Below are 243,402 nucleotides of genomic sequence, written 5' to 3'. Positions count from 1 at the left end.
GAGGACAAGACTCAGGATTCCTGATAATTGAGAAACAAGGTAGGTTTCATCATGTGAGCCTGGTATCTGTGCTCATGTTACAATCACTGGAGGTCTAGTCACATCAGTGAAGTAACAGAAAATTAAGACTCTATAATAAGAACTTGTAGGTTGAGAAATCATGCAGCTGTGATTCAGGTGATACAGAATTGAATGATTTTTTTTTTTCTTAATTCTATTTTTTAGATATGTTTAATAGACCTTTATTCTTGGGTGGGCTTGAGTGTTTAGTGTTTGCTGTTACATATGATTTGCCTTTATATCTCACATGTGTTGGAGCCTGTTTCGGCACTCTTAGCTAGCTAGCTTCCTGGCATTAGCAAGCCAAAAATTCCCCTTCCATGATTCTGACTCTCAAAGGGTGTGAAGGATCACCGGGAATCATAAGCAAGAATCTGCCATCCTTGGTGTTCTTGTTTTAGTAGTATTGCTGTCTTTGTGTCTGGGGGAGGGAAAATCATCTTCCTGCCTTTTTCCTGTTCTGTTTTTGGTGGAGTATTTTTATGTATGTCTTAGGCTACTTGAACTCTCTTTTATCATGTGTTTGGATGCTGCTCAACACTTTCACATCACAGTCTCTTAATAACTAGTGATTAATATAATACAGCAGTATATAAAGAACAATGCTGTACTACTCTGAATGTCCTCTTTCTTGTGTAAATTGTATTCCATAGTCTGCACCTAATGAAATTCACTTCTGTAGATTTGGCAAAAAGCAAAGTAAATTGCCTGCTTTTCCTCAGCGCCCACCTACAAAATGAGTTCCTATTAGTTTTGAAGACCCGTTCTGCCTGCTATCTTACGTAGCTCTTTTTTTTTAATTACCTGACTGAACACACCATCAAGAGAATGAACAAACTTTCTAATCCCAGCTTCAATTTTCCTCATATGTTTTCTGTATACATAAAAGGAAAACTGACTTTTAGGCTTGATGAAAAGCCAAAAGAGTCAATCAAAATCTTTTTTCTTAAATCCAGTGGGCATGCATCAGGCTCTTTTGAATCTAGAATGATTAGGTTACAACAAGGAGAACAGAACAAAATGGAAAATTGCATGAAAGACACCAGGAGAGATTTTTCTTAGGCTCCTTAAGTTGAAATCCATTTGCTGCCCTGTCCTTTTCTGGCATTGGCCTCTATAGAGCATTTGGAGAAATATTTGTAAATGGAAAAAATAATTCAGAATATTTTTTTTTTCATTTTCCAAGTAATAAATTGCATCTGTTTTTCACTTATGCATGTAGGTTTTTTTTTCACAGATGTCTGCAGTCCCTTTTCACTTGGAAACTATAGCTATGGTAAATTAAAGTCTTTGTTTAATTTTTGTTTGAATGAATCAGAAAATACTGATGGTTTAATGATTGTAAAGGATTCCTTATTTAGACAATATAGTGCCTTGGGAGTGGTTGGAATCTTTTGGATTGTTGAGAGGTTGTGGGCAAAAAGTAGTTGTGCTACAGACCGATGTGTGAAATACAGTGCATGCGGATCAAAACTGGAGATGCATTAGGGGTATATATCTTGAAGTCATCACATGAAATCTTTGCTAACCCACACAGCTCGGAGATATGAGCCTTTTACTTTGAGTATACACAGTGTTAATTGGAACAGTAAGCTGAGTGCAGGTCGTAAGTTAAACAGTCTGGCTTGTTAAAAGGTGAAGAGAAATCTGCAGATCACAGACACTGTTTATTTTGGTACATTAGATCTGCTTCTTGACACCTGCTGGGTTGTCTATGATGATTATTAAACAAGAGGCAAACAGTTCATGGAAGCTAACAGTTCATGGTATCTATGTTGCTAGTGGAGGAAAAGAAGCACTACAGACGGAAGTATTACTTTCCCCTGCTGGCTTTTTGTGTAAAAGCAAGATTTGACGTGGAAAAATTGAAAATCACACACTGCAATTTGGTAGCTAGAACTGACATGGTACAGTGTGGAGATCTTACGGGTGCATAAACTGCATGTTGTTTCTCTTCAGTGATTCCTTAGGACTGTGTGAAGGGGACAGACCATGCAGCGTAAGTTTGCAATGACTGGTGATAACTGGGAAATGACAAGCTTGTTTGTGAGAACATTTGTGAAGAAATAAATGCGGATTTTTTTTTATTTTATTTTTTAAATACTGCAAGAGGAAAAGGAAATACCTCTTCATTCTTGTAACACCAGCATTAAGCATGGGAAAATGGGACGCAGGAGCTTATGACCTTTAAAGCAAAATTGCACATTTAAAGTTGAGAAAGTAGAAAATTTTATAACAAAACTAAAAAAAAAAGTGAAGTGAAATTAAAGCTCTGATTTTATCTCCAGTGACTGTAGAAGTTCAGGCTGGGAAACTGGGCTAGGTGGAAAGGATCTGAGCAATAGCTATCGTGTCTCTGATCAGTACAAGCAGCAAAAACGTTTGTTGGGCTTTCAACCTGGAAATGATCATGCAGTTTTGCTTCCGAATTCAGTGCTGTTTGATGGATCTCAAGGCTCTTGTAGGAAGTGGTATACTGAAGATGAAGTGCTCCATAATCAACTACAGGTTAAACTATACACCGAGATGAAATCATTCAGGCAGTATGTTTTGGTTAAAGAGTCTGATGACTGGCTCTTTCAGAAAAATGCAAAGGAATGTGGAGTTGTGTGTGGATTGAAAATGAGGCATCTGAGAGCACTGCATGAGCCAGACATCCTACGCCAATCTCCTATGGAAAAGGTTGGAATCCTGACAGCTCATTTTGTTGTGTGTACAAGTCACGGACAGAAAGACATAGAATATTCTTGTTCATTTGTTTAAATGGTATCATTTTTATGACATACAAGCATTCCACTCCTTTTGGGTTCCAGAGTATTAGGACAATGCTCCCTTTGGAGACCAGTTAATCACCTAAGGAGTGTTGTAGGAGATCAAACAGTGCTATTACTGTTGTGATTGAAAGCTATGCTAAATAGGAATTTGATACAGGATTCCCTCCTTCCACAGAAAATTTTCTGACATAGAGTTGCAGTCTAGCAATCAAATATAAAAAAGATTGTGCAGCTGACAGGTAATTAGAACAAATGAGCTGTATTAATCAGCTCTAATAAAAATTCGTCTGATAAGTATTTTCCATTGTAGAGGTGAGCAAATAATCTCCTTGATTTGTTCGGCATATTAAGAATTTTTTAACTGATGATTTGTGCCTTATCAGTGATGTGTTAATTTTCAGGTTTTTTTAGATTAATTGTGTATATTTGACAGAGATGATTTAATACTGCATTCACAATCTGATGGGGTTACTCAGGAAGGTGTGCAGAAGGCTTTTCTCATATTAAGCCTTTCAAGAATTAGCTGTATTAAAGGAAACATAAAGAATCTGTGAATCATATAGACCTGCTCAAAGTTGGGTTGCTGTAGTGCTTTGCTGGCTATAGAATTCCAGTGTTGTTTTGTTTTTCTTATCCCATTAAGAAAGAATTTATGTATAAAATTCTTGTTACAAGGGACCCAGTCCAGTATTTAGCCTGTCTAGGTTGGTAAACGCAGCCTCCTTGTATTTCCATAGGTGCACGGGCCCATGCTAAATGTGCAAGTCACATCATTTAATTTCTTGCTGCCTTTCTTTTTTCATTTAATCCCTCTGAGACTGCAGCCTTTGGAAAAAGAAGCTGCATGTCTGGTCCTGGTACTTAAGGGTTCCTTAAATGGCTTTTCATCAGCTGCTGGGCAGGGGATTGGGAGGTTCTGTCATACAGGTCTGTGCTGTATTACTGCCTTCGTGACATGCCTTTGTTGAAAAGTGCTGAGTTTCCCCAGCTTCAGCTGGTTTTGTGGATTGGGCCAGACTTGACAACCTGTGCCTGGGTTGTTGGCCCCCCAGCAACACCTTTAAGATATCCAGGCTCCTGGGGACATAGCACTAGTTCCTTCTGGCAAAGCTAGAAGGTATGCATGGCAGTATGTATCTCTTTATGTCTCTTCTCTAATTTTTTAAAGCATTCCTTCTCTGGAAAGCCTATTTGTGCATCAGGGAATAGGGACTCCAAGGAAATTGTCTGCTTATCTGAAAGGAGGGAAAAAGGTGCCGGCATTTAAGTTTCCTCTCCCTTCCATCAGAGTAGATCAACAGGAACCCAGAAGATAGCTGTGCAGCCAGGGCAGCACTTGCAAGTTCAGTGCAAGTCAGTATTTGGTCATGGACGATCCAGTATGAACCTTCAGGAAAGACCATGCACATCTGTCCATTAACTTGGCTTGTATTATCCTAGCAGTAATCGCTGTGGGCAGCATAGTGGGTATGACACCAAGGCATACGCCAGCAGCTGCTGCTGCCTGCAGGGTTGAAAGCTAGCAGGATGAAGGAACCTGGGTTTCTTGGTTTCCATTCTTGTAGAGAATACGCAAAAGGAAGAAATTTGATGTCATGAGAAGAAGTGGAAAGGACCAGGTGACTGGGGAATACAAGGGCTTGAAAAGGCTTAATTACCTTATTGTGCCTTCTGAAGCACTGTTTTATCCGTACCCTCCTTAAAAGTCATGCCAACATCGACCTGCCTATCAGAATTATGCAGCTCACTTGAACATTAAGGCCTCAAAAACAATCAAAAATGCTGGGTTTGGTGTATTTGCCTACTTAAATTTTAGGTTGTGTTTCTTAGAAATACGGTAAAATTGTGACCAACAGTTCAGCATTAACTTCTGGAAGATTTCAACAGTTGTAAACATAACATCCACAAGTCAGCTGTATCCATCCTCTTGAATATTCCTTTTACAAGCGGCTTGGGGAATGCTCACAGGCTGAGCTTTGCGGTACTGTCCCTTATTTGTCATTCACAGAAAACATAGCCAGTATCTTTGACCTGGATCTCTGTGCATACAATATAGAAGGTAAGGGACACTAAACCCCGTGACTCTTGGCTGTTCTTCTGGAAGTCTTGGATTTCTCTTATTTCCTTTTTAGGAGAGAAAATTGCTACTGCAGCTTTAACTCCAGATTCTCACTACTTTGCTGTGTAAGCTAGATGCTGTGAATTGTTTTCTCTGCAAGAAGTCACCTCACCATGCAAATTGCAGGTAAGGCCACTTTTATGGATGATTTATTATTTATTTATTTATGTATTTATTTAATAGCCTGCCATGTGTCAAATTAATTTCAAGTGGAGAGGGTAAGGTTCCAGGAGGGCTTGCTGCTGATTCAGCCTTAAGCATAAGTCTTTTTGAGGAGCAGGGTAGCCATGTAATCCCTCTTCTTTGAGTGCCCTGTAGTGATAGTTTTGTGCTGTAATCCTAGGTCTCTGCCATGTAGTGAGCAGCCTGACCAAGTACAAATTCTATGTCGTGTGCATGGCATTTCTCTGTTTGGGGAAGAATAGGCAAAAAAGATTTCCAGAGATGTGTCTTTTGACAGCAAGACCACATCTCCACCATAAAACTGCCCCTTTAACTTGGGTTGCCAACTTGGAAGCGTCTTTCCCTGTAGTGTTGTCTGGCTGGTGTGAGCAAGGTCAGCCAAGTTCAACATCCAGCAGAGCAGAAGTGTATCAAAGCAGAGACCAAGGGCTAGTGCGTGGTTAGGAATTAGAACTACCACTGGGGCAGTTATTGATTCTAAAAATATCTTTTTGAGGATTTTTTGAAGTTTCCTCTGAATCAGCTGCCCCCACAAGCAATTGAAACAAGATCATACAGAGGATTGGCATGAGCTGATGCAGCCGTTGCAATGTATCAGGCGCAGCAAACCAGCTTGCAGACCTTGCACGCAGATCACCATATGCCGTGGTTTTGGCCAAAGTGGCCAATGGCCGGCGACAGATGCTCCCCCCAGCCTCTCGTGCACGGGGAGGAGGAGGAGAGATAAAGAGAGATTTACGAGTTTAGAAGAAACTGAACTACTTTAATGAAATATTAAGAATAGAATAAAAAGGAAAATAATGAAATAGATACAGTATATACAAAACCATATTAAGCTCCCAGGGTGATGTCACCGGCAGGCACTGGGGAAGTCCCAGGCTGGACTCAGTGATGGGTGGGAACCGGCTTCCAGAGTTGGAGTCAGGAACACACCGATTGGGATCAAAGGCAGATGAACAGACAGGGTCCTCCTTGGACGTCAGCCATTGAAGGAAGAGAGTTCACCCTTTGATCCCTCAGCTTTTATCCTGAGCATGGGGCAGATGGGAATGGAATACCCCTGTTGGTCAGTTTTGGGTAACCTGTCCTGTCTGCTCCTCCCCACAGGTGGGACCCCTCTATGCTTTTCCGCTTCTGACCCTCTAATTGGGCAAATAACGAAACTAGCTGACCTTGGTTGTTATTGCAATAAGCATAATCCAGAGCCTCTGTGCATACCATTCCTTGGCACAAACTGTCTTATCACTCTGAACGAACCGTTTCAGACACAACATGCTGTTAATTTCAGAGAGTTAGCAGAGGCCTAGCTAAGAAGTAAAATTACTGAACAGAAAGTTGGTTCTGTTCTACCTCAAACCAGGACACCATATTTCTGTAAAACTCTTAGAAATAGAAAGCATTGCACAGCGTTATGATGCGGAGGGCGTCTGTCCTCCTTACCTCCAGCCTGAGAGTTAGGATAATTAAAATATGTTTCCAAAATTATGCGCCCATCTAACAGTCCTGTTAGACAATCTGCTGGCACTTCAAATTTGAACTTAAAATGAAGAGAGAGTCTTACACAATCACTATTTAAATAAAGTTGGAAAAAGCAGCTGTGAGACACTGACTAGCACTAAATTCACATTTTAATTCCAATGAATCTGAATTTAGACAGGAATGTCCTAGGATACACAGATGTTACTAAATGGATTACTCATTTTCCTGTTCTTCCATACACCTCGAACTATAGCCTCCGTTAAAATAGTTGCTGTTGCTGGGAAATAATTTCTGCTAAAGAAATATTTCTCTACTGAAACAAAGGTTGTGTTAGGTGGTGTCTTCCTAACTGTAAGATCTCACAGTGGTGTTTTGCTGTTGTATTTCCTGAAAGTTGCTATTTGCTCGTAATTACTTGACTGTAGGAGACCAGTGCCTTCATCTAGTGTTTTCCAGCCTGAGGTAGGCTTACTGCAGGCTCTGTGATGAGATAAATTTCACATACTGTTCAGTTATTGGCTTGACCTGTTCAGTAAATCAAGAGGGCCTACAGGAAGCTGTGTGAAGCAGAGAGTATTATGGAAGTGGTTTCTCTGGTAAGGTTTATCTTCTGTGTGCAGGAAGTGTACACATCCGAAGGTCTATCTGCAGGATTTGGCACAGCTTTTTGAACACCTCTCAGCCTGCGTGTGTGTGTTGAGGGAGTTCTCTTGTAGTCTGATATGAGTCATGTGGTGAAAATGTTTCTTTGCTTGTTAAGAAAAGAAGGAAGATGGCAAGAGAATATTTACGGCCAAGAGGCTTCTCAGTCAGTCAGCTCTCCCAGTGTTTCTGTTGCTACTGTTTGCTTCCTACACTGATGGAACTCCTTAGGAACGCACAACGTATTTGAAGATAAGATCCTCCTCATTTGCTTCTGGAGTTTGAGCAGAATACAAGACTTACAAGTTCTTACAAGTTCTTGCACACATACTTGTGTGATGATAGTGAAGCACGTCTTTGATAATGTAACTTCATTGCATCTTGCCTGTGTGTATGAAACTTTACTACCTAATTGGAAAGAGTTTGTTTAGGTAAGGTTGGCAAGCCTGAACCTTTGATGTAGGTATTAGGCAGAGGAGGATCTAGGCATCCAGCAGCCCTTGCAGTCCACAGCAGCCCGTGTTGCCTGACCCTGCAATAACATGAAAGAGCAATGCCAAGGAGCTTCTTATTTCCCTCCCACCAAGTACACCTCTCATCCCAGGGAGGGCAGCGCATTCTCCCCTCGCCTTTTGGTTTGTTTCTTAGCTAGGTAACACATTTCTGAGCTCTAACTTTTCTTTCATAGACCATTAATGGTGTAGTAAAGGGGGACGATAGTGGCTGTCCAAAGCACACTTATTTCTGGTCTTTGTGCTGCCAAAAGATCACACTGCTGAAGAAGAGATAGTTGAAAGAAGATCTGTGGAAAGAGTGACTCTTGGCACCCTCTTCTGTGATAAGACCTACAGCAGCTCCTCTGGACTTTTACTAAGCAATGCCCTTAAGCAGAAACCATTGACGTCAGCGGGCTGGGAGCTGATGAGGAGCCCTGGTAAAGTGCAGAGCTCCTTGCAAGCCGGGTGGAACTGGCAGTGCCAGAGGGTTCAGCCTGCAGAGATGCTCCCTGTGAGGTGATCACCCATCAAGGTGGCTGCAAGGCTGTTACGTGATATACTGCGTGGGTTGCATTCATCTAGGACAGAACATCAGCCTGTATCCATTTCCCTTCAGAAAAACAAACATTTTTTTACTTCAACCTCAGTGTCAGATTAGAAACACCGATACACGATCTGAAGGAAAAAGTGACATTGTCAGTTCTGGCAGAAGCAGGGTTTCTTACTATTGGGCTGCTGTAATGTTCACTGGAGTTGTGCTCTCGTCTTGCCTTTTACTCCGAGGCGCAGGGCTCTAATTTGTGAAATCTGCCTTTTCGAGCCTGGAACAGGCCCGGAAGTCGGGACGCTTATTTCGGCACGCTCATTCGGATTTCAGCTCTGCCCTTCCGCTGGATTTTATGTCGTTCCGCACATCCATTCTCCACACAGACGTTAACGAAACGCGAGGCCGGGGCGGCCACGAGCGCCCAGCGCCGCCGCCTCCGGGTGTTTCGGGAACCCTTCGGGCGCGTCCGGACCCAGCCGGCGGGGCGGGGCGGGGCGGGGCGGGGCGGGGCGGGGCGGGGCGGGGCGGGGCGGTGCCGCTCACCTTGCGGCGCCGGCAGGGGCGGCCCCGCGCAACAGGTCGGGGAGGCGGGACGCGAGCGGGGCGGGCTGCCGCCGAGGCGAGGTGAGCTGAGTTGGGCTGGGGGCCGCTTCCCTCGGCGGCCCCGGCCGAGAAGGCGGGAGGAGGGTGGTGGCTGAGGCGGCGGGGAGCAGACGGTGCGGTTGCCAGCCGCCTGCGCGAGCGGCAGCTCGACGAGTTTCGAGGACGCCGCAGCGCGGTCATTAGCGGCTGGAGGGTGCTGCCTTGTCAGGTGGAAAGCGAGGGTGGGCACAGAAGCGCGGTACCCGCCGGGGTTGGCGGGGTGGTACCCTGGAACCCGCGTTACGCGCAGGGAGGGGGTCGTACCCAAGTTCCCCCAACAGTTTTCCTTGGCTGCTGCACGGTCTTTTCGACCCCTTCACCCGCCGTCCCGCCTCTCCCCATTGTGTAAAGGGGATCTTATTAGCTTGGGATCTGCTTGGGCGAGGAGCTTATCCTGGGTAATTTTACACAGGTGAGTAATGCCACTGTCCTCGCTCGGGCATTAGTCAGTCTTGTAGTTGAGCTGTAGCACTCCGTGCCTCTAGAGGAAGACGGTAAAACATATGCGGAAAAAGCCACGTTGGAGAAGTGAAGTCAAAACTAATGATTTTTCTTTTAACTTTTTTTTTAGTTGTAATAATCCAAAGTCTTCTGTGACTGTACATTGGGATGTCCTTTCGAGTAATTTTATGTATGCGAATACATCAAGCTTTGCCCATAATAATATATGTATATTAGTAATAAAGTGTTGAAGGAAAAGGGAAACTCTTGAGATGGGTACATAAGGTTTAATTTTCCAAGCAGCTTCCTTGTTCCATCAGAGCAGCTGTTTGCCTGTGGCTTGATGGAGAAAGGCAGAAAGAAGAGGAATACAAATATGTCCAACTAAGGGATACAGAAATTAGTTTTGTGAAATACAGCACTATAAGAAACGTAAAAATTCAGATAAGGGTCACTTGGTTGCCTGTTTTCATCTCCATTGTATACTGGGGCTGTCTATGGCAGTAGCTTTTTAAAAATGAGAAACAGTGATTATGCAGATTTCAGCTGCTTTACCAGCAACAAGCCTTGCACTTCCTTTTGGGATAAATGTGAAGTAGAATTGAATAATTGGCAGCAATAGAAAACTGACAGCTGCAAATAGTCTATCCATGGGTAAAGCCAGTGAAACAAATGATTCCTACTACCACTCATGACAACACTTTTTGCAATTCCTGGGTTACAGAGTCAGAGCTTTCTAGACTCAGCTCTAACGGTTTTTTCTGTTCATGAATACTAGTTGCAGCATTCAAATCTATTTTAGATGATAAGGTAGGTACACAAGCATCTTGCCTGGCTTTTCATTATTAGTAAATTTTAAGCCATGTTACTGTATGTATGTTTTACTTGCTTCCAGACAGTTAGATGAGAAATACAAAATAACATTAAATTTGGATACATTTTCTGGTAGTTTGGTAGAAAATTACTTACTGGTGGCAAATTTAACTCAATATTCAGCTAAGAAGTCCACCTGCATCCACGAGCTTCGCAATGCATTCATAAGTTTCACAGCTTGCAGAACTACATCACCTTCCTTTCATAAAAGTCTGAGCTCCTGCAGAGTTAGTTTATGAGCATTTCTGCCAGCTATCAGTACATAAGATTACCTTTCACAGCTAAATCCTTGAATCCATGTCTGTTGAAGACGCACAAGGTATGCTTGGTCTATCTCCTTGTTGGATTGCATCTTTAATTCAGGCAGGCTTTGTTATTAAAGACAGTACTGGAGTGTTTTTGTTTAAAAAGGTGGGGTTTAATGCTAATGATCTAGCTAGTCACAAAGTAGTCTTATATCTTGGTTAGATTGTGATGGGGAATCTTAGAAGGTTCTGAATACCTTATTTTTTCATGACTTTGGGGAGAGTCTTTGGAACACGAGCTGCTTAGTCTTGAGTTTCTGATGGCTGTTTTGCTGAGGTATGCAACTCAGCTCAGGGCATTTGCCCCCCAGCTGCCCTCAGCCCCATGGATTAGGAGGCATTGTGGGCTTACCTGGGGTTAGGGACAGATGTGGACAGTTTCTTCCCCCAGCAGCTTTCCCCTTCTTCAGCTTTAGCTAATCTCTTCATTAATCTGTACCCAAAAGTGTAAAAGTAGAGCTTGGCTCACCTGGGTACAATGCAAGCAGATTACGAGCTGTACCTCGTGGTCAGGAAGCCATGTGCTGTCTCCTCATGCAATGTGACCACAGAGACGGGGTGATTTTGTTTCATCCTCCAGCTGCCACCAGGCGTTTATCTATAGTATTTTTGTATGTCCTCTTTCTCATTTAAGAGTTACGATGTATCGTAAGTAGTGTTAGAATTGCTATTTCTAAGACTCTGTTAAGGCAAATAGTAGAAGTGTGACCTTTTCCCATATAGCAAGCTAAGTCTGTCTCCTTTTGCATTGCCTCATTTTCACATGAATGTGAGTGTCAACATTTTTAGAGGGCAAGTTAGCAGTTTGTATAAATGTACACAGGCATTAATTTCTATTTCCAGTCTGAAACTCTTGAAGAATGAAACAAACAAACGCTAAAGAAACACACTTTATAAAAATGGTTAGCATTTTTCATATCTAAAAAGTTATTGCCACCAGTGTCTTGCAAGAGTGCTTCCTGAATGCCTCAGAAACTGCTGTGGTTCGGGCCGGGTTGGCCCATGACAAGACAACGGATGCTCTCCCCCACCTCTCGCTCCAAGGAAAGGAGGAAGAGAGACAAAGAGATTTATGAGTTTGGAAAAAAACTAAACCACTTCAATGAAATATTAACAATAAAATAAAAAAGGAAATAATGAAATAGATACAATATAAATAAATATACACAAAACCATATCAAGCTCCCAGGGGGATGTCACTGGCAGGCACTGGGGAAGTTCCAGACTGGACTCCATGACAACTGGAACACAGTGACCGGGATCAAAAGGCAGAGGAGCCGACAGGGCCCCCCTCAGCCATCAGCCATTGAGGAAGAGCCACCCCGACCCCTTTGGCCCCTCAGCGTTTCTCCCGCGCGTGGCAGATGGGATGGAACACCCGATTGGTCAGTTTGGGTCACCTGACCTGTCCACGCCTCCCCGCGGGTGCCACCCCTCCATGGGGTAACCAACCAAGTCAGCTGACCCCGGTTGCCACGGCAACAGGCGGGAGCCGGAGCCTCTCACGGAACAGAAGGTCGGCCTCGCTCTACCCCAAACCGGAATAGAAGGAAAACCTTCTTAGGAGGGAACAAATATTAAGGGTTTCTTTGCTTTCAGATCTGTACTCTAAACTTAGTATACGTGTCTATTGCTTAGGCTTCCTAGCTGCAGGTTGAGGTGGGTGTCTGACAGGATTCCTACCTTTAGTGGCTTGTGTCTTTCTGTGGCTTGTAGAATGCAGATGGTATCTTACCTGGGATTAAAACTATGACTTAGAGTTCAGCTGCTTCATCTAATCATCAAAGCATCTGTGCTCCTGTTTAATATCAGTTGCTCTAAGTGGGTTCAGAAGGCTTCACATAGTGCTGCTGTCGCCTGCCCCCTAGCCATAAATCATTTTGCTCCCTCAGGAGTGTGAGATGCTGCAAATGAATGTCACGAATTTAAATGTAAATATTTTCAGTCATATTTTTTCCTGATGGATTTTTTTTGCTTCTGCTGAGGTGATCTTGCACTTTAATTAATCTAGGCTTGCTTACTGTGTCTTTGTGATTCCGGGCATGTTTCTTTTCTTCACAAGCCCTTGTAGACAACGTCTACGCTGCACAGGGCACCCATGTGGTAGGCATCATGAACATTATTTTGATGCCATTGGTTCTGCACGTGCTTTGCTTTGTCTGCACTACTGTGAACTAAAGGCAAGTTTGGGGCAGAGAGGGAGTGGTGAGAAATTGGTGTTGGACGTAGAGTGAGCGAAGAGCTTTGTGTGAAAGTATGCTCCAAGTTCATCTCTTTTGTGTGGACATAAGCAAAGGGAAAAATCTTTTAAATTTTTTTTTCTGTGATCAGCCAAAATGACACTAGTTATGTAGTGGCTGAAACTTAGTTGTCTCTCAGGGCCCTGCTAGGTGGAACTGCCATTATAGTGACCTGAGGGTCTCTCTCTCTTGCAGTAATTGCTGCAACATCCTTCCCCTTCTGTTTCCTCCTTGCTTCCTGAATGCTGCTGCTTTGAATTTTCATCTAGTATTACCTTTTAATCTATAGCTGTATTTTCAATGTTTGTTTTTTCTCTTCTCTCCTTCCTCTTTCCACAAGTGTTTCCATTCATCAGAGGGCTATTTGATTGTCTCAAGGGGGTGCCCTAGTGGTGTATGTATTCTTAAAATTGAACCGAATATCCTGGTGCCTGTAGCAATAGTCTGGTTTGTCATAGTCTTGGCCAAGCCTGTAGTTCTCTTTAAAAGCTGACCTGAAATGCAGTGTCACTGATGGGGGAAGGGGAAAACTGATATCTTGGTTCTCCCATTCCTAGCTACATATGATCCATGTGTTTGGATTGTGTATGTTTAGGAGCACTGCAATAACTGCCAGTCAGACATCCCAGCCTCTGTGTGCAGCATGTCCCTGGAGGTCTTGATCCTGTCTCCCTGCTTTAGGCAGGTACTCAACCAGCTGCAGTTTAGCTCCCTGTTTTGAACGCTGAAAAGCTCAGCAGAGATTAGGTAGCTGCTAGTCCTTTGAAAAACCTGCTGTGAGAGCCAACGTCACATAGTGGCTCCTGCTGCAGTGCTGTTCCAGACTGATGATTACTAAATGTATTTTGTTGTTCCTAGACAGTTAAGGCCAATTTCTGCAAACTCTCATTATGATATAGTCATGAGTTTTTGCGGCTCTAACTGATCTCTTTGAAACCAACAGAAGTGTTTACAGGAGCATTCCCAGCATTTACAAGCTTTTCCAGAACTCAGTTTCTTGAACTGTAAGCGTGTTTGATGCAGACATTGTGCCTCAGCCTTCCTGAGGAAAGCCTCAGTATTGAGGATTGTGGAAACCTGTCAACCTAGTGAACAGCAAAAATTAAAATAATTTGCTGCCTTGAGGTTCTTGAGGTTACATCTAACCTTCCTGTTTTGTAGTATTTCACACCATCATCCTGAATGTAATTGAAAGATGATTTAGACTGCTAGGGAGAATTGGGAGATTCACACAACTCTGAAAATATCTGTGGGAGAATGTTGGGGGTGAGCATGGCGTGTCTTTTAATTTTTGGATGTAACACACCTACAAACCTAAATGCAGAGTGCACAGACACGTATGGACAAAGGAAATAAACATTTAGATTTCATTTTTTGTTTGCTGTAACAAACATTCTAGACATTTGCTACTTTGGAAACTGAGGATTTTTCATGTTTGCTTATTTGACTCTCCTCTATTTCCCTTCTGCTGACTCTGAGGAAGGATGTTCCAGGGTTGATCTTTGTGACTGTTGAAGCAAAGCTTGGGTGGCATCTACTGATCACAATGTGCTGTTCTTTTGTAAAAGAGATGCTAAGTATCTGGTTTTTCTCTTCCAGATGAGGTGACTGCAGTGGAAACATCATAATGGAACCTACAGACAACCAGAGCAGCAACAATGGGTAGGAAATAACTTGAGGTAAACCTGGTTTCTCAGGTGCTGTGACAAATTTCGAGATGGCTTAGAAAAAATAATCCCCTCCTCAATGCAAGAATCGTAATGACTAAGAGGAGATGTTTCAAATCTAACATGCTGTCTTTTACCAAAGAATTGATGCCCTTTGTAACTTGAATCTGTTGTGAAATGATCAGTGTTTGATGCTGTGTCTCAATGGGACCCTCATGTAGTTGTGGCACTTAGGGAGATGGTTTAGTGGTGGACTTGGGTAGTGTTAGGTTAATGGTTGGGTCTTTTCCAACCTAAATAATTCTATGATTCTGACTGGTGAGGCTGGCCCCTTGTCCCATGGAAACTCTAGTCTTCACATGGAGTTAAGCTTACAGCACATTATGCCTTGATCTTTAGTGTGCCAGCCCTGTTGCTTCATATTCTGTCTTGTTTGTAGCCTCAGTGTAGCAGGGGCAACATTGCCATCCCAGTGATCTTTGTAAGGCAACCCAGCCCTTAAATCAAGCATTTCTGCACTCTTAATACATTTGAATTAAGAAAGGCAATCTTGACCTGACTCAAGGCTCTGAGTCTTGCAGGTACACATCTTTAGAAGGCTGGGCAATGAGGGTTTTGCTCTTAGACACCTAGCTTGCAAAATGGATTTTTTTTTTTTTTTTTAATTCCCCCCGCTCCCCAAGGGGGTTGTTTTTCTGTGGTTACCGTTTCTTTCTCATTTAGCTCTTTACGACTGTCAGTATGCTTTATCCTCATATCACAGGTCAGTGTTCTTTTCCTTTATTATACATGCCATCTTGAGGCATGAAAGAACAGTGATCACTGCACAATTGCATTAAGGCGGGAGGAGAGGGTGAATAGAGATATTGCAAAGACATCCAGACTCTCTAGTGCACCTCCTCTGCTATTACTCTTCCAAAGTACATCTACATAATTTTTTTTTTTTGACAATACATCTGCAAGGAATGGACCTTAAAAAAAAATTTTAAATCTGTTTTCTGGATGGCTTCTTGTTGGAATGCTGCGTATAGCAGCCTGATTGAAACGCAAACCAAAATCATGGGCATTTACTTACTCAGTGTCCTGCATACCTCTCTGCCTCATCTAGGGATTGGATATTGCCACAAAATGAATCTGACAACTGCAGTGATTCTGAAGGGTACATTGTGTTCTGTACATAGATGTTATCTTGATTCAATTGGAACATAAATCAGGATATTTAACACTCTTCACAGTATGTTTTCTGACAGCCCCAGTGCCAAAGCCAACAAGGACTAAAACTTCTTTCTGTTATTTTTAACTGTGAAAGTTCATACTGGTTATGGAACATTTTAAGGCATTCCAAGTGATAAGTGACTAATGCCAAGGAAAATGATGGAAATTGCTCCTGATGGCTGCCAAAAGCTAGTAGGGTGCAGCCTCTAGGGCAGTCTGGTTCCTGGGAGAAGGTGGTTTCTTTTTAAAATCTGTTTCCTTCAATTTAAATATTGAAGGGCGAAGGGTTGTCTTCCTCTCTTTTCTCAGAAATGTTGGATTCCTGACATCTGTAGAGCAATTTCTTTCATAACAGGCTGCATACAACTCAGTCTTCTGTTGTTGAAGTTGAAATATCCTTTTGGCTATATTCTTCCCTGTCCTTTTTTTCTGTGTTGTACTCAGCTCAGTTTCTTTTCTTTGCCCTGCTGCTCCTCTAGCCTCACTGTAGCTATACTGTGTGGGTTAGACCCCGTGAAATCTGAGTGCTTTTCATGATTTGCCCAGCAAGGATGTGCTGCTGGCAGTCAGCTTTGATTCTGGAAAGTGATAAATTTAAGAAGGTGTTATAAAGCAAGTCTATGGAGAAGTGCTTTGCTGAGTCAGTGTCAACAGAGAGTTTTGCTGCCTCAGCCTTCTTCAGACTTGCCATTGCTTACAGCGTATAGCTTCATTTACCTTGTTAAACTGGTTTTTGTGTATGCCTGCGTGTATGGATTTCTAAATTTTGCTTGTTTTCCAACTGTACTTTGGAGGCAGGAGTTTGGGAATAGGATCAAATCTGTCTCCTTTCCTCCAAATGTATGGGGCCCTTGAAATTCTATGTTGTATGGTTGTAGCCCGTGCTCTACAGTAGCAATGTATGTATTTGTTGCGTGGCTAGTTCCTCGACTACTGGTGGAGAAACACACAAGAGTATCAAGCCCTTGACAGGCTTGATTAGGGTTTGGGATTGCCAGAACATAAGCAACTTTTTCAGGATGAACCTTTCTGCAGGCATGCGGCCTCTGGATTTCTGTAGAGGTAGTGAGGAGATGCAAGGAAAAAGGGTGCTGACAGCCAGGGAAGGCTTGTGGGGCTGGGAAGTTAGGAATTGTCCTGCTGGTCTGGGGCAGCAGAGCCTTTATGGAGCATGGTCCTTGCCTTCTAACCTGGTGCAGAAGTCCCCTTTGCAAATGAAAAGGCTACCTGTGGCTGCTTCAGACTGGGATTCACAATATCCATTTGACCCTTTTCACCTCCAAATGCAGAGGACTCATCAGTGGAAATAAATGACAGTAGTAAGATGGATTTCTTGCCAACAGAGCTGGGAGAACACATTTTAATTAAAGGACAACAGTGACTCTTGAAGACTGAAAGTAAGGGTGTGTGTCTGTTTAAAAAAACCTGATGTGGTACTGTGCAATGAGATGTTTTGAAAAGCTTGGTAAGGGCGTGAATTTGACCTGTTTCTGGTTATAAACAAATACATGTTTTACTTACAGCAAATACATTTCAGGAAAGCTTACTGGCCATGTATTTATTCTAATGATTTTAGTATAGCTTGGTATCTATTCCTTCTTCATTTGTACTCTATGCTTGATTAATTGTTTCACAATACTGTAAGCTTCTGGGGTTTGTCCCACAAGCTTGATGGATTATCGTACATTTATTAGTATAATGTCATATTGCATTTTTTTACCTGAGTTAAGGGATGTTGTATTCCCCTTTGAACAGTCCTTGATTCAGATTTGTTGGAATCTTGCAACAAAAGCTAGGTACTGATTGTTGTTGTTAACATTTTTTTTTTCCTTTGCATTGGTTATTTTATTTTATTTAACCGTTCTTGAAAACAAAGATATGCAAAGATTTAATAATACCACCCCCATGCATGTCCACCCAACACCCTAAATAGCATTAAAACAGAAAAGGCCCAGGAGCAACTAAATTTCATAGCAGGTGAAAATTTACTAACTTAAGAAAGGCTTCCTTGAGCTCTGTGGAGATGTGGAAAACTTTCAGATGCTTCAAGAGGAATAAGTTGAATTGATGAACAAGGCTGGAGATAAAATACCATGTGATTACTTTGAAAATCCATGGGTGTGTGAACTGAGTAGTACTGCACCAACACTCAGGTATGGCAGGCATTGTTGGTGAGCAGAGAGATACTGATCTTCCTTCTCTAGGAGTGCCAGACCCTGTTGTAGATGCTGTAGGTTCTGTTTTTGGCAATGTATCAGCATCTGCACCTTAGCTGAAAATGTTGTTGCATTATGTTTGAATCTTCTTAGTCCTTTCTTTTCCTTGTAAATCTCAGCTTCCTTTTGGTCAACATGTCCAGATACGGACATATGGCCAGGTGAGATGGTGCTGCGTACATAAAATGCACATATTGGACCCACATCCTGTGCTTTACCACTGGTGCTTGAGGTCAGTAGTCTGGCATTTTCAGGAATTCAAAATTAAGAAACAATGGCATCCAGGTTGCCTGCACACCTTCATTTATTTTTTCGTTGGATTTGCATTTTCATGCAGTGTTTAAATCACAAGCTTCATCTCCGGAGAACTCTATTCTCATTCAACACATAGGTAGATAAGAACGGATCTTCTAAAATTAAAATGCTCATAAATAGCTTAAATACGTTTGGAATGATGATCATCTGTAGGAAGCTTTTCTTCTTAGGTTTGTAAGAAGTATTGCTTTGGTAATGCACTTCAGGAGTGCATTTCTAACCTTAGGATGAGCTGAGGAGTACAAAAAGCTCATTTTATTGATTTGTTTTGTTTGCATTTTACTTCATGGAGACAGTTTCCTTCATTTGCAGTACATCTTTCAGAGAAAAAGACCTGAGAAAGGGGAAACTTGTATCCCTGATCGGTGAATAAAAAAACAAGTGGGAAAAGCTGCAGTCTGCTAATCTTGAAAACAGATGTAAGGGAGGGGTCTACAGCTCACAAGACATATTCTGACAGAAAGGTTTATGTGGGGAAACACTGATTTATTGGACTTGAAATGTTCCACAGGAACTTAGAAGTTTTCATCAAATCTTCCCACAAAAACGGCATAATTTTCTTCTTACGGTAGCTGGTGAGCCAGAAACCAGAGGTGGGGAATGTGGGCCTCTCAGCCGTTCCCTTGGTTGTGTGTCTGAAACTTTTAAAAAAGCATGTTTAAAAAAACATTTGCTTCATGTGAAATGTTTGTGGCATAGGATTTCTGAGAGTTTGTTCTGGGTGAGATGTTCAATGCTTTGCCTCTCCTCTCCGTCCTTAAAAAGGGAAAGTGGCTGCCAGCACAGCTCTGGAATTATTATTTATCTCTGTTAGGTGAAAGCAGGCACCTGCCCAGGTAAAAACCCCAGTAAGTAAGTGGGATTGTTGGGATGTTTTAGAAAATCTGAAAGTAATACAATGTTGTTGTTCAGTTCATTATCATCTTTGTTAAAGTTTTGACAGAGAGAATGCTCAGTTTTCTTTCATTTTAAAATTCCTTTTATATTTCCAGCAAACTTGAGATGCGGTTTCCGCACATGACACTTCCAGTGTTCTTTCCCTTTTCTTTCTCTGAAGATATCTTCCTAGGAAAGGAGAACAAAAAAAAAAAAAAAAAAAAAAAAAAACAACCAAAAAAACCCCACCTGCAATTCAGCAGTAGTATGTTGTTACATTACTGTCAGCAGCACTAGGGGAAGTCTAGTCCTAGCGTTCTAGTCTCCCAGTCCTTTCCTGCTTCAATTCCTGATGCTGTTTTTCCTCTTTTCTAGGAGTTGGCAGGATCTTGATATTCCCCACCCGTGCTGTGTAATTTTTTGCACTAAGATTTCAAATTATTTGAGTATTGATTTTACTTACAGGCTCTTTTCAGGGGGTATGTGTAGCATGATGTTATGGTGACTTTGATCATCTTTTTTAACAGTTTATATGAATCCACATTTTATTTTAATTCACTGTTAAACCAAACTCAGTGTGACACAAAAGGAGGGAAGGGAGGGGACCATGAGGTAAAGAATACCATATATCAAGATTTGGATGATTTAAGTAAGGTTCATGTAACAACTTAGTGTCAAAGGCAGGATTTCCTTGCATTTGCAGGATGACAGGATTTCCCTGTCATCGCCACTAAATGCTGTTCTGTAAATACAGCAGGGTCCCTAGAAGTCAGGAATTCACAATCAATGAGGCACAGAGATTTGGAGATGAGTAGAAGGTAATGACTTCTGCTGCATTTGTTGCTTAGATACTGCTTAATAAAACAGCCTTTCTGCCAGGTACAGCCCCGGATATCAGGACCTGTAGCACAGTGTCACCACTGCAGGGGCCTCTCAGTCCAGCACAGTGCTTTTCATGGCACTGATGCTCTGGGAAGGCTGTGTCCAGGCTATCCCACTCGGGACAGCACTGCTACTGCTGCAAGAAGCCCAGCTGAGCTGTGGACTGAGAGGAATGAGGTAGAGGGTAAACGCCCAAAGAGCTTGTTATGAACATTAACTCTTTTTCTTCTTAAGCAGGTGTTTCACTCCCAGGATAGGTTTGTCCTCAGGACTAACAGTGGTTTCTAGGTGGTTAGTGGCCATGTTTTGAACTGTATCATCAGTGCCTGGGTGTCAGCGATATTAACATTTCTTAATTTTTGAGTGCTTGCCTTTGTAAAAATAACAGCGTCCTTTTCATCACAATGTATCTGTGTTTTAAGGGGTATGTTAAAAAAAAAAAAAAAAGCCAGCAGCTATTTCTGTGCCACAGTTTTATTTGGTCATCTTTTTGATTTACCTGCAGGTTTGCAATCTCTTCAGAGCCTCAGCAGACGTCTCCGCTGTGTGCTTTGAAGAAATTGATGGTAGGCAGTCCTCACCTGGCAGCGTGAAGCAGGGTTAGATTTTCTTTTACTGTCTCACTGTGTTTCATAGGCATTTTGTGTGATGAGTGCTGAAATACAGAAGTTAAATAATGGTATGGAGGTTTGTCTCCTTCTGCCCTTTTTCCTGACAGTCCTTGCTCTCTTGGAAAGCCTCTGTGCTTCCGGTGCAGGTGCCTTGCCTTGGCACAGCCTTGTATACCTCGGGTCAATGCAGAAGGCCTTGCCATAAAGCCAACACCCTGTTAAACATCAATCCCTTTTCACAATACTGGAATCAAGAAGCACTTGAACAAGTGCTTTTCAAGGACAAGGATGGAAAACTGCTGGAAACTTTTGATGCAAACAAAGTATGTTGCTCTTGACATACTTTCCTGGAGAAAGCTTAGCTGTTGCAGTAAGTCTATATATTTTTTTCCACTATCTGTCGTTCTGCCCAGCAGAGACGAGATGAATATTATTTAATCTTCGGGGAGATAGTTCAGCCTGGAGACTTCTGTAGAGGTTATCTCGATTAAGAAAACTTGTATGATCGGCTGGAGAGGGTTTTAAACAGAAAGCAGCTCTGCCTGTTATTTGTTTATCCCTTTTCCTTGACCTTTTTTGCCACTGGACAAGAACTGTTTCCATGTGTTAGTACAAGTGGAGCTACACTTGTTCCTGGTGTCATCTTAGGCACTACTGTACTATAACAAATACCAGAAATTAAGCTAGTGATAGGTCAGATTAATGCTTAAGAGGGGTGAAAATGCATTTTGTGGTCAAAAGTGACTGAATATCATAGAGTCATGGAAGAGATGGGAGGACATAGGGAAGGGAAGTGAGTGGTGTTTTCTGATCTTTTCTTACCTTTGTTTCCACCTTGCAAATTCTTTCAAACAGTGAAAGTGCTTATATGACCTAGAGAACCCATCCTCTTGCCCTGTTAAGCATTCCTAAAACAGAATAAAACTTACATATGTTGCATAAGCGTATCCACATATATTAGGGGTTTCTTGATTGTTTTCACTATGTTCTCCCCTTCTCACTTCCTAGGGAAGAGGCAGCAGTGTTCTCTTACTGCTTATTGATCCTGAAAATACCAAATAAAAATTCAATTGTGTTCAGTATCATATTAAAAATGCTGGCTTCACCCATGACTACATGATTGTGTATGCAGTGAAATATCTTATTAAAGCTTTGAGTGGTTAAGAGAACGTGTGTTTAAACCTCAGAGCACATAGCAAATGCAAGGCTGCTGCATACATCAAGCGTGTCTGTAGGCATATATGAAGTTGGCTTACTGTGTTTCACGACATAAACTTTTAAATGCCATGATACTAGATGGTGTACATCTGGATGTCTACATCTAGCAATGGAACCTACTACCAGCCAGAAGACAAATCACAGTCCTTAAAATTTCCTAAGCAGCGTATCTGTGCAGCCTGTGCAGACAAAAGCTTTGTTTAGTATTGGAGACAAGGAAGAAGTCTGGAAGTATATAATTCTTAAAGTTTTCTTGAATAGAGAGCAGGTTCCATCCTGGTGAAGTGAAGGCAAAGGGCTGAAGATATCCCGTACTGCTCTGTTAGTCTTTTCATTATGGACTGAAGCATCAGGCATATCTTCAGAAAATTTGAAACTGATCTCATGGAAAGGAAACCAACCCTTCTATTTAATGATTTTTCTGGGTGTTACACATCTGGAAATGTAGTCTGGACTGTGGGCCCTGGTCCAAATTAATTTCTAGTCAAGCAGAAGATTTGATGTGTGGTCAAAGTCTTGATATTTACGTAAGTGCTTTGGGAGCCTAGAGTACTTAGCATTCCCTTCACTGGGGATTTGGGGTGGAATTAGTTGAAGTGTAGGCCTTGGAGAGAAAAATGCTAAATATCATCTCTGTCACAGGATTCCTGCAGGGTAGACATGAAGTAATTTGATTGCCTGCTTTGTGCGTAAACTTGCACATTTATACAATGGGAATATTTTGCTATGTTTAGCAATATTTTTGTGGCAGCTTTGATTCAAGTGCAAAATCTCCTGTAACACAGAAAATAGTTACAGCCTGTGCGTTTGAGCAGCCGTGGAAAACACCATTTAACAGGTTCTCAAGGAGGTTTGGATTCCACAAGTCTTAGCAAGATGTGGGAACTGTGGGGTAGCCAAAAGTGTAATTCCCCATTTTGGTATTCTGCATTTGCAGCACTGGATGTGCACAGTGTTCAACTTAGTATAGCAGTGCATTTGTGTTTTTTGCTTAAACAGCAGAATGGAGCCTTAAATTAGCTAGCTTGGTAGATCGATCTATCTATAGATCTATCGATCGATCTATCTATCAATCGATCTATCAATATCTTTTCCTTTCTATCAATAGCTTACAAATCTTTGAAAGTATTGTAATGGTCTAGATAGATATAGTGGAAAAAAAGGCCCAAACTTGATGACGAAACTTTGAGATAGATGTATAGATTTCAACTCGTTTCCTTTCTTTGCACAGTATCCCTTCATTCAAAAAGGAGAGTTTTGTTATTGTTTGCATGAAAGATATATGTGAAGAGTAAATGATTCTTAATTACTTAAAAATAAGTAGATAGTCTTTCCTTTTTTCCTGTTTTCTAATCTCTTCAGCTGAAATTGCAGAAGATAATTAAATATATAACTCTCCAAGGCAAACAGGATCTTTGCTTTTGTTTGGAAAACCCCTCCAAAATGTTGGCTGGATATGCAGTTTTGGTGCTCGTATTAGTATGTTTAATTATCAGTGCTTTTGGTTATACTTAGTAGGAACTTTCTAGCAGCAGTTAAATATATTCTCTTCTCTGAAGCTGTCAGACTCTCAGCATTATTTTCCACAGCTTTCCGTAGGCAGAAGAATCAAGTTCCTTGCAGTGGTGTGTAAACTTGAGAGACGATGTGGGATTATTTTTTTTTTTTTTTTAAGTCACGATTTAAAAATGCTATCATTAAGCCCCAAGAAGAAAAAAAAGCACACATTTTGAAAGCTGAAGTTGCTCCTATTTTCTTTTTGGTAACATACATTCCACTGAATCCCAAACTTTGCTATGTAAGGCAGGCTGACAGTCCTGGTGAACAAGATGAACAGGAGTCATCAGTGTGCCCCTGTAGCAAACCATTGCCTGGGCTGTGTTAGCAGGAGGGTGGCTGGCAGGACAAGGGAAGGGATTCCTCCCCTCTGTCCGATGCTGGGGAGTGCACAAAGTGCAGGAGAGACTGAGAGATGGGTTTGTTTTCCTGGGCAAGAGAAGGACAAGGAGAGTTTTATTTCTGTCTGTTGCTACCTGGTGGGGGTAGAGAGCAGTCTGGAGCAGACTGCTCTCAGATGTGAACAGTGAAAGGATGGGAGGCGTCAGATGCATTTTGCAACACAGGATATTACAATTAGCTAGTAAGAGAAGGGACCCAGAGAGGTTGTAGGATCTCCAGCCTCAATACAACATGTAAGTTTATTGTACTTTCGGGGAGGTAGTTGGATTAACTGATGTCTGGATATCCCAGGCATCTAAATTATTCTGTGATTCTGTCTTGCAAAATAATAAAATTGGAAAAAAACCAACCCACCAAGAAACCCTCCAAACTTTTAAAGACCTGCTGTCAATTTATGTTTTGTTTAAATTAAACCTTTTGAAGTATTTAAGAAGCTTCAGTTTCTTGTGCCCCCAAGTGACAGCCTGCCTATCCTCAGCCTCTCTTCTTTCCTTCATGGTTTTCTAATAACTCATCAAAATGTGACAGCTGATTAGGAGAGACCAGCAGTGGTCCAAGCACAGGGGTACTCATCTGGGATATGAAACATTTTTGTCTAAGGTTGAGGAGAGGGGAGATACTTCACCTAGGATGGGTTAGCTATTTGTGAATCCAGCTCCAGCAGTGGCAGTCCCCACAGTAGTGTGATTTCTTTCTGACTGTAAAATGGCGAAACCCTCCTGTTTAAGCTGCTGTCCTGATGACAAAGACTCACACGTCGTGTGTCTGCATAGCATTCCTGCCTCGCTATTGCTTTCTTTGTTCCTTTGGCCCTTTCCTGGCAGAAAAGGGACTTGAGGGCAGGGTGTGTTTCCTTGGGGTTGTGTTTTATCTGAAAATGATAAAAATCCCCTGATTAGAAAATCAATGAGTTCAGCATCAACAAAATAAAAACACTTAGAAGCACAAAACCCCCTCCAGGTGATGGCAGTTGAAGGCAACAGCAAGAGGATGTAGATAGGAATTTTCTGTCTTGTTTTTCTGCAATATCTCACAGAAGAGTGTTAATTCATACAACACTGTGAATGGCAGAATGGTGAACTCCAAACCTGGAGTTAAAATGATTGGAGCCATTCTTCAAATAAAGGCAAGGGGGGGGGGGGGAAGACAAAACTATCATTTTTACCATGTTGGGTGAACTACTTATTACAAACCTGGCTGAAAGGTCTTATGGTCACTGGTATCAAGTTATCAGAGTTAAAAGCCTGAATGAGGCTTCTAGGGAAAAGAGGTGCTCTGATTCCTTCTTCATGGAGCTCTAATATTTCTACAATGCTTTCAATTTATAAAATGCTGTGAAATAAAAAGTATTAGCTACCAACGTTAGCAACTCTAATACTGGTAGTTAGTTTGCATCTTTGAAGACCTCCACTACAATCTGGGATGCTTGTCTTCCCTTCTAGGCTTTGCTGTTGGCTACCTGGGTGATGCTGGGCAAGTCACGACACCATCTTCCATACCCTGTTTGTAACCTGATGAGATTGATACTGGTCTCTTCGGTGATGTCTATATTAAAAAGCGTTGTATGAGGATTTCATGTTAATCTTGTTACTTCCACGCCACAGCACATACATAGTAATCATCTCTTGCTGCCTTTTGTACTGTCTCATTTACATATGAAATTTGCACTAAATAGCTACTTCTGCAAGCTTAGTTTTAAGTTAAAAAATGTGCATGCGAATGAGTGTTTGTGTAAGTGTGAAATGTAGGCTTTGCTGGGAGTCAGGGGTTTTGTGTTACAGTTACTGTTTCCAGCAATGAATGTCTGCCTGCTGCTTGGGTAACTTGTTCTTTTATTATTTTGTCCTGCCCTCGTGGGTTTCCTCATTTGTTAATTGCTGCAAAATTGTCATCTTGTCTTCAGAGATGATAGTGGTCACTCTTTACCGTCACTTTCAGGACTTCAAACAATTTCACAAAATGCTGGCTGTGGGGTTTGTTTTTGTTGGTGTGTTTTTGATTATTTGGGTTGGTTTTAAGGTTTTGGGGTGGGTTGTTTTGTTTGGGTTTTTTGGGGGTTTTTTTTGAGTTCATAATAGACATTGTCCATTATCAAGGTGACAGCTCAAATCCCCAGTCACTTATGAGCAGCTGAGTCTGTGATTATCTGATATAACAATGGTATTATCTGCTTACTTTATAATCAGACCTACTTGTTCTCTCATGGTTTTCTATTTACAACGTTTCCTTTTGGGCCAAAGGCAAGGAATGGGAAAAAATCAAACATTTTCTGATCACTTGTATTTTTAAAATAGGTACTTAAAGTTATATGTTTGTAGAAGCTTTATATAAATGGCCTTTAAAAATTATAATTTATTATTTGCTATGAATGTGGTATAAACTCTTCTGGTATCTGCTGAGTACTTTTGACACAAGTTGTGCTTTAAAACAGAAGATTAGGAGGAATGTAATGTTGCAGTGTTGGTAGAAATCTTAGCCATATATAGTGTGCTGAGAAAAGTTCAAGGGATCTTGGATAGGTGTTTTTGCCTGCTGAATGCTTGGTTAATTGCTGGTTGAAAGGAGTTGCAGGAGTAGTTTGTTTTTATAATTGTGCCAAGGAACGCCCAGAGTGAAGGACAGGTATTGCTGCTTTCTGAGTGAGTCTACAAACTGCGGTCAGGGCTGGAGCACAGAAGAAACTGCATAACTTTTTTTTTTTTTTTTAAGTTTCTTAGCTTACAATTTCAACTATGGGCACCTGCAAGTTTAGTAACTCAGGTTTCTGAGGTTTTCATTTGTACTCAGGTTTTCATGTGCTACGTCTGTGTGGCCAGATGGGATTTATGTTTACATCTGGGTTCTGAAAATTCTGGGTTTTGAAAATTTTTGAAACCATGTGAGCCGTTTTATTTTATTTCTTTAAAAAAAAACCAAAAAACCACACAACAACAAACAAACCACCAAAACCTATCTCCCCCCTGCCCTCCCCCAGCCCCTAGGATGTGGCGAATGGCAGAGACCTGCTACTGGCCGTAGCACCCGCCGCCTCTCCCAATCCCTCCCGCGTAGTCTCCTGCCCCGCCCCGCCCCGCGGGGAGCTGCGCCCGGCAGCGCTGGGCGCCGGGGCGCGGGCCCGTGGGCGGGATTTCGGGCCGGGACCGGGGCCGCCCGCCTCGGCGATAGGCTCCGGCGGCAGCGCCCCTGCGCTTCTGAGCCAATCGTACGCTCCTTCTGCCCTGACAGCGCAAACATGTCCATTTAAGGAGGTTGGGTCGTACCATGAAAACTTTGCGGAAAAAGGTGTGGGCGCGCACAACGCGGGCAGCGGGGGTGGGGGGGCGAGCCGTAGCAAGGCCGGCTCGCCAGAAGCAGCTGAGGAATAACGGAGTAGCGGGCCCCGGCGACTGCGGCGCTGACACTCTGCAGCTGCGAGCTAGCCCCTGGCTTGTCAGCGGGGCTCTGTCTGTACCCGCGGCCCTCCACCCCTCCCCTCCCCCCCCCGGCCCCAGCTGGAAGTGCGAGGGCCGGGAATGCATGGAGCTGGGGGAGGGCCCGGGTGCCCGGATGTCGATCAAGATGAGTGTAATCCAACCCTGCGGTAGCCAGCCTGGGCTCAGGGACTCGGGGCTCGGGCAGCCAGCTGCGTGGTGATATTGTAGAGGGGCACGTTCGCGGGAAGCGGGCAGGAAGGCAGCCGGCAGATGGAAGAGAAGGTTTTGGCAGAGGGGTAGAGCCTGGACAGCTGGGGAAAGAGCCCATGGACAGAGGACGCTTGGCAGTATAAACTTCACGATGGCTGCCCAGTCGAGGTACGGCATTAAACAACTTTTATCGCTGGTGGTGGATCCCATCGAGGGCCTGTCATAGTCTGGTGTTGTTAATGACGCCCTCGCTCCTTCCCAGGCGTAGTTTGATGTTGATTTTTACGCTGTGTTTCACAGAAATGTGTCTGGAGACGTGTCCTGGATAGATTTTGTTCCTGTGTTCTGTTCACTAAGTGTCTACTACCTCCTCTCAGCATAAACTTTCTTTTAACAGGAAAAACAAAGTCTTAATTGCTCCCTGTCAAATCTCTCCCTGTCCAACACGTTAATAGCTCTTTGAAACTGGTTTTTTTTTTTCCTCCCTTGTGGACTTGTCCATTATTTGTTTGTTTTTTTCCCCCTGTAACCAGCCTAATGTAAACAGGTTTCTGTGATTGCTTACAGTAATATTTTAAAAGGTAAATGGTTATATTTGGTTGGATTGGAGAGCTGGCTGCATAAGATGGAAGCAGGTTGTATCTACTTGTCTAGAAATCTGCTGGATAGGTGGGAGGGTAGAAGGTGGTTGTAGAGAAGAGTATGAAAAAGAATGACCCAGTGTAGTTGCTGTCAGGAGGCAAAATTCAAGCAAATGCACCAATCTTGGTTAAACACTTTTCAGCCGTGTTTTTTAAAGAAACAGCTTCTTGCATGCTCGGGGGCAGGGGGGGTGGGTTCTGTCTAAAGTGAATTTTACACTCGGCATGGGGGAAGCAGCTTTTCTTAAGTCATAGTTCTTGATGAAGCAGTGCTATTTAAGGTACCTGTTAAATGCCTTTTAGCTTTTACGATGCGTTAATAGATATTTCAGAAATGCCGAAGAGAGAAACTCCTCTTTTTGCTCTTTAGTCCCATACCATACAGCCACCCTGCTCCCCTTTCTTCCAGGCAGAAAAAAAACCCCAAAACGATAGTATATCCTACACAGAAGTTTGGCGCTTGCAGTGTGTTTTCACAGTGCTGCTTTTCTGCAGGTTTGAAGCCAAGAGCTGGCTTTAAATTACAAACTGCAAAATGACAGAGCCCTGAGGTTTGGGGAGGAAGGATGGGAAGATTGATTGCTCCATTACCAGCTGAACTCCTCTGCCTCCAACTGCCTGCTCTTCCCACATGTGGGGAGACTGGGAGTTCTTAACAAAAAGGCAAAGGTTTAATTTTTCAGCTTTTTTTTTTCTTTGTATGATCACTTATTCGTGTGATTTACTGGCCTGCATTATCAGAACACTGCTTTAATAGGCTCTTATGCTAAGAGAGGATACAGCATAAATCTTAGTGCTGCTGGCTGGCCTTGAAGCTTGACTTGGCTCCAAGACCAGGGACATGCTAGATGTCTCAGAGGTCACACAGCCATTTTCTTGGGTGGCAGGAGGGCACATGGGAACCGGGTCTCAGCAGTAGCCCCCAACCTCATCAAACTGGCTGAGGAAGAGGCAAGGCCGGCACTGGGGTCAGTGAACCACATCGCTAACCTGTAAGGCAGGTGGTGCAGAGAATAAAGTTTTATACACTGAGTGGTTCAAACTGAAAGTGAGGAAAATGGACCAAGGGCTGGGTCCACGCGGCTGAGTACTGTGGGGTGGGTGAAAGGGCCATGCCCCACGCCTCCTGTTCGGGTCGGCGAAGAAAACAAGATGTGCACCTGCCATTCTGTACCCTCCCCTCTCCTCCATCGTGTGTACTGGCTTTTGCTTTTGTCAGGGTGCTGTGGGGCGCTCGAGCTGTAAAACCGCATCAGAGCATTTCAGCATAGTGAGTAAGAAGGTAACCTCTATGCTTGAAGATCAGTGTTAAAGTCTATGATTATTGCTCATTTTAAGACTTCTTTTAAAAGAAAGTAGGAGTGAATATGAGCAGCAGAAATTAATCTCTTGCAGGAGAGAGGTTACATTTGCCAGAATGGTCATTGTGGTGTTTCTGGTTTTGTGGCACAGGTCAGCAGGGGTATCCATCTCAGTCCAAGAGATTTGTGCTTTGTGGGTGCGTAGAAGCTTTTATTGAACAGTGGAGGATGAATTCATGTTCACAATAAATAACTGGAGTTATACTGCATGGGACTGAGAGGCCACATGTCTCCAGAATTCATTTGCCAAAAAACGTCTGAGGGGTTACTCTGCTAGGCAGCTGATAAAAGATGTAGGTGAGCTTTCTGTGTTCATTTCTCCCTAGTAAAAAATACAAATAATTGCAACAAGCTCCGTAAATTACTGATGAGGTGGTATGATACAGAGCACTGTAGCGTTTTAGGTGTCGCTCTGCATGAGGCCTTCGGGCACTCCTCCATCTGCTTGGGTTTGCTATTTCTCACATGCTGTATATTTCAGCTAGTGAAAGGGATGTGACATTGTGGATGATGCTTGTTTGGTAGCAAGAAGATCCTGCATCCTTTCTTCAGCTTCAGTGCCGTGATCCTGGGCAGCTCACCTAGCATTTGGGTGTTTCACTGTTTTGAAGGGTAGAAGGGTAAGGAAAATAAGGTAATAAAACCTGCCTGTTACTGCTCTTCAGCATTGTCAAAACTGTGATAGTGATGACTGAGAAACTGATGTGCTGATGCTGTAACATTTTTTAAAATAGTAAATAGTAAATCTTAAGAAACGAAGTGGTGAGTTGAGTATGGTTTTGCTTCAGCTGTTTGAGAATGATCATCTTCTACCAATGGCTGCTGTAAATGCTTATATCTAGCGCCATTAGCTGGAGAAACTATCCTCCAGTTAGTGTTGTTTTTTGTATAATGTAGATTTCCTTTCTTTCTTTCTTTTTTTTTTTTTAAAGTTGTGAGCTAAGCAGTAGGTTTGCAGCTGTAGCTTTCTATGCACTCAGTTCTGCAACACACAGATGATCTGATGGCTGTAATGTCCCAAGGCAAACAGGGCTTGTGTTAGTTTTTTATGGTATATTCAGGAACATATAAGCAGAAGCAGAAGCAGTCTGAAGGAGGACAAGTTTACTTTCTTGTTAAATGTGGTGTGATATTCATGACATGCTGTTCAGCTGCTCTGAGATATGGCAGGACCCCTAGGAGGTGTGTGGGACAGACTGGTACCCATGCTCACTACCAGCGATCAGTGAGGCGTGAGGATATGGCTTCTGAACTGAGTGGCGGAGCCCCTTTCTCTTCTGCCTCCTTCATTAAAATGTGTGTTCTGCAGCAATTGCAAGCTGAGGATCTTCAGATGAATAACTGCTTTTTGAAGATGTAGGCTGCTTTTCTCAGGCTGGTTGGGATCATTTTAAATTATCTATAGATCCTGTTGGTTGCACTTATTTTATTTAAAATTGGTGGATAAATAAATACTTTGTTGCTAAGAATTTCCAATTGTCATATAACTTGCCTTTCGAAGCGGTCATGACTAGTATGATTGCAGGTATGCAGAATGAATGCAATTTCCTAATCTTTGTACATAGGTGAATACAGTAGCACAGTGAGAGCTGAAATCTGAGCGTTGTGCCGTCATCCCTGCTGGACTCACCTTGGTCTTTCTCCTGAGTCAGCCCTGCAGGGAAGGGTAATGATAGACAGCAATCTGGGAAGCTCTTGTTTCCACCCCCAACCCAGAAGAGTCTTGAAACGAGGCTGTACCACTAATTTTGGTAGAAAAAGAAGGTGATGAAATAAAACGTGGCCGTGTCTGCATTTAAAACATGGTAAATGAGGCAAAACAGTTTCTTCTAAAGAGAATAACGCCGAGGCTTTTCTGTGAGGAGAAGCTGTGTTGAATGATGCAGCTTGATTTTTTCCATGTCATTTCACAGCTTTCCAGGCCAGATCTAAAGAAATGTTTCATAACTTGTTTGTTTCATGGGTCTTGTTGATATAGGCAAATGCCAGTATTGGTGATGCTGCATTCCAGTCAGCTGATGTAGGTGAAGAGGGGCTGAAACAATGTCATGTTGGAGTTTACCTGTCTATTGAAAGCTAAAACATCCTGTGAACCCCTGTTGGTTTTGCTCGTACACTGCTACTAGCCCTGCCTGTAGAAGTACAACCCTATTTTCTCCAGAACAAAATGCCTAGCTGACCCACAGCATGTTTTGCGGGCTTCTGGGGATTTTGAGTTCACAGTTCCTTATTGCCTGGATGACTTTCTGAGCCTGGAGTCTATTGCTTTGGGGCAATCCTACAGCTGAAGCTCCCCCACAGAGAAGAGGTGCTCACAGGGAAGTGGATTTTTCAAGTAGGTTTGTTGGGTTTTGTTTTTGGTTTTGTGTGGGTTTTGGTTCTCTTTGTGGTGTGGTGTTTGTGGGTTTTGGTTCTTTTCCTTTCTTCAGTGGGGGTTCCAAGTTGTAATAGGCCCTTGAAATAGTCTTGTCATGGTATACCTGAGCTGGTATAGAAGAAAATGTTTCCTTAGATTATGTAATTTTCCCAGGTTTGAATCTGTATTGTGGAGATAGGCATCTTCTAACTGCTTTTTATGAGAAAATCATTTGCTAGTTCAACTGCAAGATGCAGCACAAGTAGCAGGAAACAAGCTTTTAATGAACTGCATAAATTCTCCTCAGTGCTTTTCTTCTGAGCGTAGCCATAGTGAATGATGGCATGAAGCTTTTGGCTGCCTTTAAAATATAATAGAAAAGCTATCTCAGTAAAGGTATAGGAATGCTACAAAGACATAGTTTTTCATGAGGTGGACTACAGTGGAGTGAGGAAGAGCTCGCCACTGAGCACAGGATGTCTTCCTAAGGCCTGGCTCAGGTGCAGGGTGGTCAGGAGCCCAGAGGCTGGTTTACTGCATAGCTTGTGAGCACCATGATGGAAGATTACTTTAATGTAGAGATGCCTACACCTTAAAAAAAAATGGGAAGGTACTCATCCTGTTCAGGCTTGAACACAGTGTGGGGATTTTTTTGTCCTTTCTGGTATGTTATAGTGAAAAAAGTACTGGCTATGTTTTGTTTTGGATTTTTGGCTGCTGCAGTTCATCTGTGTCCATGATAAAAATGAGAAGACAGACGTAGCACTGGCTGGGGTGGAGCAACTGGCTGGGGAAGATACCACTCCAAAATGCAGTGCTATCATAGGTGGATTAAGATAGAGCTGCATTGCTCCGGCAGAATGCTTTTATGGGGAACAGACAAGAGCTACTGCATGTGCTACAAGCAGATTTTCCAGTGCTGCATATTCACAGATAATTTAGGGAAAAGAAGTTGCACTCTAGATCTTTATGGAATCAAGTGGCTTTGGGGAGTAGTGAGAGGCAGAGGCCTTCCCACCCATCTTTCCTCTCGGCTGTGATGGCTGCTTTGTGCAGAGCTACCCCCCAGCTCTCTTGTACACTGCTGAGATGCAGAAACTGCTGCACACCTTATTTTACTGCACAGGTTAAAAAAAGTGTATTTCTTTTGCTGCCTTATTCTTGTAGGGGAAGGGAGAGGTGGCAGGCAGGAAGAAAAAGCAGGTGTATGGGCACAAAGCTGCATTTGTGGAGGTGCTCTGCTAATGTTAATACTGTTTCCAGCGTTGTCAATGTGAGGTGTCTAGGCTAGTTTGAATAGGCAACCTTCATCACAGGTGCCATATGCTTCATGAAGATGTTTGTCTTGTGGATTAGTTTACACTTAGGTATTGTCTAGTGTGTAGAGTTATCATTTTTAGTTCTACTAAGTGTTTATTGTAACAGAGACTTAAAGTTTTCCTTTAGTGTTGTTTTTGCAACGCTACCCGTCAGGTTAAGAGGAAATAATGTCTCTGCTTTAATTTTGCGAGGAAGTTCAACAAGCAAATTGTTAATGTTTAACCTCAGAGACAACAGTAAAACTCAGCCTCAGAACTCTAAAAAATGTAGGTTTCATTTTTGTACTTGTATTAAAAAAAAAAACCACAACAAAAAAGCAAAGCAAACAAAAAAACAAACAACAAAAACATCCCTACCCCCAGTTCACCAAAACTAAAGCAGGAAGCGTAGAGCAGAAGCCCTTATTAAAAAGAAACAAAAGAGCAGGCTCATAAGCATATGGTAATATCTTTATATATTTTTTGCTTAGAATACGATATACTGTGTAATCTATAAGCAGCAAATGATGTATTCATCAATGTACGAACAACTCCTTCATGGCACAGTAGTTTTCAGCAGCTGGTGTGTGTATGTGAGGTATGTGAGAGAGCATGAGTGCATGTGCCTCTTCCCTGAGCTGTGGGCATTACAGTTTGAAATATGGGTGTCTGCTGGCATCTGAAATTGAAAGGAATTATTAAAATGTATAGCAGTAAAGGGATGTTTACATCTTTGGAGAGTTGTAGACATATGGTTAGAAATTGCTTTCAGCATTCTTGTGCTTCTGCAGTTTGTTAGATTGTGCTTAAAAAGCTATCATTGAGGTAATTTATCTTTGCAAGCACAGCTTAGAAACTCTCCCTCATAACTGGTCTGTAGCTATTTCTCAAGAACTCTCTCCCCCGAGTAAACTGTTTTGGAAAAAAAATCATCTTGATTTGAAGACAGGGAATATGCTGGCAGTTTAGAAGTGCTTTGGTGAAATGCTTCTCTTTTCCCCTGTCCCCACATCCCTCGGCAGAACAAGCTGTTCTAGTAAAAGTTGTTTTCTTGGTGCCAGTAAGCCTGTGGTTCTGCTGAGAACAGGCTGTCAGTCTAGGGACCTGTTTATTCATACCTTTGCTAAAATAACATGTGCTAACCAAAACATAGCATGGGCTAGCCATGCTGCAGAGCAGGGAGGTTTACTTCTTTTTTTAAAGACCCCCTTAGCACTGCCATTACCTAGAGGCCCCCGTCCCTGATGGCTGCCATGTCTGTCTGTCTGTCACTGCAGCTTTAAGGCCTTGTTTACTGTGAAAAGTTTTGCTGGCATAGCTGAAAGTACAAGCAACAAATATACTGCAGAGGTGAGATAACTCTGTTGGCCAAAGCTTAGTGTAGATTCTATGATACCAGTGAATAAGGCTGCTTTTTCTGGCATATGGCTTCTGTGGGGATGGGTACGGGATGGTGGATGTAAGCTGTGATGGCTAAAGAGCTCTTCTGGACCACTGTGTCCCTCTTCTTTGCTGGAACCCTGCAGACCCCATGTAGCAGGATAGTCTGCTTTGTCCAGCAGTTAACTTTTAATTGGTGAAAGAAAGCACCCATCTCTGTCCAGTGGGACCATGAAGTTTCCTGTAGTCCAGCCTGAAAGTCTCTCTTCAACTTTACTGTAACGTTATATCAGCCTTTTAATGTTGTTTTTAAAGTAACTTCTAGAATTATCTATCTATATAAATTAAAAAAAGCACTAAACCCTCTCTGGCTTATATAGATAGAAAAATTAAGATGCCTCATGCATAAATCACTGGGTTCATAGTTTGTGCCTCTTTTGGAGAAACTAGTTTTTTCCATTACTGGTGCAATATAGTCTGACATGAGGAATGCAGTTACTTCTCTGTTCTTGCTTTGTGTCCTTTGGCAAAATAATTTGTACAGCTACTCTTCGTTTTTTTAAGCCATTGTGTTGCATCCTCAGTGTGTGAGTGAGGTGATTGCATTTGATTCTGGTACTTGTTTTGGGAGGTAAATGGGGACAATGGAAAGCAGTCACTGGAAATAACATGATAATACTTGAGACTTTGTACCATGTTTTCTCTCGTGATTCTTGCACTAAACTGATTTCTGCCTGAGTTAGCACATGAGAAATAAAACTCATCGCCCTTCTCGGACAAAGCTGTTTTGGGCCTGCCTTCACCAGTGCAGTACCCGGTTGTGGTTGGTCTGTTTGCCATTTTCTCGCTTGTGTCTTTCTTTAGTATTTGCTACTGGAAAGCCAAGCCCACTTGTAAATTCTTCAGTCGCAGCCTGGCTTGCAGTTAATTCTCAGTCTGTGCTACAGGGCGATCTTGGGTGATGGACACCCAGATTTGAGGTACATCCCAGTCTGGAGACAAAGCTTTGCTGTAGGGTGTTTTCTTTATGGTTGTCTCTTGTGCAGGCTGATAGGAAACTCATGACAGTACTTGAAGCAGTACTTCTTCCTTCAAAAATAGTTGTCTAGTTTTAAAGCTTTAAGAATGTCAATTCAGAAGCGTGTGTGTTTTTCCTGTGTTTGTTTCATGCACAATAATTTTTGAAAGCTTATGATTTTCAACTTGTTTAGATGCTCTGTGGCTCGGAAATGTTTAAACATATGAAATTTTAGTTTTGATTTTCGTTTTCTGATTTAACGTGTGATATTCTGTAACTTTCACTCTGGAAAGAAGATGAACGAGTCCCTTAATATTTAAAGAGAATCTGATCACTTTGCTGAGGTTTTGGAACACTGTTAATGATCTTTATCTGTTTGCAAACCCCTATCCATTTTACATGGGCTGACTTCAGCAAACTAATAATAGGCTTTCTTTGCTTAGCTAGTGTTCGTGACCCTCCTAATAAGAGGAAATGCCTGGTTCTGTGTAATGGACTACATGAGTAAAAAAACTACTAGTCTACAGCTTAAGAAAATTCCATGTAACTGCCCAAATTGGGGAGAGACAGAAAAATAGGTAGAATTGTGCTCTGTTCCTTGAGAAAGTCTAATATTTGTAATAATAAAAAGATGTGTTATTCAGAGACATGGGGGATTTTTCCCATTGCATTCGGCGTGAAAAGCGGTTGACTCATACACTGGGGTGTTAAAAATAATAGACCAAAGAACTTCCTAAATTGCCTAACTTGCAAAAATTCAGTAACTCAATGTTTCACCTTTGAAAAAAGACTTCTGGTCACATAGTGAATTAAGTGTCACAAAGCTTTCCCTTGCAGTTCTTTATTTGTAACAAAAATGGCACCAATAGTCCCAGCCATTTCAGTTAAAAGCATATGCTGACAAAGAGATACCTGTATTGCTTTTGTTCTTCTAGGTATAGGGAATTTTTAATGTCATCAAGCTATTGGGATAAAAATTATGTTATCTGTGAAGGACCTGGCAGAAATTCTTCCCTGCTGGGAAACCCAGGGGAAGAATTATGTTCTAAGTTAGATGGTACAATGTAATGAAGAAGTAGCAAATAACAAAGCTGAAAGAGAACATGGATGATGCTAATAATACTGTGAAGATGTGCCATGTAGCTGTAACAGATGTTAAGAGTGTTTTCCCCACAAGCTACCTATGGAGAAAACCCTTCTTTTTAGCATATAATTTATCAAGTTTCATTTTGGGGGAAAAAAAGCTTTACTTTCTAGACTTTCTTAGCAGGCTACCAGTGTTTGTATTGAACGGTTTTGTAGCTTATTAGGGAGACATTAATAACACAACTGGAAGGAAAGTTACCAGTTTAAATTAATCTCACAAAAATTAGTATCTTTGAGTAAACCACACTGGAAACTAATTTTTTTTATCAAAGACTTTCTGTGAAGATACATGGAATTGTGCCTACAAGGCAGCCTAGCCGGTTTGGGAGGAAGAATTTACCTTGGGAAAGCAGAAGAAAAAATGTTAACAGTTTTTGTTTCCCCCCAGCAAAGCCTAGACTTTCTCTCTGAAGATGTCCTCAACTGTTTGTTGATGTTGTTCCCTCCTCCTTCCAGACTGGTTTAAACTTTTGGTGGGTAAATGGGATGATCTCAACCTTGTTCCAAGCAGCCCCAAACTGGAATTTCTGTACCTACCTTAGCGTGTTGCTGAGCATAGTGTAGTGCTGTTGCTCGATGCTGTAGTGTATGGGCAGTGCAACTCTGCACAAATAGGACAACAGTGGACTGAAGTGGATGGATGAAATTGTCAGTCTGCAGAAATGATAACATTAAAACTTGGCTCCCAAGCTGGTTCTTCTGTTACTTAAATATGTGAATCAGTCTGATTCCTAATGATTTGGAAAATGTTTTTTCTTTCCAAGTCAGTTAAGTAAACTGAACAAACTGACCTACAGTAGATAGGTTGCTCTCATTACACATCCCCTTTTCATAGGTTTATGAAGGGACAGACTGAATATACGTGCAGGGAGCCTATTGCTGTTTCTTTCTCTACAATCTAGACAGCTGATGTAGCCTAGCAGTGCATTTCACAGCCAGACCTTCTTTCTGTAATTCTTAAGTAAATGAAAACAGTTTGTAATTATAACATAATCTGATAATTGCAACCAGAAGCTTCTCAGGCTCAGTTTTGGCAGCTATATTGGTGTGTGTTGATGTTGTTTTGCTCTTTGAACAACTTGTGAGAGAATTTATCATGAAAACTTAGGAACTGTGCTATTTAAAAACAAAACACATTAAAACAAAGGAAAAGAACCCACCCCCCAAAAAATAATCCCTATCCTGTAATGCTTATAAAGCGAGATGTGATCTGGGTTAATTTTTTAAATCTAATGAACATTTAGTTGACATCCTGTCCTTTGGGCTGAACCTTGTGTTGTATTGTGGCCAAATACAGTTGTTTGGTATCTTGGTGTCTGTGCTATACTTAATTATAAAGAGACATGTATAGACCGCACAGTGTCTGAGTCAATGGTCTTGCATTCACTGCCATTTCCACTCAGCTCCCTTAAGAGGGCCGATTCCTGTAGCTTTCTGATATGGCAGTAATCATTTATGCTAACCAAAGCAGCGGGGAGGGGGAGAAAAAGTCATTTTTTCAGATATAGCAAAAGGAAGACTCAAAAGTCATGTTTAAAAGTATTCCCTCTCTTGCAAATGTCTGATAGAAATGCTGTATAAAAGAAGGTATTGTGGAAAAAAACTCTTTCTGTGTTCCAACCCCATCTTTTGGTTTTTTTAGGTGCATTTCCATATTAGCCCTCTGTTTGTTTTTTCCTATGGTCCATTGCTTTCTAGCTGTTAATTTAGTGGGCGAGGGGTGTCGTGGATGGAACAGATGAAAAAGTATGCAATTTATGGACAGAGGAAATACTGGGAAAATTATTTCTTTACTTCGCTGTTCCTTTGTACACTGACTAAATATCAAGTTAATGGTTTCCTTTTTAAAAAATTGCTTCCTTGAAAATGGGCCGTCCTCCTCCCTCTCAGCCTAATGACAGAAATGTACAGATGATATAAGCTATGTTTACTTGAATGTAACAACTTCAAAGACCATTTATGTACAGTAATCTGCCAAGCAAATAATGATTTGGTTTTGTTTGTTCAATATTTCTTTCTTTCCCCTAGAGAAGTCCCTGAACACACAAGAACTAGAGTGTGAGAGCTGAAAAACCAGTAGCAGTCGCTGCATTTAAAAGGTCTTTAATTAAAAAGTCATGCAGTTTTTTTAGGAAGTCCTTGAACTATTCTTTCAACCCTTCCTCTTCTCTGTCCCTTTGGTGAGTAAGTGCAAGTAAGATGGAGTGCAAATGAGGTGCAGGCACTGACCAGATACAGATCTGGGATCCTGCTGACACTCAGCGAAGTCTCAATGGAAAGTAGGAAACCAGAGGAGGACTGAAATGGTTTGTGTGAGTTTGGCCTGTGAAGTGTGTGCTGGAAGCTGAAGCAGTGACAAGAGATGATGTGACAGGCCTCAGGAGAGCGTATGTGCAAGGTGTTGTTACAGCTGCTGCTCTGAATTTCATGGGTTGCTCTGGGTTTTTCTGTCGGTCTCATTCAGGGCCAAATCGTAGCCAAATCTGTTCCCTCCACACCTCTTGAGAAGCTTAATTGTGTATTATGAGGCAATAAACTACTTTGGCAAAAGGAGGAATTTAGACCAGTATCTGGTTTTCTAGTTTCCTTTGGCTTTAAGCTTTCATGCCCAATTCAAGAAAGTGTTCCTGTTAGAACCGTGCTCAAAATGAATTCTTGACCTGGAGCTTTTACATGGAGGATGGTTTTTGCATGTGTGTGTGTGTATAAGCAGGTGCTCAAAATGAGTTCCTGATTCACAGCTTGAAACTGAGGAATGACTTCTACATGTGTGCATGACAGAGGAAAAAAAGATGTGGGAGCGGGAAAGGATATTAGCCTTACCATTTCCTTTGTTCTGTCTCTGTTGTGTGTATTGCTACAAGCATCATATTTCTAAGCAGGGCTGTGTTAAGTGAAAAAATGTGGAACTACGGCATAATATGCTGGCCAGGAAGGATTCTAAGAGTTGTTCCAAGGATGGATAAAAGGAAAATTTCAGGTGGAATAAGAAAATGCAGAAATAGTGACTCTCTGTTCTTTCTGTCCTCTCATTTTTCAAGTGCCTTCCACAAATACTTATGCATAACAATTTTTTTTAATGCAAAATGTCTACTCTTTTGTGGTTGCATGTTTAGTAACTGTGACAACTAAGCAATTGAGTAAGATGGAAAAGATACAGAATGTATTAGAAAGTGTGTGCTGAGATTTTAGGGAGGTTTACAGAAAAACCCTAAAACATTACTCCAAATCCCTGTGATCAGCTTGCATTTTCTTGAAAATACCTAGCTTTCTGCAGATGACTTAGCTGGATATTACTTGGGTTATTTGGGGTGTTAGCCGGTGTTGGAGTTGCTATTCATCGTGTTTGTGGATGCTTCATTAATGAATCTGTAACGCCGAGAGAGCACAGAGAGATGAAGCAATCCAGAGGAAGTGCATCCCCATGATGATGCAGGAAGCTGTCTGGTTTGGAAGCAGGTTGTTCAAGAGGCTTACCACACTTGACAATGGATGTAGCTCTAGACACATGGAGTCAACAGGTGAGGGAAAATGCAGCAGCCTACATGAAAGAACTTATAAACCTTCTTCAGAAGTTTGAGGTAGTGGTTACAGTAGAGCACCTGCTCGATCCCTTGTACAGCAAAGTGCAGAACTCTTGCCTCTTGCTCAGGGTGATGAATAAGTGTCATTGGAAACGTGTGTGGGAGGGCAGAGGATGAGGAACGCCAGGGAGAGGCAGCGCTGATTCATTCTCCTTCCAAATCGTCTGTTGCCACAATGGCATTGAGGACAAGGACTGAAAGAAGCCATTGGCTGTTACCATGAAAATACTCATAAGGGCAGAGGCTCTGATGCACTTTATCAGAGAAGGGCATGTATCCCTGGAAGACGTCCTGAGTCACTATTGAGTGGACAAAATGCTGCATATGCCTGGTGGAACTCCTCCTGCATGTTCCTGCAGCACTTTGGTGTAATTTTCCAGCCATGATCGCAAACTTGGCACGCAATCACCACCATTATTGTCTGGGTAGACGTGACTTCCTTCAAGAGTGGTAGTTTCCCCAGACTAAAGGACAGACGGTTGAGAACAGTCTTGGAAAGATATCAATCCCTTAGAAGGTTAAAACTGAATACAAAATGATAAAGAGTCTGGAAGCCAGTGAAATAGGTGAGATATAATGTAATTAACAAGTACTTTTACTAATTGCCTTTTACCAGTTGGCTGTCAGGTTTTGCTCCTTGAAGAAGGAAAGAAAAGTTGCTGTGATGTGACTGTCTGTTCTCATAGCTGAGACAGGCATTTTTTAATATGACTAAAGTTGAGCTACATTTTAATTTCCACTTGCAGGATTTGCATCTAACGTCTGTTCACTCCATGTGCTCCCTGCCAAGGCCCAAGGAAGAACATCTTCCTCATTTGTCACAGCCTTTTTACTTTGCAAGGGCTTCACTGGAACTGATTGTTTCCAAGGGCTGAAACTTCACTCACATGACAAAGCAAAGGGCTTTCCCCGGTAACCTCCAGTTCTCACGGGCTTAAAATAGATCAGGCAGAGGGTAAGGACTTGGGAAAGAGCAGCAAAGTTATGCTGCAGAGAAAGAAGGAAGGGGGCGGGGGGGGACCCAAACCAAACAACAAACTGTAAAATGAGGGAAGAGGGGAGCCACCCACAGAAACGGCAAATATATCCAGTTTTCTTGGTGGTAAATGTATTAACAGGCTGCACAAACTCTGGAGATGTTTGAAATGCTTGAATTCCTGAGCCCCGCATGCCTACTGAAATGTAAGTGTCTCCTGGTTTGAGGCCCAAACCATGACAAAGAGACAGGAGTTGTCACTTTTTACAGAAGTAAAACCTCCTTGACATTTCTTACTCTGCTCTTAGAGGCACGAGCAACAATGCTGTGTTTGCAGAGGAACTCATCCTGCACATAGGTGACTCTTCCCCAGTTTCACCCAAACTCCTGGCAGGCAGTCAGCTCCTCCATTGCTTACTCCACATTGGCCCGTCTGTAGTTGTGCTACCTGTCCTCTCCCTGGGCTTGGGACCCTGCGCAGGAGGTGGGTGTCTCTGTCCACCCATAAGCACTCTCTGCCCTCCCTGGGCTGCTTCACAGGGGAAGGCATCACTGCCTGACAGGCATCTGCTGGCGAGGCTCCTGCGCTTGCATTACGTTTATTACTCAATTGTTTAACAAAGTGCTTTTAATGTAAACGTAAAACTGAATGGAAATGCAAAGCCTAATGGAATAATCTCTTAATTGCAGTGCTGTAAATGACTATTCAGCACATGATTACTGTACTTGCAGGGGGGTCAGTGAGGAGGAAAGAATATTGAATGAAAGACACTAAATACTTCAGCTGCTAAGAACAGTGATTTATTGCCAATCTGAGCATCAGGCTAAGCAGGGCAAATAAACTGACAACAGTAAGTGCTTTTGGAAGTAGAAATCGCCTCATTCAGGGTATTCACTGTGTGGGACGCATAAATTCTAGCAGGATAAAACGCACAAAGAGCGATTAATTAATAGTGGTGAGATACTCATGCATGCACTGTCCTTAGGCAACCCAGAAAAACTATTAATCAGCACGTTGCCCAATTATTGGCAGATAACTCCTGGTATGTAGTAGTTTGCCATTTCAGCTAGAAAAGGCATTGTCTCTCTGGTCCCTGTAAAAATCATGGCTTTTGCTATCATTTTTTGATATTGCTGCAAGTCTTTCAAGTCACGTAGTCCTTACAGAAACTGTGTCCGTCTTTTGGGTATTTTGCCTAGATTAGGTAGCAGCAGGTAAAAAAAGGTTAACTTAGTGTTGAGCTGGCAGCTGATTTGGTGTACAGCTGTGTACTCTCTAGAACAAGAGTATAGTTATCAGGCAATGTGTGCTGCAAGAGCACATGCTGCTCATGGAGGCAAGGTAAGTGTTTTTGAAGTGGCCTTGCTGGTTCCCACCAGCATTCATCTTTCCCACAGTTAACTGCGTGGTTTCCCCGTGCTCCTACGAACAAGGACGCCTGACTTACCTGCTTGCAGAAGCCCCTCTGTCGCTCAAGCCTTTCTTTGCATGTTTGGGACATCCCATGTGCCTGTTGAGCTCGCTCACTCTCTTTCTGGTGCACACAGACCAAGCGCCACGCCTGCACCAAACAAGTTGGAGAGATTTCCAGTGTTTGCAGTGGGTCCTGGCGCTGCCAAACCCACACTGCTGTCCCGTGGGAACGGGAGCTAGCTGTTGCTTTTGATCTGAGTCGGAGTGTGATGTTCCCACTGCCTGCATACAAGTGTTGCTAACAATGGTAAAGCCAAGTAGTTAGCCGTTTCTCATACAGCTTCCTATACTGAGGGAAAGATGGGAGCTTTTCAAACAGAGGTTCAGATGATGCAAGGAAAATTATTTGGAAAATTGGAAAGATGTTGAATAGATGTGTTCATAATTTAAAGGACAAAATATTTATAGCTTTTTAAAATTATTCTCTTAAAGGAGAAGCTTTTGGTAGTTGCTGAAAGCGATAGCTTGTGTAAAATGAACTGCATGTAAATATTTTTAAAAAGCAGGAAAAAGGAAAGATAAGCTACTTCAGAGTTAATTTTGGAGTGGCATATGCTTTGCAATGTGCATTAGGCATGCATCGGTACCTGCCTAATGCACGCTGTCATGGATTATTGCTTTTGCATAGTCTGAACGCTTTCCAAGTCCTTTTGAATGACAATGAGATGCTTTGTTATATAGACATCAGGCTAATGACTTGAATGCAGTATGAAACTCTGGCATAGAGAGATAGTCAGATATGGAGCATGTGTGCCTCGTAATAAAATTGAACAACAGCTACAAACCATACGAAAATTAGCAGGCACTGGCGTGTGTAGATGGAAAAATTAGGAAATACTTCTTGAATAATTATAGTCTGGCGGACACTGCAGGAAAGATTTTAAAATAGGCTTTTCAGTGTATAAACAGATTTTTTTTTTTCTGCAAACAGGACTAATCTCTTGTGTTCCTGCTTAGTCCTTGCTATGCAGATAAGACTCGTCCAACCTGTTACTTGGTACATGCTGTTATGGAACTGGAAAACTCAATAGGAAACCTTTTCATTCTTGCATGATTTGTTTGCTGCTAATTCCTGTGAAAGTGTGAAAGAACTTAGGTCTTTAGTATTCTTAGTTTTCTTTAGTGTTTTTTTAATCTCAGATTAGTTACAGTACTGTCCCGTTCCTGTTTATAGCATGCTAGGTCTGATTTAGTCAATTGTTTGGGAAAGATTTTACACAGAGAGTATGTTCCACAAAAAAAATATAAATTTGCTCATGTGCTGAATAAGTTGCAGGGTGTTAAGGATTCAGGAGGTAGAATTGCACATGTCCGTATTTCTGAGACAGTTTCAAATGCTCATATTTGTAGGTTTTGCTTTTGCTATACTTAATAGCAAATTAAACTACTGATTCTATTGATGTGTAGTTTAGTCTTTAAAGAACATCAGGTTTGCATCACAAAAGCAACAAATGCAAAAGCTGATGTTTATTCCTTTTTTTGTTGGGCTTTAATTGCGTTAAGCTGTAGGGCTTCAGGAGTACATGTTAGCCCACACCTGGGATGGCAACAGAAGGTAGAAAGGAGGAGAGGACCCTGCTGGTTGTGCAGAAAATAGGAGGTGAAAGGCTCTTAGAGTCTGCAGCAGTCTCACTGCCAGTCTTGCAAACCGTCTGACAGCATTTAGGAAAGGCTTGGTGAAATCAGGCCTTTGAAGAACATAGGGGGGTTTTGGAAGTGTTAAAGGGTTATGTGCTTTACAATGGTATGGATGGTTCTGTTGCCTCAAGAGGAGAATTGACAAAATATTAGTTGTGATGTGTGTGCTTGTGCGTCATGCAAAGCAAGATGCAGTAATGCTGAAACTGGTGCTCCACCCGCGTGACGTGGTGTGGGCAGTGTGCAGGGGCTCTTTGTGGAGAAATGGTGTTGAAGTTGAGCTGCATGTGAAATGAGGATGTGAGGCACTGTGTGGCAATAGGTATATGATGTGGCACCTGTGGACTGCATGGCAGTGCAGCTGATGGACTTGTGAGCTGCTTGGCAGAGCATGGACAAGGTCAGCTGATAGCAGGCTCCTATGGAAAACTCGACTGGATGTATAGGGATGTTAGCTATGTGAGGAAGAATATCATGTGAGATTTAAAACGCAGACACGTGAAGCAGCTTCTCACTGAACTATTCAGTTTCTTTTTTACTAATTATATATCTTGTTAAAATTTTTCTTTGGTGTAGTGGAGAACAATAATGTTTCCTTTTTTTAAAATAACATTTAGGAAGTCAGTTCTGTAAAATCAATGAACAAAAGGCACATCAGCTTGAATAATCTTAATGTAGTCTTAAAGTAGAAAATTTATTGCATTTGACTTCTTGCACCTGCAGTAAGCATTTATGTATACTTGAAGAACTGAGGTAGAAAAACAGATTGTAAGACTTGAATCCTTGATTTTACTTGCAAAATGATTTCACCTGGGAAATTAAACATTGGGTTTTTTCTTAAATGTAATAGCTGGTATAATCTAGATTTTTTTTTTTTTTTTTTTTTTACTTTGCTGTAACCTACTTTTTTCTTAAGACCTTTCAACTGAGATAGTTCTTTGAAATGCTTATCATTTTTAGGAGGACTCTGGGGAAATAGTGGCTGGGTTAAGGGGAACTATTTGGCTTTGCTTTACTGAGTACTTCTGTGATAGGTCAGGAATGAAATGTTTGGATGGTTGGTGTGAAGAAACAGTAGGTCTAAGCGATAACAGTTTCATTTCCTACAATCAGTAAGATGGAAATATATGTTAAATCAAAATCTTGTAATTGTGTGAAAAAAATTAATTAAAATAGGTCTGGAAAATAAATGGCAAAACCTATTTTTCTTGATCCCTTACTTGATTATTTGGCTGTTTCTCAACCAGTACTAGTTTGCAACAGCCTTCTTACCTAATCTTTCAGATCTCCAGGGTTTTCCAGTAAAAGACATTTGTTTGGAGCCTATTTTAAAGAAATAGAAACCTGATTTTATCTCTACATTCCATTTTTTGTAGATTGCTACTGTTGAACGCATGGTTCTCTTGCTGCCTTTAAACCTATTACCAATAAATTTGATTGTGCTAAGCAACAATAACAACAAAAAAGATATTTCAAGGCAAAAGCAAATTAACAGGTAGGGGATAGGTCTTGTATGTGGTAGAATGTAGATTTTACCTGATGCATTTTCCCAGCCAAACCTGGAACAGTTCATCCAAGGTGCTGGATCTCTGCTGCTGAAAGGAGGAAGTCAGAGGTATGGTGGGAGATTTCGTGCAGCACTTTACTGAAGAAAGCCTTCAGATTGCTTGGGCAGCAGCAGTTAACCACTTCTGTCTATTCAAGTATGCCTTACCAGCTTTAGGAACAGTGATGTTGTGCTAGTGGCAGGTGAGTTGATAAAACATTGCAGTCATGGCCTCTGCATTTCTCCCGGGGAACACCTTCTCCCTCTGCTGAGCAGTTGCGCACACACATGCGTGCAGTGAAAGACTGTCCCTGCTCTGAAAGGCTTGCTGCTTACTGTGTAGTAGTTTCCCTGTTCCTGTGCTCATATAACTGACCTAAAGAGCTGTTACAGTAATATTTGGCGTAGAGATAATAGCTGAAGTGATGCACTGAAGTGTGGAGTGATAGAGGATCCACCCGGGCTTAACAAAACTTCAGTTTTGTCCCTCCTCCACCAATTTTACTTCAGTCACATCATTTTCCTGAGCTGGGCTTTGTAAGCTAACACTTGAGTTAGATTTATTTATGTGTCTCAGGCTGACTTAAACAACTGGGAGAAGTGCACAGTTGTTTTTACTGTGAGTAGCATGTAGATAATCAAGAGTGAGAAACATTGTGGGAGGGGGTAATACTGACGGGCAGTCCGTTGTTCCAGAGTGGTGGGAGTTGTTCTGGGTGCTGTAATCTTCCTGGGGAGCAGAAGGTGTCGAGCTGGGTTGTTAATGGGTATACTCACCTTAATGTTCCTTATTGCCCTCATACTCTATGAACACTGACTTATCCAAACAAATTGCCACTGTGCTGCTCTAACGTGGCCACATTTCAGTTCATTTAGACATTCGTAATTCATGGCAGTTGCAAAGTCCTTTACCGCTGTTTTCAAAAAGGGGGGAAAAAAACCCACCACCTTGCACCTGCAGAGGCAGGGTAAGTACCACTGAAAAAGTTACTTAAGCAGCAGCTGACTAAGCACAGTAGCTTGTTACCCTGCTGCCAGCATGCCTACGCTTGCCCTGTGGCGAGTTGGGAATAATACAAGGTTGGGTTTTGTTGATGGGAGACTGTATGACTTTTAAATCCATAAAAATGGGAAGCGGTCACTTCTGAGAAGTAGATCTTGATCTTGTGTTCAGGGTGGGTTTGCGTGTGAAACATCTGGTTTAAAAGCTAAGCTCAGGCTACAGGAAGATTTGTCTTAACTGCAGTAAGTTTTTAACAAAATTAGACTGTAGGTAGCACACTTAAATAGAAGACTGGTTACTTTTTCAGAAGACTGTGTATTATGACAACAGTTCTTTTGCAACCCTGGGTTACTACAGTACATCTGTGGTTATTTAAACACACACTTTCCCTAGTGAGATTTGATCCTAAGGTCACTTCCTTTTAAAGTTACTTTGCATCTGTGTTGTATTGTAATGTTTACACTGGGTGGAGCAATGTCAGTCCTGACAGCCCTGGAAAGTGACTGAGCCTTGTGTGAATGTATTTTTCAACTGTCTCTATCTTCCTCCTCCTTATCTGAGGAAATCAAAATGAGCGTATGTCATTAGAGATACTTTCTCCCTTGCCCACTGACACTCTTTTGGGTGGGTTTCTCAAGGTATAGCTTTCTTCTGGAAGAAGAAACCCTGGAGAAAATTGTGTGACTGTCTCTTTCCTCACTTGTTTCCTTATTATTTCCTTACATCATTTTTGCATTAATTCTATAGAAGTGTGCATGTCACTTTGAGGGCTTTGTGATAATTTTTTTTTCATGCATAATATTTGGTAGAAGTCTGGGCTTTGATCTGGAAATGTGTCACAGTTCTTACATGGGGAGCTCTGCTGGCTTTAGGAAGGCAGGTAAAAATATGTTCATCTTCATGGGTATAAGCGCTAGTAAGGTTGCTATCCTATCATGCGTGGCACTTGGTAGGTAAAAAGACAAAAAAGGAATAGCCGTTTTTTGTGGTAAAAGTGACTCATAGCTAGTGATAATATGTTGTTCATAACTGGGGAAAGCTTACTACTGGGGCGTAGGTTTATACGAGATATCATTATGTGTATATGAAGTGTTTAATCAGAAATGACCCTCTATGGACAGGATTTTAAATGCAAAATTGACTGCACCTTCTCTATTGAAGTCCTTTTTCTGCACTCATTTTTCATACTACTCTCTTGGAAAAAAAAAACGTAAATAGAATTCTTGTGTTGATTGTAATACTATGCTCTATTGAAAAAAATTGTTTTGTGTTTGTTATCTTAGAATAATGAGCGTATGTTAGTCAGAGTTTCTTTAAAAAAAAAGACGATGTCAACTCAGGAAACACGCTTTTCAGGGTAGGAGAAGGGAAAGGAGAAGAATGGAAGGATATAAAGCCATTGACCAAGTATATGCTCCTCTGTAAACCAAACAAACCTATTTAGCAATGTCTTTTATCTGTTTGTCCACTTAACATCAGAATCTGCCTTTTTCTGGCTGTTTCTTAGGCAGTCTAGTTAAATTTGTAAGCAACATAGTATATGCAAAGAGCGGTGGGTTACTACAGTAAGTCTGTGCATAGCAATTGCCAAACTGTTTGCAGCCTCGAATCAACAGTGTTTCCTGATTGGTTCAACTAAGCTACCCTTAGCTTGATTCAGCCAGGCAGCTCATGTCTTTTGGTCATTTGGTGGACCTGCTGGGGCTTAGAAGGAAGATGTAGAGCCACTCGAGATGGTGGTGTGAATGCAGGTGCTCTAGACTGTGTTATGCAGCATGTCTGTTCTCATTGGAAAATAAGCTAACGTGGAAGGAGTTTGCCTCAACACAGCTGAACCATCAGGAAGATAACATCAAAGGCTTGTCAGAGTGGGACCTAAGCTAATGCAAGATGACGCCAAGACAAATCCAGAAGAAAGAAGAATGACAGATGAAAACTGAAGTGTGCTCTTGCAGTCACTGTGGTAATGAATGGTGCTTAATGAAGGCTATGCTAGGTGTCTTCTAAGAAGTCCATTCTGAATAGCCTATGAACTTGCATGTTGAAGCAGGTTTTGAGAGGGGAGGCAGGAAGTGCTTAGAAATGGTGTGAGTGTGGGACCACTTGGAAGAAGACAAGTAGAATGGAGTGGGATAAGAATGTGAATTATCTGCATGACCACTGTGGGGGAAGGAAGAGGAACAGAGCGGCTGGCCTTTGAAATCTGTTTTTCCTGTGCTTTGACGGTAGTTGTTTTCTCTCTGAGCTAAACTTCCAAGCTGACCCAAAGTTTACATTCTGTTAGAAAGGCTGCACCCCATATGTTTATTGATAGTGCCAAGGCCTTGTATTTACTTCCAGCAGCCTTTGATCTAGGAAGGTATGATGCAAGTACCTTTGAAGGGTAAATGTCTTTTCTGTTTGTGTGATCATTTCCTCAGGCCTTTTTGCAGACAAGTCTTGGGGTGATTGTGGGTGACTCAGAGTCCCCTCCCTGTTAGAGCAGGATCTGCTCAGCAGGGAATGCCATTTCCCCAAACAGACCCATTCTCAGACAAAGCCAGGATGTAACACACTGTCAGAGGGATCTGGGTGTGCATTTCTCAAAGTACCATCTGAGCTTAACCGTATTGGTCTGAGAGTGTGCTGTGGGAGCACCTCTGGAGGCACATGTGAAAATGTTTGCTCAGCTGTGCAACAGTGGAGTATAATTGTGTTAGTGGCACATTGAAGTCTCCTGTTCTGATACAAAGAGTGAAGTTTAGAATTCTTCACTGTCGCCTCTGCAAAGTAACCCCAGTCATTTGGGCATGTGTCTCTGTGCATCCTGACCAGATCAAAAAGATCCTTGCTGATGAAGTGAGAAGAGATGTGAAAGGGCTCCTCTTGCTTGCAAAAGCTGCTCACGTGCAAGCTAAGTCTTGTCACAGTTGGGTCACCACAACCAAGGCTACTTGGCGTGCAGCTGCGAGGGGGCTCTTGGAGCCTGGGGAGTAGTCCTGCAGTCAGGTCCTGTCCTAGGCTGCACATCTAGAGCTACTCCATCAGTGCTACTCAATTACTGAAATAGCATTCAAGTTGCAGATTTTTACTCACCTACCCAAAAAGATGTAAGTGCCTTCAGGGATGAAGGGCAGTCGGACCACTGCCTTGGCCTGGGGAAATCCTGAGATGGGTGCCTGATGAATTTAAGCTGACCTATTCAGAATTAGTTGCCTCTGAGAGGTGAAGTGGTTAAGATTTTTTGTTGCATGTAACTGGTGATTTAAATTTTTCACATTTCCTCCTTTGCCTGCCGCATTCAGATCAAACAAAGCCTTAAATTCATCCTTAAATTCATCATTGTTCCAATGCCTTGTCTGCTCTCCTTGTAATTACGCTTCACACATCCACAGCTTCTTAGAAGCCATCCTTGTGTATTTGCATTTAGATGGAGAATGACAACTTTTATGTTCCGTGTGTAACTTATAATTAGCACCTCTTCTGACAGCATTCCATTAATGTAAGTGATCATGGGGTGAGTTGAAAGCCTGGCTTTCTTTAGAGACTTCATTTCTGCAGCATCCCAAGTGGAGGGGCTGCTTCTTGGTTTGTTCAGGTGCTTCGACTACAGCAATGTAGTGAATTGCTGTTACTGAACACGATTAAGTGAAGATTTATAAACTGAAGTAATTGTCACATTTTTCCGAATTTTGTGAGTTGCTGCTGTAGGTGGCAGTTAAGTGAGGCTGGCCCTCAGCATGAACTTCTGCTTCTTGTTGGGACCATCCTTCTCCTAACAGGCTCTGACTGCTTGCTGCATTCTGGCCTCTTGGGGGTTCACCACTTCGGGAGGGGGTCGTTTGTTTGTGTTACATATTCATTGTGAGGCTTTCTTGCCTCTTGCAATCAAAAGCTTTCCGCTCCTAGTGTAAATGGTGTGTCTGTGGAGCCTGAGGAGCAGCCGACTCGGGTATGAGGGCTCCCATCACTGTGGAGGGGAGGAGGAATAGCATGCCCTGCTGCTTGGGGAAGCACCACAGCTTGGAACACTCCTATTGGCAGTGTTTTCGGATGGAGAGTGCCACATCTTTTTTGAAAGTGTCCAAGGCCTGTCTAGTGCGATATTGCTTAAATGGCTTTCATTTACAACTAAATAAAAGTTCAATTTTAAACATTTCAGTGTGTGAGGGAAAATCCAAGTAATAAACCTTTCATTTGTTTGCCTTTTTTGAGTAGGCAGAGAAGAGGTTGTTACCATTGATTATTTGCATCTTTTCACAAATCTTCTTTTTCCTCTTTTGAGCCTTCAGTGGTTTGTAGACCATAAGCTGAGAAATACTGCTACGAATCCTGGGGTGTGTTTTTAAGCGCATAGCTCTCTGAGGATTTGGAGGTTTTAGGCTCAATTCTGTGAAGGGTTTGTTGTGTTTGAAAAACATCTGAGAGTTCCCAATTCCTGCCAAAGTCACTGGGCGCTGCAGGGGCTCATCTCTTCTCAGGAAACGTTCAGGTTTATTCCTGGGAACTGCTTGATGAAGAAAGGCCTATTGATGCCAAAAGGAAGCAAAAACCTTTTAATGGCTGAGTATGAATATATTTTTAAACTTGGCAACAGCAATAGGAAATGAATAAGTAAGAATTTGAACCCAAAGATTACCGTGGAGGAGGCAGAGTGAGAAGATGCTTAATGCTACGTAGGTAGAACTGACTGTTTTCTGGCAAAAGCCAACTTAGCTTCTACTTAAGCAAACTGGAAGTTCCCTGCTGCCTGTTATAACATCCCAGCCATCCTCCACTTCAATTTTTTGGTGTAACCTAGAGGGCTGTGTATTTAAAGCATAGGAAGAGATGTATTCAGCATCATTTTTCCATATGGCTTGAAGGAAAGCTTGCAGTACTGGATTTTGTTGGAACATTATTTTTGTTGAAAAATATTTGCCAGGAGATTTCTTACAATCGTTGTAGAAGTACGGATGGGCTGTGAGGCCTTGATCTCTTGCTCAGCGGTCTAATGCTGCTATCATACAGTCAGTAAACAGGGCTGGATAGACTTGATGAATTGAAGGAGCTAGAGGAAGCAAAAACTTGAAAAACAAATTCCAACTCATATTTCTCCACTGTGAAAATATGTATTTTTGGAAAGCATGTGCCAAAGCTGGTTGATGGTGATGCAGAAAATAATTGACTAACAGTACCATCTGCTGTGCTTCTGCCACGTTTTCCTCTTATCATTTGTTTCTGTTCAAAGTGTGTATGTTCTGTGAAATAGTGTTTGATGTGAAACAGAACTTAAAAATATCCAGCAAGTCACACTTGACGATGTCTCCATAAAGGAAAGGAAGCAGAGGTTGGGACGAGGCATTTTTGGTGCTGTTTGGTATTAGCTTTAATGTCGTCCTTTCATCTGCTTGTCTTACAGTCACTGTCAGGCAAGCTGCTTAGGTGATACAGTGCGAGAGCTGAACACATCTGTGATGCTCAGTAACTTTCTGTGCCCTGCGTTTATCCACATTTCTTTTCAAGCTGATGGGCTAATGAATGAAACAGCATATTTAATCTTTGTAGATACGATCCTGGCTGTAGAAATTGGTGGCAATTCTTCTGTGGAGGCTTTTAGAGCAGCAGAGCCGGGGTGCTGCAGCAAGGCTGTTACCGTGCATCCATGTGATTTCTATTTAATCTTTTTGGGGGGCAATATGTCTTGCCTTGAAATTAAACAAGAATATGTTTCTTAGTCTTGAGAAATGTTGATCAGCAGCTTTGCACAATAAAAAGAGAGTCCATTTTAATGTCAAAACAGCTTCAATAAATTTGTGATTTCCTGCAGTTGTACTAAAACGAAATGTTCTCTCTTACTGTTTTGGAGAAAGAGGTTCTGCGCGGTTCAGAAGGAAGCGAGTGTTGTTTTTGTGTTTGCTTTTTAGCCTGCCTCCACTCCCTTCTCTGCTGTTGGAATAATTCATTTTGGGACCCAGCAACAGATCTTACTACAATTAGAACTAAAGCAGATTTTTATTTTCATTCAGAGAACACACAGGACAGAAGGAAAGGCAGAATTTCTTCAAGCACCAGACATTTTGAAAATGTTGTCATGGACTGGATTGTCACGTATCAGCATTTGAAGCTCTGTAGTAAGGATTGTCATGTCACTGAGAGCAGCTTCAGAGCACGTTGGTATTTTCATGGTTTCTATTACAGACCCAAGCCTGGATGATGTCATGCGTCAGCGTGTATGGTTTGCAGAACTTTCTGAGCCAAATCTCTTATTACTGGAGCAAGGGGACTACCTTCTCCAGCATGGGCTGCTTTGAGCCTAGGAGTATTTTACTGTTTCAGTGTGTAGCAAAGCATGATTTGGCTTTTTTTGTGGTGGGCAGGGAGGATTTGTGCATGTGTTTACTGCTTATGGAGCATACCTGAAGATGATCGAGACTGCACTAATGTTTGTCTCATCTACCTGTCAGAACAGATGGAGCACTTGCGTTTTCCTGGTGACACGTCAAGAGTAGCCCAGCTGCAGAGAGTGCAGTACTGGTTTTGATGCTCCAATCTTGAACTGTTTCCCCCCTGAAGACAGATGGGGTGGGATCGTGGAGTCTCCCAGCTCCCAGGCTGCGATGTGCTTGGCATCTTGATGCTAAGCCTGGAGGTCCAGTTTCCCAAAGCATTTCCACCAATCAGGAAGAGCTTGGGGGTGGGTTGGGTTTTGAGGTTTTTTGAGTTCCCATTCTAGGAAAATCTAAATATCAAAGCTGCTAATCTGGAAAGGTACCTGAAGAACAGGAGCTGGGGTTCACCTTGCAGCTCTGGCAATAGCAAGGTTAGGGCTCCGTCCCTCCATGCGCGAGGGACAGCTTGCCAGAGCCTGGCAGGTGGCTTCACTGCACAGATTTCCTCTGACAGCGCCTGGCAGGCTGTGGAGACCTCCTCTCTTGGCACAGGTCCACACAGGGCCTGAGCTGACTGTGGTTCTCCAGTGCTTTCTGCCTGACTTCCTAACACTGACTTTGGCAAAACTGTGCAGTGTTATGACTTACAGCATCACTCAACTCAAGTTTTCAAAAGCTTTAAAGAGCATATTGACAAATGTCCTAAATGGCCAGGTTAATGGTGGACAGAAACAGCGTCTCTGTAGATGCTGGGACTATGGTAACTACAGACTTACATTAAAAAGTGGACATTTCAGTACACAGCCAACGTTTCTACTCTGAATCAGGAATGCCATCTAGTGCGATATGACTTACTTGTTTTTAAATAAAAGCACCCCTCAGTATGAGATGAGGCAGTGTGCACAGAAACTTGACCCCTACACGATAAAATAATATGAATTAAAATAAGTTTTAGCTGTTGTCTTCAGGTAGTTTAAGGGCTTGTCTGGAACTTAAGAGATGGGAGGGCTGGTGCTCTCAACTGCATGACCAAATAAGTAGCTACTCAGTGTTTATTCCCTTATCCTTTTGCTTTTAAACCTGTATCCCCTCCTGTGCACTGAAGTTGGAGGAAAACTCAGAACCAGAGTTGGTTTGATATATTTCAGAAAGGGAGGCAGGGGGTAGATGGCGATCCTGAACAGCAAAATGGAGGGGAATGACCCCTCACCTGGGTGAATGAGTAGTCGGCTGTGCATGGCCAGCAGCCTGGGCCACTAGACACCATGACAGCACGAAGAGGTCTGCAGTAGTAACAACACATGACTAACCTTGCTGAGCAGTGCCGGCTAGTCCTGTAAATGAGAGAGCAGCTGTGTCCACTGGGCTGTCCTGGAGCAGGCACGTTCGTCATCTTTTAAACCCGCAGGAACTGTCATTATGGCAAAAAGGAGATGTCCCTTCCCCTCACCTAGGTCCCTCCTCTCTTTCTCTTCACACACTCTTTAGAAAGATGATATTGCTGGGAAGAGAGCTTGGGATCAAGGAAGGTTCAGGGTAAGAAAAAGCCTTTAGCAGTATTACAGCGGCTGTTTTTGCAGCAAGCGGCATGTAAGATGTTTTAGGTTGAGTGTTGGGATACACGTAGGAAAGATAGCTACTTCTTATTGTAAATATTATTGTTGCAAGAGACACTAGTTACAGTTGTTTAGGGTTTTCCTTTTGTTTGAAGGTAATCAGAACCTCTGAGCAAAACAGCTTGATTGCTCTGAATTTGGATGCTTGCCAGCCTAGAAATAGAAGGATATCCGTAATCCACATGGACGTAGCACAGTGCTTTAGTAGAAAACAATTTGCAGGGTCATAATATGTGGCCTGGGGTGGATAGCTGGGTTTTTTTAAAGATTTTTGTTTTAATTGCTGCTTCTAGTTTTTAAGCTACTTGCAAGTTTATGGGCTCCTCTTCCTCTAAGTTGAGATCTAGGCATTTATCTAAGTTGAGATCTAGGCAAATGAGGCATTTACAGCAAGGCATAATGTAAAACAAGAACCCTGCCCAGCCAGTGCTGACAGCAGATTTTATCCTGGGAGAACAAATAAAAACAGCCCATGAGGTTTTCCCCAGTTCTTCCAACATGTCAGACTGATGTTCTGTTTGCCTCCTTTGCAGTGAATTTTTTGCTCGTGCCTGTATGTGCACATATGTGTTCTGTTTTGTCTTAATAATTGAGACTTGGTATTATTGTTAAGAGAGTTTGTGGTAAAAAGGATGAAATATATGAGTAGTAATATTGTGCTAATGCTTTGGTTTATGATTAAAGTTTATGAACTCAAATAAACCTTTAATATTTGAGAGTTGTTTGATTTGGGGGGAGGGGTGTGGGTTTTTTGGTTTGTGGGTTGTTGGGGTTTTTTTGTTTGTTTGGGTGGGGTGCGGGTTTTTTGTTTTTTTTTTTTTTTTTTTGTTTTTTTTTTTTTTTTTTGAAAGGTGTGGAAACTGAACCTTGTGAGCTGATGTATAGTGTCCAAGTGATGACTTCCCTTCATTTTGCTGGAGGTTTGCTCATGTATGTTGAAGGTCAGGCCTGTTTTGCACGACTGAAAAATGTGTTCTCATTGCCCAACGCAAAGTCCGTTGAAACTGATAGGAATTTTTTTGCCTACTTCAGTGGGCTTTGGCTCACCCTCCTGCTCTGCAGGTTGAAACAGCTGAACAAAACACAAATGCTCTTGGTCAGAATTTCCACTTGTTTGTTTCGCAGTGGATTCTCACTCTGGAGTGATTCAGCCTCTCAGTGCTCTACCAGCCAGGGCAATACGCACCTAGTTATGCTGATATTTGTGGATCATCAGTAATGCTTTTCAATCTTGGTTTACTGCTGATAGTGACACACTGCAAGAATAGTAATCTGAATAATTTACGGATCCTGCCCTTTTTACCCAGCAACAATAGAAAAAAAACCTTGTTAATACCAAGTCATGTTCTGTATAGGTTTATCATACAAAGGAGAGAACACGGATGAACATGTGGATCACCACTAACTCCCCACATCAGACATCTGGCATGTGGAAATGATACCCAGTTTGTTAACTGGATCCATGTAAAGTATTGTGTGATTATTTTTTTTTGTTTGTTTAAGAAAGTTGATCTCCACTATCTCCTTGTTAATAACTCCTATGTGAAGAAGCTGATCAGGGGAGCAAATTTTAGGCTACTATTGAAAGCTAGACAAGCCGGGGTAGTGAAGTCATTACAAGATAGGATGCTTGACTCTAGTAGCGTGTGGAGGCAGTTGCTCAAAGTCCTCAGTGTTTTATAGGAATGGCCTCTACTACAGTAATGCACCTTGAAAGATCTCAAGTATTCAAATACTATTGCATATGCCATACTAAATAATAACGCACAAGTGATATGGTATGCTCTAGTAGTGACGTTAGAGTTTTGAAAGTTAACTGAGGTTGTTAAGGAGGTTGGGAATGAGTCTCTTAGAAGTTACTCTTTTAGTCTTGACAGTGTTCCCCAAGAGACTTGTGTTCAACATCAGGGCTTTTATGTCTTTCTCTGCCCATCTGAAAAAGGCAAACAGTCTCTTACCTGGGAAGATAAAATGAGATTGGGCCAGTTTCAAAAAGAAATGCATTGGCTGTGGCTTTTGTCCTTCTGTATTGTTAAGATGAACATTTTAAACTGCTTTCATTTCTTACCATCTTGGGGTTCAGCAGAGAGCTATGCCAGCTCAACAGCTTGTCTCCAGGAGGCCTGGATTTGAAGTGTGCCACAACAATCTGTGGATTGCAAATAGCAAAATCTATTTTGAGGAAAGTTGGCACAATATCTGTGTGCTGTGTACTCCAACCAACACCATGAGTAACCTAATAAGTACTAGGGAGAAAACAAACAAAACCAAGTATGTATATTTGATGTTGCAGTTGTATTAAAAAGTACTGTGTAGGTCTGAGTGCGTGGCATTCATGGTGTGGATCGAGACAGAAATAGTAACAGGGTGGGCTGAGGCGTCAGCAGCATTGTGCAGACCAAAATGTGTAAGTGTATCAAAAGACATGAAGCAGGAGAAGGAGCTTTGCTCCCTTTAACACAGTTGTCACACTTGTAAAAAGTAGATCCCACTTGTGTCATTTAATTTCCTGGGTGTACCTCTGTCTGTTGAATGATGAAAGTTATGGCTGAAGAACTGACAGGGAGAAACACGACTGGGAAAACAACTGATGCTCAAGGAGCAGGAGTTAAAACTAAGTTAAAATTGTCCTTTTGGATGTTTAGCATTGCACGAATACTGTTATTAGGCTCAAAAACATGCTTGGTGGTAGCTTCAGAAGGGAAAAGTAAAGGTGGGTGGGGTAGAGCTGAAGCTGTGCACCTCATTGCAGTAACAGTCTTGATTAGGCCAAACACATCGGAAGAACTCCTTGCAAGAGGGTTGTATGATTGTCAAGGGAAGATATTGACTGCAGGGCAAAAAGGCTGCTGGGAAATGGCAAGAAGCAAGGACTACCACCGAGGGCAGTCATTTTGTTCCTTTGCCTTCCTCACTGTGTTGGCTTGAGTGCTTGTGCAGCCACCGGGGAAATGCACTGGGGACTGGTAGGGGAAGAGGAGCTGATTGATTCAGGTTAAGTTGTACCCATCAAAACAAAACAAAAAAGGTTTGTTTTACAGTTGGTGCCAGTGTTCCTGACACTGGGCCATGGTGTCACAGGTTGGTGAAGAGGATGTTTCAGAGGTCTCTTTCATGCAAAAAGCCAGCGTCTCAGCTGTTAGAACCATCTCTTGTGTTTTTTTCATGTTTGCTGTTAAGAGATTTTTTTCAAAGTTTATAGAAAGGATATTTACAGAATCATTTTTTACTTCCTGGAATGTTTGGAAAATGATGTTTCAGTCAGGAAAAAAATTCCAGATAACTTGAACAGATACATTTAAAAAATGCTGTCAACTTGAAATGCGCTCACTTAAAAAATCATCTGCATGCATACAATTTCAAGCAGTAGATGTAGCTGAGATTGCTTCTATATTGCTTTATATTCCTCCTAATTTTTTGTCTTCTGCAATTGGTATCTCCCATATCTGGCTGCACGAAGCTTTCCTGGCATACACAGGGCAACTGACCAACTAACTGATTGTAGGTATGAAATTGCTTACATGCCAAATGACATCAGATGCACAGAGGAAAAGCTTCTATTATATATTGTTTGTAACAGAAGGATTATGTATATTTACTGAATCAGTGACCTATGATTCCTTTTTAAAAAAAAAATAAAAATTAAAATTGTTTATATTGTTTGCAGAAGTGGGGTACATAGAGCCTACTGGAAACTTCTGTTTTGCTATGTTTGGAAACAGTTCAGCACTAACAAAGTTGGAAACTATTTTAAATGTGCACACTCTAACCCCTGAATATGTTTTTCTGTCTTAGTGACGCAAGTACCTTCTTGCTGCAGTTCCATATAGGGAAATTTGCCATCAGACAGCATCATTTTCCTGAGCTCACATTGAGTCAGGAAACCACCTATGCAGTAGTCAGACCTCTTGGTTAAGTGTTACAGCAAAGCAAGTCCTCTGCCTCTCCTTTAGGGATGATTAAATTTTCAGTAGATGATTACTGGTGTGGTACTTGAGAAGATGTCACTGGTGGGGAAGACAAGGCTCTTCCCCTCCAAACTGGGACACTTGAGAAGTTGAGTACTAAGAAGAATGTAGGAACTTGTATGGAAGGAAGAATGTATGTATGCAGTAGGCTGTGCAGCGGGGTAGAAATAGGAGAGGAGAGAAAAATCTGCATCCACATACTATACCTGCATGATTTTTCTTCCCAAATGTCCACAAATATTAGAACAATAGATTCTCTTATTTTGCAGAAGTATTTCACAGAGGAGATGTAGTTTAAAGGGTCTGTTGTTTCATGAAGTCATCCTACTGTGCACGAGACACTGCTTTATTGCTGTTTTGAGGTGGGGCTGGTGGAATTGAGTGCATGCGTATGTAGTTGAAGAGTAACAGGAGGATTCGACCTGGTGTTTTCCAAATTTGAGACCTTCTCTTTAAATACACTTTTGTGATTGCTTTAAATGCAACTACATGGTATTCCAGGTAAGCAGCTTTCCAAATTTATTTAAGGTCCATTTAAAGTACAGAGTAAGTTTTCGAGCCCGTTTATAAAGTAGGCAAAACTTAATCTCTGAAAGTGACAGTACCTTCAAAGTAGTGGATTCTTTTTTACTCTTAGGGGAAGAGTTGGAGTGGAAGTCTGGAGGAGAACAAGAATGCTAGTTTTTACATCGATCATTGCAGCTGGATTTGCCAGCTCATGTGCTTATCGCCCACGTTGACTTCTTCTCAATTTGTGCTTTACAGTTAAATGGATGGATAATTTTTCCCTTCCCACCCTTCTTGATGTGTGGTATTAGGAGTAGAAATCCCAGGGAACACACATCCTGTACCTTATATGTTACATTACTACGCAGTATGGCAAATACTTGATATAACCGATTTGTCAGCTATAACCACCCTGTGGATTTCAAAATTACTTTTGTGCTGGACATATACCATTGTCTGAAAACCACAGTTTCTGCACAAAGTAGATACTTGTTGATAACCCTAGTGTAAAGTGTTAACCATCCATTCTTTCTTTCCTAAAGCTTGTACAACGAGGATAGAAACTTGCTGCGTATTCGAGAGAAAGAGAGGCGGAATCAGGAGGCTCTGCAGGACAAAGACAAGTTCCCCGAGAAGACTCCCCTCTTTGCAGAACCCTACAAGGTAATGATAGGGGGTGTGTGATAGAGGGAGAGGAGGAAAGAGGGTTGGGGTGGAAGAGGGGAGTTGTGGCCTTTGCGTATGGTATAGCAGACTTAAGCACAATACATGCAAACACAGCATCTTCTCATTTGCTTAATTTAAATTCATCAGAGTATGTGCTTAAAGCTCTGTACACCAGCAGAGACTTTGGTTGGACAGGTTCACTGGGGGGCTTCCTGTAGTCTTGGAGATTGAGGGAGAGTGCTTGTTGGCTGCCGGTCTGTCTGCAGCTGTGATTGAAACTGGGGTCTGATATTAGTGTTCCTGAAGACTACAGGCACACCTGCAATCTTGGCTCAGAAGAACTAATGCTGACTTTGTCAGTTGCGCTTGCTTTTGACAGACTGTGCATGCAGGATCAAGATGAGCTTGCATAACCTCATTTGTGGTGATGTGTGGTGATTAAAATAAGATCCTGAAGAATGCCTCTTCTTGAGCTGGTTCTCTTGGGGTCAAGGAGTCCATGCTTTTTAAATTTCCCCCTCTCTGTTTTTCTGTTGCAGACTAATAAAGAAGATGAGTTGTCAAGCCGAATTCAGAACATGCTGGGCAATTATGAGGAGGTCAAGGAGCTCATCAGCAACAAATCCCATCAGAATCTCATAGGGATTCCAAAAAGTGTTCCTCCTCTGATCCCACAAGGAAAGCCTGACCGCCCATACTTCCCTGAAAAAAGCAGCCATACTTTACCGTCATCATTCCACCGCACAACCTGCCATCCACCCATGGTACCTACAGTTGTAGCTCCTCCCCCTGCAAGCCACTCCATACACTACCAAAAGGCACAGTCAAGAACAGAACCAGCTTCTGGTTTGCACACCAAGAGTCACAGCTTATCCAGTGGTTGGAGCCATGGTCAAGAACACAGTCGTGGTGGTCAGGAAGGTCACATAGGTTTTCACCACAAGAGAAATGATAGGCGTGCAGTTGGTGAAGGTCGTGCTAATGAACTTCAGGCCTCCCTTTTGGCACTTTCTCCATTGCTGTCATCTTTGTCTTCTCCAGTGACGCCCCTGTCACCTCTACATTCCAGCCAGCGTGTCAATTCCAGGTCACAGAATAGTAGCAGAAGTCATGGAGTGACTTACAGTCAAACAAAATCATCTCAGGACCTAGTGACAGGATCACAGGAGAAGGAAAGTCGGGACAGCTCAGCCATTAACCTGACCAGCACCACCCAGCCTTCATCTCAGACTTTTCCCCCACCTTTGCCATCAAAAAACAGCGCAATGCAGCAGAAACCAACTGCCTATGTCAGACCAATGGATGGCCAAGATCAAGCACCAGTTGAATCACCGGAGCTCAAACCTCTCCTAGAGGAATACCACGGAGAACCCTATGAAAAAATCTCAGATCTGAAGGCGACTGCCAAAGCCAAACTATCCAAATTGGAAATCCCTTCTGAGCCCATAGAGGTGAGTGCAATTGTTGGGCGGCTCTGTTGCCAGCAGGGTGAATTCAGCTGTGAGCGAACAGGTCATTGAAGGGCAGAACTAACAGAAGCAATGATGGCTGCGCACGCATTACGGTGTTTAGAAGGTACATTTTGAAGTTGGCTTTTGCTGACCTGGGTGAGATATCTGTTTGGATGGTGAAAATACAACACTTGCCATGATTCTGTGGTTTTCTCAGTGAGGCTGCAGCAGGTTTTGTGGTTAGAGAGACTGGAGACTGCTTCTGTTACTATGAGTTTTGTTTTGCCTGTAAAGATTGTTGAAAAGGAGAGGGGGGAAATGACATTATGAGAAGGTCAAGTGGTGATGCACATGCAGTTAGTACATGCAGAGTGTCAGTACTTAGTCTGAGTGCTGGTGGGTAGAGGCCCCAAATCCTCACTGAATATTGGGACAGCTGACTGTGCACTGCGTTCTGTAGTCACCTGGTAGGTTGAAGGTTTGAGGGCTTTGTGATAGTGACTGTGAACACCATAGGGTTCTCCTAAGTAAGTTTGTAAGAGCTCACTGTAGTCCCTCAGAAAAGTATTAATGTAGACAAAAGCCATCCTGTATATTTCTGCCAGATGGATTTTGCCTAGATTCCTCGGGAGGCATGACACCATTCTGTCTCCTGCTTCCTCAAATGCCTTTTGAGCAAGTTCTGAAGGTTTACGATCCTAAAAGTTCTGTAAAATGTTGCATTCAAGCAAAGAGATACCCTCTTTCTTGTCCCAGCTATGAGCAAAACAAGCAGAAGGGTGCTATATGATTGTTCTTCAGCAGAAGGCAGTCTGGGCCCCAAGGGAGAGTGTGGGTGCAGTCTCCTTTTCATGTAAAAGGCTATTCATTAGCTGCAAACTGTAGGCAATTTCATGTGGAAAATGAGAGGAAACTGGCAAAATTACATTGGTGAGAAGTTATGGAAATGCTTTCATGTGAAAAGACTTTATTTGCTTCAAAATAGGTTTGGCATTGCACATCATACCTCAAAATAGGAAATGCACTGTGGTATGCATTTCATTGTTTGCTTGAGCAGATATTTTACTCCTGGGGGAGAAACTAAAGCAGTGCAGAGTCTTACCTCCTGCGTTACCTATTCTTCATTATCCATTGCCAAAAAGATAAAGGGCATTTCTGAGCTTAAAACTCTTTGCCTCTTTGTGTTTTTGTTGTGGGTTTTTGTTTTTTTTTTTTTTTATTTGAGGGCATGCTTAGTTTTCAGAAATAAGACTTCCGTGTTCTCTTGTGGTCCCATTTCTATTTTCATCTTATCTCTTTTCCCATCCTCGTGCTTTTTTATGTCATCTCGTTTAACTCTCGTTTAATACAATTTTAGATAGGGCAGCATTAGCTATGGTGCTGCATGCTGAATGAAACTTCTTTCTCACTTTCCATTGAGCATGTGACTCTGAATCCAAATGCCCATAAAAATCCTACAGCTGCCAGAGCACAAGTGGCATTACCCATGCTGGTGCAGGAGTGCTGTTAAGTCTGTGGCAGAGTTAAGAATGTAATAAAAAGGGAATTGAAGATAAAGAAATAAATGGTTTTGTACAAACCAATACCCTGGTTTTAGTTATACGCTTAGTCCATTTTGAAGCTGATAGATGAAACCTTTTGTGAACATGCTGAATGATTCTCATTTGAGGTAGGTATCTTTTTAGGCTGTGACCTCTGACAGTTTTCATGCATAGGTGATTGGGATAACGGCTCTCATGAAAAAAGCCATGACTTCATTTTCTACTTGTTTCAGGCTTGTCATTATCATATTTACTTCTGTTTGGTTTCAGTGATAGTCTTTCAGTGCTAAAGCCTGGAGAGTGAAGAGGAGGAAACAGCGTGGTTGCACACCTGGGTATATTCCCTGTGTGCTGGATGCACAGTACGAGGGAGGTGACTGGGGAACAGGGCTGGGCTGGTTTGCTTTTAGGAAACTTCCAGTGACGTAGGTTGCACAGAGGTGAAAAATTCACCCAAAGAAAGGGATCTTGGGAAGGGTAATCAGGGAGTCCTTCAGCTGAAAGGTTGGCCCTCCCTTTTGTTTTTGATGAAACAGGAGTTGGGGGCAGGCTCCTGCCCTCTCATGACCCTGACAGTGAATAGGTCTAGACTAGTAGATACTGCTGTTCTTCCCTCTTCATCCCAGAAACTGGGAGCACGGTTTTACAAATTTTGCTTAAACTGTTCAGCCCCGGTTATACTGAACCTAGTATAGTTTTTCCCGTGATCTCCCTTGATCTCTCCATTTAGGAAAGCTGTGTCTTCTACCACATGTTTTTTGGCTAATTGAATTTCTAAGGCATATGTCACCTGCAGCTGTGAATTTGTTATTGCCAGCTTCTGTTCATGGCAACACTGACAAGTTAAGCCTTCCAGTCTGAATTCACTGTAGAGCCTGGATAGTGGATAACTGTGCAGTGACTCACTTTGCTTTCACATAAAGAAAATGAACAGCTCTTCCCCAAATAAAAAACTTCACTTTCAATCGGCATCCCCATCCTCTTTAAGGCATCTTTCCAAATCTATTCTGAGAAGACCTAAAAATATAGTATATGTGAAACTTAGATGTGTCCCTTCTGTTAACGTGCCAGCTTTTACCTCTTCCCCCAGCACCTAAATAAAGGTGCTTTTAAAGCCATTCTCCCTTTTCATGTCTTTAGGAGAGCCACAGCACCAACAGAGACCCTTGTATTACCTCCATTGGCAGAGACTGTGATGTCTTAAAGGGAATTGGCTTGATGGCAGGTCCAAGAAGCAGTAAGGCTGGTTTGAGAGAGAATGTTGATAAATCCTCAAGCATTATTACAGGTATAGTGTCTGGAGGAATGTGTAGCACTTGATGCTCACTGAAGATTTGGCTTTGGTTTCCTGGCAGTTTCATAAAGATTAGGGAGTTGCTGCTCTTATCTGATGTGATGAGACCTCATTGGACTCTCCTCTTTCACCTGCAAACTGGGAAGCAAATAGTGAAGCAACGAATTTAAAAAACAACAAGAAACAATAAAGGTGCCCAGATGTGTTAAGTCTTTTTGGTAAAATACTATATTATCCTTGAAGCACACGGTATGCACAAAAATCTCTGTGTTCAAAGTGGGATTGCCGTCATCAAGTTCTGTTCACCTCATTAAACATTTCTGAATGGCCACCAGTTAAAACATGATTGTTGCATAGTATATAGTAATGACTAAATACCTGCAAAGAAGTTTGGATGACAAAAATAAAAAGTCCGTTCTAGATAAATAATTTTTCACTGACTTTTCTGTGGCAACTGAGCTTTTCTACTGTAAGGAGAGGTGAGGCAGGTGAAGCCTGTAAACTAGAAATAAATAATATTGCTTTATCATGCATCCTTTAAAAATGAAAATCTTTAAAAATATATATAGCACTGTCATTTGGTCTTAACTAATGAATACAGAGTATTTAGCATTAAGCTACTATAGTTGTCTTTCTACTAGCCTTATATGTATTTATTATTTACTGAATAGAAGGGAGACTGTGCTTTTTTTTCTCTCTTCTCTTTTTATTTCTGTTTTTGATTCTTTTCTTTTTCTGCCCCCTGCTTTGCACCCAGAGAGGTAACAAGGTGTTACGTCTGTCTCCTGTGCTGCCCTCTTTATAGTCAGAAGTGCCTTACATGATTGGAGAAGGGTTTCCTTGCTTCACCACAAGCATTGTGTAAATTTGTCTTTTTGTTGGTGTGTGACTGCTAAAGAAGCAGATCAAACACAAATGACAATTGTTACTACTGTTTTTGTTAATGTTTGCTTACAGTCTCCAGAACAAAGAGCGGAAGAGCTGGAGGGTGAGGGCATGTGGGGCAAGGAGCAGGTGGTTGGTTCAAAAGCCATAAGGACATCTTGTATTATTACTTCATTTTAACCAGACTCTACTGTTCAAAGTTAATGTGTCAGACAGCAGAAGTCATAAATTAGAGGTAGTCTTGTTCATCTTCCTCTTTGATGCTTGGAGATGCTTGCAGCTCTCAGCTGCAAGACTTTTCAAGTTTGAGATCCTTGCTTATTCACTTGGCTCTAAGGTCTAGGCTTGGCTTTTATGTAAAATACCAAATAATAGGGTAATTGTTTAAAAAAAAAAAAAAAAGGCATAGTGTTGCATTCAGCCGTCAGACCACCAGAAATGGGTAGTGTTTGTTCTTGCTGCTTGGAAGCCCAATCAGTGTGAAGAAAGGAACAGGATCCTGCATCTGCCTAGAGTGTGTCATGAAGAGGGGTAGGAGGGGTGCGAAGAAATAGTGCTTCTAAGAGAGCGGTTGAGTCCTTGCCAGCTTCTCCCATCAACTATGGGTGGACTTAACTCTTTGGCTTACGCCAAACCCAACTTCTCTCCGTAGAGTGTCTCTGGCACCATTGCAGAACATTTGTCCAAATTCGGTTGCTCAATCTATCGCTTTGCAAAGTCTATCGCTTTGCAAAGTAATGGGAGACTGAGAAAGAGTAGTTAAATGGGGATTTGCGAATCCTGCAGAGTCCAAGAGCAGGATAGATAAGGTCAGGCAAGAATTTCCATAAACTGCCTTGCATCTTTCCAGATGACTCAGAAGTCAGTGAGAAAATCAGGCTTAAACGAGCTGCCAAAGCTTATTAATCACTGGGAAGTTTTTTGGTTGAGTTTTTTTTAGGTGGTTATTCTTCCTATGAAGGACTTGTGATCAGCCATCCTTACTGGAATCAGTTATGATTCCAGCACAGCATTTAGACCATTGCCTTTCTCTTTGGCAACTGTAGAGAGTGCTGTGTTTAAAAAAGAGGGACAAAAAAAACCCCAACTACTGTAAGCTGCTCTGTAAAGCTCCGTCTGCCTAACACAGCAAATGTCAAAACATCTATATGACACAAACTCTCACGTTTCTCCTGAGCACTTGACATTGTCAGGTTGATATTCTTGAAATGCAGGGCAGCAGGAATGAGTGGCTGGCTTGTGAGCAAGTATGGAAAATGTCAGTGAGGTCGTTTTACTGGATCCCTTAGGTTTCCTAACTCTCTTTCAAGCCATGATTGTCTAGTGCCAGCTGTGTGAGTTTGTACATGCCAGAGAGAGCGAGGGGAAGGTATTGTGTGCCACTGGGACTGCAGTTACGGTAGGGTAGCTGTGATTTGAGGGACAGCATGGAGTTTGTGGGCTTTGTTGCTGCCCATGAGTCCCAGGGATGAAAGGAAGGAAGCATCACTTGAAGGCGGCTGAAAACATTGTTTAAGAGTCTGCTCTGTCTTGCAGGAGTTTCATATGAGGATGCTTTCTTTGTGCTATAATCGCTAAACAAAACCAAATCAAACTTTCAGAGCTTGTCCGCAAGCTGTGCTTAGCTTGAAGTTTGTGGTCTCTATTTTAGTCCTTCAGAAAAGCTTGTGCACCTGAAGGCCTGACTTGTTTTTTTCTGCTAAAGTGCTTTGTCTAATAAGTGATAGCGTATCTTTCTAGGAATGGAATTATGTGTCTTGAGAAGTATCATTGCTTCAGTTTCACTGATTGTAACAGCTATATTGGCATAACTCAAAAGAGGAGTAAAATCATAGTGCTCTGAGTTGTGTGCTGGGCATTTTTCTTCCTCTGAAATATAGGGGTTTTGGCTCTTCCAGAAGAGTGGCATCTTCTTCCGTGAAGGCTTAACCATCCCTGTCTTTTCCTAAGCCTGTGCTGCTCCCACCAGGGATGATGGTAAAGTCCTTGCCAGAGCTGCTTAGCAAAAGCTAAGTTTTGGCAGAAGGACCCGGCCCGGAGACCAGCATGAATTACCTGACCCTGAGAAGTATTTTGCATTTGAAGCCAAGCATCAAAACTGCACCTTGCAGGTGGTTGTATGATAGCCAGCTTTATTTACTTGTGAACAGCAAGGAGTCTAATCTTAGTTGGGTTAATGACAAACGTTACTCCTTCTCTAGAACTGGCTTAGAAGAATTGGGAACTATTATTTCTAATATTTTTTTTTAACTAATTAAGTTTTCTGCACAAATCTTTTAAATACAGAGGCAGCTTGTGTCTTTGCATACAAAGCTTAGCTGCTTCCATAGCAACTAAAGGAAAGCAAAATTCAATGAAGGCAGCAGACCGCAGAAATTTTTTTATTTTTTAATTTTTTTTAAAAAAAAGGTAGCTTGGGAATGGAAACAGCATTCCCTGACTGTCAGGTGAGCACTGCAGTTGCATCAGCATTACTGGCTTGTGAAGCAACTCGTTTGGGATAGTAAGCTTGCAAGGGAGGAAATGGAACTACCAGTTGCTGGGGTGGTATGTTAGGGAGAGATTGGTTGGTTGGTTTTAACTGTTTTGTTAAGCTGAGTAGTTGTTTTCAAACCTTGTGTGGATAGTAGTACTTTGTAGTAATTACCTGATGCTCCTGCTAAAAACTCTGTGTGGAAACAAGAAAACTTAGTGTCAACCTTATCTTTGGTTATTGTTCATATGGGTCCCCAGTGGTGACTGCTGCTATGCAAAACTGTTGTCCGAACAGAGTAATATGTACTCACGTAGTGGTGTCTCAAAGAGGGAGTTGTTGTGGGGAAGCAACAGCAAATGAAAATAGAACTTGAATTCCTTGCTTGTGGGTGCACATCATGAATGAAATTCAAGGAGGTTGTGATTAGCAGCAGAAACATTACAAGAGGTATTTCATACTTGCTAATATAATGATTGTTACTGCCCAACATTATGACTAATAAACAAGAAAAATGATCTGGAAAGCCTGAGGAGAAGGTTAAGAGCAGATGACAGACAAACCTTCCAACAGGGCAACTTCAAAGCAAGCACTGAAGGCAGGGAGAGGTGGCAGGTGACATGCATGTTAATGAGCTCAAAACAAAACACAGCCACTGACAGCATATCGCTGCCAGTTTCAAAAGTAAAGCCAGACATTTATCTCGAAGGAGCAGGTGACTGTGATGGCCTCAACTGTTTCTCTGCTTGGTCTCCAGTTGTCCGTTGTCCTGCAGTTGTAAGGTCATTGATTGTAAGAGGTATAAAAAATTTGGTTTGTGTTTGTTTTGGGTTTTTTGCGTTTTGTCTTGTTTTTTCATTTAGATGTAATTCTGGAAAAAAAACCCTAAACCACAAGCCCACGGTCTTTTGAAAATACACGTTGCCTTGATGTTAGGCAGCAGTGACAGACAATTTTCTTTCACCCTCGGGCAATAAGCTTGTTAAAATGAAAAGCTGAGGACTAGCTTTGTTTCTGACCTGATATCTGTTTGAATGTGAGATAAGTCTAAGGTTTGTTTAAAAATGATTTATGATTTATTTAAGAATTCCTTTGGCGTTTGAAGTAGAAGATTTTTCTGTCCTGGACATGGCTCACTTAATCCATCAGTCCTCTACAACCCAGACTGCATTGGTTGGGACATATTTTGGAAACCTTTATGGAAAACTGCATGCTTCAGTGGAGCCTTGAAGCTGCAGTACCTTACCCTCTGTTAAAGTAAAATGAAACAGGCAAAAATAGGATGAACAGCTTGTTGGAGACTGCAAATCACAATTCCTTCACCTCTTTCCCTCCTCTCCTCCTGCGTTCTATGATTCTATGATTTATGTTGCATTGGGTTTTCCCAGTGTTTTCTCTCCTACCCCCTTTTCCTGCTGTGCCAACCCAGGGAGCAGTGGCAAGGGTGCAGTGTGCAAGATCAGGGGGGTTGAACACAGTGGCACCTCCTGAAGTTATTTTTCCATAGATTAAAGTATATGTCAGCTTTTCACAATGTAGAGCTAGCTATACATAGAATCCTAGAATGGTTTGGGTTGGAAGGGACCTTAAAGATCATCTAGTTCCAACCCCCCTGCTATGGGCAGGGACATCTCCCACTAGACCAGGCTGCTCAAAGCCTCATCCACTATCAGCCTTCCCATTATAAGCATCTCTTAACAACCAGGATGGAGTTTGTCATTGGGGTTTATATTGTAGCATAAAATGCCTAGATTTGTGATGGCACTCGCTCTTCAACGCAACACGAGTCGTTTGCTTAGAAGAAACTGAACTTTGATTCTATCACTGTCTTCTTACTGGGCATAGTGGTTGGCATGTTGGAAAACATGTATGTGTTTCTAGGAGGATTGGGGGTTTTAATTATTTTTTTTATAAATCACTTGAGAAAACTATTTTTATAGACTCTTCACACGTATAGATAATGATACTTTAATACTCAGGCTTGTTGTGATAGCACTTAGTCAGATCAACTCCTTTTTATTTTTCTGACTCTGTTTTGTATAAACATTTTTCCAATAAAATACACAACCAAAAAGTAAACAAACAAAAAAGCCACAAAACCTCTACTTCATTATAAGGGCTGAAACTGAGCTACATCATTCCCAGTAAACTTCCCTAATAACTTGCATGTAAATATCCAAAGCTGTGTGGTCCGAGGCCTTTCTTGTAATCCTTTGGCATTGTGGTAAGTGTGAGTTGGAATGAATTGCAGCCAGAGAAAGGTTAACTACAGGATTCTCTGCTGCTTTTAGTAATACCATTGTGCCCGAAGATGTATCCTTTTTCTTGAGTCTTCTCCTTGGCCCTCTTTTGGCTCTCACATGCCTTTTATGCTCTTACATTAATTTCATTTCTTTTTTCCCCTCATTTGCTGTAACAGCTGTATTTCAGATACATCCAGAGAGGCTGACCCTGATCACTGCTCCTTGGGGCGGTTTTATAGGCACATCAGTTTGGGGGTTTGACAGAGTGACACTGCTTATGAGGTCAGGATTGTATACAGCTTTTGCATTTTTAAATACCTAAATAGATTTGGGTTTCTTTTGTTTTCTCTTACTTGACTTGCATGCAGTATCTTAGAAGAAATTGAAGTCAATCCCAGTGGACAGGGGAGAATTATATGGCACTGCAGTGTTCTGGTTTGTTGTTTTTTCTTTTTTTTTTTCTAAACCAAGCCATAGCATGCAGGTGTAATTATGTAAACAGAAAAAGCTACTTGTTGTATTTGATTTAATAGGTGAGTCCCACTGGATGTGTAAGACTGTTTTTCCCTTGTGTGCCTCTCCTTTGGAAGAAGCTACATGTTTTATCCAGGCTGGAAATAAACCAGCAATAAAATGCCAAAGCAGCTCTAATAGCTCACGCAAAATACCCTCTACCAACCTGTTTGTAGATTTTTGGAACTCTCCGCACTGTTTCTTGCACAAGTGGAAAGTGCCAAACGGACAGATGTTGCCAATTCGAACTGTACAGGGGGAAGGCAGATATTGCTAAGCAACCGTGTACTTGAGAGAGAGCGTTTTTCGGAGAGGAGCCAAGGGAGTTATGCCTGGGAGCGCTCACAGTTTCTCATGACTCGGTGTGAGGAAAGAGATTAAAAGTTCTTTCCTGTCAGGGCTGACACCGCCATCACAAAAGACACCATAACCTATTGACACTGATTAGGGCTAACAAGGGAATGTATGAAAACAGGAAATCTCCCCTGCCATATAGGAAGGCAGTAAGACATGTTCACGGAGGTAAGTGTACCACACAGATGTAGTTCGGCACTAAGCTGCTTCTTACAGGGCAATGTCAGGCACTGGCTTCAGTGGGAGGAGGTGAAACCCAGGCAGGTGGCCGAGCCCTGTAAAGTCTGGGGGAACCTTGTCTGGGTCCGGCTTTTGTGTCTGGCTGGGAGCAGGTCGCTCAAGGATGTGGCTGGCGGGGAGAGGGAGCTCTTTTCAGTGAGTCTTGTAATTGCAGGCTGCCTCATGTAAATTGAGTTAACTTCTCTAGTTATTGAAGGATGAAAGAGCTTATACAGAAGGAAAGCCTTAAACCACCTGTGTATAGTTGCGATTCTCCCCAGTCAAGCAGCATTTCATAGCTAAGTGCCAGGCTGGGGGTCATTCTTCTAGTGGTCCTGAATGCCACTGGAGATACTTCCTCAGAGAGGGAATCTGCCTGTTTCAAGCCTCTGAATTATTTTGGCAATATACCTCTGGTGTCTTGTTCAAGAGATGTATTTTCAGGAATAAAGTACAGATTTGTCTTAATACATTAGACATCACATTGATACTCTCCTAATGCTAATTTGAGCACCTTCTGGTCTTTGATCTGATTCTTTGCATTGAGTGAAGGGAAATGGTTAACACACGCTTTGTATTTTATTATGAAGTATGCTTCATGGGATTTTTACTTGGGTACCAGTGAACCAGAGTGGAAGTGGGATTTTGCAGCTTAAGGATGCTCCATACTCATTGTCTGCATCAGCACAGTAATGCATGTTACAGGGAGCCCGGTGGTACTGTTCTTGCTTCTTGGGCTCTGTTGTGATCACAGTGCTCTTACCTCATAGGGGTCCTGCAGCAAGAAGTTGCTACAATAAAGTGTTGACAGCTCTCTGGTTTTCAATGAGCATGAATATTAGGGGGAGAAAAGTTTCCTGCTGTTTTGATGATGAGTAACTTGAGAGGGCAGCTGGTATAGTCCTGTATTGCAGAAGTGATTCCCAATGTTACCTGGTGGGACGTGAGATTGCCAGAGCTCACTGAAGAAGGCAGCATGTAACCACGTTAGGGGCAGTGATATTGGCTATAGCATAACTCTGGAATCCTGGGCAGGGATGGATGCAGAGCGGGGGTCCAGCTCTCTGCGAGCAGCCCTGTGTGTGGGGATCTGACCTCTGCAGTCTGCAGAGGCTGGTTCTAAACAGTGATACACCAGTCCTGAATTTCAGCATCCCTGGCTGATGTGCTGTACTGTTTTCAAAGCTTGGCTATATTTTTGAAATGACGTTCAGAAAGTAGTGGTATTCTTGCCCTGGCATACCACTCAGCATAGTCTATTTTCTATCCGTTATGCCTCCTGCTGGTTTCCTTGTGTGGTTATTCTGTGCTTTGAAGTTTCAGGTCTCATTTTTCTTTTTCACTGATATCTAACAATGTTGCTGTCTGAATTGTCTTTAATATCCCCCTCCCTCCTGAGCTGCCAGTTTTCGTCATCATAATGATGAGCATTTATTACTTAGACAATAAATTAGTGATTGTTTTAAGCAGCAGAATATTTTAATTCCCAGTTGGAAAAGGTGATATTCTTACCTTTTTGATCTGCTTTTCAACACACTAATTTTTCTTTCTAAACTGCGTTAGCGGTGTTACATTTTCTTGCCAAATTGTTCAGTTGGTCAAACAGTTCATAAATGTCATTAGGCATTGAGGTGCTCTTTTTGCATGCAGTCAGATGTAGCAAATAGTTTGAGGCACAATCTTGGCAGTCCATCCTGCTCCGAGCAAAAGGTCCGGGTGCATTTCCCAGAGAGGCTCTGCTGTCAGCCCAGCTGCCTTTGCATATACCCAACCACATGGAAAACAAACTGCAACTGCCTGGACATGACGTGTTTGTTTCAGACCTGGCGAGGGCTTGGTGCTGGAAAGTGTCCTCTGCCTCCTCTCTTCCCCACAGCTACCTTCATCTAATAAAAGGCATTGCTGCTTTCTATGAGTCCTGCTTCTCTGGGATACTGAATCTAATCACTTTGGCCTTTCTGACAATGCTTAAGATGGAGCTTTGCTTGAATCAAAAGGAGGAAGAAACAAATGTGATGTTTGCCCTGACTGCTAAGGAAATAGATCTCAGTAGTACTGGCCTTGTGGGCTAATTTTTAACCAGTTAGTCACGTTGATATTAGTAAAAAAAAACCAATAATCAAACTTCACCTAAACTCACGTTACTTACAGAAACGCCAGTTTGCATAACTTATCCAGATGTGCACCTTCCTTTTGAGATAAATAGTAACTATTGCTATTCAATACACAGCTGTATAGTTTAGATTATGCCATAGTCAGAAATATTTAGCTTCATTAAGTCAAAAGAAAAATGTGTCCGTTAAAAAAAACCCAGACAACTTAAAGTTTTCAGATCTCTCTTCCTCTTTCACTGCTTGAATTCAGAAAGAATAGCGACAATGTAGAAATACTTACTTTTTCTTGGGATCTTGAGAAAATTGTTTCTGTATTAGCAGAATTTTGAGAGAATTGATTCCTCTTGAATCAGAATCTAAATTCAAATATTTGTTTTAATGCATTATTGAATTCAATAAAAAAGCATCCCTAAAGGGAGAAATTCCTAAACTTTAGAGTTCAAACCCACAGAAATGGAGAAAATTTTGAGTGAGTGCTTCACCCACCATGATTTTTAAGGCTAACTGCTGCATGTGTTTACAAGTATTTTTGTGTGTCTCTAGAATGAAAACACTGGCAGGGTGACTGCACATTTTACATGTCTATTGTAAAATAAACAATGTGTGGAATGATTCCTTATTAATACTGTGATATATGGGGTTTTTTTAAAGCTTGTAGTATTTTATTTTTAAGATTACATAAGTCACTAGGTTTGTGGGGTTTTTTAAATGTGTGTTGTGCACATTGCATTTTGAATAGCAGTGGCTTATGATGAATGCTGTAGGTTTTGGAAGATGGAGGGTGAATTAATGTACCAGGAGACAAAGTCATGTCATATTTGGATCCTGCCAACTCACTCCTCCTTATACAAGGAATATTTTGGTTTCTTTCATCAGCCTGTCAGCTCATTGCTGTTCAGAGTAAGCTGTAATTCAGACTTGGTTGGACGCCATCTGTTCGCTAAAGGTGAAAGGTGCCGTATTTTCAGCCTGAATGTTCTCACTTGAAGCAAGCATTTTACTAAAGGTGCTCTTGGCTGTCATGTTGCTTGTCTGTTTGCAGTTTTGCTTTGTTAATCCTTGGCTGGATGTGCTGAAAGAATACTATCTGCGCTTTACCGATGCGGAGGACAGGCTGACTTCCCTTGCCCCCTTGGTTTGCTGTACTGCAGAGCAGGGTCAGCTCCGTTCCTTCCCCTCTCTGCTAATGCGACATTTGTGTTACCACAGTAATAGTACGCATGTTTCCATAATGAAAGCAAGAAGAGAAGCAGTGTGGTATTTATTTTTCTGTTTGCTATGGTAGCAGTAATCCCTTGGGTATGTCCTGCCCTTTCCTTAGACATTTCCTCAGAGTCCTATAGCCCATAGCCTTCTGTGGTCCCTTTCTGTAGGAAACACTTGTTGTCCAGCTTGCAGGAGGTTGCACGTTCACATGCAGGGGATTGCATGTGAAACTATCCTGTTGTAGGGACCTTGCCTGAGAGGACATAAAGAACAAATTGCAGTACACAAAGGTGTTGAGCCCGATCCATTGTACGACTACAAATTATTAACCTGCCTGCTCACATCCTTAAATTATTCTAAATGGTTTGAGTATTTTGCCACTGGTCCACGTGGACTTTTTACACAGATATTGCCATCATATGAGCAATTACGTACGAAGGAAAGCATAGGCAGTGAAACAGTAATACAGAAAATCTGAAAATGACCGTAGTAAATGAGAGCCGCAAGTAATTAAGTCTTCTCCAGTTTGCTGCCCCCAAAAGCTGCTTCAGGGAAAGATGCAGAAAAGCTTTTCCTTAGGCAGAGGTTGGCTGGTGTCTTGGTAATTCTTGTAACTGTCTCCCCTTAGTTGGACTTTAATTATAAGCTATTCAGACAGTATGTTAAATGAGCAAAAAAGCCACTTCTTCCCTCCAGATTAGACAGACAAGGAAAGAAACAGCGAACTGACCCTCTCCTGTTCTCTTAGCATCACTCTGTTTTCTGACAGCTACGTGAGTCTGGGGGGCTGATGGCCTGTAGCCTTCCTAATACACCTGACTGGGAGGGATCACTTCTCAAATGCTAGCCAGATACGTAAGCTCAGTACCTCCCACTTCACTTAGCTGCAGATAAAAATTGTATGTGACAGCTCTGCAGCGCATAAGCCTGGCCGTAAAGAATTTCTGGAACTTGAGAAACACCGTCTGCAGTCTTTAATGCAGAGTTTAGGGGATGATAACAATGTCTTTTAAGGAAGATTATGTTTTGAATCATAACAGAGGTAAGTATCTTCTACATACAGATTTTAAATATTAATTGTAGACCAGTTGTTTCAGGGCACAGCATGAGCAAAGCAGGTCCTAGAAGGCTGTGTCCAGCCCTGGCCTCTTTATCCACCTGGTAAACAAGCTGAGTGTGCTGCAGGCTTTGCGCTGAGTGCACAAAGGTGTCTGCTGAGGAGAGGATGAAAGTGTCTGTGTGCTTGCTCGTTCAGTTGAGTAATAATTATAGTGTCCTAGGAGCAGGCCTTGTCAGCCTAGGACGCTGCTTTTACAGCTGAAAGTTTAAGTTAAGCTACTTCAACCGATGGTTTTATATACTAGAAAGGGCAACAAGGTAACTGGTGGACAGGACTTGCTGTGGCTTCCAGTCTTCTATGACAAGATAGGGGAGCTTTCTAAGACACTTGTTCAATACTTATCTCAGGGAGGATAGATTTTATCTGTGTATACATGAGTTAGTAATAATAGTAAGGCACTTTGCTGTCCCAACCCCAAAACATCAAATCTAGAAGTAATCTGTTTGCATTTGGGTCAGTTGTAAAACAATGGCGAAAGTTGCCCTTACAAGCAAAAAGATATCCTGCTATTTTTTTTACCCATAGGTAAAATTCCTTGGTTTGGAAGCATTTAAAAATGTTTCTTAAATTTCTGTTAAGGTTTAAAAATAGCACCTAGGCTCTTTCTCAGTTAAAAAGTTTTCTTTCTTAAGGAGAGAGATAAAACTCATGTCTTCTAAACACACAGCTTTACTTCCTTCTTTTCCTTTGGGAATACTATCCTTGAACTCAATAACAAGCATCCCTTTATTTCCTTCCGTCCCACTTGCCTTCTCTGTTGAGGCACCAGTGCCGGTGGCTGATGCCTTCAAGCTCCCCTCCAAGTTGTGTGGTCTGTCCCAGGCAACAGCACAGAGCTGTGCTGGGTGCGGGCCTGGGACTGGTGATGCTGCTCCAGGCTCTAGCCTGCCGCTTCAGTTCCTTTGTTTTCTAAATTTTTATTTGCAGTGGTGGCAATGCAGAGAGGTGGCATGGGGTACTGCTCTTCAAAATAGATGGACAAGTAAAAGGGTTCAGAAAAGCAGTCCTATTAAGTATTAAAACAGTGCAAGAGCCTGTATCTCCAAGTTTTGTTTACTGAGTCGTTAAGGGGAAGTGCACCAAGTGTCTCCACTGCCTTCATAAATCTAACTCAGCTTGTTTTCCAAGGGGGAAGTGATGTTAGGAAATGGGAAAAAATCTTCTGAGAGATAGCAGCAGTTAATTATCTGAAGTGATGCCCAGAACTACAGGACACCTCTCACCACTAAAACCCCCAGTTTTCTTTATGGTCTTAACAAATGTAGTTACTGTTTTATTATCTTTTTGTTGAACTCAAATGAAGATCAGGATTTATCATCAAACAATTTCTCAAGCTCACATTAGGGGATTTGGGAATGAAGTACACTAGCTGTAATAATATAATGTCTATTACATTACTGTTTCCATGGAAGGGAAACCATACTAATGCCAAACTTATGGTTGAGATCAAAAGTCACCCTACTTGAAGACTGTACTTCCTATGTGATTCCAAGTTACTTCCAATATGAATACCCAGGGTTTTGTGATACTGTCACTGAGGGTCCGTAAGATATACAGTAGTAGTCAAGAATGGGATGGGAAAGAGTGGAAGTTTGGGAAGCATGTGTAGCTTTTCAAATGTTGCTAGATTTTTTTTGGTTAAAGCAGTTGATTTGAGAACCAAAGTGCATCCTTTGTACTCATATTGTTAATAAGTATCTTAGTGCACAAATTTTATATAAAAAAAAAAAAAGTAGCTATGCTCAGCTCAGATCTAAGGGAACAGAATTTATATTAATTAAAAATTATTTACTGGAGAGACTTTAAGGGGACAGTAGGTAAGAAAGTTTTGCAGCATCAAGGGGTCAAAATCAGATTATTGACAGGTACTATACAGATGGTAGTTACAATGGGGAAGTGCTTTTCTGCAAAGGCTCTTTATGTCGAGCAATTTACTGGTGAAATCATCAGCCTTGGCTGGAGTTCTGGTCTACGTGGCTCTATGCAGATGCTGCTGCACTTAATTTTCATGTTTAGTTTGTTTGGATTTCAATTATATTATTATTAGATGAAGGCTAAGAAGAGATGCATGAATTGCTTTCAGCAACTTGGGATTGTTAAAGAATCCTTTATTAAAACATATCAACAGCCCATTCCCCCAGAACACAAAACCTTTTGCTCCTTCAGACAAAGGAAGACAAAATAGCGATTTTTTTTTTTTTTTTTCTTATGCTGTTTGAACACAAGAAGGAGGCCCATGCATTTATTTTTAGGTTGAACAAAATAATCCATCTCAAACTTAGAAAAGCGTGTAAAATCTTTAAAGAATGTTTTATTACCTCCAGGGGCCCGCGCAGGAACATGACAGTACAACCATTGTTTACTGAGCATTTTCATGTAAAATGCTTAAATTGCCAGGATCATTCAGTGTCAGCTGAAGAAAGCAAGAATAGAAGTTCATGGAAATAGTTTGATTTGTTTTCAAACCTGCAGTGAGGCCGGTCGCAGGCTGGAGCTGCTGTCTTCTCTTGTGAGTTGGGCTGCTGGGTTGACATTGGGGCAGAAGCAGGAGAATGCCTGGCGGTGGGGCATTGTTTCAGTGTAATAACTTCGGTGTTGCCTTAGAAAGGAGAGGAGTGGACTCGAATGGGTTAAGTGCACTTGTGAAACTGTCCACAGGGGACTTGGCTACATGCAAACTGCTGGTTAAACACTGGTGCCCACAGAGGACCTGAAATAGCACCCAGAGAAATTATTTTAGAAGGCTCCTGTGGACTTTGAGACTGGTGGATTTGATTTATAATCTATGATGAAGTCTTTTGTGTCAAAAACAAGCAAGCAGCATAAACACAAATGTGAAAACAAATGCACTTATAATGTAATTTTGAAGATTTTTATCTTGCTGAATGAGGCAGAGCCCATCTGTACATCTCTGGTTCCTCAGCGTTGTTTTAGTGTGCATAAAGCAAAAAGTATAACATTGTTTTTGTTTTTCATGAAATATAGAAGTGAAACTTAATGTTGTAAGCAGTGGCAAGCAGATCTACTGTAGCTTTCTTTGGATTTGCTGGAATTATTCCAGTCTCTCTCTATTACGTTCAAGAGCTAAATTGGTGAGAGGGGAGACATAGGGTGCTCGTTTCTGATCATCCTTCATTGCTAAACCCACCCAACTGGCTACCTGAAGCTAGAAGAAAACTTGAACAAGTCCATCCCCAAGCATGTATATTTTTTTTTACAGCTGCTGCGGTGTGCAGGGCCTTGTTAGGACTCCACTAGAAGCAAATTTCTTCTCTTTCCATAAAGACAGTTTGATAACAAGGTTTTTATAAAATTGATTTTCTATTTCAGTTTTCTTTGTGTTTCATTTCCTCTTTTTGTCCCTCTCTCTTCTACCTTCTTGTGTCTTTTTTGTTGTGGTTGTCATGTTTTCATTGAAATGAGGTGAGCTTTCTTCTTCTGTGCTAAAAATAATGTGGTTTGGGGTAATTTTTTATCTCCTGTGAAAATTAATCCTAGTCTTAGGCAACCTGCTAAGAAAATTGCCTGCCCTTCACACGGGTTTGTTGTTCTCTGACAGCAGCTTCCTGAATTTCCTAGAACAGCTCAAGCTGCTGTTACAGGGACTTTGCTGCCAAATAGTATCTGTACATTATTTTACAGTAGTAATGAAACCTTAGGCAATATTCTGCATAACAAAATGGCCTTTAAAATCTGTAGCTATAATTTATGAAGCCAGTCATTAAGGATCTATTTAGCTCTATATATTTTGAGATTTTAAACGAATTATATCAACAAAGATTTCGTGACGAGATAATGAAAGTCACGTTTTATTTGAAGTTTCTGAAATAAATGTTTTTGAACTTAATACAAAAATAGCACCAAGTTTCCTTGTGCGTAAATGTATACCTAAATGTATGAAAGTATTCCCACACTGAAGTCAGGGAAGGCATGGTCTGATCCTTAAAAATGCAGCTTGTTTCGAAGTCTTTGCACACTCTTTTATCTGATTTGTTACTAACTTAATCCAAAGCTCACAGGCAACAGTGCAAAAATTTACTCATCTCAGTAAATTTTAGCTCAAATTCCATGTTTTTCCTTTTAAAAAATGCTAACTTTTTTGTATGAACTTTAAAAAAGAAAAAATCAAACAAAACCCCCAAACCCTCCAATTCCTGAACCTGAAAGAAATTCTAAAAATCTTGTATTAACTACCTGTGTGCACCTCTCTCTTATTTTATGCAGTTTTGCTGCTTTCATTTGCTCTTTGTCAGTGTTGCCGTTTCCCCTGTGTCGTCGTTTCAATTGAGATAGAGTTAACTTTTTATTAGCAGCTGGTATAGTGCTGTGGTTTAGATTTGGGATTAGAAATACTTTTGATAGGGCACTGGTGTTTTTAGTTGTTGGTAAGCCTTTTCTGTTCCTCATACCACCCTGCCAGCAGGCAGGCTGGGAGGGCACAAGAAGTTGGGAGGGGACACAGCTGAGACAATTGTCCCTAACTGATGTCATGCGCACTGTACAAAGCTGGATGAAGGAGGAGGAAGGGGGCACCTTGGGAGTGATAGCGTTTATCTTCCCAAGTAACCATTTCGTGTCATGGAGCCCTGCTTTCCTGGAGATGGCTGAATACCTCCCTGCTCATGGGAAGCAGTGAATGAATTCCTTGTTTTGCTTTGCTTGCACGCGTGACTTTTGCTTTACCTGTTAAACTGTATTTATCTCAAGCCATGAGTCTTCCCCCGCCATCTACTCTTCTGATTCTCTCTCCCATCTCAACTTGGGGGAGTGAGCGAGCGAGCAGCTGTGTGGTTCTAGCTGCTGGCTGGTGTTAAACTACGACACCCTGCATAGTCAGTTCTCCGGTGGTTTGTAGGGGTCTTTTTTACTGCAGCAGCTGTGATAGTGATGTTTTCCCTTTATATGTTTTTGCAAAAAGCCACGTTTACAAGTGCAGGTGTATCATTTTGATTTGTACATACGCGTGTTTTGGGTTAACCATGTGCCCTTTCAGTTGGTTTCTCCTGCTGCTCCCCCCAGCGTTACAGATGGTGCAGGAATGCGGTAGAGAAACTCCTCTGCTGTCCGGAGAGCATGGTCTGTGCCTTCCCCGCAGATTGCTTTGCCGCCTGCCTGACAGAGCGACTTGCTGTGCAGCTGGGATGCTGCCACCCCGAGCTGTGGTTAGTGAAGCCCTGTGGAGTGCCCAGGGCTCATTCTGTACTGTTCCCAGCACTGTGGGCTCTGCAGCCCCGCAGCACTGTGAAGAGGAGCCAGCTGGCTTAAAAATCTCTGCTCCTTGTGTGTGGGCTCTTTACTGATCTCGATCCTTCATCAGCGACATGTTCACAAGATTTGCTTATGACTTCAGGTTGCTCTACAAGCCAAGGAGACCACCTGCAGTCAGGGAAGGTTGGCATGGTAGCAGACAATAGCTGTTTGGTTTTTCCCTCGGTAGGTGAAATCAGGTTCACCTATGTGGTTGGTGGTGCCAGATCTGAACATGTTGCATTATATTAGAAGGGGTGGATGCTGATAAAACCTGGGGGTTGGGAACAAAAATTTGGTTTTATGCCCCAGAGAGCTGTTGAGGTTAATAAGTTTCACCAGCATGTCCTGCACTTCAAAGCCAATCTGTTTAGCTACAAGCAAGTAATAAACGCCTGATCTGTAGTTCAGAGTACTGAGGCAAAAACACTGCCTTGGACTAGGTTAGTGCACGTGAGAATATTGGAGTGTCACAACATAATCTTACCTGGTTGTGTGCTTTCTAGAGAAAAGGAAATTTGCTAGTAGCTAAACATATGTTAATTGCATGGGAGGCTTTCTTTGTGCCTTTTGAAAATCTGAAATACTTAGTTCGTAAAGTTTTTAATTTTTTTTTTCAAGTTATGCAAGTATCAGGTGCAATATAAGAGGCTCTTCAGATGTGTAAAATGCGAAGAATTGTAACAACTTTTCCACTGCAGTTCATGGGAGTTTTACCACTATAGGAGCAAGGTTAAGCTTCTGGAGCGTGCTTCCGGAGATAACTTGGCAGTAGGTGGTTGGCTCTGGATCCAAAGGGTTTACCAAACATTGGAAGCTGTGTAAAATTAAGACCTTTGCTTCATCCAGGTGTGCCGAGCATTTGTGGGAATGCACTCTTCTTCCCCCTCGGCTGCACCAATTCTGGTACTCATCTGGTGCTGTGGCCAGGTGATCAAAGGAGATGAATCAACAGAAAGGGGATGATTGTCTGCCAGGTTAGGTCCTGGGCTGTCTCAGTGCAGGCTCACGCCAGTGACAGGGGAAGGGAAGGGCGTCAGAGTGGTGTATGTGGCCAGGGACCGTGCAACCACTTGTCCTGGCAGCCATGGGGGGTTCGTTGCCTTCCCTGTGCTGTCAAACCTCACCCTTGAGCCTCAGAGCTGTTTCTGCTTCAAAATTATTTTTGCTTCGTTGTCCCTTCTCCTCCCTGGCAGCTGCCTCCCTCACCTGCCCCAGAGACTTGCGGGGTTGATTTTTTTCGCTCAAGGCTACTGTTACTAGGTGGGATTACTTTATAGCACTTCCTTTTGTGTCTTCTGTCTGAGATTCATTACTGCTAAAACAAATATTGTTTACTGTAAGGTTCGTGCTTAATGCTGGCTGAGGTCATAGAAGAGGAATAAAAAAGCTTACACGCGTGATAATGTTGTTAGCATTGCTATCTAATTAGTCTTGGTTTGCATTTCTGATCCCCTCCTCCCCCCCCCCTTTTTTTTAAGCATATCTTAACAATTGTTATTCATGGTAAGAAAATTTTCTTCAATCAAGTGGATACTGCTTGAAGGATTGTTAGGGAACCTCTCTATCTGCAAAATAAACCTGTAGCTTGTTGCATTGGAAAACCTTTTTTTTTGCCATCTTAAGAAAGGGTTCCCCATGATTTTGGGGATCAGTGAATGTGTGAAAGAGAGAGATGTGTTTAACAAGTGCACTGTGTCTGCAGCAAAATATAAACATCTCTTAAAAACATGCTTAATGGCCACCCATGCTGATAGTTTCCTTGCTGGGTGGTGCCTGTCTGTCTAGAAATTATCTTAATCATAAATGTATTCACACAGCCTTCATACTTGTTCTGATAAATGCTCTCCTGAGTAGATAACAAGGAGTTGTTGCTTCAGCTTTTCCTGAAAGCAGCATTGTCACCACATCCTCTAAAAAAAGGTGGATGGAGTAAGCCAGGTTTCAGATCATTGGCTCTCTCTGTGTCATAGATGTATTTTAACCTCTTTTGTGATATGGAACATTTAAACATCCTTGGCAGAGAATCTGCTTGTTGTCTGGTGTTCCTCAAGATAGTGTGTGAAAACCTTTATGAATCTGTGTGTTTGTGTTTGTTTTGATCAGCAAGGTAATGCGAGCTTCAAATTTTGGCAGCCTTTTTCAATACAGAGCAGAACATTATTGCATCCATAATCAAGATTAGTAGAGGCTTGGTTAAAATACGTATTGTATCTTTTGTTGTCTGTGTCATTTTGGAAACATGTACTCTGTGTGTGTGCATCTTGCATCTATCTGTAGTATCGAGAGGGCAGATTTTTAACTACATGGAAATGCAGGTGGAAAGTTGCTTTGAAGAATGAGTTAACATGCTATCCCTAGTGTGACTTGTGCGTGAGTAGGAGAGTACATCTAATATGCAAGATCTCCTCCTGCTCTGAGCTGGTTAAGTGTGTATGGGTGAAGCGAGGACAAGATCTTAGGTTTTGGTCTGATTTTGTGCTGCTTGTTTTACTCAAACTAACGCTTCACGCGTATGCAGTTTTGTGATCTTCATTGTATTCAAGTGGCAAATCCTGTGCAGTTGACATGAAAAAATAAATTTAAAACTAAATATTTATATTAAAATGTAGTATTAAATGGGAAGCAGCTGTAAATGTGAACTTTTTTTAGCATGAACTGGTGATCTTCTCTGCTAATAGTTGTGTGGCAAAACTCTCATTAGGAAACAAAGAAAACTGACAACACAATGAAGGGCATGGAACTCGTAATTGGCTTTTCTCATCCTTGCTGCACTGCTCACGTGGGTTTTCTCTGTGATAATAGTTTAGACTGAAATCGGGCAAAGAGCAATAGCTGGCATACTTGAGCTACACACACACATTCAAATCCATTTTGATTAGGAGGAGAAACCAGGCAGCATATGAAATGCACGCATGCTGTAGCTGGTGCCTGGGCATCTGCAGGCACCAGTTTCACCTGAGATGAAGGAGGCAGAGGAGCACGGGGGTTGTTTGTGCGCAGTGTGTTAGAGAGGCAGCTCTAAATGGGCTGTGACAGTAGAGGCATGCAAATAAGCAGAAGCAAGCAGTTGTGTTGGAAATTACTGAGATGAGAAGGAACAGAAAGGTCTGCAACACCTTAATGCTTGCCTGAAAGGCAGCCCATATCCGTTCCAGTTAATATCTGCTTCCAGACCTCCTGTCCTCATCTTTGCACATCTTTTGCTGCTACCGCCGCTGGCCTTCTTTGAGTCTACCCATCTCAGCGGTGCCACTTGGTGACTTCTGAAATAATGCGTGGCCACCTCTCTCTTGGAGATGATTTTTTTGACAGCCTGCTTGAAACTATTCTGTCACAGCCTCCTGACGAGGCAAGCTATTTAAAAAACAGGGAGGAAGCTTCAGCCCCCCACTTATATGTGTAAGAGCTCCATTTGGCACATACAGCAGAGTGGGATAAAAATGTGTGCTGTAATTTTTAACAGAATACCTTTTAAAAAAAGAATCAACCTTAAAATCTCTTCAACCCCGTCTTCATTACTAAAAAAAGTACTGCTTATTCCTTTACTATCAATGGCAAAACATTATTTTTAAAAAGATGCCCAGTTTCTCAGCATCCCAGCTTTGGCCAGTGTTGACTGCGTTGTGCCAGAGAGGAGAAAGCTGGGCTTTTGTGAGGGCCCTTTCAACGTCTCTCTCTCGTTTTCCCCTTTCCCCTCTAGCCATCACACTGAGACTTCGGAGCAGGCTGCTGGTCCCTCCCGCTGTGACAGTCTAGCGGGTGGAACTGTGTCAGCAGGAAGAGAGTGCAGCGCCAGGAGGGTTGGTGCTGTCCCTTTCTTCTGTTACTCCCTGGTTGGGGCACCTCACTGCTTCTGGCTGATGGTTGGGTGTCTGGCCCACATATTATCATGGCCAGTGGGGAGTCTCGTTTGTGTACCAGGTGGTGTCTCAAGCAGTTTAGTCTGGGTTTGGGTGATTCTTATTCCCCTGATTTCCTTGTTCATCTCTCTTCAGGCTTGGGGCACGAGCAGAGCTTTCTGCTCATGACAGTGAGTGGATTTTTGGAATTGCTCATGAAGAGAGGACTTGGAGGTATTTCTGGGAGTTTTGTCACACAGTTGCTATGCAGCCTGAATTGAATGCCTGTGCAGATTTTAAATTGTTTTCTAAATTAAGAGCTCCCTCTCTTATTTTGTGGGTATGTGCAGCTGTGCGTTTTTGCAAGCCTGTTGTAGTAAAGGCAGACTAGTTCCTCATATAACTTCTAGGGCTTCTTATGTTTGTGTAGATGCTTGAAATTATATTGGCCCCAATCCTGAAGTCCTTTTCAGCTGAGGATCAAAGTAGTACTTAATCCTTCAGTGGTTGGGTTTTTTGACTTTTAATGGGCAATGGTAAATCCCATCACATAGTCAAATCAGTAGATCATGTGCTACCCTTATACGTATGGGGAGGCGATGACACAAAATCTTTCCCAGCCGAATTTCTGTTGATTCTGCTGCTTTTCACCTCCTTTAGCATAAGGAAAGCTGCTTTTCATGTGATTGAATGCACTATGGTACAGGAGACAAACATTTAGCTTCTCACGGAAAGCATAATGCTATAGAGCAAATACTCTTTATCTGGTGAGCAGCAGTAGGTTACGTAGATGGTAATTCCAGCAGGTTGCTGAGTTGTTTATGCTCTGATAGAGTGAAAGCATTAGTGTCTTTATTACTCTGGTAAAGAAACTGCATTAAAATTTATCACCCAAGCATGTGGTATTTATATACATTTTTGCTTTCTGTAACCATACATTGGCTTTCTGGATACATTATTATGTTGTGCTGTGTGCATGTAAGTGAGCAGAGAGGGAGCTGCTGGAGTCTGTAGGAATTAATCAATTAATCTCTCTGAAGTAACTTCCTCAACTGCGCTTTCCCAGAAGGTAAACAAGTATAGCAGTGCTGTCTGAAATGATGGAATTGCGTGTCCTTACCAACTTCATTTTTTGGGCAATACATTTGCATATACCAGAGGTTTCCAAATTGTTGTACCTACAGTAGGTGCTAAATGAAAGCGTGTAACTTATTTGTCAAAAAAAAAAAAATCAAAACAAAACAACAACACGCCCTCCCCAACCCCTGAAAATATATGGTACCTCTTTTTTTTATTTTATTTTATTTAAACTTTCACAGGTATCTGCATAGAGATTTCGTGTTGGCTGAGGTCACTAGTAGTGAGTAAAAAGGAAGTGGGTGACTTTGTGCGGCTACCAAGGGGAGAGAGTGGATGTGGAATTTAGGTCATGCTAGTCTGAGCTATTGTGTTGAAGTTACGTTGAACCAAAAGGTTTGAGTAAAGTCCTTTTCAGACAGCTCCAGCTATACTTAACAGTACTTCAGGCATGTTACCGTGTAGCACTGTCTTTCGTTAACCTTGAGATGATATGTCTTTGCAAAATATTACTTGGCCTTCATGATCCAGTTGTGCAGATTGGTGAATTGGAAAAGTGTATATATTGCAAAAATTCTAAAAAGAAGAGAATGTGGCAGTGTCTCACCATTTTAAGAGCATGTTGCTTGTTCTTTAGTAACTGAGAGAGGCTTAAAGTCATATTAATGGTAGTCTCTGTAGTCAAAACTTATTTAATGGCTTTGGCTTTGTGTTTATCCAGCTTTTTGTTCCAAAAACCTTAAAACCAAACGTATCCTTGACATTGTGAAATGTCTGTTATGCCAATTAAGTTTTTGAATCCTCATCAAAAGATACTTGGTTTTGTCTTGATGACCTTTTTAAACATTTCTCTTTGCTTTTTAAGCTTGCAAGTGAGGAAGTCATCTATTAAATTAGCCTTGCAAAACTTATTATGGAAATTCATAAGTCCAGATTCTGCTCCCATCATATGTTATCATATGAGTATAATTTTAAATTTGTCCCCTAAATGATCAGTCGCATAACAGGCATGAACCATGTCACACAGTCTGTGTCTAGCTGTTCCCTGGGATTTTTGTGGGTAAGAACTGCAAATTACAAAGATGGCAGTTTATTCAGCCTGCTCTCTTAAAGTAGTTTCCTGTCTTTCTGAACAAGATTTCTTTCCAAGTTACATCCATTTATTTAACCTCTCCAAAGTCTGTGGACCTACATCAGTAGAGGAACTGGGCTGGAGTCTTGGGTCAGATGTGAATACCCACTTGCAGCTGGACACGGGCAGCTGGCTCTGGTGGTGCCTTCTGCTAGAGGAGATGGTAAATGGAGAAGCATGCTGCCCTGAAGACCTTTTTGGAGGCTGTGAGATCACTGGGAGTTGGGCCTTCGCTTGACCAAAACCAGACTTTTTGGAACATAAATCAGTTATATTACTGAGAGGAGTGCCTGTTACTGAAGTGCAGCATCAGTTTGGGTGGGAACATTGGCATTAAAAAGCAAAACCAAAACAAAAAGACAGTGACCCAATGGTTCTAGATGTCCTGTGATTGCTCTTGACATCGGCCATCAAAATGTTTTGTAAGTGGCACTTGGCGGCGTCACCATCATTCCCAAACTGACAGTGAGTATGAATGGGGCATGAGGAAATCCTAGCTGGAGATTGTGCAGGTGTCAGTGTCAGCCAGCAAATACGCACAGGGCTTAAATCCAGTTGTCTGTGGGAAGTACGATACAGTGCTCCCTGTAAAGGCTGTAGAACTCTTAGTAGGGATAGACAGCAACATGTAACATTTGATCTCCTACACCCACAGTCCTCAGCGGAGCTGATCTAATTTCAGTGGTTTCTGTGGCTTTATGGCTTTTTAACTCTTCTTTGGGCAACATTGTATCTCTGCTTTTCACTAAACTCTTCCCTCAAAACTGGCAAGGACAGCCCTTGCTGCTGGGTGGTAGTTGTGGTTTAATGGTAGTTTACAGGCTGAAATACACTTGAGATGTGACTTGAAGGGAAACAAAAAAAAGGACAGGGAGGCAAGGGGCAAAAAATTACTCAGCGTGCAGAAAAGCCCAGCTCCTTCAGGTGCCGGATGCTTAGCTTTGTAAAAGATGAGGCATCACTGCAGCTGGGAAGGAGTGGAAGGGTGCATGCCTGCCCTCTCCAGGGCCAGCGGGTTTGGGGCACAGTGACAGGACTGTGACAGGCTGCAAACTTGCAGTAGAAATGATAGTCACAGACCTACCCGGGAGACAGGAGTGTTCACTGGTGCAGTCAAATGGCTCTGACCAGTTCTGTTGTGGTTTTGGCACTGAAAACAAATTTTCTGTGCATGTGCTGAACAGTCTGTGATTTTAATCTCTAGAGCAAATGTTTCACCGTGTATTTGATATGAGTGTTGCAAGTCCGTTTGTGGCTAGCAGTTTTGTTTGCCCATTGCACCTTTTACTGCTGGTGAAGTGTTCGGTTTTTTTGGTCTTAGGGTGCAGCAGGATAGCAGAACAGAAATTAAAGATGCCTGAAAACCCATGCTCTTCAGGGAGAGTCTCCAGCAGGGGCATGGGCTTCCTAGCATGTCCTGACTTAGTGGCTCTGGGAGTCAACTGCTAGCCAAAGACTAAAGCAGTCCTGAGCATCCCTGATACATGCAGCTCTGGAGATACGGAACACAGGATGTTATGGGGGCAGGTACTTAAACCTTGTGTCTTAAAAAAAAAAATTAAAAAAATAGAGGTCCTTGTGCTGCCAGTGCAGACCTCTGCAGTGCTTGTTCAGTGTTGTGTGTTCGCTTTCCTTTAAATTCTGCACCGTGAAGAAGTAAGTGGTTTCTGCTAAGCCACTGGACCTGTGAAGAGCAGCAGGCAGTTACTGAATAGTGCCCTTTGGAGTTACTATAAATCCTCCTGACAATTGCACTATAAATACTCATTGTGTGTAAACCTGTATCAATTTCAAAGCCTCTTCAGGCTTACCTGAAAGAAATTCAGGGACAGGTATGAGTTGTTTGGCAAGGATAAGAGAGGTCCAGTCTGGCTGTTGCAGATATTCTCTGATTCTCAGGTTAATTGAATTCCACTTCTGTTATCACCTCGTAAAACTTAAGTTTCTGGAATGGGAGAAGCAAACTGATTTTGATTTGTTGCAATCAATCCATTGTAGAGAGTTTTGAATACTTTGTCCAGGCAGGATCTTTGTTCCTTATCTGTTTTGTGGGAAGGGCTTTTACTGTGGTGCTCTCGTAGGATATCTCAGGAGCTTTCTGAAGCAATCTGCTAGTTGAATGCTGCTTTTCTGTACAGCAAGATGCAAGTTCCTGTGCCTGCTGTTTGCCACTTATTAAATTAAGAAGTAAATCAGGTGGTTGAGCTACCAGGTTAAGCTTACTGGGAAGAAAAAGAGGAAAAGATGGATCCCTTTTTGGCACCATGAGTTCCAAACATCCTGATCTCTTGCTATGTGGCAGAAGTTCCCTACTGTTTGCTCTCCCTCTCCCGTCCTCCTGCCTGCTGTGAGGCGCTTCTACAAGCCTTGCTAGATCCCAGCCCCTTGCTTTCGTTTGTGTGACTTATCTGGCTGTGCCTCAGCTTCTGTTTGTCTCAAGGTGAGTAAGGTCAGAAGCAGCTATCTGTGCATGATTTTCTGAAAAGTCAAATCTTTGCCAAATGAGCACTACCTCGGTGAGAGCTCTGTGTAGACACAGACAAATGAGGTTGCAGGGAAAAGAGATTCCTCATCTCTTGTCCCTCCAATGCAAATAGTGCAGCATATGGGAAACAGATGAGTGACCTTTCTGTGAGAGTGCTAAGGATGATGCTTTTTTACATCATTAAAATGTTTGCTTGCTTTGCTATTTACCTTGTTCTGTGGAAGGTGATTCTGATTGGGCACTGTAGCTCACTGCCCTCTTCCTTTAACATGAGGAACATCTTCCTGGCCTTTCCCTTTCAGCAATTACACTGATCGCTGGATGTTTCCATTGAATCTGTTTTTAATAGACAAGAAGCTGGTCTTGGATGCATTTTGCTCATTATAACTACTTAGCTCTTTGGTTGTTTTTCATTTCAGTTTCCTTTAATGATATCAGTTAGTAAAGTATGTGTAAATGATAGGTACTTTCAAAACACATACCGTGCTAGTAGATGAGAAGCCGATTTCTTGAAGTGAAGTGGTGTTTCCCATGACCAGGTGATGGGTCAGTGTGTGGAAGCAGCACAAGCCCCGCTGCGGAGCATCCCCGGCACCTAGTGCTGCGGTGGGCGTGGGAAGGAGGGACACTGCTACTGCATCCTCTCCCACCACGCACAGCCCGGGCATGGGGCAGGTGGGCTCTGTCACGGGGCATCGCCACTTGCCCTAGCTGTACAGTTACCCTCATCCCAACCCCTCCCTCGCCCAGCAGTACCCACACTGCCCGTACATGGTGTTGCCTTTGTGCAGGGGGCTCTCCTGCTGGGAGCCACTAGGTGATTTTGCTGATACATTAAAAGCAGATTTATGTGTTTGCACAGGCTGCAATGTCTGCTGTTTGGTATATAACTGGCAAATACTAGCATTGCTTTGTACTCTTTCCCAGAGCTTTGTCATGCCTAGGCTCACAAGCCTGGTTGAAGGCAGCTGTATGTGCCTCTACGGCTGTTTACTGGTCCTTTTCAGGTGTCGTTGGTGGAGTGCCAGGGCACCACCAGGGAGCTGGCCTCCCTTCAGAAGCCCTCACCACGCCTACTCTGGGAAGCTCTGGCCCCTGCAAGGTGGGCATGTGCTGGTCACTGCCCGGGCTCCAGCAAAACAGTTGGGAGAGGTGCAAGGGCAATCCCTCGATCTACATCCAGGTCATCTGTAGGTTTTCCAGAAATCACCATGTTGCTCCTGCCCAGCGGTACATTCAAGGTTTTATTTTGAACTGCACAAATTACAATTGTGTTGCTTTTCTATTTTTTTAATGGCTATTGATATTCCTATGAGTCCAAGAGCTGGCATTCAAGGACCTGGTGCACGATTCTTCCACTTAAAACCACCTCTTCTTTGCCTTCTACATGCTTAGGGCTTTATACTGACTTCTTTTTCTGCTGAATCCACATCAGTGCATAGAAGAACGCCAGTCATGAAACAAGGGGAATCCTATCAGCTGAACAAGCAACATTATTTAATGAGCCCTGATTCACTTTTCTTTTTTCTCGTCTTTCTTAGAATATATCTTCTACTAAAGACAACAGGCTTTGTAGAAGTGCATTATTAACTGGCCTTCTGATGGGCTTTTAATTCTTACTAGCATTTTATTATTAATGGACCTTAATGAAATTTATAGAACCATTGGTAAGCATTTGCTGAGTGCATCTGTTTATCTCAGTTAGTTGGTAAAAACAAAACAAACTCATGCTGCTGCTTTTTTTTTTTTTTTTTTTGTAGCAAACCTTCCCCAGTGACGTTCACTCCATTGAAGAAATTTTGAAGGTAGGTGTTCTTAAGTAATACGTTTCTCTGGTTTGCTTATATTTTGCATGTGTTAAAGTAGCGTGTGGGGGAAAAAATACTGCTATGCTTCTGTTCTATCAGTGGATGTTGCGATCACGAGACGTGTGTTTTGGGCTATGCTGTAGAGAAGTAAAGATAAAAGTTAGCCCCGGGTATAGCTGGAGTTGTAAGACCGGTAACGTTCTTCCTACCAGTATGTAAGTGTAATATAGTGCGGTGCAGTCCAAGAGCAAGACTGACAAGTCATCCAAAACAGCCAGAGCTGCTCCTTCATTAAGTCAGGGAGTTGCCATTACTGAGCGGATGCCCTCCAAAGGCACTGGACGTGCTGCCTCCTGTCCGTGCTGCCAGGCCCAGCAACATGGCCCTGAACAGGACCATCCACCAGCTGGCGCACAGAACTGCTGATGGGCTGCTTCTCCTCTGTAATTCTAGTCCATTTGTGCAAAGATAAGCCAGCTCTGATGGAAAACTGTCTCTGTAACTTTGTGTCAGAGCTGGCTGTGTGCGCAGTGCACAGGCTCCCAGTAGCTGGGTCTGAGTATGCGTCACCCATTCACTGTGCACAGTGTGAAAATGCACTGTGACCTGCAAGCTGGTCATGCTGATACCGAGAAGACAGTTCCTTGCTGTCAGATACTGTTCTGAGACACTGAAGTCTAACAGAGGTGTTTGGTTTCTGTGATTCACCTCCCTCACTGTCGCTTCAGTTGCAAAATACTGATGCCTTTATTACTATCAAGAAGCTGTTGTTGGGGCGGCGTTTTAGCTGAAAGGTGGTTGTGCACAGGGGCTCACTAGCTGCTGTGTGCTCGGTGGTGCTGCAGCACGAGTACTCCTCCTGGAATTACTGCATACTTTTGTGTTTCAGGGGATATCCTGTTATCTTGCCTGTTAGTAATGCAGAACACTGTTTTTGTAGCAGCCGCAGGGAAGCGTGTATGAATGCATGAAGAGATGTTGCACAGTATATTGAGGAGTTTACCATCTATTGAAAAATTGCACAGCTAGTGAGTGAAGTGAGCAATGATCTCAACAGTGGGAGGGGAGAAAGGAGAAGGCAAGGGTGGTAACAATGCAATCAAAGAGTCAGCTGGGCTAGTTGTAGGCTGCTTCCAAGTCTTGCACAGAAACCCCTGCAGATTGCTCTGATCCCTGCTTGTACAGCCAAAGGTAGCAATGTGTTTTCATTCCCTGTAAATCTTTGCATTTCATGTTATTCCTAATAGATGAGGAAACTAAGGACACTTCTGAACTTTCATATTGGTGTCTTGATGAAAAAATGGCACTTGTAAATTATGACACAGTAGAAGTTTTCACACTTCGGTCTATTTTGTGACAAAAGTACAAAAATGTACTTTGCACTGACACATTTCTCAATAATTTTTTTTTTTTAAGCCCTCGAGCAAACTGCGTGTGGTGCATGCTCGTGAGATTCTTTCAGCATGATCATGATTCCTAGCTTTCACCTGGTAGTGATGGTTGGTGAGAATAAGGGCAGGGGAGCAGGGAAGAAAGATTCCTAAAGATATAGCACATCAGGCGGTCTCTTTCTTTGGTTTGAAACCACATCCCGGAGCTCTGCATCAAAGATGTCATGGTCGGTCAGAGCAAAAGCCAGTGTTTCAGGCAGAATAGCATGGGGAAGTGCTGGCAGTCAGAGCTCTCTGGCTGACCTCCTCAAGTTATGAAAAGCCTTTCAGAGTGTTATTGCTGTAAAGGGATATAAGAACTTCCGTAATAGGAAAGTCATGCGCTTTGAAAAACTCCAGAACTACTCATACAAGGTTTTATTTACTTTTCCTTTTATTAACTGTGGTAGCTGTAAGGCCAGGGCCTAATCCTGCAAACACAGTAAGTACTTAACTCTACAAGCTTCACTGAGGTTGCTGTTTCTTGCGCAATGCAAGTATCTTGCAGAAAAAGAGCAAGTCCTCACAATGGTCTGGCTGCTGTGCTCAAAGGAGAGCTTCTCGCTGCAGTACCATCTCTTGGCTTTACACTGGGTCAACAAGGACTTTATTGGCAGATCTGTATGAATCTCTTAAGTGTAAAACCTCACCTGTGTGTATCACCAAAATACTGTAAGCCACTTTTCTCGATCTCTTTCCAGGAAATGACCCACTCATGGCCACCTCCCCTGACAGCTATTCATACGCCTAGTACAGCGGAGCCTTCCAAATTTCCGTTCCCAACAAAGGTAAAACACCCTCTTTTTGCCAGGGCTTTTGATAAATTAGAAGAGACCTATCCAGTTCTTACCTGGGTTTTCATCTGATTCTGTCCCTGTTCCATAGATAAAGGCTGTTAGGAGATATTATCTTTAGAAGAAGTCAGATAAATTAAAGCACAGTGGATCTCAGGTTGGATAATAGCTGCTTGCAACACATCGTTTTACTGAGAATTAGATCAGATTGTGCTTCTAAGTAATTGTTTTTGAGTGGTCTACATGGCAGCGTAATCATCTTTCCTCTTTTTTATCTATTAAGCAAGCTTTGTATTTTTAGAGTTGTAAGATGTTTGAGCCGGAGGGGAGGATGAATGAATAATGTTTCAGTGACTTACACATTTGTTATAATCATGGGCTTCAAATGTGACTGCTTTTCAGAAATGTTTGAAGCATTTCATCTCTGTTACAGCACAAGAAACACTTTATTGCCAACAAAATATTTGGTGACTGTGTTAAACAGAAGTGTTTGGCGGCTCTTATGAATTTTTTTTTAATATTTCTTCAAAAATGCACATACAACGAATGTGCCACCAACACATTTTGGGTGGCAGTAGCACGTGTCGTTTCTGTCCATTCTAAGCTACGTCAGACCAGCTTAGACTATTGGACACTTCAAAGTCATACTTTGACAAGTTAGCCAAATAATTTATTACAGTAAGTAACACACGGAAACCAAATCATTTATATGCTGCTATTAAGAGAGGGCTGATTTATTTTATTCTCAATTTGCACTTTGTCCTTTCTTTCTAGGAGTCACAGCATGTTGGATCTGTAGCACAGAATCAGAGTAAGTAGAAATCGAAAGAAAACACACTGTTACGTGTGTATTCACAGATGGGTTTGTGTGTTGTGTGTTGCACATTGAGGAGAGCATCAAACATTTACATTGACTAAGGAGCACGATTTCCTGTGCTTTGTTGAACAACGACGAATTTATAAAATGCTTAAGAGATTGTATACATTCATTACCTAGAAATTAAGGCAGCAGTTCAGCAGAGAACAAGCAGTATTTTGTTAGGAAACCCCATTTGGTTTGGGGAACAATTGCATCTGGGAAGAAAGTGACTTTCTAGTCTGATGCTCAGAGACCATAGGGTAATAAAATATGCTACAAGTGAGGCAAATAAAACCAACTGATTCATTTTTGATTTACAGAACAGTATGATGCACCTTCCAAAACCTTGCCTAGTTCTCAACCAAGAACATCGTAAGTAACCAGATTCAGTTCCCGTCTCTACTGTGCAGTTACTTAAAAGAACCTGGAATGAATTACAGTTTGGTTTACTTGATGATTCTGAAGATTAAGGCTTTAACAGTCTGATTTTTCTCAGAAAATTTCAACGCAGGGAATTTTCACATGACTGTTTCATTATTAAAACAAAGTGTTAAAAACAAAACAAAGCTGAAGGAAAAAAAAAACCCAACTCTTCATGTGCCAGATTTTTTTGCTCTTTTAAGCTGTGGCTGCTTAACCTCTTGACACACTTAGTGCTATTCAAACTACTAATAGTGTATTCAACTGACATAAATTATAAGGGATACAAAATGAATCTGATCTATTTTGCATATAATTTTGAAGTCTGTGAGGGCTAATAAAGCTACAGCTACCCAAACTGTGAAAGCTAGGGGTGAAATTTTAAAGCAATCATATGATAGAACTTACAGCAATTGTCCAAGGAAAAATTTTATAAAACATGTTGTCTTAATTTTTATTTTAAAAAGCAAACAAACCAACAAGAACTTCAGTGTGGACTTCCTAGAAACCTCAATTTCTATTCTAATAATGTTATCTTGTTGCAAAGTGGGGTGAAGGTGAAATTTCTATAGCTTTTTTTTAATAGTATTTATATATTTCTACTTTTCTTTAGATATTTATTCCTTTCCCTATCATGTTATGTTTTCTCTTAGAAGAAAGCTTCTTAGAATTTGAGTCTGTGTAGGGTGTTTATGCATAATCACTAGAAAAGTTTTACAAGGCTAGGAAGGAGTGCCAACCAATAAATTACTTGCTCCAATAGAAAATTTTAAGTGGGTGGATAAAATAACTTGGTACTGTCCTTGTAGGTGAAAGTGGTTATCTATTAATTAGGTTAATTACAGAAATTGCTTGAAAGTCATTTTGTGTGGGCTGACATTAGTCTTTCAGGGTTAACCTGGCCAGATGGCAGCACTGGTAGCCCTGAGGGACAAAGAGAAATCTTTCCATGTCTGGAAGGCTAAGGTGTGCAAGGCAATTGCTGAACCATTAAATGCTTATCAGTTCATGTGGTATGTAAAGGTCTCATGTTACTCCACGACTACTCGTGTTCCATGGTAGGCTGCAAACTACAGACTACAAAGCTTAGTTAAAGGAAAAAAAAACAACAAAACAAACTGGCATAGTCACAATTAAGAGGAAGAGTGTCTCACCATTTTGGTTGAGATTGTAGAATTTTGCACTCGAGCTCTGTAAGATCTGTAAAACAACCCTTTTCATACTGTTCCAGCACCATGCAGAGGAGGCCTCCCTGGCTGGGAGTGTGGGATAGTGTCCTGCTGAGCAGTCAGCTACTCCCTTAATCCATTCTTTTGTTGTTCTTCCTTCTTCCACCCCAGCTTTCTCCTCCTGAATGACTTCTGGAAATTTTCATTGCACTATTAAAAATGCTAGTTTCAACTGGTCCGGGCTCTGCCTTCCTCCTCAGCTACCCTACAATCATCATCTTTATTTCAACTCTTCTCAACTGCTTGTCAAAATTCCCCTAGCACTTTAGCCAGTTTTCCAGGTGGCAGAGACAGAAGAGACATTTACTGTAGGCAAGAGTCTGGAAATACTCCTTTCTTAGCCCAAAGGTCCAGAATTGTAGATTTGGTGTGCTACGTAGCTCTGTGGTTAGCCAACATCCCCTCTCTGCTTGGTGTCCTTCTGGGCACTTCAAGAGCCAGTGCTCATCTACCAGGGACATGCGTACCCTCAATCAACAAAGGCAGCTGAAGCAGGAGGAACAGGGTGTCTTAGGTTTACATCCAAAATGGAGTCAAGCGAAATTTGCCCAAGGACTTCCTCACATGTCCGTTTTGGTTTGGCTTTGTTTTGATTTGCACCGCAGATCTTGTTTTCTTTGCTGTTCAAAGCACACGTGACTGATTGAAAATTCAGCTTCCTAGAGTAGCTCGCGTTACAAAGTGTAGCTGGCTGAAAACAAACATCGTTTGCGCTTGTTAATTAGAAGTTGAAATTCCAGTGCATCTGTGTGCCCAAATGAAGCATCCAGCTTTACAGACCATGCAGGAGTTTCCCAGATGACTTTCCTTCTTGAGTACAGCCCTGAAGTTAGCACCTGGCAGCGTTGGAATGGAAGTAGCCATTCTTTTAAAAGGGAAGATGCCAAGCTCATTCTTGGTGATGCATCTCTAACCCAGCTGGCAGAGAGGGACCAGCCTGTGCTTTTGGTGGGGTTGTTTGGCAAGTGATATTAATTTTGGTGCTGCTTCTCGCTGAAAGAGCTCTTTTAAAATATCTTTGCAGGGAGATTGGTGGTGTGTATATAAGCTGCAAATGAACAGGTCCTGCAAATGAAAACTTGGCATCTGTTAACTTCTGATCTAATGAAAGCATTAAAATTATTAAAGCAGATTTATTCTCTTGAACCAGGCTATTTAACAATTTGTTGAAACCTTGTTTTGGGGAAACTGGCTTTGTATCTCCTTGCAGAAGTATGAGTCATTTAAAGTTTTAGTGTTCCTCCTTCCTTGATCCTAAATTGAACTTAAGTACTTGCAGTGCTCATTTATGCCGATTCATTTTTATTTACCAGCAGCTCAGGTGAAAAAGGCAGTCCTTTTTATTACAAACAATAAAATCAGATTTAAAAGAAGATCTAGGTAGTGTTTCATTGCATTATTCTCTTCCCTCTAAAGGAAATGCATCTGCAGTCCACAATTCTTAAAGCAAAACAAAACAAAAAAATGAAAACACTTTCAGAACTTTTTAGCATCCCTGGAAGTTTGTTCATTATCACCTTTGAAGGATTACCTCCTCTAATGGGATAAAAAAAAAAAAAAAGAATTTATTGAGATGCCAGTAGACATTTGGCCAAACTGCCCAAAAGTGTGGAGAGTGGCTGTATTGTTGCTATTCTTCTTTTTTCCTCTTTATGTCTCAGCGGACTGGCAGTGAGCTCCAGGTCTAGCCCACAGGCGAAGTTGGTGCGTGCAGGATGGCTGCAGACTGCGTGCCATTTGCCTTCTGTAGGGAAACTCAGGGGCCTCGTTTTCCATGGTGGCGTCTCATAGCACTTCCCTTTGGTGTTTACTCTAAAAGACGCAAGAGGGGACTTCCACTGAGAAAGCGCGTGAAGGAATGCGGCAGTGGAGGCTGGGAGATGAGGATAGTCACAGAGGAATGGCAAAATCAAAATGTCTGAGCAAAGAAAGCATGTAGGTCTTCACGAGTGTAATCAGACAGAGCCTTGTGGCACCGAGAGCCTCTTCTGCATCAGAGAGAGGTGCTCAGTGCCTTTGGGGACCTTCGCAGGAGGCGTCACCTGTGCGGGAGGGCTTGGCTCTGCACTATTAGACAAAGGAGACCTTTGGGGTTTCTTCCTGCTGTCCTGCTCCATGGAAAGAGCAGATTTGTCACTTCTGATTTGTGGGATTGTTTTTTGTTGCGAGACTGTGGCCAGCTTCAGCTCGATGTTACGGGTACCACTGAGATGTGCAGGAGCATGAAGTTCATTGTGCAGAGAAGTAGAAGATAAGCTTGATCTTGGCATTTACTTATGTATGTGTGATAAGGAACTACATAAGCAAAAGGAGAACCCCTGTGACAGAAGAAATATTTGTAGGCCCCAAGAATAGTGTAAACACGCACAGCTCCTGGTGCAGAGGTGCTGCTTTCTCCCCCTTGGGGAGCAGGCTAATAGTGTGCTGTACAAGAATCAGACTTCGTCCACCCACCTTGTTGTGTTAGTGTCCTAGTTAACATTTGTTGAGGAGACCTTCCCTCACAGAACTTAGTTTCTGTTGTCTGCAGATGGTAGCCAGTAATGCTGACCTCCATTACAAAGTGCCCTGAGATCGTTGGAAAGCAGAGTAAAATGCTTAGGTAGTATATTATCATTTTATCATCCATTCAGGTAATGATAGGGTTTAGCAGACTGAGCATGCGGGATGTTCAAAATAGGATGTGGGAGGTTGGTTTGGTTTGGCAAGTGCAAACCAACCGTGTCTTTTTCAGTGTCTGCTGCTTGAACATGTGTCTGCCTTGGCTGATGTTTATCTTCTGGTTGTCTTTCAGAATGCTCCAGGACGACCTGCAGCTCAGTGATAGTGAAGAGAGTGGTGACGACCAAGTCAGTTTTAGATGTTTTATGCACTAGGCACACAGACATCCCTTTAAATCACCACAACTTGTTGCGTTGTTCTGAGTTCCTTAAGCTAACCTTTCTTCCCCCTCTCCTCTTTGTTTTTGTGAACAAAACAGGTTGTTGAAAAGCCACCTCCTTCACTTGCACCTCCAAGGTACAGGTTTGTTCCCAAACTACTAGCTAGACCAAATAAGGAGGAAGAACCAACCTACTTTTATATGTGGGGTAGATGGGTAATCCTGTTTTCTCATGTAGATACAGGCTTTGGTTTCTAGCAACCTGAAGCCGCTGTTGAGAATTGGCTTGTGTGAGGTTTTACAGAAAGCTCCAATTAGAAATAAATAATCCAGTCCTGCTGGATTTTGCCTGTGAACCATAATTTTATTTCCCCAGCTTTTCTTCTCTTCCGCTCCACTGGTGTATATGTCAATCAATCACACTGGAGCTAGTCGGATTTTCAATGGTAGTAGTAGTGATGGGCGAGGTGTAAGTCCAGTTTTGGTTTGAAAGGAAGCCCAAAACAGCCAAGCAGGTGAAGAACAGAAAAGGGTTAGGTAGAGTCATTGAGGCTATTTCAGCTCTTCCTGATAAGGCAGGTGGTTGTAAGCAGTTCCTGCCGTGTATTGTTAGTCAGAAGCAACATCCAAGGTAGACTAAACAACCATGTGCCAGCATTAGAGGAAGAAAAGTGGAGAAGCCCGGAACTTTTCCTAGAGGAAAGCACTGACATACATTTTTGGCTTGATACCTATATTCTTCAAGCACAGGGTAATGGTCTACAAAGTCAGGCTTGCAGAAGGGCGTGCCAGTTCTTGGCATGATCTGTGGCTCTGCAAGCTCTTGAAATAGAGTGTTCTCACGTTATCAGTCTGGAAGAGCAAGAAGCTTGCTTTCATATCATACAAATGTGTTGATCCTTTATGTGGAAAACAGTTTTCAAAGTAAAAAAAAATCAACATTTTCATTTCATAAGCCCATTTCAAAACAAAAAGAAGCTGTGCGTAAAAGTCATGGCTCTCCCTCTGTTCTATCCACTCCTGTTGTCAGTGCTGGAGGAAGAGACTTTTGAATAGGGGAGGGTGCTGCAAAAAAAGCTGCTGCTTGACATGGCTGTTAAGGAAACAGTTACAGCACCTTGACCAAGTAACACAGATGAAGTGAAAACTTAAGGGGAAGAATACAAAAAAGAGAAACCATCCTGGAATGTATGTTTCTGTCTTGTAGCAGTGAGGTCTTGTTTATGTATTTACCTGACGGGGTTGGAGTTGAAGGTTTTATTATTTCCAGAGGTTTTTTATTCTTGTGCTTTGTCTTTTGAGTATGGCAGTGTATTCCTTTGGCCTTCTCCCCTCTCCTCTCAGTGCCAAAACATGGGGTTCCGGTTTTATTTTTGAATTGTGACATGTCAATAGAATAAGTAACCCTCACCCATGCTGCTTTCTAATTTTATCTCATGGTGGCCTTGCAGTGCCCTCCAGTCCCAGCCCAAGAGTGTGGCATCAGCACATTCCAGCAGCCCAGAGTCAGGGAGCACCAGTGACTCAGACAGTTCTTCGGACTCGGAGACGGAGAGCAACTCGAGTGACAGTGAAGCAAACGAGCCTCCGAGAGCATCAGCGCCTGAGGTGAATAATAAAATAAAATGTAGAGGCTGCTTACTACAGTCTCCTGCCTCAGACTCTCTGCTGTCTGGGTGCAATCAGGACAGGAGACCTGAAATACCGTCATCATTCAGGTGTCCCCTTGACATCTTTGCTGCATCATCAGACTTTTCCTGCCCTTTTTTTCCCTTCTAGAGTTTGTCAGTTAAATAACCCTTAGTGACAGCATCATTAGACTTTTACATGCCTGACCCTGAAGTGTTCCCCCTTCTCCTTTGGCATCATTGTCTAGCAGTCCTGGAGGAATTAGTGCCTTCACTGGGGAGGCACAAGCAAGGTCCAGGTGAGAAGCATGGCTCGTCTGGGGTGTTTGGGGCCCACCTCTGCCCGTGCAGCTTGTGGGTGCAGAGGCTATGGGCTGCTTCAGGGTGAGACCAGTTTCCTGATAAGTTAAGAGGAGCCGCTGCCTCCCTGCAGCTCCTCTGTGTTAGTGACAGATTCAGCTCCTCCCCGATTGCAGCTGAAGTGATCAGACCTGCAGGAAGGGCTGGAATGTGCTTAGACTCGCTTCTGTTGAATTTGGCTCAGATAGTGCTGCACTGGCATTTCTGAGGCTTTTATTGGGAAAAGCAGACAAACAGAACTTGGTGCCTTAAAGTTTCATAATTGAGACCATACATTTTTTAAAAATCTGCTGCAGAAGTGCTCATGTCCCGTGGTTTCAAACAGTTCCTCCAGCTTGCAAAACATTCTCAGGCCAGTGGAAGTGCATGGTTATATCCTGTGGACCACAGCTGATGTAAACCAACGTGCTGACAATTTTGAGGTGCTCTCACAAAGCCCAGAAACCTTGTAATTTAGTTCTCCCTGTATTCCCCAGCCCTAGCTTTCCTTTCTTTTACCTCAGAAGCACATGAACAGGTAGAATTTTCTGTGCAGAAAGCTAGCTTTGAGAAGGCATATCTTTTCATCTCACACCTAATACACTTTGCCCTCTGTGTGGGTGTCTTTGAAAGGAAACAGATGTTATACTTCTCTTTTACCAAATCCTGCCTGCTTTGTTCTGAAAATACTGGATTGTAAGATCCTTCTTGCTCTAGAGAAGTCCTAGCTATTTGCCATTGACCCGTTTTATCCTTTTTTATTCAGCAAACTGTTTATTTATGGTGCTCAAAGAGCAAGTTAGTGCACATGGCCCATTTGTTTCCAGTCAATTCTTCATACGCAAAAGCACAGACTTTAAGACCTCGAGGCAATAGTTCCTCTTTTTTTTTTTTTTTTTCTCCCCCAAAAAAGTCTCTTACTATCCTTTGTGTTTGGAAAACTTAATGAAAACCCATATGATTGTGTAGGTCAGAAACAATATAACCAATGGTAGAAGGTGCTAGAGAAGAATCAGAGTATGCTGCTGTCTGACAGCTACCTACATTATAAACTCAATTTACTAGGTCTTTTGGCCGTGGTTTTTAGTGTATTTAAAGAAAATGCTCTTCAGTGGCTGATAAGTTAAAATTCTAATAAAAAAAGCCCAGATTTGTGTTATCTGAAAAGTATGATGGATTTTGTGTTTTAATTTTACTTACAGACCCATGGTAAAACCAAACTGTTTTTTAAACCAGATTTCTGGATTGACTCGCTCGAATACAGTTGAAGACTTGTCTTGTTTATCCGCATCTTCAACAGTGAGTTGAGTCTGGATAGAGAAGAAAATCACAGCAGAAGGGATTTATTAGTCTTGGAAAACCTTTCATGTACTAGGCTTTCTCTTTTTGTGAAAGAGTTGTGGCTCTTCTTGGAAGTTGTGACTGGGGAGAATAGGTGAGGGAGGGAGTGTAACTGTGCTCTGATGGTGCCCAAATAATGAGCTATGCCTTTGAGTGACGCTGAGACATATGTGGTCTTTTCAGAATGGGCCCCAGAGAATCATGCCTCTGACTTGCAGCTTCTGTTGTCTTTTTTAGGGTTAGTTGGGTGTGCTCTTCTCGTAATTTGTCAGACTACTGTTAGATTAGGCAGAGCTTGTAGCAACCACATTATGTTATCTGACTGTGTGTCCTGGTTTGAGATAAAACAAAACCAATTTTCTTTTTCAGAAACTTTTCTTTTCAATTTAGTCTCTTCTAGCTGAATGCACTCTCTGAAATTAATGGTACATTCTTCGAACAGTGTCTGCTTCTGGCAGTGATAAAGTTTGATGTTTGTAGTTAATACTAAAGAATGGTATGCAGAGAGGCTCTTGCTTATAACTATTCCTGTGACAACCAAGGTAAAATAACTTTGTTATGTTCTAAGTTGGAGGGTTGGAAGCGGAAGAGCATAGAGGTGTTGCACCTGCAGGGAGGAGCGTCAGGGCATGTGACCCAAAACTGACCAACAGGATATTACATCCCATCTGCCCCACGCTCGGTATAAAAGCTGAGGGACCAAGGGGTCAAGTTTTACTTTTCTTCGATGGCTGGCATCCGAGGAGGACTCTGGCCTTTGATCCCAATCCGTGTGTTCCTGAATCCGGTTTCTGTGTGCTGCTGAGCGTAGCCTGGGATTTCCCCAGTGCTGGCTGGTGTCATGATTGTCATCCTGGGAGTTCAATATTGGTTTTGTATATATTAGTATATATTTCATTATTTTCTTATTAATATTATTATATTTTCTTGTTAGTATTTCATTAATGCTGTTTTCGGGTTTTTTCAACCCATATTCTCTCTCCCTTCTTCTTCTAGGGAGGGGTTAATAGAAAACGTCTGTTGTTCATTTAGTAGCCAGCCCAGCCTAACCCATGACACTGTGACTCCAGAGGCCTTTGGACCTTGCTTGACCTCGAGGAGAGCGAGCATTGGGTTGTATAGGCAGAGGACTCGAAAAAGGCTGGACTTGATGTGCTAGCCATACAATTCCTTTTGGTAAATGGTTTTCATTTGGTTAAACCGCAGGAGCCTGGCAGCCTGCCTGTCGGACTTCAATGAGATGTGATAGCCAGCAAAGCTCCTGGTCCATTTTGAAAGCAGTGCTGTGTGCAAATAAATTTCCAAAAGCATTGTGAGGACAGCACCTAATCCATTTTTACAGATGCGCCTTTTTTTATATGTTGTCTGATTGTGCAACAGTGTTGATTAGTGGCAAACTAAGGTGAAGCTTTCATGTAGACTGGTCTTTTACTGAGTGACAGGTAGGGCTAGCAGAGATCCAAGGAGTGCTGTGCAACACGTTTGACTGATCCTGTGCAAAAACAAGGTCTATGTTTCTGAAGTAGGTGTCGATGTGCACACACTAGAGCAACCCCACTGTCTCGTGCTCTTTCAGGCTCTTTAAGAGGAAATTCTACTGGGTTCTGGTAACCTGTGCTAGGGTGGAAATAGCCCATAAAGGCATCAGTCTTGCATCCTTTCTTTCTCTTTTTATCTGCAGCCTGACCCACCAACTTCTAATAAGTGGCAGCTCGACAATTGGCTGACCAAGGTGAACCCACCAGCAGTGCCAACAGAAAGCCTCAGCGAAATCACTCATGGGGATGGATGCGAGGAGGGCAAGGAGCAGGGGCAGGGCATCAGCAGCAATTCCTCCCACCAGCATGCTGAGCCGAGGGAGCCTCATCACAAGAGCTCTGGACGAGTGGCCAGGGCTCCTCAGGACACTCATCTTTCGACGAAACACACTTGCCAGAAGTCTCCTGTGCACGCCGAGGAGCACTTGCCCAGGCAGACTGTGGGTATCAAAAAGCCCAGCAAGGCCCTGGTGCATGAGGGGCCCAAGGGAGGCCTGAAGGTGGAGAGTGACACTGGTCCTTTTGAGGTCAGAGACCAGGCTTCCAGAGACAAGCCAAAAGTCAAAACGAAAGGGAAGCCAAAATCCAGTGACAGAAAAGACCTGAAGCCGGCACTGCAAGAGCCCCCTGAGAACAGAAAGCACAAGAGCTCCCAACAGGCCAATGCCAAACCCTTGTTGGACCCCAAGCTCATGAGAGACATTTTGCTTGGCAGTGCCCAGGAGCATCTCGCTCTCAGTCCCCTTCCTCAAGGCCAGGGCACAACCCCCACCAGGACTAGTGGCCACAGACCTGCTGCCATGGGCAGAGAGGATTTTCACAAGGAGAAACTTCCCTTGCCTATCAGGGAGAAGAAGTTGCTCTCACCAGTGACAGACTTCCCCACCCCCCAGTCCCTCATGGTGAAAATAGACCTTCCTCTCTTGTCAAGAGTCCCCCAGCCCCCTGGAAAAGGCAGTCACCAGAAGAGAGCAGAGGCCAAAGAACTCCCTGGTGAAAGGAAAAAGGACTTGGAGAGGAAAACCACAGATACTCCCGACAAGTCCCTTCAAAAGAGGAAGGTGAGAGGTAGAGGTGGATGTGGGCTTGTACAAGGACCAAGGTGGTGTTTGAAAAACCCGTGTGGAGAGTTCACTTCTGTTTCATAGTTTGGGAGTCGACCCATTACGCTCCTCCTGTAAAGGTGTTATCCAACTTATAAAGGGAATGTGTATCATAACTGTCCACAGATGTTTGTTGGTCACAAATCCCCTGCTGTAAGCCTTGTAAGCTGTCTAACAGATGCATTGGTGTTTTAAAACATATTTTGCTGTGTTTTCTTGAAATACTAGTTTTCTCAGACAACAAAACCCCAGCCCTCCTATGCCAGAGGAGCTTTTGGCAGCGGGCTGTGTCAGCTTGTGGCTGGCCAGCCCTCTGGTAGCATCTGCGGGTTTCTCTGGCTTTCAACCCCAGCAGAGCTTTGTAGGGATGCGGTGCCCCCTGCCCCTGCAACCCCTTTAAAAGCAGCATGGTATCTCAAGCACCTCCCAGACTGTGCATTCATCTGTGTGATCCATTTAATGACTGTTGTGGGTGAGCACCTTGCCTGCAGTTTGTGGGGATGCCCAGAGGGAGAACCAACCCGGGCCACCCCAATCTGTGGCTTTCAGTTTTGGCCACGTATGCACCTCCTGCTGCCTTTAATCATGCAACCTCAGCCTGAGTAGTGTAGTCTTTTCTTGTGTGGACTTATTTATTTCCATGAAATGGTTGTGAACGCTTGCTTCTGCAAGGAGGAATGAATTCTGCAGGTGTGACCTGTTATTACTAGGGGTGATGGCAGCAGCCCCATGCCTTTTGCTTTTCCATAAATGCAGACTTTTGACTGAACCAGGCTCTCACACTGATAGTAACAACCATCACTAAACCCCGCTTCGGATCTCAGTGCTTGGGTAAATACATAGAAACTTCCTCAATTTTCCCTGGAGTTCCTGTGGTGCTAGCAGTGATGCTAACACTTAAAAGATGCATTTGTCCAGCTTCAGCTATAATAGTTGCTTTTCCTTGAATTGCAAGACAGACCTTTCTTTAACTGAGATGGTAGTAGCTCACAAGTGGTTTTTGGAAGCTAACTCCCGAAGGGGACTGTGAATATACTTCCAGCCAACTGGTTCAGCTGCACAGAGAGTTGGCTGCAGGCCTCATGGTGAATGGGTATTCACTGTGGATATTTCAATGACAGCATACCTTTTTTGGTCCTCCTCATGGAGCAGGTGGCTTAACATGTGTAGGTGAATAACCTTGGTTCCCACATGGGTTTCTTTTAGTCTTGTCGTTTTCTGAGCTTCCCATAGTTGTGGGGGAGAATTGAGAAGAGCAGGGAAATGGTGAAGAAACTTGAGAGAGCCCAGCAGTCCCCCTCTTGCAGAGCAGCGGGAGAAGGGTAAACAGGCAGTAAATCTGTCACTTCTCCTGTTGTCTCAAAGAGCTGAGAGAGGAGCTATTTGATGTTAGACGCGTCTTCCCTTGCTGTCTGAGTGTCTGATTGCAGGAAAACCCACCTCAGAGCCTCGACATCTGTATTATGTCAGCATGCATCAGTGTCCTTGGAGGCTCAGGCTTCATTGTGACCAGTTAGGTCAGGTACAGCTGTCAGACATCTTTTGTGGCAGTGTGGAGCTCAACCTGAGAAACAGTTTAAGGACGTGATCTAGGCACTGGAGCCTTGCCCTGAGCACACTGCCAGAGGTAGACTCTGTGCCGAGCGCAACCTACTGACTCCATCACAGTGACATAAACCTGGACGTACTCTTGGGAGAGAGAAAGTCCTGGGATGCTTTTGGCTGCCACCGGGCACACTATGGGTAACGCTGGCTGATAAGTGTAGGTTTTTTTACATTTTCTTGGCTTGTCGCAAATTATTCTGAAGCTTTTTATTCAGGCGGGCTGATGGTTTGCACGCTTTGTAGTGTTAAGACCTATGGAGTGCAATTAGAAGGTATTATTTATTACCTCTCTGCCTTACTGGTTCCTGTTCTTCTGGAAGACAATGGCAGCAATTTTAACTGACTGCTTAAAATTTTACCTATATCAGATTCTTGTTAACAAAACCCAAAATCCCTGCACATCTGGGGAATCTGAGTGATCTAACTCTCCTGTGAATGCAGTTTTTTCCTTCCCTTTCAAAAGGCGTACCACAAAACACAGTTGCTTGCAGTTCGTGACTTTGCCAGGAGGAATTTGAATACATTTACGTACAATTCATACTGAGTAGGAGAAAAAAACCCCACCCAGAACAGAGGAAATGCTAATTTTTAGCAATGGGCGTGCCTTAATTTTGATTACTATTGGTGACAAGAGTTTTAGCAGCTCCATCCCTGCCATTACAAAATAATTAATCTATTCAAGCACAAGTAGATAAAATGTCATTTTAGGATATTTGTCAGTGAGCCTGAAATCTATATCCACTCGGCTTTGGGTTTCCACTTTGTTGGTTCCAGTATCTTCTCTGTTCTCTTTTTAACTGGAATCAATCAAACTTAGGTGTGTTGGTCTGCACTTTACATGAACTTTCAAAACCTGAGTGTCTGAATGACTTTTTTTTCCTTTTTTTTTTTTTTCCTTTCTTCCTGTTAGAGGGAAGTGGAGAAGGAGATTGATAGGAAGAAAATGAAATCAGAAAAAGAAACAAAATCATTGCAGTCTTCAGCTAACAAAGACTCCAATAAATTGAAGTGAGTATACAGTGGTGGGATGGCAGAAAGATACATAAACCTGAGTCTTTCTTAAAAAGGTTAAGGTGAAGAACTGTATTGCCTGTCCTTATGAGTTTGCTTGTAACATAATGTGCTTTCTGAAAATTGATCTGGTGCAGATTTGTCTCGACTTCCTGGAACCAGCCCTGTGGCTATGGGAATGTAATTTATTCACCTTTTTATTTGTTGCAGATGTGAAGTGAAACTTGGGAGTCGCCTATCTTCCTCTCCCTTCTTAATGCTGAGGATTATGGTTCTAATCATTCAAGCATAACCTGATGTTTCAGGGGCTGGTCATCCTCCCATACTTGGTTTACACTGCTGCAAAAGTGTTGAATGTTGTGGCGTTTGTCATGATTTCTAACAATTGAGATGGGAATGAAAACTTCACCTTTTTAAACACAAACTTGTCCATCCTGCAGCTTGTGTTGCTGCATGCTCTGATCCATATATTACATGTAGCTCAAAAAAGTCTGTTTCTTTCAGACCAGATGCAGGAAACAAATTTGTGCAAAAAAAATATCTTACATTACTTGAGTTGCAAACAGTGTGGTAGACTTGCCTGCCTGTGGGATGCAGGAGTCGCATCCCCTTCTCCAAACTTCAGTGGTGGTAATCTGTCAGTAGATGATTGCCCTAAATGTTCTGGGAGGTGGCAGTTGTTCTGTGGGGAGTAACGTATGCTTGCTCTGCATGAACAGGAGTCTTAGGGGATGGCAAGAGAACTTGCCATCTAGTTGAAGATGTCCCTGCTCATTGCGGGGGGGGTGTGTGTGAACTAGATGACCTTTAAAGGTCCCTTTAAACCCAAACTATTCTATGATTCTAGGCGAGCAAGACTTGAGAGTTCAAGTATCAATTACTTCTGCTTTCCTTAGAAATGGAACTAGCCTTAAATTCTTTTTTAAAGGGAGTTGGACTAGATGATCTTTAAAAGTCCCCTCCAACCCAAACCATTCCATGATTCTATGAACTTCTTCTTTGCCCATGTCTTGCTCATTCTGGGTTCTGTTGCATACTTACTTTGGGAAGTTTGTGCTCTCACTGCATGGGAAGCGGCAGAAAGCTTTTTATCAGATTCACAATACTATGCGTGCGTTTAAAGCTCTTAGTCTTTGTGAGGTGAGAAGATGATGTGAACACATTTTGCACGTGCAGAAACTGAGGTGCAGACAAATTGAGTTGCTGCTCAGACTCCCACTGCAAATAGGTAAAATAACTGAAAGCGAGGCCTGGAAGTTGTGACTCTCCTTCCCATGACTGAGCAATCATGTCCACAGCAGAGAGAGTTCCGGCAGCCTCTTGGGAAAGGGTATTGTACTAAGTGTAACTGAATGTCCCTAAATTTTGACTTGGCGATCATGGCTGTTTTCTTAATTGGACAGGTCCTGATGAAAGAAAAAAGTCAGGTGTTAATGCTGATACTGTCTGCTCCCTCAGCTGCTTTTGCTGTCACTGCTTACAGGCTCTGAATAGCACTTGCTGGCTGCTGGTGCACATGGTGTCTGTGCAGGTGGGACCTGTCTTCTCCCAGCTGAGAACAGAGGTGAACGTGATAGATATTGCAGAGCTCTCTTTTGTCACCTTGCTGCCGTGCGAGGCTGCTAAACTTAGATGCTCCGGAAGCACATGTATATGCACCTCTCCCTTTCTCTAACCAAACCAAGATGCCGCAGTGCCAGTAGGCTTTTTGCTGTGACTGGCCCAAATTTGTATAGGGGTGAAACATGCAAAGCCCAGCCCAGAAAACAGATCTGTATGTATAGGTGGGTAGGGAACACTTCCCTTTTCCACTAAAATCATCCTGTTGTCTTTGTCTTTTTTTGTATGTGACCTGTCAGACACACAACCAGCGTGCCTTTTGAATCATGACTCTGTCTGGAATTTCAGGTGACCTTTATGGCCAGGAATTTCTCATTTATTCCAGCATAGCATTTGCAGCGCTTCTGGTAGATCTGCTGAAACTTAACCCATAATTTGTATACCAGCCTACTGCCAGTGTTTTGGCTAGGTCTTTGCTAGAGCAAAGACTTCCAAGAGCATGGCTTCAAATGGGCAGTGTTCCTGAGAGGGGAGGCTTGTGCATCAGTCATGGGCTGCTGCATTCATTTCCCGCTTCACTGTGGCTTGAATTTGAGGTATTGACTTGGATTGGTATGTAGCATTGAGGTTTGTGTTCTGACAATATGAGCAAACTGCTTTTCTGCAGAGAAAACACTGTCGTACTCTAAAAGCACTGAGATGTTGGGGCTAACATTTAGTTGGGTGAAGCAATTTTTTTCAGCTGTGGTCATAATGGAAGGGCTTTAATTGTGGGGGGAGTGGGAAGGATAGGATGCATTTTTGGAGAGAGAGGGCTCCGGATCAGGTCAGGGGATGCTGCTGTGCTCTGTAAAGTGGTCCTCTCTGAAGCAATACCAAGGTAGCGAAGCTGGGGAGCATGTGTACAGTGAGGAGGGACTGTACCGTGGGAAAAGTGGGTTGTGGAAGAGGGGAGAGGCCTGTCCCACGCACAGCAGAATGAAGCAAGATGTGCAATGTCACGCTTCAGTCTTCTCAGTGGGTTTCACTTAATTTCCTCCTCTTCTGATGTTGCAGTCCATGAGTTGGGATTCACTGTTCAGTGTTTTCCGGGAAAATTTGAGAAGCTGAATAAAAACAATGTAAACGAGTGGTAGTGAAACAAGGGATAGAGTTATTTGGTGCTGCTTAGAGCTGCCGGAGTTCCCTTGTAATCCTAACTCCAGATGATCAGAAATCTGCTATGCCACCGTATCATTAAATGGGATAATCTTTGCCATTACAAAGCACAGCATTTTAGGTCTCTCTCATTTGAATCCTCTCAACTTTCTAAGTGTTACCTAGTTGCACTGGTAAATCTTAAAGGAACAACTCGGTTTAATTCTGTCAAAGCACATACAGGATCAAGTGTCAGCGTGAGTATCTTTGACCATAGAAGGTATCTTCTACCATACGGGGGAGAGAGAGGCAGTGCTGCAGTTCCTTTGCCTTGTTGGGTGGTTTGTCCCCAGGATTTTAGTCCCTGTAGTTACATCTCTCCCCTTTCAGTGAAAAGGGGCTGTGTTGAAGGGATGCTTCTTTTGCAACATTCTGATATTCTGATTGCAAGTCTTTATTCCAAGGACAAGTCCTGAGGCTTTTTCCTACTTGAAAAGCACCTTTCTTGTATGTTGTTGGCAGCTGAAGATGTGGTATCTAATGCATGAAGTCCCTGAAGTTTCATTTTGTTTTTGTTAGATTCTTTATGTTAACAAGTGCCCTCTACGCTTCCAGAGAAATTTAAACAGAATTGGTACATGAAGTAACTAAGTTTTTAGAAAATCCCTACATTATGTGTACACCATATTCCTACTAATTGCTGAATTTGCTTCCCATCTCCAGAGCATCAAAAACTTCGTCTGAAATTCAGAAGAAAGATCTCCTGCTCCCCCTGCCTCTGACACCTGTGTCTTCTGCACATCCTGCACCAAAGTCAACCAGGGTGGCCCAAAAGAGACCTAGAAGTGAGGCCGGTGAGCTGCCTACCATGGATAACAATGCCAGGAACAGGAGCAACCACAAGGATCCTTTGTTCCCCAAGCACAAGAAGGGGGAGAGAAATCACGCTGAACTGTCGAAGGGCATCAAAGTAGGTATCCATTATCACTGGCAGGATGCTTCCTGCAACCCGTGGGTGCAGTGTGATTCTCTTTAGAAACATCCTTGGAGGATATTAAAAAGGAAGCTAAACCAGCCACCAGAGAAAGCTCTTCGAAGCATTTTTGCCCCTTTCATGGCTGTCTCTGACCATATGTTGCTAGCCCAAAGCCTGCGTTGTAACTTCTCTGCTGACTTCCCATCATCTGTTTTCATTTCACCAGTGAAACAGAGTGAGAAGACGTAACCATGTAAAAACCAAAGGCAAGAGAATCATGTTTATGATAGTAACCGTTTCTGACTGTAGGCAACTGCAACTATATATATATTGGTGTAAAAATAAGCGTGTTTACAAAAAGAAAGAGTGGATTGCTTAAAAATAGGAAACAAGCAACCTGTGGTTTTAACTGCAACCTGGGTATAAGGTTTTCTAGCTTGCTTACAAAATTGTTAATGGTCCTTGCAGCTGGATCTTTGCATTTCGGAGTTATAAAATTCAGTTCTATTGCCGTTTACTGGTGGCTGGGTGTGTGTGGTCTAGGATGTTGTCGTGTGTGTTAAGCCAGACTCTGCCTGCTGTATTAGGTGGCTTCTGACCACTTGCTTTTTCCTGATAGCGTAGTTAGTAATGGAGAATCAGCAATTGCTGTGTGGTTAAGCTGGAAATAAGTGTGAATGGATATTACCCATTCCTGTCTTGGCCAGTGGCCATGAAAAATGTGCTGCTTGCAGCCTTACTGCTGTCTTAGCCATTGAGCAAGGAAACCTGCTACTGAATTTCTCCATGCTTGGGAAAAGTTTGAATGGTATTAAGCCTTCCCAGCAGCCAGGTAAGAAGCCAAGTTTCCATTTCCATTATTGGAGGGGGTGCTGGAGAAAGAGGTAAGAAGAGGGGGAGAGCCTGGAGAATAAACTATGCCTGGGACGAAGAAAGGTTTCCTCTTGAAATTGAGGAAACCCAGGCTTTGGAATTGGTTCAGAGGTATCTCTCTAACCAGCTTTATCTCTGCTCTGTGTGTTTTTTCAGGGATCTGTAGGGGATGTCACAAATCCTTTCCCAGTGCCTTCTTTGCCAAATGGTACCTCCAAGTCAAGTAGACCTCAGCTCAACTTTGAAAAGTAAGTTTTTGTTTTACAGCCCTTGTCTGTACTTTCTGAAGACACCAGGCAAGGCTGGCCCTGCAGCCAGCCTGGCTTCTGCTTCTTCATGAGCCCTTCTTTTGGGTGCAAAGGGAGAGGAAGAGATGTCTGAGACCTGCCTCATACTGCCTTCTTGTACCTGGGACTTAGCCCACCCACCACAAAGTAAAGGTCTCATTACAACAGTTCTTGGTTTGAGGGGGAGCTACTCTGGAAATTAAGTACTTTTTAACTCTGAGAGAAGGTGTCTCGTGCCTGCCTACAAGTGGCGGGTTTTGATTTGTCTGATTCTTGACAAGTGGCAGACTCCTCTGTGACAAGGTGCTGGGCAGGCAACTGACATGAGGGGGCATGACTCTTTACTTGCTCGTTTTGTTAGTGCACAGGTGGCTGTTGCCATTTGCACAGTGACTAGATTATCCCAGTGCACAGAAGTGTGTGTCTTGATTGAGACCAAGACCTGTAAAAGTCTTGGTGACCATATCTCTTGTAAGCAAATAACTTGAATGCAAGCCCTTTTGGTCTGAGATGAGGGTGTGGTACTGCAAAGTTTATTGGATGTTTCAATCAAAATGTATTTGTGGTATTGTACTTGAGGAATGGTAGGAGATCACATGATTGCTGTCTTCCCAGGGGAGCGAAGAAGTAAACTTTGCCGCATAGTAGCCTAACTTGCAGTGGTTTTTTTATTTTGAAATGTAAGTTTTCCATGTTACTGTAACATACATTTTTTTTTTTTTTGAAATCATTTCATCTGTGCATTCAGCTACTGTGTATTTCTGAACAGGCAGACAACATCAATTTAGTGACTGTCATAATTGTAATGTGTGTTGGATAAGGCTGTAATAGGCTTACCAAAACAGGATGGTTGAACTCATAGCATCCTCTAAATATGAAGGTAAAATTGATAATTATCCTGCCCTTTTTTCTGTTTTCTGTTTTTCCTGTCTGTCCCCAATTCAGACACCATCCAATGGAATACTACATAGAAGAAGCCAAGAGGCTGAAGCACAAAGCTGATGCGATGGTGAGTCTTGGCTCTGTGCTAGAAATGTTAACCAGGTCTTGCACTCGGACCTGATACCTGTGTGCATGTGAGTAAGATTTGCTGGCTAACATTACATACATAACATTCCAGACTTGGAGTACGTTCAAGTCATATTTGGGGAGGCAGTCTTTATTTGACAAATATTCAGACATTTCCCTTTGTTATAAAGGCATCTAGAGAACATGCCTAGAGAACAGGATTCAGAACTGACGTTGTCTGAGGTTAGCAGGCCTGTTTGCTTTACAGAGTTGTCACAAAGTCTTTGGAAGATATATGGGACAGTTAGTTTTAAGACAGTTTGCTCTGGAACGTCAGGATCCTGATGGTAATTGTGTTGCTGGTGAACAAGACTTGGAAGTGCCCTTTGCAGAACGTAACTGGCTTTCTCCACTGTGTGCAGTTTAACAGTGTGCGTAAACGAACATATTTTTTTTTCTAATTATGGCTCAGTCAGATAATGTACATTTGCTACTTGCCTTTTACTTGTGAAAATTAAGTGTGGGAATACTGCAGTGGGAAGCCTCATCTGCCTCTTATGAGGCAGGCCTCCAAGACCAGACAAAAATATCCAAAAAATGTGAAGAGAATAAATTACCTGAGGAAAACACTGAGCAAGAGAAAGATACACAAACAGCCAGAGCACACAAAGCTGATGACTGGGACCACATTAAGGGCTCTGCTGAACATCCTTTAATTATCACCCAGAGGGCCTGAGTTGCATCTTTTTCTTCAAATCTTGCCTAACTAGGGAGAAAAAAGGAATTCGGGTACACTTGAGAGAAGTCATTTTTGTCTTAGTCTAAAAACAAGAACTTTCTTCCCAATAGACCGACAAGACTGAAAAGGCCTTTCAGTACCTAGATGCCACCCTTTCCTTCATTGAATATGGGATTGCCTTGGAATCAGATGTACCAGCACCAAAACCAGCCTACAGCATATTCAGCGACACCATAGATCTCATCAAGTAAGCAACTTTCAAAGTGTGATGGTTCAGCAGTATGTGTGGAGGGGAAGGGTTAATTGCGTTGCTTGTTTGCAACCGTGGCAGCTCTGTATTCCCGCCATGGAGCGAAGTTCGGGTTGCTGTACAAGCACAAGACAGACCATCGAGAGGCACCAGAGACAAATCCTTTGAAATATTTCAGCATTGCTTCTCAGAAGAAGTAGGCATCGTGTCCTCCTCAGCAGCTGAGCCTTGCAGCTGGGGTACACTAGAGGATGCTGGTTATGACAATCAAGGACATGAAGGAGTTTGTACTTTATCCAGGTCTGATGTTGCTTTTGCATGTGAGCTCAGTAGTATTTCAGTTAAAGAAACCAAAGCAACAGTATAGCGCGTGGAAGAACAGTTTGTGCCCCAAAGGTCTTGTGGCTTGATTGAAGGCAGATTTTACTGATTTATCCCACGTGTCTTTCTACCAGTACACTTTATTGGAGTTTCTTTTAGCAACCTTCCCTGTTTAGTTTCACAGCCATAGTAGATGTATGTAGATAGTATGACATATACAGGCAGCATAACATCGGATAGAAGAGAGATGGGTATCAGTTTCTTCATATTGAAATCCCAGATTATGTGTTTCTGAGAGCTGATTTGACGTCTTGCCTTAGAGCTGAAACAGCTGTCAGGATTTTTTGTGGTAGACTGCAGACTTTATAAATTACATTGTTTGCTTTGTGGTCTTGATGGACTGTATTTCCAAGATGCTGTTGTCGCTTAGTTTTCAAAAAGGAGATTTGCTTGTTTGTTTTTAGCCAAAAGAAACATTTCCACTAAGATGTCTGTCTTGTCTGGAAAGACTTGAATGAATATTTCACCTTTAGTAGCCAGGGCACCTGTTCTGGGCCCCAGGCCTGTAGGTTAGAGTGTAATCAGTGTAAGAGGAGAGTGAGTCACATAAGGGGCCACATCTGTTGCTGCTGCGTGGAAAACAAGGCATTTTGAGAGACAGTCCTCTGCTCAAGATCATGCAAAGCACTCAGTGCCAGGACTAAGAAGTCAGGGCAGGTTTCCTGACTTTCGGACCGATGTTTGAGATAACAGCATGCACTATTTTTTCATAAACAGTGGGACTTGAGAGCACCGATGGCTGACAAGACTCTGGTTATTTTGTTTCCTTAGATTCATCATGACATTGAAATCCTTTACGGACTCATCAGCATCTTCACGTGAAAAAATCTTTGCCGTGTTATGGTGTGTAACTGTTTTTCTGTGACTTCCTATTGTGTTTTTAGACTTGATAGAGTGAAAGACCCATTACTTTCAGGGGCAAAGGAAAGAGTTAACTGGGAATCGGAGTTCTACAACATAAAAAACCCCACAATATAAAACTCAGAATGAACTGGAACATCTCTAAAGTGAGCTGGATTATCACAAGGGACTACCCGTGGAAGGCACAGGCTTTAAAATTTGATCTGCTGGTAACTTGAGAGCACATAAGGGTTTTCACCTAAGGTGAAAGGGTGCAATTTGGCCGCCTGTGTTTGAGCCGTGTAACTGAAGCTGTGGTTGAACATAGCTGAGGCACTTCTGGACAGGGGCTTACTCAGCCTTTGGCACCTATGACAGGCTGGGCGCCTGTTTGTATAAAACACCAGACGTGGCCCTTCCTTGGTTGTTCTTTTCACCTTGTGACTTTTTCACTGAGTTCTTTTTTAAGATGAGCAGAAGGAGGAGAAGTTCTGAGCTCTCTCGACTTTGCAGTACAGCTGATGTGTGCCTGCCTCTATCCCCCAAGGCTGGCGACTGCTGAGCAGGCAGCAGCGAGTGTGACCGCTGACGCTTGGGTGTGTTTCTGTTCACAGCATGCGCTGCCAGTCCATTCTGCACATGGCAATGTTTCGTTACAAAAAAGATACTGCAGTCAAGTATTCCAGGATTCTGAATGACCACTTTAAGGTAGGGCACGGATAATACTAAGTTGCCAGCTGGATGGCTGTGGTAGTTACTGATGTTGGCTGCATACCCCAAACCTAACAAGAGTTCTGTTCCTCGCTGCAGAGTTCTTCCAGAGTAACACAAGCACCTTCTCCGTGTGTTGCAAGGTAAGATTTAGAAATACATATGTTGTAATGTGTCTCTAAGGGTGTGAGTGAAAAGAGAAGCCGGAGTCTTTGAGTTGCAAACTGCATTTGAGAGTGCCTCACCACTCACTATTTCTTGCCACCTGAAATCATACTGTTAGGGGGCATGAGTATGTTTCTGCACTCTTTCCTGTCTTTTCTCATTGGAAAGGGCTTTTTTTTGTTTGTTACGAGGTCCAGAGTTATCATGTATCAAGCAAAGTAGTTCTCCACCTGAGAAGCGGGTCAGAGGAGCAAGGAAGATATCGTCACTATGCTGTTTTCAGAGTCCCTGTTGTCATCTTTGTTCTGTTAGAGAACCCTTCAGACTTAATGGGATACCATCCCCATCTCCTCGGCTCCTGTCCAGTAGGCTTACGCCTTCACCCTGGGGTAGCATAACTTTGAGGTGATACTTCAGTCTTTTTCTCTTTAGCTCAGTCACCAATTAAGAAAAAGAAACTCATTTTCTAATTTGTGAGTTATTGAGCATTTTGTCCTTTCTAGTTATCTGCAGTAGTGTTGCTGCCTGTGTGGCAGCAAAAGCAAAGGGCAAGCTGTTGCATAACAGCGTTTGGCCCGGTACCCAGCAGACTGGGCCTGTGTTTTTATGACACTGAGTAAGAAAGAGTTTTTCTGCGTGCTGTGGTAATTGCATTTGGCAGATAGCTACCTGGCTCCACGTCTGTCCCTTTTAAACTGTGCAGTTGAGAGAGGGTTGTTTGGTCTTTAACAGTGATGCTGAAATTCCAGTTATTTTTCTGCTGCCTTGCACAGTATAGTTTTTTGGGAAGTAAATGGTCTCCCAAGAGCAGTGGTGGAAGCCCTCTTATACCAGTGACTAAAATCAGGTTGGCTGAAGCGGTGCGATGAAGCCAGCCTGTGTCTGGAAGGCGGGCAGCTGACTCTGTTTAGCTTCCCGAGGTCTATAAATAAGTGTGTGTAGGCTGACCTGGCTGCTTTGACTAGCTGTCAGAAAGCTCCAAGCCTCCATTAGCAAAAAACACTTAAATAATCTGGTGAAGGCTTTCACAAGTAGGTGTAGATTTTGGAAGCTGAATGGGTGGCCCTTTCTGGTGTCTGGTCCTACATTTTATTTTGTCAAATCACTTCAAAAACCTTGGCCTTGCACAAAACCAATCTGAACACATCTCAGTTTTCAATGCTCCACTCTGTACTGCAGGCCTGGACGATACAGGATGATACTGTCATAAGATGGTCTTGCGGCAAGACTTTTAACTCTGAAGTTAAAAGTCTTGTTATGATGGTGTTTCTTTCTCCTGCAGAAGCACAGGCATGCCTTCTCCTCTTTCTCCAATGCCCTCTCCTGCTGGTTCTGTGAGTTCTCAGCTGGGATCGAATGCTAGCAACTGCAGCGGCAACAATGTTGGCTCTTCAGTCACTGTTCCCTATAATATCCCAAGCATCACCTCTTCCTACGTCAACATCACTTCCTATATCCTCTATGCGTGTGATATTTGGGAACAGGCTGATGCACTGGCTGGGAAGAATAAGGGTAAGTTTTGGTCCTCTGGCTTTTCTGTCTTATGTGTTGTGGTTATGTGTGTGTACTTGCTTAAATCCTGACACTCAGCGTAGCAAACACCATACCTAAAGATCAAAGCATTAAATATGTTGAAATAGACAGCTATGGCATATTGGCAGATTATTGGCAGAGATACTTGATGGTGATACATTGATGAGTGTTCCAATTAAAAGATTATCTTGGCATCCTCAAATGTCTAAGAGGTAAGGGCTGAGGGTATCAAGTGCAGGAAACCAGCCAGCTCTCTTCGTGGTAACAACAAGGAGCGTAAGGGGGTTTTAGCTGTTTGAATTTTCCTTTGAGGTGCTTAGCTATTCTGTGTTGGTTCACTTTCTTTAAAAACAGCTTTTTGGCCTGTAGCGTTGTGTTTCAGTTCGTCAAACTTCCAGGTATTTTTGTCTTGAAACCAGTGAAACTGGCTTCTCTCCATAACTGAATCCGAGCAGCACTTGAATTGAAGTCTTTGCTGTGCACATGACCAGTATATTTGCCCGTAGCATTTCCCAAAATTGCTGCTACTCTCTTTATTTTACAGTTTTGTTGTTAAAAATGTTGTATTGTCCTGTGGTACAAGCAGTGGTGAGTAAGCAAAAGCCCTAGAGTGGGTGCAGTTCAGTCTGTAATGTGCTATCCCATGTGGCATTTGCAGTGTCATTTTTCATAAAACACAATTTTTTTGTGAGCTGCTGTGGGTGAAGGGATGTATTGCCACAATCTATTGGCAAACTTGCACAAGAAAATAAGCACAATGTGCCTGGCTGAATTGTTGGAAGGCTGTAAAAAGACTCGTGCTACTGAGGCAGTTGCTGAAATTCAGAAAGGCTTTGCAAGTCACCTTTGAATGAAGGAACCCCAGTTGTTGGCTGTCCTCTGAGCAAGTCTGTGCTCACAGCAGCAATTCGTGTGTAGTATTTTGGATTATATCCTCAAAAGGCTGATAAAAGACTGTCACATAGAAGGAGTGGTGGATGCTGCTGGTAAGCCAGAGGAATGAGTCGTGGAGGAAAACCTGTGGGGAGACAGCCTGAGCACAATCTTGCATCAGTCAAGAGTAAATTCAAAACCTGCTCTGTGTTGCTGTTTTAATGTAGGGGAATGACGACTGGGGTAGTAAATGCTCTCAAGGGAGTGGATCTGTGCAGGAGAATAGTAAATACTCACGTAGGCTTGGCAGTTGTCACTGTTCAGGAAGGTGGAGGAGTTCCAGCTCTGACACTTGTTGATATTTGGTGTAATGTACAGATGCTAAGAGGTACAGAGAGTGAGTACATAAAACTAATAAAAAGACCACATCCTTGATTCTTTTATGCAATTCATAGGGTTGGAGAAGAAGAAGAAGAAAGAGCAGTGGCCTCCAGCTATCAAGTTCCCTTAAACAGGGAAGTCATAAGTTATTGGAAAGCAGTTAGTTGTAACTGATGTCCAAGTCACTTGTGCAGAGCTGAAATGCTTTCTGGCGAGTCGAAAACTAGGTGCCTTCAGTGCAGGACCCAGCTTCTCGCTGTAATACAGAGCAGCACCGTGGATCATGAGGCTATAACACGTTGTCTTCTGGCCTGTGATCTCCCACAGCGAGGACAAGCAGAGGTTGGATGCGTGCATGTAAAGTCACTCTTCTTTCACACGGTGCTGTAGTCACAGATCAGATTATCTTCTGTTTGCTTAAGCAGGGGTTTGGGACTCCTGGTCTCTGCTTACAGCTCTTCTGTTCACCATGGGTACCCAGTTGTATCTGGATACCCATCATTGTACTGAACACCGATTTTTGTAAACAAAAGCAGGAAAATCAGGGGAAATGTGTTCTCTGCTTCTGAATTGGGAAGTATTAGAATGAAAACGTTGTGCTCTGTGCTTCTGAAGAGTTCCTTGCACAGCCAAACAGAAACTTTCAGCCTCCAGGTTCAATCTTTGTGTGTGAAAAAGGAGAGCTGAGAGTGGCCAGTTTCTGAAAAGGTACCTGGCAACACGATCGAGGCTGGAGGGACTGGGATGAGCCCATGTCACGGGAAGGCAGGTCATGGGGGGCTGTCTTGGAAAGGTGACTGGTAAGAAAGGTGTGATAATTTCCCATAACTCACTGTCACCTGCACAGGTGACTGCCAGCACAGAGCAGGGTGTGTAGCCTGCTGGCACCTTCTGGCAGATTCAGATGTGCTGCAAAAGCCATCTCCTGCCTGTGCGGGAAGAGGAGCGTGGTGCCTGAAGTTGGTGGCAGGATAGGAGGACTCTGTTAAATCTGCCTGATATGCCCAGCTATAAGCAATCTGATTCAGAGCTGTATAGCCTGGCAAGCTCTACAAATTTTCTAACCTGTTCAGTTGAGAAATCATTATGTCTCCAAAGTTTGAAGGTGGATGAAGGAAGAGGAGCAGTCCAATAACAGCTGTGTGTATTCCAGGCATTGCTCTGAAAGGCGCTCCAATTTGGTGTGTTTAAAATGTGAGGGAAGCATGTGGCACGTGTGTGAACACCCAAACTTTTGCCTATCTATCATGGAGTCTTGATGTCCTTTTAAAGGCATCAGTTGGGGCGGCAGTTCAAGTGTGTGTATGCGTGTGTGAGTGCATTTTACTCTCCCATGCCCTGCCTCATGTGCTTGTTACGCTTCCCAGCCTTCTCATGTTGCTGAGCTCTCTGCATTAACAATGTGTTTAATGGGACTTGTTGACTGACAGTGTGCTGCTGTTGTCGCTCCTTGCTGCCCCCTCACCTGTCAGACGTGCCTGTTGTGTGAAACCAACCAAATGTTTTTTCTCTCCCTGCCCTTTTTCCAGAGTTTTTTGCTGAACTCGGCACAGCGACGTGTGCTCTGGCACTGAACAGTAGCATGACCGAACTGGTACACTACACTAGACAGGGTTTACAGTGGCTGAGACTGGAAACAAATACGCCTTAAGTGGTGCTCAAGGTGGTTAAGTACCTTGAACTTTTTTGCACTTTTGAAGCCTCAGAAACAGTCTGACCTGTTGATTCGTTGGATACAAAGCATCTGCAAGGGAAAATAAATCAAGGTGGAAGGGATCTGGTTACACTGGAAAAACTTTGAACTGTGTTTTTAGGGTAGCACTTTGCTGCCTTGAAAAAGAAGAGACGGAGGAAAGCCTCAGCATTGATGGCACCTTCCTTTAAAACGACGAAGTGCAATGAATTGTCTGAATGGCTCAATGTATTGATGGTCAATAAACATTTCTATTACGAATAACCAGCAGGACAATAATCACACATGAAGAAGTGCCGACAAGAAGGAAATCTGCCTCCAGAGGTTATTATGCAACATCCCACAGTCTGCAACAGCTGTTTGCCCAGAAGACATGTCAAAGTGTTTTTGCAAGCACAGATGCAATCTTTAGTGTCTCTGTTCCTCAGACAGCAAGTAGCAACCTTATCAGCACCAATCAGCATTATGTTAGAGTAAAAACAGCAAAGTGGTCTGCCCTGCCTGCTTTCCAACCTCACCCTCTTGCATTTTTCCACCAGCTGCTTGTCCTGAGAATCAGGGGGGAAGCCGCTGCCTTCAGTGCTGCAAGTTCACTTTTTACGTCATTGCTGCTTTGATGCTCTTTGCCATGCACCTGTTTGCACACATGCCCTTAGCACCTGAACTGTTACTTACGGTGTTGCTTGGTTTAAGCCTTGTAAGCCAAACACAGCTGGGGTGGCAAAATGACCAGGTGTGGTTGGAAACAGCTCTGCCCTTCTTTTGTGGTGGAGGGACGTCGCTCACACTGAGAACTCCTTGTCCGGTTGCTTTTTGTCACTTCGATGGGTTGGGGTGGACAGCTCTGCTGGGTCACTGTGATTGCTTGGACGTTGTTCTGAGTCTGAGAGCTTACATGGGGAGGAATCGCTTCTGTTTAAGGAGAGACTAAGTGTCTGAATGTGGAACATAAGACAAATTTTGCATTTGGATATTTGCCTGCAACTGTAGCTGGTCTTGGTGAATATCTAAGAGCAGGATTCGGTATCAAAGCAGGGCATCCTTCATGTGACCCTTCTCAACCAAACTACAGGATGGGCCCAGCGACTTAGAAATCTGTCAAGGGAACACGAAAGGGAATAATTAGCTGTTTGCAAACACTTTTTCCTTGTTGGGAGCTGCATTTCTGAAATTGTGATTTTGCAGGTGACAGTAACAGTGAATGCAGCATCCTCAGCATTTGTGTAGTCAATAAGATGGCACCCTTCTCTACCCAAAGATTTCCTGTTGTGTGACAGCAGCATCCTGCCATCCTCGTATCTAATAGTGTGCCTTAGCTCTCTGGTCCCCTCTCGCATCCCTCACCCTATCTCTGACAGGCCTGATTGAGTGGTGAAGAGAAGGATGGTATCCCAAAATAATTGTGCTTACGGGAAAGAAGTACCTCCCTTTTCCACATACTTTCAGGATGGAGGAACAGGTCTGCACACGTGCAGCGGTGCCCGCTTTGTAAAATACCTGCTCGTGGTTTTGAGGCTCATGAAAATGGGCAGTAAATAAATATCAGCAAAAGGTCTGCATTTCCAAAAGTAGTTTCTGTAGAAATGGCCCCTGCCACGGTGAAGCCTGTAGTCATTTTGCCTCTGGGAGGAGCTGGCAGGAACCCTAGTCCCAAGCACAAGGGAGCTCTCCTCTGCCCCTCCCCTGGCAGTGCAGGACCACTGGGACCCTGGCTGGGTCTTCCCACACCGTCAAGGAACCTTTTATGTTCACTTTATTGAAAGCCTTAGTGCGTTTCAGGGATAAGCTGTCCTAACCAGTGGAAGGAAGGTCCATGTCCCCACCTCCCTGTTTTACCTATCGAACATTACTTGCCCCCCTCCTCCCTGGGGGAGCGACTGCTCTGAGTAAGATAGGGACAGAGAGAGGCTCAGCATTAACTGCTTTGTTCTCAGGAAGCACAGGGATAGCCAACCGGCCTGAAGGCTTGATGTGCACTTTGGAGCTCAATTCCAGACTAGCAAGTGGATGCCTTCTTCTGACTTTGTCTTCAAACAAAGCTCTTTTTAAGATCACCAGCTGAGGAGAAGGAAGGAAGAAGGAAGCTTTATTGAACTTGAAAATCGCTGTGGGAGTCTGCAAGAACCATAGCAGAGTGTTGAGGGAAAGTAAGGTGAAGCAGGGACACGGGTCCCCCCCGAACTTTCATTTGCGTACACCCATATCCCTCCCTGCTGCTAGGCCACCTTCCCATCAAAGAGCCACTTGCTCACAGCTCACCCGCCCCAGGGGGACCTCCTGCTGCAATGCGCAAGGCAGGGCATGTCACTGCCCCTGTCCCGCATCCAGCTTTTGGGCAGTTCGCTCCGAGATAGTGATAATCTGTTGCCCTGCTCCTAGGAAAGTTCATGGAAGGGCATTGGGCGAGCAAAGTCGGTGAGAAGACACACGGTGAAGGCAGATGAACTACTGGCATTTGCTTGTTTACAGTTGGGAAGAGGGAGCATGTGCTCTGCTGCTGTGCAGAGGCGGTCCTGCAAGGGCTGCTCCTGCGAGGGCTGCTCCCACTCCCAGGGCAAACACCCCATGGCTTTGGAGGAAACAAAATCACGGGCAGTTCGTGTCGCAGGCACGTGGGGGGCTATTTGGCAGCGCTCATTTCAAAGGCGAACTGTGAAAGCATCAGTACCAAGCATCATAGCAGGAAGCTATGTTTTGTTTCAGGTCATGGAGAAGACTGTTTAATAAGTAATTTTTAAAAAGCCATCGTATTTCAACCTTGAGCTAGGTCAGAGGCCTGCGAAGGGTTAGGAAAGATGCTCGTTGATCTCATTTGGGCCTGTTTAGGCCTTTAAAAAAAACAACCAAAAAAACAAATAAAAAACCAAACAAACCCAATCCAAAACATAACAGTGGAGGAAATAGCATTTGCCATTAGGAGAGAAAACGATGAATCCAAGGAAAAAGAGAGGTGATGGTTGAGTCCCAGGAGGAGAGGAGGCAGCTATGGTGGCAAAGCATCATCATTTCCATGCAATATTTACTTAGAAGAAATAATACATGTGTTGAAATTGTCAAATGTTTTATTTTTAAGATGCCATTTATTTAATAGTTGAAAGCCCCACTTCTGTGGAGATAGAGATCTCTTCTGTAACTGAAAGTCAAAGTGTGACTGCAATGTCCTTGATTTTGGTTTTGTCCTCTCCTCCCCCTCTTAGTTCCTATTATAAATCTATACATCTTAAACTTATTTTGGGGCTGTATGTCCCTCTTGTAAATCACTTTTTCTGCCCTATGTGTGATGGAGTTTCCGAGATGGTTGATTCATTCATATGGGGAAATAAACAATAAATGAAGTAGCCTGTGTGTTATGAGTTGTTGCAAGAGTCCTCGTGTTCTCACCTTCTTGTAAAGAAATTGTAATTTGCCTATCCTCTCTGAATGGTCTTAGTGTTTCCTTTCTGAATAAGGTTTAAGTATGACTTTCTGTACAATAAGTCTGTGTTTCAATTGCTCCCCTGTTTATCACCCCTTGCCCTTTCATTTAGGAGCAGGAACGGGTGCAAATCTCGATGCTCAGAGTGGCAGAAGGGTCACCACTCAAGACATCTGCCTTCTGTCCACCTGATATGGATTCAGGGAAGACTGTGCTGGAGTCGGCTGCTGATGGCCACCAGAGCCTGGCTCTGAGCGCTCGCTGACAGGAATATCCCGGGTTTGGTTTCATGCACTCAAACAAGTTAAATAAGGAAACAAGGCACAGAAAGGGTGGCTAAAGCGTACTGCTCTGCGTTTGCCACAACGGTGTTGCAGGGCTGGGAGCTGGGAGGAGGGTCTGCTCAGGTCTAGTTCACGGATACGTTTCTGAAGTGCTGCAAGGAGGATTCCCCTCAGAGAATCCCTCAGGATTTCATGCCCCGTGGTAGTTCTGCTTCTTGTTGGTCCTGCAAGGTGATCTCTTTGCAATGGCTTTATTCTTCTTGTTTGGGCCTTTTCCCGCTTTTTGTTTTATGTCAGGCAACGTAACTGTTCCTTGGAAGAATGATTTTTGCACCTCTCTCTGCACTATTGTGATGAAATTCATGTGTATCATTCAGGTCCTTTCTGCAACAGGCACTGTGCCTAAGATATTTGCTAATAATGGCTGTGGTTTTCTAATGTAGTATGTAAATTGTAGAGGATGCTGAAACCTGTTTTAATACCCACTAGCTCTGTTGCTGTTACAGATGTTGTGTATAGAAAAGTACACTTTTTAGGGGATCAGCGCACTTTTTCACTGCATGCTTAAAATCCCAATGGCAAAATCAGTATTGAAGTAAGAATAAAAAGAAAAAATATCTAGTTAGGCAAAAAAAAATCGAATGTGAAATGTCCCCAGATGAGCATCTGGCGGGATTTTTAGCTACAGGCTAGACAGAAGGAACTTGGTGGTGCGTTTGCTCAGGCAAGGTGGGGCTGGGACTCGGTTCACTGCTATGAGTGTTTCAAGTGGCATGAAACCAGGTCAGCCCCAGGCTGGTTGAAAGATGCGTGGAGGGTAAGAGCCTGGGAAGGTAGCTTGTGGTTGTGGCCATACATATGTGGATTAAGCAACTGTGAATCTTGTTCTGGTTTCGGTGGGATGCAAGGTGTAGTTGGACACGAGCTGGCCTGTCTGCTGGCCTGGGGGGGTGATGGTTTTCCTGGGTCACTCGTGTCCTCTGTCCCACCGTTTCCTTCCCTCTCACACCCCAAAAGGTATGTTTCTCACTTGAGGCAAAAGCAAGGAGGGGGAAGGGGGAGCCAGGAGGCCATGGGGCTGCAGCAGGCTTTGATGGCCCCACTCAGCTTTCTGCCCTAGGGCAGCAGCCTGCCTTGGCTAAAAGGGCCAAAAATGTTTTTGGGTTTTCCAATAATATTTTCTTGGTTTTGTTTGTTTATTTATTGAGCCTTTATTGGCCAAACCTAATTTTGCAACTGTGTTTAATTTATTTTGAGATTTTTATAGATTATAGATTAACTTGCCTTCTTGCTTTGGCTTGGCTTTTCAAAAACAGATATTATTTTTGGCAAAACAGCTGCATTAAAGTTGATTGCATTTTCTCAGCCCTATGCTACTCTCCAAACACTAAGATAGCCCATTGGCAGCCTGTGCTTTCCATATATTAATTGCACTTTTAGTAACCCCTGTCACTGCCTGAAACCAACAGTGTTCCTGGGCCATCATCAGCATTTCTGAATGTGTTTCCATAAACTTTGTGTTCCTAAAACGAGGACTTGTGTGATCACTGCTGTTTTGCGATGTTTTGTCAAGGTCCGGGGTTCCTGGAATTCCTGCTGGGTTTTTCTCCTCTCCTGCTCAGTGTTGCCGAGGTTCAGGTTTTCTTTGGGTCCAATATTTCCTATCATAGCAATACGGCAATGTTGTCCACTTTTGTTGAGCCAGGAAAACTGCATCCCAACTGAGAGGGTTTTTTTGTGTTCCCTTTCAATATTTGAAGCCATGTATCAGCCCGTGTGTGGTCTGTGGCAGCCGAAAGGTATTTCTGAAAGTTGCTCCAACCTGTGCAACTTCTTGCTTGTTACACATGAGGTGCAGCAGGCTCTGAACTTGCTCATGAGCTCTCCTCGCTGTTCAGAGAAGAGCTGGTTAGGATTCGGGGTCAGGCTTTTGCTTTATCTCATTTTTCTGGAGGGCCCTGGGAAAAGGGTTGAGCAAGACGCAATCTGCGAAGCAGGGCAGGAGCTGAAGATGTCGTGGTGTCTTCTTCGGGACGTGAATGCGTACGGTAGTGCCATGGGTGCCAGCAGGGCTCCTGTCATCAGGTCTCCGGGCAGCACATAAATTGTTGCGTGCTGGTCAAACTGCTGCCCATCTGTTCAGCTGCCAGCTACCCTGTGCTGGCAGCTCTGGGTCATTTCTGTGGGATTTCTATTTCAGCTGTTATTATACAGGGTTGGGTTTTTTCTTTTTTTCACCCCGCTTTACTCATCATCGTAGAGTGTAAATAAACTGCAATTCTCAGTGAGAACATCCTTAAAAAATAACTGTTAGGTTTCCTGAACATGGAACATTGGTCTTAAATCTGTTAAATGGTCCTTGTCCCGTGAGGAGTTATGAGCCAGTCCTCCCTCTCACAGCAGCTCTTCACGTGCTGGCACACAGCAGTGGCCTGGGTGTGGGAGAGGCACAATGTCTTAGAGCCCCAGGGAGGAATGAGGATGCCAAACCTCTGGCAGAATGGAGTCTCCAGTGGGAAAAGATGCACTAATAAGCGAGGGGAGAAGACTGATGTGTTTGACTTCAGCACTGAATCCACACTCTGAGGCTTCTATGAATTAGAAGTATCTGCCTTTTATAGTCCTCGAAAAAGACAAAAATCACATCTGTGATACAACATTATAAAAAAATAATCTCTCCAAAGATCTTTTGTTTGTTTGTCTTCTGTATTGAGGGTGAATTGCTGCGCGTGCGTGCGTGTGTGTGTGTGTATGTATATATATATATAAAATTAAAACATGAGTTTTAACTTGCTTGTCTTCAAGTTCTTCAGATGAAAGAGATGTTGGTCAAATTGTAAAGATGAAATTAAAACCAAGCTGCCTGGGCAGGGGGAATTTCTTGTTTTGCTGAGATGTCTCACCCTCCTCTGTGCTCTGCTCGCACACAGTCGCACAAGCACAGCCCCTGGGTGCAGCTTTGCTTGGAGGTGAGGGTTGATGTGGCTGTGCAATTTGTGATTGTGCCGCGCATCTCCCTTGGAATGCAGCTGCATTTCTTGAAATACTCAACAGCACAAACTTGTCACTGTCTTCACCTCATTCCCACCTTTTGAGGGAACATATCAAAATGTTGTGTTTCAGGTTTTTTAACCTTGAAGTTTGACATTCAGGTGTCCCTCCTGACAAGACTGTGATGCTGGGATTCATTTGTAAGTACTACTTTGGCAAAATATTCAGCATGTTTCCAAATCCTGTTTATTTTGACTGAGGCTGGGGTATGTTTTACTGGGCCAGGTGCCCTTGGAAGCTCTGGATGCCTGGTAAGTATGTATTTTCCTTTTTTCCTCTCTCTGACTGCATGCATACTAGTCTGATGCTGCCCTCTGTCTTTTGGTTTCTAACATGAAAAAGAAGACAGAATTAGTCTTTTGTTTTACCGGTCCCTTTTGTCTGACAGCTTTGCCCTTTCTTCAGTGAGGATAACTTTAATTAAGGGCAGTAACTAACCTTCTGCTAAAAACCAGTCATTGGTGAATGTGAATCAGCACCAGACACATGCAGAGGGATGAATCTTAAGGGGCTGGAGACAGCAGTGCCCTGGCTAATGACTCCAGCAGGGCTGTGCTGTGTGTTTCTGTGGCCATGGGCTTTATAGAGCAGGACGAGTGTATGCCCACCTCAGCTTTCCTTTTTTCCCCTCTGACAGGCTGCAGTGGAGGAAGTGTTGGCATGCCTTGGAGCAGTGTTGGTGCCACAGTGAAAGGGGCTTCGTCTGAAAGCTGAAGTGTGTGTGTGCAGACATTGCAAGTAGGAAAAGGGAGTGTGTGGAGCAGAGGGGGTGGTTCTTGGGGGAGCATGAAGTTGTAGATCTTTGGTGGTAATTAGATAAGACAGAGTATGGTTAGCTGGCCTATGGGTGCTCCAGCAACCCATGTCGGGTGGGGAGTGATTAAAAAGCAAGAAAACCAGCTGGGGCAAAGCAGGGCCAGGTGCGAGGGGCTGGGAAAGAAGAGGTAAGAGAAAGGCATGGCAGTCTCTTGGAGGTAAAAGGAAGACCTTGGTAACCAAATGGCAGCAGCAAGAGCGGCTAGGATGCCCACTGAGGAGGGAAAGAAAGAAGCGCTCTTTGGCTCTGCTCTTCCATTCCTGTCCTTTCTGTCCTGCACTGAGCAAGATTTTGGCGAGGGAGCTGGCATCTGCTTGCACAACAGAAAAGTGAGAAGCAGGAGAAAATCGCCATGTGGCGTAATGTGCTGTTTGTTTCATCTGGCGGCCGTTCAGTTGGAGATCTGACTCAGACTGTGTCAGAACAGTGCATGGATTTGCAATTACTTTCTTCCAGCAGCCTGTGCTGAGTTAGGTGTGCTGACTTGCACTGTCCTTTTTTCTTTACTTTACCTTCTTGGAAAATGTGTGTAGGGGAAGATAATTTGCTTATGATTCTTGGCCCGAGTTAAGTCTTACCCATCAAGCAAATGAAGACACAAAAATGCTTCTCGTTGGCAATTGAACCAGAGCTAGGCCTTGCTGCTGCTCCCAGGAACAGCTCTAGCTGCATAGTTGCCTGCTTAGAGTATTAATTTTCAGGACCATTAATTTAATAAGCTTCAGAGAAATTTTCCTGTGGGATGCTGCCAGGTAGCAGGGGTGCCCTAGAAGCCGGGCAGGCAGCCGTACCACACCTGTGTTCTCGTCATCACAGCCCAGTGCACATGTCGTCTTATCTCTGTCAGGACGCTGGTTGCTGTGTCACCTAACATATGGGTGTGCACCCATTGAAAGATGGAGTCACCATTTCAGTGGAACACTGATGGCAGCTGTGTATTTGCGCGGGCTTTTTGCGTGCAGTGGTGGAACGCGATAACCCCTGCAGACAAGTCAGGCGGCAGAAATTACATAGCTGCCTGTTGGCTTTTTTTTTCCCTTGTGCTGGAACAGTTTTAAAATGAAACTGTGTGGAATCCAAGGAATTGCGTTAAAATGCTGTGAAGTGGCAGCAACACCAGCCTTGTTGACAGAGCCAGGAAAGAATTACAAATATAAGTTTCATCTCCTGGCTTGGAGTACTTTATTTGCTGCCAGTTCCAGTCGAGAGAACATTAAAAGGTTTAGAAAACCAATACAGATGTGGTAAAAGCAGTCAGCAAAAAATTTAAGTGGAGCATCTGGAATAAAGTACTGGGTTTGCAAAAATGCGCACTGCAGCTATGTTGAAAATAGTTTTAAAAGCAGTTTCAGCCTAAATGAAGATAGAAAGCCCCATTTAACTGTGGGAGTAATCTGGAGTTACGGACTTCCCAGGCATTTGTTCTAATTAAGCTTGAACAAGTTAATTGGCTGAATTCTTATTGCTCGGTGACAACTTTTTTGTAAAATCAATCTCAGTGTCATTTGGTGTCAGAGCCGTGCTCCCATCACACAAGATCAGGCTGAGCATCCTGCAGCTGTCTCCGCAGACAGAGCGGAGGACATGCAGCAAATGAGGTAAACGCAACTACTGCTGTTTCTCATTGTGGTTCAGGGCAGTTACATTGGGCTGGCGTTGTTGGGAAGCTGCGCAATCAGTGTTGCATTCTGAGCACTCAATTTTAACTTTAACAAACCTTTATTTACTCAGGAGTTTCCCTGAGTCGACCAGGCCTGCCCCCCATTCCTCAGTGTCTGCCGTTTGTAGATGTTTTTGCCTGTTGACATGGATTTTCTCATGCAGCTCTTTTCCAACTCCTAGATGAGATGGAATCACTTCAGAGTCAAAATGTTGTTGCAAGTGGAGGTAAGACACAGAACTGACGCCGTGCAGTCGGGATGCAGGAAGGCAGCCTGATTTTAAGTAAGTGTGCACAAAAGTTCAGAGCAGCAAAGCAATCTCATATAATTTTACGGGGCTTTGACAGTCTTCTTGCTGCTGGTCTGTCTGCATCTATATTGCTAGCACTTGACTGCAGTCCGATGGAGCACAGAGAAAGAGGCTATTCAGCCGGAGTGTTGGTTTCAGAGTCTGCCATCAATCATGCTGGTGGCAATTGTCCTTTTATTTAACTAACCTTCCGACTGCTCCCCTGAGTCTTACCAGATCATGAGCAAGAGATGTTCCTTGGTTTTGATGAATAAATTGCTTGTGATGTGTTCAGTCTGCCCTACATCCATGCATGCTACAAGGGTTAACAACACTGACGCTGGAATAACTGCCCCCAGATCCCACTGCATCTGAAAAGAGATCCTGGAGACACATACGGGATCCCTCCAGCACCTGGCTGGGATCAGTGTTACCTCTTGCTTCCCTGCAGCAGAGCCCTCTGCGAAGGCTTGGTTATTTGCCAGACTGCGTCCCCCTCTACAGGAGGACATTTCAGTGAAATCATTTTCCCTCAGCCAGTGATCAAGACAGGAGGAAATAGTCTTTCTGATGGGACTAAGAATGCATGCATATATTTTGTTTACATTTTAAAACATGCAAGTAGCACTTGCATCGCATTCTAAAGTCCTCTGTCCACATCTGAATATTTTAGCAATATGTTTAATCCAAACAGTTTTGCTGCAAGCATGGCTCTATTAGGAATGAGATGCCCTTGAGGAAGAGCAATATTTAAAAGTAATTAAAGCTGTGAAAATACAACTGAATTCTCACAATCCTCTTTGAATGTAAACAATAAGGTGTGAATTTAAGATTATTTTGAAAGGATGTATTTTACAAAATTGAAATAAACAATAATCATGCATCATCATGGTGTTATGGCATGTCCTGTAAAAAACCCAAACAGAAATTCCTATCTTAATGTAGTGGTCAGAAATCTCACTTAAACGGGTAGAAATCTAACTTGGGGGCAGCAAGAGAGCTGAGACGGGGAGATGGCATTTCCCAGAAGCTGGGGTGGCAGCAGGGTGACTTATAAGCGCTGGCTGCATAGTCGTGACTGGAGATACACGGCCAAGGGGGCTGGTCAGGAGTGGTCCAGAGTCTGGTCTTGCTCTTCCTGGAAGCCTGTTCATATCAGCAGGCTGGAAACTCTGATGTGAGTGACTGCACTGGATTCTTACAGAATTATTTTTTCTTTGTGTTTAAAGGATGTACTAACAGACCTCTTTGGGTTCCTGATTTTTATGGGTGAGTTCAAGGCTTTTACATGCAGGAAAAACATCATTAATAGAAGCAGTAACAATTCCACATTTGGGGTCAGATGTGCATCATGTTTAGATGCAATGAATTCATGATCCTGAATGATTTTGCTATCGCAAATCCCGAGTTTAGTTTTAAATTAAAAGATGCAGTGGGAGTTAATGCCTGCTGCTGCTGCTGGAGGGCTGCCTCGCCATGGGGAATGAGGGTAGGCTGCTCTTTTCTTTCAGCCTGGGGGGGCTCCATCTTTGTCACCCTTATCCTGTTGCCAGTACTGGAAGAAGAAAAACGAGTTTGCTGGTGTTAAATCACAATAGCTTTATATGCAGGTAAGTCATTAGCATGTTGCCACAGTAATCCTATACTTTTTTTTTTTTAATATACTTCAACATCATTATCACATTTCCAGCAATAGTGTTTCTAGAAACAGTTCTGCACAAAATCTTTGTACTTCTGGTGCCGTCTAAGATTAAGAATGTGGACACCACTATACTGGCAACAGGCTTGTTCCTTGTAAACTTTTGCAGTTTTCCTGCCAGCCCTTAACAATATGCCTCCAGAAGCCTGAGCACAAATGTCGTTGCGGGTGGTGGTGTGCAAATTGAAATACAACAGAAGCATCTATCTTAACGATGGTGCTCAAACCTAGCACCATTTGACTTCCAGCTACAGGGTCGACAGCAGAGCTGTTCCCACACCAAGGGGAATACCACTGTGTTTGCTGTAACCTTATTTCCTTGCGAACACACACGTCTCCCTTTGGTGCCTGGATGCTGTCAGGATGGACCAATGCATGTGAGTTACTCACAGGCAGCACCCACGGGTGCTGGCACTCTCCCATCAAGAGGAGAAATGTATCAGCTGGCAGCAGCACTGCCAGGCTACTTGGTTTCACAGTTTCTTACTTGGTGTTTTCACAAGCTTTTCTATATCATTATTGATAGACAGCCACCAAAACCTTTACAGGTGGCAGAAGGTAACACTTTCACAAAGAAAATGTATTGTTTTTATTTCTTAACCTGCTGTACAAAACACGATGTTTAAAAGCTGTGCAGTGCCTCCCGTATTCTCATTCCTCGGGCATTTGGAGGAGGCAGCAGAGCTCACATGCAGTTAACAGCGTTGCTGGATCCTTGTCCCACGTCCCGGATCTGGCTGCTGAGACAAGAGCACACAGCCACGCCTGTCTCTGCCCTGCAGTGTGACACAGAGCCCACCCGTTCCCACTTAAAGAAGATGGCGGGGAGGGGAAGTTCCAGTCCTTTCCAAGCAACTTGAAAGTATTTATTTTCTGTGTCTGAAATTCTGTTATACAGCCTAGTTGTATACTCTGCACAAAAATACACCCCTTGAGTTTATTCTCATTATTTGTCTGGTAAATCAGACTGAAACAAACAGAAGAATGTCAATTCTTATTGAATGCAGGGAACAGGACAAAGGATGGAAAGAGTGAGGAGACAGTGCTTTAATATTTACAAGAATCTAGTGGCATAAGCAGCACTCTTGCATCACTAGTCATGGATGTTATTCAATTATTACCAGGAAACAACAGATAAACCTCCTGCTGCACACTCTATTATGTTGTGTTTTCATATAGGCAGATTTCATTGTCTTATAAAGCCAAATAAAAAGTTTTAAATTACCTCTTCACTATGGGATCAAATGCTTCAGAGTTGTAAGCTCTGCTACGTATTTCTCTTTCTTACTGCATGGGTCAAACTGCTCCACCGAGTTCAGTGGAGAGTTGTCATCAAAACCACCTGCAAAGAATTGTCATATTACCAGGTTTTAGCCACTTTCTAGGACTTGAATTATCAGGCTGTTCTCGGCATTCGGTGGGTTAGCGTCCAGCTCTGTTTCTTTACATGAATTTTACAAGCTCCTAAAAATTGATCTAACAGCATTTCCTCCTGTCACCATACAAACATCACCGAGAGTGAAAGTTTTCTTGTACTCAAATTGTGAAGAGAGGAGGTATTTCTGTTATTTTTCTCCTTGAATTCATCTTACACATAGTTATAATCAAACACCTCCTGATTTGGAATAGAACAAAACTAAGACCAGTTAAAAGGATGATCCTGATCTTTGGCTTAAGCAAAACACACTCTCGCAGTGTTTTCAAAATACAGCATTGATGAATACTTGCATAGGAAAAAAATCCTCAACTAAGACTTCAGTGATGCATTCCCCTTGCTGGGGCAGCTGTCAGAGGAGCCTTTTACTTCAAACCTCTTTAATGACTTACACTAAGTTAACTATCACTATGGTATCCTGGCATCTTCCTCCCTCAGGCAAGTTCTGTTTCATGGCTCTTGTGCTGTCCAGAACAGCTTCAGTATTGTCCTTCAGTGTCCTATGAGCATTAGGAAAGACAAACAAAAGAAACAGATCAGCCAAGGCAGACACGTGTTCAAGCAGCAGACACTGAAAAAGACACGGTTGGTTTGCACTTGCCAAACCAAACCAACCTCCCACATCCTATCTGAACATCCCGCATGCTCAGTCTGCTAAACCCTATCATTACCTGAATGGATGATAAAATGATAACATACTACCTAAGCATTTTACTCTGCTTTCCAATGATCTCAGGGCACTTTGCAGTGGAGGTCAGTATCACTGGCTGCTGTCTACAGACAACAGAAACTAAGTTCTGTGAGGGGAATGCTCCTCAACAGTGGTTACCTAGCACACTGACACGGCCAAAAAGATTACTTAGGACACTAACACAACAAGGTGGGTGGAAGAATTCTGATTCTTGTACAGCAAGAAACTAGTACACTATTAGCCTGCACTGGCTCCCCAAGGGGGAGAAAGCATTGTCTTTGCACAACAAGCTGTGCATGTTCACGCTATTCTCAGGGACTGTGAATATTTCTTCTGTCATAGGGTTTCTCTTTTTGCTGATGAAGTTTCTTATCACATGTACGTAAGTAAATGCCAAGATCAAGCCTATCTTCTACTTCTCTGCACCATGAACTTTGTGCTCCTGCACATCTCAGCAGTACCCATAACATCAAGCATTTCAGACACTCAAAGCAGTTTACAAGTGAGGAGGCACAAACTCTTTTTTACTATTGCTAGAGTAGAGAGCAGACTGCCTTCAAATATTTCCAAAAGCATAATGTAGTCCTCTTAACTGCAGGTAGTAACTACTGCTTGCAATTTCAATGCATTACCAAGGTCCTCAAAAGGCTGGAAGGTAAAGATTTTGTCCCAAATTGTTATCCCCCTCTTTGGAGATCATGCAGGCACCCCAAAAAGGAGTTGGAAAGGAGACAGACAAAATTAAAATTGAAATACTTTTACTGTACACAGTTGAAGCTGGCCATGGTCTCAATCTGCCTTTTCCACGGAGCAGGAGAGCAGGGGGAAACCACAAAAGGTCGTCTTTGTCCAACAGTAGAGAGCCAAACCCTCCAATATGTCTCCTGCAGAGGCCCCCTGCAGTCCCTGAGTACCTTTCTCTGATGCAAAGGTGGCTCTCAGTGCCACAAGGGTTCTGCCTGATTACAGTTATGAAGACCTACATGGAGGGAAAACTGTTGCTTGTTCTCACTGTCTTGGAACTGTTGTTATTGCCCCTCTAACTGTAGGGCTCACACTCTCCCCATAACTGGGCTCAATAGATATGAAACGTCTGGAGATTGATCCTACATGGGAAGTGCCAGGAGGGAAAAGTGGTGCTTGTTCTCACTGTCTCTGGGCACCTCTTTTATTGCCCCTCTAATGTTGGTGCTAACACCCTGCCCAGTGCCAGGCTCAAAACCATCAAACATCTGGAGATTGCTCCCACACGGAGAGTGACAGGAGGGAAAAGCGGTGCTTCTTCATAGTAACGCCGGGAACCACTTTCATTGCCACACTAAACTTTGGGCTAATACTGTGAGCACTCAGCTCAAAAAAACAATAGAAAAAGCAAATCCAAGACAGAATTTCTACCTAAAGACTGACAGTTAAACTCCAAGGAAAATACCCCATCAACCATGTATCTGTGATGAGAGAGAACTTTACACTAAATGTTAGCATTTTTGTGGCTAAAGTCGGACACGTTACATCATTTTGCTCGTTATTGCTGCTTCACACATAGTGCCTTTTGGGAAAACTATTTGCTTATTTTTGTCCTTACACCAAGGGGGCCTTTTTGTGATCACGTCAATATTCTTTTACACTGAATATTTGTGATTATATTCATTTAACCTAATCTTAAATCATAAAACCAGCATGGAAAAATCAAGACAGCACTTGTCCTCACTTGCACAAACTTGAAGTAGTGAAATGTGACTCAATTTTAGTTTGCACTAGAACTTAAGTGTGTTAACAAGATTTAAAAAGACAATATAGCTGAGATATTTAAACAATTTTGTGTGAGAAAAGTCAGAGTGTCTGGGATTTAGCATTGGTGGGAAGACACAGTAACCCATTTTCTCAGTTCAACTCAAACTAAGCGTAACAGACACTTGTTTTTACTTGAAACCTTGAGTTTTTACTTACGGGCAACACTTCAGAACAGGGAAGGACGTTCCTCTGAAATATTTGAAGCCTTTGCTGCATTTTGGCCTAGAGCACTGCCTGCCTCGCTCACGCTACCAACTCAGCTGTTTTCCAGGGGCTGCGGGAGCACGCGCCCCTTGAAGACTGCACTTCAACACCGTTATCCACTCGAAATGCCCGAGACGCGCTTTTTTAAACTCCAGACGGCTCCCCCGACGACCGGCGCTTTGGCACAAGCCCAGGGGGCCGCTGAAGACGGGCGGGGAGAGCCGCGATGGGGCCGGCTGCTCCACCAGCCCCGTCCCAGGTGAAGTAGGCCCCTGTGCCCGTCTTTTAGCGGCCTGTAAGGGACGATGACCAATAACGGCGGCTGGATCTACTGAGGAGAGCGGCGCCTCACGGCACGGGGGGAGCGGCCTGTGGGCGGAGCCCGCCCTGAGGGGAGCTCTGCGCCTGCGCACTGGCACCCGCCGTCGCGCGGTGATGACGCGCTCGCGGCGATGACGCGCTCACCGCGCGCGGCCGCCGGGCTCCCGCTGTAGCTCGCGCCGCGCCTCAGGGACCGCCATGAAGGCGACGCCGCTCTCCAACTGCGAGCGGCGCTTCATCCTGCGCGCCGTCGAGGAGAGGAAGGTGCGTCGCCGGCTTCCCCTTTTCCATCCCCTTTTCCATTCCCTTCCCCGTCCCCGAGGAGGGTGGGGCGGCTAGCGCGGGTCGCCCCCTGCCGCCGCCCGGGGGTAGGCCGGACCCTCCCCCCGGTTATGGCGCATTAATCCGGTGTGTCTGTCTCTGGGCCCGCAGCGGCTGGACGGGCGGCAGTGCTATGACTACCGGAACGTGCGGATCTCCTTCGGAGCCGACTACGGCTGCTGCATCGTGGAGCTGGGGAAGACCAGGTGGGTGCGGGGGGGCTGGGCCGGCTCCGCGGCCTCAGGAAAGGCTGTCAGGCTGAAAGCCCGCTGCCGTCACGTTAAACAGATTTTAAGGACCGAAGCCTAAAAGTGGTAGCAATTCAAGGATGGGACCATAGAGGAGAAGTGGGACGGGAAGGGATGGGGTTTCTGTGTTGGTTATCGATTACAACAAATTTCTAAAATACAAAATTATTATAATTTTTAATCGCTTTATTCACTGATCTCGCATTACATTTCGTACTCTTCCACAAATCAAACAGCCCTTTTTTGTGTGCGGAAACGTGGAGTATACACACTTACCTAAGCATTTAGTTACAGATTCTCATGTGCCTGAGTCTATTTTTAGACATGTTCTAATGTCTACATTTGGTACACTCAATTGTTGACAAGGCTTTACGTATGTATGACAGGCACTGAATGAGAAACTGTCAGGAGCGACAAGTACAAACTAAAAGCCTAACCTTGTGCTTTCTCAAAGTATGTATTTTGTTTCTAGTGGTAGGAGGTTTTTTCCTGCTAAATTCCGTGACTAAGTGGTTTATGTATCTTTGCAGGGTTCTTGCACAAGTCTCCTGTGAACTTGTACCCCCCAAGCCAAATCGTCCCACCGAAGGTATACTTTTCTTTAATCTTGAGCTCTCACCGATGGCTGCACCTGGTTTTGAGCCTGGCAGGTATGTAGCTTTCTTAAAAAGACTAAGTAAGGATGACATAAGAGCCGCTGTTTTGATACATGTAAGTATATTGCGTTAATCGTATTCAGTTGGGGTTAACTTTATTTTAACAGGCAAACAGATTTATTGGTGAAACTGAACAGACTGATAGAACGATGCCTGAGAAATTCCAAGTGTATAGATACTGAATCTCTCTGCGTTGTTGCTGGTGAAAAGGTATGAAAACCTAATTTCAAGTGGTTTTAAACTAAAAGATACATATAGTCTGTTTTTAAGGTGGTCTCTGTCTTGTTTTGGGAACTAGAAATTCTGATTTTAGGATAATATAAGCCACACATCTGATTTTACAGGTGTTTTTAACTTAAATATCTACACAGGCTTCCTGAAGTAGCTGAGACCCTGCACACTCAAATATTTCTTTGCAGAGTAAAGTTTAAAGTTTACTTAAGTGTTACGTATTTTGTCATAATTAAATGTAGCACACTGGGTGTCTCGGATGTACTGAGATCTTTCATCTTCCTAAGCACAGCCCTGAATGCTGGTTCTTTTTATGGTTCAAAACAATGAAGTTATCTTGAAAAACAATAACTTCTGTAGAATCGTGTCACAAATTACCGAGCAGTCACATATGCATTTCCTCAGGTTTGGCAAATTCGTCTGGACCTGCACCTCTTAAATCATGATGGGAACATTATTGATGCTGCCAGCATAGCAGGAATTGTAGCTCTGTGTCATTTTCGCAGACCAGATGTGTCTGTGCAAGGAGAGGAAGTAACTGTGGTAAGTTCTACCAGAGAAACGTTGTGGCATCATCACAGGTAGCTGTTTCTATCTGTCTAAAAGGGAGAATTAAGTGTGTAAGCAGATAAACTCCAAGATACTTACATTTTAGGATAGATGTGTTACTATTCAAAATGTGAAAGGATAATAAGGAAGCCTGCTGAATACTGAATTTTATCAACCTCAGTTATGGGAATACGAATTGTGGAAGATATGTATTTTACAGTATTTTGACCAAATGAAGCATAAGGCTGATGAATGTGCTGTATATGCCTATGTAGGTAGTAAACAGTAAGAACTGCACATGAGTTAAAAAAGAAATTTTTTAATATTTAGATGACTAAACATTTGTTAGCCTTTTTTTTTCTTTGTTTTCTATTTCTTTAAATATCTTTGTACAGTACATAACTTTGACATTAAATGTGTTTTGTAAATAATTGTCTTCTGGGCCAATTCTTTTCACAGTACACTCCTGAGGAACGCGATCCCGTCCCCTTGAGTATCCACCACATGCCTATTTGTGTCAGTTTTGCCTTCTTCCAGCAAGGGTAAGATTTTTAAGTCTTCTGACAGGAGCAGCTTACTGTCAGTTCTGCAGAATTGATTTTAAACATAGAAGAGCCCTAAAAATGTTTATATTGTCAAGCCAGTTTCTTAAGATACTTTATCTGAAGTGGGATGCCATGGGGAGATATTTATGTGTTCTGCACGGTGTAACTAACCAGCAGCTTTCCACAGATAGCATAGAAAGCTTTTGGGAGGAGAATATAACCGCAATTACTAATATGTAAACTGATTCTTTTATTTAATTGTTTTAAGGGTAGTAACTCACCTCAGATTTTTACTGTTGCCTTTAAACTTGATTCTAGAACCTATTTATTGGTGGATCCAAGTGAACGCGAGGAACGTGTAATGGATGGTGTCCTCGTAATTGCCATGAATAAACATCGTGAAATTTGTACCATGCAGTCCAGTGGAGGGATTATGCTAATAAAGGATCAGGTAAATCTTTGCCTTGACCAGTCTCCCTCTTGTATATAAACTAGTTCCTTTGCTGTAATCTTCGTAGTGAAATGTCCTTGATGTTTGGAAGCTAAGAAATCAATTACCTGTTGGATATAATTGGAAAAGATGATGTATTTTTAGTCCTAGTGGAAGAGCATAGTACTGTGCATCATGTTGAAGAAGAGACGTAGGAAAGGAACACCGTTTGGTCAGATATGCGTGGTTTTTTCCCCTGTGATTTGGCTGATGGAGTCTGTAAATTAATTTCAGGCTGCGCTGTCATGAATAGCTAGAGGCTGTTGTGTGAACCTGTTGCATCAACTCATAGTGTATCCAGTGCCTCATACTAAGGTTCCGTATTTTATTTTAAGTGCTTGTGACTCCTGTGATGTTTGACAGTTAAAAATACCTTGTTTTCATGATTGTAAACTGTTGTTGTATGTATAACAAACAGGTTCTGAGATGCAGTAAAATAACAGCTGTTAAGGTTGCAGAAATAACAGAACTAATTCAAAAAGCCTTGGAGAACGACCAGAAAGTTAGGTGAGTGTTTCGGGAAGGAAGGGAAATGGGTGTTTTTAAGAAACATACTAAAAAGTCATGTCAACCTGTAGTTTGAACGGCAAATTGTTTTCACTTGTGTTTGTATAGTAAGTAAATAACAAGTATTTGTATATTTGAACTGGAAAAGAGAAAGCATTTTTAAGTGTGAAACATCCTGATGTAATGTCTGTCACTGAATGACTAGGAAAGAAGGTGGGAAGTTCGGCTTTGCAGAATCTATACCGAATCAAAAGATCACTGCCTTCAAAATGGAAAGCACTGCTGTTGATACTAACAACGTGGAAGAACAAGCAGAAGAAATCATCACGAAAGCCGACCCTCCTTCGGAAGTGTATCTTTTCTGTTGCATTATTCAGGGGAAAACCAGGCTTCCCACCCCCTGCATTAGCACTACTAGAAGCTAAACGCACACCCAAGGTTCCTTGCAGCTTAGGTAGCCTTACAGCCTTCAGAGGAAACATCAACATAACTTAATTCCTGGCACAAAGTGCAAAACTGCAGTCTGAAGTAACAGATTGTTACAGTAACTGGAGAAGTAGTCTCTCTCAGGTCCCCTTTAAGGATGTTTTCCGCTGGGGAGAAAAGATACAGCTTAAAACCCAACTGGTTTGCTCTCAGAATACAAAGAGTTTACTGGCAAAGCAAGATTTTTCTTAACTACTTTAGTTTTGCCAAACCGATATTGCACACTCCTGGGACAGCCCAAATTGGGGAAGGAATAGAGAACTCCTGGGGAGACCTTGAAGAATCTGACAGGGAAGAAGCGGCGGAAGAGGAAGATGAAATTGAAGCAACTGCTTTAGAATGTCAGAAAATGGAAACTGAGGATACAAGTACAATGAAGGAAACTAAGAAGGGTAAGTATTTATCTTGATAGCAGAAATGCTTATTATATCACTTTATCAACAGTTTAGAATTCAAATGTGAAAGAGGTCCTTAGCAAGAGAGAACCATTGTAGCCACTTTCCACTTGAGAGTTACGCTCGTTTACTACTTTCACTTCACCTGGGCACTTCTCTTTTCTTCAAAAGAAAATTTTATTTCTGTAGTATATGGAGGGCTCCAAGTTAAACACCCTGAATGCTTCTTTTAAAATGCTGTGGTTATTAGTTGCAGAAGTTGTTTGTACAAAACTGCTCATTGGTTTGTGGATTTGTGTGGGTTTTTTTAGATGAACCTATTGTACTGTCCGACAGCGAGGAGGAAGAAGTTGTCATTCTGGAACCACAGGAACTACCAAAGAAAACAAGGTAACCATCATGTGAAATTAGGAGGGGAAAGATGTTTGTGAGGAGTATTTTCAGGAAGCACAGGATTTTGGCAAGGCCACGAAAGGTCTCAGTTTATCAAAGGGACTGTATACATAGGTAACTGAGAGCGAGGCATTTTAAATCTAGGGCAGTTTGCTCCTGTCCTAGGAAGCCGGTCATCCTGGTGACCTGCAGCTGTCTGAAAAGGGTATAGATATTTGACTAACATCCAAAGGGAGTAAGAGCATAAAACTGGATTTGAATCAGCTCCTCCTTGGAGATGCTGCAGAGATTCTACATGCTCCCCTACAGCTAATCTTACGTTTTCTCTCCAAGAAGTGAGATTTATTGCTGTATCCCTGAACTAGCCATGGCCACCCTTATTGTGCAGAGTATGCTTTCTAGAAACGAAGTTTGAACTTTGCACAATGGTTGCCCTGCTATGGATGATCCGCCTGTGCTCTTTTGAAATAAAACTGTTCAGTACGTTTCTTTAATACAAATGTTGTTTGCTCACAGAGCACAGACCAACTCGAAGCAAGAAAACACAAGTAAAAAAGCATTTAACAAAAGGAGAAAAAAGAAGAGAGCTGCTCATTAAAGCCGTCATCCCTCCTTCAGAAATGCTGTACAATTCATAATTTGTTCTATCATTACTGAACTTATTTTGTAGATAATTTTATTTCCTCTGGTCCTGATTTTATGTATATTTTATAAAACTATTGTACACAGCTTTAAATAAAAAAAAATTGCATGTAAGTGAAATTCTGTGGTTTGCATCTGGCTGCAGCAGAAAACTCCCTAGTTCAACTTGAACTGACTCAAGTTCTACAACTTGAATTGCAGAGGCAAGATGCAGTTTTCTTAATGAAACTGCCTCTGCCGTTACTGAACTGAACTGCAGACAGTTAAGCGTTCAGGTGGTAACAGGAATTACGGCTGAAGTTTAATGCCAGGAAAAGCTTCTCTCAAGGAAGGTAGCTATTGCCATGCCTTGGAATGCTCTTCACAGGGGGAAACGGTGTGCTGTGACTTGAAACCTTGCCCGCCTCACTCCGCATCTTACCTTTCATTGAATCTCTTTGTATAAAAATCAACAGAAATACATGTACTTAAAAAAATAGCATAGAACTTCTGCAAAACTGTCATAGAGAAGCAACTCATACTTCAGCAATGGAGTTTCTTAAAAAGTTTAATTAAATATTACATGCAACAGACAGGAATGCTTCTTGAAGTATATTCAAAGAATGATGCTCTGGATTTCGAATGGGGCAAAGTGAAGTGACGAGGAAGTTTCCAAAATAGCTGCCCTAGCTGCTTTGTTTGAAAACCGAGTCAAACTGGAAACATGCACATATTTACAAGAGCAAAGTAGGAGTATTTTACATGTGACCTTAGTATTTCATGAGATAGTGACAGGAGAGAAGTTACTGTTACAGGTTTTACATTCCCCAAATCAGATTTAGAATTTAACATAAAAAACACTAGTAAACTGCTCCCGGCCAAGCAAAGCTTTTATCAAGTGGTGCTCTTTCAGAGAGGGACGAACACAAAGCCCCATTCCCCCAGGAGCTAAATCAGTGGGTTTTCTTAGTGCTGGTTCTTGCAGCCCAAAGTCACTGTCGGGAGTACAAGAATGGGTGAAGATTCAGTTTCTTCTTATTTCTGCAGTATCACAAGACATTAAACGTCTTCAGGAAAAAGAATGGTATTCTTTGCACTGCTGTTTCTCTCTTCACACATATTTCACACCCTATGTTCCTTAGAGGCTTTATTTTGAAAGGACTAGAAGTTAAACTGCATAGGCAAAACAGTAGTACAGTACAACCTGGGATATTTTGTTCAAAGCTTAGTAGCAAGAGCTGGAGTTGTCCCATATTAACTTTGGAAAATGAGAAGATGGAAAAAGATGGTATTTCTCACAGCAGCAAGAGCTGTTGCTGAGGGAAGTGGAACATAATCATACTGAGCAGAGATGCCAGCCCATGACAGAGGTATTTTTTAGGCTGCAGAGGAAGCCATATTGGTATGTTGAAAGCAAATCTCGAGGAGCAAGGGAGAATATTTCTCTGTGCTATGGGAACAAGTAACAGAACAACTGCCATTGAAAACAGAGCAAAGGGGCATTTCATTAAGCAGTAAATTAATACTATAAATCACTGTAGTCCTTTCACTTAAATACTACTTCTTGCTCTTCTCTGGGGAAAATAATTAATGAGCCTCCTTTAAGTTACTCCTCTTCCAAAGTTCGTATTTCTCAGTGGTCTTGGAAAGTTTCCAGCTTGCACCACAAAACTGAAGGGGCAGGCAGAACCCAGGTTCTCGGGAAGAGCGCTGTGCTCTGTTCTCTTCAAAGAATAGTTGCCAGCCAGTGTTTCGAGTTGCCCTTCCAAGGTCACAACCCGATGTCGCAGCTGTGGCAATGGTGTTCCTGTATTATAAACAAACTCCCTCTCCTGCGAGGTTGGAGCATTCCCAATGCTACACACCGAACATGATACGCTGCGCGGGTTCAGTAGCTTTTCAGTGGCAACCTACTGAAATTAAGCTAAAGGCTAGTGGAGAACATGGTCGACCAGTGACATACGTTCTTCATTAAACATTAGAACATGTGTAAGAGTCAAAGTGCATCCTAAAAAGCTCAGATTGGCCAAAAAAGGCAGCCCCTGCTGCATTCTTTAGTCTTGAGGGGTTTTGTAACTAAGTTGGTTCATGGAGGGCTCAGACTGGAGAGAGGGGTGGGGGTAGAACAGCAAGTTTTTAATTACTGAGTCGAGACAGGCGAGTTGTCTCACTATAATGCATGTTTGTCAGCTCGACAAAGGGCTGATGATTTTTTTTTTTAATTTATTTTAAATAACCCACACCATAACAGCTGTTTGGCATCTGTGAAGAAATGATACTGGTATCTGCTGGCTGTCCAGATAACCAGATGGACAGCGCTGAATCGGCTTCAAGTTGAGTTGGCGCAAGGTTCACCCTTGCCAAAAAGCTTTAGAAATGAGTGCCAGCTGAAGAGGGCAGTACTACCCCTCAGTGGGTACCCCTCAGGTATTGGCAAGACCACCACCATCAGATGTAAAAAACTGTTTATTAGCCAACCTGGAAATGGCTTAATTAGACCAGCTTCCGTGCGCTCACTGCTTTACATGCAAAGAACCGCAAGTACAGGGCAGCACCACTCCATTTACACAGGTTGAAGGTCATCGCCATTAGATCAAGTGGATGTTTATGTGCTAGTTTGCTCATGTAACGGTTCCAGAACTACGGAAAAATAAAACCACTTGGTCTACATTTTTGCTGGAGAGGAACCCTTTCCAAGCAAGAGGGACGTACAGAACTCTGCACGTAGCCCATCCATGCCAGAAGGCATTCCCTTCTCTTGAGGGTACAGAGTTCACCCTCCTGCAGTTTTAATCCCTCCACCACCCCTGGAGAGGTATGAGGTGAGCAGACTGATGACTATAATTTTTTTAGTCGGTATTGATGGGCTCTCGGGACAGCTAACACATCAGTGGGAACTCCACGGGTTTAAATTAGCGTCAGTTTCACACGTTGACTAGAAAATACCTATAGCAAGACCGCTTTCTATGTACTGGAAGAGAGAAGTATGAACTGGTATACTGGTTTTTGCCGTGCAGTCCAACCTTTACCTTGATGGAGATCTGGCAGTACGTTAGATAGCAATCAAGGCTTCCAGTAACTGGCACATCTTAACGGGACAATTCCAGCAAGGCATTCTCATTGTTACATAGTTTCTTCCAGTACTCTAGCCCTTAAGCCACATTTTGGATCTATACTAACTCTCAGTTTAAACTAGACAGCATAAAAATGCTACAAATACTGCTGTGGAGTCCAAGTCATTCTTACTTGGAAGGAGAAAGAGCCCTACTGTAATAATGCACTGCTAATATTAATGTTTAGTCTATAATTAGATAAGCAGTCTCAGACTTCACTTGGTCTGCATGGTTAATTCCGTGCTTGAAAAGAAAATTTTTATAAAACCCCAGCTAAATATCTGAACAAGATCGCATGTACAAAAGATTTACAGTAAAACCACATAAAACTAACTTCATAATTAAGCTCATCAAAACCTGTACTAATATTCTGAGTGATCACATCTAGAATTTTGAACCATGTTTAAAACTGTACATCATTTTCCTGTAATATACATCTTTTAAAAGGATCAGTCTCTTGATTATTACAATAAGTTTAGTGTCTCTGGTGGGTCAATAAGCGATACTCCATGGTACCTAGAGAGGGGGGAAAAAAAAAAGATGCAGGATGACACCTCACTCAAAGTGCTCTCTGCCATAAAGAACAGCACATGTACTGCAGCAAAGCACATTTCTCACAAGGCAGGAAACATCTGGGGGCTTGTCCGGCTGCCACGCCGACAGATTTTTTTTTAGGAGTGTTAGTTACCATCTCCTGCCCACTAACTGTAGGAACATCAAAATTCCTCACCTGGTGGTGAACACAAAGTATTGCTCAACAAAACATGTGCGAAAAACCTGGGGAGTCTTGTCACCATTTCACTTGTGTGGTGGATTTGGTTAGTTGAGTCTGACTGCAGACCCAAAATGCACACAACCCCACCCCCCCACCCCCTTCAGCAGTTACGTGCTAGGACAACCAGCTTGTCGCACGTCTCTGCAGATACTCACTTTGTACTCTTGTACTTTTCCCTTATGGACTGTTGCATGTGCTGGGCTGCTTTGAGGTAGGTCTTGTGTAGGTCCATGAGGCAGGGCTTGATGTCTTCAAGGGTGTAGCCTGTTACTTTGCACAGGGATTCAGGCTGAGGGAAAAAGGAAAGGAAAAGGGACATTTGAACATTTCTCTTTGCTTGCGCTGATGACCACTGGTAGAGTTTTTAGCTTCCTGCTGAAACTCCGTTCTTCTAGGAGATTAGCCAAGTGTCATTTTCTCAAGCACAAAGTCGTTTAATACTCACTGCTCAGATTTTAGCAGTTCGTGGAGATTTACAACAATCCTGGTAACTATGATATTCTAAGCAAGAATTCCTTGCCTCCAGTGCTTAGCCTTTCTTACCGCCCACTTCCTCATCACAAGGAAGCCGCTCACAGCTTTGAGAAGGATGACCAGAACGGAATGCCTCTTCCTTCCAAGAAAAAGCATGTCGCCCCCCACCTCTTTTCGCATACCACAGGGAACAATCCCCAGTTAACTGCAATTCCTGCAGCCCTGTCCCCAGCTTTCAAAACTGCGTACAAATAACACTAAAGATGCATAAAGGTGCGTGAGGTCTCAAGGTTTAGTGGTACATACCCAAGTTTGTCCAGTGATCGTATAGTCTGCTAGATGAAATGCTGCAGCAGCAATAACTGATGGCAAGTATTTCAGGTAAGGATCAGCATCAATTAGACTCAGCTCCCCGAGGTACTGCAACGAGAGAAAGGGAATCATCTGCTTCCCAAAGGAAGTAGAAGAGCATTTGACAGTTGCACTAGAACCCTAATTTAAGCTTCCAATCCTGCCATCAGTTGGAGCAACAGCTTTTACTAGTTTCCACCTACTTTCTCTTTTAGCATCTACTGTTAGCTACTGTCAAACAACGTCCCCAGAGCATGCTTTTTCAACACTACATTTTATATTTAGAGGTATGTAAGATCTAGAGGGAAGAAAGTAGTCAGGTCTGACCTTTGCACAATGAGAGAAAGGCTTCCATGTAGGAACCTGCCATGCAGTTAGGATTCAATATAACTTTAGCTGAAACCTCATCTGCGTGCTGCTTTACAAATTAGCCTCTGGATGCAGAGCTCACTGCTTGTTGAAGGGAAAACCATAACAAAAGTCCTTTTTAGCCAAAGTGGGTGGGTAGGCGTGCCAGTTTTAGATAAGAAAGAGGGAACTATCTAGCAGTGAAACAAACCCCAAGTTCAAGTTCATCAATCTCTGCCTGCTCTGAGTAAGTACACGTGCTTGAGCCAGGCCAAGTGCCCGCCTGCAACAGGAATGGAGTAACTCAGACTTGTGGAGGAGCACACGGCACAACTCTCCAGAACTCTCCCAGGGAGACTAAGCATTTAAAAATAGGAGGAGGTGGGGAAGCCTGGACTGAAGAATCCTTCAGCATTTCTTTTCTTTTCTGTTGGGACTTGGAAACGGAGCTTGTGAAGTGCATTAATGGTAACAGAACTCTCTACTTAGACAGGCCGAGCCAGTAGTTCTTACTTACCATTGACAGGCTCTCCACTTTAGCACTTGTCTGCTGATGTAGGAAATACTGAGTGAGGAACTGGTTGATTGTTGGAGCTGCCAAGTCAAATGACAAAACCTTCAAAATTAAGTGCTCCATCCTCAGAACCTGCTTCTTGGTATAGGTGTCATCTGTGATGTAGACAAACTCTGCTACTTCAGGAGGGTAGATTTCTTCAAACTTTCTGCCAGGAGAAATAGATATGAGCAAATAATTGAGTACTAGAAAACCAGATAACCAGCAACATTTAATGAAAGCAGCATGCTAATTTAAATTCTGACTTGTGAAGTAGCTGGGCACTGTTACTGACCTAGTTTGCTGCACTTGGTTCTATAGCTCATGGATCAGCAGTATTTGAAATTACAAAGTTACAATGGCCTGATCATAGAATCACAGAATGTGTTGGGTTGGACGGGACCTTTAAAGGTCACCTAGTCCAACCCCCCCTGCAGTAAGCAGGGACATCTTCAACTAGATCAGGTTGCTCAAAGCCTCGTCAAGCCTGGCCTTGAATGGCTCCAGGGATGGGGCCTCCTCCACCTCTCTGGGCAACCTGTGCCAGTGTCTCACCACCCTCATTGTAAAGAATCCTAATATCTAATCTAAACCTACGCTGCTCTAGTTTAAAACCATTGCCCCTCGTCCTATCGCTACATGCCCTTGCAAACAGCCCCTCCCCCTGATATTTTAGCACTAAACAATTTGGGACTCAGAGTTACTGAAATTCCAGAAGAACCCACTAAACTAATAATTAGAGCAAGAAAAACTTTGCTTTCACATGCCTTGTGCATATTCCCTCAAATACTGTTTAGAAGCCTTCTGCTGCCACAGCTAGAAATAATGAATCCCCACATTAGGGCAATCTACAAAGACAGCTTAGAACCTTGCATGCAGAGTTTCATACAAACTGCCAAGCTTATAGGTGGATAACTCCTGATCTTTCTTCTAGTGTGAAGTCCTCCCAAGTTAGCCTGGCTATAGGCAACAGAAGTATGATAGCCACAAGATTTCCACTTGTATGAGACCAGCAGGTAGAATTTTAAATTAAACAATTTCACTTACGATGCGAGCAGCATAGCTGCAGTACCCACAAGCTGCAGTTTTCCTCTCAAAACAGACATTGAAGAAAGAAACCTATCAATGTAATTCACAGCTAAGTGCAGAGTTTCATTCTGTAATTTGTATTCTTCTCCAACTTCCACCAGCCAGTCCACAAGAATAGCCCGCATGTTGTTTGTGATATCAGGTTGCTTCTTCATGTAACCCATTTTAGGCTTACATTTCACCTGTAGGTTTAGACAATAGATAACACTGAGTTTGGACTAAGCGCCAGCAGGGAAGCAACTGTTTAAGCTCCATTTACCACAGTTTAAACAGATCAGAAGTAAACAATGCTAAGTCTAGGATCAATCAGTTATATTTCCATAAGCTTGCTTTCCAGCTTCTGTTCAGTGCATGGCACAACCAACTTTATCACATGAAACCAATCTTGTGTTCACAGCAGTGGACACAGCATCTTAATTCTCTATTTCTAGCAAGATTTAACTTAGTCACTGTAGTAGTAACTAATGTTTGGGTGCATTTCTCAACCCCAAATTTCTCCCCCATAAGCTGTATGCAAAGAAGAAGAGACAGCAGCTCACCTCCATTTCCCTAAGGTATGTATGGATATCGCCGATATAGTCTGGCACGTTATTAACATTTGTTTTTTTCTCTTCTGCTTCTGAGGTTATTGAAATATCCATAATACTTGGAGAATCTAAGCAGAAGATAACAGCCATGTTAGAAGGGGCACAGTCAGACCACTCCCTTGCAGCAGACACTACCCTATTCTCTAGTATACCAATGGTGGCTCCCCAGGGCTGGTGGGTCTCTTGCCTCCTGGGCAGGCAGAGAAGGCAGACCATCACTCAACTAGACTGGGATTGAGGAGGCTCTAGGGAAGCCAAAACACTACTGCAACAGGGAAGCTTACCATTCCCCTTTCTCATCTTCCCCATAAGAATAAAGGGATGGAAAACTCTTGCGATTATGTAGTGCTCAGTGCATCCTGTGTTACCTTGTTACACAGATGTGAATCCTGTAAGCCTAGCTATTTGGGCTGGAGTACCACAGCTTTTTAGAGAATGCAGAAGCGGACCATGGTGAAATCAGTCCTCAGATATTCATGCGCGTATTACAGGAGATGGATCCAACAGCTCCCATTTCTTACATACTGGGAAGAGCTCAAAACACTTGCACCAGTACAGGGTATTACCTGGGAGAAAAGTCCATTAAGTCTCAGTATCTGCCCAAGTAAAGTCCCCTTCTAACTCTACAGTGCAGCGAAGGGTGAAAGTCTAAGGGCTGCTCTTCTTGTCTATAATCTGGTTTCTCTTGCGAGGTACCAACAGTTAATCATAGAATAGTTTGGGTTGGAAGGGACCTTTAAAGGCCACCTAGTCCAACCCCCCTGCAATGAGCAGGGACTTCTTCAACTAGATCATGTTGCACAGAGCCCCATCCAACCTGATCTTGAATGTTTCCAGGGACGGGGGCATCCACCACTTCTCTGGGCAACGTGTGCCAGTGTTTCACCACTCTCAGAGTAAAAAAATCCTTCCTTATATCTAGTCTAATTCTACCACCTTTTAGATTAAAACCATTACCCCATGTCCCTGTTAAGGTTAAAAGCATAATACTACCTACAAAGAGTAGGGGATCAACGTGTAGAAGCTCAAAGGAACCAAATTGGGTTTCATCAACTGGAAACATATCTATCTTCCGAGCCGAACCAGACCAGCCCACTTCCCAAAGAGCTTCAGGATCTCCAGTTCTCCTCCACTTCGCTCTGGAAACCATTCCCTCGCTACAGCCCCCGCCGGAGCCCCGGCGGGGCCTCACCTACCGAAGCTCAGCTCCATGGCGTTGCCCAGGGGGGCGAGGGGCCGCCGCTCCCCCAGGGCACAGACGGCCGTCCGCAGCCCCAGCGCCGCCGCCTCCTCCTCCTCCTCCTTCTGGGTGGCCGGGCCGCCTCGCCGCCGCCGCTGCTCCCCGTCCGGCTCGTCCACATGGATGGTGAAGGCCTGCTGCCCGCCGACCGGCCGCCGCGCCTCCGCCGCGCCATGGCCCTCACCACCGCCCCGCGCAGCCGCCTGTGGGGAGCGGGAAGAGCGGCCGGTCAGCCCGCCCCGGCCCCGCCGCTGACAGCCGCCGCTGACAGCTCCCGCCGAACCAAGATGGCGGCGCCTCCCCCCTTTCCCCTCACCTCACCTGCGGCGGGAGCCCGGCCCGCTGCTGGCCGCCCCGCAGCAGCCCCAGCGCCACGCGGGTGACGGCGGCGGGCGGCGCTGCTGCTTTGCCGCCCGGGGGAACGTTCTCCTGGTTCTCCTGCTCCGCCAACATGGTGGTGGTGGTGGCGGCGGAGGGGACGCGAGGGGACGGGCGGGAGTCGCGCCGGCGGCCGCCGCCGAGTCTCGCGCCGCTCTCGCCGTTCAAGCAGCCCGCGACTATTGAATCGGCCAATGGGAGGGCGCGTTGCGTCACGCGGCCTACGGGCGGCGGCAGGGGCCACAAGGGGCGGGGTCTGGCGGGGAGGGGGCGGGGCCTGGCCGGCGAGCGGGAGGGAGTCGGCGGAGGGAAGAATTCCCGAATTTCCGGGTTTCCGAATTTCAGGTGGAATTTGGAAATGAAGCACGCTGACACAGGAGGAGCACGGAGCAGGTTTAATGGAATCTACTCCCCAACCAAGAATGAACGCGTAGCTTTAAAAGCAGCTGTCCTTAGCCTAAAATTCACAACCCTTTAGCACACAAATTTCTTCTAAATCTGGTTTCTCTGTACCAGTTTCTTCGTACATTCTTACAAGGGGAGAACAGACCACCACATGTGGTCTTTAACAGCGCTGAAAACATTTTTGCAAAAAGGGTGTTTGGTATTTACATCCAATTAAGTTCTCTTATCGATGAAGAACACTGTTGACATAGAAACACTGCGCACATTTAACAAACACAACAGTTTATCTGAAATAAAGCTGATTAATGTATTCAGTATGATAATAAATATGAGTAAAACCTAAGAGACGACAGTACAACAAAAGAATAAAAGTGTTTTTCTTAAAAAAAAAAAAAATTACTCTGCTTTTCCCTTCTCAGGCTGCAGCCTCAAAAAAAGCAATTAGTCCATCTTGATCACAGCCATCCAGAATCTCCAGAAGAAGAGGGACTTTAGTTTTCACATTGGTGCCTTTGAATTTAAATTTATCTATGAAGAGATCCGTGATCATACCTGCAAAGGTAAAGCCCCAGGAATTATTGTTTGCCTTGTTTTCATTATGAAGCATCTCTACTTTTAACTCATTCTTATATACCAACTATTCCAGGTGATTTGAGATTGAGACAAGACTCTTTTTAAACTTCACATTTTAAACAATTATCTCCTTTTAAACAAACACCAAATGCTGTTAGAAGCACCGGATTCCAGCTTCATTCCAAAGTGTGTGTTTCTGCCTTACGATTACCCACATCTGGAGTAATTACCACTAAAGAGAGAAAATCACCACAGGACGGGCAAGGAGGGCTCTGCTTACACTGCAGATCCATCGCCTTATTAAACCTGGTGCCCAACAGAGATTCCCTGAGCTGGAGCCGTGTGGGAAACACCACAGGAGGCTACAGAATTTCCTTCACTAAATTAGATCTTCTACGAGTCCCCCTTCCCACCCCATGCGCATTTTTCTGTTTTTCTGATGTTTTGCAAAACTTAACTGCTGAGAATTTAATCACTTATTTAACTTTTATACGTTCTTAAACACCATCCTGAATTTAAATATGATCCTTAATCGTGTCCATAAAGACAAGGATCATCCGAATATAAAAAGCTGTCTATTAAACAAAAGGTATAGAAGTCACTTGCAAATAATCCTGGTATCTTCATTCTCAGTGATGGCTTGTGATGCCAAATCAATTTTAGAAGTTCTCAGGTGAACAATTCTTGATAAACTCTGGAGAGTTACTTAAAGTTTGTAGCAGCATACAAACCATTTTCAGGATGTGCTCGGTTTTACTGCCTCACCTTTAACTTCAGATTTTTGTGATCAAAACCACTGTGTAAATAGGCAGCCTTGGCTGTACAGCCAGACAGACATATGTATTTACATACCTATTGTTGTCCTGAAGCTACCCAAGCGTACCCACTTATCAAATTATTTAAATTCTGCTAATACTGACTTCATATCTATTTCAGTCACGTCCAGCGTGCTTTCTGGACATTAAGCTGCATTTCAATAAAAAGCTGAATTGACCAACAAACCATAAAGTCTCTCGAGATGTGCAGGTTGTCTCTTGTATTCCTCAAGCAGCTGATCTGCCTCTTCCAAAATGCTGCGGTATTTTGGTAGCAGGAAGTCCACATTTCCTTCATGAACTTGTAATTCCTCAAAGACATTTTAAATCATAAGAATTAACAGCAGTTAAGTATCGCAAAGGCATGAAAGTAAGAAGAAATTAAGCTTGGGTCTGTCAGGAGGAAATACTTCAGAGACAAGACAATCCCCTGCTAAAGTAGCAAGGGGTATTTTCAAAGTGCTTCATTTTCTAGCCTTCTAACGAAATGCCAGATATTACTTGTCACTTCAGAGATGAGATTCTCAAAATCCTGTGAATTCCAGCTCTGAGCACTGCCAGAAGAGGATCACGCCACAGCCCAGCCCCTATGGAATCAAGCCTAACAAAGGCTCAAAGCCTTCACCATGTCCTCATTTTTAGAATAAAATAATTCCTAAAAAGCATAGCACATGCTAAAGTCTGAAGGTAAAAGCAAAACTTTGAAAGTATCAAGTTGTGACAGCAAAAAGTTTTAAAGACCTCTTCTAAAACGCCCCAGACTACCAATAAACCAATTTAAGATGGTCGACAGTATAGATCATTTTATCCCCCACAGAAAGACTGTTCTTTTCAAGATAAAAGGTAATTATGCTATGCATTGTGAGTCTGCTGGAATAACAGCTTTCATCAGTCACCAGATTATTTTACTGCCTATGAATAAGTTATTATCCCAAAAATGAGTGACAAAAAAATATGTTAAAAGAGGTTTGTCAAAGAAGATTTGCTGTCTAAAAAAAAAAAGCGTAAAACAAGCAATATCATTATTATTGCGCAAAAATAACATGCATTAACAATAAATTCTCTATTATTCTTTGCCTCCCTGGTTTGCCAAATCAAGACCAAGTCAAATACTTTTAGTGATAATAAAGATACACACTGTGCTCATTGGTACTAGTTTCTACTAACTGTAGTAGTTTCTACTAGTTAGTAGTTAGTTTCTACTAACTGCAGAGTTCTGTGACTAGTATTTGATTCCCCCAAAGGACAAGAGAGAATCGGTTGTCCATTTTCACCTCTTCCCCCCCTCAAAAAAAAAACAAACCAAAAGAGACAATGGCAGGTTTTTGACAGTTTTTGACAGTAAAATCCTGGTTGTTGGAAAAAGTCCAAGAACTGAGATAAGCTGCCTAACTGGTACCTCCCAAAGACTAACCACTGAGGAGGGCATTAAGTAGAAGATTAAAAAGCAGATAATTCAGAAATTATGGCACACTGGGATGAAGCAAGGAAGTCACATCTGGCCTGGATGATCACCCCCAGATCTAAAAAACTTTTAAAGGCTAGTGGAAAGGGACATAGAAGGAACTGGGAAATTACAGTGGGCAAAAAGAGGAGGTTAGGTGATAAAGCCGGCTGCCTTCTACTGTCTGCTTTAAACATCCTCACCATCAGTCAGTAATCCTACATGTTATTCACTAGTTATATAGTACAAAATGGGAATTTAGATTATTAAAATACATGTCCTGGGAACAGGAATGGAACAGACACCAGTATGACACACATCTGACTTGAGCTGTACAGGCTGGTCTCTGACAACATAATCCCCCTAAAAATCCTTCCACGGGAGTTCAGATACTCACTCTCAAAGCATCTATTAAGTGAACCTTCTTGGCCAACAGCTGCTGGTACTCTAATTTAGGGTGGATAAGCTTTAATGTGTGTCTCACAGATTCTTCATTTACGTCTAGTAGGGAGTAAAAATAAAACCCAACAAGCAAATTATTATTACATATTCCATTTATAAGAATATAAAATTAAGTCAAGGACAAAAAAAATAGAGAAGAAAGTTTTACCATATGATATGTTGAGATTAATCTTCCTTTTAGTAGCCTCTTTGGAAAGCACATCTTTTAGGATGGATATTGTAGAAATGTTGTCAGACTTAAAACACCCCTCACCTTTTCTATGAAGGAAGAAAAACTTGAAAAGAACAAACTTCAACACACACACATGCATTAGATTTGTCTAATTTTGTACATTTAGAAAGCCTGTAAATTAATGGCCAAATCAAAGAAAGCAACTTCTATAAAGGTCCTAACGATTCTCCATGTATCATGTGGCTGTATATACACTTGAACTGTTCCCTCCTTCCCTATTCCCAGTGTAATCTTGTCAGGGAACAGTTTGTTCCAGTACATCAGACAAAGTAGTATACACAAATCTTAGGTACACACAAAGCACTTCTCTTTATTGTATGGCACTAAGGTTATACAAGTAAGATCTCTGACTGGATTCATTCCTCCTAAGTTTTATCATTGCAATACTTGACGCCAAAGAGCAAGCTTCAACACCAGAAGGGAGAAAAAACTCTCTCCCCTTTTCTCCCCAAAATACACCAGCCCAACAACTTTCTGCATTACAAATAGACAACACACATCGTAGGCTGCAAGCAGGTTGGAATCTTTGTAATTACAGCAATTAATTTTTTCCCCACTTTACAGTTCTATATTCAGGTAGACGTACATAATTTGTTGAAGGAAGATATAACTAATTAATTTGAGAACACAGTATTAAACACAGAAATAATATTTGCTTAATATAAGTTGCAGAAAAAGAAGGTTTTCATTAATTAATCATTATAATGATTAATTATTAATAATCATTAATTAATGCTTATTCACATCTTTTTTTGCATGAGTATTAAATGCCTTTTAAGTTATTTCTGGCCCTCAATAGAAAAAAAAAGGAAGTTAGAAAACAATAGGCATTACAAAATAATTTCAGTACATTAGTAACTAGGTTCTTTGAATTTTAAAAGCAAGCCACCATCCTAAAAATATATCAAGGCTTTCCTCCCTGGCAATTTTGGTTTTTGGACCAACTTTGAGAAAACCCCTATTCAAGTCACAGATTGCATCATTACTGGATAGTGCTCACCCTGGTAATGTCTGAAAATCCTTTTTAAGAAAGATTCCTGTTCTCTTTAATGGGAGTTTTGATGGGGCTGGGGGTGGAGAGCTGAACAGTAGTGTGTGCGTGAAACCACACTTGGAGACTGGTCAAGAATGAAAAAGACAAAAGCCCCAGCATAGTCACATTGCACTTTAGTAACTGTATTTTACCTGTAAGTACTTTCAAGCTGTGTACCCAGGAAGGTGTTCTGAAAATAAAAGGTGATACTCTCTCCAGCGGGAGTCTTTTCAGGCACTTCAGGTAAGCAAAACACAACCCAGGAGTGAACTTCAGCAAAACTGAACTGGCCTTTGAGCGTCAGTGTATTCATGGGTCTATGACATTATGAAATTTAAAAAAAAAAAAAAAAAGAAAAAGAAAAAAAAGAAAAGAGTTAACAGTTACGAAGGAGGGGCACTGTCAGTCCACTGGTTATCCATATGAAAAAAAGTTTAGTTCCACGTGGTGATTTCCTTTTAATCAACACCCTGTAAAAAGTGAGCTATCTGGCTAAGTAGTTATGTATTACAGATTAAAGCTACTTTTCTGTATTTCAAGACAAAAAGCTATGTGTACATTCAAGCTTTATCTCACAGCAGGCATGTCAGAACTGGATAAGAAACTAGTTGGAAGTTTTTGACATATCCCGTTACAAGTTGTTAAACCTGAAACTTATGACAAAGGTAAATAACTGACAACACAGCAAATATGACCAAGAGCCTCAACAGTCTCCCATGCTGTAAACCACAGACAGAGCATAATGGCAGCTCATTTGCACATTAAGTAAAAGCATTTGGTATCATTCCTTCAGTCTTTCAGTTTTGTTTTGAAGCCAGCAATGCAAGATGTTAATTGAGGGCGGGGAAAAATCAAGTAGAAATTGCATAAAATAGTAGGTTCCTAACAGAGGGATAAGGGACAAAAGAAGTCTTGGCTCCGTTTTGGAGCCAAATTAGCTATGGGAAAGAATTACATTAAAAGGGTGGAGGGGAGAATGAGGCTGAAACTGAGAAGGCTGCGGTTACTGACAGAGGGGAGTTTCCATTCTACCACACCCTCAACTCTACTAACACATGGGGCTACACTATAACCCAGGTTATTATGAAAAATAATCTGAAAACAAGGATAAAGAATGGCAAGCAAAGCAGGAGCCCATTAAATCCACATTTTCTGCCAGAAAACCCATAAAATGGAACTACAGGCTCAAAATTGCAGTTTAGTGGTTAGAAACGACATGCTTAAGTTTATAGAGTAAACATTCTTTCAGCCAGATTGCGTCAGTTTTTCAAGAGAAAAAAGTATTGATTTTTCTTTGCAAATACCTGTCATGGTCAATAGAATGAGTTCTCTGATGAAGCGAAAGGGGTTTAATTTGATATTGATGAACTTGGCAGGTTTTTGGTTGAATTCTTGGAGTTACATATGCTTGAAGTGTCCCATACTGTCCTTCAATCGATCGAACCTGCAGAAATAAAAGCAGAACCCACAAAAAGAACAAAAGGGGAAAGATTAATTTACCATGATTTGGAAAACTGATGGGTATTTGAAATGTGTTAAAGAAAGACTGTAGAACTCAAGAATATTTAAAGTACTGTATTTAATTGAGAAGTGCCACTATAAATAGGGCAGATCACAAATGTTTTAAAACTAGATGAAGTAGTGTCCCATGAAGTGCTGCTATATTAGATGAATGAAATATTAAAAAAAATACAACCTGCTAACTTACATTCTGATCAGTTAAAATTAAAAGTCTATAACTTGCTTCTAGTTCTTCAGTGGCCCCATTTATGTTTTAAGAATAGATCAAGGAATTTAGAAGAGTAAACAGAATTTCAAAATACGCATTCACTTCTTCATAGCCACCAAAGTTCATCCTGAGCTATTTTTGGAGAAGTAAGAGGCCAGATTGAAGTTCGAGTCTCAGAACGCCTAAGAAGCAGGATGTACAAACACATTCAAGATACAGTGTGTGCTCTCCACACCTCTGAGGACACAGCAATGCATCAATCACTTCTCTGCTGAGACCAGCTACACAGACTGCACTAAGTCTGCCACTCACGCAGAACTGACAAGAAAGAGGAGCGTCCCACCTATAGCACCAACACAGCTGTGAAAGTAGGCAGAGGAGCTACTGAAACAACTTTATACAAACAAAAGAGCAGACTGCAGTTCGAGTATAGGTTTGCTTTACAACCTTGATTATGTCCCCTATTTTATAGGGTCTCAGAACTCAAAAAGTGTTTTGCAAGAAGACATCCACTCCAATGTTTTTAATAAAAATAAGTTAGTAAAGAGTTGTCTTTGGAAATTAAATTTCCAAGATTTAGAAGGTGTATCGTCTACACGCGCACAGACGAAATACAGAAAGAGAATGGACTCCACATGGCAGGCAGAAACCACTGGAGATCCTGAATGTATTGCAGGAAGGTGGCAGTAGAACTTGCGCGGATCGAATCCATCACATCAGGATCCAAATGCAAGAGTGACAGTACAGTGTTTTTGATGACACACTGCACTATGATGTAGTTTATAAATGCTTTTAGAGAGAGCGAAAAAACTACCATCCTCTTTTTGTGTATCATGAATGCATTTGACTAATTTTTCTTCTGTCATTTGCTCTTTAGCTAGTATTTTCAATAGTAAAGGTGGCCAGGGTCTTATCCCTAAATTGAACTAAGAGAACTGAGACATCAGGAGATAAAGTGACCTGCTCAGAATCAATAAGCAAACTAACAGCATTTCTTAAGAAGGGAACCTTGGAAATAAGAGTCTTAGTTCAGCACACTACATCTATTATTGCAACCTCACCAAAAAGCAGATAACCACCCTCAACTTCCCCACATTTGATGCACTTTAAACCAGCTTAGATTTCTAATGATAATCTATTGACTGAGAATTTTACATAAATAAACACATACCACATCAGGATCCTGCAGTGTTAGGTGACTACATAAAGAGAAAACCTAGAGCCTGTGTGCATCTTGAGGATTTTCCTAGTCATGATGTCCTGCGTTATTTCCCCTGGTTGCAGCCACAAAACATGTGAATTTGATGTATCACTAAAAATAAACCCCAAAACATCCATATGCCTTTAGTATAATAAGCATGGGATGACCAGATTTGCTTCCTCTCAAAAATACAAATCCAGTCTGTATTCCCTGGTCGCTTCCCAGTGTAACTTCCTTCAACATTTCCGTGTACAAACAGTGCCAGAGCTTTCTTTCCCACATCTCTCTCCACTTTACATCCCACACGCTGTCTCCAGATTCACGTATTTCCACAATCTGTGGTTTCCCCACTGCTTTCATTTTAGGGATACTAAAGAGGGACCCCAGGCTCTCCTCTGAAGTAATACAGTAATACATTCTTAGAAGCTTTTAGAAACCCTACAGACAAATATGAAGGAATACAAGCCCCGGATTAGAAGGTTCTCAGGAAACAACCTGCTGTAGAAACTGGACTGATCATTTGCTCAGGCTGAGCCGTCAGTCAAGGTAGAGATCTCTCCATTCCTAAGCAGACACCTATATAAACATTAATTAATTATGAAGAATATACTAGAGCATTTTACCTTAAGTTCAAGTCTTGTAGTATTTGCTTGGCATCGGTAAGTTGCAAGAAGGAAGTTGCTATTTGGCTGTAAACAGGAAAAAGAAAACCACAGAAAAGTAAGACAAAACAGGACTGTGGACTCACAAAAGTTCTACTCATCTGTTTTAACTGTAGACATGTACTGTAAAGCTTTTGCTATTTATGTACAGCTATTTTACAGAAGTTAAATACAAAAAGGTAATCTTTTGTTCCCTTGAGTATTCCAATTAATTTTAATGATGGTAGAATTTAAAAAATTTCTCCGTATAAGAAGAAATCAACTGAAGCGTCTTACACTCTTTAATACCACCATAAAAATCATATAGATATCTTTTTTTTCCATCTGAAAAATGCATCTGTCAGCCTGCCCCACTCATCTGCAACATTAGTCCAACATCCAAAAATGGAAACAAGATCAGTAAGAAAACACAGCAACAAAAAAAACCTACATTAATCATCATGAATGACAAGAAACTTTAGTTTATTTCCGAAAGCTCCAGGGTAGATGAATGATGTGCAACTTCAGTTCTTAAAACTAAAATACTTAGAGGACTCTTACAAGGAAAAAGACTTCACAGAAGATTTTCATAATGCTAAGGTAGTTTTTGGATTTTCCTTCTGGCCCTAATCATCTTTAGTAATTCTTTAATTATTTAAGCGTATAATTATTATATTAAAAAAGCACTAAAAAATATGCCTCCCCACACAGCAGAATTTTCACGTTCTAAAGTGATTTTTAAGAGACAATAAGTAAGAAAAAGAATGTTCTTCACCTAAATTACTTGGAAGTAAATACATGCAATACTGGCAAATCCAGAGAAGAGAGCAATACCGAATGTGTCCTTCACTTTCCTGATCAGGCAGGAAAAAAAGCACGACAGCTGTTGGCTTCTGGATCCTTTTGCACATGTTTAGCTTTGCCTTATGTCAGAACTTGCCTCTAACTCCTAGTTCTGCAGTATCTCTAACAAAGCTGAGCTCTCCAAAATTACCAAATCAGTAGCTTAACTCGACATACTCAAAATTACGAACATATACATCCAAACTTGATTTTTAATATACAATATTAAGAGCTTTCATCATGTGATTCTCTATAAATATAATCTCTTTTGTTTCACTTACCTCAGAATCACAGCTGCTAAAACTAACAACAGCAGAATTTTTATCCACATCCAGCAAGTCTATCGGGACATCACTCTGCAGAACACACAAGGGAGGAAAAATAAAAGAGCTTAAGTTCCTGAGTAGCTTCTAATGCATTTATCCTCTAACTGTCATCGATTATTTTAATAAAGGAGAGGCAATGATTGCTTCATCCAAGAGGTAAAAGCCTAACAGACACACAGTTTACAACTTAATCTCAAATAACATGATGTTTCTCTTATGGAGTCCTGAACTCTTGTGTGGCTGGCTTACAACAACTTCCATACAAGATGTGTAACTATCTTTCAGAGATGAAAGTATATGCACATCTTTCAGACATGAAAGTATACCTCCTTCAAATTCATGACGTATATTCACGATTGAAGTGTTTCCCTATTTTAATAGGGGGATTACAATATTCATTCAAGAAACCAAGGATCATATTACATAATTAATGATCCTCTTATTTACAGTAATGCTTCTGAAACAGACCGCTTATCTACATGTATTTTCACTGGAATTAAGTCTAACACTGTTTAAAAATGAGATTAAAGCGTATGAGAATGGTTAATTACTTGATTTGGTACTGCTTCATAACTTCACAGAAGTGTCAGAAACATTGATAACTATGCAACATACTTCCTAAAAAAATATTTTAAAAACAGTTTTATTGTCTTCTCACAACAGAGAAATAGAGGATACTGCTTTATGTTTCTTTAAAGAAAAAGCCGTAAGTTCTAAACTCTACATTAAGTTCAAGGCTTGATTAAACAATTTCATTACTCCTCACTTAGCTTTGGGAACAGCAGATACTATAATGCTGCAAATTAGCTGTACGTTAGCATTGCTCTAACAACATCCTTAATAAAAATAAGATTTATATTAGGAAGTGAAAAATAAAATCCTACAGTAGTTCTCTCATATTTGTTACAGCAAATTCACCTCACAAATTCCTCCTTGTCAAATTTTTGTCCCCATGCACATCCCAAAAGAAGGTAATTCAGTACCACTACTCTCTCTGACTACCAAATAAAACATTAATTTCAGCTGATGCAGTAGGAGGAATAACTAATTAAGGCTGTTCTACATGGCAATAGTATCTATCACCAATTGCACACAAATCAGATGCTGGTCCACATTCAAAGTGCACAGGTGGCCCACACCATCCTAAAATTAATTTTCCACTACAAAGGGTACTTAACTGGCAAGTGAGAATCTGCACTTCATTTAAGATTTGGCAAGTTAATTGCTGTTTAAATAAGGAGGGACATGCAAAAACAAGCACAAAAGTTACATAGAAACCTGCTAATACAGCAGGCATTTTGATCTATTTTGGTAGTTAGTGTAATGTTGCTCTGTTCAATAAAGATTTAGGTTGTATTTGTTCCCTAACAAGCATTTACAACTTATTTCAACGTTGCAAGGCTATACACTTCAATTCCCTCTTATAACAATTCAGACATTTAAAACCCCATATACTTAAGATACTATAACTCAACTTTTTAAACTAGAAAGTCCCTGAATGTTTTATTTACACATCAAGAAGGCCAACAAGAACAAAGCGACACTCACCTGCACCAGGACATTATCTATAGCTGTCTGCACCTCCAAGATGAGGCTGTAGCTAGCATCATCCTTATTTAATGTAAACTTATCATTCACACTAAACACAGGTACTGATGAGACAGCAGTACTGGATTGAGAAGACTGCTGGTATTTTTCACGTTCCTGAAGTACTTTCATCTGTAAGTGTTCCAATTCATTCCTAGAAAAAGGAAACCACATATAATGTCTTAAAAAAACAACTATAAAAGCTACCCTAGAAATAAAGTAGATTAAGCTTGCAAGGCAACAATGTTTATCCTCTGTCCACAATTTTCCAACCAGAAGTGACTGGTGACTCCCCTCTCCACATACAAACTAAAGATAAAACATAATATAACATAAAAACTATTTCACATGAAAATGGAGATTCTACTGTACCTTGCCAAAAGTGATTTCTATGAGTCACAGGAAAGGACAACTTTTTTCCTTCAAGAGTACAACACATTTTGAATTATATGCTAGTGACCATTTTTATCCCATCATTTAGAAGCTATAAGCAGCATGGAAGAAGGGAATCTTATCTTGCTGATACTGAGGAAAATGGCATTAAGACATCATCATGTGAAGGCAAGATAGAAAGAGGCTGTGAAATGAGTCTGCTACTCATTTCTACTTTAAAAAGGGTTAAATCTACTTCTAGATACATTAACAATACAGAAAATCCAGTGAGATCGGAAGGAAAGATGACATTTCAGCTTTTAACGTTTCAATTATTTCATTTAAATTTCTTTCTAGTGCAATTACCTTAAGGATGAAATCTTGCTCTGCATTTCTTGACTTAATTTTAGTTCTTCACCTGATCCACCTTCTCTATGGACAGGTTCTGTAGTCAGTCCTGTCAGCCAGCCTAAACCAATATATGAAGTTTATATTCCTCATAAGCTATAAAGAAAAGTCTACACTCAGCTTTTGTATGTTCCAGATGCTGGGTAGAGAGAATAGAGACTATAATTTAATCCTTTCTTTGGAGGATTAATCTAGACCCTGAGCATGATTTTTTTATGGGTGTCATTCTTAGCTTACAGATTGGAAAACATTACTTATTCTTTTTCATGAAGCACTTCATGCAATAAATCCCTCTGCAGCAGGTTTTAACGGAGCCCTTACATTTTTTCCCACCTCTGTTTCTCTGGCAAAACCTTGAATAATTGGCAGCACTATAGTTGGAAAAAAAACAAACCAAACCAAACCTGTGCAGTGTGTTTATGGCAGGCTGTATGTTGCACAGTGTGCTTTGAGATTGAATGCTGCCAGTCAAAGGGAAAAAAAATAAAAATCACCTTTTTGTTTACATAACTACATTTACTTATAAAAGCAAATACTAGTTGATTATATCCTGACACCTTAGGTATGATATGAAGACTTGAATGGGTGTTTATAGCTCTAGTTACCTCATCTAATGCATGCAAACAGCAAGATAGCATTATTATAAAATGCACCATAAAAGCCGACATGTCCACAATCTTTCACATTCCTTAGCTATCTACTTCAAGTACCAAGAAAGCCCAATAATGGAGCATGAACTTTAAAAAAAAAATCCACAGAAGTCCTGTGCTGCCAAGCTTCAAATGTAACTTTTACTGTTCTAAGAATGACTTTTCCTGATCTGCCAAAATCTGCCAAACTCAGTCTACTGCACATCCTACCACAGTTTACCTTTGAAAAGCCACAGGTGAACATGGGCTTTCGTTTTTTTCTTTCTCCTATGATTCACAGATCTTTATAACATTCCCACATGCACTAAAAGAAGCCACAAAGGACTTTGGTATGACAGGCTGCAACAATACTGTGGCCAAAACAACTCATACGAGGTAAGATATAAGAGACATTTAATCATGCAAAGACTATTTAAAAGAGGTACTTGAACACCATTACTTCTGAATAACTCATTAAGAATTGTATCTTGCCAAAATACATGATTTTGAATACGAGAGGTTTTGGTAGGCTAATTTCTTAGCACTGAAAATAGCTGAACATAGAGAATTAGTAATATTTTAGCTCTTAGCAGTTAACACATGCAGCAGGTTTATGACAGCCTCTGTGACAGTCAGGCCAATAGCTCCAATCCTACAGAGGGACTGCTGAGACGTCTCACACAGGGAAGCTTCATTTTCTACTAAAAGCAAAATCAACCCCATTTAAAGCCCTACGAAGCTGAAAAGGAAGGAAATTATGTAAAATGACAGGAAAAAAATATATGCATGTCTATCAATATTTTTAATACAAAAAAAACCCATGAATAATTATTTTGGGCATAACATATTAATTATTTCATCACAGTTAGGCAGCAGTCTACACCAGAGAAAAACTAGCCACTGTGTTACACAGCAGAACACATTATAAATATCTTAAAATATAAAAATGTAGCTTAAGCGTAAGAAACATTTTTGAGGTGTAAATATTAAATTAGGAGAGATCTTTTCAACAAAACATTATCTTGGTTCCAATCACCACAAAAATTTTAAGAAATGTGAGCTGCACTAACAACACAGCCTGCTTCATTTTTATCACATCACCACAGATGACATTTATTGAGTAGATCACATGATGCTTACCTGAATATGTGGATGCTAAAATTTCATCGTATCCATCTTTTCCTACACAGCCACCCTGGATTGATGCGATGCTCTCTGATAAAGCCTTCAAATAAATACATTCAAGCAGAGGAAAATGTCACTGCACTCATTTTAGAAGTTTGGGGGTTTTTGTGGGGGTTTTAAAGGTTGTGCTCCTCCTTCCATCTGCATCACAAAATACCTACATAACATGCACAATATCTAGACCTACAAAACAGTAAGCCAGCTGATGACTATCACAGCTAAATTGAGGTGTTTTAACAAATGCATTCCAATTCTACTCTGCATAATAAAGACATTAAAAAGCAGTTTAAAGCAAAACACTGATGGACAATATTTTTCCAGCAGGAATTAGCAATCTGACTGAAGCCTGAAATAAGTCACTATGGCTCAAATCTACTATTTTAAACAATTCATAACCAAGGTAATTATGCTCAGTAAAGTCCTGACAGCTTACATTTATTATTTTACATGTAAAACACAGACTACACACGGCATGGGGTTGTTTTTTTCACTGAGAGAGAAGTGCTATATTACATTTCACCCAGGAGAGACTTCAGCAGTCAATAGAGCCAGAGCTTTAACACACCCTCTACAGTATTTTCATTTTTGCTCAAATCAGGACTATTTCACTTTCTGTTTCTTAAATACTAAGATATTGCTTTGAAGTTCATATTGTCAACATTACAGAGCTCAAATTAGAAACAAACCCCACATTTTAGTAGTAATGACCTTGTATATACTTTAAGTTTTGAAACACAGATTCTTTTTTTTTTTAATTAATTTTTTTTCAGCAAAGAGGAGTATGATGAATGTGGGCTTACATGATCATATCGAAGGCCGGGATCATCTGCGCTCTCAAAGTTATAGATTTCTAGCATTCCATCATCTCGTCCAACGAGTAATTCTTTAACTCCATCTCCCACAATGTCAAAACTATCAATACATAAGATACCTAATGAAAAAGAAAACAAAACCGTTTACACCATCATTATTCATTTATGACACGATACACAGGCGACATTAAATTACATAGAAAGAGATTCTTGATTGGCTTTTAAGGTTTTATCAATGCTACTTCCGCATGAGTCCACTAGGGGGCTGAAGTCTCTCATCTGTGCCTGAAGTTCAAGCTTGTACAGTGGGTTTTACAGCAACCAACTCCGAATCAAAACCACAACAGTTCCCTTGGTGGAAAGCACTGCACAGAGACCCTCTCTGATGTTCAAATTGTTTACTTTTGAGGGGTTTAACGCTCCTTCATCAAACATTCCCCCAGATGAACTATTTGTCTATCTACACTACTGTAACTTTGCCAGTGAAGAAGCAAGCAGTCTTTGTTTCCTATTGTTGACTTAAAGCTATTGGAAAATGGACTACTATGAATTCTGGCTAAGGTGACAGAAGGAGGGTTCTGACTTGTGCCAGACCTGAACTAGGTACTGCCACTTGACACCTCAGTGGACAAATCCACTATTAGCACAGGTGGAACCAGCCTATGACAACTAATCATGTTTGGACAGGAAAGAAAGTTAAGGTCTGGAAGAAGGAAAAGGCAGTGAGAGAGTTTGTACAAGAATTAATCTGAAAACCGAGATGGAATTTAACTTTTATGACTCCTTCGTATTTCATATGAAGAGTAAGGACATACTTGGAAGCATTTTAAGAAAATAATTTAGCAATAGCTTTTATGAGATAATTAAATTTTTTTTTTTTTTTTTTTTCCTATTCCTGGTCTTCTCCCTTTACAAAGGAGTATGGGCTAATTGCAGCATCTATTAGAACATAGAATAATATATAGAATAATAGCTAAAACAGGCAAAGTGTCACACTATGCTCTGATCAGTTAAATCTCATTGTGGAGCTTTAATAAAAGCCTTATTCCGTCTTCAGACAAAACCCCGTGTAATGGCTTTTTTTAAAAAAAAGGAAGAAAAAAAAGAGTCTTGCAGGGAAGATACTAACCTTTCCTGTGAAGAAACTTTAAGACCACAGAACATCTGAAAAATCTGGCAGGTATATTTGCACTTAGAAACAGTCACCGAAGGGATAAAAGTCTTAAGTAATCATATATGAATCAATACCGTTTTATAAATGCCACTTTAAAGACAACTTTTTAATGCCTTTTTTTTTTTTAAATACTTTTTTTAAAAGTATTTCCAGTACTAATGTGCTGGAAATAATATGAACAGAACACTCAAAGCAAGACAAACTGATAAGAATTATTTATAAGAAAATCAGGAGAGTGAAAGAGAGCTTACTCGTATTAATATCGCATACTGACATAATGCCTCCAAAGTATCTACGAATAAGATTTCCTGATTATTATACTCATAATAAAGCCTCAGATATACTGGAAAGCTAAAGAGTGAGAGACTGAGACACATACCTCCTCTCTTTTTTTCATTTCCAATTTCCCATTTAGGTATAGGCTTGGAACCAGTAATCTGGATAAGACCCAATTTACCATCAGAAGTTCCATACACAATTTCTTCTCCAGAATCACCTAAGCACATAAACTCAATTTAGAATCAAGAAAATCAAGTGCTCCAATCTAAAAAAACTGAAAGTATTGTGTAATGACATTCTGCAGTCCAAGGGAGAAAGAAAATACTAACCTCAGTGTTGTGTGACAGAACTGTCAGGCTTTAAAAACAAAAACAAATACAGGAAAACTGCACCTGTTCTGATAATTCCTTCATGGCTAACAGTCTTCTGTGTATGACCGCCCCCCCTGTGCTGGAGTTCTGCCTACAAACCATTCATAATCCAACACCTGAAATTTCACAAAGATAGGCTATTAAATTGCCTTTACAGAAGGGAAACAAAGAGATTCATTCAGAACACGCATCCAATAGTGAATGTTCTGCCGAGACTTAAGCAGACTCTTCCAGAAGAGCTCTGAGTGTCGTTGTCACACAGTCTAACTGAAACTAAATTAAGCACCAGATTAACACACTAAGGCGATTTCTATTAGGTTAGAACAGATTAGCAAGAAGGGTGATCAAACTATTTTAAGCTTGATCCTTCCACAGTTTTAGTTTATGTGCGCTCTACTCAATATTCTCATCCATCCATGGACGGATGCAACTAATGTTTCTAATTATGTAAATCCACGTGCAAGAGAAACCCAAACCCAGACTTTGAAAAGGCCCCCAAAAGTCCAGTTCCTATTTACACAATGAGACCAGCTTATACCTCACTGCTCTCCTAAGAGGCTTTGAATTAAATGCAATATAATTTACAATTGTCTAAAACAGTCATATGTGTGTGCATATATTTATTTGTGTTTAAGAAATGACTTCACATAGTCAGTTTTCTGCTGCATTTTTAACATCAGCTTAAAAATCAAGGCAAAATGTAATTAACAAATACAAACAATAAAATCTTAAAAGTATAGTATAATAACGTTATTTAGTTAAGTGTATGTTCAAAATCTTGTTACCCCCATTTCCATTGTTTAGAGCAAGAACAGTAGGTGGTCCAGGAAGTTCGACTTCATACAGTAAATCAGATCCCTAAAGACAAAGAGAACTATCAGGAGGTTGTTTTTTTTAAAAAAAAAAAAACAAAAAAAACCACAACAAACCAACCCCCCAAAAAAACCAGCAAAAAAACCCCACCAAACAAAACTACACCAACGAAACTAAAAAAAAACAAGACACTACAAAACACCAACCATAAAACAAAACCCCACAAGCATAAGCATAAGGACAAAATTATTATTACAGTAACGGACATGCTTCGCTTATGCAAGCTCTCAATACCTATTGGAGAATCATTTCTAAGCCAAAACAGAGTGAAGTTTATATAAATAAAACACAGGACTCTTGAAATACGTTATATGCAAATTAATGGCAAATAAATTTGTTAAACCATTTAACATTACTGAGACTTGTTGCAACAGCACTTTGTGAGAGCATGAATTTCCAAACTGATAAAGACTCACACATTTAAATTCCCTTATGTGAGCATTTTTTGTTAGAATGGACCAATTTGTTATCTACTTCCACCTATGAATTCCAAAGCCTATTTATAGTGGGTTTATTAATCCTCATTTAGCAAGTTTACAATCATGATTTTTCTTCTAAAAAAAAAAATAATGTACGAGCATTATAGACAGTAACACTGCCCAGTAAGATACAGTACGCTTATCCTTTTGGTATTTCAGCCACGCTGATATGCTGATTCCCTTAAGAGTTAGTCCAATCCCATGGCATCAACACATAAAACATAAACAAACAAGCATTTTAACCTGTAAAACTCTGAGGACTCTATCCTGACATGCAAGTACCGGTGTAATGCAATTCACTTTATCTACAGGAAGGCAGAGAACATCATTGATTTTGTCTCCCGATAGGTAGTAGTGCTGGTCTTTGCAGTCACAATAATGGTTATAGATATAGCTCGCACAAAGAAAGAGATCTGCTCCTGAAATATGCCTGAGAAAAAGAAAACACTGCCTGTAGCGTTTTCCCAGTACAGTTGCAGTGATAGTCTTTTAGCCCGACTAGACACACGCACTGCCGCTGGCAGATTCAAGACATTAGTGGGCCCCGTAAGCTGGTCCAGCTATTAAAAAATGTTTCTTATAAGTACTAAAATTGCATGATTTCTACAGCTCTCAAGTTTCCTATTTGTCTGCAGTAAATCCTAAGAATATCTTTATAGACATTTCATTAACATAATTTCATGATATTAATTCTTCTTAAGCCAGCTAATACATGGCAGCATCTTACACCACGATCCAAAAAGAAAAATAAAAAATTTGTTCCTGTTCTGCTACTGGAAGGGTATATGGTCACGATACACTATGTCAATAACCCTGGCTCTGCTCACCTGCATTTGCACTGATGCAAATGCCTCCAGACCCCTCCCAAGACCCCCTACACTTTCTAAACTTCACTGTGATTTTCTAAGTTCCTTCCTACATGTCATGGCACAAGCTAACGCTGGACTGGCACTCTGTGTTACACACAAGCACACAACACAGTAAAAAAATTATTTCATAAAATTACAAACTAACAATCTGCTACAGCTATGAAAAAATGCAAAATATCATACATACATAGCTTTAATGCTTTCAGTGAGGTTAGTTTCAAATGAAAGAAACTGCTTCCCTCTTTTTGTGAAACCTCTAACTTCTGATCCTGTAGCCACAAAAATTTTCTCTTGTGGTGTATTAAGAGCTCCTCCCAACTCCAGTCTTGAAATTTTTTGGCCTGGCAGTGTCTTGAACACTGGCTGTAAACAGAAAAGCAATTTTCATCATCACAATACTGTATTTATGCTAATATTTTAACATAAGGATAATAAATTTGCTTTACAATTTCTGGCAAGACTAAGGATACTATAGATTATATGCAGACAAATATAATCTATACATTTCAGAAACACAAAACAATCAAGCGTTAAAAGTCAATAAATATATATGTTAAATATGATAAATTAAGACTTTACTATTTCATTGTTATTCATCCATAGGAAAATTTCAGCACTGCTGGTAGCTCTAAGTTTTTTGTTTGTGTTTTTTTTTTAAACAACATACACACACACATTCCCTCGCTCTCTCTTACATGTTGCATTCTTATTTGAAAAGACTATGTAGATTTCTTTGGATTGCTATAGAGTCCTTATAAGCTGGCTACAAAATTCCTTAAGGAAAAAAAAAACATAATATGAAATGATAAATTTTTATTAAGCTTGGCATAAGTCTAGGCTCATAAAAAGCAATCAGTTTGTCAAAATCCCCTAAGGTGACTGACTTAGTGAATCACTGCAGGTTTTTGTCCAGTCACAGTAACTGAGTACACATACAGGCTTAAGCCCAACTGAACTGCAGAGGAAAAGGTGTTAAACTGACTTTTTTTCTGATGATACACACTAGTGTCTGACTCTACAACCGTGGAGGATCATGTGCTTGCCCCCAGCATGCCCTCATCAGCATGCCCTCATCATAGCTAGGTATCAGTCCACAGCTCTACCTTGACATCTTCTCCACAGGTATTTTATTTCCCATGTCAATAAAAACAGGCTTTCAAAGTTCATTAGGAAGAATATTTAAAAAATACAGTTTTAAAATGGAACATTTCCACTTACCACAGCTTCCCCTTTTTTTATGCCAAAACATGTAATGACCCCATCCTGATCTCCAACCACCACCTTCAAAAGTATAACACATCATTATCTTTTATTACACGCATAAATATTTTTTTAAGTAATGCTTTTCCTATGTTGCTCATATTTTCCTCTATTTAAAGTTCTACAGTACTTAATTTACATAGTGTATGTAGAAAAGCTAGATAAACTGCTATAGATAGGATACTAAAGCCTAAGAACAGTAATTTAAGTGATACCATTTACAGTCCTTTTTCTGCTTCTACTTGTAAATGCCAGCAACAATCAGGTGGAACGCTCCAGAAATGCATATTTGGGAATAGTTGTATTTTCATTTCGAGAATTTATTATTAAAATAAGTGTTATTTCTATTGCATTTTCCTAATTAAGTTTCCTTAGTTTAAAGCTGCATTAAAGAAAACTGAAAAGGAAATGTTTCCTCTTAAGTGTTAGCGAAACAGAAATAGAGAAACATGCAAGAACTTCCTTGCGGTTTTCAGCAATGCCTGAAGTTTTGACAATTCCTTACTGGTCCTGGAAGTTTTCCAAATACAGACTTTTTTTTTTTCCCCCTCCCTATTTTTTCACAAGTTTCCCAAAACGTTCCAGTAGTTTTTTTCCAAAGCTTTTTTTCCTGTGAGGCACTACTCAAAGAGCCTCAAGAGCCGGTTGACAACGGGAGGAGGGCCAGGACCCTGCCGGAGGTGCCCACAGCCGCTACCTTCTGCGTGGCCTTTTTCCCCGAGGCGGGAAGCAGCCTCATCGTCTTCTGAGCCGTCACTCCCACCTGTCGGAAGACACCGTGGTTAACCGGGCCCGCTAGCCCGCCGGTGTGCCCAGGAAGGGGTGTCCCGGCCCGCCTGAGGCGGCGCTGGGGGTAGGCCTGCTCGGCCCCGGCCCCACCGGGAGGCGCTTCTCGGCCCCGGCCCCCGCCGCCCAGAGCACCGGGACCCTCCTTTGGGCTTCTCGCTCCGCTGGCCCCCGGTCCCCCCGTAGGCCCGCTCCCACCTGCAGGTAGTCGACGCGGGCCAGGCTGAGCTCCATGGCGCCGGGGCAGCGGATCCCGCCCGGGCCCCGCCGCTCCCGTTACCGTGGCAACCGACATGGCCGCCAGCCGGCTTCCCATTGGCTAAGGCTGAGGAGAGTGGGCGGGCCCGCAGCGAGGGGCGCGCCGCCATTGGTCAGAGGCGGGGAAGGTGGAGCCTGGTGCCTAAGCAGCGGGACTAGAGGGAGGGCGGGTACAGTTGGAATATTTAATTTTATTTTATTAACAACGAAGCATCAGAGGCGTCATTTAGAACGGTGTAACAAAATACCAGCCCTGCAGGGAGGCTGAATGTTAAAAAACCCCCACATTTCTACCACATAAAGAGTAGCTCTGGACCAAGGTCACAGCTGTTTTTTTTTTTTTAAAAAGGTATAATACGCAGAATTAAGAAAGAGGAGTTGTAGGTACGTGTATATACATAGGTGTTAAATAGTGCTACTACAAGTACACTCACACTTACCTGATTTTCATTAATTCCTTGTAACCATACCATGAGTTCTCAGTTTAAGATTAAGACGCATCACTAGCATTGCTAATAAAGAACAAAGATTTCAAGTAATCCTCCACCAACCTCTACTTCATTTATTGTATTGTGAAAAATCCTACTCCTACCCAGCCACTGCAAGGAACAGAGTACTGCGCTGTATCTGTTATTTTAATTTCTTCTTGCAAATTTAGTGCAAAGAATTCTCAATATGTATTCAGAAACCTGTTAAAATATCAGCAATTGATACCATTATACCTTTTTAATGCATAAATGCACAAAAAAAAACCCAAAAAGAACAAAAACAAACAAAAAACCCAATCAAAAACAAATAAAAAGGAGAGTTCTTGCTTTTAGACAATTTAAATGAAGAGAGCAATCTTTCTGTGGCGAGTTAATAAAATTTCCTAAGACTAAATTCCAGAGAAGCTGTACATAAAGTTATTCAGTGCTAAAAATCTACAATACATTTTTCAAGTATAAGATACTGAAATATTATTGCCAATAAATAGTTGTGCTGTAGTCAAAGCCATGGTTCCTCTGTTGAATCATTCACATCTCAACATATTAGGATTTAGTTTCTCACTGAGTTTGTGTATTAAAATCGCTAACTCTTCTGTTGCTTGAGACTTATCCTCCAAAAGTTCATAGCGAAGACTGGAGATGTCCTGTTTGATTTCCTTTAATTCACCTGTATTAATCATTGAAAGAAAAACATGTTAGCAAAGATCAGGATTCATTCAATCCTGTTAAGTCACATCAGTGAGTATCTCAGATTATTATCTTAAAATGTTGACAAGAGCAGGTACAGAGGTGGGGCAGAAAGCTTTACTCTCAATAAAATCGAGTGTTTCTCCACCCCTAAATAGCACCAAAGGTATTTTCATAGTCCACCAGACTCTAATGTTGTGCTCCACATGTATACAGAACATCAAAGATTCAAAAAGCGATTTACATAGGTTAATAAATTAATCACGGCAACACTGCTGAACAGCTGGTAATTATTAGTATCCCCTTTTTAGAGAGAAAAGGCAGAGAGATTTTTTTCTGAAGTGCTGTGCCAAGATCACACACAGGAAAAGTGTGGCAGAGCTGGCAGTAAAACTCACAGCTTCTGAGTCTCTCTCCTCTTCCTTACCATTATCCTTTGAATTAGAAAAAGTCAACCAATTTAAAATTACATTAGAATTTGACACAAATACAAAAAGCGCATTTAAATGAAAGCGATTGTCAAGGCCAGGCTCATAACGAGCAACAGCATTTTTTCCATTATAGGATATTCAGTTCAAGAGCAGAAGCTTTTTAAAATATTCAAATACTATTCTCCCAGCAAGTGTGAGGTATGCAAAGTCGTACACAGTAGCCACCGCAGGAAATTATTTGTCACCCATGATATAAAGGCTACAAAAGAATACCTGAATTCTCTACTGACGCAGAACAGGGAAAAATCCCTAGACTTCGGTTTAAAATAGCTGCAGTATATGAGAATGCACAAGTTTTCTATTTAGAATACAGCAAACTTCAAAAATTGTATCTTCAAAGGCTGGATCTATGTTTCAGGCACCAATGAGAGGGGCGTTGACCCAAAGAGCTCTACACCTTTGCTACACAGATGAAGACTGAGTTTCAGGGATTAGCTGACGTGCTCTAAGTGGACTTAGCGAAAATTGGTGATAAAGCAAGAACCATGATGTCCATGAACTACGATTCTCCTGCTTGTTATGCTTATCTAAAGACATATATGCCAATACCACCCAGGCATCAGGGAACTGGAAAGACTTGTATGCCCCTGGCACTGTCGGTGAGAGAACAGCCTTTTCATCCATCTCTAGGCAGATGACTTCCATCACGGAGCAGGAACAGGAGGAGAGCAATGGGGATTCAGAAGAGGGGCACAAGGGGCACACTGAGAGGAAGATACTTTGTGGAGTTTCTCTGCTTTTGTCACTCACAAGCTCAGCTCTGTACAGCCACATAGGATGGGGAAGAGTTGGGATAACAGTAAATCCACAATACTGCCTTTTGAAGGCACAGAGTGGGATTTAATTCCTATCTTCTTTTCCGCTCCCTGCTTCTCGCAGGGAGTTACACATAAGCAGAAAGTAACTAACAAGAAAAATAAAAGCTGTGCTGCCATTGCTGAGATAGCGGCCCGTTTGGCCCCCTCACATCATATATCCAGCATAACGCCTGGTGCTTCCGTGCCAGTAAAAACTGTTCTGATCCCAAGCTGTTGATCCCTGCACACCAGCTGGAGAGCACAAGGCTGCCAGCAGAGTGGCTTCGGTAAGCATTCCCAGTGCGCCAAAACCAACTAGCCCAGACTTATGCTAAACACACATGTTTTTCTGGTGGTGATTACACAGATTTCTTACTGGCTGAACTGCAATGGTTATAACCTCCAGCCTATAGGAACAAAACCATTGCTGGGGTGTTACATTTCCAAGAGCAGAGCCGGCTCTGGAAGGGACATCAGTCTATTGCTTGGTAATCTTTTACATTGTACTTGTCCATTTTTGTTGTCACAGGCATACTTCCATTACTATCTAGCTGAGTTCAGTGCATTTGAAGCAGAAATAAACCCTCTTTTTACCCGAAACCTCCATGCACCACTGTAATATGGATGCCTAATATAATGTGACAAAAATTATCTCTGAATATTGCAAATGCAGTCTCTTTCTTACCTTCATTTACTTCATCATTTTCTTTGTCCACTTGTGCTTTCAGAACATAACGTTTTATCAGTCTTTTCATTATTTGCTGCCAGATTAAAACAGTTACATAATTAGGTAAGCATATATAATTAAACACTATTCACTTTTCCTTCTTAACTATCTCCCTCACATCCATATAAGGAAAAGAATGAACAGCCCTACATCAAGCAGTTGCCTCGGATAGGCTCTTTTGGTGGCATGCTGCGATTCTTCATTGCAATAAAGCACCTTTCTCATCCAATTAGCTCATATTTACAGAGCACCACAACTTTTTGTAGGGAACAGGACAACAGGAAAAATACATCTAAACACACCTAATTTAGGCTTTAAGTAGCTTCAGAATGGGTCTACTCTGTTAAACTCAGTTCACATATGAAAGAATGTGTAATAGTAAGAGATAAATACTTACTTTTTAAAAAGAAAGAAAAGTTGAGATTTTACAGTATGACAGTGCAATGTCAGCGGTAAAGAAAGGATTCATTAAGATTATATCTGTATTTTTATACCATAACTGCCAGGGTTCCTTGTCTGTACTAATATACTTGTATATATCTAATCTAATGTAGCTTGTCTTAAAAGAATTTGCATAGGTGGATTACATACCTTCAACGTTTTCACTAGAGGAACAAAAGCTCCTATTTACTCTTTTCTTTCCGAGCTGGAAAGCAGACAGGAAGGTAATATCTGACAGACTCCTCCTATCAGGGAGAAGCATTCCCATCTGTAGGAATGCTGAACGTCACATCTCAGATCATGAGAAGAAAGGAAGGGAAAGTAATGCTAACCTAGTCAGCTCAATGCTTTCACATCCCTTCCCCAGAAATCAGTTTCAGATGTTTGCTTCTCACACTTTCCAAACTGGGACATCAAAGGAAAAAAAAAAAAAATCTAAGTTTTGTATGGGCTAGTTTTTTAAATGCTTCAAATAATGGGGCTTGAACAATAACTGTCTTTTTTCCAGTAGCATCCTGGAGTTTGATTTCTACAGGAGGTTTTCTTTATCTGATGAAGGCAAAATGTACTTGAAACACAAAATTCTGCTAGTACCTTCACACAGTTCTATTACTTAAAACAGTGGCCACTGTAGGTACTTACCTGATAGCGTGTTGGCTGATTGAGAATGCTGTTAAAACTGTGCGATTCAAAAACTCTGGAGTTCGACTGAGTGAAAAGGTTTAACTAGGAAGAAACAAGACAAAATTAAAATATATTATAGAATTTGCAGTTAGAATTCAGCTCCATTTTTTTTTCTTGGAGACGCCTCCATACTCACTATATCAGAATATTCTTTCCAAAAAAACTGAGATTGCCTTGACTTATTTGTTGGTCTGGGTTGTTTTTTTTTAAACACTTACAGTTTTAGCCATCCTGTTCACAGCACAACTTCAAAGCAAATGTGCTTGCACAGCTGAGGAAATAATGAATGACGACTTGGAAGCAGGGATGAGTGGCTAGAGCAAGGAGAGACTCTCTAAACTGGCTTTAACAAAGAGCTGTTGTGGATCTGCACTCTTAAGCATACGTTTAACTACAAATACATGCCCCAAACCATTTCTGCTTAGTTTGAAGTGTTCTTCCAAAGCACCATTTTCAGGAATAGTAATACATGTAGAAAAATGATCATTGTTCAATTATTCAAGGATCACAAAGCCATCAGATCCCAAATAATTTAAGTGTTTTGCAGCAGTGGGCTAGAAACTGAAGGGAAAAAACCTACCTTGGACAAGATGGCTTTGTGACCAAGGCGGATGATTTGTTAATACCAAATCAGGGACCTAACTCTTCTCTCAGATACACTGGTGAAGGTGAAGCAGAAAAATGTGTATGAAGAAGGTTCAACCCCCTAATCTGCACCTGTCATTAATTTCCTATGTAGCAAATTAAAAGTCGCTGAAGCAATGATAGCTGATCTCTCTGGTGGGGTATGTGAGCAAACTGAAGTCAGCCTGAGGCTATATTGTGATCTAATTCTCACAAGGGTGTTGTGACACTGCATTGCATTAATATTTGTAAAGAACCTAAGCTTAGAATGTCATGGGAGTGCTGAAGATTATTGTTATTACCAAGCCCGCCTCTTTCCTGTTGTCTTCTGTTGAGAACATTGACTTCGACAGTAGGAAGTGAATTTCATACTGACCACACTTTATCCTTCTCCTGCCTGTCATGAAAGGAAAAGTTTTCTCATCTCGCTCCCCTCCCCTCCTTTTTTTTTTCACCCCAAACTAAAAAAAAGTCTTTCTAATGGAGGAGGCCGAAAGCATCTTTATTCAATATTTAGGTCATTCCTTGTGGGAATTATTTGCATCCTTGAATACTCAGTTATTTTTGTTTTAATTGTGTTTTTCCAGTCACTGGACCATGTTATCCTAAGAAAATTTATAGCTATTATTTGGTTTTATGTAGTATGTTTAGACAGTCTGAAATACAGATCTATGAAAATAAATGCTTGACTAATTACCAAACTATCATCAGAAGCACAAATCATACCCTAAAACCTAAAGAAAAGCAGAATGGACACACAATTCTTCACTGCAATGAAAAGATTTCAGTACCTACCCTAGATTTAGAATTGCCCATTCCCATTTCAATGTCCTTCTGCAGCCCTCTCCTCCTGCACTTAGAAAAGTTAATGATCCTCATGATGAAATAGAAAAAAGATTTGGGGCTTGGTACCAGGCTGAACGGTGGAGGTAACGTTTTGCCATCATCAAAATACGACAACCAAAGTTTAGAACGAGCGAACTTCCACTCTACATCACTGTCATCCTGTGTTGAGATATAAAAACAGGTATGTCCTTTGTTTTCATGAAATGCAAAATTTCTTCCAAATTAAACTTCTTTTAAATATTGACCCTTTCTGCTTTTAGTTGAAATGTTATTTGCTTGCTAGTAATACTCCCAGTAGTTCTGCAAAAATGCAATCACTTTATCAAGTTTATTTTAACTAAATTTCAGTTGTCTTTTTATGGCAACATCTCTTTGACAATACTTAGTTAAAGCATGTGAGCCATTTAAACAAGTGTTATTTTTGCACTGAGTGAAAGACAACATATAAACTCCTTGCTATTTAAAGTGGATCTTTTTTGGGTTTTGTACAGTCTTGTTTTCTCATTAAAGTGGTCACATGAATTTGGTACTCACATAAGTGATGAACTATTAGCTTCAAGGCAGACATGGTTTAAAATGGTAGTACTCACAGCTTTTTCATAAACATGAAAAATAACTGATTTATAATGGAGTACAGAAAATAGAAACTTTGTTGTCATAAAGAAATTCTGTTCAAAACTGACAAACTGACTTTGTCCTAATACATTCTTACTGAAGTATTCCAAGGCTGGACTTGGCTTACTCCAAAGGTGAAAAGTTTGTTTATTATAACTAGTTTTCTCCTGCTGAATGATTGAAGCGCATTACATTATGGAAACATGCAATAAGCATGCTAAGGAAACTGCGAATGAGCCACCCATGTCTAAAATGTTATGGCCAGCAACTTTGTTTTCTACTTCGCAGCAGTTCTCCTTTGAATATTACTTTAGATTTTAAGATTTCTGGATGGATGACATCTCCTTAGATATGTGTACGTGACACATGATGAACTACTTGTTCAGATCCTGTAAGGTTCTCCAGCTTGGCTGGCTTGTTAGATAAAGTCAGTCCTACTGAACACAGTATGTTTTGTGATCTCCTTTACCGAGGTAATCTCTTCACTGTACTTTTGCATATCAAGATGTGCTTGTTGAAATAATTCCTAATAATTCTGCCCTTTTCAACATAGCAAAAGAGAACAACTTGAAAACAGAGCCCACCTCAATTTCTTGATATGAACTGTTGATCATAGCAATCAGCATGTTGAGCAGAACTACCACCATTGTTACATTGTATATGCCATAAAGAACGTAACCAATGTTCTCTATGAACTTATGATCATATTTGAGGACAACAGAAGTTACTTCAGACAAGCCAAATATTGACCAAAATAAGGTCTTGAAACTTTCTTCCACTCTGTAGGGGAAAAAAAAAGAAAGGCATTATTACTAACTACACAAATAAATAAGTTGTGCTAACAGTAAGCAACAATCTATCTCAAGTGATTTGTCTGTGAACCAGGTTTGTAGAGCACTGATCAATACAACAAACATGCAAGAGAATATTTTTCACAGTATGTTCCATCTCTCCATAGTGCTCCATCTATACATCATAGAGAATATAGTTGGAACAACACATGCAAAACAACAGTCCAGGAGTTAGAAAAGTATAATATTTCCGGGTTTTGAGATGAAGGATATCCTCGTCTCATTATTTTCCAGTCTAACTCTGCAGGGGGCAGACCTTCCCTGTCCTAATAAACCTAAAAATGGGGCTAATGGGAAGGAAACTGCTGCACTCCTTCCAAGAGCTTCTGATTAACCCTTCTGTTAGGTCAGCTGGTCTTTTGTATTCAGCTTTCTCAGGTTCCGAGATACCCGATTTCTCACCGACTTCAACTGTCTTCAGTTTTAATGCTAGGAGACAGGATACAATATCTCACAGACTTAGTGAAAAACTCAAAATTTCATATTGGCTTTTTACTTAAACATAACATCATACTTACGTTGTAAAGGCTGGGTTTAGTTTAGCTCCAAGGTAGTAGGAATACAGTATGAACATTCCAATCATAAATGCAAGAAATACCATAATAAAAAGGACCATAAACTTGAAGATGTCCTTAACGGTCCTTCCAAGGGAAATCTGCAAGGGCCCAAAACTCTCATTTGCAGGCAGGATGTATGCAATCCGAGAAAAGCTAAGAACGACAGCAATTGCATAGAGGCCTTCGGATATTATCTGAGGATCAGATGGGAGCCATTTATCTCTAGCTGGAAGATATGAAATACGGGGGTAAATATAAGGAGTTACTCATTTATCACTATGTTTAAAAATTAGTCTTGATAGGATTTTTCCATGAACATGTCTGAATTTAGTTGATACAAATACTTGAAGTATGAAGTAGCAGGTGCTACTCTGTTCCTATTTCCTTTAAGTCACAAATAATGAATATAACTTACATTACCTTTTGCTAGAAGAAAAACTGTAGTTGAAGAAACATGACATTTTCTTCTACAGTTTGCATTTTAACCTGAACTATATAACAATAAATAAATCCTCACTGCCTTTCTTAACTCAACTGTATTATTTGCTATCTTAATAATCATTATGCTAAAGCCAGAAATCTATTCATGTTTTGTGTTTTATTGATGGGAAGTTCACAGTGTTGGTTGATAAGAAATTTAATTTGTTAATCACACTAAGCTTTTGCCATTGTTACAAGTTCAGGATATAACCTGGTTCCCACTGAAATCATGAAGATTTTTGCCGTTTACCTCAATGGAAGTAGGATCATGGCTTTCACACACAATATGCACAGAAACAACTGAGTTTATATATAAACTCAGAAATTGTTTATTACGTGAATTAATGCACCATCTTTGCAAAATAACACTGAATTAAAATGTGTTTCATCTCAAAATACCATGTGTTTCTAATTGTACACATTTAGATTGATTATATAGCAATTAACATAAATAACAAAACCAAGTCTGCTATTATAATATATTGAAGTTCATAAAGCATATGCTAAAATACACTGTCAGCAGCAAATACAGCCTTTGTTGGTGCAAACAGAGATTCATCACACCTTTAATTACAGTTTCTGCACTGCAATAACTATTTAGTACTTTTATTCTATTTGAGTAACATTTATTGAGCCAGCATCCCTCCTTCAGTAGGAAATGCTGATAGATCTTTACAAATATGAGTACAACTGAACGAACCAAAAAAAATTTCACATCAAAATTTTATCTGTTGTGCACTAAGCCAAGAATAAAATATAGCTTGCAAATGTTTAAAATCCAGAGGGTCAAATTTAGCTCTAAGATAAACAGCTACAATAAAATTACGGACAGCTATGTTTGAACTGATTTTGTCCTCATGTCTATTGTTTGGTTTTAATATATTGGCAAACTTATTTGTCAAATTACCGTCATAACAACCATTCTTTAAATAGCATGGAAATAAAAATATTGAGGGAGAAGTGGTTAGACAATGCTATGAACACAAACACATGCAAATACTCATTTTAGGGCTTTGAAATGCTAGTGTATCCTACCAGTTTTTCTATGTTCAGATCTGTGTTGCAGAAAAGTTAAACTCACCGTAAGTAAAATATTCTATTTCTGGAGGAAGTGTGACCTCAGAGAGGTCATTCTCCTCAATGTAGTTGTCCACATATTGTTGTGCTTTTGTGGCCTGCAGGAATGCCAGAAGCCTTGCTGTGAAAGCGGCAATGAAAATGGACAGCATCCCAAAATCCAAAACATTCCATAACTGCAAGATATATTCCCTGGGTCCTTCCAACCACAGCTCTTTGCATTCTGACCACATCATACCTGCAACAAGAAATCAAAAAAACCCCAAACAAATATAGCCATGTTGGCCAAACTCTTTTAATTTAAACTCTCTGCATTTTCCCATTTCATGAAACCAGGTGGCCCTAGTGGAACAAAAATTCACTTATTTGCAGTGTCACAGAGTCATCATACACCTTGAGGAAGGCTCTCTTGGTTTCAGCAGGGCTGATCAAATGGCAAGGTATTAATTGATATGTGGAGATAAAGCTCAGACACTCAGACATCTCCACATAGGGTAGCGTAGAGCCACAACTTTGCAGTGAAAGTATTATGGCCTAACAGTGTAACTTCTAAAGAAGGAAAAATGTTAAGTGTGGAAGAACTCCCTCCTCTACTTTCCTTAACATTTACATTCATAAAACACTTCTGAATCAGAAGGGTTTGTTTTTACAGAGAAGCACAATTACTCAACTATACAGATGACCAAATATAAATGGCACAATTACACTACTCGTTCTCCACTCTACAGAATAAGATGCTTTTCAGCATAGGAAATGGAATTTGGCTACGCGTAATTCAGTTTTCTTACTCAAGCTTCTACTCAGAAATTCATTTATGTGGAATTAGTCCAGATCACAGCCTCGTCATAAGCTAGAGACGTAGTTGTTGGGAATCAAGACATCTTCAAAAATTTTTCTTAGGGGAAAAAGAAGCCCAAAACAACAAAACCACAAACCCACAACTTTTTTTCCTGTTTCTCATATACTGATGAGTATATGCTGGGACTACCAAAAGGCAGCACACGAGGGATAAGCATCTCCCTACCCTAACACAGTTTAAGATAAAGCAGTGTTTAGACCAGGAGATTCAGGTGATTGAAAAGGCACCTTCACATAGCAGACACAGTAACACTTCCTTTCTCTTCTGCGGCCTGTACAAGCTGAGAATGCTACATTATCATGTGGCTAACTGACATTTTGCTACGTAAAGCACCTGACTTTGATGAAATGCTAGAAGATAGCGTTTTTTGCCACACGGAGTTTCAAATAGCTGATCAGGTTTTGTGAAAAAGAGCACCTGAATAATGAGAACTGACTCATTAGCCCCTTGACACTGGTAGAAACTGTGATTTCCCCAAATGCTCTGATGTTGTCACCAGTTCCAATGCACTGTTATCTGCCCTAAGGGTTTTACTTTAACCGCGCAGCAGTTGGAGCAAAGGTTTGGGATCTGGGCATCTCTCCTTTCTTTTAGAATTTATATCTGCAGGAAAACAGTTGACAAAATGATGAAGGGACAATATACCTACCAAGTACCCATACCATGATCAGCATTTCTGTCCAGGTGAACTGCGTAGTCTTCACCCTAAAGATCTGCTTAGGGTAATCAGTAACAGTGACATTCGGTAGCGTTGTTATACCTTCAAATCTGTCTGAAGCATTGAACACCAGCAGGCCTAGGAAAATAATGAAGGATGCTGCATGTGCCACAAATTTCATAAATGGGCTTCGAAGAATTCTTCCAAGCTGCAAAGGCAGAATGAAAGCAATCACTCAGTTTTCTCAAAGAAACAAACTCTTTCAATCAGGCATTCCAGAAGCATAAATGGGCACTCAGAACTCCCGACAGTCTGAAACCTAGTTTTTTTAAAGGATACTTTTCCAAGTGCACTGAACTGTGATACTTCTCCATTTCAGACAAAAGTCTCCCAAAGGCAGTCTTATGGAATTTCTTGTCCTGTTAGTGAGTGTTTATGTTATTCCATAAACTCTAGATGGCAATGTTTGAGGGGAAACACTCTAAAGAATTACAAATGTTCAATGGCTGTGACCAGACTTTAATCTAATGCCTGCAGATACCAATGGGGGTCTGGAAGCAAGCCCATGGAAAAATAAAATAAAATATGCTTTCCTTACAAACAAGAACCTACTATTAGCTTGTCTGTGACAATAGCTCTAGGAAAAATTACAGACTCATCTTCTCATCTCTGGCTACTGCATTCCATCCACAGAATATATGTTGAGAGCAAAAAGTCCTATATAAATAACCTGTGTCTACTAAACATAATGACTACTCCATCACAATGGAGTGAGAAGGACAAGATCAGAAATATTACTGATTTCAAATAAATTCAGTGTATTTCATTCACATCTGCACCTGGTAAAGGACAAAACAGCAAGTGCAGAGGCAGTCTGCACCAGAAGAGAGAACTGGCTGCCTCCAGAAGACCACACTGGAAAGAGCAATGGGTCTGTGGCTGTTACTCACTGTAGGAAAAAGAAGAGCCTGTGATCCCATCAGTACGAGCCTTATGCTGTAAGCCAGCATCAGAAGTGCCAAGCTATAAGCCTTCTCCTCTGAGGACAAACTGACAGCATCCTTTATTCAGGCAGTGAAGGTCTCATGTGGCCAGTGCTGCTGCTACTCCCCACCGCGTAATCAAGAAATGCAGGTACCAGGGAAGTGGCCCCACAAGCAGCCATTTGTTCATTGGCTCAAGCACAGAGACGGAACTGAGATTCCCTAACCACACTCTTTGGAGACCTCCTGGGGGGAACGCACATGTAGGTTTACTTGTCCTTCCCAGCCTACTTCCCTTTGGAAGGAGTAATACCTTCGGAATACACCCCATTTCTGTGGCCTGAGCAGAACAATGCTTGTCCCAGCTCCGCACAAGGTGTAACAAGGTAGATGCTAGAGAGACTTCTTTATCTTAGCTCTGCACACCTCTTAAGGCATTTCCTTCGGTACAATAAAACAATATACTGCTCCACACATAATGCCTGACCTTTATTAATGTTAATATACGGTTCTAATGCGATAAACTATCACATACGTCACCCATATTATGCAATATTCCAAAATCCCCTGTGAAGAGCTCCGTTATCAGCAGTATCATATAAGAAAAAAAAAGAAAAGTTCAGCAGATGGGGAAATGGAAGTAGCTTTCTTATTTCAAGGAATGGTTTTGCCCAAAACTGCAGTCAGCCACCATGAACTAAGTGGACCAGCACACACTAAGTAGCATTTACTACATGTGCAAACAATCTCAGGTTCCCTTCCTGCTCCTGACCTTTAGAAAGCATTTTGAAATTACAGTATCAAATAACTGATCTGAATGTACAGTGCTTTTATTTGACATGAGCACTAGCAAAAATGTCAGGTGTTTCTGGTACTGGGAATTACAGCTCAAGGACAAATGTCACTTTTCCATATTAGACACCAGCTAAAAGTATATTAATATGTTTCTATGATATGGAGCTGCGAGTAAGGAGTATCTTTACTACAGATATGCATGGAAACTGACATTTCAGAAAATAATGACGGTAACAATTATACTATTTTCATAAAGGTTTAACTTTAAAGTAAATAAATATTTAACCCAGAGAAAACACCAGGTTCCCTTGAAATATGCAGGAGACGAGCAAAATCTTACCCTTTTTGAGGTGAACTACAAGAGCAAAATATAAATGAATGACACATTTTTTTGCCATACACTTCTTAAGGAAATAAAATTGAAAGACCACATTCAGCACAGAAGTAAATTTACTTAAAATTTTTTAAAAAAGTTAATGTAACAGAGAAATCTTCCTTTTTCTGATTTACCAATGATCTATCAATACGCTTCATTTGCAGACAATTCACATGCTACAGACTATTAGGATTTCAAAGAACCCCTGTTATTTTCATTGTGAGATCATCAAGACAGATGGAAGCATGAAATTGTATTATATGAATTATATTTTCATATAATTTTGAAGAAGTAAGAGTTTTCACAGTTACTCTCTTTTACAAATATACCCTGCCACATGGCTGGAATACTGCATTTAATTTAATTTCTGCTCTATGGTTCACTTGGTAAACAGATCTCGTAGGGCAGGTACAACAAATATTTTACTGAAGTTCTGCATCTGTGAAGTCAACAAATGTCCTGCTAATGGTTTATACGGGAACAGCATCAGACCTTAAGATGCCATCAGAGGAGACCTAATATAGAATCTGAGTGGTCACTTTCAAAAAATTACTAATAAAAAGTTACTAATAAAAATAAAATTACGTAGCAGAGATTGTGAAGTGAGCAAGACCTATGGAAATGTAAAAAAGAAAAAAAAAAGAAAAAAGCTCTCAGAGAAGTTGTTTGTTTTTGTTTTTGTTTTTTTTTTTTCTTTCGTTAAACTTCACAACAATTTATTTTCATGCTTCATCAGTATGGTCCCCTCATTACAGTGCAAATAAAACAAATAGTATCTCTTGGATCAAGAGTAGAAATTACTAAAATTATCATTAATTAGTTAAAATTTGGAAGCAGCAGAATTAGAGGTACAATATTGCGTTTTGAATGCCAGAAATAGAAAAACAGCTCCCAGAATAGTACAAGATACGTAATTTATAAAATTCAGTACCCTGCTACATGGTGCAATCCAATAACCAATGGCTAGAAATGGAAGGCCCAATGCCACAACCAGCACAACCAGACACTTGATAGCTATGGTCTGCTCCCGTAATCCTGAGAGATTTTCATACCAGATAGTCAGTAGCTGTTGCTGACAGTTTGGATGGGCCACAAACTAAAGAAAAAGAAAGAAAGAAAAAGAAATATTATATAAAGAGTTATATAACTGCTACATACACGATCACAATCACCTTAAATATCTGTGTTAATTTAGACCTTAAGAACCATGTTTTTTCTTCTTTCCTTTAAAATAATGGTTAATAAATAAAGAAGAAACTGCTGAGACGACTTAAAGCAGCACTTTGGGGATGAGGTTGCACATGTGGACAGCCATCACTGACAGAAACCTTTTATGCATTATTCGAACAGCTTCACATGCCCAACTGAACCCAGTCAGAGTTGAACCTCAGTCCTAACTTCCAACAATTTCTCAGCAAATCACACTGATTGAAGGTACATGCAGAATTCCTGCAGAAACTGAAAATTCTGGTCTGATCATAATCCACCACTAGCCTCTCCCATTCCTGCACATGCTCTTCACAGACCTCCTCAAACATCGTTGCCATTTGATTTGGTTCTTTGACAAAGATTCCAAATACCTCCTTAACCATCTATATGTCTTCAGTCTAAAACTTACTGAGGCAACAAATAAATGAAACGAGTACAGCACAGAATTTTAAACCTCACCAGAACGCACAGAGATGAATATTAAAGGGGTTTCTTCTCTTTTACTACCATCGATGGTGCTATCAATAGAGCTATCACCTCTACTTAGATGTAACTTGGGATTTGAAAAATAATCAGAAGCCACTTACTACATTTTTATGTTTTGTGAAAAATAAAATTTAGCATTCAGTAATATAAGGAAATTCCATTTTGTGAAGCAGATGAAAACATGAGCTTATGATTTTGATGATGCTCTAAGGACTCTGTAATAGACTGTATTTTGCTATGCAGTTTTGTATTTTCTCTAAGTTCATGCCTTTGATACCATCTCAGCTGAAAAATATTAAATCTTCAAATTTGACAGTTTTCAAAAATAACTTTTCCTTTTTCACCATTTTAAGATTCTAAAGGACCTGAATGTACAGATTGTTATCACTATAGAGTCTTATGCTATTTGTGTTTTAATGAGTTGTTAACAGCTTAACAACACACTGCAGAAGGCTCAAATAAGATCTGAGGGGTATACTTTGACTAAAAATATAAAAATTTCAGTGATTTCTGAGCAAGAGAATTTTATTTTTAATTAATTATTTTATAAGGTGTTCCTTTTATCTTTGCTGATTAGCTTACATTATTATTTATCGATATTAAGTATTTGCTTATTTATTTCTATAGCACAAGGGCTTAAAGGTATCAAACATAATAGAAGAAACTGCAAGAGTAGATGCGTACAAATATCTGAATAAATATAGTCTCTGATAAATGACCAAAAGTTGGCATTTTCAAACTTGAGTACTTAATTTTGTAAGATAATATTCAGGCATTTAAGCAATAATGTCATGATTGTGAGTAGTCTAAGCATACACAGCTACCATCGAATTTCAATACATTGAGCGTCGGGCCATTTTTGGAATGTTCAACCCTACATTCAAATTTTGATATTTACTTTTCTTGTTCTCAGACATGGACACCTGAAAGATGATTTTTGAATACACTTACCTTTTTTTGACCTAACTTGATGCCCAGTGAAGTCAATGGTAAAATTTCAACTGACCATAACTAATTAGAGTCAAGACATCATCAAGGACTTTTGTAACCAAGTGCTTTAAAACAAGGGGAAGGAAGCCAGAAAGACATCAAGACAAAGAAATAGGGCATCAAGTGAATTTATCAGGATCTAGTTATGAAAAGACAATCAGAAAAACAGTCTTAGGATTAACATTCAACTTCTCCTCAGACAGCTATCACAACACAGACTTGCTCTCCCGAGACTTTTTTCTAAGTTTCATTGGTCTTTTGCTTCCACAAATTCTTCCCTAAGCATCCCAAAATTGAAACAGAGCAGAGATTGAAACATTAAGATACTAAACTGGCACATATTAAGGATATAGTACCCACTAAAAAAACCCAAAAACCAGTCAACTTCCATCTTTCTCCTATGCAGCAAATACAAGCAAATGTTACTTTCCTGGTTTCAGTAAGATTTCAGTACATTCACAGGGAATGATTCCCAAATTAATTATGGAACGATAAAACAAGATGCTGCCAACAACTGCATTGGTTTAGATATACTTTAAGTTTTACTTTACTAAAAATCAACTCTTGGTTGAGTTTGCTGAAGGGTGAGCATGTATTGCTCTGTTTTTAAAGCACTGTTGTACTTCTTTAGGATGAAGCATTGGGGACAGAGGAGATGGTGTAGCCACTCCATCAGGATCATGTTGTGTAACCAGGAGGAGTGTGTAGTCCATGTTGGGTGCTGCTACTGAAGAAACATAAGGGATGCGAGGGAAGGAGTATTCTACAGCTCCCTACATTCTTTGCCATTATATTTACATTTCTGGTTAAGTCCATTTCTGAAGTGTTATTGTACTCATCTTTATCCATATTACTATTATACCATGTCCTGTGATACTGCCACATCACAAAAGCATGTGCGACATCAGTTAAGCACGAGGGTAAACAGCCGAGTTATCACAGCACTTTCAAGAAATCTGGTAATTTATTTGTCGCATTGGTCAACAATAACTATTAAATCAGAGTAAAGATGCTAGGTAGTTGGACAAAAAGGATTTGAAAATAATTCTGATAACTCTGATAATCCATGTTGGATTAAGAGTGAGATTTGATCAGAGTTGCTTGTACTTAAAAAAAAATTACTGTAATCCTTGGATATCCATTTTATTATCCTTTGTACTCAGTTGAGATCATAATGTACTATATACACTGTTGTTTGCCAGGTCTTGCCTGCAAAACTCCATTTATATTCCAAATCTCATTAAAAAGTGCATACAGTAGTACAATAGGGCAGAACTTCTTTAAAAAAAAATCAAATTAAATAATTGGCAATGAAAACAGGGAACCTTAAGTCTCAAAAGAAGGAATCTGAAGATGTTGCATGAACATTAAAAAGGGAAGCAATCTTCATATTTTAATCTACTTTGCTCCAAAATGAAACTCCCAAATTATTTTGGTGGATGGTTCATTATGAACACACATTAACACAATTTGTACCTATAGTGGAATGGCCAACAGAAATACATAAAAAGATTTTAAAGTCTTTAAAAAATTAATGTCAACCTGAACTATGTTTATCTTCTTTATATTAGGCTGTCACCTTTGAAGCTTATGCACCATAAGAACTGCCAGCCTGGTCCATTTGAAAAAAAAGAGACTGTTTTTTGTGTGTTTTTGTGTTCTGACATATGGCCCCGGTCTCTTCTTTTGCTAAGATAAATTTCATTCTCAACTCAGGATATCAAGGGATAAATCCCATAGCAGATTAACTGTGGCCAAAGACAGGAAAATAAAAAATTATTTCAAATTACAAAGGCATTTTTAAAAAGCAGGCTTAAAACTGTAGCAAAGAGGAGAGAAAAGAAACACCCACATCATTCCTCCAATTACCAGAGGGAATGGGAAGAAACAGCAAAGGAGCTTGCCTAGGGCAATGAACCAGCCCACAGGGCCTCCTGCATCTCATCCAGAGCTCTGCGCTGGTTTATTCCTCCTGGCCTATCAACATTTTGATCTGATGCTAAGCAGAGATCTGCCTGTGCTATAACTTTCCCCAGAAAAGGGAGGAGTTAGTGAATAAGATGCCAATGGTTACAGCAAGTTCTTCTCTGGCAGTAAGTCTAAGGGCTCTCAAGATCTTCGCAACTTATGTAACTTTGGCAACTGCACTATCTGTACCACTTCCAAGCCCTCAGAGCAACTCGTGTCACTTCTCCCATCTATAAAAGCTCTGAAATTCATCCTTCTCTCCAGCTCTGATGAAATACTTGAATTTATGATTTTATAGGTTTTACTTCCAGCAACTGCAACCTCTTCTGTTTCCCCCCTACCCCATTTGTCTCCCCCCCAGCTCCATCAGTAGATGGACAGTAGATTCAAATCATATTTCACCTACCAATCACATCACCCTACAAGCTTGTTCCTTCTGCATTTCTCTTCTCTCATCCTACTTTCCATGCAGTTTCTTACTTTTCATTACATGTTGATCATATTATCACATTTATATAATATTTTAGGATCCAGTTCAAACCCCAGTGGGCAAAGACGCATGAGGACAGTAGCTGGTCACTAAAAAAAAAAATAATCCCAATTTTAATTTAGCTGCTTTTCTGGGCATAATTGACTGTAACACTCCAGATGCATTCAGTTTCATGACCATACACCAAGCCATCAGTATGTAAATATTTTTCTGTATGACTAAGAGTGATTATAATGTTATTTTTTCCCAACATCCTAATGAGTGAGTTTAGACCTAGCAGGAACAGATCCTGGCATGCTCTGATACACAAACACACAACATAAAGAGAATTTTTAAAACTTCTTTCTTATTTGAAACATCACTGTTTGAAAATTAAATCCTGTGATTTTAGTCAAACTCTTACTGATTTCACTTGGAAATTCCACTCTGATTTTTATCTCAGCAAGAACTGGAGAACTTGGCCTGGTGTCAGCAACTTCTCTGAAATTTTACTGGCAATCTGAAGACAGAGTTAAGGTACAATACTAAAAGCATGACTGCAGCAGCAATTCAGCATATGGAGCAAGACTACTTGTTCTAACTAGTTTTTCTTGGTTTTTTAATTCCCTTAATCCGTCACCATTGGGGCTGCAGTTTCAGTCTGAACCTTAGCCTCAAAAATCATACTGCGTTTACAAAATGGGCTAGTCTTTAATGCAGTGCCCAGGGTACTGAGTGCAAGAGTTTCATTACTAATAGAATTAAAAACTCCATTTCCCTAGCAGTGAACTTCTGAGCACATTTGCTCACTTGTCATATGCTTTTTCCTGTCTCTCCTTCCTCTGAAAAGGCCATACGGCTTATTAACCATTTCATGGACCTGCAGTTCTGTTTGGCTGTGCTATTTGCAACAGTGAACTGACCTTAATGTAGCTGACCCAGAAGCCCAGCTAGAAATACTGAACGTGAAGAAACATAGGCCACATCCTTATCTGCTTCCTACAGCTATAGGGTTGAAAGCATTTCATGTGGATGTCTGAATCTGTTCTACAGTCAGAATATCTCTATAATCTGCCACAGTTGTAACGGAGCCAGTCCCAGCATCAAACCACCATTGTGGCAGAGACATTTCCTGGCTCAACCCTTGTCATGCCCTCTGGAACGGCCATTTACATGGAACAGCACATGTATGAATATGATAACAACTCTGCACCATCTATTTATTTCCTTCCACCAAGTTCATTAGTCTTGTAGGTTCTGAAGTGTATTTGTCATGAATTGGAGCCAAAACCTTGAGTTTATCTGCAACTAATTAATTTCTTGCAAGTGAAGAGAACAAAGTTTGCTACGTGGAATTGTCTTTTTTTTTTTTTCCTCCCCACTATGCAGATTATGCAGATTTTTGTTATTCTTAACAGATCTGTGTGGCCCTTTGCTCAGCAATGAATTTCATCAGTGACAACATCCTCTTGGAAGAAAACCACAGTCTTCAGCAAGAAAGCTGAGACAAGAATCTCAGCAAAGGTTTAGTACACGTTAAAATGCAACAGCATAAAGAATTCATGTGTTATTTAGATATGGCAACATGCTTACACACTTTGATTCTTTCCCTGTTCCATATCTTTTAATTAATTTAATACTTGTATATCTTTGCCTTGAATTTTGGTAATTAATTTGCATTTATGTACTATAGATCAATTCTTTATTGGAAACAATGATTTGCTGTTTTGGATCTGCATTTGCAGTTTTTGTTAACCATCTTTTGGGGACATAATAAACACCAACATCTCCCGGTTGTCCTGGCAGGCTGCTTACAATTCATTTTATATGGCAGATTGGCTCAACAGGTGGCCACAGAATACAGTGTTATTTATGCTGAAAGACACAAAGACTTCTTGTAGAGATGATGAGACTATAATGGCTGTTAAGAATGGAAGTGATGCTAAACATGTAAATAGGTAGCTGTAAATAATACATAGGCATTGCTGTATTTCTTGAGTTCTCTCACAGTAGGACGCAGACCTATTTGCTGTGCTAGGGTAGTGGGATCTGGAAGAGAACATCACAGCTATATATTGAAAACTGTTGCAATAAACGGATATCCATTATGTCAAATGTGTGATACACAGCTCCATTTTTTAACACATAACATTCATTCACAAAATTGTTCATTAAAAACTACTTTGAGAGGCATCAACTGAAAACATACTGCACTTTACAGAACACTGATAAATACAGGCGCAAAGATGAAGAACGGAAATGAACTTATTAAATAGCCACAAATATATTTCATACATTTTCAGACTGAATTTTAAAGTATTTTTTTAAAGGAACACACATGGTAATCATGTAGAATTTCTCACTACAACCCACACACTTGCAGATGAGCTCTTTGATTTACTGTCATATTTTGAAATAAATAAAAAAATAATATACTTAATGACAACTTAGATGTTTTGTTTTCTCTTCCCTTTCCAAAGTGGGAAAAGGAAGACTTTTCTTTTTTTTCTTCAAAAAAAAAAAGACCTATATGTTGATAGAAACACTAGTAGAAAGCTGCAAGACTTACTTTCCAAAATTTACTTGCCCAATTAAGTTACTTAAGGTAGAAAGCAAAGGTAATAAAAAGAACTATGAACTGACCAGATCTTTTCATTAGTTGAAACCAACGCTTTTGCCAATACAGCCTTCTCTTCGGATTAGATATTATCACACAGACTGGCAGGAAAACACATCCTTACTTTCACTGAGTGAAAGCCGAGCACTGAAATGTTGTCTTTTGGATTAATCAGGAGAAGGATCTGACCAACTGTGTATAACCTTGCTAGCCCAGCTGATTTATGTAATTAAAATCTCCTGCCAATTCTCAGCTGTGGAAAGTAGATTAAACTAAACTCCTTCACTGTAGTCCCCTTCTGCCAGCTTCTGCCTTGTGAGAATCTTGATTATACACACTGTATCTCAGTAATGCGTCTGACCACCGCTTCATAACACCTGTGGAATAATGAGATGACACTGTGTTCCTATTACAATGTCTGAAAGCATTGGCTATGAGGAGTTACCTTTTTGACTTCATACTTAATGGCCAGCTTCACACGGCTCAGCGATGCTCTGTGTCTCTGTGCTTCAACCGGCTCAGAATTCAAATCCCCATTCAGAATGGCCTCCACTTCTTCCGAGTCTCGGCAGAGATCAAGAACACCAACCACAAAATCTTTGCACTGCATAGACAGCTTCCGATAATCATTCTGAAACAGAAGGGTGAGAGAAAACAGCCCATGACGAACACGCTTAAGAGTCAATGGCAAGGGAAAAGAACCTGGACAAGCTGCTAAAAATTAATAGTGTGTGTGACTGTTACACAGTACGTCAAGTTAGGAGAGTATCAGACATTACAGAGCTCTTGTATAGCGGAATCATTTTTCCTCTGACACAGAAAGTGAGGAGAGCTATTCAACAGAGCATGGGAATATTACATAGCAGCAGATGGGCAGCAAGGGGAAGTTGAACAGATAAGTAAGAATTGTGCAAACAAACCAGGACCAGAACTCTTGAAATACTAACCTCACCCTGGCAAAAACTTTGCAGACAATTAATAAAATAATTCTTACAGAGTTGCCTCCCAGCCTACAAATATATTTCCATCTATCTAATCTCCTCTCTTCTGACAAAACATTTGTGGCTACATTTCAAAATTTAAGATAACTCTGTAAAACATGCACACATAAATCTTCACTTGCACTTTTGTTTATGCTTGTATATGTCTTCCACTACCTCTGTGACGTTGCCTATAAGCTCTTAACTGGTAGCTACTTCAATAGAAACCTTGGTCTTCATTTATGCGTCCACGTCTTCCCGAGCAGATTTCTAGGGCTTCTTTAGCCAAGATGCAGCCTCTGATTTCCTCACATGAGGCTATAGTTGGAGGAGGAAACTTGACTGAACCTGCCAATTTTACCTTGTTGTATGAATTGTTTCAGTGCCCAACTGAAAATAGCTTAGCCTTCTTTTTCAATTACTCCACAGCTTTTCTTCATTTTTTCCCCCCACTAGGCCACCAAAAAACTACTCTGAGTCCTCTGTCTCTCCATTTTTGTGTGTTCACTGTTCATTTTCAGACACTGCCTTTTTTTAAATCACTTTTGGGGGGGTACAGATTTTTCCTTTGTGGTTTCTGTCTTCTCAGAAATGCTTCCTTACTGCTTCTGCCCCCATAATCTTCTCATTTTAGCTCATTTTTCCCCCCGCCCGAGTCCCTCGCTTTTTCCCCCCTTGCCTAAGTAACTTTTACCTCCTTGTACTACTAGTTTTGCTAGTTTTCAACTTAGCATCTATAAAATGGGATAGAGAAACCATTGTGCTCTCAGTAGCTTCAAATTATTTTGGGAAGAGATGCAAAAAGAGGCTGCATAGGATAATGGCAAGAATCAGCTATCAATCCCATAGGTCAGATTCAGATATGAATCAAAATGAAACATTACTGGAGACAAACAAATACTACTAGGAATTGTGTTATTATGGAAGACTAACATCCCAGACACAGACTTGGAAATAACCAGTTCTAATCACAGACCTGAACAGGACCCAGTTATTTCTGTTGGTCATAGATGACTAATTAAAGTTGTCAGTGAAACAACAGGATTTAGGTTATTTTAGATTTGTTTTTGGTAACCAAAGAGAACAGTACAGAAGAGCCAATTATAAAAATAATACGGGCACACATGATTAAACTCAGTGAAAGGATTAGTAAGCATATGTATGACTACGATTTAGGACTTTTAAAAAGGCAAAGTCTTATCAGAAAGCTAGTCAAGGGAGTGGAATGTACTTATAAGCATGGAGGTCCAAATGCAGAGAAGGCTTTTAAGTAAAAGATGTGAAAGTGATTAGACATCAGATCCTACAAAGAGGTAAGAAAACGTAAAGAGAAGATGGACATTTTCTTCAGTGAAGACAAAGTAGAGACTAAAAGCCAAAACCAATACGCACGTTCAGTTTATTAGAGTCCTATATTCTTAACACTGTTTATATTGTTTTCAGAACAGAATTATTATGTGAGAACTTAATCACCCTCCCTTAAATTTCCAATTTCAAGCAAGAGTTGCTACATATTTCACTATGGCTAAAGGCATTTATTGAGATGGCTGAGCAAAACCCACAATAATCATCAGATACAGCATAATGATTAAAGATACGATGGATTAAATCTTATTCTGTCAAATTTAAGGATTAAATACAGGCTACATTACTTACAAATGCTGTTACAAGAGCTGAAAACCAGTATGTGCATTGTTAATATCTGACTCAGACTTTGAATCTTATGCTAGGAAAACTCGTTAGATTTCCCTCTCCAGGTCTCTACTTATGTATTAGCAAATCAAATTTATCTCAGTCTATTGGATTGCTTTACAGAATTAAACAGACAAATACTAACCACACTGTAACCGTGGGAACCAATTCTCAATCAATCTTCTAGCTCTAGGGTGTTGTATGAATAGCAAAAACCAGCATCTGCAGTCTCAATTACCTACATATGCCTCTGCTTACTTCTGAGAAGATACAAATGAAGCCACCAGATCACACATCTCTTCCACATCCTAAACAAGGCTACCAGAACTCCCCGTGTGGAGTATCCATATTTGACAAGCCATGCTACATGCTGTCGAAGTTGCCAATTCTTTAACGTGAAGCTAATCTTCAGGGGAACACCAAACAGAGTAAGGCACCGATAGACCTGCTTATATGGTGGGGTTCTTGGACTATTTTTTGTCATAATGAAGGGACGCTGTTTCCTTGAGCAATGAATTGCTTCTTCAATTAATTCACAACATAATTCAGTTGGTTTTACTAGCTAAATCATTTTAAATGATAGCGCACTCAAAAAAATTTAGAGTTACACATACATCTTTGTAAGATCAAAAACATCAACCTGTATTCTGGATTTCACAGATACCGTAGCCAACACTGGTATATAATGGACAACTGATGATGACTGGAATTGCAGAACTGTGTCTCATGAGCAGTTTCAGGGGACTCTGGCACACATCCATGGTTGGATCTCAGCCTGTCCAACTCTGCATATTCTGTTCTCACTCATAACATTAAAGACTACCTTATAAGTTCATCTGGAATTTTGACAAAGAACATAACTTATTCAAAGAATGCAGCATATGAACAAAAAACCTTCAGCTGATTTCACCCATAAGATTTTTAACTATTCCAAAGAAAATTTATACTGAGCAGTTACACACAGTCAAACAAAATGCATGTATCTGTTTTCTATTGAGAGCCACATTCCTGTAAGCACCATGGATTGTGTCTATGCACAACTGCATAACTAGTTCACACATATTACATGCTATCATAGATTTATGTTGAGTATTAAATGGCTGTTTTGAGATCACATACATAGACAGTTTGCATATATAACTACAGGAACTGTATATGCAAATCAAGCACATAATTGCACTAATGATTATGGATCTAGGCCCTGTCCTTTTAAAAGTTGGACTTAAACGTAGATCAAGCTTGAACACTCTTTGTTAGTTCAGCTGAGATAACACTATGTAAATTTACTTGGAACACTGACAGATTCCACTTTTAGATGCACGTCCACATCTTCCGTTGGTTTCAGTATGATCTTTTAACAAAACTGGGAACAGGGATTTATCCTATATAAAGTGGTACTACGATCTTTTTGATCCTTGCTATGATGGGACATATTCTGACATGATTATCAGCTAGTGCAATTTCCACTGGGAGAATTGAGCTTGCTTACACAGGACAGTATTTCTGTACTTAGCTAGCATACTGAGACTATTATGTGGCTTTTTAACTACCTTGCCCTGGTTTTTTTTTTTTCCTATGGTGACTCCAAAGGAAAGTTCCATCAGCTGTTCTGATTGCTAAAAATTCTCCCATCACTGTGCAGTAAGTTTTAAAGTTCTCAGGGGGGAGGATTAATATCCATTAACTTTAGTAACCCACAGTAGCCGCAATGGCCAGGGTCTGCTAAAAACAGAAGAACAAGAAAACATAAAAATTGGGGATATTTGTATTCCAACGTATTTTGTGGTGCTACAGGGATTGGAAAATATGATTTTCCAACTATGGTAATGAACACTTTTTTACATTAAGACAAAAAACAGTTCCAGACTGAGCTTCCCTAGCCAGTCTATCAGGTACAAAGCAGTACACCTCAGAGATCTCCAACCACCCATGAAGACAGATGCTAGTAAAACACCACTCCATAACTTTTTCTAACTTAACAGGTTTTGTCCTTTCCAACAGAAGAAAGGAACTGAACCAGAAGATTTGATACACTTTGAAAACACTTTCTGAGCCGGCCCATTTGTTATAAAATCCCGTAGAAAAATCAAAATTGGTGAAGAAGTCCAGAGTGAAACAGAATTCTGGTTTTGCATCTTAGACACAGAACTTCATCAACAATGCTGCTTTCTTTCTAGTTATCTCTACTCCATATAAAACACCCCTAAAAACCTGACAGGAAAGAATCTAATCAGCTGCTTTAATACACTGAAACTTGGTGTGATAGCAGTAGGTATGTAAGAGTGAAGGGATTTTTTTTTTACAATTTGTTAGCAATCTTGACTCAGATAAAACAAACTGAAATTACTGCCACCATCTGAAATCCTGTTGTCAACCTCTGGAATGGGGACTAGGATCACCAAGGAAGGTAAGAGAAATACTGTAGTTCCTGTGCTGGCCACAGGGATGATATGCTGCTATACTGGCCACTAAAATGACGTTTTACTGCTTTGACAGCCAGTCACTGATAGTCTCTGCTGTTCCCTTAGGTGGTTTCCAGACCTAAATAGGAGTCACCAACATGTTCAGGCAAGCCAGCCATGCTTTATCAGCATTAGAAAATGCAATAAAGAACCTAAAGGGAGGAAGACAGAGAGTAAAAAAAAAAAAAAAAAACAAACACAGAAAAAAAACACCGTAAAGACAATTAGGCAAACACTTAAAAGGGAGACAAGAAAAAAGGAAATCTAAAGAGGGAAATGAATAGAAAAAAATAGGGGAAGAAAACAAGTGGATGCAAAGAACAAAAAAGAGAAAGTTTCAAGAAGAAACTACAATAAAATAGATGAATAAAGCAAAAGGAGCACCAGGAGCTTGGAAAAAGGATTTCATAAAGGAGTAGGAAGTAAGGAAGCTTGGGGATGAAAGAAGTAGAGTGAAATGGTCTTTAGGGCTCCAGCTTCCCCATCTATTTTTACTCATTTTCAGTACTTATTTTTGTGTACATGTCTTGTATGTTCCAGGAAAAATGAGGGTTCACTGGTTTCTTTGAATCATTCCTCCTTACTTCTGAAGGGAAAGTGAAAAAAAAAATTAAAATCAGTGTAATAAATAAGGTTTCTTTAATATTCATGGCGAACTGACTGTCATGAATTAATGTCCTAAGCCACCTTCCCACATTTCTAATACACTTGTACAAACTCAGGCTTGCGCATGAACATCAGAATTTGTTAGCGTACATCATAAGTGATAGAGGCAGACAGGACTTTGCATATGCAAAAGATGTAAGGTTCAATTTAGCAAGCATTTACTAGGGAGCTTTGCTCTCAGGCACTTTTAAACAAGTTCACCCTATATGTATTCTCTGTGGGAAAACCACCTAGAAAAGTATTTTCTGTACGAGCGCTCCGAACACAGGAAATACATTGCTGCAAGCATGCGCAGGAAGTGCTACGGGCCTTAATATACCGTATATACTAAGAATAAATAATTAATATCATCAAAAGTCTCTTTAAACAGACTTGTCCATTTGTCCACTTTTCTTTACCCTGAAACAATTCTGCTCAGCATTGTGCTATAGATTGAATTTGATTGGAATAGTTAAGCATTTCCAGCAATGATCCTAAAGGAGAGTGCACCAGAAGTCCATCAGTCATTCTGCCTCATAGGGAATGTGAAAGTCGGACTAGAAGCCTTCTCCTCTGGGACATGACAAAGCACACAGTTACTAGCAAGATACATTCAGATGACATATCTGTAGAAAAGAAAGCACTGAACGGTTACAAATTGGATTTGCATCAAATGTGGCAAGCTCCACGATGGCCTTCTGTAAGACACAGAAGCGTTGCTTGCTTTCTCCTTGATCTACCTCTACAGTTCTCAATGTGGCATCTCATAGTACATCCATGCCATGAGCAGCCCCATCATACCTGCCCACAGCCCCAGTGGAATACACAGTCATGCCATCAGCCGTGACATCTCAGCACTTCCTGAATTTGGTTTATGGTGATGCTAAAAAAAATCCTTGTTGCTTCTTTTTCCTCCTCTCTCCCTCCCTTTTCCACTACCCCTTCTTCCCAGGAAGGGCGGCCAATCATTGATACCAGAGGAAAACAAGAAATTCTCCTACCAGCCTTTTGTTTCCTTGAAACAGAAGGAACGCCCTGAAATACATAAGAATCAGAAGGAAAAGAGATATGAGGTCAATAAGGAGAACAATTATTTCACTGGAATGACTTGATTTCTATGAGAACCTGGAATTTCCATACTAGCAAGGACCCAGAAATAATTTCTACTGTAGGTGCCAAAACTGAATTACTTCATACACCTGGAAAGGTTAGCAGCTGCATAAGTGCTATCCAAAAATAGTGAAATCTGTAAAAATAGTGGATTTCTTGTATTCTTAGGCATCCCAAAATACCAACAAATAGAGGCCAAACAGTGGAGAAAAAGAGAAAAAAAAAAGAAGAAATTGAAAGTCAGAATATTTTATTTCGGGACAATTTAATATTTTTAAAATGGAAGTGGGTTTTTTTTTTTTTTTTTTAAGTTCTGGGTTTGAAATTAAAAGTCCAACAAAAATCATCGCTTTTTCACCTCCAAAATTTCAAGCTATTCCTTTTCTGATTAAATTCGTATTCACAGTATTAGTACCTGTGATACAGGAACTGCCCATGAATTTTTATTTTTACTGAAAGTTTTTTATTCAACTCTAATCACCTACATCCTCCCCTTACAAAAACATGATACAGCTTGCCTTAATTTAGCTTTTGGTGGCAGAGATTGTATTTTGAGATTCTAGGGAGTTGCGTAACACTTAAATTGAGTCCCTAAGCCCACTGGTGTTTCTGGACACAGGTATAATAACAAAATTTGTATGCAGCATCACAAAGAAAAAGACAGATGGTAGAGTTTCTAAAGGTGCCAACACAGAAGAAAAGTTCTAAGAAACTGCAGGAGAAAAAAGGGGTGGGAGTGGAAGGTTTGTATGCACAGCCACCAAAGCGTTGTTCAAAAAACCCATAAATCTCCATCTTGGGCACACAATTCTGGTGACCTTGTGGCTCTCAGGTTGGCCTAGTTGAGAAGGAATAAATGATAAACAGGACTGACTCATACACATCAGAGATTTAACCTTCTATAACGGCTCCAAATGAGGCACATACCTGCAATTCACTGTGTGAAGCACGCAAGCCAACAGGGTCTATGCCTGTGACAAAATTCTCTATTTCTTCAATTTTATGTTCACGAAGAGCTTTCCCAGTTCAGTACTTTTTCAGCAGAGGAAAAAGAAAATCTGACATTTTTCTTATAGTCCTGAATAAATACATTGAGGAAGCACTCAATCCATTTGCCAAATTACACAATACGCAGCATGATATGAGGGGGATCCTTCAGCAAAGGAAGGAGAGGAAAGGTTTAAGATGAGTTTTACACTTTATTAGTGCATGGTATTAATACATGAATCCTTCTCAGCACTGAAACCTAATTTTAAAACTATATTTTTACTCAGTCGGCTATATCTGGAGCTATTCTTTCTCAGGATTCTAAAATTGTTTCTTCCTTGTCTGGTAAAGTTCAGTTTATTAATTTCTGACTACATTTCTCCAGGTTGATGTATATTTCTTCTGAGTACTTCACAGTGTTAGCAATGTTTGCTGCTGTTTGAAAAGGTTAATGCATTGTTTGCCTCTCAGATCATTTGCGAAAATATTAAACAAACAAGTGGTACCCAACACTGATCCTGCAGAACACCATTAAATTTTTTGCTAAAACTAGATAGAATGCTATTAATATCATTACTCACTGAGAACAATCTGTCATTCCCCAAGCCAAGTTTTTCTTATTACACGCAGTCTACTGGGGTTTGATTTTTTGGTGGGGTTGGGGAAGGGGAGGGCAAGGATGTGGGTGTTACTGTACTTTCAAGGCATTCAACAGAACTGCAAAATCACTTAAAATAAAAAAAAGCACTGGGCAACAGGTAACTAAGTCATTAATTGTCTGATGGAGAAGCTGAAATATAAAGAAAAGTCAGGGCACTGACATATTAAACCAGATACAGCTCAAAAACAGGTAACACAACCCACATCTGTAATCAGTCTAATGGCTCATTTTGAACAATTAACATTTCTAAAAGGTGTGACAACCCCCCCACACTTTCTGTATTCTTAACAATTAGCCATCATTCAAAATTGGTACAAATAAAAAAGAGGGGATAAGGTCAATGCTGCCGTATGCTCAATAAAAGCGTAACGTTTCTGCTTTCTGCGCTTGTGCTACTCAGCATTTGTAACTAAAAAAGATCTTAGTCTGCTACAGCAACCAAAATGGTCTTCCATCGGCTGCAAGGTTATCAGAATACATACTGTCTGTTTTTCCAATTTTCTCCATACACATTAGGTGCAAAAGCAATTTAATTTCATTAAAATGTCTTTTTTAAAGGCTTTTGTATTGAAAACTCCAAATTAAGAACAAGAGATACAATAAATATCATGAAAGCATTTGCAATTGAAAAAGTAAAGACACAGGAAAAAATTTCAAGCATCTAAGGACATCATGAAGTAGCAGCAACTGTAAAACAAAGACAGAGAGAAACACCAAAACACCATTACCTTGAATTCTTTTTCAATGTTGGCCAACTTGGCAAGTTCATTGCTGAGTTCTAAAGCAGTGAGTACCGGATCTTCACTGGAGAGAGACAGATACGCCGGACTAGCCAGTCCTTTGTATGCATTTATTCTTGACCTAGAATGACTGAAAGAATCATGCTTTTGCTTCTCTGTACAGTCATTACATTTGCAGAAATAATCATGAGGTCTTTCTATCCTTGCTCCTTTCATCAATAGCATGTGCACAACTTCGTATTTTTGGCAGTGGGCAGCTAAAATTATGGGAGTGATATCTGGAGAAAAGCGAGTACCGTCTTCATCATAGGAATAAAAATCGTCATCCTGGAGCTCCTGCTCACAAGGGCTCAGAGTCAGTCGCTTATTTACTGAAAACCCAGGATGATTCAAAATTGCTTCCACTATCCTAATGTAGCCCTTGCTGATTGCGAGCAGCAGGGCATCTCCAATCCGTGCCAAGTTCTCTTTTTTTAACAGAAGTTCTGTCACTTCCAAATGTTCATTCCCTACAGCAAGCTGCAAGGCGTTTTGGCCCATGTAGTCAACACAGTTGACATTCAGTGTTTTTGACTCCTCCAACATTTTGCGCACCACAGGTATGTTCCCATACTCTGCTGCATCTAGAAAGCGCTCCTCTTCAGCCGTAAGACTGGTGCCCCTGTTATTGAACATGAATGCCGGGCCTCTAATGGCCTGTCGCCTTCCCTTTTCCCTCATCATAGTCATGCGTCTCAGAGACGGACTTTCTTCAATGTACCTAATGAGAAAACAAAAAGGTAACAGAATTTCATTGTGTTGATTATTTGTGGCTTCCAGTTCTCCTGTTGCTACAAAAACAATGACTTATTTTGTCTCTTGTCATTTGCCCATCTATTGACAAGAAGTATTCTTTATTGTGATTTCTCTGCTTTCATACTCGCTTGGTCTGCAATCTAAAGACATTTACAGGCTCAGTATCACAGGCCATTTCTGTTTTGTTAGCATGGTCAATATTATTTTTAAATTTTTTTACTTTATGTAAGACATCACTTCTCTTCAGAAATCCTTCCCAACTCACTTTAGTATATATGTATAAAATTAAAACACATCTACTATACTACTTTCAATAGTAATTAACACTACCCACCACAGTCATTCAAGATGATGGTTTAAGGAAGGCAATATTTATGCTTACTGTATTGTAGTTCACATAAATGAGGTGAAAACAAGTTTTCTTCCTGACATCTTGCCAAGCAATACACAGTGAAGCCTGATCTCACGCCTTCTAGTGTTACTACTAGAAACATTAACCAAATCTGAAAGATTCTATTCAAGAGTCAACTTGGTCAAATTATAAATCTTTGAAAAAAAACAGTTCACACACATTTGCAACAGACTTTCTTGCTGCTAGTACCTAAACTACTCACAGATTCCAGACACCAGGCACAATCTAGTGTAGACTGGGATCAGCTCTCACCCTAGCTGGACTCCTGCAATGCTGTGGGTTATGTTGGGCCTATTTCTATTATACATCTACCACTTCAGGAGCTGAAAGGAACAAGCTATCTAATATCATTACATGAACATCTATATATTTTTAAAAAGCCTCACCCACTCTCGTAATACAATCAAGAAAAACAGGAAAGTCAAAGAGCTATTAAATGAAAACGTAAATTGGAATGGAAGGCTACACTGGAAAAAGGAAACATGGGTGTAGGAGAGTGAGATTGTTTAGGAAAGGGAACTGGGGAAGCTGTGGTCTCCCCTCAAAAACCAATTGCAAAAGAAGAAAGAAGGAGAAAATAGAAGGGGGGCAGCAGAAAAGAAAGGGTAGGCAAGCCAATTCAGAAACACAGAAACTGGGATTATGAACCAGTGAAGATGCTGGCTGAGAGCAGAGGAGAGCAAACAGGAACGTGCTGAGAGAACAGACAGATCAGATGCGGAGCTGGATCTAGCTAAGTAAGGAAACTAGAGAGGGGAGAGGAGGTTCAGAGAAGCGAGACCAGGAGCTGCAAAAAAAAGGGACCTAGGACAAGAGGCTGAGGAGCAGATACTACCTAGCTGGAGAAAACAACAGGAAACAATCGCCTGGAGAAGTCTGAAACAAGAGAATAGATGGCATCAAGCTGAAGTGGTCACAGCTGGGTGAAGAACAGAAGCATTTATGTACGCCTGCCAGAGCAGAGGCCAAAGGCCTGAAAAGGTACTCAGGATACCAGAACCTTCCTTCGCTACCACCTGCAAATAAATGTGAAACCTATCAGCAATCTCCCTTTCCTTTCTAGTCCAGCTCAATACTGAGAAAGACAGCCTCCAGCTGCTATCAGTTAATCCATTAGCTCGAGGGATAGAGATCACTTGAGCTGATTTGATGTGCACAGAAACACCACTGCAGCTGATGGAACAATATAGGAGTTAATGGAGGGTGTGCTTTGAATACATATAACACTATATATAAGCTACATAGAGACAGGCCCTATAAACTTCAAATTTGGTCCTTAGGTCCTATGTGTCTCTGCTCCTCATCTATAAAAAAAGAGCAGCTGGCTCCCATTTTACAAGAGCATTGTGAAAATTAATTTATTCACTTCAGTGAAAAACTCCGATACAAGAGTAAAAGGCCAGACAGAAAAAACTGAAGAGGAAATTAATCCTTCTACCCTCAGTGCAAAAGCCAGGTAATGTGCATTAGCAGAGATGTGGGTCCACATAATGAATGCTGAGGGCAAAACATAATATTAAACAGCCCTTTTAAAGCAAACCCTGTCAGTCTGCAAAAGGACAGAACCAACGGAAAAATGACACACACACAAAGACTACACATTTAAGTGAACATGGTGGAACCTGCATAGGCAGCTTCAAAAGCTGCATATCCTAATTGCTGCTGGATCAAATCCACAACCTGAGAAACATTCTTCTAAATGCAGTCATCTTTATTTTTTGTGTGATCTTTCAACAATGAGCTTAGTTGTATCTCCACTGCACAGAATATGCCTGTTGACATCACTGGATTTCCCCATATGCAGCAATGTTAGCCCTAACTGTTTCCTTTGGGCATAACTAATTCCATTCAGGTTATAAGAATATGTCTGGCATTCCAGCTATCTGCATCAGTTGTAATAAATTCAGCAAAACATAAAATCTTAATCACTTTATCACAGCTACTAATATAGTAAAAGCTAGTCCATGCTTTGAACATTTCAGTTAACACAAATGGGCAGTTCCATTGCAGACCAAGTGAAGGGATTGTAATACTCATTGCCAAGGGCAGGTCTCTCCTGGGATGAAGCATTTCATATTTTTACATTTTCATCTGTGGTTGGTATTTCTGGACTACCAGAAATGACCTGGGTGGCACTGCAGTACAAGCAATGCTAACTGGTATTGACTTTTTGAAGTATGTGCCAAAACCGTTTTGCCAAACACGACAGGAGCCTTTTTTTTTTTTTAACTTCTGTACTCTAAGTCTATGAAAAAGGCTGCATAACAGAGGGGATTTGGGATTCTCTTAAACACAGAATTGATTTAATGTCTCTAAGCTCGGGCATATTTCACATTTGGGAGTACTCAGATATAAAGATTTAAGCCCAGAGCGCGCATGGCGAAGAGCCACAGTATGCTACTACCTTATTCCCCAACAAAATCAGAAGTAAAACCAGAAATATTGTCTTTTCACAGTTACCTTTTAAACAAGATCTTATTGTCTGCTATGCTGTTATGTTTCTATTCTTCCTCCACATCTAAAAACATACAGCTACAGAAATTTGTTTACTGTAAAGCTATAAAGAAAAAATATGTATATTAAAAAAAGTAAAAAAGACAGAACAGATTGACTCATACTGACTTCTTGATTTCAGAAGGCTCTAAATTGCCACCCTGCATCTCATTTATCTTTTATGAAATATATAACAATACATTTTCCCCTATATATTCAGTGTAATTTTTCAGAATATTTTGAAATATGACACTTATTTTCTATTTATCTTTCTTTCTAAACCCACTGTCTGACTGAGGTGACTCATTCGCTTTCCGTAAAAAGAGATATATCCTTCTCAAGGTGTGGTATTAGAATATCTTCCCAATAAGGAAAATTTCCTTAGCTATAAATCCTGTGACAGAAATGATATATTTGAAGTAACTGCACTATCTTCTCAAAATAAAGATGAAAGTTGCTTGATATTTTAATGATTAAAATATTGTCAAGACCTCCTGAAAAAAAAAAAAAAGGCAAAAAATCTTGTATAGCACCACACAACCAGTTAGGTTCAGACTGTTCTGTTCATCCATACCTCCCTACCTCACCAAATTCAAAGACCTTGAAGCCAGCGCAGCTCTGGTCAGAACACTGCAAGCAAGAAGCATCAGGTACAAGGTCTCCTGTTAGGTTTTCTGCACTCCTCTTCTTACATCTAACTATTTTCAAGCTATCCCAAAGCATGAAGCAAATGGTAAAAAATTTAGTTTTAACTATTTAACTGTTTTCAGCACATTTTACATGTAATGTTTGCCAGCTGAAGTAATTAAAACAACAAAATCTCAAGTCACATCTCTAAATATCATTAGACTGGCTTAAAAATACGATTAAAATAGAACCAAGTGTGCATTAATTATTTGTGTTCTATTCCTAAAGCCTTTAAAGTCCATATTCTCAACCTTGTCTCTGTAAGGAGCTGACAACTTACATTAAAAGAGGGAAAGAGAGATGGAAATCGTGATGCTGCTCTTCCCAACTGCTCTAAATAGTTGAAAGAACAGAAAAAAATAAAAATTTGTAGAACACACAGCAAAAAAAAAGCCACAAGAGCACCAAGTAAGAAAAAAGCCCAATTATTTAGTGTTAATTTTTCATCAGAGATACACCACAATCTTAAGTTCTAGTCCTAGTACACAGGTTGTATAATTACACTATGGGAGTGAGAGGACACAATTCAGTCCCCTTTTGCTGACATGAAGCAGCAGCTGAGCCCCTCCATTTTTCCCCCCCAGCTATTTGTCACACTTTACAGCAGAAAAATTGCCAAGGGGTCTATACAGCTTCAAACCTCTGTTTTCTGCTCAGCACAAATAAGAAGGATGGAAGCACAGAAGAGCAACCATGTTAAACAAGTACACCAATTCTACCACATCTGGACACATGTCACTTGGCCCTGAGCATGCACCACGTAGGCAGCTTGTTTTGAGGAACTGAAGAGCTTCACTGGCAAGAAAGAACTTCAGAAACTTCCAGGTTGGTACACCAACCTTCAGAATCATTCATTCATTCATCAGTATAAAACAAGGATGGTGTTAAGTTACAAGTTTATTTCCTTAAGTATACAGCTACCACTAGCCAGCTTAAGTCTCATTCACTGCTTCCTACTTAGGCAAACTCTCAGTAGCTTCAGTGATAGCCATAAATGAACATAACTTACTATAAGATGACTAACAATCCACCAAGATGTGACAGGACCCTAAGTCAACCTCTTGCTGAAGAATACGAAAGCATGACACCTCCATTTCAGCTTTGCAGCAGAACTCTCACATTTAGCAAGGCCATGGCTCCTAAAGGAGTATACCATATTTCAAGACCTGTATCTAATGAGAAGTATCACAAGCTTTCAGATAGAGCAATGTTAGGTACACTCTGATCAACTAACTGGTTAGTTATATACCAGGTAATGCCATAAGACACAAAAAACTATTCCACATTACAACATATTTATGTTTACCTTAAATATTTTCATCTAAAATGTATAACCTTCATATGTGCAATAATAAATATTTTTTTAAAAAATTACCATTAAATAAGCAATGTCCACTTGTCTTGTGTTTTGTATCCATCACGTTTACTATGACCTTACGTTGCATCGTATTGTTGCCTGGACAGTTACTCCTACGTACAAGGTTAGAAATTTGAGCAGCACAGCAACTCCAAAGGACTGGAGTAAGCATTATGATTCCTCTGCTTCTACCATGGATTATTTCAATTACAGATTTCTGCTCTGTTAGCCTACCCATCCCCTTTCGCATTCAAACCTTCAGAATTTTAGCATAAGGACAGAAACGTGTCACAAAAAGTTGACCTGAGAATTCCCTGTGTTCTTTCATTATCTTGTCAACAGCAGTTCAAAAGATTTATAATATTGTTTCCAAGTCTATTTTTTAACAATGCAAACTGCATAAGCTATTAAAAAAAAAAAAACAACAAAAAAAAAAAAGAGAGACAAGTTGGAGAAACGGAGGTTTTATTCTGGGCCTTCCTAGATCTGTAGTCATTTTCTAACATTTGTACTGAAGAACAGACTGTTATTCTCCCTGAACTATTAAATGCAATAGAAGATGGCTTCAACAATTTACAGGCAGTTTACCCCACTGCTAAACTGCAGTACAACATCAGTGATCTTGATTCTATTCTAGCCCTGAAAAGGAAATGGAGTCCAGTGATTATAGACAGCTCAGATAGGTACATCACTGAAACACTGATGCGCACACACATTTAAAAGCAACACCACTGGAGTCAGCCACACGGAAGATGCGGATTATGCCTCCTGTTCTGCCAAAAGTAACCTCTGAGGTCCCAGTTTTAAAATTAAAGAATGATCATTGCCTTACTCTCAAAAGTAAGTGCTCAGACATGCACATACATATGAGCAGCCTTTTAGCTCATGGCTCCTGAGATCTCTTAAACTAAGTGGTCTCAAATGTTTGTTTTGTTGCCATCACACAAAAGACTGTTGTTCCATGTGAGGTCGCAGCTCCTGGCTCTGTGCAGGGCCACGAGCAGTGCTAGAGGGGCAATTCCCCCAGCCTCACTGTCTCTCCCAAAGGAAGGCTTTGCCACCCCTCCAAGCTCTGCTACAGCCACAAGAGGCTGCTGGTAAATTTGTTTCTTCACCAGTATAAAATAGTGTTACATTCACACAGGTTTGCATCGAAGCTTGCACATGTTCCACACAATTTGGGAATCCCCACACCAAATCTAAAATGTATGAAATGAGAACTTCCTTCTGTGAACTACTGCCTGGGCTTTCCAGAAGAGGGAGGCTAATTCAGCTGAACAGCAGAACATAAATCAGGCCAGCTGCACGATCTGACTCAGGTCTATGCTCTCCCACTGGTCTGAAAGGACACAATCCATCATCCAAAATGCCCTCGTGTCAGCTCACAGAAGTTCTGGCTCCGAACTGCAAAGGATTAGTCAAAAAATGGAACAAAACACAACAAGGTTATCAGGAGGTGTACACGCAGTTTGTTTCTTCCCCTCCTGCCCCACAAATTATGCAGAGCTTTTTCCTACCATTACTCTTCACTAACTCCTCAACAGAAAACACCAACCATTTGAATTCCTGAGGGGAAAAAAAGGACTATGTTTTGATGACAGGAGTGCATTCGTGCACACACAGAAAAAAGCAAACATCTAACCAGGAAAGAACCAAGTTAACAGGCTTGTGGCAACAAAGTATTTTAAAGTTCCTTTTACATTCAGTCCTTTATGTGTGTTCTGTCATTCCGCTCAGGAAACCAAGCCATGATTTTTCAGAGACACCCAGGAAATCAGGCATCCAATGCCTACTACATTTAATTTACAGGTTTTGTCCGCATTTTTCCCACTGGGACATATAGTACCTTGTGAAACAAGTATCACATCCAGCCTGCAGTCTTAGTGGGAATCTGAGGTTAATTACTTTTTCCAGCAATATGTGGCACAGGAGGGAGCCAGCTGTACATTGACAGGCACCTTGCGCAGGTTACAGCTTTCAGAGTGAAGACGTTTCAAATACCAACTAAGTGCATCTTCTTGTGCAAACTACGTCACATCTTCCTGCCTCTTTCCCCTCGCACTGTTTGTCAGCACTGAATATTTAGACTACAAATTCCTCCAGTCAAGGATTCTCATACTCACTTTGTGCACACTGAAGCCTTACGCGTGTCAGTCCAAGCACATTATGAGCAAGCTGATATTCCTGCTTGTTTTGTTAACATACACTGTGATTTTAGGCATTAGCACCAAACACAAAATGTTACTCCATAAGAAAAATCCCACTGCTATGCCGAGGATGACCATGGGCACATAACAGAGGAAATGTGGGTCTTTTGCCTCTAATGCCCCGTCAGTTCAATACACTCCTATTACAATGATTAATGTCAGCCCTTTGTCCACTGGGCAGTGGCTCGCAATCACTGCTGTCACAGATTCCCAGGACAGGATCACAAGAATTATATACTGGGAAGTAATTCCAACAGACAGAGCTCACTCCAGGCTCACATGCCTATAGCTGTGCAAACTGAACTCTAGTTTTAGTCCCTGGTGGCATAATACCCATTTCTTAAAGAAAGGAATATGCCAACAGTTCTAAGAGGACACTATCCTCAATGGGATCCAGAAGTTGAGGACTCGTAGCTCACAATTCATCTGAGCTAGCTTCACCTGTCTAAAAATAAAGTGTCCAAGTCTAAACTAATCCTCTAGGCTCTTTTTATGGTGAATGGAGAAAGACAGGCACCTCAAGAAAGAAGATAAATGACGACGCTGGCTTGCCCACTGCTATTTCGTCTCTCATCCCATCAACTACAGAGAGAGCCCAGACAAACAATTTACGTGCAACTAACTTTCAGACAGCTAAAGACGTGCGAAAGACTTCTTTGCTTGAAGTCTGGACTGCTGGGTGCAAGGTATTTGTGAAGAATTTCTGCACTGGGATGGTAAAAACCACTTTTATTTGTGGTTATCCCATTCTAAGCGCTACTCTAATTATTTCTGTACTTTACAGTTGTCTCTAGGGTGATTTTAATTAAGGCTGCTTCTATAAATGCTGAATATGTTATCTTAAAACTTGAAATAAAGTGTTTGTCATCTGGTAATTAAAATATTTAATTAAGAACTAAATATCATCATGAAAGTATAAAATACTCAAGTAATCCTCAGAAGTGAGTCTATCTAAACTACAGCATGTTATAAAAATAAGTGAATAATTCATGGACAACCTACATTTTATAAGTCAGAGAAAAGAAAGTTAACATTCCTATTAGTAAAATTGAATTTATTTCTCCAGCAGTAAGTCTAGTCATGGTCAGTATTTATATGTATATACGATTAAGTCTTAAGCAACAACAAACTGAAATTTCCAAAGACAACATCAAACAGGATAAGATGCATCTCAAGAACTGAGGCTTTTCCGCACAGGTGTCCTAGATTTCTGTGGGGAGTCTGGTTTTATCACAGCCTAGATTTTAAATAAAAAAAAAAATTGAGAGAGATGCATTAGCGCTGCTAGTACTGAAGGGTGCAATGGGTTCTCTACAAAGCTTGGCTGAGCCAATAGTTAGGTTTTCTCGGCAGCTATGACACTAGCGGGGGGGGGGGGGGAGGAAAAAGAAGAAAGAAAGAGATGAAATCTCTTGTGCCTGCCTCCTGAAGGAACAGAGCCGAGGGGCTGGGGAGGAGGGAGCGGGGCGGCCGGGGTCAGGTAGGGACCGGACCATCCCCTCACGGCACTTTCTCCGAATTCTCCTCGCCTCAGCCATTGCAAACCGGGCCCGCCCCCACCTCCTTCCACCGGTCCCCCCGCGCCGGCTGCCCGGCCCGGGGGACAACTCGCCGGGGGGACAGGGCGGCCGGTCCCCCCGCGGCTCCTCCGGGCGAGTTACCGTCCAGCACCCTCTTAATCCACCCCCGGGGCCCGACTTACATGGTGCTGGCAAAGGGAGGGGGCGGGTAGTAGCCGTAGGGTTCCCGGAGGGTTTTCACGGCTCTCTGAGGTGGCGGAGGGGGCTCCGGCCCCCCATTGACGCCTCTCCAGCCGCGGCGCCGGCGCTGCTGCTCCTCTTCCTCTGCCCCCTCCTCCTCCTCCTCCTGCGGGGGGAAGGTCACTCTCCCCTGCTCCTTGCTCTTCCTGCTCTTGCTCGACATGGTCAGGGTCCCCTCAGGCAGCGGCGGCGGTGCCGGCTGTTCCCGCTCCCGGCCGGCCTCGTCCGGCAGTGTGTGTGATGGGGAAGGAGGCGGGAAGAGGACGAGGAGGAGGACAGCCCTGCCCGGAGGGGGACAGAGCACCTGGAGAGGATAAAACCCTCACCATAAAACCACAGCCGCCCCTCCGCCCTCTCCTCCTGCCGCCCGTCAGGAAGGCGGCGCGATGCGGGGCCGGCAAGTGCCGGGGAGGCGAGGAAGAGACAGTGCTCCCGGCGGCGGCGGCTCTGCCCCTCTCCTCTCCCTGTCATCATCCCTCGCTAGGACAGCATCGTTACTGAGGCAGAGGGACGAGCCGAGGCAGAGAGGAGCAGCCGCCTACCGCGGCGAGCGCTCCGGAGAGGAGGGGACGCCTCCCCCCCGCCACCTCCGCCCGCCCAACGGCCGTCTGGGCCCGGGGCGGGGTGTGAGGGGGAGGCGCCGCTGCCGCCACAGGGGCGTTATAAGTGTCCCTCCGCCGCCGCCCCTGAGGTAAAAGGTGCTCTCTGCCTGCAGGTGAGGGCACGGCCGCTGCTGGGGGGGAGGGGGTCGTCCTCCGGAGGTACCCGAACGGTACCGAGGCCTTTCAGCGGTGCCTGCCCGCGGTGCGAGCCCTGAGGGAGGGCGGAGTGCTCGAGCAGTAACGGCGTGAGGCGGCAGCGCTGTCCCGGCAAAGGTAGTTTTCTCCAAAATGGCCCAAAACCGGTGCACGGCCCGGCCAAATCCGCCCATAAAGGTCGATCGTTATCGTGAGAAATATCCCGCCCTGGGCTGGAAACAGGTGGAAGATAAAATTTTCAGGCGGAAAGGGACTGGTTTTTGACTGACTTACCGATGATAAAAGCGAGTCAGGCTTTCCAAAGTCTTCCAGACGTTGCTGCCTGAGACTTGACTGGTTTAATTCTGCATGGTGTCAAACTAAAAAATAGTGGGAGGATGTTGAGACGCCTATTGCGTGTAATCAGAGCTAATTACACGCTATAGATTATCAGTCACAAAGATTCTTGCTGTATGGAGACATATTACCTCTTTTATGAGATTTTTTCAGTGCATTATGCCATAGGAAAAATTATTCTATGCCAAAACTGCAACCCCATTAAAATCGAGGCAGGGTATGTGTGTTTTTATACACAGAGTATTCAGAACAGTAGGTACACAGAGACTACATGTGTCGAGATATATATACTATATATACAGTAAAGCTATTCCTTTCCTACATGCTGATGAGATGCCATTTTCCTCTTGCTTTAAACTTTTTTGAAGCATTATGTGGCAATCAGTATAAATTTGCATGAAACTGTATTCAAAAATACAGGTCCTATTGCAATTAAAATTCATGTAAGCTTTCCACTTACTTCAGAGAAAGTGGACTTTAAATCCAAGAACGACTGCTTAGATAGAATTCTCACTGCCAAGCGTCATTAAGTAGTCTCTTAGTATAAAATGCTCGTTACCTCACACTGTACACTGTTTTCAGTATCAGCCGTGGTTTTGCCTATGTTGTTTTCCATATGTACAAAATTCATACTTGTGAAGCACAGGAAATGCCAACCAAGAGTTTCACAGAGATAATTTACTCAGCTACAGCTTTGAGGAAAGAATTGGGTTTTGTTTCCATCAGTTTAATTCGTTTGCATCTTGAATTATTTAGGGAAGTGTTTTTTTGTCTTTCATCACATGTGAAAACGCATTGAGCTTCAGTGGAATTATGTACATGGTAGAGCAAATTTTGCTCTCTAAGAAACTAATATATAGTATAGCTACTGTAACTTTTAAGTACTTGGGGTTATTCATTTAGGACAGTCTAGTTGTCTAATTATACATACGGTATCAGTGTTATCTATTTTGGAGCATAGCCATGCAGCAATCTGTTTGCATCAAACCTTGTATGTTTGCAGGGGCCATTTGACTTAAAAAATGATACTGCCCATATTGTATTCCTTTTCCAAAAAAACCCCCTCTGTTATTACAGTGGGCTACAGGAATGGACCTTGAATTGCCTCTAGAATTTCCCTTGAGAACAAAACATAAAAGTAGAGCTGAAAGTAGATGAGAAATGCTCTTGCTTCCCAATGTACACTCAAAGCAAGGCTTCCACAAATCATGGTTTATTTTCCTTTCAGAAATAGATAAAAGAGGGGTTTCATATTGATTCTTAGTCTTAAGAAAGTCACATTCTTGCTTTTTCTGTTGCGCTTCCCATCGCTAATTTGAATTACATGTTCTGTGGGCTGTGTTTCTCATTATTTGAGTATTTTCTAAATAGAGATTGGTTTGCCGTTTCTGCAATGAGAGGTAATGACTATTGTCTCTTCAGTTATCCAAGTCACTTATAATCCTTGACTTGGAAGTCATCCTTGCAGAAGCCTTCATGATACTTCCCCCCATTTCGAGGGGTAAAATGATGATAACTCTCCAAGTAATTACAATACTGTATATATCAGTATATATTTCATGCTGTAGAACTTTCACCTAGGCTGTTTCTGTAGTTTGCTTCTGAGAATTCTATGTGAGACAGTGGCAAAAAAACACCTTATTAAAGTCATGGTATAGCACTATAAGCGCTGTGTAGAAGGCCACTTTTTCTACTAGACAATACCCCTGCAATGTGGACTTCTGCCAAATGTGATTCCCCCCTCAATGCCTATGTTAGCAAGGAAACGCCAGTCAAATTTGTCAGGGAAGCTGAGAATTCCTTCTTGATACTGAAGGAAAAGGCTAATGTAAGAAAAACTGACCAAATCCTTTTCTCTTTCTCACCACACTGTTATAAAGCCACCAAGCTGAAATAAATGTTTCCTAATGTGCATTTAGATTAAGTGCTTTTCTTCATCCTGCCCTTCCTGCTTTACTTGCTTTCTGGTCAATTTTGGCCAGCACTTGCTTGCATTTGAGCCCTACAGCACAATAATAATGGAGAAATTTTCCCCTTTGCTTTTTATTTGAGGGAGATCCTACCTGAAAACCATCCAGGATGGCAACAAAAGAATCCATTACAAATCTCAAATGTGCTTTGTATGGTTACAGTCTTAGAAATACTTGTATTTCCAAATACAAATACACAAGTGTGGAGGGAAACAATCTCAGTCACAACAAAATTATGTACAGAAAATTTACCACAGGCTGCCACCAGAACACGGTATCGGAACAGGGATGTGAGAATCCTTGTCTGGTTAAACTTCAGCTATCACTGCTTTACCTGACAGTAAGAATTTAAAAAACATTGCTGTGTCTTGGTGATATGCTTGAGGCTCCAAAGTGCCAAATTCAGACAAATAAGATGCATGAATCTACACTTGTGAAACACCAGAACAAGCGAGAAACCTAATAGTAGTTAAATTGCACCTTCAGAATCCTGGTCATGGCTGAATGTTCTCAAAAAGGGATTTCTGTTCATGAGTCATTTACACATTTTTGAAAACATTAATAATGTCAATAATGCAAATATCACTATTCTTCTCAAAAATATTTAATGTTATCAAAGTATCAGATAGATGTCAACATAGCAAAACTGCATAAAGTGAGTGAGAAAGGATGAGTAGATTTAAAATACCAGGCAGAGCAATACAGGGAACCTTGTGCCGTCTGTTGTTTCAGCTGGTTAAAGACTTCACAGTCAAAGGCTGCCAATCTAGTACATTTTGTGAACACTGACTTGAATTTACAGAGTATTGAAGTGATGTCATTTTAATTTAGAAAACTGCTTCCTGGAAGTTGCTTAGACAGGATTAAAATAGTGAAAGGTATGCTACTGTAAGGACAGAGACTGAACAGAAAAACCTGAAAGACTTACAGCAAATAGTGAAATATAGCAGATACAGTATTATATTTCTGAAGGTGCTAGATTATTCTTCATGCTCTTGTTTTTTAGGACATGGATTTAATGCCGTAAGTATTTCATGTTCGAGTTGGAATTGCAGCCAGAATACAATCCCTCATGCATTTCACTGATCAAGACAGGCTTGATCAAGACAGGGTGGAACTGGATTGGAACAGAGGTTTGTTTATATGGATTGACTACTCTCTGGTGGAATTTTTCTGTCCTCCTCAAAATTATGAGAAATACACAATTCATATTTTAAAATTTCTATTGGCAGTATTCTTCAGCTGGAAGGGAGTGATCAAAACATAGCTCTTCTAAATTGAAATGAGGTGTCTAAAGAACCCACAGCAATAAATTTCCTTGAAATATTGTCAAAAACATGAGTTCCATATTTCTCTTTACCATTTTTTCAGCTTCTTTAACTTCGGAAATGAATGGAGTAAAGATCAGACATATGAAAACAGCACAGCTGGCATTCAGTATACAATAATATCAGGAAATACATTCAGATTCTCAGACTGAACTAGCACAGCAGTAATACCTTCCAGATCTATGAGGCACCTAACTGAGTGTGTATGCAAATCGGTAAGACTGTGACAAGTGATGGGGAAAAAGGTCATTTAATGAATATGCTCTGGGGTTTTCTCTTACCAGAATTTCTCTGAGAGGTACAATTCAACAGCATTAATTTGAAAATAAATCTAACCTGCCTGTGGAAAATTGGATTGTTGACACTAAGACCTTCTTGTTGAAACTAAGTGATTTAGATTTAAGAATCAGCAAGATTCAAGAAACTTCTAGTAACAATTTCCCTTGCAGAACAACCTTTTATATCCTATGATTATGACAAATCATTATTTTCCTGCTTTATAAAAAAAAGTAAGAGTATCTTCTCTCAAGAGACAAAACTTTTTTATTTGCTTGAAGTGATGGGTGAAGAGAGGCAAAAAGACACTCACGGTAATGCTAGAAATAGAATCCAGGTCGTGCAGTACACTGAACCCTTTTCTAATGGGTGTGTGTACTACTTTCATGAAAATTGGGAAGTTGGTGGGAATAGCAACAGTGTAATGAAAGCAAAATTGGCCTTCTTTGCCTCATACTGGGAATTTGCCTACTTGCCAAGAACCCAGTGTTTTCAAGGACATTTAGCTCCTACATCAAGGACTTCTGTGAAAGTCTAAACAGGTTAATCAGCATGAAGAAAAAAGGAGGAGTGATGTGATGTCACTGATCTGTAAGCAGATCTCAGCCACAGAACTAATATTATGGTTTAAGGCTCTTAAGTGAGATGAAAAGATAAATTCCTGAGACTCGAGCCTATAATTTCATGCACACTGTGCAGCCATTCAGGCCCATGCAAAGTGAGTGGGTATAAAATACTGTCAGATCACATACTGGAAACCAGGCTCTCAGAGCTGTGTGTTGCAGTTGTATTACATGATCTACTTTATGATATTAAAAGGCTACTGAAGTGTCCTGCCAATAAAACCACTAGATAGATACTAGCTACATTTTCAAAGGTCTGCAAAATGTCTCTCTAGCCAAAATGGACAAATACCTTTTTTTTTTTTGCATTAAGTGGCAACTGTGTGTACATTTACATATTTGTGCCTGTTATTTCCTTTTTTTCTAAGGCAAGACAGATAGGTCTTTAAACAAATCCAATGTCTTTGCACACTTTTGAACAAATCCACAGGATCCTGACCCTATGCTAATTAAGTTTTATTCCTCTCTTTTCACTCACACTAGTAGAAATCAGAAGTTAACAGAAGTGCTACTAGGAAAGGGTCTACAGAATCAATTCCCTTATCTATACATTGTCCTGGGGACTGTATGTAGCTTATAAACTTTAAAAAGTATACTTTGAAAAGATTTGCTTTACTTATTTTTATACAAGGCTGGAATTTCTTCCTTAAATTAGTTTCCCTGCCCCTGTGTCAGTCAGTACTCCTTGAAAATGTTAACATGAATCTTAGCCTATTGCAGAGTGCTGGCAACCATGTGATAAGTAAATTTATTGTCACAAGATAACATCTTTAACAACTAAGTTTTCTTTTTGACGGTGCTTCAGATATGGGCGAATAAATGCAATGCATCCTACTGTCCCCTTGCAGATTGATAAAAACATGTATTGAATGGATGTGTTCAGTGTTTCAATTAATGAGACTGAGAGTTGCAATGGGTGTATGGAGCGCAGAGTAGCTCTTATTTTAGAAAATTGTCAATGATTTCAGTCCTGTGCAATTAATTAAGTCTGAATATATTTGGACACAGTTTGATCTTTCTCTAATTGGGAGAGCAGGATTTGAGTCACTGTGGGGATCAGGATAGGGGAAGCAGGACATAATAAAAATAATAGCAAGAGACAAACAGGTCATGGGATGAATTAAAATGGTTCACAATGATTTTTTAAACCCAGAACCAAGTGGATTCTTCACATTGTTTTCTGAATTGATAATATATTTTAATTTGTGGACACATTCTCCCTTGTAACACCTTAGCAGCAAGAAATTTAAGCAGCCGCTTACCATTATAAAAGACAAATCTGAGTGACAAGCATGGCTCCCTGAGGAGGAGAAAATCCTTCATCCTGGTTTGCACCATTCAAAGCTCCATTGTCCAGGATGTCTGGCGATTTTGACTGAAAGATTACCTGATTCTGTCATAGTTCAGAGCCTAATTTTCTTAAATAGCATCAGAACCCTTGGATAAATACCCTCTGGTACTAACTACTTGCCATACCTCAAAGCATTAAATTCCTCTTGTTGGAAGAGAAGCAAATACCACAGCACAGTGTTGATTGAAAATGTAATCTTGCCTTTCATGGGCTGCTGTGCAATAGGTGATAACACTCGACCATGGGTGCTAAATATTTGAGTGACAGCAACTCAGTGGGTCATCCGAAACCATTTCTTTGCTGTATTGGGGGAATGGGCAACTACAAGGGGAGGGGATTAAAAGAAGATCCTGCTAAGTAGTGTAGCTATGCTGTGAGTGGGAGTACATCCTCCTGCAGAGCTCCCAAGTCATTTGTGGCCAAATGAAAAAACAGCTCAGTATCTGGTATGGCAAAAATCAGATTTCCAGCTCTACCAAATAATTCTTACTTTGAAATGCTTTGCTGTTCAGTGCACAGTGAAACACTGAGCACTTTGAATATCATCATTCCCAAGTGACCAGGAGATAATATTGGCAACTGGTGGATTAGTTTTAAGCCTCTTGATAATAAACTTATGAAGAAGCCACATCTTATCTCTGAAATAAGATGCTCTCAGAGACATTCATTAGGAATTAATCAGAATCAATATAAGAGACACAGTAAAGCTCTATACTTGTCTGATTAAAGAAGCCGCAAGATACCAAGAGCCTGCTTTTACATAGCACACAATGCATTTAACTCCTGCCAAGTTCAGGTGTTGGGGATCCCATATACCATATACATATTCTGTGTTGTGAAATGAAAAAAAAAATCCTATATGTACTTCTGTTACAGTTTTCCTGCCTTGTATGTAAGAAAAGCCACTTCTCAGAAAAGGGAGTGAGGAAATGCCAGTTTCTAGCAGTTGAGAGGTGCTCAATAACAGAAAGAGGAAAAAACCAAACATGATATTTCTGTGAGAAGATATTACACTTACTGGTAACAATCTTCAAAGTGACTGATGGAAAATGGGAAAGTGTGGAAAAAGGGAGACGTGACAGTACTTATAAATTATTCCCTAAAGTCAGTTTAAAACATAGTGAAGATGCCATATCTTCTGCCGTGAAAACTAGAGTAACTCTGTTGTTGTTGGTAAGAGGTAGATGTCCCATTCAATTCATATGTGTTTTGGGGAGGAAGATGGTTGTAGGGCTGAAAGGTTACAGAACCTCATCAGCGCTGTCTTTCAGCAGTCCCTGTGGTACCCCGGCATGGGTTACCAGGTGCTGACACAGAGGTATGGAGGTCAGATTTCCAACTTCACTTTCCGACTTCAGGAAAGGAAAAACCTTTAAGGATTTTGTCACTTTTTTGGTGAGTTCAGGTGAATGGAAATGTTACAGCCACTTTCCGTGGAGTGTGAATTTCATATTTGGCTTTTAATAAAAAAGTAACACACATTCATGAAAAACTGGAATAAAACTGGAATTTTCCTGGTGTTTCAGAACACGGCCAAATCCAGATGGACTGGTACCTCAGTCAGATTAAGGAGAAAAAGTAAATCTCAGGAGACCTTCATAAGTTGCATTAATTTTTAAAACACCCATGTTCTGGTTTTTATCAGTAAACAGCAACTATAGTTGCTACATTAAAACTCAGAAAATGAGACCAGAGATGCTTATTCAGCAGAAGAGCAGTAGGAGGCAAACTATTTTGCAATAACGTGACAGACAGACATACGGATGTGTCCTTCATGCAGAAAGCATTTATATGTCCATAATAGAAGTATTTGCATCTTCCGCAATATTTTTCATTACATTATCATAGCTGCTGTGTGGAAACTGCCTGCAACAATTAAATCTTTGTGTAGAAATCCCCCCATTCCCCCAGGCTTCTAGATTCAGGGGAAAAAAAACACAGGGATTTGATACCAATAGAAAGCTCAAATAAAATTTCATCTTAACAGCAAGAGGTAGAGTAAACACTGAAAAATTGGAATACTGAGCATCAAAATTAGTCTATAAGGAAAAAGTCATACAAATGGTTTCCTTATCAGATGACACAGCTATTGACAGAAATATATGCCCGGCAAGTCAGAGATTTTTGAAAATTAGGAATCTGCACATTGTGGACTTTGATGCGGGCATCATGTGAAACCTATGGAATTCATTTGAAGAGATCCAAAGACTATTCAAAGGCTTGTTAAAAACACACTGTAAATTTACATCCCGCCTGTAAAAGCAGCATGTTAAAAGACATACAGTAGTATTTTTAAAAATTGAAAAAATAAAAATGTGGCCAAAATTGGATTCTGAAATTAATAAAATCTCTTTTATATATGTAATCCTCAAAAAATAACTAATTTGCAGTATTAGATAAAAAAAATTTCAAGAGCCTTACACACTCAAACTTTCTATTTTTGAAATTATATCATAAGCCATTGAAGGGGAGCCCTTTAACATCTTAACAGTCGAGGCACTTTCACTTTAAAACAGGCTATTAACTTTGTCCATTTTTGAACAGTCCATTTTCAGATTCAGATAGTGCTTAGCGTAATTCAGTATAATTTCAGCAAACCTTTTAGCAAGAGTGAATCTGCTATGTTACCCATTCTGTCTGACACTCACAAATGGAAAGGATTGATTGCACATGAGTATATAAATAGTTTCTCACTCATACATGAGTGACAGAAATGTATGTTGACTTCTCCGTTCTTTCTTCTTGACACTTTGTAATGAAGATCCTTGTATCAGATAAAAGACACCCAGTTACATATATTTGCATTATAAAAAGGGGAGGGTGAAAATGATTGTGAACACAAGGAAAGTTCTAAAAAGGCCAACAGTGATACGCTGACTTGTCCCAAACCAATGAGATAGGAGAAAATGAAAAAGATTTTGGCAAGGAGGCAACAGTTCATTTCGATCATCTTCAAAGAAGACATCACTGCAGAAATAAAGTATATATTGAGATGGAATGGAAGGAAGCAAACATGAGTGTATCGGCATTTTTGTCCTTTTCTCCCAGTGACACTCCCGCAATTAATACAACAGAGTTCATAAGATAATGAAAGGACTAGACACTTTCTTTAACCATGTCTACCTGTAGCCCTATTAGATTCCCCATTGTCTGATTATGCTGAGACAATTAAATAATCAGCATCCAGTTTTGTGGAAACCACAAATAAAATCCAGTTAAAATGCACTAGGGTGTCCTTGACTTTTGCAGGAACTGAAAGATCCATATGACAAACTGAGATGTTAATCCTGACTCTTCATCCCATGAAGAAAAATAAGCGGGGAATTTTGTGAACAGGCACATAAAGCTTGCTGTTCTTGTACAAGTTCTGATTTGTATAAACTTTTCTTCCATTTGTCTCCTCTACCTTTCTCTCCCCCGTGTATTATATTCTTACATTTGTTGTCTCCCATGGTCCCTTAGAGCTATCAGATCCCTCAGATACTCTCTGCCATGCAGTGCTGAAAAAGAGAAGCTCTACCCAAACTAGCCTAGATAAGAAAAGAAAAATCTGTATTTTATAGGACCCATTTATTTTCTCTTTTTACGTACTTATCTTGAAAGTTTTTTTCCTTCTGCTTATTATACAGATACACAGACACTATCTCATAGAGTCCCCTTTGCCCTGTTGCAGAGCCTTGAAGCACAACAGTACGGAATATACAATGTAAAGCTGGACTATAAATAGATATATAAAATGTACCAGTCACTATATTGCTGCTTCTGACCTTACTTTCCAGTCCTCTCTTATTGCTCTGCCTTCCGATACCTGTATGTTGCACAGAATATAAGATGCTCTTGATGTAGGAGGGTGGACCTAACCAGCATATCTGAGATGGTTTGACAAACCCTGATTCCTAAATTATAACCAAGGTGCAAGACAGCTAGAGGAAAAGAAAGGTGAAAACGTTGCAAAATATATCCCAGGCCCTCAAACGGTAAATGAAATTCTGAAGAAAAACAGCAGAGAACAAGAAAAGAAAAATGTTATGCCCAGAAAGTGATAAATAAATAAATAGGCAAATTATATCAAAAGAAATAATGAAAATACCTTCCTGTGTTTCTAGTATCTAACAGCACACCAGGTCCCTTAGCCCACAATTCATTAGCATTTGTTGGGCATGGGTCAAAACTGCAAAGTATTGAGATCTAAACTAGAAACTTTTCTTACCTCAGTAATTAAAAGATACTCCCATGCAGCAATAGAATATGATTCAAATGAAGAAAATTCAGTGGAACACTATTGGTGCTCTGACTGGTGCATGCTGCTTTGTTGCACCAAGAAGTTGTTTAATAGAAATATTGTCTAATGGCTATTTAAAATCATAACTGATTTTTTAAGACTGACGCAAAACTGTGGGGATTTGTGAATACCATCGATGTGCTCAGCTGCTGAATTGAAGTAGAGTAGAACAGGGGATGTAATGAGAATGAATGTGAGGAGCATTGTACACAAAACCAATTGACAGTTCAAGAGAAACAGACCCAATCAGAGCATAAACATAGCCTTAAATATTATTAAAATAGTACATCGGGTCATTCATGCCACTTGATTACTTTAACATTTGTAACCATACGGGACAAGGACTTGACATGAAGAATGGAATGGCTTTTGCACAATGGACTATTCAAATTGAAAAATTGGCCAAGTGCATGACGGGCAATTTGCCTTCCTTTCAAGCATCTTGCATTTGCCAAGCAGAGTGGAGAAGATTGGACTTGATGGATCATTGGCTTAATGGAGCATGGCAGATCCTATGTTCCTATTAAAACTGACTGGCAAAGGGCATTGTTCCAAACGCAAATTTGGTATTAAAAGTAAATGTATATATTCTTCGGAGCTTCCTTATATTAAAAAATTACAATTTGTCTGATTTCTGTTAAAACTTATTAATTTTATGTAGCCTGATTTTTTTAGTGCTGCACTCTGATTTACAGATGACCTCAGAAAAACAATAATTTTTTACGAGACTGAGTGAGAAGAAAAAGAGCTGTTCTGAAATCTAAAAGAGAATAGCGGTGTTGGTGAATTATTTTATATGTCACATTTCTAGCTCGCTTTGCTAGAACAAGATCATGTGAGAGGAGGCTGTTTTTCTAAATTGCCATGTAAACAAGCAAGTAAGGTGTTAAGATTTGTGTAGCTGAGAAATGTGGTGGTCTCGTGACACAAGAAGTACCTCTACATAAAATGAAGGGAATAGTCTCCAGAAACCAGAGGTACAATTCAGTGATCACTGTATTATCTTCCAGCAAATATAATGCCACAAACCTACTTAGCTCCCAGCCATAAAACCTCTTAACAGAATTAACCCAAAATTAAGAAATAAAAAACATTTAAACCTTTTTACAGGCAAAGGCAGGTCTGGAATGGATGAATATCTCAGAATTACATCATTCTCCACTGTCGTCTTTGTGGCAGGCCCACACCCTTAGAAAAAGGGCAAGGCAGGGCATCTTGTGTGGTTGCCTGGCTGCCAGCAAGTGCTGCAAAATCCTCTCCCTAAATTTACAGGGACCTGTCTTGAAAGTAGTTAGGTGTTTTACCTGCTTCCCTCTCCTCCTTTGTTAGAAAGCTATGGTAGAACCTTACCTTATCTTTGTCCAAATAGCTCATTTTCCATGTCTGGTCCCCTGCTGAACAGCGTCATTGCGGTCTAGTGACTCCATGCAGTAACACAGCACCGTACAGCTGATTTGTGCATGTCATTTTTTTGAGGGCACAAGCTACAAAACTAAAGCAGTAATAAATACAAAGAGCCTTTCAAATCCGTCTACCTCCAAGTTATTTACATCATAATTATTAAATTACTTCAGAGCTCGGGTGAACATCCTGCAGTGAGCAGTAATAGGAATGAAGGAGACTATCACGGTGCCTAACTTCTGGTAGCTAATCTAAGAAATTAATTAAGAGTCTGTCTTCCTAGCTTCTTTATATTATCAATGGAGAAAAGGAGCGGCTCTTCCAAATAGTCATTCTAAATCCCTGTGTTAACGTAACAAGAGCTTTCCCATTTAGCCACCTTTATTTGGTTCATAAAGTCAGGTGGTACATTGTAGTCAGGGAAGGGAAGCTCTAAAACGAATTGCAAAGCCTTGCTCTGGCTATCAGGATATCACTTTAAATCAGCAACAAAATGGAGATGGAAGAATTCTAGAATTTTGTGAAACACAAGTGCTGAGGTCACTGTATTTTAACATGGATTTTATGTGATGTCATAACTGAACTACTAGAGGTCATTTATAGCTGCTAACACAACTTATGATTGTGCCTTGGTCTTTTTTCCTAAAAAAATCGTATTTTAAAACCTTGAAATAGGGACAGAATTGAACGCAGAACTGAAAGACTGAGGCAATTATTGGAGTCCAGAGCTCACTTTCCAAAAGCTTGATTTATCTTCTTAAATACATTGCCAATTATGTTTTGATTTCTAGCAAGATAAAAAAAAAATTACAGCTCAAAAATGGATGTTACTCTTAATACTTCATTTTTCCTTTGAGCTTTTCTTTTTCTTCAAAAAAAAAAGCGTATAAGTGCTTTTTTACACCTATTCTATTCTATTCTATTCTATTCTATTCTATTCTATTCTATTCTATTCTATTCTATTCTATTCTATTCTATTCTATTCTATTCTATTCTCTGTATATAAAAACTTACGCAGCAGTTTTAAAAGAACAATCCTGTCTGATAGCCTCTGAGCTGGTATCAAATGTCCTTGTTGGGAAAAGGAGCAATTCAACTTGGCAACTCTTGTTTTTTTTGTCAAAGTCAATTAATTTATTTTTTTTTTAAATTGAAACAGAAGAATTTACAAACATGGAGAGAAAGAGGTCAAAGGCTATCAGAAGTGAAGAAAAAACAGCTACTGCCAATGGTGCTTGAACTTCAGCCGCTGGTAAGTCATGCAGAACAGAACAATAGAAGTTTAGCTTTTCCAGCTTTATCTAAGTTTTTCTGTATTTTCACAGGCATATTAGAGGCATATTAAGCACTTTGAGACACTAGTTGTACTAGAACCCATTGCTGGAAGTGGTATTTTAGATGCCAAAAGGGTTACTGTAAGATTTATTCTGACTCCTATCAGATTTGGACATTTCCCTGGGAGAAGGAAGGAAGGAAAACATAGAGGATGTGAGGAAGAAGATGAAAAAGAAACATATCCTAGAGATTGTACATGAGATTACCATCTTCTGACAAAAGAAGTCAGGAAAATGCTGATGGCATCTGGTTCAATATTTGCATCTGAGCAGGGTATCTGCCAGCTTTAGATAAACGAAAGCTTAACAGCATTATGGCAAATCCTGGGATGGAATGTTCCAAATTATTTTTTTAATAGTGAAAGATCCAGAAAGGTGTCGGCCATTTCTACTTAAGTCTGGTAATAAAAGCAAGCTTCCAATGACCAGTTTGGAAATTTCATGAAAATTCTGGCTTCATACTATTTTATAAGCTCTTCAAAGGACTTGAAAGCTCTTAAGTGGCAATTATTTTCATCAGACCACTCACGTGCTTTTTATTTGGTTCCAGTACGTGGCTTCTTTCTAACATAAAATTATACAATATATTCGCAAACTAAAAACATTTTCACCTTCCCTCTTTTCTGGACATTTAAAAATCTTAGTCTAGACTACTAGTTACCATTCTGTTGCTGTTCAGAGCTGCAGAGATAATGTAGCTGGATGGCATTTAGACAGGCAGAAGAAAATTGCCCTGATTCAGATTTCATCTGAACATTACAGCATGCAGAGCCACTCCGGTGATTTCAGCTTCAAAATGCTGGTTTTTATTAAGAAAGTGCTTACATCCTCAGTGTTTACATATGATAAACAAGAGTTTAGTGGGGATAACAAAACACAGCTTTGCTTAATTGTGAGACCATCGTCTCACTTCAGGTGCTAAAGAGATATGTTTGAGTCTTATGTGGAGAAATCTGCAGGAGGGAATTTGTTTTAAAACCTATTAAAAATTTGTTCCTGCACAAAACTAGTTCCTGTGTACTTGCCTTTGAAGGACATGGATACTGAAAAGGGAGCACACCTGCGTTCGCTGATGACTTCAAAGTAAAATGCTCTGTTAAATACGGAGTTACTGAAACAAATAGTGGCTTTCTCTACTTGTGCTTCCTAAAAGTCTTTTCGTTTTAGGCCTTTCAACATTGTGCAAGTATTCGCTTGGGAACGCTCATGTTGCCATACATACAGATGTTTAATGCTTACAGAGTGCTTTATTTTTTCAAAGAGCTTAAAAAATAAATAATTGCTATAGTATACCCACTACTCAAAATGTTAAGCAAAACCTAAGTTCATGACAAGTTTAGGGCCAGATCATCTGCTCCACAGCAAAAAAGGCTTGAAATTGCTTTCAAAAGCAGTCCAATCTGGCAGCTGTAAAGAGAAGAAGGGATCATCTTCTCTTTACAGCAGCCAGAGAAGACACTGAAGAGGCATAAGCTGTCACAAATAACTTCCCTGTCGTGGTCACAAATAACTTCCCTGTCGTGGGACATGCAAGATTTTGGGAGAGATGGAAAACGATGAGCAAAGTGGTAGCTTTTCACACTGATGACATCTTGGGCAGAAACTTAAGTCATTTCTGAAAACCCTGATGATGAAAGTGGAGATAACAAAAAAGACTGTGGGTAATAAGCCAAGACAGTTGCATGAAGAGGTTGCTTCTCAAATTGCCTGGCCAGATGCCTTCTGCCTTCTGAATGTGGTTCTTTGCAGCATGTAGGTAAACAGAGTTACATCCCTTGATGCTGCATATGCCTGCAGACGCTTCCCGTCCTCCAGAACTTAAGGTTTACTACAGCTTTCAGGTTGCAGGGATTTATGAGAAGCTTGCCCTCATCTGTGCAATTCTGTGCAGACAGGGAATATGAGGTCTCAAGGGCTTTCCCTTTTATTAGAACACAAACATCAGTTTTATGAGCTTTTAAGTAAAGCATTGGAAAAAAGCAAAAAATATTAGTCAATATAAAATATGCATGCATCTTTATCTCTGCATGAGAAATTAAATTATTTTCAGTAATTTTCAAGGATAAAAAATAACTTTGGCATACATTTAAAATCAGGACAGGCTGGGCATAAGGAAAATAAAACATTCTGTGCGAGAGCTGATCTCAAACAACCAAAACATTCATTTCTCATTGATTCATAGCTCAGGAATATATATTTGGGTCATGCCCAGCTCCCTTTGCCCTGAATTTGGATTGGCCATCTTGCTGCTGTATTAACAGCCACTGCTCTGTTCCAGGGAACACTTCTGGGAATACCTTTTTGTATTGTGATTGCAATAACAGTAAATACAACCGGTCTTTCAGATTATGAAATACTGATTGTGTACAGTTCACTCCACTTAGGGCTGACTGCTTTTTAAAAGTAGTTTCTCTCCTGCCTTTTTAGACAGTGAGGTCAATGAGTTGGCCAAATGGGATGAGAGTTTCTTAGTCAGGTTGCGGAAAATGCATATTAATATAAATCTACATATACATACATATACATACTAGTGTACAAAATAATTTATAAATTATGCATTGAACTTTCTTACCTAGGAAACTATTCAATGACCAATTTAAGATAATAATATAGTGTAGCAGGGGTTGATTACAGAATACCACATTTAAATGAAGATGTACTTTGCTACAATAGAGGTCTCAGAAACTGTAGAAATGTAGGGCTAGGTATAATCCCAGACATCAATTCCATTTTCTGGGATCAAACCTAGTAGCTCTCACAGATATTTGTATAGCCTGTTCTTAGGCATGTCCAGCAATGCAGATTCTGTAAATAATCTCTTTTAGTGCTAAAATGTAGTTAGAAAATTATTCCTAATATTTAAGATGGATTTTTACCTTGCCATGAAGAAAGTAGCTTAATTGTTCTTCTGTTCTTGATGTTATAGAGAGTAACAGTTGGTTACCATGCTTTTATGACAATTCTTTACACATTTGATGTCACCCATCTTTCTCCACATCCTCACTTTCCCATGCAGAAAAAAATCCATTTTTTTCAACTCTTCTTCAAAGGCCTTATTTTCTAAACTTCTCACCACATGCTCACCTCTCAAATTTATCCTAATCTTTTTGACACTGAGATTGGTACTCAAATAAAGAAGCATTATGTTCCGATTTAGGTCATATCAAGTTCCAAGTACAACAGAGTACCTCACTTACATGCTATATTTCTGTTGATAACTCCTAGAACAATTACTGTTTTTCTTTTGGAAAGAGTGTTACATAAAAGCATTCCCTATACCTATCATTTGGGCTGTTAATTAAAACATTAAATAAGCCCACATTCAGGTCTGAGACAGTGAAGAGCCAATTATTTTGTATATGAGCTTTCAACACTTACCTAATAAAAACACCTTTTTGCCAGTGTTTCTTAGTTTTCATGTGAGAATACCACTCATGTCTTGATATAGTAAAACTATATCAACAGTCTTAATTAAAGTGAAGTTATACCATACTTACAGGTTAACCACTACCCATTAGGCTGGATGTTCCATCTGTAAAGTAGAAGAGCTGGACTTGAAATGTATTGGTCAAATCCACATTGGCTGATTTTATCCCCTTATTGTCCTCTGGATGAATACAAAGTGAGTACTTTATAATTGTTCCATTATCAAAGCGCCATTAGCTGGTCTGTAATTCTTACAGTCCTGTTCTCCTGACCTATCTCTAGTGAACATTAAGAGGTAATTGAGAGCAGCAGGAAGAGAAAGTGAGCCAGAAACTATGGGGTGAGGACAAAACAAGCAGAGGCAGTGAACTCACCAACTTGGGTGCAGTCCCCCAGGACTCGACCAAGGCAGGGCAGGTCTGGTACCACTCACCAGGGTCAGCCACAATCCAGTGGATCACCAGGCAAGCCCGTAGTGATGGGGTAGGTCCAAGATCAAGCCAAGAAGTCAATTCAGCAGGGCGAGGTCAAGATCAGCCAAGTAGAAGGCGGAGCGCAGGCAGACCTGCGACATAGCTTAGGCAAGGGCCGAAAATGAAGACCTTGACCATAAATGCATATCCCAAGTGAAGGAGGGAGCCCTGATGTGGCTTCCCACAGCGCTCTCTCACCTAAGCCTGACCCAACATTGTATGGCTATGGGTAGATGGCATTTCAGAGCTGGCCTTTCTTACCCGCCTGTGTTGAGGCAGCCAGGTGCCTCCGAAGGATGTGAGAGGTTGCAGACTCTCTTGGTGCACACCGGGCCCTGACAATGGCTGGCTTTTGCTAACTTATTTTCCTCCTCTTCCCCTTACTTTTTAATTTCATTGTACAATGTGTAGATTGAAAATGGAGTTCTTCACTGAAACTGTTCTGACCTAGTTTGACCTAGTTTGAGTGCAGCCATCGCACCTTAACATTACAGTGTTCTGAAGTCATAGGCTTCAAGGACACTTTCCCTACAGATAGCTTGCACTGGTGGTGCTTATCCACTTGCCCATATTTCCGTAGGCTGGTATATACATCATTACATTCACACTGGATGGACTATTATACTTCTAATATCTAAGTACAGTGATACAACTTTTATGTGTAAAAAAGGTATTTTTAAGTCTCTCTCTTCTTTTTTTCCCATTACCTCTTGCCTGCAACTCATCTTGTAATGGAGGGAAGTATCAGGCTCTTTCAGTGTCTCCAGATAGCTAATAGAAGCAGAGAGGTTGTAAGTGTTCTTAAGAACAATGAAACAATTTTTGTAGCCGTTAATAATAAGGAAATAATCGTTGAATTGGTAAGAATAGAAGCTTTAGCCTATTCAAGCATTTTTTTTGAATGATCACAGTTCTAGCAGCTTTGTATTGTGACTGCTTTGCCTTTGCACATGCCTTTATTAACAATTTTGGAGGTAATATCACCGTTTTAGCAAGAAAAATATTGTATGTTTTCATTGGCAGGCATGCAACATTTTTTCACTGAAGATGTAAAGACCATGGGGTTGAATATACAAACTAAGATTAACAATATAACTTTACCGTCTGACAAAGCTGGCAAACCCTTATAAGCTAACGAGCTAGCTGAAGGAGATGCAAAGTACTTGGCCAGATAGAATATATGCACACCCTTTATAGAAACACATAAAAGAAACCTTTATTAAGATAACATTTCTTCAGAATAGATACATAGAAATATGGAGGCCTATGAGGATTATCACCTGCTCCAATCTGGCTGAAGATGTTAGTGACAAAAAGTTGTTACCACCTAATGGTTGTTTAATCTTCCACAGAAAACCACCTCATAGTTAGCTTAGTTCTCTGTGGCCAAATAACTGCCTTCCAAAGGTCCTGATCCTTTATGTGCACTTCTGCTGGCAACTTCAGTGGAGCAGCTGAGTGACTTGGTGTGTAATCTCCTCTCCTGGTCCTACTCCCAGGTGGCTTGGGGACCTGCCGGCAGGTCACGGCAGTGTGGGGCTTGCTGCAGCACTGCTGCTTCTGCTCTACCTGCCCCCAAAGGGGTAGATGGAATCAATTTCCAGAATTATTAGTCAGGCTTTTCAGAATTAGTATATCCACTCCTCCCCATTTCTGAGAAAAAGTGCTTGCTGGGGAATTGCCGCTGTGCCTCATTCTTTCTTCCTGTTCTGCCACAAGTCTTAGTGATGGGCTGAAATAACGTCAGTCGTCCTGATAATAAGAAATGCTTATTTCCTTGCCACTGTGAAGTAAAACAATAAGTTGCTTTAAGATAATATTTGCCTCTAACCACACTTAGACAATGCACTCAATTTCCACTGAGAGGCTAAACTAATGCTTTAAACTCAGCTCCATGGGTTATTTATAGATCCTCTGCTGGCTGGTGATAATGATCCTCCTCAGGCTTAAGTCACAGGCAGAATAATCCCCTGAATTCGAGACCTTTTATTAATTGTTCATGTATTTTTGCTTTGTGGGAAGAGAGCTACGTCCTACCTGCGTTCTTGGATGCTATTAACAAAACACCTCAAACAGCGTATTGTATTTTTCCAAAGGAATCTTACCTCAGAGAACAGGGACTTGTAATACTTTGGCTCCTGCAGACCTAATCCCAAGAAATTGCACAAGTAATGGGTTCGATCTTGAGAATATACTTGCTCAGAGCCACCATTACTGTTCTCCACATGCCCACAGCTGCAACAGTCAAGAGTAGTCATCCCAAACCATGCAGTCAAGCAGTTGTGTTGTCTGAGGTATTCAGTGCTGTACAATACTAAAATAATTATTTTCCTCTTTTTTAAATATATATTTTTAATTAATTTGGTCAGTAGCAAGCACTAATCAGATAATAGGAAGGATTGCTCATTATTCTGAAAGAAACAGACACAGAACAAATGCTCCCTCTTCTCTAATGCGCCTTTGGGAACAAAGGAGAAGGCAAATTGGAGCAGAGAAACCTGACAAGGGAGGAACAATGAAGCCTTTGCTATATGATTTTGTTTGCCAGCCTCACTCAAGTCTCCTCCACAAAGTCCTCACTAATGGAGGTGCTACACAGGTACTTGGGAGCAGGAGTGCAAACCGTAGAGGGAAGGCTCGCTGCTTCCCACGGCCACACCAGCACCCATTTGGATGCTGTGGATTCAGGCTTCCCTCTGGGCTTCGACACCACTGCTGCTACTGGTGCAGTGAGAGCCAGGAGTCTCCATAAGGCATCAGTTTCCATGTATTCCAGTGTCTGACCCCTCATATTTCTTGCAGAATCTGCTGAAAAATGGTTAAGAAAGTCATTCTATGTGTTATTCCCCTAAGGCATGTGTAAGTTTCTAGGAGGAAAAGAATGTTCTTTGTGCTGATTCATAGAAAGAGGATGTGTTCTTTTTTTAAAAAAAAAAAGTTTAGCAAGCATTTTTTTCATGCGAATATCATACTGGAAAACATATTTTCCCAAGTCATAAAACTTGTCATAATTTTATGTCCTTCACCAAATTTTACCCAGTTTTCTGCATATGTAAGGATGGGAAAACAAAAAGCATTCAATGAAAATTTTGAAAAGATGGAAGCATTTGAAAAATCATTGGCATTACAGATTACCTACCAGCAATTCCACTGTGAGAATGCAATGAGAAAGCAAATGGTAGATTATTTCCCCTCCCTTCCCATGCTTCTAAACCCTGCTGAGAGTTACAGGTGAGAAGTAGTATCATAATAAAGTCAGCAAAGACAAGTCTTATACTTGTCTGTAAAATGAGGAGGGACAAAACTTTGTTAGAGGACCAGGTCCTACACTAAACGTAGGAAACAAAGTACATTTAATTTATTGACCAGAGGTTAACCATACCAAAAGCAAACAAATGTACTGAAACCAGATCAGAAAATGGTGCCTGAAAGATCCTGCAAGGTATTTAGATTGCACAGTGCAGAGGGGAAGCTGAGAAAGGTAAATTGTCAGATAATACTGCAAAGTATTAACACGGCAAGAACAAAGAACACAGCAGGAAATGCAGAGACTGTCTCCTCCACAGAATGAGTCTCTGCGAGTACAGAAAGAACTTTGTCAAATGGTCTTGTCTTTTAATCAGAGAGCTTTTTGGAGTGCAGCTGGTTGTGGCAGACAGGTTTTAAGGACATCAGTAATGTGTAACTTCTGGTGTTTGTGATTTTTTCCAATTGTGACCATCCCAAATTCTGTAATCAGATGATTCATTGGTGACAAAGTACTACTTGCATCATCAATAGCTGCTAGAATGCAGCTCCATTCAGGAAAATATGTTTGAAATTAATTTCTAATAGGCCATGCCTGCCATACAAGAACAGAAAAAGGTTTTAATCAGATTCCTTTAGAGAAGCATCTTACTAAGGGACCTGAGGAGAAATCTCTTTGGGAAAACTCTTTAAAATGGCATCTGAAATTAAGATTTTGTACTACCAGATAAAAAGACAAAGATAAAAGTACTGTTTGTCAGATTTGCTGATAGGAAAAGTACCTACCGGAATTTCTTTATAGTCTCCCATAGAAGTTGAAAATGCACATATTCCAAATATTGAAGGAACCGGTCTCTGTTTTTCTACTTCAGTATTTTGAGCAATGGGAAGCCAGAAACAATCACTTACCCAAAGCATGGTTATGTGCACAACGTGGACTAACGCTCAGAGGAACAAGTGCAGATTGCAAAGTTAGGAACTGCCAAATGAAGGTCTGAAGCTATCAGCCTGGCTTCAGTTCAGTCCCTCTGTGTGCATATATTGTGATCCTTTTTTTTTTTATCAGACAGCCTTATGCTGGTTTTACCCCGTGAAGCAGGGAGGAGCCCGGGTTGTAAATTGGGGTGCTTTCTGTGCCCCCTGCATTAGCTGCTGCAAGGTTTGAAGTGGGGGGGATGCAGGGCTGGCAGAGGTGGGCACACTTGCCACGGGCAAGCTTGGAGGCAGATGGAGGACGTGCGGGTACTCTGTGGTGACAGCGTGTAACTCTCCCACCTAATAATGTGTCCGTAGCAACAGCCTGTGTGGAACCTTAAAACTCACTGAAATTTAGCTCAGTTTCTGTATGGAAAGCAGAAGACTCATCTATGAAACAAAGAATAATTCCTGGAGAAATTGAAACCCTTAGGCCACAGGATGGGGAGACAACTAGGGCGTTACGAAGAAGAAAATATCTTATTTTTTTTTTAATACCAAACAGCAACATTTTCCCCGTGTTCCACTCTGAGAAACAGCAAAATTAAATTCTCACAGTGAAGAACCCCATTAACCTCACCCGTGGGCTATGTTAGCAGTTCAAATTTAATAGAAATATAAACAGTTGAAAATGGACTTTTCTGATAAGAACTGTTGGATGTTCTTAATATAGGTGCTGCTGTTAGTCTTCAAAGTAGCGCTCACCTGTGCAGGTGTGTGCGCAAATGTGTATGTGTGTGTGTTTACCTAAAATAAACACACTTTCTCTTGTTTTAATTCTGCTTCCTGTAGAATGGAAGATGGTGGTTTCCAAGGGGAATAATTTTTCAGAACAGAGAATAGGAAGAGTATTTAGAATAACTAAACAATGGATATTGAGAGTGTTTGAGCAGGTGATCCATTATAAATACTTTGTGCAGACTACACAGTATGGCAGTGTACAGATATCAGAGAACTGATAAGTCTACGTGTTCTGAGTTTATGCTCAGAAATGAATATTACAAAATAAAAACCCCAACCATCTATGTTTGCTGTGTTCGTGTTAGTTTCCTGAGATTGCTGTTGGTAATTATGAAAACAAATTGCATAACCAGCTGCCTCATTTGATTTCAAAGAACTAAGCTAGTAGCAATACAGTGAACACAAAATATATTATTTGGTCACAGTTTTGCAAAGCATCTGCAAAATAAGTAAATAAATAAAAACCCAGAGATTCTGTTAAAATTCTTCAAATGAGCCTACAAAGCACCACTTACCACAGAACTTCATTAGAGAGAATTAATGACATAATCTCTGTGTTTACTTCTTCAGAACAATTACTTCAGGCAGGAAATCTTTAGATAAAAACCTCTAATGATGCTAAGTCTCCTATCTAACCTCCTTCCCGAAAACATTATAGTTAATGATGACAAATTCTTTCCTTTTGTATCATAATAAAATTCAGTCTTTGTACGTGGTTCAATAAGAACAATAGACGATTTGGCCTCCTTCTTTCTGATTTTAAATTTAAACTGGTAATTAACTTATGAGAAGTTTACAAAGGTGGAAAAATGCTTTTCATCTTTTGTCACTGTAGTTTTTATTTTTTCTGAACTTGCAATAACTAACAGATCAACTTAAAAAAAGGCCAGAAAATTCCCAAGTTCCGGGGTACAGCAAATGAGGGACGCTACGTGTGCTTTTTTCTTTTATAGGCTGCAGAGGAAATAAGATGAATCAACAAGATACAGTCAGAAAGAGTAGACCAGGTCAGAAGGAAAAAAGTACAGGTATGGATGGAAGAAAAACGACTAAAGATCCATAGTAGGTAAAACTACAGGTATAATAAGTAAGATATGCCACCCCTGAAGTGATGATAAAAAGCTTTCCTGGAGCTAGCAATACAGCCTAAAGCAGTGAGTTTGTGCTGGAAGAAAGCACATCTCCATAGCACCCGGCCCACTGTTGTCCACTCTTGCAAGCTGAGCTCTGAGTCCCTGCAACCCCCTGCCCTGCTTCATGGGCTGCTGGTGTGTACAAGCCTGTGAAAGGAGCTACGAGGCAAATTTACGAACGGGTAAAATGAAAGGGAAAGCAAATACCGCACGTTAAACTATGTGCTTTCTGCGGTGCATTGCTGCAAGGCTAGACTGTGGGTTGTAAGTACTCAGGCAGGAGCACCCATTTCCAGATAATAGTATCTAAGGGCCACATGGTGTTTGGAAGCACAAAAGTGCCAGCTGATCTGCTTACCCACAGATACTGCTAAATATAATGTGAGTTTATCACAAATTTTCAGTCATTATGCAAAAAACTAACTTTGGCCAGTTCTACTTATATGTGCTGACAGTTTTGCAGAAGAAATGGTGATAGGGATTATGCATACAAGTAAGAATTGCAGTGTTGTTCTTCAACAGAAGATTGCAGAATCTACAATAAGTACTATTGATAATGATAGTGACAATGAGTCCTCTACTACTGAGGGTATTTGCATGAACCTTTTGCCCTTTAAAGTACCCACCATTAGGAACATGTATGTATGTAGAGAAGGCTCTGGAAAATGCTGGTCTATGATGGTGTCATGTACTCCTGAGTAGATGATACCAGGGTTTAAATCCCAACAGTAATTGAAGTGTTTCCTATACTAAAGCTGTGATCTGACAATCATTGCTGGAAAGGTGGTGGCAGCTTAAGACATAGCCATCCACAGCCACTTGTTCTCTGCCAGAAATCATCCTGGCAGTTCAGGTAGTGGAACAAATCACTGGAGTGCTCCTCAGCAGCAGCATCGCAGAAGGCAGCCCATCTAATTTGAACTGCTGCTGTGGCTGTGTGAAGTAACTCGTCTGATTTTACACTAGAGTGGGTGAGGAGAGCTCGTGTAGGCTGTTCCCTGGCTGAATTGTGGGGATGTGACTGCCTGCAGCTAGCGGCTACTGACATATAGGAGAGACCTTCTGCATAGATCGTCTGATGGTCGCCTAACACTGCAGACTGGAATCAATAACAGTTGCCGTAAAGACTCCTTATCAGTCTGGATAAAGCCAGAGACTCTACAAAAGCAGCATCTTAATGCTTGAAAAGCATAAAGCTGATGTTTGAGGCAATGTAGGTCTATCGATACCGGGATTCATTATAAAAGCTCTTACAGAAACAGTCAATGAAATTATGCAAAATATTTTGTCTGGGTATGCCCCTTAGCATTGCACATGCAAAGGAAAAAGAAGCACATTTAATTCAATATCGCGTGTCTCTCTCTTTTACAGGAACTAGGTAACAGTATGGCATTGACATGGTTGTTACAAGGTCATCAAGAAGTTGTTAGCTGAACAGAAGATTGTGGTAGTCACTTTGTTATTGGAACTGAGCCAGGAGGGCTGGGGAAGAACTTTCACAGCTCAGAATTGCTGATACTTTTTAATAGATCCAGCACAGAATATATGTAAGAGAATATATGATAATCCTCTGAAGTACTTGCTGGAGCTCTCTACTTTCTGAATTTAAAATACACATCACTGCAGTTCAGGGAAGAAAAACAAAACAGCACACCCAAGAATGGACTCTCTTGCCTGAATCTAAAATGTAAACAAAGCACCTCCCCAAACAAGTACCTCCCCAACGCCCCAACAGCAGCCCTTCTCAGTGTACTGAGTTTTGCTGTTATTTACAGATGTTATCAGCTTTTAGTACCTCCTTCTCATACTCAAAAGTAAACATGATGCTTCTTAATTTCAACTCTCGGACAACTGTCTTTCCCAGGCTATCTAGAAACACTCAAAGAACTAATTATTGTTCTAAACCACAGGAGCTCTGTTTTAAAGTAATTTTCCATCCTCACGTGATTTTCTACACTGTGTGAAAGTGTGGGTGCCTCCTGCTGTCCTCATATCACAGTGGCAGGGCTGGGCCGAGGCGGAGTTGACCATCAGAGATGACAGGGGAAGCAGGCAAAAAGCTGGATGCTCATCTGCTTGTGGTGTTTAGGTCTCAACTGTGAGATCAAGGTTTGCAGCGTGTGTGCGTGTGTGCTCTCACCTCATCCCAGTTGTGCACCAGGCACAGCCTTTCTGGGAAGGAAACCGGGGTATTTTGCTCAGAGGTTGAGCCAAACACTCGTGGTGAGATCCTCGGTTGTGACTGGTAGATGAGAGCTGGAAGTTTTACCACATGCACCTTCCAGGCAGAGCAGACATCACCTCTAAGTCCCAGGCAGACCCACATCGAGGCAAGGAAGGCTGTTAGTACCACCGAAAGGCTGGGATTTGTTTGTTCAGAAGACAGATCAACAATATAACTGGCAAACATCCAGGACTCAGCTTCCCAGCCCTCTCTGAGCTCCCTGCCCCCATCATCGCTATTCTCTTCTCTCTTGGTTGTGCAGGAGATGCATATGCTGAGCAGTCCCGCGAAGGGGAGCAGGGGCTGCCAGATCCCCCCCTCAGAAGCTCACTGCTCTGCCGGTGTGCGCTTTCCCCTCATTCCTGCTCTCCCTGCCTCTTTCCAGTATGTCAGCATCAACCTCCTCCATCCCCAGACCTTGCATATGGCCACAGATGCCTGGGGCTGTGGAGCTGGGGAGGGGTTGGTGAGAGATGCAGCAGGTGGCAAACAAGGAATCATGAAGAAAAGGACAAAACATTAAAAAATAAATCAGCCTTCAGAAGGGTTATGTGATGGCAGATAGTTATACCAAATCCATCACTTCTGTCATTATCATCAGAGCCCTGTCAGAGCCTATCCTCATTGTTTTCAGTGTGCTTTGGATTAGATCTGGAATCAATATCAAGTGTAAAAGAGCTGATTAAAACCAGTGGCAGCTCTGGGAGTTTAGCCAGTGAAAAGCCATCTTGGTGCTTGAACGATGCACCCGGCTCAGCAGTCAGCTGCATCACTGTGGGACTTTTTGCTTTCAGAGCATGTGTCCGTGGGTGACAGTGACAAAGAGAAATACATCTAGGGGACACCATTTGATCTAGAGCTGCGACAAGGCTGCCCGCTGCCATCAAGAACTGACTCTGGACTGACGCAGATGTTCGTTCCGGATTGAAATACTAAGTCGGCATCTACGATACAGTAGGCTGAAAGAGAGTAGGTTTGCTTTTTTGTGGAAGTGCTAGTGCTTAAGTAAGCACTTTTCCTTTTTGCTAAGTCTGCAAAAGCAATGACCATTATGGTCAAAGTCAAAGGAATACTGTCAATTTAGCAGAAGCCCAGTTTCAAAAGGATTTCAAGTCATACTTGTAAAATCTGGTAAAAGCAAAGTCGTTTACGTTGCACAGTTACTACTGAAAGGAGTTTCCATAATAAGCTTGATTTTCAGTTTCTCTCCTTCCCTGTCCCTTGTAAATGTAAATTTAATAATAATAAAATGTGAACTCTGTAAACATATTTCACAGCAAAAATCTAAAACCTTCAGTGTTCCCTAAGACCTCATGTCACATCTTGTCCTCTGGTAGCGTTTCTAAGGGAAGTTTGCTTTAGGAACTCGCAAAGAAACACACAGTGATGAGGAAATGTATCTGTAGACTTTTGAACAGTTTTCTACCAGTTTTTGACTCGTGGCAAATCCAGTATTTGTTGGCACTTGTCTGAAAAGCCTAGGCTTGTTTTCTTGACTCACAAAATAGTAAAAGGTTGCATTTCTTTAGCTAACTATTGGGCATCTTTGGGAAAATGTATTAATGTTTGTCACATTGCTGTCACATTTGCCACAATGCAGCATTGTCTAAAGCCCAAAGAAAATCTCTCTGGAAAGAACGATATGATTTACTCCTATGCGTGGCCAGGTAGATTCGTTCATGAGAACTCACAAATGTTTCTGAAGAATACTTGAGAAAGAGGAACACCTAAACACAGGTGAAAGAAAACAACTCACAGACCCCGCTCCCTTTACAAACTATCTGGCTCGGTGCTGTGCCGGGTTCCAAAAATGTTCTGCATGCTGCTTGGAAAAAAGCACAAATACTTCCTGAAATGGCACTTCAAGATAGAGTAACACTTCCCAAAGTGTTCCTGGCTCTTTCCTTGGTTAAAAGAAAGCTTTCTGGCCATCATGGGGAGGAGGGAAGGGCGTTAAGTCTGTAGACAAACCCTTCTTTCCTGTGCATGCATGGAGCCCGGGAAGAGGCAAACCGCAGCCTGGAAGGGAAATTGTGCAGCTCCTTCTGCTAGAAGATAGCTAGCACTTCCCGATCTCCCCCGAGCCAGCACCTCGGCACTGCTCCTGCCCTGCCAGGCTCAGAGACTGGGAAATGTGGGAATGTTGGGACTGCTGGAGAGAGCCCAATTCAAGTGGATCAACTCTACCGTCTTTTGCTCTCTCTATTTCAGCGGGTTTTCAGCTGGTGTTTGGTTTATGTCCTTCCGGTGCTACTGAATGAGCTTGTGGTCAGAGAGGTTCCGCTGTGACCTGAGCTGAAACCCGCAGTCGTAGAAGGGGTAAAGCCATTTTCACCACTGCCGTAAGCAGCATCCAGCATTTGAGACAACAGCTTTTGAAACAGCACAGAAATGGTTACCAGTTTTGTCTTTTTAGCACCAACACTTTAAATAACTTTCACTCTTAGTTCAAGGATACTTGCTGGTGATAACTGTTTTCAAGGATGGTTTAAGGCCTTCAGGTAGATGGAGAGGACACAGCGTGCAAACAGAACATGCTGAGCTATGATTTTCCAGCTACACATGAGAAAGAAAAAATGAAGGCAGCTGCTTTTTTAAAGCAAAAACCAACTCAGTCTTGCACAGTGGCAAACAGCAGAATAGTATAGTCAGAATACCAACAGGAAAGCTACACAGTTTGTCAAATGCAAATGCAATAAATTGCTTGTTTATAAATTACTTCTTGCCTGTAAAAATAATTTGTGAAGCATTTATTAGGTAAAATCATCAAAATCATATGTCTCCAAGGTTGTGGTCTGCGTATTAGCAATGACACTCAGATTATTGCTAAGTGTTACCCCTGGCCAGTTTTCATCATAACATTTTATTACCAATAACAATGTATTTATTTGTACCACTTTGTGCACTGACCAGGCTAAGTGGGATCTACAATGATTACACTGCGAACGTGTCAGCAATATTTCATCTGCGTCTCTGTGGAATATGAAGGGCATGCACCCTACCTCCACGGACGTCATGGTCAAAATTTTCAGTAATTTCACCCAGAACAGGACCAAGCCTTGGACGAGCTGCTCCGCTCTCTCTCCTGACGGGGTCCCACTGCATCAGTCTCCGAGGTGAGGGCTTGGGAGCTCTCCATGGGTCAGAGCTCCATGGCCAGTCCTGACTCCTCATTGATTAATTCCCTGATCGCAGAACGTCTTGAAGTTGTTCCTCTTCTATTTTTACTGCCGCTTGTGACATTTTTAATGTCACCTTGCTCATCTGTAAATATTGTAAGCCTTGAAGGTAAGATGCAGTATCTTTCCAATATGACACTATAGCCTTTACACGTGGAGGTATACACAGTGAATAAAGACATTGTCCTTATAGCTTTGTCAACACTTAAACGCTTATATTTTTCCCATTTATCCTGGAAGATGCTCAGAAGACCTGGAAAATGCCTACACAGCAGCCACTTCACCCACTCAGAGGAGCAGGCAGTGCTCTAGCTGAGTGTGGTCACCTCTGTGGTCTCATAGTAATACCGCACACGCAGCTATGCCCAAAAGACTGGAAACAGATGATGTTATAGATATATAATGTGTCAGAGGATCTCCCAGGCAACTTCCAAAGCCCTTGGTCATGTAGAGCACAAGCATTTCAAGTGCTGAACACGGATAAAGTGCATTGCACAATAATTTGTTGCACAGCTGACTATCCACCATCTCCTGTGTGAAATGGTTCTCTATGAGCACAATTTTGAGAGCATTTGGTCTGATTTTCTGTGCAGCAGTCACTGCCTTTACATAGATACCTTTTTTCTCCTTCCAGTACATGCTTGATTTTTTCCCCTTTATCTCTTCTTTCACCTCTATATCATTTTCCTAAAACCTGCACTTAAGCATGATTATTCCTTCAGTTGCACAATTACATCACCCCTTAAAATCCATGTTAAATTTGTGCATGAAAAATTCACTGTTGGATTTCCCCCACCCTTTTTATTCTTTTTTAAACCAAAAAACGAACAAGTAATGAAAGGGATAAACCCCCACAAAGTCTCAGTATTATCCTACTATGCAGCAGCCATTGAGACAGCAAGTGAAAAGTAGCTTCTCCGACAAAAACGCTGGAGGAGGTTAAAATAAATGTAGGTGGGTATTTGTCATTACAAAAGGTTTATTGTGCAGAGCTGGTATTAAACATGGGGTGATATCCTGCGTATGTCTTTATACACCCAAACTGCAAGTCTGTGGGAAAAAGAACACAGAATCTAAGCCAGAATTATTTGTAAACATGGGATAGATGAGATTTATATAACAGGCTACTGCAGATTTATGAATCCAGGAAAGGAAATAATTACAAAGGAAATTAAAGTTAAAAATAGTCATGAACCACCAAAAAGACTCTGCTTTCACCTCTTTCTCTGGCAACGGAGTATTACACCCACTTGCTGTGTGCCAGTTCATTCTTCTAGATAACCAGTAGGGCCAGGAATGGGGTCTCCAGTTTGAAAAAGAAACTTTACTTGGTAAGTACTTCTCATTGTATGTTCAAAATAGGTTTTAGATTGCCTACACAAAAAGCTTATACAATTTGCCCATACATCCAGCACAAAAAGTCTTCTAATAGTGTTTCAGTACAATGCACTTCTTTTGAATAACTAAAAATAAGAGAAATTTAAGAACGAAAGCTAAAGCTAACCTACCATCTGATGACATTTATTACATAAAATGTAATGTGTTGTTAATAAAGTGATGCTGTAGAGCTATAAGATGTGAACGCTGAAGGAATGGACATAACTGCTTCTAGATGCCATAGAGGCAATTATTTATAGGGCTATAGACGCCCAATAAAATCCAGTATAAAACAGTAACGCAACTAGACAGAAACAAAATGAGGAGAAAGAGTCAAGATGTAGCTCTACAGCGCTGGGTATTGCTGTTACCTGTGGCACGTGTGGTGGCACTGGGACTGTGTCAGGGAGCAGGGAGGATGCCCGGGGTCTTCTAGTGGCTTCCAAATACACACTCAGAGCCAGGCACAGGTTTTTAACAGGTTCAGAAAACAGATCATAGGAAAACACAACAGGCTAAAGGAAATCTCTGGGACCGTTAATAACAGCAATAACTTCCTTAATAGCAACAATTTCCTTAATGGTAAGGAAGTTATAATGCATACAAAAAAAAATCTATACCAAAAAAGGATGCGGTAACACAATTAAGCTTCGTGTGTGCACGTCTAGCAAGTGATGTGGGGGACAGGTGAGAAAGGTGTGTTTTAAAACCATTAAGTGAAGGATTTTGTGAAAAAATGTGTGCAGGTGCAACATAAGGACACTCAAGTGTGTTTCAGTAGTTGCCAAGATACAGTGATGGGATATCATGGGATCCCTACCTTTTTGCTTGTTTTCATCTCTCATTTTCTGAAATTAAAAGTAACAATTTTTCACGGAAATTGGATTTTTAGTGCTGTCTGAAAACAGTTTTGATTGATAGATGAATTTTAACAAGCTGTTGGTAAAAGCTTTTGGCTTCTACAAGCTAAACCCTGGGCTGGCTGAAATCAGTGTTCATTTTATGTGGCTTGATGCCTGTTTCCTCGCAAGATAATCTGTATGCGAGAGGTCTAAATGAGATGCGAGAGAGCTTTCCTGTGAATTTGGCTAAACAACACCTCTTATGAAATGCAGTTTTTATTATCAGTGTTGGTTTACAGTCACACTCATTAATCACATCAGAAGGAAAAGGTTTATAAAAATGATTGAAGAAACTAAAATAAGAACTAACATGTTTTGTTAGTAATTCTCAAATACCATTCTGACTGCTGATCAAAGTGAAAACTCTATTGTTTAGTTTAGAGGAATATGACAGCATATCCTTTATGTAGGGTAAATCAAATTTTCCTTTAGATTTTATTTAGGGATTTAATGAAGAATAGCTTGGTCCTTCTACATTTTTCCTATATTCATGTAAGATCTGGATGCACAGATCCAGACACCAATAAACTACTCTCAGAGCAAGGAGGATTTATTTCTCTCAGCTCAGAAGGAACCTGTTTGGGAATCATTTTTTGGGCACACCATGAGATGGAAAACCTCCTTTGAAAGACCAACAACCTTCAGTGAAGCTCCTTGGAAAAATACTCTTTGTAAGCAAAAAAGACACTGTGAGTACCAAAAGGTCAAGTATGGAATAAATTAAAGCTGTAATTGATAACAAGTGACTT

The 243,402-nt window shown here is 41.3% G+C and overlaps 5 protein-coding genes and 1 long non-coding RNA gene across 8 annotated transcripts; 2 read left to right on the top strand and 4 right to left on the bottom strand.

Moving 5' to 3' along the window:
* The first annotated feature begins 8,888 nt into the window (after positions 1 to 8,888).
* On the top strand, positions 8,889 to 126,920 carry AFF1 (ALF transcription elongation factor 1). 3 transcript variants are annotated; one of them, XM_063336063.1, is made up of 22 exons: positions 8,889 to 8,925; positions 14,402 to 14,481; positions 59,789 to 59,909; positions 60,452 to 61,363; positions 90,869 to 90,913; positions 93,048 to 93,134; positions 93,915 to 93,951; positions 94,320 to 94,371; positions 98,443 to 98,497; positions 98,629 to 98,666; positions 99,981 to 100,137; positions 103,519 to 104,436; positions 106,994 to 107,091; positions 110,515 to 110,761; positions 111,797 to 111,888; positions 112,873 to 112,936; positions 113,785 to 113,921; positions 115,077 to 115,148; positions 115,760 to 115,853; positions 115,956 to 115,999; positions 117,304 to 117,533; positions 120,338 to 126,920. In XM_063336063.1, exons 4-22 carry the CDS (start codon positions 60,491 to 60,493, stop codon positions 120,457 to 120,459), a joined length of 3,462 nt encoding a protein of 1,153 aa, XP_063192133.1. In that variant the 5' UTR covers positions 8,889 to 8,925; positions 14,402 to 14,481; positions 59,789 to 59,909; positions 60,452 to 60,490; the 3' UTR covers positions 120,460 to 126,920. The 3 variants fall into 3 exon arrangements, with proteins under 3 accessions (XP_063192133.1, XP_063192131.1, XP_063192132.1); XM_063336061.1 differs by lacking the exons at positions 8,889 to 8,925; positions 14,402 to 14,481 and adding an exon at positions 27,043 to 27,552; XM_063336062.1 differs by lacking the exons at positions 8,889 to 8,925; positions 14,402 to 14,481; positions 98,443 to 98,497; positions 98,629 to 98,666 and adding an exon at positions 27,043 to 27,552.
* A 78-nt stretch (positions 126,921 to 126,998) lies between these two features.
* On the bottom strand, positions 126,999 to 136,272 carry LOC134516152 (uncharacterized). The gene is made up of 3 exons (XR_010071238.1): positions 135,791 to 136,272; positions 132,943 to 133,652; positions 126,999 to 131,573 (listed from the first exon to the last, which is right to left on the bottom strand). It is a non-coding gene; the product is annotated as an uncharacterized LOC134516152 (long non-coding RNA).
* Position 136,273: 1 nt separating this feature from the next.
* Positions 136,274 to 141,753, top strand: EXOSC9 (exosome component 9). The gene is made up of 12 exons (XM_063336064.1): positions 136,274 to 136,423; positions 136,592 to 136,686; positions 137,259 to 137,378; positions 137,492 to 137,594; positions 138,021 to 138,158; positions 138,624 to 138,706; positions 139,028 to 139,160; positions 139,618 to 139,706; positions 139,912 to 140,058; positions 140,394 to 140,584; positions 140,899 to 140,977; positions 141,497 to 141,753. Exons 1-12 carry the CDS (start codon positions 136,358 to 136,360, stop codon positions 141,576 to 141,578), a joined length of 1,326 nt encoding a protein of 441 aa, XP_063192134.1. The 5' UTR covers positions 136,274 to 136,357; the 3' UTR covers positions 141,579 to 141,753.
* A 27-nt stretch (positions 141,754 to 141,780) lies between these two features.
* Positions 141,781 to 150,676, bottom strand: CCNA2 (cyclin A2). Its single transcript, XM_063336065.1, has 8 exons — positions 150,453 to 150,676; positions 150,088 to 150,334; positions 148,844 to 148,959; positions 148,263 to 148,486; positions 147,180 to 147,384; positions 146,270 to 146,383; positions 145,645 to 145,778; positions 141,781 to 145,230 (listed from the first exon to the last, which is right to left on the bottom strand). Exons 1-8 carry the CDS (start codon positions 150,582 to 150,584, stop codon positions 145,179 to 145,181), a joined length of 1,224 nt encoding a protein of 407 aa, XP_063192135.1. The 5' UTR covers positions 150,585 to 150,676; the 3' UTR covers positions 141,781 to 145,178.
* A 196-nt stretch (positions 150,677 to 150,872) lies between these two features.
* On the bottom strand, positions 150,873 to 171,957 carry BBS7 (Bardet-Biedl syndrome 7). Its single transcript, XM_063335815.1, has 19 exons — positions 171,496 to 171,957; positions 171,209 to 171,274; positions 170,470 to 170,532; positions 169,439 to 169,614; positions 168,626 to 168,812; positions 167,816 to 167,888; positions 166,760 to 166,876; positions 165,195 to 165,325; positions 164,350 to 164,434; positions 162,539 to 162,641; positions 161,762 to 161,954; positions 160,169 to 160,243; positions 159,027 to 159,092; positions 156,778 to 156,917; positions 155,626 to 155,790; positions 154,357 to 154,466; positions 154,144 to 154,247; positions 152,490 to 152,613; positions 150,873 to 151,466 (listed from the first exon to the last, which is right to left on the bottom strand). Exons 1-19 carry the CDS (start codon positions 171,529 to 171,531, stop codon positions 151,330 to 151,332), a joined length of 2,151 nt encoding a protein of 716 aa, XP_063191885.1. The 5' UTR covers positions 171,532 to 171,957; the 3' UTR covers positions 150,873 to 151,329.
* A 134-nt stretch (positions 171,958 to 172,091) lies between these two features.
* TRPC3 (transient receptor potential cation channel subfamily C member 3) lies at positions 172,092 to 211,937 on the bottom strand. The gene is made up of 12 exons (XM_063335814.1): positions 211,261 to 211,937; positions 201,596 to 202,367; positions 192,776 to 192,961; positions 185,523 to 185,687; positions 182,429 to 182,645; positions 180,925 to 181,158; positions 179,325 to 179,589; positions 178,540 to 178,735; positions 177,290 to 177,499; positions 175,829 to 175,912; positions 174,704 to 174,779; positions 172,092 to 172,710 (listed from the first exon to the last, which is right to left on the bottom strand). Exons 1-12 carry the CDS (start codon positions 211,479 to 211,481, stop codon positions 172,568 to 172,570), a joined length of 2,769 nt encoding a protein of 922 aa, XP_063191884.1. The 5' UTR covers positions 211,482 to 211,937; the 3' UTR covers positions 172,092 to 172,567.
* Positions 211,938 to 243,402: the final 31,465 nt, after the last annotated feature.

Source organism: Chroicocephalus ridibundus, chromosome 5 (genome assembly GCF_963924245.1).
Source record: "Chroicocephalus ridibundus chromosome 5, bChrRid1.1, whole genome shotgun sequence".
Taxonomy (NCBI): Eukaryota; Metazoa; Chordata; class Aves; order Charadriiformes; family Laridae; genus Chroicocephalus; species Chroicocephalus ridibundus.
The sequence above is the reverse complement of the archived record's forward strand: the minus strand, read 5'-3'. Positions and strand labels throughout refer to the sequence as shown.

Bases quoted from the DNA above. Each gene is read 5' to 3' on its own strand.
- AFF1 (XM_063336061.1), top strand. The intron at 59,910-60,451 runs GTAATGATAGGG...TTTCTGTTGCAG, and splicing joins TCTTTGCAGAACCCTACAAG to ACTAATAAAGAAGATGAGTT. The intron at 110,762-111,796 runs GTAGGTATCCAT...GTGTTTTTTCAG, and splicing joins AACTGTCGAAGGGCATCAAA to GGATCTGTAGGGGATGTCAC.
- TRPC3 (XM_063335814.1), bottom strand. From the start codon at position 211,481: ATGTCGAGCAAGAGCAGGAAGAGCAAGGAGCAGGGGAGAGTGACCTTC. The intron at 179,590-180,924 runs GTGAGTTTAACT...CATATCTTCCAG, and splicing joins AATAGAATATTTTACTTACG to CTAGAGATAAATGGCTCCCA. The intron at 178,736-179,324 runs GTAAGTATGATG...TTTCCCCTACAG, and splicing joins CTAAACCCAGCCTTTACAAC to AGTGGAAGAAAGTTTCAAGA.
- BBS7 (XM_063335815.1), bottom strand. From the start codon at position 171,531: ATGGAGCTCAGCCTGGCCCGCGTCGACTACCTGCAG. The intron at 161,955-162,538 runs GTAATTGCACTA...TCCTTTTTCTAG, and splicing joins AGCAAGATTTCATCCTTAAG to GAATGAATTGGAACACTTAC. The intron at 154,248-154,356 runs GTAAAACTTTCT...ACTCCCTACTAG, and splicing joins TAATCTCAACATATCATATG to ACGTAAATGAAGAATCTGTG.
- CCNA2 (XM_063336065.1), bottom strand. From the start codon at position 150,584: ATGTTGGCGGAGCAGGAGAACCAGGAGAACGTTCCCCCGGGCGGCAAA. The intron at 150,335-150,452 runs GTGAGGTGAGGG...CGCTCCCCACAG, and splicing joins GGGCCGGGCTCCCGCCGCAG to GCGGCTGCGCGGGGCGGTGG. The intron at 148,487-148,843 runs GTGAGCTGCTGT...CTAAACCTACAG, and splicing joins CATACCTTAGGGAAATGGAG to GTGAAATGTAAGCCTAAAAT.
- EXOSC9 (XM_063336064.1), top strand. From the start codon at position 136,358: ATGAAGGCGACGCCGCTCTCCAACTGCGAGCGGCGCTTCATCCTGCGC. The intron at 136,424-136,591 runs GTGCGTCGCCGG...CTGGGCCCGCAG, and splicing joins GCGCCGTCGAGGAGAGGAAG to CGGCTGGACGGGCGGCAGTG. The intron at 137,595-138,020 runs GTATGAAAACCT...GCATTTCCTCAG, and splicing joins GCGTTGTTGCTGGTGAAAAG to GTTTGGCAAATTCGTCTGGA.